Source organism: Bufo gargarizans, chromosome 2 (genome assembly GCF_014858855.1).
Source record: "Bufo gargarizans isolate SCDJY-AF-19 chromosome 2, ASM1485885v1, whole genome shotgun sequence".
NCBI lineage: Eukaryota > Metazoa > Chordata > Amphibia > Anura > Bufonidae > Bufo > Bufo gargarizans.
Genome location: NC_058081.1, coordinates 154,675,155 through 154,918,947, shown reverse-complemented (window position 1 = coordinate 154,918,947; position 243,793 = coordinate 154,675,155). Strand labels below are relative to the sequence as shown.

At 44.6% G+C, this 243,793-nt stretch overlaps 2 protein-coding genes across 5 annotated transcripts; both read right to left on the bottom strand.

Annotated features, from left to right (window-relative positions):
* Positions 1–945: 945 nt before the first annotated feature.
* On the bottom strand, positions 946–65,129 carry CEP152 (centrosomal protein 152). Of its 4 annotated transcripts, none has more exons than XM_044279624.1 (28): positions 65,028–65,129; positions 62,582–62,706; positions 55,723–55,829; positions 55,569–55,632; positions 55,149–55,490; positions 53,115–53,283; positions 52,895–53,035; positions 52,180–52,319; positions 49,766–49,966; positions 47,710–47,857; positions 46,266–46,357; positions 45,962–46,116; positions 39,987–40,197; positions 39,713–39,835; positions 39,408–39,538; positions 37,544–37,672; positions 37,327–37,462; positions 37,056–37,232; positions 30,224–30,493; positions 28,543–28,674; positions 27,764–28,378; positions 27,526–27,655; positions 23,113–23,289; positions 21,815–21,905; positions 13,879–13,982; positions 11,148–11,304; positions 3,841–3,944; positions 946–2,016 (listed from the first exon to the last, which is right to left on the bottom strand). In XM_044279624.1, exons 2-28 carry the CDS (start codon positions 62,666–62,668, stop codon positions 1,160–1,162), a joined length of 5,190 nt encoding a protein of 1,729 aa, XP_044135559.1. In that variant the 5' UTR covers positions 62,669–62,706; positions 65,028–65,129; the 3' UTR covers positions 946–1,159. The 4 variants fall into 4 exon arrangements, with proteins under 4 accessions (XP_044135559.1, XP_044135563.1, XP_044135561.1 ...); XM_044279628.1 differs by having other exon boundaries at positions 62,582–62,703; positions 65,034–65,122; XM_044279626.1 differs by having other exon boundaries at positions 65,034–65,091.
* Positions 65,130–72,020: 6,891 nt separating this feature from the next.
* SHC4 (SHC adaptor protein 4) lies at positions 72,021–175,543 on the bottom strand. Its single transcript, XM_044279623.1, has 12 exons — positions 174,910–175,543; positions 148,789–148,859; positions 127,216–127,279; positions 123,894–124,013; positions 118,662–118,715; positions 115,475–115,526; positions 106,244–106,361; positions 100,298–100,466; positions 94,405–94,465; positions 81,141–81,281; positions 77,407–77,639; positions 72,021–76,004 (listed from the first exon to the last, which is right to left on the bottom strand). Exons 1-12 carry the CDS (start codon positions 175,468–175,470, stop codon positions 75,858–75,860), a joined length of 1,791 nt encoding a protein of 596 aa, XP_044135558.1. The 5' UTR covers positions 175,471–175,543; the 3' UTR covers positions 72,021–75,857.
* Positions 175,544–243,793: the final 68,250 nt, after the last annotated feature.

The window sequence follows — 243,793 nt, the reverse complement described above, 5'->3', positions numbered from 1 at the left end:
AACAGCTGCTGCTGTTGAGATTAACCCCTTGCAAGAGAGGTTGAGCAGCCGGCGGGCGGGCGGGCCTGGAGCCGGCATCTACTTATCTGTCCAGCCGCCATCTTCACCCATCCTCTGGTCCAGCAGGGTCACCCCTTCAGCTACTGGCACCGTAGTGGCAGGAAGCTGGAAGAGGGACTTGGACAGGTGACCCCTTGGCTGGCGGGATGCAGGGAGCGACGCTGCCCTGGTCCACCTTGTCTTCTTGTGGGGGGAGGAGGCAGCGTGGCAAACCAACGCTGGCGTGCTCCCCCCGAGAGAACAGAGAGGCGAGGCGACCACTGTTTCCCACCTAAAAGAAGTAAAAAAATAAAAAATAAATCTTCAGGAGCTTCCCTGCAGGGAGGTCTTGCCTCCTATTGACACTAGAAAGAACTGAAGCTCTCTCTCCAGGCTGGAGGGGGTATAGCTGCCAGTGGAGGAGCTAACAGCTTTTACTAGTGTCAATGCCTCCTAGAGGACATAGCTATACCCACGGTTCCTGTGTCCCCCAATGATTATGGGCGAGAAATACGTGTTATACAATCACCCTGAAAAAGGCACCAGTTCGGTCCAGAAACGTATTGTATTTTACCCATTGCAATAAAAGACCTAGAAGAGTGCTCGTCTTAACTATTGTTACTGTCAGCGCCAGGTGAAGTCCACTTTTATCTTCCTTCATTGCTGTTATAAGTGGAAACCCTTTTGCGCTATAGTATTCCCTTCACTCCTGCCTAGTAACACTAATGCATTCCCTCTGTGCTTACCTCAAGATCATCTTTGTGGATGCACTGCTCCACTTTTCAACAGCTCACTATTTTTCTTTGAAAATTCAGCTTATTACCACTGGAAATTCCCAGCCCCATTCCCATATGTTACATAAAACGTGGTTAAAATAAAAATGATCTTTATTTAAATAACATAATTAGGTAAAAACAGGCAGAATACAAAAATAAAAGTCTTCAGACACACTCACAAATATACAAAAACACATGTAAAAAAAGCACAGGACTATATACAGAGAAAATAAATTAGTCAATACATTTTGCAGTAAAATTTGGAAGAGAACCTGCACACCTGGAACAAAAAATGGTCAAGCCATAAAAGATTTTTGAGTGCTTTCTTGGTCAGTCAGAACTATTTAAATAGGCAATGGACTGTCAAAGCCGCTGTCTTGCTGAGGGGTTGCAAAATCCAACAATAATTTCCGTGAAGGTAGTTGGCTGCCTCGACCTACATCTGAGTATGGCTTAGATTCAACAGCTGTAGGCGGGTGACCCATAACTTTACTAGGATGCTGTGTACTAGGAGTCTGATCTCTCTTCTTTACAATGTGTGCAGAGTGATTCTGACCTTCATATCTGCTGCCAAAGGTATCATGATTTCCCTCCACAAAGGAAAATAAACCTGCTCCTGTAACATTCACAGGAGTGTTTGGATTTTGAGACTGTGCCTTCGAATTGGTTAAAGGGATTTGCGTAGTCCGGGTCAAAAAGGGACCTTTACTATTCAAACCGCTCCAGTCATTGCTTCCATTCTCATCCCGCACTGGAGTTTCTTGGAGCTCAAACTTTTGTCTATCTGATCGGCACTTTGGATTTCCATGGCATGAGCGATCTCTCAGTCCATGTAAAACAGACGGTTCACTCTGCTTATAAAATGCGACCTGGAGAGAATCCACATTAGTGTTTGGACTATTAAGATCATGGCCATCATCAAAGGGTGTGCTCATAGGCCGTCCTGCACGCGCTGGTGGAGGTTTGTGTTCGACACAGTCCATTCCATATTGTTGTAACACCTCATGTTTAATGGCAGCAGAATCTTCACCATTAGGGAATCTGCCTCCATCCAGCTTCTCTTTCATATGCCTCCTGATGAGCTCATCCAGCGTTTTCTGTTCTGTGCTTGGATCGGTTGATCTGTCACTTGAACATCTTAGAACATTCTTCAATGGTTTAATAGTTTCAGGCTCAGTTCCGTCTTGGTTCACTGCTAACCCTAATATAGATCAAGATATATATTAAAATCTAATGCCCTTATTTATTCCATCACAATCTACAATGATTTGGGGGGGTACTCTCTCTCTCTCTCCTTGGGGAAAGAGCGCCTTAACCGGTATGAGGAGAGTTACAGGCCATACATGCTCCTCTGGAATTCTGGGAAGAAAGGGATACAAATGAGGTCTTAACAAGCTCTACCTCTATTGACATCAGATATAAGGCAGCTATCCTACAAGTCAATGTTCAGCCAGGCCTTGAGACATGACTTGGATATTAAATAAGCCAGCGCCTCATCTGCAGACAGCTGTTTTGGGGTGATTGCCCCTCATTAGTGCAAAGCAGCAAGTACTGGCTTAAGTAGATGTGAAGCCCAAGACAGAATACGGGGGTTCTCTCTCTCCTTGGGAACAGAGCATCTACAATCACCCCGAAACAGCTGTCTGCAGATGAGGTGCTGGCTTATTTTTTATTCAAGTCATGTCTCAAGGCCTATTTAAAAAGGTCGAACATTGACTTATAGGGTAGCTGCCTTACATCTGGTGGCATTAGGAGGCAGAGCTTGTTAAGAGTTCATTTGCATCTCAAACTACAATGAGTTACAGTGTAATGTCAAGACACCACACTCACCTGTCAAATGGTGGATGCATGAATAGGGGAGATAGGCAAGAGACAGGTTATACAGACAGGAATTTATTTCTAGTGACCAACTTATGTAGCTTTACGTGTACTACTCAAATTTACAGAAGATGACTGGAACGTTGTACAAAACAAGTGTTTTCACATTTTGGGTCAACCCCATTTCTTCAAAAATTACTGTATAAGCAGGGCCGTCCCTCATATTCCAGATAGCAACCAAAGAGGACGCCAATGCGACTAAGAATTTGCAAATGTTGGCAAGAATATACACAGTCTTGTTGCCATTTGTGACTAGTCTCGCCACATTGTAGCTCCACATGACCAAGATCTGTACATGTACAGAGACTGGTGCAGGTCTTTAATACAGAGCACAATACATGTATTGAGCCTGCACATTAGCAGGAGCACATCAGTGATAGTCGGGGACAACAAGGAGAAGACATAAGCAGTTTATCACCTTTGCCTTCTTTTTCTGTGTGCATAGTGCTCAATGGGAACTATGTAGGGAACAGAGGAAAAGGATATTCCCCAACCAGAGGGGGGCTCTCCAGCTGTTGAAAAACTACATCTTCCAGCATGCCTAGACTGCCTACAGCAGGACATGGTGGGAGTTGTAGTTTTTCAAAGCTGGAGAACCACAGGTTGGCCATCTCTGCTCTATTAGAACAGGCGATCAAATGATAACAAGGCAGAGCTGCTAGGTTTCCCACCCCTTATTCTGCCCTCAATACACCATAATGAGAAAGTGAAAACAGAATTTTAGAAATTATTGCAAATTTATAAAAAAAATGAAAAACTAAAATATTGCATTGACATACTGTACATACGCAGAACCTTTACTTAGTACTCAGTTGCAGCATACATAATTTTGTAAACATTTCTAAAACTCTATTTTCACTTTCTCATTATGAGCTATTGAGTGCAGATGACGGGGAACACTTGATTTTTTTTTTTATGTTAACTCAATGAAACAACATAAAATGTGAAGAAAAAATAAATAAATGAAAGGGTTTGAAGACTTTTTGAATACACTATAGTTTGAAAAATACAAATAAAAAGAAAGAGCTCCTTGGCAAAATGAAAGGTGGACTTTGATTGGTTGCTATGGGCAACTAAGTCAGTTTTCCTTTACGCCAGTTTTGATAAATCTCCCCTGAACTGTTTGACAAAGGGAATCCATACATACCTAGACGCAAGTTTCTGCTTTGTGTTTTCTGGGAGATAGGAGTTTCAAGCACTTTTGCCATAGTCGCCAACTTGCTTGCAGCATTCATTATTTTCTTTTCAGCTCTAAGAAACAGATTAAATACCATTAATACAGTAATGAACTGTAAATCAGTTACTGTTATCTGTACATTTATTTCTGTTCTGTACCTGCCAAATGAAACTCCACACAGAACATCTATAAATCTGGGTTTTGGATTATATCCTGGTGGTCAGATATCAATTTTGTTGACGGGGGGAAAAAAAATAAAAAAATGACCAATAGTGGCGTTATTTTAGCCCATGTCGAAGATAAATGTGGTCAAATTTACTTTCATGCTGCGACAAATATGACTGCATGTACCTTCTTTGATAAAATCACTCATGACATACAACATTGCCATCAACTTTTATATTGACCAAAACATTGGCACTTTTACACCTAGGTGTGTGCACAGTCAAGATGATTTTTTTTTGTTGTAAAAGTGTTGCATTGCATATACAGATGCACCTTTTCACCCCCAAAAAATTGGGGGAAAAACGTCAGTGTGTCTTATGGGACAGATACTAATGAGCGCTTCCATAATGTACAGTAGGACCGGGAAGCAGTGAATGCAGCACTCCCTGTGCGGGCTCTGTATTCACCGCTTCCTGGTCTTCAGCTGCTGCATGCTGTTCTGTGACCTGTGCACAGCATGCAGACATCTGCACGCTCTGTGACCTCAGTGCGATGTCGGGTCACAGCACAGCATGGCAGGAAGAGCACTAGATTTTAGGATGGTGGCGACAGTGTCTGGAGCAAGAGAGGAGAGTTGATTTATTTTTTTGGGTCCGAGATCTGAATAACATTGGGGTCTAAACCGAGGCCTGATAAAAAAACGAGATTTTTGTATAACTTACCAGTAAAATCTCTTTCTCGCTCTTTCCTTGGGGGACACAGAAGACCTTGGGTATAGCTCATCTCCATAGGAGGCGTGACACTAAGTGAAAACTGTTAAGCCCCTCCTCCACAGCTATACCCTCAGCCTGGAGAGAGAGGCTGCCAGTTGCGTGTCCAAGTAGTGAAAAAAAGGCAAAGTCCAAAAGTGGAACCAACAAGCCAACTACCCAACGGGTAAAACAACTCGGAAACCGTGTAGAGAAAAAACAAAGAATGGGTGGGTGCTGTGTCCCCCAAGGAAAGAGCGAGAAAGAGATTTTACTGGTAAGTTATACAAAAATCTCGTTTTCTCGCCCAGTTTCCTTGGGGGACACAGAAGACCTTGGGACGTTCAAAAGCAGTCCAAAAGGGGGAGGGACCACAGCACCAAGGCGAATCACCCGAAGGCATCAAGAAACCGCCGCCCGCAGACCAGGCGGCCCAAGGCAGCATCTGCCGAAGCCAGAGTATGCACCCTGTAGAACGCTGTAAGGCAGACCAGTGACCGCCGCGCACAGACGCATGGCCGAAACCAAACGCCACCGGCCCAGGAGGCACCGACCGCTCCGGTGAAACGAACGGTGACACCAAAAGCAGAACCCCGCCCTTGGTGCGGTAACCACAGCAACAACCACTGTGAGAAAGCGGAGGAAAGCCACCCCGGAGGCCACCAACCCGTTGCGCGGACCTCCTGGAAAACCAAGAGACCGAACGTCGACAAGAGTCGGAGATCTCCAAGTAAAAACCGCAAGGCCCAAACAACTCCCAAATCGGTGAAGTGTCCGTTCCCGGGGGTGGGAAGGGGAGGACGAAAGCCCCGTTAAAATGAAAGACAAACACCACCTTCAGAAGGAAGGAAGAGACGGGATGGAGAACAGCCCTGTCCCGAGGAAAGAGAAGGCTCGGAACAAGAAGGGCCGCCACCCAGGCACCCGCCAGAGACACGACGGCTACGGAAACATAACCGTACAGGACAGAAGGAGTAGAGAGAACTCCTGTAACGGCTCCAAGGGAAAGATTGGAGCGCCAAGAGCCCAGTATGCAATGCCCAGGGCGGTACCCAGGGGCAGTACGAGGGAACCCCAAAGCCGCTCCACGGAAAAGGGCCCTGACAGGCCCAGAGGGCCGGGGAACGCCGAAAGGGGAAGGACAGCGCTGACACTTGACACTTCAAGCAACAGAGTCCCAGTCCCAGATCCAGGTCGGACTGGAGAAAGACAGAACCATGGAGAGAGAAAGGCAGAGTGGGGGAACGCCCAGCTTCCCACAGAACCCCCGGTAAAACCCCTAAGTCCTACAACAGATCCTGGACAAAACACGGCCAGGAGCGAACACTAGCGAGCCCGCTAGAGTCGCCTGGGCAAGCGGGTGAAACCCAATGTGAACAGGCGCAGACCAGTAACACCGGCAGAACGGTCGGCAAAAACTGGTCCCGTCGGCCCCCGAGCAACGTAGTCCTGTAACCACCCGGAGTGGGGGAGCAGAAGGACAGACGGAAGGAACCGAAGGGTCCGCCCAGCAACCGCCAGGACAAGACAGGCTAAAGTCCATGCTGATGTAGCCACCACAGGAAGACGTCCTACAGTCCCGGTGTGGGAGATCTAATGACAATCTCGACCGAATGGGGGTCCTCCCAAGTTACAGCCAGAGTGAACAAGGGAGACAGCACGAGGCCAAGAGGAACATCAGAACCATCCACATGAACAACCAAGCTCTCCCCAGAGGGGAGGGCAGCGAAGGAACAGCCACTGAAGCGCGGCCGGGCAAAAGCCACATCGGAGGGAGCCGAGCCAAACCGAGTGGGAGCCAAGCAGAGCCGGCGAAAAAAGGCAGTCGAGACAGAGGCCGGCATAACACCCTACAACTGAAAGGAGGAGTGGGCAACAGGGAAGCCATAGGACAGCTCAAAGGCAGAACCCCGCTCACCGAGACGCCCGGTTCACTGCCACGCAGAAGGCGAGTACCCTGAAGAACCCAAGGTGGAGGTCCTACGGACCTGGGTAAGTGAGCACCCAAGAGCAGCTGGGTGACCATCCCGAGAAAAGCGGCCCGAACCCGGTAGCGGACCAGCCTAAAGCGCAGAGGGGGCGCCAAAAGAAAAAACTCATACTGCACGACACCCGAAGAGGAGGAAAAAACAGTAGCAGGCGAGGGAACAGCAGTCCCGCCAGAGCTAACGCAGAAATCGAGTGGCACTGCAAACGGCACTCTCGACCCAGTGACCACTTGCGCCGGGAAGCGAGTGCACGGGAGAACGAAAGGGTACGTATCAAAGAACCACGAACACTCCCCAGGTGGAAAGGCCAACGGACATGGTGGATGCCGAAACAACGGGACCACAATATACAGGCCAAACCAGAAAAACGAGCACCACCCAGCTCGGCGAAGTAGAGAGCAAGTAGAGCCCATCTACTCATATCTAAAGAATACACCTTTGAATACAGCGGCATACTTGTAATGCTTGTATGACAGCACCCAAGGGTTATACAGGTGGACAGAATGATCTCTTTAGAGAAGAGTGCAAGGCCCGTGACAGCACCACATCCCAAGAGAAAAAAGGGTATGTCGCAGGAGGAAGTGAGGCATACGTACGAACAGCCCCGCAAGCAGTGAGAAGGCCAACCCACCTATGGGAGAAGGCATACACGGCCCAAACAACGGACAGAGCGCACCAGAAAATTCCGCTCACTGCAAAAAAATAGTCACCCAGTGAAGGGGATCAGCCACAGAGCCCAACAGTATCAACGGAAGTGCAAAGTGCAACCTGAAAGGGAGTGATGCACAAGACATCAGTATGGCATGCGATGGGAACGCAGGCAGGCCCCCCAGAAAAGGGGGAAATGCACCTGGCAACACTGCAGCTGGTAAGAATGCAAAGGCCCGTCCCAAAGGGGGGTTGCCCAAGGCCAGTAACAACTTCAGAGAAGTAGAACATACCATAGTTCGCCCAGAAGGTGACTAATCACATGGCCGCACAGTACCCAGCGGGAACGCAGGAGGTCCGCCCAGAGAAAGGGGGACATGCACGGGGTTATCTTACCATAAAGCGAGTGCGCAATAACCCACCTAACACCGAATACTGTGAGAGTGCAACTACTCCACAACGAAGGAGAACAAGCAAGAATCCCGCACAGCATTTCAAGGACAGCCATGGGTCACGTGAGGGTGCAAATTCTTGCCCATGGATGAGGTGGGCCGTGTATGGCCCGCAACATATCCGGCGAAAGAGCAGTATTCCACCCAGAAAGGGGCGGGTAATGCACACGGCCGTCATCGCATCCAGCAAAAATGCAAGCACCCCGCCAAGGATGCGGGACATGCACATGGCCAGCAACGCACTGGCGAGAAAACAACCACAGTCAGTGGCGTTGTGCATATGCCGCCTGAGGAAAGGATACATGCTCATTGCTGGCAGCGATTCCAGTGAGTGCAGCACACCACCCAAGGAAGGTGTCGTGCACATGGCCGGCAGCGAATCCAGTGATAGTGCAGCAAACCACCTATGGAAGGAGTTCATGCACATGGCCGGCAGCAGATCCAGAGAGAGTGCAGCAGTCCGCCTATGGACGGAGGTCATGCGTATGGCCGGCAGCGAATCCAGAAAGTGCAGCATTCCGCCTATGGAAGGAGGCAATGCACATGGCCGGCTCATGCATATGGCCGGCAGCGAATCCAGCGAGAGTGCAGCGTTCTGCCCATGGACGGAGGTCATGCATATGGCCGGCAGCGAATCCAGAGAGAGGGAGCGCAGCAGCCCTCCTTTGGACGGAGGTCATGCGTATGACCAGCAGCGAAGCCAGAGAGAGTGCAACATTCCACCTATGGAAGGAGGTCATGCATAAGGCCGTAGCGAACCCAGCGAGAGTACAGCATTCCGCCTATGGAAGGAGGTCATGCATATGGCCGTAGCGAACCCAGCGAGAGTGCAGCGTTCCGCCTATGGAAGGAGGTCATGCATATGGCCGTAGCGAATCCAGCGAGAGTGCAGCGTCCCGTCTATGGAAGGGGGTCACGCATATGGCCGTAGCAAACCCAGCGAGAGTGCAGCGTTCCGCCTATGGAAGGGGGTCGTGCACATGGTCAGCATCGTATGCGGTAAAAGGGCAGTATTCCGCCTACAGAAGGGGGTCATGCACAAGGCCAGCCCGCAGCCAGAGAGAGTGCAGTATGCCGCCTATAATGGGGGGTCATGCACATGGCCAGTACCGTGACTGGAGAAGGCGACTAATTCTGCCTATAGAAAAGGGCGGCCTGCACCTGGCCAGCGCCGTATCCCAGGAGAGGGCAAGGGTCCGCCTAGAAGGGGAACATGTATACCTGGCCAGTGCCACGGAGCGCAACATGCCGCCTATGGAATAGGGGCAGGCATACGGCCAGCGCTCTAAGGTCAGGCTGCAGCATCCTGCGCAGCCAACAAAAAAATACAGATACCTCATATATATATATATACACACATACTGTTAATTCTTTTTTTTTTTTTTTTTTTTTTATTTATTTATTATTCTAAAACACAGCCTCTTTGAGGCAGGAAGGGGCCACCATATAAGGGCACAGCCTCTTTGAGAGGCTAGCCATCCTAGGGTCTCCTCCAGATGGGAGCCGTCGGCATCCAAGAGGTTAACAGGGATCCGACCTGAGAGCGGTGCAGCGATGCCCTGGGGGCGGGGGGACCTCCGGCGGGAAGAATTCGCGCCTGGAGAGTGCCCGCCCCCTCCAATCGAGGCCGGAAATTTGCGGCCTACTAGGCCGCGAAGCCGGGGCCTAAATTTTCGCGGCCGCGAAGCCGGGGCCTAAATTTTCGCGGTGCCCGGAGGTACCGGCAAGGACCTGGAGGGAGCGGAGCGGCGCGTGCATAATACCGGCCGCGGGAGCCCACCCCGCGGGCCGGAACAGTCAGGGGGCCCGAATCTTTCTGCGGCGCCCGGCCGACCGGAAAGACAGCCTCTGAGAGCAGCAGTGGTCGCCAGGGTCTGCTGGGACACCGCACCAGTCATGCCGGCCGCGGGTGCCCACCCCGCGGACCGGAAACAAGGGCCCTACGCTGCAGCCGTCAGGAGAGGGCCTCTGGCCCTGAGCAGCGCACCGGTAAGGCGATAGGGGGGGGGGAACCCTGTGACCGGGTGCCCGTATAGAGGCAGCTCCCTGGGCGGCATGATAGGGACGCCAGCATAACCCCTCAGTGGGCACCTATTGTGGAGGGGAGGAGAGGGAGCTAATAAAACAAGCTAGGATGGGGCCAGCCTAGGACCAGCAGGGACCAATATGGGGGTCAGTCACGCAGGAGACCTGGGTGGGGGGAGGGGGTCGTAGGGCTGGAGAAGCCACTCTCTCACCACAGCCGTCTTCACCCTCGGTCCGTTCCAGCAGGGTCGCCCCTTCAGCTACTGGCACCGTAGTGGCAGGACGCTGGAAGAGGGGCTTGGCGTGCGGGCGACCCTTGCGCTGGCGGGATGCAGGGGAGCTGGGCTGCCCTGGTCCACCTTGCCTTCTGTGGGGGAGGCAGCAGTGCGGATGACCGGCACTGGCGCAGCTCAACCCCGGGAGAAACAGAGAGGTCTAGTGCGACTCTGTTGTCCCGTAATGTCTGGAACAAAAAGAAAAGAAAAAGTAAAAATCAAAATTAAAAACAAGGAGAAAACAGCCCTGCAGTAGCAGGGAGTGTCTTGCCTCCTTGGACACTAAGCAAAAACTGGCAGCCTCTCTCTCCAGGCTGAGGGTATAGCTGTGGAGGAGGGGCTTAACAGTTTTCACTTAGTGTCACGCCTCCTATGGAGATGAGCTATACCCAAGGTCTTCTGTGTCCCCCAAGGAAACTGGGCGAGAAATAAAAATTTCTTACTTACTTTTCTCCTGTAAAACCTAGGTGCGCCTTATGGGGCAAAAAAATAAGTGGAAGAAGACATAGCGCAGCCTTGTTCGAGGTTTGAGCTTGTTAATTGGCGACATTTTGCCAGTAATGCAACCATTAACACTCATGTAAATAAACACACAGTTGTGCAGTATAAACTGATATTATGACAAAGTTGTGCGCCCATTTAACAAGCTATTTCAAGACTCATGTTGGTATGGCTGCAGCAGCCTGTGGCACTGCTCCATGTATTTTTACTGTAAATCTAGGCAAAGCAGTAACCTCTCCAAAGGAAGCTTGTGGGTGTTTGGCCGCTGGACAGTGAGGAGTGGCGGGTAGTTTCTGGGTACTTGCACTTGTGGTATATTTCCCTGATGTATTTGTGAATTGTGACATACCCCCACATGCATTGCATTTGTGGTTAGCGATTGCACTCTGCCTCATCCTGCCTTCCTTACCATTTTTGAAGGTTATTGGTCAGTTTTATTTAGTATACACCTATATGTTTCTGCGAGATACTCACCCCTCATTCTTGCCGTCGTCCTTGAGTAACTGCTGCAGACAGGTCAAGTAATACTTGCGCATTTTCCTAGCAGTTTCCTGCCGTTCTCTCAGAACTTCATTTTTCAACATTTCAGCTGCTCTTCCCTTGCTTTCATGTATGTAACGAAGCATGTCATCTGCTTAATTGAAAGGGAAAGAAAACTCTAGTGCATGGTCTGCGCAAAGCAACAGAGGTAATTCAGAATAAAAGCAAGCAGCGCGTTTCAAGACTAGGAACCTCCTCACAAGCAGGGACAAATGTATTGTGTCCATGCGAGACAAGATGCAATTACTTACTGATCTCAGTGGGGATAAATGAGAGCTCTCCTCACTACACACAACCGCAGGCGAGCATGTGCTCTGCCACTCTATTTTAACTATGAGTCTTACCGAAAACCACGCACTGTACTCGGCTGCTTCCGTCAGTCCCACAGGCTTTGAATAGAGCAGAACCATGCATGGTTAAAGGGAACCTGTCACTGGGATTTTGTGTATAGATCTGAGGACGTGGGTTGCTAGATGGCCGCTAGCACATCCGCAATACCCAGCCCCCATAGCTCTGTGTGCTTTTATTGTGTAAAAAAAAACATATGCAAATTAACCTGAGATGAGTCCTGTATGTGAGATGAGTAAGGGACAGGACTCATCTCAGGTTAATTTGCATATGTATCAAATCGTTTTTTGTACACAATAAAAGCACACAGAGCTATGGGGGCTGGGTATTGCGGATGTGCTAGCGGCCATCTAGCAACCCATGTCCTCAGCTCTATACACAAAATCCCAGTGACAGGTTCCCTTTAAGCATGCATGGTTCTGCTCTATACAAAGCCTGTGGGACTGACGGAAGCAGCCGAGTACAGTGCGTGGTTTTCGGTAAGACTCATAGTGAAAATAGAGTGGCAGAGCACATGCTCGCCTGCGGTTGTGTGTAGTGAGGAGAGCTCTCATTTATCCCCACTGAGATCAGTAAGTAAATAAATCCCGGTGACAGGTTCCCTTTAAAGAGGGACATTTTATCAGTTTTGACGTAGGCTAATTATGTTATTAACTTGTAGGGCGGCCCTCACTTTTGGGCCCTCACTGATGCTATGGGTGCATTTTTTTTTTTTCAAAGGCCCCCCCCGTTCGTCCACTGTGGCCCCCCGATGATTTGGCGCGCTGTATTATAATGAGCAGTAAACTCGCAACAGGGACGAGACGCAATCTTCTACTGTTGTCTCCTTCTCCCTGGCTGTGAGCATGATCCAGCGCACCAAATCATCGGGGGGCCACAGCAGATGAACGGGGGAAGGGGGGAGGGGGGGAGTGTTTGAAAAAAAAAATATAATAATACACCTATGGCATCAGTGGGGCCGCCCTACAAGGTAATACCCTAATTAGCTTATGTCAAAACTGATGAAAGGTCCTCTTTAACCGCTACTCCATTCAAAATCCTCTTCATGGTGGTCCTGGAGGAATGGGCTTAAGACCCCTATTCTACTGACCGGTACATTTCTCCTGTGGATGTGGGCAAATGTCCATTGTGGAAAATCCACTTTAATACTTTTACTTGTAGATTTATTTTTTGTTTGTCCAAAGGAAAACTACCAAGTAATATTTGACTGCTGACTGGATAGTGACACAAGAATATCCAGAGATGAGGATAACTACATGATCGCTGTGGGTCCGACCACTAGGACGCCCACTGATCCCAAGAACAGATGTCTTGCTCTCCCAATTTGATGGAACGGCAGGTCGAACATGCACCCGGTCGCTCCATTCATTCTCTGTGGGATTGCCAGAAATAGATGAGTGTTGTACTCTGTCTCTGAAAGTCCCACAGAGATCCCATCTTGGGACATGTGGGGGTACTGTGGAGAGGGGATGACTTGCAAACTCGTCACAACCCCTTTAATCACTGGCTGGAGCAGGTGACTTCTAAGACCAATGAATCGCGAGATTACGGCGCTCTAGCTTTGTGACGTCGGGGAGCGAGGAGGAGATTCGGAGGATGCGGGGCGGTGCTGGAATCATCTCAGGTTAATTTGCATATGTATCAAATCATTTTTGACACAATAGAAGCACACAGAGCTATGGGGACTGGGTATTGCAGATGTGCTAGCGGCCATCTAGCAGCCCATATCCTCAGCTCTATTCACAAAATCCAGGTGACAGGTTCCCTTTAAAAATCTGGATTGCCGTTTATCGGGAAATCAGCGGCAGTATCACACTAACAGATCATCGCTAACAAGTGTTTGTGTAATACTAGCCTGAAGCTTTGCCCACAGCTTGTTTTGAGCCCAAGGTACGATCTCCTGGCATATACCGCCATTGGAGGGCTGGGACAAATCCCACTGTATAAGCACACAGTACAATAAATCGTTCACAGGCTCCTATTGTTATAAATGTACATACTTTGCAGTATACCTATTTTTGGGGTGTCAGTACGTAGTAGTCTATTCTTTCCTATATAGTGATATGCAAATCAGAATCTAGCTTATGTCAAAAGTACACACTTTTGCCATACACTCTTCATGCACGAGGACCTATGGATACTTTGGAGACATACATTGAGGAATACTCCCAATGTATTCCTCTGTCGTACGCAAAAAAACAGCCCGGGTCGAGGAATACGTTACAAAATTGGATCAATTACAAATATTTTTAAAATTTAACTATGTCACCATCCCATTAAAGTTTTTGTGAAGATAAATTTCTGGGTGTCAACTCACTTTTTATTTTGTCCACTGCTTTGATATATTGAGCACGCATTTCTTCTAGTGCATTTCCTTTACACAGAGCACAGCCCTTCTCTGAACTCTCGTCTTGCTGAGAACTACAATTAAAGAGCAAAAAAAATGTTTAAGCCATTGTATAATATACAGGAACAGTGGATTTCTGACACATTCATATAACCGAACACCAGACTAAGGGTACTTTCACATGTTTTTACAGGATCCGTCTCATCTAGAATAACAGATTCTGTATTAAAAAAAATTCAAAGATCAGAAGCAAAAATAGCTCCTCCTATGTCCTGGCGCATGCGCAGACCGGAAAACCGGGTCCGGCAATGCAGCGATTTCCGGAAAACCAGATCCGGCATTAATACATCTCTATGGAAATGAATGTCGGATCAGGCAGTGTTCTAGGATTTTGTCCGGAAAAAAATACTGCAGCAAGCGACGGAACAAAGACATCCTGATACATACTGAACGGATTAATTTCCATTTAGAATGCATTAGGACAAAACTGATGCGTTTTTTCCAGTATTGAGACCCTTTACCGGATTTCAATACCGGAAAAGAATAACGCTAGTGTAAAAGTACACCAAGACTGCCAACTCCTTCTCACTACCGACATTTTGTCACAAAACCTGATGTATAAGTGCAGTGAATGTGACACTTACGAGAGTCCAGTTTCATATGTTCATGTCATAAGCACTCTGCAGTATATAAAAGCTAGGGATCGACTGATCTTGATTTTTTAGAGCTGATACCGATACCAATAATCTGAACTTTCAGGCCGATAATTTATACCGATATTCTGTGCATTTTCATTTTCGAAAAAACAAAATTCCTACACGAATCTGCTGAACATGAATATGTTTATTGTTAATGTGTAGCTTTTTTTTTTGTAAATCTCTTTTTCATTTATACTTAACCACTTAAGGACCACAGGTTTATACCCCCCTAGTGACCAGGCCCTTTTTTACAAAATCGGCACTCCACAACTTTAGCGGTTTATTGCTCGGTCATGCAACTTACCACCCAAATGAATTTTACCTCCTTTTCTTCTCACTAATAGAGCTTTCATTTGGTGGTATTTTATTGCTGCTGACATTTTTACTTTTTTTTGTTATTAATCGAAATTTAACGATTTTTTTGCAAAAAAATGACATTTTTCACTTTCAGCTGTAAAATTTTGCAAAAAAAACGACATCCATATATACATTTTTCGCCAAATTTATTGTTCTACATGTCTTTGATAAAAAAAAAATGTTTGGGCAAAAAAAAAATGGTTTGGGTAAAAGTTATAGCATTTACAAACTATGGTACAAAAATGTGAATTTCCGCTTTTTGAAACAGCTCTGACTTTCTGAGCACCTGTCATGATTCCTGAGGTTCTACAATGCCCAAACAGTAGAAAACCCCCACAAATGACCCCGTTTCGGAAAGTAGACACCCTAAGGTATTCGCTGATGGGCATAGTGAGTTCATAGAACTTTTTATTTTTTGTCACAAGTTAGCGGAAAATGATGATGATTTTATTTTTTTTATTTTTCTTACAAAGTCTCATATTCCACTAACTTGCGACAAAAAATAAAAAAATTCTAAAAACTTGCCATGCCCCTCACGGAATACCTTGGGGTGTCTTCTTTCCAAAATGGGGTCACTTGTGGGGTAGTTATACTGCCCTGGCAATTTAGGGGCCCAAATGTGTGAGAAGAACTTTGCAATCAAAATGTGTAAAAAATGACCGGTGAAATCCGAAAGGTGCACTTTGGAATATGTGCCCCTTTGCCCACCTTGGCAGCAAAAAAGTGTGACACATCTGGTATCGCCGTACTCAGGAGAAGTTGGGGAATGTGTTTTGGGGTGTCATTTTACATATACCCATGCTGGGTGAGAAAAATATCTTGGTCAAATGCCAACTTTGTATAAAAAAATGGGAAAAGTTGTCTTTTGCCAAGATATTTCTCTCACCCAGCATGGGTATATGTAAAATGACACCCCAAAACACATTCCCCAACTTCTCCTGAGTACGGCGATACCAGATGTGTCACACTTTTTTGCTGCCAAGGTGGGCAAAGGGGCACATATTCCAAAGTGCACCTTTCAGATTTTGCAGGCCATTTTTTACACATTTTGATTGCAAGGTACTTCTCACACATTTGGGCCCCTAAATTGCCAGGGCAGTATAACTACGCCACAAGTGACCCCATTTTGGAAAGAAGACACCCCAAGGTATTCCGTGAGGGGCATGGAGAGTTCCTAGAATTTTTTATTTTTTGTCACAAGTTAGCGGAAAATGATGATTTTTTTTTTTTCTCTTTTTTCCTTACAAAGTCTCATATTCCACTAACTTGCGACAAAAAATAAAAAATTCTAGGAACTCGCCATGCCCCTCACGGAATACCTTGGGGTGTCTTCTTTCCAAAATGGGGTCACTTGTGGCGTAGTTATACTGCCCTGGCAATTTAGGGGCCCAAATGTGTGAGAAGTACTTTGCAATCAAAATCTGTAAAAAAATGACCGGTGAAATCCGAAAGGTGCACTTTGGAATATGTGCCCCTTTGCCCACCTTGGCATCAAAAAAGTGTCACACATCTGGTATCGCCGTACTCAGGAGAAGTTGGGGAATGTGTTTTGGGGTGTCATTTTACATATACCCATGCTGGGTGAGAGAAATATCTTGGCAAAAGACAACTTTTCCCATTTTTTTATACAAAGTTGGCATTTGACCAAGATATTTTTCTCACCCAGCATGGGTATATGTAAAATGACACCCCAAAACACATTCCCCAACTTCTCCTGAGTACGGCGATACCAGATGTGTCACACTTTTTTGCTGCCAAGGTGGGCAAAGGGGCACATATTCCAAAGTGCACCTTTCGGATTTTGCAGGGCATTTTTTACAGATTTTGATTGCAAAGTTCTTCTCACACATTTGGGCCCCTAAATTGCCAGGGCAGTATAACTACGCCACAAGTGACCCCATTTTGGAAAGAAGACACCCCAAGGTATTCCGTGAGGGGCATGGCGAGTTCCTAGAATTTTTTATTTTTTGTCGCAAGTTAGTGGAATATGAGACTTTGTAAGGAAAAAAGAAAAAAAAAAGAAAAATCATCATTTTCCGCTAACTTGTGACAAAAAATAAAACATTCTAGGAACTCGCCGTGCCCCTCACGGAATACCTTGGGGTGTCTTCTTTCCAAAATGGGGTCACTTGTGGCGTAGTTATACTGCCCTGGCAATTTAGGGGCCCAAATGTGTAAGAAGTACCTTGCAATCAAAATGTGTAAAAAATGGCCGGGGAAATCCGAAAGGTGCACTTTGGAATATGTGCCCCTTTGCCCACCTTGGCTGCAAAAAAGTGTCACACATCTGGTATCGCCGTACTCAGGAGAAGTTGGGGAATGTGTTTTGGGGTGTCATTTTACATATACCCATGCTGGGTGAGAGAAATATCTTGGCAAAAGACAACTTTTCCCATTTTTTTATACAAAGTTGGCATTTGACCAAGATATTTCTCTCACCCAGCATGGGTATATGTAAAATGACACCCCAAAACACATTCCCCAACTTCTCCTGAGTACGGCGATACCAGATGTGTGACACTTTTTTGCAGCCTAGATGCGCAAAGGGGCCCAAATTCCGTTTAGGAGGGCATTTTTAGACATTTGGATCCCAGACTTCTTCTCACACTTTCGGGCCCCTAAAAAGCCAGGGCAGTATAAATACCCCACATGTGACCCCACTTTGGAAAGAAGACACCCCAAGGTATTCAATGAGGGGCCTGGCGAGTTCCTAGAATTTTTTTTTTTTTTTGCATAAGTTAGCGGATATTGATTTTTTTTTTGTTTTTTTCTCACAAAGTCTCACTTTCCGCTAACTTAGGACAAAAATTTCAATCTTTCATGGACTCAATATGCCCCTCACGGAATACCTTGGGGTGTCTTCTTTCCGAAATGGGGTCACATGTGGGGTATTTATACTGCCCTGGCTTTTTAGGGGCCCTAAAGCGTGAGAAGAAGTCTGGAATATAAATGTCTAAAAATGTTTACGCATTTGGATTCCGTGAGGGGTATGGTGCATCCATGTGAGATTTTATTTTTTGACACAAGTTAGTGGAATATGAGACTTAGTAAGAAAAAACAAAAACAAAAACAAACAAAAATTTCCGCTAACTTGTGCCAAAAAAAATGTCTGAATGGAGCCTTACCAGGGGGGGGGGGGGGTGATCAATGACAGGGGGGTGATCAATGACAGGGGGTGATCAATGACAGGGGGTGATCAATGACAGGCGGGTGATCACCCATATAGACTCCCTGATCACCCCCCTGTCATTGATCACCCCCCCTGTAAGGCTCCATTCAGACATCCGCATGATTTTTTACGGATCCATGGATCGGATCCACAGAACGCATGCGGACGTCTGAATGGAGCCTTACAGGGGGGTTATCAATGACAGGGGGTGATCAGGGTAATCAGGGTGATCACCCCCCTGTCACTGATCACCCCCCCTGTAAGGCTCCATTCAGACATCCGCATGATTTTTTACGGATCCATGGATACATGTATCGGATCCACAAAACGCATGCGGACGTCTGAATGGAGCCTTACAGGGGGGTTATCAATGACAGGGGGTGATCAGGGTAATCACCCCCCTGTCACTGATCACCCCCCCCTGTAAGGCTCCATTCAGACATCCGCATGATTTTTTACGGATCCATGGATCGGATCCACAAAACGCATGCGGACGTCTGAATGGAGCCTTACAGGGGGGTTATCAATGACAGGGGGTGATCAGGGTAATCAGGGTGATCACCCCCCTGTCACTGATCACCCCCCCTGTAAGGCTCCATTCAGACATCCGCATGATTTTTTACGGATCCATGGATCGGATCCACAAAACGCATGCGGACGTCTGAATGGAGCCTTACAGGGGGGTTATCAATGACAGGGGGTGATCAGGGTAATCACCCCCCTGTCACTGATCACCCCCCCTGTAAGGCTCCATTCAGACATCCGCATGATTTTTTACGGATCCATGGATACATGGATCGGATCCACAAAACGCATGCGGACGTCTGAATGGAGCCTTACAGGGGGGTTATCAATGACAGGGGTGATCAGGGTAATCAGGGTGATCACCCCCCCTGTAAGGCTCCATTCAGACATCCGCATGATTTTTTACGGATCCATGGATACATGGATCGGATCCACAAAACGCATGCGGACGTCTGAATGGAGCCTTACAGGGGGGTTATCAATGACAGGGGGTGATCAGGGTAATCACCCCCCTGTCACTGATCACCCCCCCTGTAAGGCTCCATTCAGACATCCGCATGATTTTTTACGGATCCATGGATACATGGATCGGATCCACAAAACGCATGCTGACGTCTGAATGGAGCCTTACAGGGGGGTTATCAATGACAGGGGGGTGATCAGGGAGTGTATATGGGTGATCACCCGCCTGTCATTGATCACCCCCTGTAAGGCTCCATTCAGACGTCCGCATGTGTTTTGCGGATCCGATCCATGTATCCATGGATCCGTAAAAATCATGCGGACGTCTGAATGGAGCCTTACAGGGGAGTGATCAATGACAGGGGGGTGATCAATGACAGGGGGTGATCAGGGAGTGTATATGGGTGATCACCCGCCTGTCATTGATCACCCCCCTGTAAGGCTCCATTCAGACGTCCGTATGATTTTTTACGGATCCATGGATACATGGATCGGATCCACAAAACGCATGCGGATGTCTGAATGGAGCCTTACAGGGGGGTTATCAATGACAGGGGTGATCAGGGTAATCACCCCCCTGTCACTGATCACCCCCCCTGTAAGGCTCCATTCAGACATCCGCATGATTTTTTACGGATCCATGGATACATGGATCGGATCCACAAAACGCATGCTGACGTCTGAATGGAGCCTTACAGGGGGGTTATCAATGACAGGGGGGTGATCAGGGAGTGTATATTGGGTGATCACCCGCCTGTCATTGATCACCCCCCTGTAAGGCTCCATTCAGACGTCCGTATGCTTTTTGCGGATCCGATCCATGTATCCGTGGATCCGTAAAAATCATACGGACGTCTGAACGGAGCCTGACAGGGGGGTGATCAATGACAGGGCGGTGATCAATGACAGGGGGGTGATCAGGGAGTTTATATGGGGTGATCATGGGTGATCAGGGGTTTATAAGGGGTTAATAAGTGACGGGGGGGTGTAGTGTAGTGTAGTGTGGTGTTTGGTGCGACTGTACTGACCTACCTGAGTCCTCTGGTGGTCGATCCTAACAAAAGGGACCACCAGAGGACCAGGTAGGAGGTATATTAGACGCTGTTATGAAAACAGCGTCTAATATACCTGTTAGGGGTTAAAAAATTCGGATCTCCAGCCTGCCAGCGAGCAATCGCCGCTGGCAGGCTGGAGATCCACTCGCTTACCTTCCGTTCCTGTGAGCGCGCGCGCCTGTGTGCGCGCGTTCACAGGAAATCTCGGCTCACGCGAGATGACGCCAATCGGCGTTAGCGTAGCCTGGGAGCGCCGCGGAGATGACGCCTTTCGGCGTTAGCGTGGCGCCAAGTGGTTAATATTTTGGTGTTTGTGTTTTTTTTTTTTTTTTTTACACTAACTTTTAGCCCCTTTTAGGGGCTAGAACCCTTGTCCTATTTAGGCGTAGAAACAGGGACTTCACACTGTCCCTGCTGCCCTGTGCATAGTACACACAGCAGCATGGAGCTTACCAAAGCAGTCAGGGCTTCAGTAGCGTCCTGGCTGCCATTGTAACCGATCGGAGCCCTAGGCTTACACTGCTGGGGCTCCAATTGGAAGCTGCCACATCCACCAATGAGGAGGAGGGGACCCTGTGGCCACTGCCACCAATGATTAATACTGAGGGGCTTGGGTGGCGCCACCAATGTTTTTAATACTGGGGGTGGGGGTGGGGGGGCACACTGCGCCACCAATGAAGATAACTAGCCCATTAATTCATATACAGGAGGCGGGAGCTGGCTGCAGAATCATATAGCCGCACCCGACCTGTATGAGCGGTAGCTAACCCCTAAAGGTGCGGCAGGGGTTAACTGCCGCGGATGGCAGCCACTTGTCATAGAGGTCGGGTGCGGCTATATGATTCTGCAGGCAGCTCCCGCCTCCTGTTGAATTTGAATGAATGAGTGAGTTAACATCATTGCTGGCGCAGTGACCATAGCCCCTCCACTCCTCTTTCCTTTCATTGGTGGCAGCAGCACAGGAGGGGGGAGGGAGACACTGCTTCCTTCTACCCTGTGCTGCTGAGGGAACACGGATCACGCAAAATAGATGCCGATAACTTTGAAAATCCTGAATATCGGCCGATAATTGGTCGATCCCTAATAAATGCACTACAGGTGAAACTCGAAAAATTAGAATATCGTGCAAAGTTCATTTCTTTCAGTAATGCAACTTAAAAGGTGAAACTAACATATGAGATAGACTCATTACATGCAAAGCAAGATATTTCAAGCCTTTATTTGGTATAATTTGGATGATTATTGCTTATAGCTTATGAAACCCCAAAGTCACAATTTTGAGGTCCCCTTTGCTCAGGGCGTATGGACTAATTAGCTGACTAGAAGGTGACACTTTGAGCCTAGAATATTGAACCTTTTCACAAAATTCTAATTTTAAGTTGCATTAATGCAATTCCTTTTAATTTGCATTACTGAAATAAATGGACTTTTGCACAATATTCTAATTTTTCGAGTTTCACCTGTATATTAACTTATCAAATCTAAGAAAGTTCCTCAAATCTAAGATAAAGAGAACCTTAAGAAAAAAAAAAACTAAGCAATTTTTTCATTAAAACAAACACATGCCTCGCTAATATAACCAGAACATAAAAAAAAACAACAACAAAAAAAAAAAACAACAACAAAAAATAATAACTCACCATTGTGATGTGCCGTTACTTTTCATTTCTTCAAGAGTTTTATGCAGCTCAGCATTTTCTTTCCTTAGCGTTTGGGCAACAATTTCATGATCTGAAATTAAATGAAAACTTATCAGGAATTACTTAGTTTGTTACAGTAGCCTGTTCTAGCATAAATGCCAGCTGTCGGCCAGACAAAAACCGCTGCATACAGGGGTATTTGTTCGGCTGAAAACTGGCATTGATGCCAGAAAGAGTCCGGATCACCAAGGGATACCATTGTAGTCAATAGGTACACGGCAGTTGCCGGCACTGTCAGTTGTGCTGGATACAGTGAACCCCAAAGTATATTAGATTTACTTGTATGTGTTATGACATCTAAGAATATGTTCACATCAGCATTTGAGACCCGGCAGGCTGTGCCGGCAGTGGAACAACCTGCCGGGTATTAAATGCTGATGTGAACATATTCTTAGATGTTTGGGGGTCATTTATTATCCAGAAATACGCCTATACTAAGTGTATTTCTGGTGCATATTGTGGCGCAAAAGGTTATTTACGCCGCAATCTGCTAATTTTTCCCTGCTCGCTTCAGGCCTAAAAAAGTGGTCATCATTTTCTACGCTTGTTTTAGGCATAGAAATAGGTCTAAATGTAAGACAGCTCGGGAGCGGTCTTACCTTTAGATTGCCGCTGGATGCGCCGAAGTTATGTAGAGACCTGAGTCTGTTCATAACTTCAGCGGATTCACCGCCAGATATAGGGTATTGTTTCTCAACCAGTATTCTGTGTAACCTATTCAGGGGATCCACATAAAACAGTGCTAGCACATACAGATACTTTTACATTGGTAACCCATTTCAGAATGCTCATAGATTCTTGGAATTGGGGCAACAGGCCTTTTTGATGTAAAAGTGGGAGTAAGGGGTCATTGGGAAGCAGTTTTGGAAGTTTCTTAATGTTCATATGTTTGAGAATCAACAATCTAAGGTTACTTTCACACCTGCGTTTAGGTGCGGATCCGTCTGCATTGGGGCTGAACTGATCAGTTTAGGGCGGCTTGTGAGAGCCTTAAAACGGATCTCACAGGCTGACCCAAAAACGCCAGGGTGAAAGTAGCCTAAGTAATACCATGAAATAAAACAGCCTGATCTCCCATCAGATAAATTCTAGTTCCACAGATACAAAGAAGGTTTATGTTGCTGATATAATTAGATATTTTTAGAGGATTGAATACACAAGATGCAAATGCTCAGCAGTGAGATGTAGGTAACATGGGTGAACAGTATGCTGCACTCTCTGCATGTGTTTGTACTCACTTTTAAACTGCTCTGCTTTCAGTTTCTGGTCCTTCACTGCTTGCTGAAGATGCCGACATGCTTTATCCAGTTTGCCTCGGAGTTCCTGACAGTCCTTCTTGTATCTCTGAAGCTGCTGCAAGCAGTTTTCACAGCAACAACGTTCAGCATTATTGCCTTTCGTTGTCAACCAGTCTTCTACAGGATGAAAATCCAAAGCAACAATTTTTAGTATTTATTAACTTTCACAAAGACTTCTTCACGAAAACTAACAAGACAATATGCTTATGTTTTATTTATAAGTAATACAAGACATTAAGCATCTCCTCAAAGGGGAAAGTATCTTGAATATCTGCCATAGTCAGAGGCATTTCCTGCTGTAACATTCAAGAACACAGACTTTTGGCCAGGATGGGATAAACAATACAACGAAATAAAACTCAAGGCTTTAACATGAAGCCCTTGTGAAGACAGACATTCTTAATACCATAGACAGCGTAATTAAAAGAGTATTTGGAACAATAAATCATTTCAGAAAAAAACTAATTATGCGTTAAGGTATATAATGCACAGTCTACTTCTGGCTACGTCCACCGTTTTGTTTCCGGCACTGGTGTGGGGGTGCTTGGTGTCGGACCTCCACCAATCGGACACTGATGACCTAACCTGAAGATAGGTCATCAACAGAGTAAGAGACTAAAAAAACCCTTTAATAATGGGGTTGCCTCCATCATTGCTGAGAACAAATGGTCCTTTATCCTATTCACGTGTGGGTAGAAGAAGGAGTATGGAAGGTCCATCTTCATGGAGTTAAATAGAAATGTCAGAAATGGCCACATTCACTTCTAAGGAGACAGCCAGCCCATGCTTATCCTGCCACCCAGCCAAGAACAGGGGCCAAGGAAAACAGGCCTGGGCAACAGAAGACATGAGTCCCGTACAAAGGATGCAAGAATCGAGGCTCAGAAAAACTGGAACAAAAAATTACTGTGAAATGTAAGACCAGAGAATCCCTGGCCACATGAAGCCTCAGGAAAAAAGGAACCAGACGCAGGCCCAGGTGATACAAGTGGAGACACACTCGTCTGAGAGATATTGGAGTAGAAGAGAGAGGACTCCAAACAGCCTAAGGAGGAACAGTTCTTAAAATCGAGGGAAAGCTCCATCCCAGAAGTGGCCAAAACGAATGTAAATTGCAAACAGGAGCAACAACTCTGAGGTACCATGACCTGAACCTAGGAAACAAGTCTATGGGGACCCAGGATGGAAAAGAACCAAACCGGGCCTAAAGAAGCAGCCGTCATACAGAGCATGTGCGGTTAGAGATGCCATGAGTAGCTTTCCCAGAGGGAATCGGCCAGTGAAGGCCAGGGTAGCTAGATGGCCTAAAAATCATTGGGGCAGGGACTCCCAGCAGGATTACCCAGTCAGAGGCTCAAGTATGGTCCACAGAACTGGAACACATGAGGACAACATGTCCAATAGGGCACAGCACTTAGAGATACTATAAATACTCCGCCTGAGAATAGGAGCAATTTGGCTGCATGATGCACACTATAATGGGAGTGGAGACTTGGCTACAGCATCTGGAACTGGTATGGGTACTCCGCTTGATAAAGGAGTTATATGACTGCGTTATGCACACTAGAAGCAGACAGGTGTAATGGCTACAGCATTTGGAGATGATACAGGTAGTCTACCTAATAAGGGAGTAATACGGTTGTGTAGTGTAGGCCAAGGCCAGACCGGTGTAATGGCTACAGCATCTGGAGATGGTACAGGTACTCCACCTCTGCATAGTGCACATTAGAACCAGACAGGTGCAATGGCTACAGCATCTGAAGATGGCATCTGTACTTCGCCTGATAAGGGAGAAATACGGCTGCATAGTGCACACTAGAACCAGACAGGTGTAATGGCTACAGCCTCTGGAGATGGTACAAGTACTCCACCCAATAATGGAGTAATAAGACTACATGGTGCACACTAGTACCAGACAAGTGAAATGGCTTTAGCGTCTGAAGATGGTACGGATACTCCACCCAATAATGGAGTAATCTAGTGCATGAAGCACATTAGAAATAGACAGGTGAAATGGATATAGCATCTAAAGATGGTACAGGTACTCTGCTTGATAAGGGAGTAATATGGTTGCATGGTGCCTACAGAGTCTGCAGAAGCAATATGGTGGCCTGGAACACTCTCCGACTAGGAGGGTGTATTAATTATAGACCCTGGAAATAGTGAAATTACTCCAGCTGAAAAGGAGATACATTGGAACCAGGAAAGTCTGCCAGATACAGCATTTGGCAGTGGTATGAGTACCCCCCTGTGAAGGGGAAGGAGTACGTACCTGGGACACCACATAGGTGGGCCGGCGTGCTAAACACTGACGGGTAAAGCACCAACTACTGGACAGATGGCAAGCTGACTTACTTGGGTGAATAGATACCTATGCAACCAGGGGAGTTCCATCTGAAAATCCACTAAAGGGGGTACCAACCCTGGAGAGGAGAGGTTCCTCGGTGGACATTTGTCTTTGAACAGAGCATCAGGCGGTCTTCCACCATATAGAAACTCTCTGGGTGGTCAGAGTCAGACTTGGTGCAGAGGAGTCCCCCGATGAGGCAGGAGAAACCTGAGGTGTTTCCCTCAGTGCTAGCCCTGTCCTGGGAGGAAACCAGGATGTAGGGGGTGAGCGGGACCTATGAGGGAAGACCCTCCACCTGGGCGGAGCAAACCTTTTTTAATATCTAGTGTCACCTCCTAGTGGTAGCTGGGCGTATAACCCATGGTGCTGTGTTCTCAAAGACATTAACGAGAAAATTGGGTAGGGTTGTCACGGCAGACTGGATGAAGCCCTTTCTAACAACTTAGATCCCAGCAGCTAAGTGATTAAACGGTCAGGACTAGAGTGACCTTCCATCTCGGCTGTTTTAGGAGGGTGTAAGCTATAGAACACAGACCATGAGGTCAATTACAAATAAAGTATGGTATTGGTCATTAAAGAGGTTGTCCCACAAAAATGTTTCTACAGTTTTCAAACCAACACCTGGAGCTTAATACTTATGTAATTGCATATAATTAAAAATTTAGCATAGCCAGTGAGTAATCCAATTAAATGTATCTGTATAGCGCAACCTGCTGTTTTCTTCTAATTTCTTTGTCCTGCTCACTGAGAAGGCCGCACATGCTTAGCTTCATCCTTTAACTGCTTCCTGAGTTGTGATAGGGAGATCTGAGACACCCCCCCTTAGCGGCAGCAGAGAAAACACTCCCCTTGAGCCTTCAGCTTTATATAAATCTAGCAGATTTGGAGATCTCTGGATCCATGTGAGGTACAGGGGTGGTTCTGGCTTTGTTAGAAAGAGGTTCTCATGTACTATATGATGTCCCTCATCCCACCACACCTGTGAAGCGAAGTATATTTACCTGCTCCCCACTGCTTGGACTTGGCTCTGTAGGTCCTGACCAGTCAAAGCATTTCTGGTCCCCACATATCACCAACCTGTGCAGTGACACGCCCCCAAGCAGTACATCACTGCTGGGTCATGTCGCCACTAAGCCTAGTCATTGGCTGCAGTGGTGCACATGACTCTGTCCATGCAAGGAGTTTACAGACTGAGACCACAGGTCCCATGAAAACAAGTCAGGACCCATAGTGCCATAACTGAGTGTCCAATGGCAGGCAAGTATACTTCTTTTCACCGGTCTGGAATATAAAAAAATAAAATACCCTTTAAAGGGAACCTGTCACCTGGATTTTGGGTATAGAGCTGAGGACATGGGTTGCTAGATGGCCACTAGCACATCCGCAAAACCCAGTCCCCATATCTGTGTGATTTTATTGTGTAAAAAAAAACGATTTTATGCATATGCAAATTAACCTAAGATGAGTCAGAGCTTGAAAATATGACTCTTCTCTGGTCACACAAGTAAGATATGACTCTTATGTTAATTTGCATATGTATCAAATCGTTTTTTTTACACAATGAAAGCACAGAGCTATGGGGACTGGATATTGCGGATGTGCTAGTGGCCATCTAGCAACCCATGTCCTCAGCTCTATACCCAAAATCCCGGTGACAGGTTCCCTTTAAGTGCATAATTAGCCTTTAATGGAGTTAGACAGAAACCCTACAACCAAAAACAGATTAGTATTAACGCTGTATTTTTTTACTTTGTATTTCAAATTATATTGTGGTATAAGTGGTTTATCCAAATTTAGCAGTTCTATATGTCAGATACTTTAGGGGGCTGTGGGAGGAGAGGAGTGTGATGGCACTTTTCTATAATAAAATACATTACAAAGTTTCTAATCTACACTCGTAACAAAAAGTTATTCTTTAAAAACTTAATAAAAACATAGATGACAATTCATGTACAATTGTTACAAGCTTCAAAAAGTAAAAAACAAAAAAAACACAAACATACCATTTGTCAGTTTTTCTGAAAGGTTCTTTTTATGGCTTTTGGGAGTACCTTCTGTATTCCTAATATAAGAACGGTCCTGTGCACTTATGGAGACCTTGGGTTCACGATTGGCAAAATTCTCATCAGGTTTCTGAAACTCAACAAAAAGTTGTCTAGTAATTAAAGTGACCATGTATGGAACGGCTAAGTAAAAAATAACTCACTATGTATTTTCACTTAAAAACATACAAATAAGTACCTGCTTCCACTTGGATTTTGCATTTGAAATGGCCTTGTAAACAATCCCCTTTACAGACTTCTGTACACCGTATCGAAGCTTATTTAAAAACTGGGCATCTAAATTGCTCGATGTAGATGACAGACCATCTAGAACACGTTTTTCCACCAGTTCGTCATGAATGTCAGACATAATTCGCTCTATTTCAGATAAAATCTCCTTATCGTGATCTTGGATTCTCAGAGATTCTTCACAAAGCCGTTGCTTGAGTTGCCTGTTAAACATTTCTGTTACTTCCTCTTCCTTCTGAGAAACCAGTTCATTTTTTTGCTTTGCAAAATCAGCTTTTACTGCGGAAAGAACTTCGCTGATCTTATTCTTATGCTCATTTAAAAATGTGCGATAATCATTTTCATTTTGTGCCTGAATCTGTTGAATTTCGTCTTGTCTGTCTTTACTCCACAGAGCACGTGCCTCCCCAAGTTCTACTTTCATCTGGGCCTCGAATTCTTCATTCTTCCGCTCCAGTTCCCTTTTCAATGAGGCAACTTGCTCCTCCAATTCTTTCACATTTTTGCTGTAGGCCCCTTTTCCTGCTGATAACTTCCAGTTTTCTTCAGCCGCAGCATCAGATATCTAGAAAATAAATACACATATAAGCTATTAGATAGCGATGGCTTTCACCAAAAGGACTATTACACCTAAAAACAGAAATATTGAAAATAGCAGAACATTTTATTTTGTCCTATTGGGAAGAACCTTTACAAAATACTATTGTAAATGTGGTTGTCTTTACTTGCCTGCTTCTTAATATTAAGATCATGAAGTCTCTCCCACTTTTCTCTCTCGAGCCTCAAGTTTGCTTTGTATTCTGATAAACTAGTAAGTTCTTCTAACCACCTTTTGTGAGCTTTTGTTAGAGCAAATTCCACCTGTCAAAAAAAATAAAAAGTCTATACCAAGCCAAGAAAAAAATAAAATAAAACATACATATAAAAACATTCTGATGCTGCCCGGGTGTCTGCTGGTCTTTCCTTCCTGGTTCTGTCTCAACACACAGGAAATATCCGCTCAGCCAATTGCTAGCTGGGTCGAGTCACTATGTGGAGACAGGACCAGGAAGTAGAGACCAGAGGGAACCGAGCAGTGTCGAAATAAGGTTGATTGGTTGGCAGAGTATCAGTTCATTTATTGTCGCAGACAAGCGATCCTATTTTCATGGGCAGGGAGCACTTTTTTTCAAGTCTGGCCAGTTTAAGCCAATAGCAGTTGGTGAGCTAGAATAGTATTTTTTATGGATGAAAGAATTCTTAGTCCAACATGATCAAATGAAAGTTTAATGTAGAATCTTAGGCCACATTCACAGCAGGGGCGGACAGGCCATAGACACTTCAGGGAAATTTGCCGGTGGGCCGATGACCAGGTACATACTGTAATGAGCCCTCAACAGTAATTAATGTTGTGAGAATCAGGTACTCATGTACCTAGCCAGTGACCGCACATGTCCTCCAGAATTCAACTGCTGCGCATCTTACCTCATAGACAACTGGAGAAGGAGGACAGAAGATGGTAGCTATTGATGACCACCAAGGAGGGCCAGTATATTGTGCTACATTGGTATTTGGTTCTGCTGGGATGGTATTTTGTACTATGGTATTGTTGACCCTCACCTACTTCTGTTGCCCACCTCTGTTAATTTGGAAATGCCTATAAAATGGGGCCACTTTTAGTTTTTATTCCAGGGCCAAGTTCCCAGTCCACCCCCGATTCACAGTGTGCTTTGCAGTGTCCACTTTCCGTATGCATCAGGAAATATGTTAAATATTTGCATAGGCCTCTATTTACTTGGCAAAGGCCAAGAGTGTCCATGGGCCTCTGTCAGGCTGGTATACGTTGTATTATTATTTATTTATTTTTTCTGTATGGAATAGTTCGTCAGCTGTGTTATTCCATGCAGAGGTATTTTATGAGAAATATATACTGCGTGCATACCAATTTTTTTTTCTCCCCATAAGAGTTTTTGGGTAACATTACACTACTGTATGGCTATACAGTGGCATATGCTGAGGCAAATTTCGGGACATCCTTTTACACCTGTGAACTGACTGAACTATTATCACCCAGTGGACAGGCGATAAATGTTAATGGCTGGAATATTCCTTTACTATTTTAGGTTCTTAGTCTGTTTATGGGCCAGTCAAACCAAGACCAGTTGTGTTCTCAAAAGAATAGTTTAATCTTATTCTTCCACATCTGCAGGGGAAACTAACTAAATGTGGACAGTAAAGAAGATAAAGATATATAACAATCATTTGTTATGGCATAGGATGTATATTTTGCTCAGTAGGAAGAACCTAAATCTATGTAGATGATGGATACAACTATGTTTCTATGGTGAACTTTTCTGGATTATCTGTTGAAGCCAGTTATTCTACTTCGAATCACAGTCTGGTTGTCATGAAGACATCACACAAAGAATACCTGCTTTGAAATATCCTCCCGATGCCGTGTTTCCAGATCTAGTTGGGCTTCCCGGATAGCCCTCTCTTTCTCTTGCACAGCATTATGAAGTTGAAGTTTTAATTCATCTAGCCGCTCAGCTTCTAATGTAGATTGTGTGGTCGAAGTCTCCTCTGTCTGTATTGCATGGTCTTCTAAGTTCTGCAGCGACTTTTCTCTGACCTCTTGAACTTCTCTATCTAGTTTCTGTCTCCACTGGTTCTCCAGCTCTTGAATTCTTAATTTACTTTCCTAATAAAAAAAGAAAACAAGGAATCCACTACATGATTGTAAAACTGCCAGCAATTATGTACAACAACACGAATAACCAAATCAACATTTCAGTCGAGACCTGGTAAGCATTGGAATAGAAGCGTTCTCCAGGACAACTGCTTTAATCTACACTTAAAGAGGACCTTTCACTCGTATACAAACTAAAAACTAACTAACTATCTGTGGGCAGAGCGACGCCCAGGGGTCCCCCTGCACTTACTAGTATGCCTGGGCGCCGCTCCGTTCGCCCGGTATATGCTCCGGTGTCTAAGCTCCGTCTGTTGTATTGGACTGATTTTTTGTAGGAGGCGTGTCCCTTGCTGCAGCACTGGCCAATCGCAGCGCACAGCTCATAGCCAGTCTATGAGCTGTGCGCTGCGATTGGCCTGTGCTGCAGCAAGGGACACGCCTCCTACAAAAAAAATCAGTCCAATACAACAGACGGAGCTGAGACACCGGAGCATATACCGGGCGAACGGAGCGGCGCCCAGGCATACTAGTAAGTGCAGGGGGACCCCTGGGCGCCGCTCTGCCCACAGATAGTTAGTTTTTAGTTTGTATACGAGTGAAAGGTCCTCTTTAAAAGTTGTGTCTGTTCTGGTGGGTTGTCCCACCAAAATATTCAGCAATTTTAAAACCATCACCTGGATCTGAATACTTTTATAATTGCATGCATTTAGAAATGTAGTATAGCCACTGAGTTAGTCAATAAAATGTATCTGTTTGATTATGATGGTGAGTACAATAAAGGAATTCAAGAGGGGCCTGGATGTATTTCTGGAGCGTAATAATATTACAGGATATAGCTACTAGAGAGGGATTGTTGATCCAGGAAGTTATTCTGATTGCCCGATTGGAGTCGGGAAGGAAAATTGGCTTCTACCTCAGTTTTTTTTTGCCTTCCTCTGGATCAACTTGCAGGATAACAGGCCGAACTGGATGGACAAATGTATTTTTTCGGCCTTATGTACTATGTTACTATGTATAGGGCCACCTGCTGTTTGTTCTTTTGCTTATTTGTCTGTCCACCTCGTTGAGGTGGACGCACATGATCGGTTCCATCCGGATCCAACTGTCTCCTGAGTTGTGATGGGGAGACAGCTGCAGCAGACAAGACCCACACTCCCTGAGCAGCAAAAAGGCCACGTCCCCTGAACTCCCAGCTTGAAATAAATCTAGCAGAGCAATTGGAACAACGAATGGGGGGGGGGGGGGGATCTCTGGATCCATGCGAGGTACAAGGCTCGTTCTAGCTTTGTTAGAAAGATATTGCCATGTATTACATGATGTCTGATTATATCATTTTTTACAATAATCATGTAATAATCCTTTTAAGCATCAATTCAAGTAACGCGGTGCATTAGTTAAAGGGGTTGCCCAAGTTATTTTCTTGTTCTTTATATGTTTCTAACTAATCAAATGTAACAGCTTTACCATGCACTTACTGCATCTGTAGTTGCTACTTTCTCAGATTTCACTGAGGGTCACATGACCTGTGATGTCAGCTTCTCTCCCTGCTCTGATGTTTCATGCACAAGAATGAGAGAGCAGATCTGTGTCTGTACACCAGAGGTCACTGTGCTGGCCACGCCCCCCTGCACTACTGTCTGCTCTCTCCCTGGATTCTTAACCCCTTCAGCAGCCCAGACTCAGGGCTGAAAGCTTTACCGAGTAGCTGCAGGCAATGAGGAGACAAATGCTGGGCACAGAAGCTGACAAAGGAGTTCTGCAGAGCATTGCACAAGAACGGGTAGGGAGAAGATCAGTGTCATTGTACAGCTGGAACTTGTAGAACCTACACATACAACATGCTGCTGAGTCTCCCAGCAGGCAGATATGTCACTCAGGACAGCACTTGTATTCAGTCCAGTTGCAGAGCAGGGGGAGGGGCAGAGATTGTAGTTATTGCAGGTAAACAAAGAGCCAGAAGAGAACCAGGGAAATGAGGAAATATTTGTATTTTATTTTTTACCTAAAACTTGCTTGGCTCAGTTATATATTGCTGCCCATCAGATTTACAGTGCTATATATTTTTTTTTTTCAGAACTCGGACAACCCCTTTATGCTCTGTTAACATCTATTTGTAATAGAAGCTACAACACTCTGCTGTATCCGTTACACGACAAACACCAATGTTCTCCATTAACTTACAATAAAGTCCATCTAATTGCAACAAGGCACCCATCACTTTGACAGGAAAAATACTAATGCCTGTGTGATCATGGCCTTACTCAACTTTCAAACAAGTTGATATATAACATAAAAACATTGTTAAAAATACAATGAAAGAAAGAATTGTGAAAAAGCGACTGGCAGTCACTATGTGGGTCACAACATCGGCAATTTATTGACATGAAATGGTAAAAATTACAGCAATACAATTCTATCAATATAATTAAAACTCTCTATATCCAAGAGTAAATTCATAAAAGATATAAAACTTATAAAACAATAGGGCCAACACGGCTGGTCTGTTAATCCAATATAAACAATCTGGCATGTCCTGATGGCCAAATACAGTTTCAATGTCCGCTCAAGTTGTTTGCGGATCCAAAGCACTGTCCCTTTAAATCAAGGCAATGTTATCCGGATACTGTTTTTTCAATCCTAGAGTTCAAATCTCAATGTCCGCAAAGTTCATGGACTATGGTGTCAGATTTTTCTTTCACCGTTGTTAACTAGTGTTTGTGGTCAAATGCTGTGGATAGATCTCTCTTACCGGTATTCCCGAGTGTCCGGGGCTCTCGTTCCGCAGCTTTCCACACCACGCTGTTGCACTTACTTCCGGCGTCCTCGCTCTCTGTTGTGAGTCACGTGTTGTTCCAGAGATATCGCGGGACTTTGTAGCTCTATTCCGGTGTTTCAATGTAATTGTGCTTGCAGCGGGAGGAGATAAAAATGGAGCGCTCCAAATTTGAAAAATGAATTAGAGGTCTAAGTAATATCCGGATCCACTGAGGAAGGGGAGTGAAGTCCCCGAAACGCGTCTGGCGTAAAATCCCTGTCCTGACTATTAATCCGGATATGACTTAGACCTCTAATTCATTTTTCAAATTTGGAGCGCTCCATTTTTATCTCCTCCTGCTGCAAGCACAATTACATTGAAACACCGGAATAGAGCTACAAAGTCCCGCGATATCTCTGGAACAACACGTGACTCACAACAGAGAGCGAGGACGCCGGAAGTAAGTGCAACAGCGTGGTGTGGAAAGCTGCGGAACGAGAGCCCCGGACACTCGGGAATACCGGTAAGAGATATCTCTCCACAGCATTTGACCACAAACACTAGTTAACAACGGTGAAAGAAAAATCTGACACCATAGTCCATGAACTTTGCGGACATTGAGATTTGAACTCTAGGATTGAAAAAAACAGTATCCGGATAACATTGCCTTGATTTAAAGGGACAGTGCCTTGGATCCGCAAACAACTTGAGCGGACATTGAAACTGTATTTGGCCATCAGGACATGCCAGATTGTTTATATTGGATTAACAGACCAGCCGTGTTGGCCCTATTGTTTTATAAGTTTTATATCTTTTATGAATTTACTCTTGGATATAGAGAGTTTTAATTATATTGATAGAATTGTATTGCTGTAATTTTTACCATTTCATGTCAATAAATTGCCGATGTTGTGACCCACATAGTGACTGCCAGTCGCTTTTTCACATTTTTTCCACTCTACTCTGACTGATTGGGTGATCAGTCTTTGACTAGAGCACCTCTACCACACTGAGAAAAGTGGTGAGCTATCCACATTAACCCACATTAATAAGAATTAGTGGCATTATCAAAGAAACAGCAACGGGGTCACTGCAAAACGGATACAGCGCAGTAGGCCTAGTGCAGGGTGAGCGCTCTATACAGAGCTCCTTCGTTCCAGAAGTTTAAGGCTATGTACACCTTTGGAGTCAATTTTTTTTAATGATTGCATTTAACTTTTTGGCAAAAAATAAATAAAAAAATAAATAAAAATATCATATTTTCAGTTGGCTTATATTAAAAAAAATATTGAGCTGTTTAGTCACAAAGGGATAACTTTTTCTAATTGTGCGATTGGTACTTTCACGTTGTGCCGGTCATCTAATTACCCTTATTTCTAAATTACTGAGGTCAAACACTTATTTAAGCCTCATTCTTATTAGTAAGATAAGGATTGAGCTTTAATGAGTGTTTATGATGTGATAGAGCAGAGATAAGAAGTCTGTCTGCTCCTTAGACTACTTTCACACTCTCGTTTTGGGCAGATCAGTCATGAAGATACAAAAACAAATCCGTTACAATAATACAACCGCATGCACAGGGCTGTGGAGTCGCTAGATAAATGTTCCGAATCAGACTCCTCAGTTTTTGGTACTTCCGACTCCTCTGTATTTAATATGCGAATGTATTTTATACATTCCTTGAAGGAAAGAAAGGCAACAAACATGTCATTACCACAGAACTACTGGCTAGGAAGCTGCTGCCTTCTCCTTTGTGTGCTGATCTTCTGCTGAAGATAGGGCAGTGGCAGGATCCAGGAAGGGGCATTTATTGTAAAACATGATTTCCCTAGAATCCCATAGTCATGTTTAAAGTTTAAGCTAACAATCGAGTTTACAAGTTTTTATAGCCTTAGCTGAATGACAGCAGTTTTTCAAATGGTTTACAGCTTCAGTTATTGACTCCCCATTCCCTTCACTTATACAAGTGTCTCTAGTCCTGCAAAAAACACATTTACTTAATCAGTTATCAGTGAGAGGCTAGGCTAACCATGGGCGTTGCGTTCCCTGTAACAGCGGAACACAACACAATGGAAAGTATAAGTATTGCAGCTCCTTAACTGTGCGTTGCGTGCCATATAGTGAAGCATGTGAAAAGCATGCTTCTTCATGGTCACTTAAGGTGTTTGCGGTAACGTGACGCACTGCATGCATTGGCCTTTATTCTTACAGTAGAGAAGTACCATATTTTTCGCAAAAGTGGGGGGAAAATAGCAGTGCGTCTTATGGGGCGAATGCTGCGACCGTCCGGTGAATAGGCCGAGAGGGAGGAGGGGCTGGGGGCCGGCATCTGTTTCTGTAATGGCAGCGGGGCCCGATGCAGTCACTGTATTGTACTACACCGGCCCCCGCTCACTGTAGTATCTAATCATATCTAAATTGTGGGTATTGTTAAAGTATTCCAATCATCTTAAATCTAGCGTTGTACTACTTACTACTAACTTCTTGGCAGTCAGGAGGCCGGGTGGGCGCTCGTAGCGTAGCTCACTACGTCACGCGCCTGCTCCGCTGACTTTATGAATGAAGCAGGCACCGGGCCTCGCTGCCATTACAGAAACAGATGTCAGGCCCCCATTCACTACACAGGGACACTGTTATGGGGGTAGGTATCTGTGGATGACACATAAGATAAGATGCCCCCCCACAACAGTGCCATCCACAGATGCCCCCCCACAACAGTGCCATCCACAGATGCCCCCCCCACAACAGTGCCATCCACAGATGCCCCCCCACAACAGTGCCATCCACAGATGCCCCCCCACAACAGTGCCATCCACAGATGCCCCCCCACAACAGTGCCATCCACAGATGCCCCCCCACAACAGTGCCATCCACAGATGCCCCCCCACAACAGTGCCATCCACAGATGCCCCCCCACAACAGTGCCATCCACAGATCCCCCATAATATTGTCATCCACAGACCTCCATTAGTTCAAAACCCACCAAAAGCACACCTTTTGGTTCAAAATATTTTTTTCTTATTTTCCTCCTCAAAAACCTAGGTGCATCTTATGGGCAGGGGCGTCTTATAGGGCGAAAAATACGGCAATTAATTATGACTTTTTGTGAATTGGGACATTTAAACTTTAAATCTAGTAGGAGTCAGAGTCGGTTCATTTTTTGCCGACTCAGAGTACCCAAAATTGCCTCCGACTCCTCGACTCCGACTCCACAGCCCTGCACATGCATCCGTCATGAACGGATCCGTTTGCATTATCTGTAACATAGGCAAGATGGATCAGTCTTGAACTCCATTGAAAGTCAATGGGAGAGGGATCAGTTTTCTATTGTGCCAGATTGTATCAGAGAAAACGGATCCATCCCCATTGACTTACATTGTGTGCCAGGACGGCTCAGTTTCGTCACGCGGACACCAAAATGCTGCAGGCAGCATTTTGGTGTCCGCCTCCAGAGCAGAATAGAGATGGAACGGAGGCAAACTGATGCATTCTGAACGGATCCTTTTTCCATTCAGAATGCATTAGGGCAAAACAGATCCGTTTTGGACCGCTTGCGAGAGGCCTGAACGGATCTCACAAATGGAAAGCCAAAATGCGAGTGTGAAAGTAGCCTTAGATGACGGAAAGGACAAAAAGAATTCCATATTGTTAATAAATAAAAAAAAATTAACTCAAAATAAGTATAATGTAAGAATAAATAAAAATTGCGAAAATCACAGACTTCACAAAAGTGACTGTCACAAGTATCTATATGCAAGAGCATTCCCTCAGGTATTCATATTGTGGTCCAAATCAAGTGATATATTGTCTACACACCTTCTCCTGCTCCTTTATCCAGCTGCCTTTTGCCAATTCCAACTGTTCTTTTATCGTGCATTCCCTTTCTTTCTCCCACTGGGCCTTTACGTCAAACAGAGATGCTTGGTGTTTCAATTCTAGCTCCATTGTCTGAGTTTGCGCAGACTTTTCCATGTCTTGCAGTTTTTCTTTCCACTTGGAAAAAAATAAGATACAATTTAAAATTTTTAGTTTGGCATTGTAACCATTTTATATTACATTATATCAACAGATCAAAACATCGAAGTACCTTTTCTTCACTCTGCTGATACTCCTTTTTTATGCTGTCTCGGAGATTATCTTCTAGAGCATCCTTCTCTTTACAGACTGCTATATAACATTCCTGCACTGCTGTCATCTCATTGGTCAACTCCGTGATCCGAGACCTGCAATACATATATTCTGGTGTGAAAGTACTGTAATTACACATCAACACCTATTAGATAGAGGGAATTGAAATGTCTTACTGTAAGTTAGCTATTTCAGCCTCATAAGCCCGACACTGATATTGCTTCTCCGCTTCAAATATCTCACTCAATTCCATTCTTATATGGTTCTTAATGTCTTCGTGATGCTGTTCATATGTGCGCTCACACCTGCAAACGCAAGGAGTCATAAGTCAACACCGAATATGAACATTTGTACAAACATGGAAGCCTCTGCTGCAAAGATTTCCAACATTGCAATAAAAACTGCACATTAGTACTGGAGTCTCGCCTATGGGAACACAGGGCATGAACGTGAATGTCGGCCAGATCTGCCGATTTCGTCAGAACCAGTCGACCATCTAAAGTGTATTGGGGTGTCCCAACTCCCCCTGAAGACGGATGTCCGGAACAAAATAAACATTTAACCCCTTAAGGGTACTTTCACACTTGCGTTGTTTGATTCCGGCAGGCAGATCCGTTGCCTGAACTGACTGCCTGATCAGGCAAACTGTATGCAAACGGATGTCATTTTAAATGCATTGCAATACCGTATCCGTTTTTTCGGCGTCATCAGGCAAAACGGATCCGTTTTAATTTTTAAAGGTCTGCGCATGCGCAGACCGCAAGGACGGATCCGGCATTCCAGTATTTTGAATGCCGGGTCCGGCCCTAATACATTCCTATGGAAAAAAAAGTCTTCAGTTTTTTTCGTCGACGATAAAACCATAGCATGCTGCGGTTTTCTCTTTTGCCTGATCAGTCAAAATGACTGAACTGAAGACATCCTGATGCATCCTGAACGGATTGCTCTCCATTCAGAATGCATGGGGATATGCCTGATCAGTTCTTTTCCAGTATAGAGCCCCTGTGACGGAACTCTATGCTGGAAAAGAAAAAACGCTAATGTGAAAGTAGCCCAAGTACCATACCCATTTTAGGTTTTGCATTTTCATTTTTTTCTCCCCATATCCCAATAGTCATAATTTTTAAAATTTTCTGTTCATATAGCCATAAGACGGCTTATCTTTTGCCGGATACATAATTTATTCCGTCCGCCTCTCGGCATGTTTGTCGTGCTGCAGCCAGAACTCCAGCCCGCCCCCATTATAATTAACGGGGCCGGAGCGGATCAACGGCGGCACAAGTGCACTAGCGGCAGCACGGAGCAGGCAGGCTGTTCACCTGCCGGAGAAGTGAAAAAGAATTATTCTTTTCTTTGCATCGCCCTTTTCTGACAGCCACTGAATGAGGGCTTGTTTTTTGTGAGACAAAATGTATTTTTTTTTTCTGTTACAGCATTCGCCGCAAAGGAAATTTTTAAAAATATTTAAAGACTTCAGACATTTTCAGATGCAGCGATTCCTAATACGTTTATTTATTTCTTTTTTGTTTAAACCCCTTAGGAGTCTACAGCCTGGGATCTTTTGAACCCTTGTCCTATTCAGCCTAATGCTGCGTGCACAGCTTGGCAGGGAGTTTACCCTGGCAGACCTGGGAAGCTTCAGAAGCGTCCATGCTGCCATGGTAACCTATCAGAGCCCCGCGACTTCACTGGTTCTGGCTCACAATCACTGATGGAAATCACTGACCAAAACACTGATGTGTGAATGAGACCCTACACTAAGGAATCCAATATATTGATCTCGTCAAAGCCGAAGAGTTAAAGCTATGCGCACATCTGCGGCGGAGGTTCCAGCAAAAATAAAAGGAACCTGCAACAGTGCTAAATGTCTGCACTGACACCAGAACCAAGCGGACCCCAGTATAGTGAAGGGGATCGAGCAGGGTCCGGCATATGATCTGGCCATTCAGGTATTCTGATCCCATGGCAGAACAGAATACTGAAATCTAGGCACAAGGGTGCACCTAGCCTAAGCACAAGACACAAAGCTTCTGTTAGCACCTGTCAATCGACTCCTTCTTATCTTTATCAAAGTCTTCAAACATTTGTCTCATTTGGCTGCAGAGTTGCTGGTTCGCGGCCTTCAATTTCTCCTCATTTGTGGCAAGTTCTTTAATACACAGCAAATGTTTCTACAGAGAATAAAAATAAACAATTGTGGACAATGCGAAAAGAAAGAAATATCTTGGTAAAGATGGCAAGTTGCATTAGTGATTTGTATTTAAACAGACCACAATTCAAGTTGCAATTGTATTAGATTAAACAAAATTACTACTACTACCACCACCGGACGTTGTATTTTCTACCTCAATTTCTTGCTGCAGCTGTTGCTTTTCCAATTGCAGTCGTTGAATCTCCTGGTCTGTATCAGCTACTGGTCTAGGTGGAGATGTAGAATCCAACCGTCTATCAAAGTTATTTGAACTGGCCTACCATCCAAAAACAAAAGTAGAATGGAAATAAAGCCAGTCATTGTCGCCTAGATAAACGTATACAATGCAGCATGACCTACATACAGTACACACCCATCCAGAGACAGACATAATGCGTTAGACTCTCACAAGTACAGCAGACGCTCACCTTGCAGTCCTTGGTCTCGTTTTCAGCACTTTCCAGTAACTTTTTCAGTTCCTCAGTTTTTAACTGATATCCTTTCAGATCCGATTGCAGCTGAACAATTTGCTGTCGTTTCGCTTTGTTACTGCAGAAGGAGCGTTCAAGTTCTGCTTTCAGCTCCATAATAACCTCCTCAGATGAAAGATCTTTCCTAAGACCATTAGTAGGCATCACCCTAGAAATGCAAAACAAAAAAACATTATAATATTAACATAGCAAATAATGGAAACATGAGAGCATCACAATGTCATTAAGCTGAGTACCCCAAGGGCATACGAGACCGGAGGTTGGCTGCAGTGGTTATGTGCCTTATACAGCTATGTCACCGCTTCAGTCTGTAAAATGAAACCAGAGGTGAGGACCAAAGCTGCAGAATTGGAAACATTGGGGGAACAAAGTGGTAAAACTAGAGCTCATCTGGTAAAGAATTCAGCAACCAGGGTACATCTATGGATACTTAGGAAACATCCCATAAAAAAAAAAAAAAAAAAAAAAAAAAAAAAGAAGGACAGAATGGTGTGACACACTAGCAGAATAGGGACAAGAGTCACACTGGCTAAAGGGGGGCAAGAGACCAAGAGGTCTTGATCGGAAATTAACAGAACTGAGTAGGCTTTAGGCTGAATGAGAGCCAAAACAGACTGCGAACACAGGCACCTTGCGAATGGAAGAAAACAATCAAAACAGGCCACAAACCAGACAGAGGACTGTAGTAGACATTCCAAAAAGCCGTGGAATGACAAGATTTGTAGGCCAAAAGCCCAGAAGAGGCAAGACTGTTTGAGTAAGTCCTGTCTGATAGAAGCCACCTTGTCATTGGTAAATGGGCCCAACATATTCTTGATTTAAAAAACACGTGCAAAGAGCTTCTAATTTTCATATAGTAAGTACAGCAATTTATACATCATAAAAAACAGATTTTGACCGAAGCGACTTTGGATCTATGATCCGAAGCTCATTTTGCTCACCACTAATCGCGGTAATGCAGTTTACATTTACTCATGTTTTCTATGTTTGCATATGTTTTTATGCATGAAGCAGTGTGCTGGTACTTTTAGTTCTTGTTTGCTTTTGCACTGCAGCCATGGTAGTGTACACCTGCACCCGCTTTATATATAGTTTGGAAGTGCTGGTTTACCTCTCCTTTGCACTATTTTTAAAGGAGTGACTTCCCCTATTTAAACCGTGCACTCCCTGCTCATTTGCCTAGTGCTTTTAATCAGAGTAGCCCATAGTTGGATTCTAAATTGCCCTGAAATTTGTAGGCCAAAAGCCCAACAGAGGCAGGACTGTTAGTATAGGTCCTGTCTCATAGAAGCCACCTGGTCACTGGTAGATGGGTCTGACATTCTTTATCAAAAATACACACAGGGCAGAGGGACATACCGCCTGTGCAGCTGGTTCAGCTGCACAGGGGCCCAGAGAGGGAGGGGGCCCATCCCAGTGCTAGCAGAGATGTGTTTTCTTTCCTCCCTTCCTCTGCCAACAGGGTAACCTGGTAACCTTGGGGTGCTGGTAAGAGGTAGGTGCATTTGGGGGGTCCCGATTAGGACCACTGTGTATCTGCTGTTCATGCTGCTTAAACTCCATAGCTGAAGGACCTGTGATGAACTCCTAGTCATGTGATCTTTTCAACAGTGGTAGTGGTGGTAGGACCTGTGATGAGGTCACCATCATGCAATTGGTGCAGTGCAGCAGTGGAGAGAAGTCGAATAGACCTGTGATACCATGGAATGAATGAGTAGCCAGAGAAATGCTGGGAGATGTGGTTAACCCTTATTAAAACTTCCTCCCTGCTTAGTGGGAGGGAAATATGTTATTTAACTGGGACTGTATGTTAGAACTGCGGAAGGGAGAGGATGGGTGTTAGTTACATTGGACTGTAGGTTATAGAGGATTGGGGCAAAATGACTGTTATTTACATAGGACTGGATATTATACAAGACTAAGAAAGATGGTATTTACATGGGACTGTATGTTATAGAACTTTGGAGGGGGAGGACTGATGTTATTTACATGGAACTGAATATTATAGAGGACTGGAGGGCAGTGAACACATGCGGGGTGCCATCTTTAGTAAGGTAGACTGACCCGTCCGGTGATGCACAGGTAAGCCCTTACCTGTGCCTGTACAGGGAGCCGGTCTGAAATCAAATGCAGTCACTGGGAGCAGGCAATTCCAAGAACAGCCCGATGAAGGCCCCCGGCGGCTGTTCTCAGAACTGCCTGCTCACAGTGACTGCATTTGATTTCAGACCGGCTCCCGGCAGAGGTAAGGGTTTACCTGTGCATCGCCGGACGGCGAGTCTACCTTACTAAAGATGGCAGCCCACATGTGCTGGCAAACACTGCGAACTGACCATCACTGATGGAGGGTAAGGGGTGATGTTATTTACATGGGACTATGTGTTGGAGGGGGCTGAAGGAGGGGATTCAAGTTATTTATATGGGACTCTATCTTCTAGAAGACTAAGGAAGAGAGGTTATTTACAAAGGACTGTATCATATAGAAGACTGGTGGGAGAGGACTGGTGTTATTTACATGGGACTGCATGGTATAGAAGACTGTAGGGAGAGGACAGGAATTATGATTCATGGGGGCACTACAAAGAAGATTATAACTCCAGGGGGTACAGCAGGGGGCATTATAATTACAGGGAGCATTGCAGGGAACATTATAAATACTGTGGGCAGTGGTGGGGGGCATTACTACTACTGAGCGCTCTATAGAAGTGCCTTATACATTGGCCTTATTTCTATTAGGGGTGCCCTATAGGAGGGCTTTAAAAGGGCATCTGTCATCAGATTTGTACCTATGACACCGGCTGACCCGTTAGGCTACTTTCACATTAGCGTTTTTGCTGGATTCGGCAGGGTTCAGCAAAAACGCTTCCGGTACTGATAATACAACCCAAGATGGATCTGTCGAACTCAATTGAAAGTCAATGGTGGATGGATCTATTTTTTATTGTGTCAGAGTTAAATGGATCTGTCCCCATTGACTTGCATTGTGGGTCCTGACGGATCTGTCTTGCTCCGCATCCCAGGACGGAAATACTGCGGTTCACTCTCCAGTATTACAACGGATAGGAATGCATTTTGGAGCACTCCGTTCTGTTCAGTTACGTTTTGTCCCCATTGACAATAAATAATAAAGTGTTTTTTCCAGTATTAAGAAGCTATGACGGATCTCAATACCAAAAAATATTAACGCTAGTGGGAAAATAGCGTTACATGTGCGCTTGGCAACTGAAGGCATCTGTTACCATGTTCATATGTGCCTGCATTTCTGAGAAACATTATGTTTGAATATATGCAAATTAGCCTCTAGGAGCAACGGGGGCGTTGCCATTACACCTAGAGACTCCGGTTTCTTTGCAATTGCCGCTTCCTGACTACTTTGACAAGGCCTGGCAGTGAAAAGGTCATCACAACTAGCCATGTCAAAGTGCAGAGGGCGAGGCAGTTACAGAGAGAGCGGAGCCTCTAGGTGTAATAAAACATCATTTTTCTCAGCAATGCAGGCACATAAGAACATAGGACCAACACAGATGTCTTCAGCTGCCAAGTGCACATGTAACAGGTCTGCCCTTTAATCGTGCAAGCATGAGGGAGTTTTTTTTATCTTTATATTCCTGTGAAGGGGGCACATATCTGGGCATAGCTACCGTGAAAGGGCGACATCTGGGCATAACTAGTGTGAAGGGGGTATAAATCTGGGCATAGCTACTGTGAAATGAACGCATATCTGGGCATAACTGCTGTGAAGGGTGCACAGTGTGGGCATTACTACTATGTGCAGGTACAAAGGGGAAATAATTACTACGTGGGGGCATTAAGGGGACTGGGTGTGTATAATTATGCTCTGGGCGGAGTAAGAGGCATGGCCTAGTATGAAAAAATATACTGTAAACATATTGACCTATATTAACAAGATGTTTTTTTTTTTTTTTAACGCATATATGTTTATATTTGTATGTGTGGTTGGGGGGCCCAGGTACATTCTTTGCACAGGGGCCCTTTGCTGCCTGTGTCCGCCCCTGGTGCAAAGAGCTTCTGATTTGCATGTAGCAAGTATAGCAGTAATGCAGTTAACATTATTTCATGTTTTCAGTGTTTGCAAGTGTCTTGTGCTGCTACTTGTAGTTCATGTCTGCCTTTGCATTGCAGCCATGGTATCATGCAACTGAACTCTCTTTAGCTATAGTTTGGAGGTGCTGGTTTAACTCTCTCTTGCAAAGGGGACCCATATGGTGTAACCCAAGGGGGAAGAATGTGCTCCACTAGAGTGAAAACTCCAAGACCAACCCCTGCTGAAGAAAAACTATAAAACTGGAATAGAAAGAACAGGAGGAAGAAAAGGCTATGTGTATTAGCAAGATGAACAGGAGGACGAACTGAAACCACAGAAAGAATAGAGAATAGATCCTGGATCGGACTGGAGTCACCAAGTGGGCCACCACAGCTAGGCGCGTGTAGATAGCGCCTTCCAGCGTCCGGGCTCCATAGGAACGCTGGATGAACTGCACGCTGGTGGCTGCAGAAAGGCTCCTCAGCACCAAAAGAACTAGAAACAGGAACACAAGAAAAAAAGCCGAGTCACGCGATCACAGTTACACCACGTGGGGTGCCGATCCTGAGCGCGGAATACACCGCACCGCAGAAGACAATCTTCGGGGTCAGGTGAGAAGCTGTACTACAGGTGGGACGCCCCTGTAGTAAGCGAAACCCAGTCTCTTGTGAGTAGAGACTGTGGAATAAAATAACATTATATTAACTTATGTGACACTAACGGGTCTATAGAGGAGTATACCCACTGGGAACCCTCATTACGTGTCGCACGGCTTACAATTCTGGGGATATATCATTGAACTGACAACACTTAGCATCTTGGACCATTGCCAGCAAAACCACATACAGGCTGTTATCAATAGGAGCACGAACTTTATAGTACACCGACTGATACTGATGCAACTTCAACAACTGCATGTGTTATCATTAATGTCTCCCTAACCTACTAACCGTGAATTATAGTTACTATAGACCTGGTGCAACTCCTCCCACTTTTCATGTTTTATGTCTACATTTTATGATGTTTTTTTTTTTTATGACATTTGATACAATTTTATTAAGAATAAATGTTATTTATTAGCATAACTTTTTAATTCAAATATATGAAATACAGATGGCGAGTGCCTGCTATTTTGTTACATAAAGATTTATCCCAAGGAAGTGACCAGGTGAAGCACTTTAAAGCAGATCACCGTTGCCACAGTGATAGGAGGGGTGAGTCACAATAAACAAAAGTATATTTACTAAACTAAAACCGATTAGCTCGATAGTAGGGTACTTTTACACTAGCGTTTTTGTTTTCCAGTATCGAGTTCAGTCACAGGAGCTCAATACCGGAAAGAAAACTGATCAGTTTTATCCTAACGCATTCTGAAGAGAGAGCAATCCGTTCAGGATGCATCAGTTCAGTGCCTCCTAGGTTTTTGTACGGAGAAAATACCGCAGCATACTGCAGTTTTCTCTCCGGCCAAAAATACTGATCACTTCCCGGAATTAATTTACATTGAAGTGTATTAGTACCGAATCCGGCATTAAGCGTTCCGGAAAAACAGACTGCCTGACGGAATCCTCTGCCGCAAGTGTGAAAGTACCCGTAAGAGAAGCTAACACTTTTTCTGCTTAGTGTTGCCTCCTAGTGGTTTCACACAAAACTATATTATTAATCTGCGCTGCTTCTACTGCTCTATAACATGCTGCATTTTGTGCTGACAGATTCTATATATGCTGGACACAGGTACAAAAATTATTTTTGGGGCATCCCAGACGTGGGTGATAATGAAAAATTTATGAATATGTGGAGAGCTCATGTCCTTTCTAGGAAAAATAACTACAACGCTACATTACTTAAGACAGAATTTATAAAGTACCTGTTGAATCGTGATTTCTGCCAATTAACTTTCCTAATTCCCAGATCCACATAAGAATCGGATAGTTCTTGTTCCTCTTCACCACCGACAAAAACTCCCAGTTTGGCAGCAGACTCGTACATGGTAATTTGCTCTTTTAATTCCTTTATTTCAACCTAAATAATAAAAAATATAAAAAATGATGCATTGCATAGTTCAAGTTTATATGACTAGCAGCCAATAAAAATAAAAATAAAAAAGTTCCATCCCAGTATTGTTTGAAAGAGCTTACACTTTGTAGGCAACTGTACAACTACGCACTGACCTGCAAAGCCTTGTTCATGCCGTCACTTATTAGTTTCGAGGATTGCAACTGCTGAAGCTGCATCCGTAACTGTGTAGTCTCCTGAATCGAGCCTAAAAAGTATAAATGAGTAATGAAGAAACTCCACTTAAAGGGAGTCTGTCACCAATATATGACCATATACAGCGCTTACATGGCGCTGTAGCACACCTATACATGAATGTAACGGTACCTTTTTTTTAATTTTCTTTAGACATCCAGAAGCAGGAAAAACTATGTTTATTTCATATGTAAATGAGCACTCGCAAGTGCCCAGGGGTGGCGTTCAGTGTGTAGGAGCCTAGGCTGCTCTGCTTTTGGCTTGGGAGGAGTAACTCTAAAAAAAGGCAGACCTCCCTAGGTCTGGCCAAGATCCCGCGCCTGCGCACTATGATGCCCATTGTGGGCACAGCATCAATTTAACTAGTGTGCATGCCCCGCCCTGGCTAAGCAGTGCAAAGGCGCGGGATCTCGGCCGGGCCTAGGGATGATACAAGGGAATAGAAGGGCGGGCAAAGGAAGAGGCTGGGGGAGGAGTAACGGTAAAAAAAGGAGAGCAGCCTGGGCTCCTACACACTGAACACCGCCCCTGGGCACTTGAGAGTGCTAATTTGCATATGAAATAAACATATTTTTTCCTGCTTCTGGATGTCTAAAGAAAATAACAAAAAGGTACTGTTACATTCATGTATAGGTGTGCTACAGCATCATGCAAGTGCTGTATATGGTCGTATAGTGGTGACAGACTCCCTTTAATGACTTAAAAATATATAATATACAGATCAGGTGCATCATCTAGTCATGCTAATAAATGCTCCAGGGTCACATGCACATATGCCTACGAGAAGCTGCTCACGTCAAAAGCTCTGCCATTTGTGCTATGGACCCTTCTCCCTTCCTAGTTCACTAGCAGGATCACTGTCTGGCATGTGCCACAGCCCTTTCACCACTCGCATTACCTCTGCCATGTTGGTACACTTCTACACATGGAACTTCATTGCTGAGGCTGCTGTAATCACAGGACATCATATTCCAGCTATTACCCTCTACAGACACACAGACACTTGCTATAGGGCTCGTTATGGTTGAAAGACATAAAAATAGCTTAAATAACTTAAATATACCTTATACACTGTCTCAACAAATCAGGAAGCAAAGTGCTGCAGCCTTCAAGTGGATGTGAACAGCAAAAGGGGGCAAATGTTCTCATTCGTCATTAGAAGCGGTCACTAGAGGTGCACTTTAAACATTTTACAGCATACCAAATACTATAATCCCTAACAGCCAAGACTTATTCTGAGCAAGAATCCATTTTGCCCTACGTCTGTGATTTATATTTTCAGCCAATTTTGACTGGTCCACAATCCACATACCAAGGTCAGTACAGTTCTACCACAAAAGGTAATGTTTAAAGGCCGTCTCCCACCTGTGTGCAGGAGGTTAGCACATTGCTTTTGACTTTCTTCCAGGCTCCTAGTCAGGCGGTTAATAATGTCAGTTTTCTCCAGCTTGATTTCTTCTTGGGTTCTCTCAGATTGTTTCAATCGTTGCTCCAGGCGACTACAGATCTCATTCTATTTGAACAAACAAGAGTTATGAAGAAACATGAGCAACGCAGAAGTAAGCAATACAGTACATTCCGAAAGTCTTCAGACTCTTTCACGTTTTTTTATTTTGCTATGTGGCGGCCTTGTGCTAAAATTTAAAAATAAAATAAAAAAATAATAATAGCCTTTGCTAGGACACTAGGAATCTAGCTCTTGAACATCTCCGAGATGTTTTTACAACTTGACTGGTAAATTCAGTTAAATGGACATGATTTGGAAAGACGCAGCCCTGTCTATATAAAGGTCTCACAGCCGACGATGCGTATAAGAACAAAAACTAAGCGACGAGGAGGAAAGAACTGCCTGTAGAGCTCAGAGAGAAGGAGATGGGTACAAATAGCATTTCTGCTGCACTGAAAGTTCACAAGAGAACAGTGGGGAGATTTATCAAAACCTGTGTAAAGGAAAACTGGCTTAGTTGCCCAAAGCAATCAATTTAGGCTACTTTTACACCTGCGTTCGGTGTGGATCTGTCTTGTATCTGCACAGACGGATCGGCACCGATAATGCAAACGCTTGTATCCGTTTAGAACGGATGAGTTTGCATTATTCTTTTTAAAAAAATTGTCTAGGTCAAAACGAATCAGTTTTCAATTGCACCATATTGTGTCAGTGAAAATGGATCCGTCCCCATTGACTTACATTGTAAGTCAGGACGGATACGTTTGGCTCCGCATTGTCAGGCGGACATCAAAACGCTGCAAGGAGGCTACAATACTGACTAGTCAGATGTTTTTTTCAGCTTATACACTAGTGTTCCATAGAACTACAGTATAAGCTGAATTTGCTGTTATCCTATGTTGGCCTGCCACCTGCAGGCCAAATAGAAACTGCAGCTCTAATATTCTGGGTCTCTCCAGAGAGACTCAACGCATTACAACAAAGGACCGGTTTAATCACTACACGGCATGACCACTCCATTTTAGGGGTTAAACGCCTGCCATTGGCATTATTGCCGGTAGCGGACATTAGCCACTGGCCTCTGCTGTTTGCAACAGTAGAAACCCGCCAGCTATGGTGCCTGCTGCATGCGTGAGTGGACTCCATGTTTAAAGACTCTCCCAGTGCTGTACATGTAAAGGCGGTTTCCGAGACTTTAATACTGATGACCTATCCTGTGGATAGGTCTTCAATATCTGATCGTGGGGTCTGACACCTGGGAACCCCGCCAATCAGCTGTTTGAGAAGGCACCGGCACACAGCCTAGGAAAATCTGAAGACGACAACGGAGTTTCTGCAAGCGCCGCTGCCTTCTCAAACTGCTGATTGGCAGGGGTGTCGGACCCCCACCAGTCAGATAATGATGGTCTATCCTGAGGATAGATCATCATTATACAAGTCTCGGAAAACCTCTTTAAAGAGGACCTTTCATTACAATAAAAAATCTAAACTAAGTATGCTGACATGAAGAGCGGCGCCCGAGGATCTCACTGCACTTACTATTATCCCTGGGCGCCGCTCCGTTCTCCCGGTATAGGCTCCGGCATCTCTGGGAGAAAAAAACCTGTTGCGATTGGCCAGCAGTACAGCCTGGGAGAGGGAGACCAGGAGAACAAGAGCAGGCTCCTCCCGGTTGAGCCGAAAATTTGAAGATACCGGAGCCTATACCGGGAGAACGGAGCGGCGCCCAGGGATAACAGTAAGTGCAGGGAGATCCCTGGGCGCCGCTCTCCATGTCTGTATACTTAGTTTAGATTTTTTATCGTAATGAAAAGGTCCTCTTTAATTAGTTTCACTCTACAATTATCAATGGAACTTGTTTTACTCAGTAAGGAATAAATGAAGCTGCATCATGATTCTACATCGCCATGGCCCCAGTAAGACTGCTATATGCTGCTACATCCTCACTGAACATGGGGCTCTCACAAACCATACCTGCTCTGTTAGTGCAGCGTTAACCTCATCCAGCTTCTGCTGCAGGGAAAGCAATTGCTCCTCATTCTTCTTCTTAAGCATGGATACAACAGCCTCATGTTGCTCCCTGGCTCTGTGGATTGAATCAGAACGCCGCAGGTCCATGACTTGCTGCTGCATACTGTCCATTGCAAGCTTGGAAACTTTCAGCTCCTTCCTTAACTGAACAAAATGCATGGAACATTTCAGAACATTGATGTAAATGACAACCAGCTCCTCTCTCAAGAGGTCCACAATGCTAGTAATTGCTCAATAATATTTTAAGTTGTACAAAATTTTGCAGCTTTGTTATAGAAGGCGAAATCTGACACATTTATGCTAAATAGAAAAAGAAAGACAAAACTACATAAGACAACACCATGATGCAAACCCTGGTAGGCATAGAGTTCCCAAGGATGCTCCAGTTATGGTGTAGGACTCCGGAACAACCATGTAGATTGCATGCCAGTTTAGTTCAGTTCCTGCTGCATGCCTTCACCGGACCTGCTTGTATGTTGCCATACAGTAGGAAGATCATAGAAAAATCAAGAATGTTTGATGGGTCATTGATCTTCATGAAGAACACCAATATCCATAAGACTTCATTGGTGTAATAGCATCTACAGCTTACAAAACTGTACCTCAAGATAATACAGGCATACTAACCAAGGAAGAGACAGGTACAATTTCATAACGCACAGATGCTATTATATCCTGAATAATATCCAGGAGGTACTGGCAAAGGCAGATTGGCCACAGACCTTACAGGGAAATTTCCCAGTGGGCCTATGCCCAGGGGGCCGTCTGGGTCCTCCTGACGGCCGGCCAATGGAAGTTTCTGGGGATGTATTTTGTGCTGCTGGCACTATTTTGTGATGGGCTGTGGTATTTGGCTCTGTTGTGGTGGTATAATGTGCCACAATATGGTAATGCTGGCCCTGCCTTCCATCAATTTGGATCCAGTTACAAAATGGGGCCACTTTGAGTATTTTTTCCAGGGCCACTTTAAGTTCCCAATCAGCCCCTGGGTACTGGCATTCTTCATGAAGAGCAGCGTGCTAGCAAGTATCCTTGATTTTTCATGCTCTTCCCTTTGCTTTAGTATGACTACTGGAAGAAGGAGGATGTGTCTTACAAGACATCACCATTTTATATTGATACAGGGCAACCTGCTTCCAATGTGGCTCACAAATACTGAGTCTCTTACCCTTAACTTAAAGGGACACTTCTGCAAGAAAAGGGTATTTTTTTTAACTCAATATTAATACAAAAAGGGAATAACTCTGCGGTGATTAATTTTTTTTTTATCGTTTAGAGTACAACAGATCCGTAGCACTGGAATAACAATATGACAGCTCTATCATTCTCTTAATAGGCCTAGGTCAAGAGGCCTTATCAGTGTAATTCTCTAATATCCACATATAGGCTATTAATATGCGATCATTTTTTTTTTGTAGTGTCCCTTTAAATAAGTGGACATTTCACTCACTGTCTAGACCAGGCATGCTCAACCTGCGGCCCTCCAGCTGTTGCAAAACTATAACTCCCAGCATGTCCGAACAGCCTACAGCAGAGCATTGGGGGATTTGTAGTTTTGCAACAGCTGGAGGGCCGTAGGTTAAGCATGCCTTGTCTAGACTAACACATCCAGCCAAATACCTGAAGAAATCTGAACTGAGCCCAAATATACAAATCACTAGCCTCTGCTTTCATATGCAGCACATACTGGCATCGCTGAAGTGGTCACTAATTGTGGAAAATTTAACAAGAGAGGTTTTCTGTTTTGTTTTTTTATAACTCATAGACAACTTCTTTAATAGGGTAACTGTCATATTTTTTTATTTGCTAGTTTATTAGAGCTAGGCATGTGTACCTAGCTCAAAAGCTCTTTAATTACCTTATAATAACAGCTTTGCACTGCTCCCTTAAAAGACTGTTACTAGGGCTGTCTGTCTCCCAACTTAATGTAAGCAGAAGACAGAGGGGCGGCCCTTCACACTGCACACCTGCATTAGGCTTCAGAGTGAGGAGGCGTGTCTCTCAGTAATCCAATCTGATTGGCTGGCAGGAAGCTGCTGGCTACAGCAAGTGTGTATGGGAAGTGGGGGGGAAAGCAGTTTTGGCCTCAGAACTGGCAGTGGAGCCATCTTGGGAAGGTCCTCAAACTGTAAATGTTTAAACTCAAGGAAAACAGTGGTAAGTGAAGAAACTAAAAGTTGCTTTATGCAAAATGCTGCTGCAGCAGTAACATGCCAAAATGTATTTTTTTTTTATGAAACAATGACAGTTACCTTTTAAATTGACAAATTGTAAAGTATAAAACCTTTAAAAAAAAATAATTTAAAAAAAATATACCAGTTTAACTATCTGATAACTATAATTCAAGGATTACATACTTGCTCATCGTTTGTGGTCAGACCATCAACGGTTCTCTCTAGGGCAGTTATCTGGCCGCGTAGCTGAAGCTCTACTTCTTTGGCATTTTGAAGCAAACTCTGTGATTCTTGTATACTCAGTATTGCTCCATCCTTTTCATCTTAAATGTTACAGAAAGCATAAAGCATAAGGTATTGCATAGGGAGACCCCCCCACCAGCATGAGTATGATAATCGCCCAAGATGCTGTTGTTACCCTAAAGCATAAGTTGCCAATGTTCTAGGACAGTGGTGGTAAACCTATGGCACGGGTGCCAGAGGTGGCACTCAGAGCCCTCTCTGTGGGCACCCATGCCATGGAAAAAGTCTATGACGTACCAATATGCCTCAGACTTTTCCTGCCATTCATCAGCGCAGGGAGCACTATGAACAGTACAGGCGGCGCACGGAATGTAGGCAGGCTATTATAGCTAAATGATAAAGTACATGGAAGATATATGTTGGACTGTAGTATTTAGGTTAAATTGCAGTGTCGGCACTTTGCGATAAATAAGTGGGTTTTGGTTTGCAGTTTGGGCACTCGGTCTCTAAAAGGTTCGCCATCACTGTTCTAGGATCTAGCAACGGCCACAAGATATCATGCATCAGTAATACCTATAGCATCATACAATGGGTGAATGCTGGTTTAGCCCACACAAAGGCTCGTATCACTGTGTGCACAGAATATACGCTTTACCTTTTACTATAGTAAGCTGATGACTCAGGTATCTTAGCTGCCGCTCACTTTCTTCTAACTTTGTAGTTAATTCTTCTAGTTGTCTCCCTCGCGCCTTGTAAAGAACTTGTAGCTGTACAAATTGCATATTATTCGATGTACCTAAAAATACATGAGAAGTCATTTCATAGTTTTTCAAAACTAGCCATTTCTTTACAAGAGAACTAGAAGTCCATCTTACATTCACCAGTATCCAGGAACTCTCTCTGGAGGTCCCCATAATTGTCATCTCTCCTTGGAGGATCTTGGCTGGATGCATCTTTTCGTATACCATTTATTTGGTATGGATTGTATTTCATTTGAATGGGCTCGGAGATCTGATGGCCATTTCCTTCTGATGCAGGGAACATCTATTAATAAAAAAAAAAATTACAAAAATACACTCAATCTAATGTACGTAATTTACTGAAAAATTTAACTGGAAAACAATGAAGCATTGCCATTAACCACACATTACTAAAGTAACAGATTTTCCATTTTAAAAGGGAACCTGTCACACTGAACAAGGGGTCTGAGCTGCAGGCAGCCCGTTATAGACGAGGAGGAGCTGAGCAGATTGCTATATAGGTTTGTGGGAATATATTTAGTACAATTTTTATTTCAGTCGCTTAAATTCCAGCTCATTCTGGGCTTTGATGTAAAGGAGGCGGTCCCATCAGTGATTGACAGCTATCTCTGTATACAATCACCGATAGGACAGCCCCCACGAATCCTCTCCATGCACGCAACTCCTTTACTTTCATTTAACGGATGATCTATCCTCTGGATAGATCATCAGCTTCTGATCGGCGGGGGTCCGACACCCGGGACCCCCGTCGATCAGCTGTTGGAGCGCCGCTGCCTTCTCAAACAGCTGATCGGCAGGGGTCCCTGGTGTCGGACCCCCACTGATCAGAAGCTGATGATCTATCCAGAGGATAGATCATCAGTTAAAACAAAGTGCAGAACCCCTTTAAAACCATCTTTAAGCTGAAACACAGCACCCTTTCCAAATAAAGGAAAGCCCAAGAATGACAGGTTCCCCTTTAAAGCCCTTTGGCAATATTCATAGATTTAAAAGGGCTTGTCCAATAAAAACCTACCCCCTATTCACAGGATAGCAATTAATGGTCTGATTGGTTGACATCCTATTGGTACTCCCCTGTGGATAGGGGATAAAAGTATGATGCGTGATGGTTTGACTGCTGGGACCCGCACCTATATCGGGAACGGAGCCCCGCAAAATGGTGGCTGGAGGACTCCGGTCCGGCCACCACCAAGCACTCTCCCCAATGAAGTGAATGGGAGTGCACCATACATGACCGGCCACCGTGCCCATTCACTTCTATGGGCCTGCCGGTAGCCCCACAGATAATGAATGGAGGGCGGCCGCGCATGCCAAGTGCCCTCGCCACCACTTTCGGGGCTCCGTTCTCGATATTGGTGGGCACCTATAAAACAATGGGGGCATATCCTAGCAATATGCCCCCAATGTCTGTCATGAGACAACTACTTTAAGCAATCAGAGTGAAACAATACGAGTAGATTGACACAGCGATGTGAGTAAGCAATAGGGCATGGAGGAAAGCTGCACGGACCATTTGTAGAACAACAAGTCATGGACAATATCCAAAGAGTGGAGGTGAGGTCCATCAATGACCAAACAACATCCAAAAGTCTTTATTAAATTTATAATAAAACCCATACAGGAATTACAGTGGGCTTGAGGGAGAGCTGTATTGGCTAGAAACATGTAAGCTCACTGTGATTTTATATAAACTAATAAAACCTTTAGGATTTTAATTGTTGGGCACTAGAAATCCCATCTCGCAACCAGAGTCCAGCTTCTATTTCTGGAGTCTGTCAAAACTGCTGACAGCACTATACAGGTGACGGGATGGCCATGAAGGTTGCACTAAAGAGAAATCAAAGGACCACCTCGTGGGCACTTGTGGTCACAGAGCTGGGGGTGGATAAAAACTTTAATTTCTCCATAAAGCAACCTGTATGACCATCACACATAGTATGTTTGCCATCAGCAGTTTCGAGGGGTCAAAATAGACTCCCTTCAAACTGCTCTTGGGAAAAAAAAGGACAATTTGTCTGTTAGTTTTGATAAATAAGGCCAATTCTGAAATCTCTGAGCAGCATTTAGAAACCAGATTTTACCTTCACAGACACGTCTCAAGATTACATTTGGATGGAGTTGGAGTATAAAATGCTTTCAGTTACAGACCTGGAACTGCTCATGTTTATCCTCTGAAAAGCCTTCTCCCATCTGATGTCCATTATTGGTATATGGCTGAAAGTCTTCTGGAAGATGATACAATTCACTTGTTGAACAATGGTCCGGTCCATCATAATGACCGTCACTGTGAAAGCTTCCTACATTGGAGTCATTATTTGCAGGTTCTTTTGGATAGCTGTATTTATTATGGAAGTGATTTTCTCCTTTGCCCCTGTTAAGAGCTCCCCACCCATTGGGAATTTCTTCTTCCACCTCTTGGTTTCTAGGAGGTCCATTTTGTAGGCCCATATATTGAGCAGAATTTGTTTGGTCGCTATAACCATCTTGATACTGCCAAGCAAAAAACAGAAAATCAATAAGAACAAGACAACCTTAGGCTACAAAAAGTCAAGTCTTGAAGGAACTTACATTTTGGTGAGAAGACATTCCTTCATGTTTGTCCCAGTGATCCTTAGGGTTCCAGTGCGGATGCCTTAACATAGGAAAGTAAATGGTCTCTCAACTTTAGAAATAATGGACAATGAAAATAATACAAAATGTCCAAGTGTAAGCTACAACTTACTGTTCAGATAAGTCATGGTCACTACAATCACTGAAGTTAGCTTCTGAAGACGAGCAGAGGCTGTCATCAAGCATATCATGAGGAAGGTCTGTTAGGAGCTGCTGCAACTGTAGAGAGAGATAAGACCATCATAAATATCCAGCAGTTAAGCTACTTTCACACTGGCGTTTTGGCTTTCCGTTTGTGAGATCCGTTCAGGGCTCTCACTAGCGGTCCAAAACGGATCCGTTTTGGCCTAATGCATTCTGAATGGAAAAGGATCCGCTCAGAATGCATCAGTTTGCCTCTGTTCAGTCTCCGTTCCGCTTTGGAGCTGGACACCAAAACGCTGCTTGCAGTGTTTTGGTGTCCGTTTAATGAGACTGAGCCAAACGGATCCGTCCTGACACACAATGTAAGTCAATGGGGACGGATCTGTTTTCACTGACATAATCTGGTGCAATAGAAAACAAATCCGTCCTCTATTGACTTTCAGTGGTGTTCAAGACGGATCCATCTTGGCTATGTTAAAGATAATACAAACGTCCATGACGGAACAGCACAAAACGCGAGAGTAAAAGTAGCCTAAGATACCAGACAGTAAGAGAGAAATTTGGAGGAAAAAGGTTTTCTAGTCACAATCTGCATTTTATGCCGCTTTCACCAAGTCTACAAAAAAGGGGCGTTACATGGACAGGGGCTTCAGCCCCAGCAGATTCTTCATTATTTACGATAAACCGTGACGGAAATCTACGGCTGTAGGTTTTATTCTGGCACACAGAGAGCCTGTACCTCCTCTGGATAGATCATCAGCTTCTGATCAGTGGGGGTCCGACACCAGGGACCCCCGCCGATCAGCTGTTTGAGAAGGCAGCGGCGCTCCAGCAGCGCCGCGGCCTTCTCACTGTTTACCGCCGGCCCACTGACGTCACGACTAGTGTCATCATAAATGTCACGCCCCTTATGGCAGCCCAGTCCCTATCAAGCCTGCACAGAGAAAGGGGCTCCACAGTTTTCATAAAAAACTATTGAAAAAAGATTTTTATGTCAAAATGAGTATAATGCAATAATAAAAAAAAAATTGCCCCCAAAGGAGTCCCTAGCCTTTAGGTCAAGCCCATTTCCCACTGAGCCAAGCTACCTCATTGAACAGGGCACGAAGAATACAAAACACATATTAAATGTGGTGCAGTGTAAAGCATATACATTTTCCAGCTTGGTAAGTCTCCTCCATAGTTCAGTGTATTCATGAGGGGAATGTTCCCCCACCTCACCTGGACTGACGGGGTGTTGTGCATGCAGATAGAAAGCAGCTACCTATGAATCTCGGATGGGAGGCAGGGAGGGGTGGGGGAGGGTGTACTTCTATCATGAATACACCAGACTCAAACTATACACTTGGTATATTCGTTGATCACTCCTAGTAGTTAAATCACTTAAATGGCACAATATTTGTGTCGTCGTGCCCTCTTGGCTTATAGGAGAGCAGTCCAGTCCCCATACTATGCTGCACTTACATAGGGAAGCAGAGCCTGATGACAGATCCGCGTTAGGTTCTTAAAAAGGTAATTAGAGTAAGTCTAAAGCCTTAGGCCTCATGCACACGACCGCTGTTTGGGTACGCATCCGAGCCGCCGTTTTGGCGGCTCGGATGCGGACCCATTCACTTCAATGGGGCCGCAAAGGATGCGGACAGCACTCCGTGTGCTGTCCGCATCCGTGGCACCGTTCCGCTGCCCCACCAAAAAAATATAACATGTCCTATTCTTGTCCGCGCTTTGCGGACAAGAATAGGCATTTATATTGCCGGTGCCCATTCCGTTCCGCAAGTTGCGGAAGGCAACACAGGCGGCTTCCGTTTTTTGCGGATCCGCGGATTGCGGACTGCAAAATACAGAACTGTCATGTGCATGAGGCCTTATTCACACATCAGTGATTTCTATCAGTGATTGTGAGCCAAAACCAGAACTGGAGTCTCCACAGACATAAGGGCAAAGGTCGGCACTTGTTCTGTGTTTAGAGCCGCACCTGGTTTTGGCTCACAATCACTGATGGAAATCACTGACCGAACACTGACGTGTGAATGAGGCTCCACAGGGGTTGTGTCTCAGCTTTCCAAAAATCCTGAACAGCAAGCATCCTAACTGTGCAGAAATGTATGACCGCGTAATAATACAGATTCATATTGAGAAGTCTGGGAAACATGGACTGAAATGCCTGCTGTAGTGGGGAGGGGAGCTTTCCCGCAAAAGGCCATAACTAATGCCTGTATTACACTGGCCGATAGTTGACCAGATCATTGCAAACCAGTCAGTATGGGGAGAAGTGATGGCATTAGTGGTCGCTCCCAGGGGTCAAGTCCTGGGAAAAAAAGTGTGGGAACTCACCCAAGATCCACTGCAACCCCCCCCCCCCCCCCCCCTCCAAAAAATAAAAAAGCACAGAAAATCTAGCATGCTGTAATTTGTGTCGCTGCGGACTAAAAAATAAATTAAAAAAATAGCACTTTTAGAATAGTTTGTCCTGGGATTCGATCTCATGACCTCTACACAGCAGAAGCAAGGCATATGCCCTCACAGCTATGAAAGCTGTCTAGCTTGCTACTTAAAAAAAAATATATATAAGACTTCTACTGTAGGTAACTTTGCCCACTGTGTATGGATGTAGCAGAGCTGGGTGTGTTGGGGCAGCTGTCATGTGTATGGTTGTACACTAGGTATCAGTACACAAGGTATCAGTAGAAGTATCAGAAAAAGAAAAAAAAACACTTTTAGTTTGTCCTGGGATTTGAACTCATGACCTCTACACATTACAGGCAAGGCATTTACCCTCACAGCCATAAAAGCTGTTGAGGTAGTTGCTTAAAAAAAAAAACTAAGACTTCTACTTATACCTAGTGTACTGATACCTAGTGTACAACCATACACATGACAGCTGCCCCAACACACCCAGCTCTGCTACATCCATACACAGTGGGCAGCTGTCATGTGTATGGTTGTACACTTGGTATCAGTAAACTAGGTATCAGTAGAAGTCTTATAAAAAAAAAAAAACACTTTTTAGAAAAGTTTGTCCTGGGATTCGAACTCATGACCTCTACACATTACAGGCAAGGCATTTACCCTCACAGCCATAAAAGCTGTTGAGGTAGTTGCTTAAAAAAAAAAAAACTAAGACTTCTACTTATACCTAGTGTACTGATACCTAGTGTACAACCATACACATGACAGCTGCCCCAACACACCCAGCCCTGCTACATCCATACACAGTGGGCAGCTGTCATGTGTATGGTTGTACACTTGGTATCAGTAAACTAGGTATCAGTAGAAGTCTTATAAAAAAAAAAAACACTTTTAGAAAAGTTTGTCCTGGGATTCGAACTCATGACCTCTACACATTACAGCCAAGGCATTTACCCTCACAGCCATAAAAGCTGTTAAGGTAGTTGCTTAAAAAAAAAAAACTAAGACTTCTACTTATACCTAGTGTACTGATACCTAGTGTACAACCATACACATGACAGCTGCCCCAACACACCCAGCCCTGCTACATCCATACACAGTGGGCAGCTGTCATGTGTATGGTTGTACACTTGGTATCAGTACACTAGGTATCAGTAGAAGTCTTATATTTTTTTTTTTTTTAAGCATTTACCTAGACGGCTTTCATGGCCGTGAGGGTAAATGCCTTCCTCTGATGTGTAGAGGTCGTGAGTTCGAATCCCAGGACAAACTTTTCTAAAAGACATTCTAAATGATCTCGTAGTAAAGGAGATGATGTCATTAGGGGGCGGGGCGCCATGAGAGGAGTCGCAGGCAGCGGCACCGCACAGACAGCTTCCTCTCAACTGAAGCCGCCCCTCCTCCCTTAACCTGCCCTGCACAGTGCGCTCCGTCTCCCCCTGTGAATCTGATTCAGCCGTGTTCTCCTGGCTTGAGGCTGAAAGGGAACGGCGTTCCTGCCATGAAAAAAGTGCAGGAACGCCGTTCCCATGCGTTCCCCCTCCACTCGACCCCTGGTCGCTCCTCCCTATACTGTGGAGGAGATTGCTGCATTTAATATCAGCAGTCTCCTCCACCAACGAGCAGGCGATTGGCAGGAGTGAAGCGTTCCTTTCTGCCAATCACCTGCCTTATTGCCTGGTGTAATACTAGCCTAAGGGTCCACACATCAACCATATGAGTTGATTGGCACTAGTTTAATACAAGCCAATGCAATTGGGGGGGGTGCAGTGGGGTGTTTAGACAGGCCGATGAAGGGATGAACAAATTAAAGGGAACCTGTCACCGGGATTTTGGGTACAGAGCTGAGGACATGGGTTGCTAGATGGCCGCTAGCACATCCACAATACCCCAGTCCCCATAGCTCTGTGTGCTTTTATTGTGTAAATAAACCGATTTGATACATATGCAAATTAACCTGAGATGAGTCCTGTCTCTAAATCATCTCACATACAGGACTCATCTCAGGTTAATTTGCATATGTATCAAACCGGTTTATTTACACAATAAAAGCACACAGAGCTATGGGGACTGGGTATTGCGGATGTGCTAGCGGCCATCTAGCAACCCATGTCCTCAGCTCTATACACAAAATCCCGGTGACAGGTTCCCTTTAAAGGGCAGATTTATTAAGCCCCGCATCTTAGACACCAGTCTTAAAGGGATTCTGTCAGCTCGTTTTCAGTTATAGAGCTGCGGACATGCACGGCTAGATCGCCGCTAGCAAGGATGTCCGATTATATATATATCTCTAACGGACGGCACTCCGACAAGATGATAGTGAAGGGTTCCTTTATTCAACCATACGGTGCAAAGTTTCGGCTCCACAAAATGAGCCTTTTTCAAGCAGTCAATTAGTGAAAAAAATCATGAACATGTGGCAAAATCATGTGACCAAGTCCCACCCAGTGGGCGTGTTACAAAAAGTGAAAAACAACAGATACATAATTGAAATACAATCAGAAAAATGCATAATCAGGCAAATGGCATTTGCGTACATAAAATGAGTGAAGGGACATATCGATCGATCAAGCAGAAATAAACCATCGATGATTGCGTCCAGTGCATCTAAAATAAATCGAGGGCGGAGCAGCAGGACGATCATGTGTGCATATCAAAACGGAGAGGGGCACATTCCATGCGATCCTAGAAAATATATGTGCACACTTGATCGTCCTGCTGCTCCGCCCTCGATTTATTTTAGATGCACTGGACGCAATCATCGATGGTTTATTTCTGCTTGATCGATCGATATGTCCCTTCACTCATTTTATGTATGCAAATGCCATATATATTTGACAATGCCATTTGCCTGATTATGCATTTTTCTGATTGTATTTCAATTATGTATCTGTTGTTTTTCACTTTTTGTAACACGCCCACTGGGTGGGACTTGGTCACATGATTTTGCCACATGTTCATGATTTTTTCACTAATTGACTGCTTGAAAAAGGCTCATTTTGTGGAGCCGAAACTTTGCACCGTATGGTTGAATAAAGGAACCCTTCACTATCATCTTGTCGGAGTGCCGTCCGTTTTCTGGTTATATTGAGTGGGGTAAGAGGTCGATTCCCCTGGAGCGTGCACCCACTTTTTCCTGTTTGCAGTCAGTGCCGCCATTTTCACATATACATTATATATATATATACACACACACACACACATAGAAAAGGTCAGGCAGCACTCCCTTGACATGCAGCCGGGCACCCTCGATTTAGGACGAAGACAGCAAAGAAAATCCGCAGCACTCCTTGGAGTATAAAAAATGTGTAATTTTATTCACACATGTCAAAATTTGACATGTGTGAATAAAATTACACATTTTTTATACTCCAAGGAGTGCTGCGGATTTTCTTTGCTCTATATATATATATATATACACACACATAATGTCTTGTAAGGAGCCCAAGGGGCTGTACGAACCTTCTTGTGCAGTTCCTTCCCTGAGGCTGATGACAGCACAGGGAAGGAACACTATACCGGCACTGCACATCGCGAGATTACGGCGATCTAACTGTGAGCTAGGAGGAGATTCGGAGGACGCAGGCGGTGCTGGGCTCCTTCACAGGGGGCGTGGCCGGGCACCAGGAAGGTTTTTACAGCCCCTTGGGCACCTTACAAGACTAATTTACATATCTCTAAAATAATTTTTTTAAATAAAATAAAAAAGGACACAGCCCTATAGGACCGGTATATTGCGGACATGCTAGCGGCGATCTAGCCGTGCATGTCCACATCTTTATAACTGAAAACGAGGTGACAGAATCCCTTTAATAAACCCTTAAGCTGGCCGCGGTTCTGCCGAAGTTATGAAGAGGCGCCGGTCTCTCCATAACTTCAGCGGATCCGGCTTCCGAGCTGTCTTACATTTAGACCTTTTTCTACGCCTGAATCAGACGTTGAAAATGGTAAACGAGATGAGCCTGCCCTTTTGCTCCAAGCCCACAATTTTAGACCAGGCGCGAGTGGGAAAAAGTCGCTGATGGCGCTAACCGTTGCGCCACCATCTATCCTGAAATGCGCCTTACATAGCTGTTTTTCAGTATAATAATGTGCCTCATCATCGGGCCGTGTAAAAGGGGCTTCATTAATAAACTATTAGGAAAGAACGTTAAGAACAAATACAGTTCGGAACAGATCATCGGTTTACATGAAGCTCCGGAGGAATCTATCACAGCAGGTACAGCATTTCCCACGGACTGGATGTGTTGGATGTGATAAAAAGTCATAAATAGTCATTCCAACCGACAGCAGATGGTATCAGTAAATGGATCCCCCGGGTGGGGCTGCAGAAAGGTGTGTGACACAGGTAACCCGGAGACACTAATCTTCTGGATGAGAAATTACAAAAGGCTCACAATAGGCAGCAGCTTTCTCACCTCTTGCTCCCTGGCATAATCCTCTTTGTCGTACTCATCGTCGTCGTGCTGGGTCTGCAGTGCCCCGCCATCAAAGTCTATAGACATCGCAGACTAATTCTCCGTGATCAGAGCCTTCAATCCTACTGGGGAGAAGCAGAAACACAAGCCATAACTACATAGTGCAATCCACAATCCACGCTCCGCTGGATAACGGACCACATGTCTGCGCCCGTCATACACAAGATGACATTCTGATTAATTGCCCCTTTTTAAAATTCTAGAAGAACTATCACTAAACGGCCAACAGCGGACTACTGTCTGCCTACAACGTCACCTACCATGGTGGACTTTTTGGGTCATCAGTTGGAATTAGGTTTATATGTCGGCAACGGTCAATTACGGCCGATCATTCAGAGGAATTCTGTCCACCTTGATCGACCAGTTCAGCCTCTGTTCACATCGGCATCAAAGGCTTCTTTAGGAGCCCATCATATTTGTCAGGGGGAAAAAAATAGCCCAGCATGCAAGACCCCCCTGACGGACCCCATTATAAGTCAATAGGGGCGTCACTGTTCTGCCATAGGACAGATAGACCAGTTAGTTATTTTATGCTTTCTGCTCCTAAGATGGAACAGAAACAAGAAATGACATTGGAGAAATAAGCAGAGCGTGCCAGCTAGTTTCACATTAGCGCCAGGGATCCGACAGGCTGTTCCGGCAGAGATCGGCAGCCAAGATACGCAGCATACTTTCCGGGTTGCAGCAGGATTTTGGCAGGTCCCCATTATAGTTACGCTACATGCACACGAACGTTGTTTGTTTCCGTTCCATTTTTTTTGCGGATAGAATGCGGACCCATTCTTTTCAATGGGTCTGCAAAAAATGCGGACAGCACACCGTGTTCTGTCTGCGTCCGTATGTCTGTTCCGTAGCCCCGCAAAAAAAAATAAAAAAATAGAACATGTCCTATTCTTGTCCGTTTTAGGCATTGTTACAAAGGATCCGCAAAAGAAACAAAAAAAAAAAAAAAAAAACAATGGCATAAGGATGTCATCCATTTTTTATTTTTTTTTGCGGATCCACAATTTGCAGACCACAAAACACATACGGTCGTGTGCATGTAGCCTTAATGGGGCCGGACGGAGACGTTCAATCTTCCGCAGTGCCTGCCGGATCTCTAGCACCAGGGTGAAACTAGCCCAAAACAATTGGCGCACATTATTGGGAAGGAGCATTCCTGTGCACACTCCGATAACAGGACAGTGTAAATGTGCCGCCGATCACCCGCTGCTTGTTCACTGGGTGATCACCCAAAGCCATAATTTCTGGGCACCAGAACGTCCTGTGCAAACAAGGATCTGCTGCCCAAATACAGGGAACCAGTACAGAGGCTGCAGCAGCCATCACCCACCCCCGTACATCCCTACATGTAAGGAGCAGGCAATTATTGGGAATGACCTGATAATTACCTGCTTGATCGGCCCTTTCGTTGACTGTACGATCAATCTGATTCGTGATCGATCAGCCACACTGTGTCCAATCCTGCAAACAAGCAGAGCCACGCAGCTCAAACTGCAAATCAAAGGGTCAGTGCCACGTGTCTGCCGCTGATTTCGTGTTGGATTTTTCCACACAACAGATCAGAGGCATTTATTGGGGACAGCCTCACTCTTGCCGACTGGCCATTGACCATATATGTCCAGGTGGTCAGCAAGCATCTCTGCATGGATGTTTGAGACCACAGCTGCATGTAAACGGAGGGGAGCTGGCTGTCAGTTACAGCAGGGAAGCCCATAGAGAAGGCAGGGATGTTTCCTGATCGTCAGGGGCCAGGTGACTGTGTGAGCTGCTGGGTCTTAGCAGACCCAGATCAGCTCTGCAGTGAGGCTATACAGCCCTGTACATCCTCTCTAGTCAGGAATGGGGAGTAAATGGCTGGGGTTGTCCAGCATTAGAAGAACATGACAGCACCACCCCTGTCCGCAATTTGTGTCTGGAATCAATGGAGCAGAACTGCAATACCACCTACAACCCGTGGACAAGGGTGGTGCTGTTTTAAAAGAAAGTAGCCATGTTCTTCTGATTCTGGACACTCGCTCCCTACAGTCCTATCTGAATGGCGTGCAGAAACCGGCGCTGTAATTACAGTCCCATTCACATGGACAGAATGGATTTCTGAATCATACCTGCTGCAGGTGACCAGACTTTAGAGGGTTACTCCACCTCTGTACATGGGGTGGCAGTAGTAGTAATTGAGGGGTTTGCCATGTCCATACACACAGGAATCTACAACTCCCAGTGGATGCTCCCTGTCTACCGATCGGGTGCATGATGATACACAGCCCCGGCACAGGTTCTCTTGGACAGTACAACTCCCATCAGGCGTTCCATCTGGCACTTGTAGTCCTTCTGCAATCACCGATCTATAAAGCAGTAAAGAGACAAATCCTCGCAGCACACTTACACCAACCTCGTCCGCCACCGAGCGTCTCGCTTCATGGGCTCCCCGCAGAACCGCTCCGTTACCACAGCACCGGCACTACAACATCAACATCTCCCACTTCCCTCTCAACAGTCAAAATGGGAGCCAAGTCACTGATTGGCCCAGCTACCACAAGAGTGACAGACACACCGCCCAATCCACAGGCGGCATCCAGCCATGGGGGCGTGGTTAGCCGCAGCGCTTCCTGGGTAGGTAGAGTTCAGAAGGTTAGGCTGAGCGGTTCAGTCAACAGTCTCTTGCTAGAGTTCCGGTGGGCGGGGCAGTGGCGCGAGGGGCAGCGGGAAGTCTGTGGGCTGAGATGATTGGTTCTTGGGAGGCTGGTGTGTGGACTACTGGGCCCAGCCACCTGCAGCCGCATACACATATGTAATATGCATGTACAGTACATGTGTATAAGCATTCAGTCATGTCATATAGTTCACTGTGCCACCTCAGGGCTGACTGACAGACATTAGCCTGACGTCACTGAAGCGTTCCTGGTATAATGTGGGTATATGAGCTGTATATGGCCACATCCTGTCCTGACTGAGGGCGGCAGCAGCAGAGGTGTACACTGACCCCCAGCACAAAGCATGCCTGTGCCATTCACAGTCAGGCAATGCAAAGTGCAGCGCCCCAGGTTTCTGGTGAATTAACTTTTTTTCATTGCATGGAAGAAATTCTAATAAAAGTCTACCTCATGCACTTTATCCGACATCTATGTTAGAAAAAGTGCCACACTACAAGAATATGGCGCTCATCAGGGGCGGACACAGGCAGCAAAGGATGTACCAGCCCCCCCCCCCCCCCCCCCCCCAAAAAAAAAACAAAAAACAAACATACAAATATAAACATATATATATTACATGCAAAGCGAGATATTTCAACCCTTTATTTGTTATAATCTGGATGATTATGGCTTACAGCTTATGAAACCCCAAAGTTACAATCTCAGGTACCCTTTGCCCAGGGGATATGGATTAATTAGCTGACTACAGTAGTTATGTCTAGATATGTGCCCTCTCACAGTAGTAATGGTCAGATATGTGCCCCCTCACAGCAGTTATGTCTAGATATGTGCCCCCTGACAGTAGTAATGGTCAGATATGTGCCCCCTCACAGTAGTAATGGTCAGATATGTGCCCCCTCACAGTAGTAATGGTCAGATATGTGCCCCCTTACAGTAGTAATGGTCAGATATGTGCCCCCTCACAGTAGTAATGGTCAGATATGTGCCCCCTCACAGTAGTAATGGTTAGATAGGCGCCCCCCTCACAGTAGTAATGGTCAGATATGTGCCCCCTCACAGTAGTTATGTCTAGATATGTGCCCCCTCACAGTAGTAATGGTCAGATAGGTGCCCCCTCACAGTAGTAATGGTCAGATAGGTGCCCCCTCACAGTAGTAATGGTTAGATATGTGCCCCCTCACAGTAGTTATGTCCAGATATGTGCCCCCTGACAGTAGTAATGGTTAGATATGTGCCCCCTCACAGTAGTAATGGTCAGATATGTGCCCCCTCACAGTAGTAATGGTCAGATATGTGCCCCCTCACAGTAGTAATGGTCAGATAGGTGCCCCCTCACAGTAGTAATGGTCAGATAGGTGCCCCCTCACAGTAGTAATGGTTAGATATGTGCCCCCTCACAGTAGTAATGGTCAGATAGGTGCCCCCTCACAGTAGTAATGGTTAGATATGTGCCCCCTCACAGTAGTTATGTCCAGATATGTGCCCCCTGACAGTAATAATGGTCAGATATGTGCCCCCTCACAGTAGTTATGTCCAAATATGTGCCCCCTGACAGTAGTAATGGTCAGATATGTGCCCCCTCACAGTAGTAATGGTCAGATATGTGCCCCCTTCACAGGAAGTTATAAACATATACTCACCTAGTTGCTCATGATCACAGTTCAGCCGCTGGCGCTCCACAGCAGTAGCAGGATGTAGTGTCACACATTGCTCTGCTGGTCTGTGTAGGAGGAGGAGCTTAGCAGATTCCCGGCCGCACCGCTCCTCCTCATACACAGACCAGCAGTGTGATGTGTGACACTACATCCTGCTACTGCTGTGGAGCCAGGTCCATATTTAGATTTGATGCTGCCCTAGGCACTTTAGTGCCAGCTTTCTCCCCCCAATGAAGTCCATAGCTGATGGTAAAATGCTTCCTAGGCCTTCAGCTCTCCCTCAGGACTCCCTCATACACTTGGACAATTAAAGGACTGACCTGTTACATGTGCGCTTGGCAGCTAAAGGCATCTGTGTTGGTCCCATGTTCTTATGTGCCACATTGCTGAGAAAAATATTTTATTATATACAAACGGGTGCGTTACCATTACACCTAGAGGCTCCGCTCTCTCTGTAACTGCCTCGCCCTCTGCACTTTAACATGGCCCGGTGGGATGACATTTTCACTGCCAGGCCCTGTCAAAGTAGACAAGGAGCGGCAGTTGCAGAGACAGCACAGCCTCTAGGTGTACTGTTGCTCCTAGAGGATCATTTGCATATATTCAAATATTCATTTTTATTTCTCAATAATGCAGGCATATATGAACATGGGCCCAACACAGACCAGCACTGATGGGTTGCTTTAGCGCTGCCCTAGCCATTTTACAGGCATGTCCATTAGTGCCAGTGACATCACCAGGCTCACTGCCAGGCGGAAGCCACCCCCAAATAGTATCCCCAGTGGTAATACGACTCCCTACAGTGCCCTCAGTACTAATATGGCCTCCCTATAGGGCACCTCTTATAATCTATAGGGCACTTCTATAGAGCGCTCAGTAGTAGTAATGCCCACAGTATTTATAATGTTCCCTGTAATTATAATACCTCCTGCCGTTCCCCCTGGAGTTATAATCATCTCTGTAGCCCCCATAAATTATAATTTCGGTCCTCTCCCTCCAGTCTTCTATACCATGCAGTCCCATGTAAATAACCCCAGTTGGCTCCCACCAGACTTCTATATGATACAGTCCCATGTAAATAACCTATCTTCCTTACAGTCTTCTATACCATGTAGTCCCATGTAAATAACTTCACTCCTCTCCCTTCAGTATTCTATACTATGCAGTCCCATGTAAATAACACCAGTCCTCTCCCTACAGTCCCATGTAAATAACTTCTATTCCTTACAGTTCTCTATAACATACAGTCCCATGTAAATAACTTAAATCCCCTCCTTCACCCCCCTCCAACACATAGTCCCATATAAATAACATCACTCCCTACCCTTCAGTCTTCTAAAATATTCAGTCCCATGTCAATAACACCAGTCATCTCCCTCCAATCTTCTATAACATACAGTCCCATGTAAAAAAACATATCTTTCTTATAGTCTTCTATAACATAAAGTCCTATGTAACTGACACCCCTCCCCTCCCTTCAGTCCCTCTAACATACAGTCCCAGTTAAATAACATATTTCCCTCCCACTAAGCAGGGAGGAGGTATAATGGGGAGAACTACATCTCCCAGCATTTCTCTGGCACTTACATTCATTCCATGGCATCACAGGCTCCACTGCTGAGCGCTGCCTCTTTCTGCACTGGTCACATGACGGTGACCTCATCACAGGTCCTACCTTCACTTTGACTGCTGAAAAAATCACATGACTTCATGATGTCTTCGAAGGTCCTTCAGCTATGGAATGTAGATAGACACAAACCGGCAGCAGATTCGCAGTAAGTGCTAATTAGCACCCCCCCCCCTAAAAAAAAATTTTTAAATCCGCCCCTCCCGACCTCCACTCCAAGGTGCCCAGGTTACCCTGTTGACAGAGGTAGGGAATAAAAAATATGATAAGATAAAAAATAAATGCCTCTACTGGCACTGGGATGGGCCCCCTCCCTTGCTGGGCCCCTGCGCAGCTAAACCAGCTGCACAGGCGGTATGTCCACCCCTGGCACTTATTCTGACCACCATATTTATGTACCACTGGTGTAAATACATTCATAAATCTGCTTGCCCTTCTATTACAAAGCTGGCTGCCCACAGCCACAGCTAGAGGGAGCTCAATGCATAGGAATTTATACAGTTGTAATCACCTCTCTGCACTGATGTTCCCCCTATTGGCAGCTGTATTAAAATGCAGGGCTGGAAAAGGGGATATTCAGCACCTGGCCCCTCTTCTCCCCTCAGGCCCGGTAGCAGTCACGTGGTCTTCTATTGAAGGTGCGCCTCGGGGTCGCAACAGCTAACACTTGTGTTTTGTTACTGAACCTTGTGTATCATGGATGTTATTGGAACTTTAACCCTTTGAAGACTAGACACTTTTTTTGTGATTTAATTATTTTTATTTACGGATGATGATGTTTTTTTTCAAACTATAGCTCTTTATTCTTGAAATATGCAAACCAAAATAAATTGTTAAAGTACACTACTCACAAAAAAGCTTGGGATATTTGGCTTTCAGGTGAAATTTTATATCAGGAAAGTAGGGCATTTAAGTAGAAGCATGCAATGGTGATTTCCTTATCTCAAACATTTTACTGAAACAAAAGCCAACAACAGTGGTGGGTATACCCAGGGGCGGATTGGCCATAGACCTTACAGGGCAATTTCCCGGGGGGCCGGCCAGTGGAAGTTTCTGGGGATGTATTTTGTGCTGCTGGCAGTATTTTGTGATGGACTGTGGTATTTGGCTCTGTGGGGTAGCATAATGTGCCACAATATGGTATTGCTTGCCCTGCCTTCCATCAATTTTGACCTGACTACAAAATGGGGTCACTTTTAGTATATTTTCTAGGGCCACTTTAAGTTCCCAATCCGCTGCTGGGTATACCCCACAAAAAATGTCTCAATATCTCGTCATGTGGCCTTGAGCATCACATACAGCTTGACAACGATGTCTCATGCTGTTCACAGGTCGACAAATTGTCTGCTGCGGCATGGAATCCCACTCTTCTTGAAGGGCGGCCGTCAGGTCATTTAGGTTCTGGGGTACAAAGTTACGAGCCTCTACACATAGGTTTTCAATGGGATTCAGGTCTGAAGAAAGTGCAGGCCACTCTTTTTGAGGTACCTCAGTGTCCAGCAGCTGCTCCCTAATGCAACCTCGATGAGCTGGCGCATTGTCGTCCATAAAGATGAAATTAGTCCTGTGTTGTTCATGCAGAGACACAATGACTGGATTAACGATGTTATTCAAGTAGTATGGACTTGTCACTGTACCATTAACAAAGTGTAGGGCAGTTCTGTATTGGCTAGACATACCTGCCCACACTGTAACACCACCAAAGGCTTGTCTGGTGACAACAGTGGCTGATGTATAGCGCTCTCCTTGACGTGTCCAACATCATTGGCGGCCATCATTTCTGTTCACTGTAAATCAATTTTCATCAGTGAACAGCACTGAGGTCCAGTGGTCCCTTGTCCAGCGTAGATGCTTCCTGGCCCATGCAAGACGATGACGCCGGTTATCAGGTAGCCTTGCAGGTCATCTAGCACGCAGACTACATTGATGTAAACCGTTTCAAATGTTCTGATGTGACACTTGGGTGCCTCTAACCTCCCTTAAATATGCCTGGAGTTGTGTGGCATTCATCAGGCAGAGCTGATCAGGGTCAGCTAAGACCCTGCAGCTCTGCTGTGCCCAAAACACCTGGCGATCATGTGATCACTGGATCCAGCAGGCACCCGTGTGGCCTCTGTTCACTGCATAGAGCTCACTAAGTGCTACCCACTGATTACAGAAGACAAAAACAGAAAATAAACCGCTTCTGTCTTCTCCTTAGGGTCCCCAGTGGTTACTAACACCAGGGGACCCGGCCTGCTTCTTCCAGAGTGCAGGAGATTTAATCCTGTGTTGTACATGTCCACGCTCCACATTAACCGCCTCCGGACCGGCTAACGCAGGATTGCGGTCTGAAGGCGGCAGGTTTATTCCTCCTTCACGCGCTGGCGCGTCATCTCGCAAGAGGCGAGATTTCCTGTGAACGCATCCGGATCCGTCTCACAAATGCTTTCAGTCAGCGGCAGATCGGCGGATCCGGCAGGCAGTTCCGACGACGGAACTGCCCGCCGGATCACACTGCCGCAAGTGTGAAAGTACCCTATCTATATTTATAAGTCCCACATACATAACACTCTGCACACTACTTCTATCATGTCTGCCAGTCAGTTTACAACTGACAGGTAGGCCTATGTAAATGGTGGACCTGGAGGCCATTGTTAGGCCCCACGGATCCACATACAAATCATCGTCACAGGGGGGTCAGGGACAGAGTGACATCTCACGTACACCATGCATATTTTTCATGTGGGGAAATTGACCTGCCGTGTGGATTTTAAAATCCACAGCATGTCAATTGTTTGTGTGATTCCGCACTTTATGTAGAGAGGCTTTTTCCTGCATACGAATAAGGCCTCATGTACACAAAGTTTTTGTGGTTTTGTGGCCTCATTTTTTGTGGCTTGGGTGCGGACCCATTCACTTCAATGGGGCCGCAAAAGATGCGGACAGCACTCCGTGTGCTGTCCACATCCGTTGCACCATTCCGTGGCCCCGCAAAAAAAATATATAACCTGTCCTATTCTTGTCCGTTTTGCAGACAAGAATAGGCATTTCTACAATGGGCCACCCGTTCCGTTCCGCAAATTGCGGAAGGCACACGGGCGGCTTCTGTTTTTTTTTGCGGACCGCAATAAAACGGCACGGTCGTGTGCATCAGGCCTAAGGAATGTGTGCAGGTAGTAAGACTCATATAAGAAGCACACTGTGGATTATAAAATCTTTCGTTATTTTTTCCAGAGCACATGAATGAGACACAAAATACCAGTCATATACACTGCTCACAACATTCTTCCTTCAGGATAGAGGCGTGGAATCCGCAAGGTGTGAACATGACGTAGCTCTCCGCTCCCTCTCCTGGACCACCGCTTTGCTGTGTTCTGTAGTGTCATGTACTGATCATCAAGGTATATGTCATATCCTACTATGCAAGGAAAGTCATGAGGCAAATATTATATATATAGAAATGCAATATTTATTGAAAATAATCATGAACAAAACAAGAAAGATGGGCAGATAGTTTTCACATTTATTATTTCTTAGTTATATATGAAATGTATTAGATGGAACAGACAAAATCATTTCTAATATGAGCTTGAAACACACGTTCCGTTTTCTATACAGTAAATGGATTGCCCTCAGGTAATTGTTAAAATGTAAAGGGGTATTCCAACCTTACCAAGTGACCACATATATCTATGGATATGTCGTCACTTTGTGATCATGGGGGTGAAAACTCTACTGATCATGAGAACAAAAGGACTGAAGCCACTTTTGTCCAGCACTGGGCATTTAAATAATGGGGCTGGGTGTACCTGCACAAAGCTTACGTGACTCTGCTAGTCCCAGCACACCACAGAGCTTCCCTTTATTTTAGCAATCGGTTGGGGTCCCAGCATGTGACTGTAACTTCATTATGTTAAATATGAAGTTTGATCCCGACACACACTGTAGTCAGATTGGCTTGTTGTAGTCGCAAAGGTGGAGCTGCCCAGCTTAATAGTCAATGTGTCCATACCCTTAAATGGGTTCTCTGTCTCTGGGCATTTGGTCCAATAAGTTCATGGTGCTAACCTACGGAGAGAAGCTCTTTTACATAGGACTTACATCGGACTCTCCTGATACCGCCATCTCTGCTGCACTGTTGTGTGCTGTAACCCAGGTCCTGACCAGATGTGGCTGCTTCTTTTCCTGTTCAGCTGCATTATATCATTATAGTGCAGCAGTCCGCTGCATCGGGGAAGCGAGGGAGGGTAAGTGCCATGTAAAAGAGCTTCCCTCCAATGGTTAGCACCATGCCCTGATTGGACCAAATGCCCAGAGAACCCCTTTAACATGCCTACTCTGGCTTGATTAACGTCCCTGCTGCCAGGATACAGCATCTCAGGCCAGCAATGGTGGCATCCAGTACATATTCAGTGCACAGAAGAAGCTGAGGCCAGTACACCGCGCTCACTGTGCATGCTCTGGATGCTGCTCCTCTTATAGCATATTTGTGGGTACATGTATGACTGACAATAATGGGTGTAGTGGTAATCGGTTAGTATTATTAGTTTTGCCATTTTCCTTAGTACTGTTCTTCAAATCTACAGTGAGGTTGGTTTGGGTACTATCAAACCATGGGTAATTTCATATAAACCTGGATATCCTATGGCAGGGGCCGGCAACCTGTGGCTTTCATGCCAGAGGTTGCACGCAAACCGCATTCTGCTGGCACACCAGCTGTCACCAAATGACGGCAAGACTTTTCTGTCTGGTCACTATTTGTTCCTTGCCCCGCCACCGCACTGTATCTTAATGAAAAAAATAATAATTCAAAAGCATCACACGGGTCTGCTAGGCCTGCCCCTTACACTTCCCGCCTGAGCCTCCGCAGAGGAGCGATATCAGAGTGTGGGACCCTGCTACCGCTCTGCTGCTACGATGCTCCTGCTCAGGACTGGGGATGGGGAGAGCAAGGTGAGCTTGGGGAGACAGAGGAACAAGCTCTGGGGGTGGAGGGAGGTTGGGGAATGAGCACTGTGACAAGTTTGGGGGTGCGGGGAGGATAGTGAAGGGGATCAACGAGCACTGTGACTAGTTTGTGGGTGGGGAGGTGAAATGGGGGAACAAGCACTGTGACTAGTTTGGGGGGGGGAGTGAAATGGGGGAACAAGTGCTGTGACTAGTTTGGAGGTAGAGGGAGGATTGTGAGTGCATGTAATTGGAGCCAACTTTATGACTACTTTCGGGGAAGGGGGATGGTGATCCTGCATTTGATTGCTGGGGGGATGATGGGGCGCAAGTTTTCTGATTACTTGGGAGGTGGAGGGGAAGGTGAGCCTGCATGTGATTCTTGGGGGGAAGTGGGTGTCAGGAGGATGATGGGCCTGAATGTGATTGCTGGGGTAATTAGAGGCTGGTTATGATGGGAATGCCAGCTTTCTGACTACTTTGGGGGATTGGAAGGCAGTGTTGAGCCTAAAAATGATTGCTGGGGGGATTGGGAATAAGCTCTTTGACCAGTTTTGGGGATGTGGTGGGAATGGTGAGTATGAATGTGAGCTCTGTTATTATTGTGAGAGTTACCAGTGTATGGGGCACCAGTGTATGGTGGACAGTGGTGGGGGAGGGCAGCCCTCAGTCAGTTAAAGTCAGTAAAGGCTGTTCTCTCCCGGTTGGTGGAGGTGGTCCCCCATATATTGGTCCCTTAGGCAGATTCAGATGAGCAGTGACATGTTGAGAATTTTGGGATGTAGCTAGTACATACCCGGTTTATGTCACATGTTTGTGTTGTATGACTTTGTATGGCAACGCACATTGAGCACTTCAGCTATTTTTTTTTTCTGGCACTCCGTACATAAAAGGTTGCAGACCCCTAGCCGATGGCCTATTTTGCCCTTGTGTATTTCGGCCAGTATTTAGCACTGAGGTGGATCCAGAATAGATGCAAATCTTTTCATTATGCTTTTTTGTGTTTAGTTTCTATGCCTGGTTTTACGCAGGTTACAAATACTGATGCTAAATCCTGACCAAAATACCCAAATGTAAATGAGGCCTATGAGTAAGTTGCTTGAGCCTGGGGCTAAACTGCAATACCCAGAGGAATTGTATGTAGACGTATAGGATGCAGATGCTTCCCTGATCTAATTCACTCCTATAACCCACTGTCTGATATGAAATATGTGATATCAGTCATTGAACTTGTGTTTTCATAGATGCCATATAGACTCTATTATTATCAGGTAATCCTGTAAGATTCTTGCACTTTAAATGTTACTATTCTTTCACTGTTACATCAACACTTACTACATATGGCACATATATAGGTCCCTTAAAGGGGTTGTGCAAGAATGGGGGAGGAATTTTGGCAACCCCCCCCCCCCCCCCCCCCACTTGGCTGAACCTTTAAAGGGAAGCTTACTTACCTGCTTCCACTGCTTCTTCTCCCAACCTGTGATTCTCCACTGGGCTCCCTCACTATAAACATCCGGTTTGACATCGCCTGCAGCCAATCACCGGCCGTGACAGTGACCTGCTCACCTTACGTCATGACAAATGCTCACATGACACAAGGGGATCTGGTCTCCACCACGGCCAGTGATTGGCTGCGGTGATGTCAAACCGGATGTTTACAGCGAGGGGGCCCAGTGGAGCATTGTAGGCTGGAGAAGAAGGAATTGGGAGCCAGCGCCGGGAATCAGGTCCACCCCTATTCTTGCACAACGCCTTTAAAAAGGCAAAATTTTCTCGTGTAGCTATTGTTACATGAAGGACGTTTGATAATGACAGTATGTCTATGCAAAAAAAGAGCGCACTGTTAGTAAAAATATAGTGTTACTAAAATTTCATGTTGGACTCATTAGATGTATGTACATGCCGGCTTTGCTTGTTTTTCCGTGATTTCATTTTAATACGATCCATATTTTACAACTTGCAATAATATCATAAAGCTTTACACATTATAGTGAGATTTCTAAAGATGACTGTAATATATACAAAAACATGTACCCTGCTAAGAACATTCATTCCAAGGCACATACCACTCATTTTGGCTGACGTACTATTGTGGGGGTTGTGCTTTCAAGTATTATTTGCTTGTATATTTTTGGACAGAACTGTGACAGCTTCTACAGCAGTTGTTGTGGAATCACTCTTCCTGAAGACAAATCACATCTACGTGTAAAAGTGGCCTACGGAGCCTTAATTTATCATTCACCACGTCTCCTCATGATTGATTTAGGTGGATAAGTTGTGTTTACATGTGAATAAAATGGAACAAGCGTCCAATAGTTTCTATGCAGGTATTATAAATGCAGTCCTTTTCATTCCTGAAGAACATCAACTTCTTGCCTCCTTACCGGCTGCCTCAGACTGAGCTCACTTCCAGATGAAGTAATCGGTAACTCATTTTCCATGTGGTACTTTATTAGGTGGCCGACATTGTCAAAAACACGATCTTTCGTTCTCACCTATTAGATAAAGTAAATGTTTCAATTACAGCTATGTTTTAGGTGTCATATATATGTGTTCATGCATGGTAGAGACTTCATATAGATCACATCTGAGATACTAATTTCCTAAAATGTTGTCCCTCTATCAAATTTCTGTAAAACCAGTGCAGTTCATGATGCAACGCTGTGGGCAAAGTCAGGAGCGTGTACAGATAAAGAAAAGTATATGGGTTTTATTTTCATTCTTTTAGGATTCATTCCTGGTTCTGGGTAGACCTGATTGAAAGCTGACAATACATATAAGATAAAGGTTAGCTAAACCCACCCGGATTTATCAGGCAACATGCCCATTATTCCAGAAGGAAATAAACCACCTCCAATCTGAGCATGTCTGTCATGGTGTGGTCTGGAAAAATATCTGATAGCTATTGAATCTACAGAATAAGGGCTCCTGCACACGAATGTATTTTCTTTCCGTGTCCGTTCCGTTTTATCTTGCGGACCGTATGCGGAACTATTCACTTCAATGGGTCCGCAAAAAAAACCTGGAGTTACTCCATGTGCATTCCGTTTCTGTACGTCCGTATTTCAGTTCCGCAAAAAAATAGAACATGTCCTATTATTGTCCGCATTACGGACAAGGATAGTACTGTTCTATAAAGGGCCAGCTGTTCCGTTCCGCAAAATACGAAATGCTGCACACGGCTGTCATCCGTATTTTTTGTGGATCCGTTTTTTGCGGACCGCAAAATACATACGGTCGTGTGCATGAGCTCTAAGAGATGTGTAGTGAAGGTCCACCTTAAGGCTGGGGATAAATGGCGACAAGAAAGTTGCACAACATTGGATCTAATGATTGCCAATGGTGTTGCAATGTAATATGTGACATGCTGCAATTGGGATGCAACAGTTGCAAAAAATTCAGCCCTAATGGATTTTGTGTCTATCATTACAAAAAATGTTGCATGACTTTTTGGCAACAAGAAGTTGCGTGACACATGTCACCATGTAGCCCTAACCTCATTCCAATAAGTTTAATGTAAGGTTCAAGCAAGGCGCGACTTGATAGTACATTGGCTGTGTAAAATAGTTGCACAACAACAGTTGCAGACAAGTTGCACATATTTCTTTGTGTGTGACTTGATGTCACGCGACACATGTAGCACCAGCATGAAGAGGCTTTCCTGTACTCGGCTTCCTCTGGCAGTGACCTAGAAGTGAATGGAGCAGTGGTCACACATGCATACTACCACTCCATTCATAGGGCTTAGGGACATAAGACAAATGATCCCCCTTTTTTTAAATTGACGTGTTCTCTTGTGTTGCTATTAGTCTTTGTCTGAAAGAACATCACAAAATAGTATGACCACTGGCAATTTTTTTGTTTCATGGAAGAAAAAAAAAGCAAGGAAACACGTACTTTTCCCTCTGGGTCCACCAGGAGGAGATGTTTTGGGTGACCACCATGAAGCCCACTCAGCACGTACTGACCGACTGATGTTGTGCTTTCTCGAACTAAAAAATCTCCATCGTGATTAAGCAAGCTCTCTGCGAGCTTTCGATTCATCTTTCCATGATACCATACTTCCTTCTGCATGGAGCTGCTGATTGATGTTTTGTTTGCCTGGCAAAGGTCTTCAGCATCTTGAATTACTATAACGTTTAAAATATAATAATTAATATGGTAATAATTCATAATGTAATATTAATAAGGAAAATGACATTGGTATAATAGTATGTGCAGCTCCATCTCACTATACTAGCCTTCCTTTGGGATATATGGGATTATCAATTACTTAAAAAAAACAAATTGGGGTAGATTTATCAAAACTGGTGTAAAGGAAAACTGGCTTAGGCTACTTTCACACTTGCGTTTGGAGCGGATCCGTCTGGGGTCTGCACAGACGGATCCGCTCCTATAATGCAAACGCTTGCATCTGTTCAGAACGGATCCGTCTGCATAACTGTTTTTTACAGATCTGATTTTTCACTTCGTGAAAACTCAGATCCGACAGTATATTCTAACACAGAAGCGTTCCCATGGTGATGGGGACGCTTCAAGTTAGAATATACTAAAAGAACTGTGTACATGACTGCCCCCTGCAATTATTGTGCGAATCATAGCACCCTGTAAGAGATCAGGTGCTGCCAGGCAGGAGGGGGCAGACCCCCTCCCTCCCCTATATTAAATGTGACCAGTGCAGCCCCCCTCCCTCTATATTCATTGGTGGCCAGTGCGGCCCCCCCCTCCCTCCCCAGTATTAAATGTGACTAGTGCGGCCCCCCTCCCTCTATATTCATTGGTGGCCAGTGCGGATTCCCCTCTACCCCCCCCCCCCCATCATTGGTGGCAGCGGAGAGTTCCGATCGGAGTCCCAGTTTAATCGCTGGGGTTCCGATCAGTTACCATGGCAGCCAAGACGCTATTGCAGTCTTGGCTGCCATGGTTACTTAGCAATAAATAGAAACATTATACTTACCTGCGATGTCTGTGACCGGCCGGGAGCTCCTCCTACTGGTAAGTGAAAGGTCTGTGCGGCGCATTGCTTATAGCACAAACCTTTCACTTACCAGTAGGAGGAGCTCCCGGCCAGTCACAGACATCGCAGGTAAGTATAATGCTTCTATTTATTGCTAAGTAACCATGGCAGCCAAGACTGCAATAGCGTCTTGGCTGCCATGGTAACCGATCGGAGCCCCAGCGATTAAACTGGGACTCCGATCGGAACTCTCCACTGCCACCAATGATGGGACGGTGTGATTTTAATTAGGGGGGGGGGAAGAGGGGAGGCCGCACTGGTCATATTTAATACTGGGAATCCGCACTGGCCACCAATGAATATAGAGGGAGAAAGGCCGCACTGGTCACATTTAATACTGGGGAGGGAGGGAGGGGGGGCCGCACTGGCCACCAATGAATATAGAGGGAGAAGGGCCGCACTGGTCACATTTAATACTGGGGAGGGGGGGCCGCACTGGCCACCAATGAATATAGAGGGAGAAGGGCCGCACTGGTCACATTTAATACTGGGGAGAGAGGGAGGGGGGGCCGCACTGGTCATATTTAATACTGGGAATCCGCACTGGCCACCAATGAATATGGAGGGAGAAGGGCCGCACTGGCCACCAATGAATATAGAGGGAGAAGGGCCGCACTGGTCATATTTAATACTGGGGAGGGAGGGGGGGCCACACTGGCCACCAATGAGTTAAATACAGGGGAGGGAGGGGGTCTGCCCCCTCCTGCCTGGCAGCACCTGATGTCTTACAGGGGGCTATGATACGCACAATTAACCCCTCAGGTGGGGCACCTGAGGGGTTAATTGTGCGTATCATAGCCCCCTGTAAGAGATCGGGTGCTGCCAGGCAGCAGGGGGCAGTTATTACGCAGTTCTCAGTATATTCTAACTTGAAGCGTCCCCATCACCATGGGAACGCCTCTGTGTTAGAATATACTGTCGGATCTTAGTTTCACGATCTAACTCAAATCCGATGGTATATTCGAACATAGAGGCGTTCCCATGGTCATGGGGACGCTTCAAGTTAAAATATACCATCGGATTGGAGAAAACTCCAATCTGATGGTATATTAATAGGGACTCCTGACTTTACATTGAAAGTCAATGGGGGACGGATCCGTTTGAAATTGCACCATATTATGTCAACGTCAAACGGATCCGTCCCCATTGACTTGCATTGTAAGTCTGGATGGATCCTTTTGACTCCGCACGTCCAGACGGACACGAAAATGCTGAGCGGAACGGAGGCCAAGCGGAGCAAAACTGATGCATTCTGAGCGGATCCGCATCCACTCAGAATGCATTGGGGCTGTACGGATCCGTTCGGGGCCGCTTGTGAGAGCCTTCAAACGGAACTCACAAGCGGAACCCCGAACGCAAGTGTGAAAGTAGCCTTAGGCAGCGTTTGGGCTCCACTCCGCTCAGCTCAGCAGGCGGACACCTGAACGCTGCTTGCAGCGTTCGGGTGTCCGCCTGGCCGTGCAGAGGCAAACTGATCCGTCCAGACTTACAATGTAAGTCAATGGGGGCGGATACGTTTGAATTTGACACTATATGGCTCAATTTTCAAACGGATCCGTCCCCCATTGACTTTCAATGTAAAGTCTGGACGGATCCGTCTGCGGCTACTTTCACACTTAGAATTTTTTTTACAATATAATGCAGACGGATCCGCTCTGAACGCAAATGTGAAAGTAGCGTTAGTTGAAACCTAGCAACCAATCAGATTCCACCTTTCATGTTCCATAGTAGCCCTGAAAAACAAAAGGTGGAATCTGATTGGTTGCTAGGTTTTCCTTTACACCAGTTTTGATAAATCTACCCTTTTATTTATAAATAAGTATTATATCAATGTAACTCTCACCTTAAAAATTAAATGTATCTTACCCTAAGGCCTAGTTCACACGAACGTATGGCTTTTATAGTTTTATGCGGTCCGTTTTTCACGGTTCCGTTGTTCCGTTTTTGAGTTCCGTTGTGTTTTCTTTCCGTATCTGTTTTTCCGTATGCCATGTACAGTATACAGTAATTACATAGAAAAAATTAGGCTGGGCATAACATTTTCAACAGATGGTTCAGAAAAAACAGAACGGATACAGAAGACATACGGATGCATTTCCGTATGTGTTCCGTTTTTTTTTTGCGGACCCATTGACTTGAATGGAGCCACGGAACGTGATTTGCGGGCAATAATAGGACATGTTCTATCTTTCAACAGAACGGAAAAACGGAAATACGAAAACGGAATGCATACGGAGTACATTCCGTTTTTTTGCGGAACCATTGAAATGAATGGTTCCGTATACGGACCATATACGGAACACAAAAAAAACGTTTGTGTGAACTAGGCCTAAAGGGTAAATTCACACAGTATAAATACACAATGGAAAAATCTAATGTGTTTGCTGCAGAAACCACAGCAGAAATCTGAGGTGGACCCTCGGATTTTATCACGGTTTTCTGGCACAGATCCACCCCGTACAATGTCCTTTCTTGAAAAATCTACTGCCATATGAATCGCTGTGGGAATTAACATTGAGAAACCAGGGGATGTAGAATTTACTACATATTGATACAAGTTATATAACAATGCAAAAAAAATTGAAATAAAAAAAGTTTTAAAAAATTTGCGTACTTGATTTTACACAGGATCTCCCAGAAACTGAAATTTTATCTTGATTTTCAGTTTTTGACACTGTGTTCATATAACATGGATCATCCATAATGTCTCTGCCGGACAGCATATCCTGCATCTGTTCACTGTGAGCAGTGAAGCCTGAAAATACAAATGTATGATTTCATATCACTGGTAACTTAGACGACCACACGTTTTTTATGTAAACTCCAGTCATATGCAAATTATGTGAGGATATAGAGGAAGCTGATGTAGCTTATATATGAAGTAACGGGCTCATGCCCCTTCCCAATGGCAAGTGTGCACATGCCCTGTATTCCCCCTGTGAACAATCTCTGCGCAAGAGCAAAAAGGGTCATTCTGGCCATGGGTACAAGGTCACACTCTTCTGCCCTGGATTTGGGGTTAACCATAGGCCATCAATTTTGCATTGAAAACATGGATAGTTGAATATTTAAGTATGACAACATAACGGACTCCCAATAATCCTCATTTACAACTCAGGGGTTCTCTGGGAATTAAGAAAATGAAAATACTTAAATATTACTTTATAATAAATATATTCCCAAATACCTTTCATTAGTTAGAGTGGCTAGTTTTGTCTACAGAGCAATCACTAGGAGAAACTAAAATGGCTGCCGTCCTAATCTGTCCTAATCACACAGGAGGACAAGTTACTTCACAACACTTAGCTAAAGAGCTGCCTCAGCCTCCTCTCTGCTTTGTGGGAATGGAAATGATGAGGAGACATGAAGTACAGAGAGGAGGGTGGGGGTAATGAGCAGCAGCACTTGTATGCAGTCTCCATTACCACAGCTCCATATCAGCCTGTCCTGTCCGTCCTCTCAGTACTTCATGTCTCCTCTGAAATACATTTCCCAGAGATTCAGCTAAAGTTCTTATCGGCTGTATTCAGGATCATAATCACTGACAAGTAGATCAGAGAGGAGGATGAGGCAGCTCTTTAGCTCAGTGTTGTGCAGTAACATGTCCTCCTGTGTGATTAGGACAGGTTCTGTGTGTACTGGTAGGACAGCGGCCATTTTGTTTCCACTGATGATTGCTCCACCAACAAAATGAGACATAATAAATAATGAAAGGTATTTGGAAATATATTTATTATAAAGTAATATTTCAGTATTTAAATTTTCTTAATTCCCGGAGAACCCCTTTAATGCTGATGAATGCAGGGCTCTGCTTGTCTTTCTGTTTGGGTTCCAGTGCTTTTGACAACAAAAACATCATGATCTGCAGCAATATTCTTGCCATCAAAAACACTGGACTAAAGACAAGACTTATTATAAGCCATGGGATCCTAATGCAGTGGAAGCTGGAAGTAGAACTCAATGTAACCAATTTGGATATTTCAGTTAATTAATTAAAACTGTAAATAAATTAAAAACTGTTTTGCATTACAAAAACAAAATCAATCCAATCAAGGTCCATGAGGAGTCTTCTCATCTTTTTTGGCTGTTAGGATGCAAAGATTTATTAAAGCTAATAACTGCAGATAAGGCTACTTTCACACCTGCGTTTAGGTGCGGATCCGTCTGGTACCTGCACAGACGGATCCGCACCTATAATGCAAACGCTGGTATCCATTCAGAACGGATCCGTCTGCATTACTATGAAAAAAAAAAGTCTAAGTCCAAGTGTAAGTCAGACGGATCCGTCCTGACTTACACTGAAAGTCAATAGGGGACGGATCCGTTTACAATTGCACCATATTGTGTCAATGTAAACTGATCCGTCCCCATTGACTTACATTGTAAGTCAGGACGGATCCGTTTGGTTTCGCATCGCCAGGCGGACACCAAAACACTGCAAGCAGCATTTTGGTGTCCACCTCCAGAGCGGAATGGAGGCTGAACGGAGGCAAACTGATGCTTTCTGAGCGGATCCTTATCTAATCAGAATGCCTTGGGGCTAAACTGATTCGTTCGGGGCCGCTTGTGAGAGAGAAAAAACTGTGCACAAGATCTGGCTTCAAGCCTTGACCAGTTAACTCCCACAATTCAGAATGCAAATGGACTGATCCCCTGAGTGGGACCAAAGGGAATAAAACTTAACATTTATTCAAAGATGCTTTAGAATAAGTGGCACAAAAAAGGACAATCACAAAACACAAATAGACAAGCCCGGGTGGGCCAAAGACAAAAAGTACGGAAGAAACCAGTGTAGAAGAGGAACATTCTCACCCAAGATGAACTTGATGGATGGATAGGTCTTTTCAGACGGTGCCAAGACAAGAAGACATGATGGGAATCCTCCAATTCTTTCAGGTGGTAATCACTGGAAACGATGCATAAACATGATCGTACAGTTTGTTACTGGATAGTAGGCAAGGTCAGGAACAACTGCCCTAATAAGACCCTGAGGTGAGGGAAGGGGCTAGTAGACCCTGCCTACCTATACAGAGTACTTGCCCCACAAGGAGCGACCCCGTCCGGATACCTATCCCTGGTGGGGGCCGGTATCCCTAGTGTACCCTAAAGAAGTCCCGACGTGTCACGTTTCATTTGACAAAAACTGATCAGGAGAAGTGGAAATTACAGGGTAACGGGCAAAAAGGGGCCTGTAGTTATAGCAACAATGGTAGCCGGGTAGGCTAAAAATTGTTACATTTAAAGCCAAAACAGGCTATGAGCTAGGCCGTTGAGGCCAAAAGTGGCTCAAAAAATGGACCAGTGGGACCAACTAAGCTCGAAGTACGATGGCCAGGCCAGTGGGACCCGACAACACACTTGTCAACACAGATAGACCTCAGGTGCCGGCGTGCCAGTGGGCTGCCGTAGCACAATAGGGCGCTGCACAGGAGTGCAGCCTGGTCACTGTGGGGCCCAAATCGTTGGGTATAGAGTATGGGGCTGTCGGCAATTGCTTACCTTCTAGACGCCACTTTTAAAGGTGAACAGAGTGCGCCAATAACCAGGGTACGCCCTCCTATATCACGTGGGGCTTGGTGAGCTCTGTCACGTGATCGGCGGGCCTGCGTGCCATGGAGCGCAGCGTGAGGCAGCGCGTGCGTCCCAGGTCACGCCCATGGAGCTACAGAGGTGAAGATGTGCTCAGCGTAGGGGGCGGGAGTACATGGAACGCAACGCACGCCGCTGCCGTAGGGTGACACGCAGGACCGAAGGAGGGACAAAGGTTAAACAATCTGGGGGCGGGCTGGTTAACTGGCAACCGGGACGCCGTGAACAATGCCACGGGAAGTCGGCGGCTGCAGAGGAGAACAGCGAGTCAGCGGTCTCATGTTTACAGCAAAAGGAAATTGCTGAGCTCACAGAGCTACATATGTGCTGATTAACACAGACAACAGGCTAAGTTGCAGAGACAATAAACTGATGGTGAAACTCAAAAAGAAAAGATCATGACAAGAGCTAGATAAGTGGACGAGGGGGGCGATCCCCATGATACAAAGAGGGCGGGGGGGGGGGCGCAGCTATGATCAGGGGATCACAAGCAACAGCTAAAATTAAGATGTTCATTGAGGCCCAATGGAGTCATGGATTTTAGGTAATCGCCCGGTCCCAATCTCCCCCCCCCCCCTTCCCGACGTGATCTGGATCCATCAGTAGGATACCCCAGTTGTTGCGTATGATGTCGCGAACCTCAGGTGCTGCGCGATCAAAAGTTCTAACCAGGTAAATGAGAATCTCATTCGCCTGGTTAGCACTTTTGATTGCGCAGCACCTGAGGTTCGCGACATCATACGCAACAACTGGGGTATCCTACTGATGGATACAGATCTAAAAGAGGTTTTGGGGCAATATCCGAACATTACTTACCGCAGAGGATGTAATCTCCGTGATAGATTGGTTTCGAGTGAGTTCATACCACCTGTACCCTCTGGCTCTGTATGGTTACAGTCTAACATCAAAGGCTGTTACAGATGCAGTGGTTGCATTGCCTGCAGCCATTTGCAAACTGGTAAGACTTTCCGCAGTAACAACACTGGGAAGATCCACACCATTAACCATTTCATCAACTGTAGGACCCGTGGGGTGATCTACCGTCTCGCCTGTGAATGCGGCAAAGAATATGTCGGTAAAACCATCCGCTAGTTTCGCAGGCGGGTGGGCGAGCACCTTAACGACATAGCCAAGGGCAAGGACACACCAGTAGCCAACCACATTCAGAATCATCATAATGGCATTGCCCATGTGTCTGTCATAGGTGAAACTCGCTGGATCTATTACCTAAAATCCATGACTCCATTGGGCCTCAATGAACATCTTAATTTTAGTTGTTGTTCGTGATCCCCTGATCATAGCTGCGCCCCCCCCCCCCCCCCGCCCTCTTTGTATCATGGGGATCGCACCCCTTGTCCACTTATCTAGCTCTTGTCATAATCTTTTCTTTTTGAGTTTCACCATCAGTTTATTGTCTCTGCAACTTAGCCTGTTGGCTGTGTTAGGGTCCATTCACACGTCCGTTTTTTCTTTCCTGATCTGTTCCGTTTTTTGCGGACCAGATCTGGACCCATTCATTTTCAATGGGTCCTGGAAAAAATCGGACAGCACAATGTGTGCTGTCCGTTTCCGTTGTTCCGTTCCGCATGTCAGTTTAAATATAAAACATGTTGTTACGCTGAGCGCTCCGGGTCCCCTGCTGGCCTCGGAGCGCTCACAGCGTATGCCCCCAGGCCGCACTCCAGTGTCTCGGCGTGTGCGTCCTCGCTCTCTAGGGCGCGCGCGCGCCGGGACTCTTAGATTCAAAGGGCCAGTGCACCAGTGATTGATGCCTGGTCCAAAGGGGTTATTAAGGGTTAAGGTTTGTGAGCGGCAGTGCTGACTTAATTAGGCAGCACCTGTGCACTGCCCATTTATACCTTCTCCTCCCACAGCTTCCTGCCGGATCTTTGTGCCTTGTGCCTCAGAGAAAGTGTTCCACTGTGTTAGTTTGCCTTGCCTGTTGCCGAACCCGTTGCTACCGTCTACTCGCCTTAGAACCTTGCCGCCTGCCCTGACCTCTGCTACGTCCGACTACGCTCTTGCCTTCTCCCTGTGTACCATGCCTTATCAGCTGCCAGAGAGGTCGAGTTGTTACTAGGGGACACGACCTGGTAGTTACCGCCGCAGCAAATCCATCCCGCCTTGCGGCGGGCTCTGGTGAAGACCAGTAACTGCTTAGAACCGGTCCTTTAGTACAACCCGCGCCATCGCCTCTCTGGTCCAGAGGATCCACTACCTGTCCTGCCGGTACGTGACAGTAAGATCCGGCCATGGATCCCGCTGATGTTCCCCTGCCAAGCCTAGCGGACCTCACCACTATTGTGGCCCAGCAGGGTCAACAGCTGGCCCAGTTGACCGCTATGTTGCAGCAGCTCCTGCCTTCTCAGCAACAGCCAGCTCCTCCGTCTGCTCCTGCTGCATCACCTCCGCCTGCAGTTGCCACCGGTTCCAGAATCCGTTTGTCCCTACCAGACAAATATGACGGAGATCCTAAGCAGTGCCGTGGGTTCTTGTCGCAGTGCTCTCTCCACCTCGAGCTTCTGTCCGACCAGTTTCCTTCTGAGCGAGCCAAGGTAGCCTTTATTCTCAGTTTACTGTCCGGGAAGGCCCTGGCCTGGGCTACACCACTATGGGACCGCGCAGATCCTGCCACCGCTTCCGTCCAGAGCTTCTGCCTAGAGTTCCGGAATGTTTTTGAGGAGCCTGCCCGGGTTACCTCCGCAGAGACTGCCTTACTAAATTTGACCCAAGGAGGTTCTTCCGTGGGTGACTATGCCATTCAGTTCCGCACTCTGGTCTCTGAGCTGAACTGGAACAATGAAGCCCTTTGCGCCACCTTCAAGAAGGGACTTAACAGTGAAGTAAAGGACGTTCTGGCTGCACGTGAGCTTCCTTCCACTCTTAGTGACCTCATCTTGCTGGCCACTAGGATAGACAAACGTTTCGCCGAAAGACAAGAGGAACTCCTCCTTGAAAAGGAAAAAGCTCGTCCTAGACGCTTTCCTTGTCTGGCTCCCGTTTTTCTGCGTCCACCTCAACCCGCTACTGGGTTTTCCGCCGTGGAAGCCATGCAGGTGGATCGGTCACGCCTGACTCCGCAAGAACGAAGCCGCCGCAGAAACGAGAACCTGTGTCTGTACTGTGCCAGTACCGAGCACTTCCTTAGAGATTGTCCTCTCCGTCCACCGCGTTCGGGAAACGCTCGCACCTAGTAAACATGGGAGAGGCGTTGCTAGGTGTGGATTCTTCCTCTCCACGTCTCATCATACCCGTGCAGTTGATCATCTCTTCCAAGTCCTCTTTCTCCGCAGCCGCCTTCTTGGATTCCGGTTCAGCTGGCAACTTCATTCACGCCTCCTTGGTTGACAAGTACCGTATTCCAGTAATCCGTCTACCCAAGCCGTTTTTCATCTCTACTGTTTACGGTGAGAGACTCTCTGCCACCGTACAGTTCCGTACCCAGCCTCTGCAGATGGACATCGGAATATTTCATACCGAGACTATAGAGTTCTTTGTCCTTCCCTTCTGTTCCTCCGAACTCCTCCTGGGTCTGCCGTGGCTTCAACGTCATAGCCCTGTCCTGAATTGGTCCACCGGTGAGATCCTGCGTTGGGGTTCCTCCTGTTCGGACCGCTGTCTCAAGCCTGCTCTGGTCAAACAGAACCCGCAAGTTTCTCCGCCTTCTGGGCTTCCCAAGCCATACCATTCCTTCGCGGATGTCTTCTGCAAGAAACAAGCTGAGGTCCTTCCTCCTCACCGATCCTATGATTGCCCGATCGACCTGATACCCGGTTCTACTCCACCTCGGGGCAGAATTTATCCTCTCTCACCTCCTGAGACTCTTGCCATGTCCGACTATATACGTGAGAACCTACAGAGAGGATTCATAAGAAAATCTTCTTCTCCTGCTGGGGCCGGTTTTTTCTTCATGACAAAAAAAGACGGCTCCCTCCGCCCCTGCATTGACTACAGAGGTCTTAATAAAATTACCATCAAGAACCGTTACCCTCTGCCTCTAATCTCTGAGCTATTTGATCGTCTCCGAGGGGCTAAGATCTTCACAAAATTGGACCTTCGAGGGGCCTATAATCTGATCCGTATCCGTGAGGGAGACGAATGGAAGACCGCCTTTAACACAAGGGACGGCCATTTTGAGTATTTGGGGATGCCCTCGGCCTCTGCAACGCACCTGCTGTCTTCCAGGAATTCGTCAATGATATTTTCAGGGACTTACTTTACACCTGCGTGGTCGTATACCTGGATGATATCCTCATCTTTTCCTCCAATTTGGATCAACACAGGGTCCATGTGCAACAAGTTCTTACTTGTCTAAGGAGAAATCGCCTGTACGCTAAACTTGAAAAATGTCTTTTTGAACGGACCTCCCTGCCTTTCCTGGGATACATTATCTCAGCCCAAGGACTTCAAATGGACCCAGCCAAGCTCTCGGCGGTTCTGGATTGGCCACGCCCCTCTGGTCTCCGAGCCATACAAAGATTTCTGGGCTTTGCGAATTACTACAGGCAATTCATCCCTCACTATTCCACTCTGGTAGCTCCTATCGTGGCCCTCACAAGAAAAGGAGCTAACCCCAAATCCTGGCCTTCCCAAGCCGAGGAAGCCTTCCAGTCCCTGAAATCCGCCTTTGCCTCTGCACCCGTTCCCTCTAGACCAGATTCCACCAAGCCTTTCTCTCTTGAAGTGGATGCCTCCTCGGTGGGAGCCGGAGCTGTCCTCACCCAGAAGTCTTCCCGGGGCAAGACTTCTACTTGTGGCTTCTTTTCAAAAACATTCTCTTCCGCAGAGAGAAATTACTCCATTGGGGACAGGGAACTGCTGGCTATTAAATTGGCACTGGAGGAATTGAGACATTTACTCGAGGGCGCCACACATCCTGTGTACATCTTCACGGACCACAAGAACCTGGCTTATCTCCAGTCTGCTCAGAGATTAAATCCCCGTCAGGCTCGTTGGTCTCTGTTCTTCGCCCGCTTTAATTTCGAGATCCATTTCCGTCCGGCTTGTAAGAACATTAGGGCAGATGCTCTGTCCCGCTCCTCTGATGTGGTGGGCAACGAGTTAACACCTCGATATATTATCCCTCCAGAACGCCTTATTACAGTCGCTCCCGTGGACCTGCGCCTTCTTCCTCCTGGCAAATCCTACGTACCTCCACGTCAGCGGCTGTGAATTCTCAAGTGGGGCCACGCCTCCCCTTTTGCCGGTCATCCAGGGGTGCAAAAGTCTCTCCAACTAATCTCCCAAAGGTACTGGTGGTCTTCTCTGGAGAAAGATGTCTCGGACTTCGTCCAGGCCTGTATGATTTGCGCCCGGGATAAATCGCCTCGCCAGAAACCAGCGGGTCTCCTCTTGCCTCTACCTGTTCCTGAAGTTCCCTGGTCTCACATCGCCATGGACTTTATTACAGATCTTCCCTCCTCCCATGGCAAGTCCGTTATTTGGGTCGTGGTGGATCGCTTCTCCAAGATGGCTCACTTTGTACCCCTGCCCGGTCTACCCTCTGCGCCCATGTTGGCCAAACAAATTTTCCAACACATCTTCCGTCTACATGGCCTTCCCAAACATATTGTCTCGGATCGTGGGGTGCAATTCGTCTCCAAATTCTGGAGGGCTCTATGTGCTCAGCTCGGGATCAAATTGGACTTTTCTTCTTCGTACCATCCTCAGTCTAACGGCCAAGTAGAACGGGTGAACCAAATTTTGGGTGACTATCTGCGTCACTTTGTATCCTCACGCCATGACGACTGGGCTGATCTACTTCCCTGGGCGGAGTTCTCCTACAACTACAAACAATCCTCTGCCTCTAACAAGTCTCCTTTCTTTGTAGTTTTTGGCCGTCATCCTCTTCCACCTCTGCCGCAGTCTCCCACTCCTTCTTCTGTACCTGCCGTTGACAGTCTTGTACAGGATTTTTCCTCCATCTGGCGAGAAACCCACGCTGCTCTCCTCAAGGCTTCCGCCCGTATGAAGATTCAAGCTGACAAGAGACGCAGATCTCCTCCGGAATTTCGCCCGGGTGACAAGGTGTGGCTCTCCTCTAAGTACATCCGATTTAGGTCCCAAGTTACAAGTTGGGCCCTCGTTTCCTGGGACCCTATAAAATCAAGAGTCGTATCAATCAAGTTTCTTATCAGCTCCATATTCCTCCCTCCCTCCGAATCCATAACTCCTTCCATGTCTCCCTTTTTAAACCTGCTGTCTTTAACCGTTTTTCTCCCAAGCTTGTTTCTCCCACCCCTGTCGCCGGTACCTCCGATATATTCTCTGTCAAGGAGATCTTGGCGACCAAGATCTCCCGGGGGAAAAGATTTTTTTTGGTCGACTGGGAGGGCTGCGGTCCTGAGGAGAGGTCATGGGAGCCGGATCTCATCCGCAAGTTCTTCGGTACCAAAAAGGGAGGGAGACCAAAGGGGGGGTACTGTTACGCTGAGCGCTCCGGGTCCCCTGCTGGCCTCGGAGCGCTCACAGCGTATGCCCCCAGGCAGCACTCCAAGCGTGTGCGTCCTCGCTCTCTAGGGCGCGCGCGCGCCGGGACTCTTAGATTCAAAGGGCCAGTGCACCAGTGATTGATGCCTGGTCCAAAGGGGTTATTAAGGGTTAAGGTTTGTAAGAGGCAGTGCTGACTTAATTAGGCAGCACCTGTGCACTGCCCATTTATACCTTCTCCTCCCACAGCTTCCTGCCGGATCTTTGTGCCTTGTGCCTCAGAGAAAGTGAACCACTGTGTTAGTTTGCCTTGCCTGTTGCCGAACCCGTTGCTACCGTCTACTCGCCTTAGAACCTTGCCGCCTGCCCTGACCTCTGCTACGTCCGACTACGCTCTTGCCTTCTCCCTGTGTACCACGCCTTATCAGCTGCCAGAGAGGTCGAGTTGTTACTAGGGGACATGACCTGGTAGTTACCGCCGCAGCAAATCCATCCCGCCTTGCGGCGGGTTCTGGTGAAGACCAGTAACTGCTTAGAACCGGTCCTTTAGTACAACCCGCGCCATCGCCTCTCTGGTCCAGAGGATCCACTACCTGTCCTGCCGGTACGTGACACATGTCCTATTCTTTTCCGCAAAATTCGGATCCTGGTACAATACAAAGTCAATGGATCCGCAAAAAACGGAAGACATTCGGATGTCATTCCGTATGTCATCCGTTTTATGCGGAATCCGTTCCTGGAAACACATAACAAATTTTTTATTTTTTATTTTTTCAATTTTTTTTCAAAGAAATCCAAACAACTTTATTTGATTATTGCAATTTATACATGGTTCAGTTTTTTGCGGATCCGCAAAAAACGGATGACATACGGAAACATTTTCAGGAACAACGGATCTGCAAAAAACGGACCGAAAATCGGGATATAGAAAAATACTGGCGTGTGAATGTAGCCTTAATCAGCACATATGTAGCTCTGTGAGCTCAGCAATTTCCTTTTGCTGTAAACATGAGACCGCTGACTCGCTGGTCTCCTCTGCAGCCGCCGACTTACTGTGGCATTGCTCACAGCGTCTCGGTTGCCAGGTAACCAGCCTGCCCCCAGATTGCTTAACCTTTGTCCCTCCTTCGGTCCTGCGTGTCACCCTACGGCAGCGGCGTGCGCTGCGTTCCATGTCCTCCCGCCCCCTACGCTGAGCACATCTCCACCTCTGTAGCTCCATGGGCGTGACCTGGGACGCACGCGCTGCCTCACGCTGCGCTCCATGGCACGCAGGCCCGCCGATCACGTGACAGAGCTCACCCGGCCCCACGTGATATAGGAGGGCGTACCCTGGTTATTGGCGCACTCTGTTCACCTTTAAAAGTGGCGTCTAGAAGGTAAGCAATTGCCGACAGCCCCATACTCTATACCCAACGATTTGGGCCCCACAGTGACCAGGCTGCACTCCTGTGCAGCGCCCTATTGTGCTACGGCAGCCCACTGGCACGCCGGCACCTGAGGTCTATCTGTGTTGTCAAGTCCCACTGGCCTGGCCACCGTACTTCGAGCTTAGTTGGTCCCACTGGTCCATTTTTTTGTCCGTTTTTGAGCCACTTTTGGCCTCAACGGCCTAGCTCATAGCCTGTAGCCTGTTTTGGCTTTAAATGTAACCATTTTTAACCTACACGGCTACCATTGTTGCTATAACTACAGGCTCCCTTTTGCCTGTTACCCTGTAATTTCCACTTCCCCTGATGAGTTTTTGTCAAATGAAATGTGACACGTCGGGACTTCTTTAGGGTACACTAGGGATACCGGCCCCCACCAGGGATAGGTATCCGGACGGGGTCGCTCCTTGTGGGGCAAGTACTCTGTATAGGTAGGCAGGGTCTACTAGCACCTTCCCTCACCTCAGGGTCTTATTAGGGCAGTTGTTCCTGACCTTGCCTACTATCCAGCAACCCACTGTACGATCATCTTTATGCATGGTTTCCAGTGATTACCACCTAAAATAATTGGAGGATTCCCATCATGTCTTCTTGTCTTGGCACCGTCTGAAAAGACCTATCCATCCATCAATCAAGTTCATCTTGGGTGAGAACGTTCCTCTTCTACACTGGTTTCTTCCGTGCTTTTTGTCTTTGGCCCACCCGGGCTTGTCTATTTGTTTTTTGTGATTGTCCTTTTTTGTGCCACTTATTCTAAAGCATCTTTGATTAAATGTTAATCCCTTTGGTACCAGTCAGGGGATCAGTCCATTTGCCGCTTGCAAGAGCCTTGAAACGGATCTCACAAGCGGACCCAGAAACGGCAGTGTGAAAGTAGCCTTAGTTTTAGAGATCTCTGATCATCTTCACTAATCTCTTGGCAGATGACTGTGCCCAGAGCAATTGTAATATTTTTAACTAATAGACTGTTTTGCCAACTCATATGTACCACTTAAAGTGCCCTTTACATGGACCGAGAATCTGCCAGATAATCACTAAGGCCCCTTTCATACGGGCGAGTATTCCGCTCGGGTGCAATGCGTGACTTGAACGCATTGCACCCGCACTGAATCCTGACCCATTCATTTCTATGGGGCTGTGCACACGAGCAGTGATATGGGGCTGTGCACACGAGCAGTGATTTTCACGCATCACTTGTGCATTGCGTGAAAATCGCAGCATGCTCCTCTTTGTGTGTTTTTCACATAACGCAGGCCCCATAGAAGTGAATGAGGTTGCGTGAAAATCGCAAGCATCCGCAAGCAAGTGCGGATGCGGTGCGATTTTTACGCACGGTTGCTAGGTGACGATCGGGATGGGGACCCGATCATTATTATTTTCCCTTTTAACATGGTTATAAGGGAAAATAATAGCATTCTGAATACAGAATGCATAGTAAAATAGGGCTGGAGGGGTTAAAAAAATAAATAAAAATTACCTCACCTTAATCCACTTGTTCGCGCAGCCCAGCATCTCTTCTGTCTTCATGGTGATGGATCATGTGATGGACCATGTGATGAACGCAGTGACATCATCAAAGGTCCTATTGCTCACAGATGAAGACAGAAGAGATGCCGGCTGCGCGAACAAGTGGATTAAGGTGAGTTAAAAATGTATTATTTTTTTTTAACCCCTCCAGCCCTATTTTACTATGCATTCTGTATTCAGAATGCTATTATTTTCCCTTATAACCATGTTATAAGGGGAAATAATACAATCTACACTACAACTAACCCAAACCTGAACTTCTGTGAAGAAGTTCGGGTCTGGGTACCACAGTCGTTTTTTTTATCACGCGCGTGCAAAACACATTGCAGCCGCGCAATAAAAACTGAACATCAAAACTGACTGCAATTGCGCTCATACTCGCGCGGGTTTGCCGCAATGCACCGGGACGCATCCGGACCTAATCCGGACACGCCCGTGTGAAAGAGGCCTAACAAGCGTTCATAGGAACACTCGTTAGTGATTATCTGGCAGTGTGAAGGTGCCGCCAATGTGCACACAGAAAAATCGTCATTTGCCAGCAGCAGATTGTGCTGTGCAAACAGCATCTGCTGCCAGCAAACAACGAGTCTGTTTCAGGACGAGCGATGGCATTAACGATCACTCCTTCCCAAACTCTGGAGGAGACCGCTGCATGTAAACGTGTCGCTCTGCTCCGCTGACCAGTAGGTGATTGTTGGGAAGGAACGCTTCCTTCTCCATAATTGTCAGCTGTATCGTCCCTTAAAGGGACCTTTAGAGTAGAACTGGTCCTACATTACAATCCAAGTAGATAGATAGTTAGATATTGTTGTACATACATATACAGTCCAGTGCTGTTATATTTAGACAATTGGGACCAGTGAGCAATGCAGTATAAAATATACGGTTATAAACACCTCGTACCTACTGTCTTCGGGTTCTTTATACAGTTCTCATATATGTTGGTACTTTTGGGGCAACCCACCTATTATAAAAAACACCATGTTTAGAAAATACACACAGATGAAAAGGAGCATACTACTTGTAGATCTGAAAGATAATATATATTTGGTGTCATACCATTTTATTTATTATCCACTAGCTGAAGGACCCGGCTTCGCTCTGGTATATTTCATCTATTTCATTTAATGTGTGTGTGCGTGTCGTTAAAAGGTCCATTCACATGTCCGTGTGTGTTTTGTGGATCCGTCACATCGCCGGCACTTAATAGAAAATGCCTAATCTTGTCCTCAATTGCGGACAAGAATAGGGCATGTTCTATTTTTTTCGGGAACGGAATTGCGGACCCAGAAGTGCGGATCCGCAATTCCGGGGCCGGGCAGCACATTGTGCGTCCCCATAGAAATGAATGGGTCCGCAATTCCGTTCCGCAAAATGTGTAATAGAATTGCGGACGTGTGAATGGACCCTAAGGCTTCTTTCACACTGGCGTTTCTGGGTCCGCTTGTGAGATCCGTTTCAGGGCTCTCACAAGCGGCCCAAAACGGATCAGTTCAGCCCCAAAACATTCTGAAAGGATAAGGATTCGTTCAGAATGCATCCGTTTGGCTCTGTTGCGCCTGTATTCCGCTCTGGAGGCAGACCCCAAAACGCTGCTTGCAGCGTTTTGATGTCCACCTGACGATTCAGAGCCAAATTGATCCATCCTGACTTACAATGTAAGTCAATGGGGACAGATCTGTTTTCACTGACAGAATATGGTGCAATTGAAAACGGATCCGTCCCCCATTGACTTTCAATGTAAGTCAGGATGCATCTATTTTTTTAAAGAATAATGCATACGGATCCATTCTGAATGGATACAAGCGTTTGAGTTTGCATTATCGGTGCGGGACAGATACAAGACTGATCCGCATCAAACACAGGTGTGAAAGTAGCCTAAAAGATATCGACAGTATCCACTATAACAGTGACCTCCACAGCCCCCCACCCCTTAACACTGACTGCCCCCACAGTGCCCTGTCTCCTTAAAATGGGACCTCCACAGCAGCCCACTCCCTTAACTTTGACCTTCACAGCAGCCTGCCCCTTTAACAGTGAGTTCCACAGCACCCCACCCCCTTGACACTGATTCCACAGGGGCCCGTCCCCTTAACAGCGACAGCTACAGCACCCACCCCTTACCACTAACCATAGGTTACAGTCCCCTTAACTGTAACCTCCACCATTCCCTGCCCCCTTAACAGAGACCTCCACAGCGACTGCCCCTTTAACAGTGACTGCCACAGTACCCCGCTGCCTAGGGGTGGGCGATATGGCCTAAAATCTATATTGCGATATAATTTTAAGCATGTGCTATATGCGATATATATCGCGATATATTGGTTTTTATATTTGGGGGGGGTTTAAACTTTTTTTTTTTTTTTACTTTTTATTTAATAACTATTAGCCTCCTTAAGGGCTAGAACCCTTGTCATATTCACCCTAATAGAGCTATTAGGGTGAATAGGACTTTACACTCTCCCTGCTGCCCTGTGCTTTGTGCACACAACAGCAGGGAGCTGACCATAACAGCCAGCCTCTCATGTGCCCCCCAGTCTCTGATCAGCCCCCCAGCCCCTGATCCGCCCCCCAGCCTCTCATGTGCCCCCAGCCTCTGATTAGCCCTCCAGCCTCTCATGTGCCCCCCAGCCCCTGATCCGCCCCCCAGCCCCTGATCCGCCCCCCAGCCCCTGATCCGCCCCCCAGCCTCTCCCTTTTATCAGCCCCCTCTGGTAACTCAAACCCATCCCCCTCCCTCCCCAGTATTAATCATTGGTGGCAGTGGCCACAGGGTCCTCCTCCCCCCAATCATTGGTGGCAGTGGGCAGTTCCGATCGGAGTCCCAGAAGTGTAATGCTGGGGCTCCGATCGGTTACCATGGCAGCCAGGACTCTACTGAAGTCCTGGCTGCCATGGTATGTTAGTGAGCAGCATTATACTCACGTGCGCCGTGGCCGCTGTGCGCCGCACAGACAGAAGAAGGAGCGACCGGCGCCCACGGCGGACGTGAGTATAATGCTGCTCACTAACATACCATGGCAGCCAGGACTTCAGTAGCGTGACTCCTGGCTGCCATTGTAACCGATCTTGGTCATATCGCGGTCCGGCGATCCACAGCGCCCTCCCCTTTAACAGTGATCTCCACAGCGGCCGCCCCTTTATTAGTGACCTCCACAGTACCCCGTCTCCTTAACAGTTATTTACACAATAACCCGCCCCCTTAACAGTGACCTCCACAAAGCTCCATTACCATAAAATTTGACCTCCACAACACCCCCCCCCCTTAACAGTGACCTCTACAGCACCCCACCCCTTAACACTGACCTTCATAGCAGACTGTCCCCTTAACTGACCTCCACCGTTCCCTGCCCTCTTAACAGAGACCTCCACAGCGCCTGCCCCTTTAATAGTGACCTCCACAGCATCCTGTCCAATTAACAGTGACCTCCACAGCAACACACCCCTTTAACAGTGACCTCCACAGCGGCCACCCCTTTATTAGTGACCTCCACATTACCCCATCTCCTTAACAGTGATTTCAACAACACCACACCCCCTTAACAGTAGCCTCTACAGCAATCTGCCCCTTAAAGGGAATCTGTCACCTGGATTTTGTGTATAGAGCTGAGGACATGGGCTGCTAGACTCATCTCAGGTTAATTTGCATATGTATCAAATTGTTTTTTTTTTACACAATAAAAGCACACAGAGCTATGGGGACTGGGTATTGCAGATGTGCTAGCGGCCATCTAGCAACCCATGTCCTCAACTCTATACACAAAATCCCGGTGACAGGTTCCCTTTAACACTGACCTCCATAGCAGACCATCCCCTTAATTGTTACCTCCACAGCAGCCTGCCCCTAGGGTGGCCAGAGGTCTGGTTTTAGGCAGAACATCAGGCTTTCAGACTCCCTGTCCTCCGTCCGGCGCAGGGCTTGGACGGACACAGGGATGTCCTTTTGAACAGCTCACTCTCAGACAGCAGCACTGTGCTGTCTAAACGTGAGCTGCAGGGAGAAAGTCACCCTCCCTCCCACCCCTGCAGCTGACAGAAGTTGATTTTTACTATAATTTTTTCAATCGCCGTCAGCTGTGGAGTGGGAGGGGTGTGGCCTAACTGGGTCAGGGCGTGGCTTATCAGGCCCTGGGGGCGGTGTTTTTAAGTTCGTCTTTTGAGGGTGACCTGAATGGCCACCCTACCTGCCCCCTTAACAGTGACATCCACACTGCCACTTTAAAGGAAATCTGTCACCAGGATAATCGCTATTGAAGTAAAGCCATAGCCTAACAGCACAGTACCTTATTTCTAGATGTGTCTATGTTTCAGCAACAGATGTTTTCTATCTTCTGAAAATCCAATTTATTTGGTATGCAAATGAGCCAGTAAGGTGCCCAGAGGGCGTCACTCTTGCAGGAAGGAGCTCAGACACACTATTAGGCTAAGGCTTTACTTCTATAGTGATTATCCTGGTGACAGATTTATTTTAAAGCTGACCTACAGCAGTGAAGAAAAATGGCTGCGTTGTTATGGAAACCTGGAGTAAAGCTGTGTGTATGTGGAGACTAAGGGCCTGCGAGCTTCTATTGGCTGATAGGGGTCATGTGACCAAGCTTCTATTGGCTAATGCATTTTTTGGGAATATCTCAGGAACGATACGTGGTCTAAAACCTTCCCGAACACGTGATGTACCTATGTGCCAATTTCGTGATTGTAAATGCGAGTGTGCGGATTCCTTTAGCGGACATACATACATATACACACACACACACACACACACATATACACTCAGCTTTATATGTTAGATATCTGCATTTATTATTTATGATTCAACTGCAGTTCTGTACAGAGAATGTCTTCGTAGAAATCATCCTATATCAACAGAGACTAAGGCTACATGCACAAGACCAATGGTAGTCTATGGGGTTATTCACACAGCAGTTTTTGCCGGCCAGTGAATAACGGATGCCAAAAAATAGAACATGTTTTATGTGGTCCGTTTTTCACTTACCGACTACCCCAATACAATTGAATGGGTCAGTTTTTATCGTTTGTTTCTCAGAAAGGCATCATAAAAAATTTACAGTTTATCAGTTTTTAACGGACGTGTTCATGTAGCCTACATTCATGGCATGCCAAATGACTTACTAGCATATATTGGAGTATAAGAGGAATCTGGAGTAGCCTATGAAAAACCATAGGAACATTCAAACTTTATATTGTAGACCAGTGCTGGCCAATCCTGGTTCTCAAGATGGTACACGGTAGTAGTAATTAAAGGGCATCTGTCAGCAGATTTGTACCTATGAAACTGGCTGACCTGTTACATGTGCACTTGGCAGCTGAAGGCATCTGTGTTCGTCCCATGTTCATATGTGCTTGCAATGCTGAGAAAAATTGTGTTTTAATATATGCAAATGACCCTCTAGCAGCAACAGGGGTGTTGCTGTTACACCTAGTGGTTCTGTTTTCTATGCAACTGCCACTCACTCTGCACTTTAATTGACAGGGCCAGGCAGTGTAAACATCATAATGCCTGGCCTTGTCAATAAAGGTACAGAGGATGTGGCATTTGCAGAGAAAGCAATGACTCTAGGTGTAACAGTAATGCCCCCAGTGCTCCAACAGGCTTATTTGCATATATTAAAACATAATTTTTCACAGCAATGCGGGCACATTGCCACTGAGTTATTGACTGAAATCTATCTGGACAGCGCTACCTGCTGTTTGCTAGCTTATACATTTCTCTGTCCGGCTTACTGAGATGGAACTGTATGCTCAGTTCCATCCTTAAACTGCCACCAGCAGCAGTAGAAAAGACACATTGCATTAAAAGGTGCACGCCCCCTAAGCTGCCAGCTTGAAATCTAGCAGAGCAGTTGGAGTAATGAACAGAGCTTAAGCTTATTAGACAGAGGTTGTTATGTACTGTATGAAATTAGATTTTCGTTTTTTTGCATTAATCATGGGATAACTCCTTAAAATTCCTGGACAGCCCTTTTATAAGGGGTTTCCAGTATATAGTTCAGGGGCATTGCTTGCTCAAAAGATACCCCCTATAGTGCCCCCAGTCAGTATAATGTCCCTAGAGTGCCTCCAATCGTTATAATGTCCCCTCTAGTGCCCCCAGTAGCTATAATGACCCCTGTATTGCCCTCAGTAGTTATAATGCTACAGTAAATATAATGCTACCTACAGTGCCTCAATTAAGTATAATGCCCCATATAGTGCCCCAGTAGTTATAATAATCCTTGTAGTGCCCTCAATAAATGTAATCTTTTTCTGTAGTGCCACGAGTACTTATAGCAACCTCCTGTCATGCACCCAATAATTATAGTGCCCCCTATAATGACCCTAGTCCTTACAGTTCCCCTGTAGTACCCACAGTCCTTATAGTGACCCCCTGTAGTGCCCCCAGTGCTTATAATGCCCCCATGTTATTATAGTGCCCCCCTTTAAAGCCCCGTCCTTCCCCCCGTAGAGCCACCGGTTCATATAGTGCTCCCCTGTAGTGCCCCAGTTCTTATAGTGGCCCCTGTGGCGACACCCTTGATGTAGTTATTGATGATATCATTTTGTTTGGGGTCTGACACCAGGCACCCTCACTGAAACATATTGATAATCAATCCTGATTATAGGCCACCTGTATCTACAGGCTGGAAATCTCCTTTACTGATAAAAACCTTTTAAAGAACAACATCATGCAACCTCTGTATAAAAAGGAACAAACATCTTGACATTACAGTGGCGTTCAAGAATGTAAAATTTAATATAAAGCTTTACGTAAATTTCTGTAGACAGTTGTGGGACCTACTTTGGGGTCTTTTTTATCACCATCCGATCTAGATCCTGCAATTTCCACTTGCATTCTGTTGTCGAGTATACCACCTGAAGGGGGCTCTTTTCCTGGCACCTCATTATAGTATTCATGGCCTTCTTTTCGTTCGGTTTTCTCAGCCACATTATTATTGCCTAATGCTTCACTAAAGATAAAAAGCACATATATCAGTATGATTATAGTAATGCACATTGAAAAGACAACATCCATAGATTATTATTATTTATTATTTAAGCGCCATTCATTCCATAGCGCTGTACATATGATAAGCGGTGCACATACATAACAGACAATTGTACTAATCATAAACAAGATGAGTTACAAACTGGTACAGAAGGAGAGAGGGCCCTGCCCATGAGGGCTTACAATCTACATGGTATGGGAGAAGGACACAGTAGGTGCGGGTTGAGTTGGTCATGGCGGTATAGAGGCAGCAGGGTCATTGGTTGTAGGCTTGTCTGAAGAGGTGGGTTTTCAGGTTTCTTTTGAAGGATTCCACTGTAGGTGAGAGTCTGATATGTTGGGGTAGCGAGTTCCAGAGTATGGGGGATGCAGGGGAGAAATCTTGGAGTCGATTGTGGGAAGAGGCGATAAGAGGAGAGGCGAGAAGGAGGTCTTGTGAGGATCGGAGAGTGCGTGTGGGGATGTATCGGGAAAGTAGCTCAGAGATGTAGGGAGGGGACAGGTTATGGACGGCCTTGTATGTGTTTGTCAGTACTTTAAAGTGGATTCGTTGGGCAATGGGGAGCCAGTGAAGGGATTGGCAGAGGGGAGAGGCAGAGGAGTAATAAGGTGAGAGGTGGATTAGTCGGGCAGCGGAGTTGAGGATAGATTGGAGGGGTGCGAGGGTGCTAGATGGAAGGCCACAGAGGAGAATGTTGCAGTAGTCTAGGCGGGAGATAATGAGGGCATGTACGAGCATTTTCGCAGATTCGAAGTTAAGGAAAGCACGGATGCGGGAGATGTTTTTGAGTTGGAGGCGGCAGGTGGTGGAAAGGGCTTGGATGTGCGGTCGGAAGGAAAGGGCAGAATCTAAGGTCACTCCAAGGCAGCGGGCTTTTTTGACTGGGGATAATGTGCAGCTATTGATCGTGATAGATAGGTCTGTTGGGGGGGTTGAACAAGATGGGGGAAAGATTATGAATTCTGTCTTATCCATGTTAAGTTTAAGAAAGCGAGAGGCGAAGAAGGATGATATAGAAGATAGACATTGTGGGATTCTTGATAGTAAGGTGGTGATGTCTGGACCAGAAAGGTAGATTTGTGTGTCATCAGCATAGGAGTGATACTGAAAGCCATGGGACTCTATGAGCTGTCCCAGGCCAAAAGTGTAGATTGTGAAGAGCAGGGGTCCTAGGACAGAGCCTTGCGGGACACCAACAGAGAGGGCATGAGACGAGGAGGTGGTGCGGGAGTGGGAGACGCTAAACGTCCGGTCTGTGAGGTATGATGTGATCCAGGAGAGAGCCAGGTCAGTGATGCCAAGAGATGAGAGAGTTTGCAACAGAAGGGTGTGGTCAACAGTGTCGAAGGCAGAGGACAGGTCAAGGAGAAGGAGGACAGAGTATTGTTTCTTGGTTTTGGCTGTCAGTAGGTCATTGGTGACTTTGGTAAGGGCAGTCTCGGTCGAGTGGTGGGTTCGGAAGCCGGATTATAGGCGGTCAAAGAGGGAGCAAGAGGAGAGGTGGGAGGACAGTTCAGAATGGACATGTTGTTCAAGTAGCTTTGAGGCATACGGAAGAAGTGATATGGGGCGATAACTGGACAAGGAAGATGGGTCAAGTGAAGGCTTTTTGAGGATGGGTGTAATGGTAGCATGTTTAAAAGCAGAGGGGAAGACACCAGAGTTTAGTGATAGATTGAAGAGATGAGTTAGGGCTGGGATAAACACTGTGGTGAGGTTAGGGATGAGGTGGGATGGGATCGGGTCAAGTGCACAGGTGGTGAGATGTGATCTGGAGAGTAGAGTGGAGAGTTTTTCTTCTGTAATGGTGGAGAAGCGGGTTTTAGGGGGAGAGGACCGAGCAGTTGTGGTTTTGCATCCTGCAGCATGTGTCTATTAAAGGGGTTCTCTGGAAATTAAGAAAATGAAAATACTTAAATAATACTTTATTATAAATATATTCCCAAATATCTTTCATTAGTTATAATGGCTCGATTGTCTGGGGAGCAATCATTAGGAGAAACAAAATGGCCGCTGTCCTATTAGTATTCACAGAATCTGTCCTAATCACACAGGAGGACAAGTTACTTCACAAGACTGAGCTAAAGAGGTGCTTCATCCTCCTATCTGATCTACTTAGACTATAGAAACATCTATGGGGAAATATCTGAAAAAAAATTCACACTTAGAATATACTGTATTTGAAAAATAAAACACCAAGAGCAAAATCGCACCCACACATGTCTGTAGGGCATTTTACAATTTCCTATTTGCAGCATTTTTTGCTTAAAAAAAAAAAAGAGAGAAAAAAAAAGGGCAGTGTGAAACCATCCTTATGATAGTGGAATTGTAAAAGCAGCTCTGGACTGGAATGGAAACTGTCACTCTGACTCCCATTATAAAAGCATGCTGTTTGTTATATTTTGGGAAAAGGGGGGGGGGTCAACATTACTTTAAAACATTTTTTTTTTATCCATTGGTTCCAAATATATATTCAGCAGAGCAGACACTGAACATAGCGGAAATACTCTATGTGAACATGGCCTATGATTGCATCGCATGTCGTAAAATTTGCACTATATTAGCAATTCCTAAAGAATCTTTGTTTCTGCAGTGTTGGTTTAGGTCCAGCACATGGGACCAGTAGATCTCCTCTCACCATCAGTGAAATTAATTGTGGTAGAACCACTTTAATCCAAATGCTGAAGATACATTGACCGATAACTAAGGGTAAAATGCGGTTAACAGCGAAACTGTTCTTGTAGTTTTGAGGGAAGAAATCTAGATGATAAGCAAGATGCTTACAGCACAGAGGCAGATAATCTGTCTAGAAAGACGTTGGGAGGTAAATGCATAATGAGCATGTATTGGGAGAAAGTCTGAAAATATTGTTCTAGGGAATGCATTTTAGAGTGGAGATCACTGTTGGTGGTATGCCCCTTTCCTATTACATTGCATTTATATATTATTTTATCACATATTTTCTTCCCGGGTTACAATGTCAATGTCATTTTTTTTGTTAATTGCCACATCTGGAAGGCTTCATGTAAAATCCCTTATCATCTTCCTATTACAGCATTCAGTGGCCTCTATGGATTTCTCAGTTTCTCCGCTATGCTCCTCGGAAGATAAAGTCTTTTTTATGTGATAAAATACAAACATGGCTTATTTTAATTGGCAAGCGCACTGAGACCTCTCAGAAAAGCACCCCACGGAAACGTCTGCATTTTATTTCCCAGAACCACAAAGGGAGAAAAAGTATTTCCTCTCTCATAACTTGGATGTTTTCAATTTGTACGAATGTTGATATATGTTATACTTCGTTAATTTGCTTCTAGGAACTATATATAAAAAATGTCACCCACAGTATAATAATTCAATAAAAGGCTACTGTGCTATATAAGTTTTTAATTTTGTGTGTGTGTGTGTGTGTGTGTGTACATATATATATATGTATAGCTTGAGAAAGACCGCAACAAGCGGGTGAAACGTCGTTGCTACCTGACACTGGGTGAATAAACCGCACGTGTTCTTTTGAAATCCATGGTGTGCTGCTGGCTTTTTTCCATTGTACCTAATTGGACCGCGGTGCTGGTCCACGCTGGCCTGGTTTTGCACCAGATCAAGAAAGTGTGCTGCATCTTCAGCTTTCCAAGTATATATATATATATATATACTGTATACACACAGACACAGCGTACAAAGCCTCCAGGAAAAGAACATTTTGGTGACTAAAATATATATACTTAAAATAAGAAACCTATATAGTGCAGTAGTCTTGTAATGAATTAAGTTTGCCATAAAATGTATCACATTGATGACTTTGATTTGGCTATTTCTGTATCTTCCATTTGTATGGGCCGCCAATTCTCATTAAGAAGTGGGTGGGCTAGGGATTGGGGATGATGCCACTAGGCTGTTCACCAATAGTCAGACATTTATGGTACGTCAAAAAAATTGCCATAAATGTTAAAGGGGTTTTCGGGGATTTTGATATTAATGTTCTATCCTCGGGATATGTAATCAGTATCAGATCGGCGTGGATCCAACTCCTGGCACCCCCACAGATCAGCTGTTTGAAGAGACCGGTGAGTGTTGAGGCCTCCTTGCAGCTAACCAAGCACAACGCCGTCCATTGTATAGTGGCTAGGCTAGGTATTGCTCAGGCCCATCCACTTGAGTCGAACCCCATTCGAGTGTTGATAACCTAATCCCCTTAAAGGTGTTGTTCTAGTTATATAAAAACTCTGGCAGCCCCTTTTCTACCTTACTGCACCTAGACCACGTGACTGATGAGGTGCTCACCAAGTAATGCAGTTTTTTTCAAACAGCTGATTGGGGGGGAGCCAGGAGTCAGACCCCATTCGATCTAAAATTAATTACCTAATCCCTTTTAAAGGTGTTGTCTGAGTTATATAAAAACTATGGCAGCCCCTTTTCTCCATTGCTTCTTCCAGCACTTCTTACCTGACGCTGATGTCATCTTCATTGATGCAACAGTGATCTCCATTCACATAGATAACTGCAGTTTCTGGCCTCAGCAGAACATGAGATGTCACTGTTAAGGCCGGTGATTGGCTGTGTGCACATAGCATCACAGGAAGACAAACAGTAGTGAGGAGAATCAGAGCACATAGCTGTAAGCGGCAGGGGAGAAAAGAGGTAACTATTGCTTCTGTTGTTATTTTAGACCAAGTTTTTTCTTCAACTTGGAAACCCCTTTTAATTGTAGGAAGAATCTCCATTATTAAAGGAGTTTGGCCGGGATTGATTTTTTTTGCCATATGTTCCCATGATACAGGGGAAATTAGTTAAATATTGGAGGGGGCATGCTGGAATGTCTACTTGCGGCTGTGACAGAATTTTTGATAAGAACTAATCAGTGGTGTAACTGCAACTGAATGGGCCCCACAGCAAATTTTATAATGCCCTACCCAGCAACCCCCACTCCTATGGCTAGCCAAGATTGAGCTCTTAGACAAAGTCAGTTTCCTACAGTGTCACTGTATATAATGTCATTGTTTAATACTGCTGAGTGGGCCCTGACAATAAAATCTTTTAGTCCTCCTCCTGAGGGGGCCCCTTATGGGTCTGGGCCCCAAAGCAGCCGCTTCCCCTGCTTCCATTATAGCTACTCCCTTGGAACCAATTCTGAGGTCACATATGGAAAATAAAAATCAATCCCAGCCAACTCCTTTAACATCTCTGCTCTGCACTTTCGTTATCATGTGGTATAAGCAGGCACAATGGGGTTGTAGGAAGAAGTAGATTCCATATTCATAGCTGGGCTGCCTACATTGAATTATTGAAACCTTGCCAATCTGAGCAGTCATGGTAACACGTGCTGAAAGCTTTTAGACTTGATAGATACGTTTAAGTATAACATGTGACAGTGATCCACCTCAAGAATTAATGTCAAAGTTATGACCAAAGTCAAATAAATGTCAACCTTATTAATTTACAAAGTAGAAAATTGAGTGTTAAAAATGGCAAGCGGCTGTAATCCGCTGCTGCTTAGGAATGTGGTTACAACAAAAATGGTTCTTAGCCTAGCCAGTGTTATAAGTCATAGAGTTCTGATCCTGGTGCCATGTGTTGGTCCATCACTCTGCTGACGCTGGTACACAACTTCATCTACCAACTTCAGAAATGCCACATGGAAGCGTTGGAGAGTAACTTGTGGTCCCCGAGCTATAAGTTGTGGAGCAGTAATCTACACAGAATACTATTTGATATTTGCAGCATAACTCAAAGATTACCTTTCTTCTATAAAGGATGGACTCTTCAAAAACTGTTTGAAGCGCAGTTCAAATGCCTGACCAATTGTATTGATCACCTCTTGAGCTTGGCTGTTTGGACATTCCAAAATGTGACAAGCTAGAAAAAATGTAACACAAATGGTTGTGAGAAATCTTAGTATCAGATGTATACTTCCGCATAGCTTTATACAGTATATCTAAAAATATGTCATAGGTACGTAATAAAAGACATGCTGTTTATAAAATAAAGTCTTCTAGCACATTGCCAGACACAGTGACCTCCATGACAGTGTCACTCACTGAGCCCCCTCCCCTAACACAGTGTCAGACACAGTAACCCCCATAAGAGTCTCATTCACAGAACCTCCTAACACAGAAGTAGCCACAAAGTCCCCCATAACACTGTCACAGAGTCCTCTAACATAATACCAGCCAAGGTGTCCCCATAAGATTTATCATTAGCTCAAGTCAAAATAATGGAATGAAAAGTTGACAACTTTTGCGCAATCGCTAAAACTGTGCAAAAATGTGCGACTTTTATTGGCTCTGCGCTATGCTCGCCAGTTTTCTGAAAGTGGGCATGTTTTCTTATGTAAATGAATCTCTAGACAGATTTACTATTGTTTACATTTTAAAAGTTGATAAATATTGCGCAATTTGACTCCAGTGAGGACCATGCTTATCTTATGCGACTTTTTAATAGAACATGCGACTTTTTCATAAAGACGTGCGACTTTTGTAAAGCCGCTTACTGAAGGATAAACTGCTACCGTCAAACCACATTTATCACAGTATTTAAGGACCGATCATAAATCTGACTGTAAAAGTGGAGTAAGATGTAAGTGTAATGATAAATCTGGCCCAACGACTCAATTGCTCTCATAGATTGAAATCCACAGTGATACCCCTAAAAAAACACTGACTTAGCTTTGCCCCTTTATGTATGTAGGCATATTGCCGAAAAAATTGGGAAAATATATTTTTTTCTCCTCATGTACATTTTGCATAGTAAATCTCTTCAACAGTGGCCCATATTTACTAATGTGTCTGCACAAAAACATCTGTCTAAAAAGTGGCACAATTTGGAGCACATACAGTTAGGTCCATATATATTTGGACAGAAACAACATTTGTCTAATTTTTGTTCTGTACATTACCACAAGGGATTTTGAACAAAACAGTTCAGATGCAGTTGAAGTTCAGACTTTCAGCTCTAATTCAGTGGGTTGAACAAAATGATTGCATCAAAATATGTGAGGAACGAAAGCATTTTTTTACCTCAATCCCTTCTTTTCAGGGGCTCAAAAGTAATTGGAAAAATGAAATAATTGTAAATAAAATGTTAATTTCTAATACTTGGCTAAAGACCCTTTGTTGGCAATGACTGCCTGAAGTCTTGAACTCATGGACATCACCAGACGCTGTGTTTCCTCCTTTTTAATGCTCGGCCAGGCCTTTACTGCAGCGGTTTTACAGTTGCTGTTTGTTTGTGGGCCTTTCTGTCTGCAGTTTAGTCTTTAGCAAGTGAAATGCTCTATTGGGTTCAGATCAGGGGACTGACTTGGCCATTCAAGAATATTCCACTTCTTTGCTTTAATAAACTGCTCGGTTGCTTTGGCTTTATGTTTTGGGTCATTGTCCATCTGTATTATGAGACGCCAACCAACCAGTTTGGCTGCATTTGGCTAGATTTGAGCACACAGTATGTGTCTGAAAACCCCAGAATTCATCTGGCTGCTTCTGTCCTGTGTCACATCATCAATAAACACTAGGGACCCAGTGCCACTGGCAGCCATGCATGCCCAAGCCATCACACTGCCTCCGCCATGTTTTACAGATGATGTGGTATGCTTTGGATCATGAGCTGTACCATGCCTTCGCCATACTTCCCCCAGCCCCCCCCCCCCCCCCCATCATTCTGGTAGAGGTTGATCTTGGTGTCATCTGTGCAAAGAATGTTCTTCCAGAAGTGTGCTGGTTTTTTAAGATGTTATTTTTTTTTATAGCAAACTCCAATCTGGCCTTTCTTATTCTTGAGGCTTATGAGTGGCTTGCGCTGTGCAGTGAACCCTCTGTATTTACTTTCATGCAGTCTTCTCTTCCGTTCAAGATGCATCAGGATGTCTTTAGTTCAGTCTTTTTGACTGATCAGGACAAAGATAAAACCGCAGCATGCTACGGTTTTATCTCCGGCCAAAAAACTGAAGACTTGCCTGAATGCCTTTTTTTCCATAGGAATGTATTAGTGCCGGATCCGGCATTCAAAATACCGGAATGCCGGAATCGTCCTTCCAGTCTGTGCATATGCAGACCGAAAAAAATGTGAAAAAAATAAATACCGGATCCGTTTTTTCGGATAACACAGGAAAGATGGATCCGGCATTTCAATACATTTGTAAGACGGATCAGGATCCTGATCAGTCTTACAAATGCCATCAGTTGGTATACGTTTTGCCGGATCCAGCAAGCAGATCCGTCGACGCAACTGCTTTCCGGATCACTCTGCCGCACGTGTGAAATAGCCTTAGTGTAATGGCATCTTTAGGATTAGGTAATCTGGTCCACTTATTTTATTCTTAAGGAAAAGTTTCTCATTTTGAATGTGTATATACTGTTACACCATTCACCATTAGATGGCAGTGTTTCCTAAGTTTGATAGCCAGTGTCTTAGGGTGCTGCCACCCATTCAGGCTTTAGATACAGGAGTGGATCATGAAAGGAGAGAAAGTATTAAGATAAAACTTTTTTTTATATCAACTACTGTTAGTGGTGTCCAAAAAAAAGTGTAAAACAAAACAAAACACCGGAACCTTTAGCCCTCTTTTACACAAGCGAGTTTTCCACGTGGGTTTTTTATATCAACTACTGTTAGTGGTGTCCAAAAAAAGTGTAAAACAAAACAAAACACTTGAACCTTTAGGCCTCTTTCACTTGAGTGAGTTTTCCACGTGGGTGCAATGGGTGTCACACATTGCACCCACGTGGAAAACTCGCTCATGTGAAATGCATAGCACCCGCACTGAATCCTGACCTTTTCACTTCAATGGGCCTGTGTACATAAGTGTTTTTTCATGCTTCAGTTCTGCGTTGTGAGAAAAACGCAGCATGTTCTATATTCTGCTTTTTCACGCAGCCCTGGCCCCATAGGAGTGAATGGGGCTTTAGTTAAAAAACGCATTGCATCCGCAAGCAAGTGCGGAAGCAATGCGTTTTTCACTGATAGTTGCTAAGAGATGTTGTTTGTAAACCTTCAGTTTTTTATCACACCTATGAAAAACGCATCAAAATGCATTGTACCAGCATGGAAACAACTGAACGCAATCGCAGACAAAACTGATTGAACTTGCTTGCAAAATGGTGCGAGTTTCACTAAACGCACCCTGAACGCATCCGGAGCCAATCCATCACACACGTGTGAAAGAGGCCTTAGGGAAGGTTAACATGGAGTTTTCTGGATGAGGTTTTGAGGCAGATTTTCCTGCAAGTTTTTCAGCCAAAGCCAGAAGTGGATTCTAATGGAATTGTAAATGGAAAGAAAGGACTTCTCCTACCTGCTGGATCCACTTATGGCTGAAAAATCTGCAGGCAAATCTGCCTGCTCCAAAGAACTATGTGAATCACAACAAAACTATTTGCATGGAGCAATTTATGTAATTCCTCTAGGAGAGAATACCTCCCTGCATGTGGAGTCCAGTGGAGCATGCATGCACCCCTACCAGAGACCCATTACGTCTCCATAAAAATGGAACCATAATTTGGCCATGTGCAGGGCTGGCTCCAGGTTCATGTAGACCCTTGGGCGATAAATCCCAGTGGGCCCCCTTGAGGCATTTTTGTACATTTACATGTCCCTCTGTGGCTCCCACACGGTATAATGACCACCAGTGGCCCCTATACAGTATAATGACCACTAGTGGCCCTTTACACAGAATAATGACCCCCCAATGCCCCCAAAAACAGTATAATGACCCCCAGTGGCCCCACACACAGTATAATGACCCCACAGTGGCCCTCCATTCAGAATATTAACCCCCAGTCGCCCCCAAATCAGAATAATGACCCGCAGTGGCCCCCACACTGGGGGTTATACTGTATGGAGGGGTCACTGGGGGTCATTATACTGTATGGTGGTCACTGGGGGTCATTATATTGAATGGGGGCTCTGGTGGTCATCATACTGAATGGAGGGACATTGGGGATCATTATACTAAATGGGGGGCACTGGGGATCATTATACTGTGTAAGGGGCCCTCACAGTGTAATGACCCCCCAGCAGCCCCCTCACATACCTATCATTGCTGGATCGCAGGGGAGCCGGCGGTCCTGTCATTCACTAACCACAGCTCCTTGCGCTCCTTCTCTTCTCAGGCCCACTGCAGCAGTGAGACACATGTCATGACGTCACTGCTGGGTCGGGAGAAGAGAAGGAGATGTGCAGTGATGTAGCTAAAACTGACTGGGCCCCACAGAAAATGTTAGTACGCCCCCGCTTGTATACAAATGTGCAGCACTCCACGTTTTTGTATCCTGCAGAGTCCATTAAAAAAAAATGCATATGTTAACGTATATGTTTTTTTACAATAGAACTGTATGGTGAACAGACGCCACTGTATGGCATTAGTCTAAGGCATCTGGTAACACAGACATTTTTGGTATTCATTAAATGGATGGCACAAATGGGATGTGAACCCAGCCTTAGTGTCAGAATAAGCACCAGGACACAGCGGAGCAGCGTGGCGGAGAGGGGAGGCCGCCATGTACTGACAGAGCGCTACCTGGTCCTGGTGGTCAGGGATGAGGACTGTGCTTCCCAAGGATCATTTTCTACTGGGAAATACAGGGCACAGTATAATACACTAGAATCTATATACTATGAAGATATTAGCCCTACCCCCTAACAATGCAATTAGGGGGTAATTTATTATATAGAAATACATCTATATTAGGTGTATTTCTGACACAGATTGTGGCGCAAAGGTCTTTAGCACCGCAATCTGTATCTTTTTCTCCTCTCATGCCAGGTCTAAAAAAGGCATAAGTTAAATCCACGGCACTCCAAAAGTTTTTTTGCAAGATAAATAATCTCATTCATATCAGATAGAAAAATCCTGAACGTTTCAGTCTGTGCGACCTTCTTCAGCGGGGTCTGAAGGCAGAAAGAATAGGCGTGCGCTGGATGTGACATCCAGCGCATGCCTATTCTTTCTGCCTTCAGACCCCGCTGAAGAAGGTCGCACAGACCGAAACGTTTGGGATTTTTCTATCTGATATGGCATAAATACTTACTATATGTAAATGAATTTGGACTGGATGTATATTAACAGCATTCTGTTTACTAAGAATTAAATGAGATTATTTATCTTGCAAAAAAACTTTTGGAGTGCCGTGGATTTAACTTATACTGTCTAAACCACTCTCACAGACACCCACACTGGATCCAAGGTGTGCAGAGTACATATTTATTCAAAGGTCTAAAAAAGGTGGCGTGGGCAGGGAAAGGGAAAACGTTATGGCCATACAGTTATTAGATACCACCTCTGTACAGTGACCGGATAACAATGCCATACAGTGACCGTATAAAAGGGTATAAGAGGCCACAGTACAGGGAATGACTAGGGGCACTGTACAGGGTGTGGTAAGAGGGCACAATGCAGGGTATAAGGGGGCACAGTACAGGGTGGGGGGCACAGTCACATGACCCTGTGATGTTAGAAGGTCCTGATGGTGAATGCGGTTCAGAAGCCACCATAATGAGAGGCAGAGGAGTGAGACAGGGGTCCGGGGCCCTGGATAGACAGGAGGGGTGAACACAGCAAGTATGTGGAAGGGGCTCTGAGGGGGATTCATACAAGAAGTAGTGGCAGGAGGTCTGTGCAGGGCATCAACAGAAGATAGGAGGGTGGAACAGGAGCTCTGAATACATGAGGGAGGAAAGGTAACAGAAGGGGATCCATGAGGATAGGATAGGATAGGGGGTGCAGGTGTCATGGAGACAGTAAAACAACTAAATAGCATGCAGCAGCTTGAAGAGTCCCCCCCTTATCCCACACAGAAGAAACGGTCACAGTGCAGACTCACTGACAAACTCTGCCTGTCTTAAGCTGGTAAGGTAACCTGTTGCTCTGCTGAATGGAGTGAAGAGGAGGTGTGTCTGAAGCTTTGCAGCAGCCGGCCTCATGTGACTCAGAGGGCCCACCAAAGGGGTACTACGTAAGTGAAATGACAGCAATGAGTGCTTCCATCTGTATTGATGGAAGTGCTAATAGCAGCTCAGTGGGCTCCCTCAGGTGCAGTGGGCCCCAGCATTTGCCTGGGTTTGCCGGGTGCTGATGCCGACCCTGGCCATGTGCATTAGCCCTGTGTCATTCTTACAGCTATAAAAAGGATGTTGCAGCTAGAAAACGAATGATTACAAACTGAAAGGACAAAGTTCCTTCTACATTACAGTTATCCAATTACATTCTGTTTATTCTTAGTCACCATAAAGTTTCCTCTGTTACCCAGCACTGCACAAGAGAATGCATTTATGAGGGCCCCTACTCCCAGAGGAAGACAATTAGCCTTAGCATGACTACAGCAAACATGGGGAGAACCTGCAAATTCAGATTTACAGATATACAAATATTTACTGTTTAAAAATGTATTTCTATAACTTTAAATATGAGCATCTATAAGATGATGCTCCTGCTGTATAGCTCCACACAGTGTAGCTATGAGGTGCTAAAATCGGCTTCTATAGTCCTGAGTAGGACAGCAAGTGACACTATAGAGCCCGGATTCTACATAAAATGTAACAAATCCAGTGAAACATGGTGGGTTGGGGGTCTCAGATTTAGCTTTTGTAAATAAGTTCAAGATCCACCTTCGGACAGTCTACATTCTGACAACTTGTACTACATCCAACAGATAATCGTGATCGTGATCCCTAAGGCTATGTCCTTCAGGAGAATTCTGATGTTTTTGACGGGAAGAATAGTTGTACATATAAGTCAATGAGGTCCATCAGTCAACACCGGTGAGACAGATTCAGCTATGTGTCATGGTTTCTGTCCTGGTTCTATCAACAGTCTCATTACCGTACTGTTATAAAGACAGAATCGGCTATGGGGGCACCTAACGTATCCTCAAAGCAGGTGCCAACAGAAATAAAAACAAGTGTGTACCAGGTCTTTTAGGTTACATGACCATTTTTACACCTCTCAATGCCACCTCTTTGAAACATAAGCAGACAGCATATTGTAGCAGATTGGGATCTTCATGGGTTATGCTGCAGTTGAGGAACCGTAGATATTTGGAGCTGAACAATAAAATAACTCTGTTATTCTCTTCTGTATCACTGTCACTGCTAAATCAGATTTCCTGTAAGATACTGGAGACTCTGTTCAGCTTCATTCTGACTCCTCCATGACTAATTCAGACCACAGAGAAATGTTCTGTATTCATCTCTGTTATCTGTCTAACAGTCTGGCAGCCATCAGGGTACATGCTATGGAATGCCACACAGCAACATCGTACCTCGTTAAGGCGCTTGAATAAGGCATTCAACTGCGGCTATCTGTAATCAAAAGAGGACCTGTCACTGCTGCCAACATGTCTCCTTTAGGGAATACTTTCATTTCTGATGTAATAACAATTCTCAGGCCACTTTATTTTTTTACTGGACTGCATTTTGCTGTTCTTCAGTTATTCGTACTAGAAATTTCGGAATACATTGCCCACTGGGTGTGCCTTGTCAAAGAGGTGTCTCAGCACTGATTGGAAAGAATAGAACACCCCCCCAACCGGAAAAACAGAGTTGTCAGATAAACCGACAACCAGGCTCTAGGCGAGAAGCAGGGGAAGGGTCACCTCCTAGCTAATCCCTGATATCTCTCCCTGCACTGCTCAGCCCACATTTAGACCTTGGTGGTAGGAATTATGTGTCCCCGTGCCTGGGCTAAAGCACCCTAGATTCCCTGAGATGGTGAGAAGGGGAAATAGGAGCAGCCTGCTCGCACAGAACCTGGATGGGAGAGATGACACAAACACAACCTAGACAGCAAATAACAAAAACTGAAACCACACTTATCTTTTCTGAGCTGGAACAGACAACCATGCTTGCTTGCTTCCAAGGCCAGACTGATTTCTATAACCCGCCCAGAGCACTGGAATTGAGAGCTATTTAAACTAATGACCCCACCCAGTGCACCTGATGGGAGGCGGATCCAGCACGACTCCAAAACACAACACTAAACACGTGCTGCTATTCTGGCCGACCTCCGCACATAGTCAGAGCAGGGCATGACACAATAACAGAGGAAGATCACAGCATGGAGTTCAAAGAAAAGATTATACAGAATTTTTATTTCATGAAGAACTCAAGTATTTACTAAAATAGACATGTCAGGAGGGCATAGAGTTTAGCATAATGTGTATTTATATATTAGTACAGTAGTTATATTTCCAGTTGATAACTGTTGCCTGAAAACTTGTTCAGCCGGTAGCTATGTATCCAAATCCTCCCATACATATGCATGCACCTAGAACCCGAGTTCAGTACAAAGGTTTTTTACAGTAGAAATGAATTTAAAAAGTTATTACCCGAAGTCTCATCGGAACCAATCCATTCTAATACTGTATTGAGCGCTCGCTCCGTACAGTATTCTAACAAAGTTTTTTGCGAATTGACTTTGGATGAAGCATCTGAAGTCGATTTGTTCATCCCTAATTTCAGCAACTGAAAAATTAATTCCATAGGTATTAATGGTGTTGATACTACAGCATTTGCAAGGAATTCTGCAAGCCCACTCAGATGAAAGGAACAGTTGCCGACATTTCTGCATCAAACCTGCATCAAAGTATAATGGGTATAATGTGATGGAAAAATTAATCCAGCCAGCAAAGGAGGTAATATTGATAATAACAATACATTAGTATGTGCCTTGTATTAATTTTGTCTACATGATAAATGCCATTTGCTGAAGTGACACAACCCCTTTAAGCCTTCTTCACATGGCAGCACTTTGGTCAGTATACTGTAACAGTATTTACAAGCCAGTTCTATTAATGGGTCCAAAACACAGAAGAGATACAAATCCTTCTCTCTGCATGCTCCACTAACACTCCATGTAGTCAGCATCAAGGCTTTTTTTGCACAGACAGTACAACAACATTTTGGTGACACATGTTTGTGTGGATCTAAGAGAATATGTATTAGTTACTATTACAGGAAACATGTACCGTATGTCATACCTCTTTGGTTTACGGGATCCTTAGCTACATATGCAACATAGTCAGTTGTCTCCTGAAAAAAAAAGTACATTTTTAATATCAAAAATCCATATACCACACAACTTTTAGGGTACATCCAAACGATGTGGATTTTCCACCATGGAATGTGGGTGGACAGTAGCAGCAAAGTAGATGAGATTTAAAGGGGTTCTATGGAGATTACATATTCATGACCTATCCACACCATAGGTCATTAATATGAGACTGGCGGGGGTCCGACTCCCAGCACCCCCACCGATTAGCTGTTTGAAGAGGCCATGGCACTCCTGAGAGTGCCGTAGCTTCCTTGCAACTTATGACTAAGCACAGTGCCGAACATTGTATAGCAGCTGTGCTTGGTATTGTAACTCAGCTCCATTCACTTGAATGGGACTGAGCTTCACCTAGGCCACGTGACTGATGAACGTGACATTACATGGCCTAGGAAGAGGCCTAAGCACTCATGGAGCACCGCAGCCTCTTCATACAACTGATCGTCAGGTTCCCGGGAATCAGACCCCCGCAGATGTCATATTGATGACCTATCCTAAAGATAGGTCATCAATATGTAACTACCATAGAAATGCTTTAAGGAAATCCGAAGCAGATCAATTAATGCTGTGGTTTTCCACTATAGATTTCACCTTTTTCAATACATAGGCAAATACACAGCATCTGCATAGAACAGTGGAGTTTTCAATTGCTTTTTACTTCCTATGTGGATCCTTAAATGGTCATTATACCTAAAGTACAGAGAATATAACAAAGAGTTGCTAATGTCTTTAAAGGGATTCTCCAGGAATTAAGAAAACAAAAATACTTAAATATTACTTCATTATAAATATATTACCAAATACCTTTCATTGGTTATAATGGCCGGGGAGCAATCATTAGGAAAAATAAAATGGCAGCTATCCTACTAATCCACACAAAACTTGTCCTAATTACACAGGAGGACAAATTAAAGAGCTGCTCCATCTTCCTCTCTTACTTGTCAGGGATTATGATCCTGAATATAGTTTAATATGATCTTCAGATAAATCTCTGTAGGAATTTAGTTCATTGGGAGACATGAAGTACAGAGGGGATAATGGGGGTGTAGATAATGAGCAGCAGCACTTGTATGCAGTCTCCATTACCACAGCCCCACATTACCTGTCCTGTCCATCCTCTCTATACTCCATGTCTCCTCATGAACTCCATTCCTACAGAGATTCAGCTGAAGATCTTATCATCTGTATTCAGGATCATAATTCCTGACAAGTAGAGCAGAGAGGAGGATGAGGCAGCTCTACCGCAGCGTTGTTAAGTAACTTGTCCCGCTATGTGATTACGACAGGTTTTGTGTGTGCTAATAGGACGGCGGACATTTTATTTCTCTTAAATGCTTGCACCCTAGACAAAATGAACAATTATAGCTAATAAAATGTATTTGGGAATATAGTTATACTAAAGTAATATTTAAGTATTTTCATTTTCTTAATTCCCGAAGAATCCCTTTAACTCATATGTATAGTATTAGGAAGTTTTGAGACCCAGAGATAGTCATAAGAAAAAACAAAGTACACCATCTTTGAATTCTATGGTTTTACATATCAGGACGTAATAAAAAAAAATCTGATCTTTAGAAGGTCTTAAGATTAGGTAAAGACAATCTCACAACAGATTCCACGGTATCATTATTTAACAAAACTAGGCTAAAATGCAGCGACAGGATCTGGGCACCTTACAGTCATTGAGTCAACCATGAACTCCTCTGCATAGCAAAGTATTCTAGAGTCAAATGTGAGGCCATCCATCCAACAGCCAAAACTTGGCAGAAATTGGGTGAAGTAACAGGACAATGATCTCAAGCACACCAACAGAAGAAGTGTTGCAATGGCCCAGTCAGAGTCCAGACCTCAACTCAATTAAAGTGCTGCAGTGAGACCTTAAGACAGCTGTGCATAAATGAATGTGCACAAACCTCAATTAAAGAAAGCATCGTTGCAAAGGAGAGTGAGCCATAATTCCTACAGAATGATGTAAGAGACTGATAACTACATATAGAAAACTATCACTTCAAGTTATTTCTGCTAAAGCTGTTTTTACAAGCTATCGATTCATGGGATGTACTTAGTTTTTCATCATACCATTTTGGCTTCATTTTTGTAGAATAAATAATGAAATGGTGAAGTATCGTGTGTGTTGTTGTTCATCTGAGGTTGTAGTTACAGTACTTTCAAGAAAGGACCAGATCATTTTATTACATCCCAATAAGTACTGTAGAACCATAGAATTCAAAGCAGGTGTATGCTGTATTTTTCTCAGGACTGTATATAATAATAAAGTAGGGCTCATTGGACAGACAGTATTTCTGGATATTATATTAGTATTCCCATTGAAGAGCATTACAATCAGCCTTTGCCAAGCTCAAAATGATTTCTTACAACAGGTAACAATAGAGTATGTTTATAACCTAGCAAATAGTGATTAGATAAGTTTTATGTGTTTTTCATCTAAATAAGTGACAGCTATAACATGGAGGGTAAAAATACTGGTGTGTGAAATATTACCAGTTAGTTCATAGCAAAAAAGGGTAGAAATATACAGGCCATTTTTCTGGCAGTTTTAAAGCACTTTTTTTTTTTAGGCAAACCAGAAGTGCATCCAACATGATGGAGAAATATAAGTCATTCCTTTATATTTCCCATTACTTATGAATAGACTTGTGGCTTTGGCATAAGAACCTGCATCAAAAGCAGCACCAAAAACTATATGTGTGATTGCAGCCTAAAAATGCCTTCTCATAGAAGCTGCATCCAAGTAATGCAGTATTTTTGTGTAATATGATAAAGGAGATGCAACATTATTATCATTACAGTATAATAGTATCATTTATTGTATAGGGATATAAGAAAACTGTAAAAACAGCCTAAAGCTACTTTCACATCCCTGGTAACCTGATCAGGCAGAAAACAGCCTTCTGGAGTTCACCAGAACCGCCCATTCACCGCCAGAACAGCCTGCTGGATCTGGTTACCGGGGATGTGAACTTAGAAGCCTTGGCAGTTAAAATTTGTTATTGTGGAATACTTAGGATACATTAAACCTATAGCAGTAATAGTAGAAATGGCGATGATTATTTAAGTTGTTTTAAAATGGAAAAAAAAAATATTGTAGCACTTACTGGATCTCCGCCAGAAGCGAATGATATTGACTGCATGTGGTGGTTTGCAACTACCTAGGAAATAAATGGACACACAGAAGGTTAAAAACTATAGTCATACGCCTTGTATTTACTGTGAAAAATAAGAGAAAAGCAGCTCTCACCTGCTCCCTGCTATGCAGAGCACGGACAACAGCCCCTGGGCTTAGCTGTTCCAACGATAATCCAAAAAACGTTAGAAATCCAGCTCAAAGCAAAAACAAGGGAATCTTTATTTCAGCGGTTAAAAACTTCCAGTACAGGATATTATGTTACGCGTTTCCGACCTCTTTTAATTCGGGTCCTTCATCATGACATACTAAACACTCAAATGGATGCACTATATGTGCTCACCCGCCGCCTGGCCCTAAAATTAGAGGATCATGTGATCGGGGCACACAGAGCGCAATCAAAGAACACACATGCACAACACTTACAAAAATTCATACTACAGCTCCAAATAATTACCAAAGACAATAGCTCTATTAGTATTGTAATATTAAATCATGCCTGTTGTTGAGGCCAGTCGGATGACAAGTAGCTAGCTGAAACATCCAGTATGCCTCCCTATTCAATAATTTTCTCCCCCTTTCCCACTCCAGAATGCGTGCCACCATGTTTGTTACACAGTATAGTGAAGAATATGATAAAATATGCATAATTGTTAAAAAACATTTACCGGTGCTAAGCTATGACAACCAATGGTCTGATGTGGTCGCAAATGTTTTATATATGTGCACGTGTGTTCTTTGATTGCGCTCTGTGTGCCCCGATCATGTGATCCTCTAATTTTAGGGCCAGGTGGCGAGTGAGCACATATAGTGCATCCATTTGAGTGTTCAGGATGTCATGATGAAGGTCCCGAATTAAAAGAGGTCTGAAACGTGTAACATAATATCCTCTACTGGAAGTTTTTATCCGCTGAAATAAATATTCTCCTGTTTCTGCTTTGAGCTGGATTTCTAAAGTTGTTGGGATTAGCCTTGTATTTACTATAGCACACATACAGCTATGTTCACATCACAGCTTCTGTCGCTTTGCTCTATTATAGAATTTCATATCAAATGCTGGAAACTAATGGCACCTGACGGGCCCTATTAACAGTGCAAAAGCCTGTTGAGTTTCAATTAAGGAGCCATTATTTTATCAGACAAAATAGCCAAGCATACCGTACTGTTCTGTCCAGCATTTTGAACAGAATCTGCAAGGCCCTATGCAGATGCGAACACAGCCTAAAACACAAGCCGACATTTACAACAGTCTGGGGCTGGCACCAGGGGTGGACAGGTCATAGACTCTATGGAGAAACTTCCCAGTGGGCCAATGCCCAGGGGCCACCCTAAGCCCTCCTCTCACCCAGCCAGTGGCTGTTTATGGGGATGTATTTTGTGCTGCTGGGGCAGTATTTTGTGATGCACTGTGGTATTTGCTCTGTTGAGGGGGTATAATGTGCTGCAATATGGTATTGCTTGCCCCGTCTACTTGTGTTGGCCCTGCCCTGCCTTCTGTCAATTTGGGCCCAACTACAAAATGGGGCTACTTTTAGTTTTTTTCCAGGGCCACCTTAAGTTCCCAGTCTGTCTTTGGCCGGCACTATCTTGCTTTGTTTCTCATATTGTTTAACTATTCTGTATCTTGAGTCTTAAATCAAATGAAATCACAACAGAAATATTATAATATGGCTAAACATACAACTACTGTTTGTAGACCTAATCCTAGGATGTCAGACCTGCTCCTAAGATTCCCAGTTTTAAGCAGGCTTTAAAAATTCACTTAAAGGGTAACTGTCATATTTTTTTATTTGCTAGTTTATTAGAGCTAGGCATGTATACCTGAGTTAGTCTGTCAATGATTGCCAAAAGATCTGTAATTGCCTTATAATAGCAGCTTTCATTAATGACCTCTGTCCCTTTCCACTGCCCCCTTAAAAGACCCTTGCTAGGGCTTGTCTGTCTTCCTGTTAGTATAAGCAGAAGACAGAGGGGCGGTCCTTCACACTGCACGGCTGTATTAGGCTTCAGAGTGAGGAGGCGTGTCTCTCAGTAATCCAATCTGATTGGCTGGCAGGGAGCTGCTGGCTACAGCAAGTGTGTATGGGAAGTGAGGGAAAGCAGTTTTGGCCTCAGAGAAGGTCCTCATATTGTAAATGTTTAAACAGCCATAACTAAGGGAAAAACTCAAGGAAAATAGTGGTATGTGAAGAAACTAAAGATTGATTTATGCATAATGCTGCTGCAGCAGTAACATATGCAAAAAAATTTATTTATTTTTTTTGTTTATGAAAGCATGACAGTTACCCTTCATCAAAGCTTATAGAGGACTTTTTACCTCTCCAGACATGACTATTTTAATAACTTCATGTATTCCCATGTAATAACAATTCTGGAGCATCTGTTCTTATCACTCAATGTTGTGCCATAACTTCTAGTAGAAATAATAAAGGAACAGCACAACATAGAGCCATAAGAATAGATGCTCCAGAATTGATATTGCATGAAGTATGCATGTAGCTCTTAAAAAAACAGGCATGTCAGGACAGGCGACAGTTCCTCTTCACATAACAGTTTTACAGTAGGTCCATGAAATATCTTCACTTCAACCTGTGCTTCTATTGACATATTGCTCTGCACTTCATATGCAGGACTGGCTCTCATGCAGCTTTGTTAAAGGGGTTGTTTCATCTCAGACAATGGGGGCATATCACTAGGATATGTCCTCATTGTTTTATAGGTGGGGGTTCTATATCAGGAACGGAGCCCCGGAAAATGGTGGGTGAAGGACTCCAGTCTGGCCACCACCAATCGTGCTCCCCATAGAAGTGAATGGGAGCGCATGGTGCATGACCGGCCACCACTCCGATTAACTTCTATGAGCCCGATGGAAATAGCCAAGCCAGTGCTCGTCTATTTTTGGAAGCCCGATAGAAAGTAAATAGAGGGTGAGTGCACATGCGCAGTCCAGCCTCCACAACTTTCAGGCCTCTATTATCGATATAGGTACGGATTTTTTAGGGGTCTGGGATCCTCACTTATAAGACAATGGGGGCATATCCTAGTGAGTAATTCATGAAGAGTACACCTTCCTCCTAATCCATGAAGAGTACATCTTCCTCATAATCCATGAAAAGTACACCTTCCTCATAATCCATGAAGAGCACACCTTCCTTATAATCCAGGAAGAGTACACCTTCCTCAATCCATGAAGAACACATCTTCCTCCTATTCCATGAAGAGTACAACTTCCTCATAATCCAAGAAGAGCACACTTTTCTCATAAACCATAAAGAGTACACCTGCCTCATAATCCATAAAGAGTACACCTTCCCCATAATTCATGAAGAGTAAACCTTCCTCATAATTCATGAAGAGTACACCTTCCTCATAATCCATGAAGAGTACACCTTCCTCATATATTCCATGAAGAGAAAACTTTCCCTATAATCCATGAAGAGTTCACCTTCCTCATAATCCATGAAGAGTACAACTTCCACATAATCTGTAAAGAGTCCACTTTCCTCATAATCCATGAACAGTACACCTTCCTCATAATCTATGAGGAGCTATGACTGGAGAAGTAGGAGTCGCTTATGCAGGAGCATGATGGCTGATGATGACTATGACACTGATCATGGCCCGGCCATGATAACCAATCAGCTCAGTGGGGGGCGGAGCCGAAAATAACTGGGTCCTAGGGTACGCATGGCCATGTCCATATATAGTGCTAGCATCTACTTTACTAAGTGCATTATTATCTTTTTTCTGTGGTTTTCTTCAATAATATGGCCAGGGACATCCGCACATTTGTATCATATCGTGCAGGATGTTTTTATCTTAGTTTTTTCAGTGATTTTTTTTTTGTCTATGTAGTATTTGCTTGAGGGAGTGGCACCTTCAAGTGTGAATGCGCACCTATTATCTTGGGAGTAGCATTCCTCTGCACTTTTGCCCCCCTCCCCTATCCAATAGAGCGCCTTAATTAGGTGGTACATATGGCTGTGCTTGCTCCTCCTCCCATTGGTTGCTTGATGCACATGGAGGTTACTAGGAGCAGCACACCATATGTGCGGCATCTGCGCTCCTGAACATAGAAGCCCAACGGCTTAGGTAGGTTTAGCGTAGGACCCGTCTGACCTGAGACCACCTTGGCGTTCGGTAGGCGGGCTTAGATGTGTTTTGATCAAAATATATTGACTAAGTGTCTCAGATATTATCATATCAGAGTGAGGACTTTGTCCATATACAGTGCTTGCATCTACTTTACTAAGTGCATTATTATCTTTTTTCTGTGGTTTTCTTCAAGTTTTATGCTTTTCTTGCTTACATACTGACAGGCATATTGGTACTTTCAAGCATTCTGATGATTACCAGATGATCCTCTGGTGCTCTGATACAATAATGTGCCCCAAAGATCCAGGAAAAAAAATCACATTTGGCTGCCTTTTCAGCCAATCACTTGCCACTAGGATTTATTTATTTGATTCAAAACCTATTAAATGTTATTGTTGATATAGGGGTTGGGCATCAAGAATAACTTCCTGTGGTGTGCCCAAGGAACCCCAGTCTGACACTGTCTCTTAATATTAGCAGAATATCTTCCTGGGGTAGTGGATGTTTGGTTGCGGTTCAGTGTGAGTGCAGGGACGATTTAATAGTCTCTAAGTAGCAATACGTTTATCGAAGATTATGCCCACCCCCTTTACCAAAAGCAAGACCCGACCCTGCCTACCCTATTCTATGGTCCCAGTAATAGTGAGACTGGCAGGACTTATCTGTCTTATCAGCACTACTATAGAGATGAAGACTTGCATCCTATTTAGAAATTAGACTTGACACCAAAAGTATTCCTCTATAAAAGTTGGTTTACACAAGCTGACATTCTGGGCAATTATTGAGAACTGTTCCTAGGAATGCTCATTCCCAGTAATTGCCCTGTATAATGATCAAACTCACTTCCAACTTCTTTTCCATGAATTATAGTGCATATGTCATGTAATCTCAGTGGTCCATTACCTCTGTATTTTCACTACATGGGTATGTACCCAGATGTCAGATTTGTCAGGGAAATTTCGGAAACATTCACATACATCTGAATGGGGTTTGTAAAAATCAGTTGAATGGAGCAAATTTCCAGTTTCCTAAATTTCTGCAACACATTCTATATAACTACACTCTATTTCATTTTATTTAGTTTATTTGCAGAATCTTCCACACATACCTGCTGGGTGTCTATATTTGTCAGCATAAGGCTGTTGGTGGAGATGGTCAACTTGATGTTAATCCCAGAAAACTGAAGGTTGCTCTTCCCTAATATGGAGGAAAGGAATTTCACAGGAGGCTGAAAATAGGCAAGGAAACATATGCATTTTATATTTGTGCCATCAGAAAGACCGATATAACACTATATAAGCCCTAGATTTTGTAGAGCACAGATTCAGCTTATCTTTCATAATCAAAACCCACACATTAAAAATATACTATAAATATGTCATAGATGATTTTTAGGGATCAGAATCAGGGAGGTGCAATCCTGACTGCTAGATGGGTACAGCAACAGCACATGTTGCCTAAAGGGATTGTTAGCTTTTGATCATTCCTTTTTGTTAGAAGGATCCCCTGAAAATAAACTAATTATAGGGTGTCTTGTTGATGGGACCACTGTCAATCTGTAGTTTATGGCCAAAGGCTAAATTAAGCGCTACCTTCTGCCCCTTGAAATCCATTTCCTGTCCATGTAATTGTGAGGCCTCATGCACACGACGTTTTTCTCGGCCTCCGTTCCGTTTTTTTTTTTTTTGCAATTTCATGAGGCCTTAGATGCATACCTCCCAACCATCCTGGACCTGGCGGCTGTCCCACAGCTCGGGGAGGGCTGCAGCATGTTCCGTTTTCAACTGTATCTGCTTCCAGAGGAATGGAAAGCTGAAACAGGGAGCCATCAACTCCTTGCACCACCATTCGCATGGCCTGTTTGCTCCCCAGCATGTGCAATGCAGTGATGTCATTGCGCCTGCTAAGGGAGCATAGCTTCTGTGTGGTGGCACTAAGGGGGCATAACTACTGTGTGGAGGCACTTAGAGGGCATTACTACTGTGAGGGGCACTAAGTGAGCATTCTAGGGGCAGTAGGGGGGGACATAACTTTATTGTGGAGTCACTAAAGGAGAATTGCTACAGTTAAGGGAGCATTCTACTTAGAAGGGGGCGCTAAGGGCAAATGAATACTGTTTAGGTACAAAGGGGACTGGGTGGGATTATGTGTGTATAGGCATTAAGATAGAGGTGTGGCCTAATGTAAAAAAAAATGCAACTGCTGCTGTTGTCCCTCCATGGGCTTCTCAGAAGATGGGAGTTATGGTTAGATGTGCTTGACTTTCTCTTTGTAGCTATACTATCCAAATAACGGACTTCCCTCCATCGATTCAGAATTCCTTCATAGGGTAATTGACAAGTTAATTGACATAGTGTTTAGACGCTGCTCATCTGCATTTCCAGAGCATCTCCTACCAATGGTCCGTGAAAAACCACTGACAGGAAACGGATGCCATCTGTGTTGTGTCAGTGGGTTTTCACTGACCCATAGGCTTCAATAGGCGTGTTTGGTCTGTATCACAGACCAAAGTGGTGCATGCTCCCATGGTTTTTGTAATGACACACGGCCAGTGGAAATCCACTGATGTGTGAACAAACACATTAAAATCGCTGGGTATGTGTGCCGTCCATGGAGAACCCAGACAGCACACATCCGTGATTCATTGAAGTGTGAATGAGGCCTAAGGGAACCTTTGCTGACATTAATCTCTCCCTCGCCCAGATCACTTACTAGCTTTTGTGCCTTACATAAATGTCTCAGCCACTAATGTGATTATTTTAGAATTTGTACCCACCTTTCTTGATTACGCATTACTTACATAATGAGCATGTACTGTGGAGAATTTTAGGATTATCTCCTGCATTCTGTATTATTTGGTGATTGCCTTCATTATGGAACCAGACAAAGCCTTTGTGCAGTAAATTATATGCCAGTTTGCTAATTGAAAGACTGCGCCAGTCCCTAAAGATTCCTCCCTTGCTCTGGTCATGCAGAGGATAACTTTACTAAAACCACTGCAAACAAAGAAGCCTTAGATAACTGTCCAGAGGTCACATGTATGAGATATTATGTTTAACGTCTTGCTGGGAAATGTACAGACTTATAAATTGACCTCTGTAGACCTTGTTCTTAGTAAAATGGCAGCATTAGAACTATTTTATTTATTTATTTCTAATAGGCTCATTATCACAGAAAGACAAGGTTTCTCCCTGGATATTCTAGCAAAGCTTAAAGAGGACCTTTCACCGCTCCTGACATGTCTCTTTTAATAGCTTCATGCATTCCCCACGTACTAACAATTCTGGAGCCTCTATTCTTATGGCTGTATGTTGTGCCATTCCTCTATTATTTCTACTAGAAGTTATGAATAACTGCTAGCAGTCTGCAGTAAGGGTACAGAGGGGAGGCAACAAGTTGGGGGGGGGGGGGTGTACCTGCAAAGTCTGAAAATGTCAGCGCTGATTGGATAGAGTGAGTCTGTGCAGGTACACCCCCCAACTGGTTACCACCCTCTGTACCCTTACTGCAGACTGCTACCAATTCATTCATAATTTCTAGTGCAAATAATAAAGGAATGACACAACATACAGCCATAAGAATAGATGCTCCAGAATTGTTAGTACATGAAGCTATTAAAACAGACATATTAGGAGTGGTGACATGTCCTCTTTAATTAAATAGGTTTTCCTGATCCAGGAGGAAATTGCAATAAAGAATAGATGATCACTTACCTAGCAGATTCCAGCTAGGCACTGTTTACCCGGCTGCAGCAGGGATGTCACAACAGGTGACGGCTGCAGCCAATCATTGGCCTCAGTGTTGAACCACAAAACATGTCATGTGTTGTCCAGTTTCTTTCTGAAACCCGGCAACCACTTTAGGCGGTCAGCACCAAATAATAGTAAAATGCTTATTTGTAGGACTGTACATACTACCATTGCTACTGTAATTCTGGGTAAAAACTCTAAGGTAAGGACAGACTGATTGAGCTGCAGCCATATGTGGCAGGCCTTGCCTACCGATTTTCTATGCGGCCATTGGCTGAAGTGTGTCCATTGGCACTGCAGCCGTTCAATTTGCCCTTACCCTCAAGATGTTATGCCTTTCTAAGGTATAACATTGTCTAAATACAGTCTTTTCTGAACATGTGCAACATTTTAGTCAAAGTACAGCGCCTTAGTACAAGTTTTTGCATCTGGGCCATCAGTAATATGTAACACGCATTACTCAAACAAATGATAGTTTTTACACCATTATGAAATATTAATAATGTGTCCTGCTGAGTTCTTTGACTGCACACTCGGTACTAACCATGCATTTTACTTTGCCTGCCATTTGTAACCATTTATTTAACAATTTATCTCATATTATATTACAGAGACACATACAACATATCACAGTAAGTTACAGATGTGGTAAAATAAAGCTTTTGACAAACTTTTAATTACCCTTCGTTTCTTGGCAGCTCCTTTTGCACAAGGGACAGCTTCACAGAGTCGGCTTATTGCTTCCCTGTAGATAGTTATAGACAATATACGTTAGATCCCTGAGATGTCTTACAAAATAATGTCTGTTAATAACATTTACCATTAGCTTTTGCATGGTTGCTAAAGATGACTGTGATGGGGATCACTTGCTACTAGAGTTTTTCACTCTTTGGAGCTGTTTCACAAATAGTTTTACTTTTTAGAATTAGTGACTTTTAAAAATACCTTTATTAGTGATCATGTGGGTATAGGTATGTATATACCGACAGAGTGTGCTACAATTTCACAAGAATTTATATATAAATATTTCTTATGACCGGGGAGTAGTAACCCCTACACAAAACATTTAGTGATACGATACATCAGTAGGTTTAGGAAGTTCGAGGATCCAGTCAACAAAATCAAAATAATAAATAATAATGAGACAGGGTCTGAGGAAAAGGGCATGGCAGACACAATGCTTACCCTACAGGGCCCTCAAAAACTGCTCAGCCCAGGGTGACCCCCTGATGGTGGGGGTTCCCTGTCCCCGAACCTAAGACTAAACAAATCCCTAGGTTGACCCTAGCCAGGGAAAGATATAAAATAAACGATAGCTATAATCACGATAAATCGGGAATGGAGGGTGGTTTAGTATAAATAGGATCACCACCTGCCCCTTCCGAAAAATTAGAAATAGAGATGAAATTCACAATTAGGTTATCAGAGTGAGAAAGGGTTCCAGATAATACAGAGATCACCATTCCACTCGTCAGTACAATACGCACGTTTTTAAAAATATACACATCTTAATACATATACCACGACGCGTTTCGCCTGTATACAATCAGGCTCATCAGGGGGTAGGTAGAAAAACGGACAGAGTCCAATTAAGATGTAGATGTGATTAGTGATAAATAGATGGTAAAATGAAGCGATACTTAGCTACCGATGTTCAATAGGGAAGGCGTAGATAGGACATTACCAGAGGGCATGATAGTTACAGCCATAAGGGATATACCTAGAAGGATGTAAATATAGGTATAAGGAGGACGCTTAGATCAAGAATCACCACAGCTCTAGGTAAAAACAATTGTAAAAACATTTAGATAACCTATAAGAACTTACATGGTAATGGTGCTTGGCAAAGTCTCCCCCAGTAGCCTATTTTGGGCCCAGGTACCGTGTCAATGGAATCGCAGCCCATTTATAGGGACCGATTCTAGCTTCCGGACGCCGGAGGCGCACTTCCGGTTTCTTGGAACGCATGGTGGAACGCATTAGAGCTCCGTGTATTACGTCACTTCCGGCGCCGTGGAACGCATCGTGAGCCGCATATGGCTCGATGCCGGCGCCGGAGGACAGCTGGGGCCGGTAATCAATACAGATTAAAGCAAAAGGTGATTGCATAGATGGAAATAGGCCAGTAAGGATTTTTTTATAATATTAGGAGCTACTAATATTAATATCCAAGACAAGAAATGTGCCACGGTAACCTGGAGGCATAAAGGACCCTCAGTGTCAGCCCCCCTAAAGAAAAAAATGTATCACAAAACGAATAAGAAATAATATTAAGAGATGTAAATCATGATATAGAAAACATACAGACCTGCCTCTATGGTAGTTTCGTTAGAATTAAGAGGTGCCAGGTAGTATTTACAGATATGGGGAATCGATAATTTTTAACCCATTTTAGTCATATGGTGCTTTTCGCACTGATAGGCACAGAAGCCCGGGGTCACATACCAATAATTCAGTAAAGAATTTACTCAGGAAAGTCAAAATTGCCCCAGACAAGGAGGGTATTTAAATAAAGCATGCAAAATTTAGTCTTTCATTGAGACCAAGGGGGGACTGGGATTGGAAACGATAAATCCAGGAGGACTCTTTTTGGAGAATCCTTCTGTCCCAGTCACCCCTCCTCTCAGGAAAGGGGACCACCTCCAGAACCGAAAAGCGAGCCAACCTTATATCACCTTGGTGGCAACTATTAAAGTGATTGGCCACTGGAGTATCTTTAGATTTTTTGATATCATTAAGGTGTTCACAGATTCCTCTCCGTAATTCCCTCTTAGTCTTGCCAATGTAGTCCAGAGGGCAACTACACTGGCAAATATAGACTACGCCTTTGGTTTTGCAGTTGGCGAAGTCACGAATCACAAACGGTCGCTGAGTCACTGAACAAATTATTGATTTGGATGAATTGATGAAATTGCAGGCCCCTTGGTCTCAATGAAAGACTAAATTTTGCATGCTTTATTTAAATACCCTCCTTGTCTGGGGCAATTTTGACTTTCCTGAGTAAATTCTTTACTGAATTATTGGTATGTGACCCCGGGCTTCTGTGCCTATCAGTGCGAAAAGCACCATATGACTAAAATGGGTTAAAAATTATCGATTCCCCATATCTGTAAATACTACCTGGCACCTCTTAATTCTAACGAAACTACCATAGAGGCAGGTCTGTATGTTTTCTATATCATGATTTACATCTCTTAATATTATTTCTTATTCGTTTTGTGATACATTTTTTTCTTTAGGGGGGCTGACACTGAGGGTCCTTTATGCCTCCAGGTTACCGTGGCACATTTCTTGTCTTGGATATTAATATTAGTAGCTCCTAATATTATAAAAAAATCCTTACTGGCCTATTTCCATCTATGCAATCACCTTTTGCTTTAATCTGTATTGATTACCGGCCCCAGCTGTCCTCCGGCGCCGGCATCGAGCCATATGCGGCTCACGATGCGTTCCACGGCGCCGGAAGTGACGTAATACACGGAGCTCTAATGCGTTCCACCATGCGTTCCAAGAAACCGGAAGTGCGCCTCCGGCGTCCGGAAGCTAGAATCGGTCCCTATAAATGGGCTGCGATTCCATTGACACGGTACCTGGGCCCAAAATAGGCTACTGGGGGAGACTTTGCCAAGCACCATTACCATGTAAGTTCTTATAGGTTATCTAAATGTTTTTACAATTGTTTTTACCTAGAGCTGTGGTGATTCTTGATCTAAGCGTCCTCCTTATACCTATATTTACATCCTTCTAGGTATATCCCTTATGGCTGTAACTATCATGCCCTCTGGTAATGTCCTATCTACGCCTTCCCTATTGAACATCGGTAGCTAAGTATCGCTTCATTTTACCATCTATTTATCACTAATCACATCTACATCTTAATTGGACTCTGTCCGTTTTTCTACCTACCCCCTGATGAGCCTGATTGTATACAGGCGAAACGCGTCGTGGTATATGTATTAAGATGTGTATATTTTTAAAAACGTGCGTATTGTACTGACGAGTGGAATGGTGATCTCTGTATTATCTGGAACCCTTTCTCACTCTGATAACCTAATTGTGAATTTCATCTCTATTTCTAATTTTTCGGAAGGGGCAGGTGGTGATCCTATTTATACTAAACCACCCTCCATTCCCGATTTATCGTGATTATAGCTATCGTTTATTTTATATCTTTCCCTGGCTAGGGTCAACCTAGGGATTTGTTTAGTCTTAGGTTCGGGGACAGGGAACCCCCACCATCAGGGGGTCACCCTGGGCTGAGCAGTTTTTGAGGGCCCTGTAGGGTAAGCATTGTGTCTGCCATGCCCTTTTCCTCAGACCCTGTCTCATTATTATTTATTATTTTGATTTTGTTGACTGGATCCTCGAACTTCCTAAACCTACTGATGTATCGTATCACTAAATGTTTTGTGTAGGGGTTACTACTCCCCGGTCATAAGAAATATTTATATATAAATTCTTGTGAAATTGTAGCACACTCTGTCGGTATATACATACCTATACCCACATGATCACTAATAAAGGTATTTTTAAAAGTCACTAATTCTAAAAAGTAAAACTATATAAACCCCATGTGATAAAAAAAATCTAATAAAAATCTAACTACTAGGCAACTGTTTCACAAATAGTCTGTTAAGGTACTCAAAGTTGATCAAAATGGATGATTTCAACCAAAATGATTGTAATCATCAGGTGAAATTGTACAACAATAATTTTAGCCAACTGATAGAGGACCACAATGAAATTATCATCTGACAGTCAGCCAACTACTAAGGGCGGGTTCAAATTTGTGTTATGGAATTCCATTATAGGTTCTGTTATAACAGAGTTATAACGGGATATAACGGAATTTTAGGACAGAATGCAAAACGCATGCCTTTAAGAGGCCTTCCGTTTTGCTCTGTCCTAATACATGTCTATGGGGACAAATAACCTTTGGTTGCCTTATACATGATGGAAAAAATAGTTCTGTCGACAAAACTATTTTTATTGTAATGCAGGGCTTTTTTTCTGGTGGAACGCACTGAAACGGCATTCCGCCACCTTTTGACATCCCAGCCTGCCATGCTCCAGCATCGCAGGCTGCGATGTATCAGCGGGGAGGGACTGGGAGGAGGAGCTGGGGGCCGGTGCGTTCACTGTGCTCCGGCCCCGCCGCTCCATTACAGTTATAAAATGTGTAATTCAATTAATAATGATTCATGCTGCCCCCTCTGTAGTATAACATTCAATATATCCTACTCACAGGGCTACTGTTATATCGTAATGCAGGCCGGCCGGGCAGACGAGCGGCAGCGTGAAGCAGGCGGCGCAGGCACTTGACGTCAGTCAGTCACTCTACCGCTCTCGTCTGCCCGGCCGGCCTGCATTACGATATAACAGTAGCCCTGTGAGTAGGATATATTAAATGTTATACTACAGAGGGGGCAGCATGAATCATTATTAATTGAATTACACATTTTATAACTGTACTGGAGCGGCAATGGGGGGGGTCTGTGGATGACACTGTTAAAGGGGTGGGGGGGTCTGTGGATGGCACTGTTATGGGGTGGGGGGTCTGTGGATGGCACTGTTAAGGGGGGGGGTCTGTAGATGGCACTGTTAAGGGGGGGTCTGTGGGTGGAACTGTTATAGGATGGGGGGTCTGTGGATGGCACTGTAATAGGATGGGGGGGTCTGTGGATGGCACTGTTATAGGATGCGGGGGTCTGTGGATGGCACTGTTAAAAGATGGGGGGGTCTGTGGATGGCACTGTTATAGGATGGGGGATCTGTGGATGCCATCCACAGATCACCCATAACAGTGCCATCCCCAGATCCCCCATTAACAGTGCCATCCCCATCTGTTTTTTTTTTTTGCTGGGCTGGACTTTTATAGCCCCCCCAAATTTTACTTGCATCCCTGTTCTCTAATGGGGCGGTTTTAGGGGGCGGTCCTAGGGGTGGGTAGGGGCGTGGCCAGGGGAGGGGGGTGAGTTCCACCACCTTTTCTCTGAGAAAAAAAGCCCTGTTGTAATGTATAACGGAACCAAATGGAACTGTTATGCATCAGGTGGATCCGCCAGTCTTGATATACTGTGGGGAATATACATATTTGATACATTATCGATTTTGCAAGTTTTCCCACCTACAAAGAATGGAGAGTTCTGTAATTTTTAACGTAGGTACACTTCAACTGTGAGAGACATAATCTAAAAAAAGAAAATTCTGAAAATCACATTATGATTTTTAAATAATTAATTTGCATTTTATTGCATGAAATATGTATTTGATACAATAGAAAAACAGAACTTAATATTTGGTACAGAAACCTCTGTTTGCAATTACAGAGGTCACTGTAGTTGAAGACCAAGTTTGCACACACTGCAGCAGGGATTTTCGCACACTCCTCCATACAGATCTTCTTTAGATCTTTCAGGTTCGGGACGGTCGCTGGGCTGAGTATCAGCTCCCTCCAAAGATTTTCGATTGGGTTCAGGTCTGGAGACTGGCTAGGCCACTTCAGGACCTTGAAATGCTTCTTATGGAGCCACTCTTTAGTTGCCCTGGCTGTGTGTTTTGGGTCATTGTCATGCAGGAAGACCTAGCCACAACCCATCTTCAATGCTCTTACTGAGGGAGGGAGGTTGTTGGGCAAAATCTCGCGATACATGGCCCAGCCATCCTCCCTTCAATATGGTGCAGTCCTCCTTTCCCCTTTGCAGAAAACTACCCCCAAAGTATGATGTTTCCACCCCCATGCTTCACGGTTGGGAAGGTGTTCCTCGGGTTGTACTAATCCTTCTTCTTCCTCCAAACACGGTGAGTGGAGTTGATACCAAAAAGTTCTATTTTGGTCTCATCTGACCACATGACCTTCTCCCATGCCTCCTCTGGATCATCCAGATGGTCATTGGCAAGCTTTAAACAGGCCTGGACATGTGCTGGTGTGAGCAGGGGGATCTTGCATGCCCTGCAGGATTTTAATCCATGACGGCGTAGTGTGTTAGTAACGGTAATCTTTAAGACTGTGGTCCCAGCTCTCTTCAGATCATTGACCAGGTCCTCCCATGTAGTTCTGGACTGATTCTCAGAATTATCCTTACCCCACGAGGTGAGATCTTGCATGGAACCCCAAGACCAAGGAAGATTGACAGTCATTTAGCGTTTCTTTCATTTTCTAATAATTGCGCCAATAGTTTATGCCTTCTCATCAAGCTGCTTGCCTATTGTCCTGGAGCCCATCTGTCACGGCTGAGGATGGGGAAAACCCTCAGCCATGCGATGACAGAGAATGGTAGTCACGACTTGGCTAGAACCACAGAATTAGGGAGCAGGTCACCTCCTATTGCTTCCCTAATCTGACCCTAACTCCTTGCGACATGAGCCGACCTTGAAGGTAGGAGGGCTCATGCTCTGGAACCTCGGGTCCCTACTAGCCCTCCGCAGGTCCCTAAGCTAGTAGCTGGGTAGACTACCTGTTCCTCCTGGACATGGAGAAATAGGAGTCTAAAGATGGCCAAGCTATCAAGACAGGGGAAACGGAAACAGGCATATGGCAATGGCAGGTAAGTGCAACTAGTACTAACACATACCTGCCACAGACACAGAGCCTGGGACCCAAGTATTAGTGCTGCTATCCACAAACACAAACGACAGAGCACACACACCACACAGGACACCAGGAAACCATACGCTGCAAAGAATAGACATGACACACAAACACATCCTCATAACATTGTGTATAAACAATACATAACAATTTGTTTATGACCACAAGGGTGGCCCCCACTGGCAGATGGAATAACCAGGAGGGTATCTCCAGCAAAGCATGGCTGAAGAACCCCACAGCTTCTGATCTCCAAAGAGGCTTTATAGCCCAAAGTGGCCACACCCACATAGACACACACAGGAGAGGGAATTAACTCTTCCAACACTAACCAGGGAGTGAAAACCACTTAAAGGGGAAGTGTCCAAAAGAAGATCACACTGCAGCTGTTACCGCTGGCAACGACATGCGTGGCAACCATGTCCAGGGAGTCAGCCAGAAGGCCGAGACACTGCCACCACATGTACACATCCAAACCAAACGTTGCCACGGGCAGCCACAGTGAAGGGAAGAGTCACAGTGCACACCAAACATAAACTTCGTGCACACCAGACATACAAAGTGCATAACATACACACACACACCTAACTGAGAGGTTGCTAGGTGCAACCACATGAACATTGCCGCAAGCTGCCTAGCACCAGCTCAGGCTGCTCTACCGCGACAATACAAGATAACTTGTTGCCCGCGGCAACCACAAGTGAGGCAACACACTAGCGGCCCTCACCTGTGGTTGAATAACCAAACCAAACCGCAGGCAACAGCATGCGGTTCAGGAGTCACGACCATGACCATGGCCGTGAAACCATCCCAGCCTTGTGCAGGTCTACAATTTTTGTCCCTGGTGTCCTTTGACATTTCTTTGGTCTTGGCCATGGTGGAGAGGTTGGAGTGTGATTGATTGTGTGGACAGGTGTCTTTTATACAGGTAACAAGTTTAAACAGGTGCAGTTAATACAGGTAATGAGTGCAGAGTGGGAGGGCTTCTTAAAGAAAAACTAACAGGTCTGTGAGAGCCAGAATTCCTGCTGGTTGGTAGGTGATCAAATACTTATTTCATGCAATAAAATGCTAATTAATTATTTAAAAAAATCATACAATGTGATTTTCTGGATTAGTTTTTTAGATTATGTCTCTCATAGTTGAAGTGTACCTTTCGATAAAAATTACAGACCTCTATTTTTTGTAGGTGGGGAAACTTGACAGTGTATCAAATACAGCCTGAGATGTAGTTAAAAGCATTTAGAGATATGCTTTACAACAGCCACATGGGCCATAAACGCAATAGTCTGGAGGGGACTCATTGAATTCTATCAGAGATTTTTCTAGGCATTCTTTGTGAGCTGTGCAGGTCAGGAGGTAGTAGATAAGCTGTGATATCACCTAATGTGAATGGTGGATCTTTCCATAGGTGATATCTGTCATTGCAATCCTGTCTGTGATTATAAGAATGAAAACTAATCTGTACAGACTAAGACGTGGCACCTGTATACAGAGGAGTATGATCAGATATAGTTTTTAAGAAATATTCTAGAAACAAAAAGAACTGACTGCAATTGATTGTTTGTATCATGACCTTTAAACCAAGTTTCAAAACACAAACAGCAGATTATTAAATTGGTTATTTGGCTCTGGTTAAGAAGTAATTATCACTGTTTTTAGATGCTTACTTATCAAAGCGTATATAAAGCTATCACTAAACTAAAAAACGTAAAAACAGAAAAAAATATTACTTTTATTTCAATAATTAAAAAACAATCAAACCCCTAATAAACTAAAGATGGTTACACCTATAAACAAACGCTAGTTGCATACACGAATAATGGCAATCACCAAAAACTTTAGGCGGATATATACTTATGCAGATGGGATTCAGTACCACTTTATGTACCTAGTTTGTCTTTCTAACAGTCTGGTGAATTGGTGGCGTCGAGTAGAGAATTCTCTGTTGGGATCACCTTCATCTTTCTCTGTGGTATCCGTGTGCTATCCGTGCCTACAGGTAAAGTACCTGTCCCGGTGGTAAAGCCCTGCATCCATCCTACTGTGACCCTGTTTAAAAGAAAATTCACAAATGTTCCAACATGTTTCCCCAACAACATTAGGCGTGATGCGCCTAATATCTTCAGTGCCAGCATGTACTCAGCATCAAATATCCTGCCAGTATCTGTAAATGGTGCCAGTATCTGCTGAAAATATATATCTGGTCGTCTGATGAACTAGTTTTTTTATTGGGGAAACACGTTAGAACATTTCTGAATTTGTGAGGGATAGCACAGAGACACAGCAGAAAGAAGAGGATGATCCCGACAGTGAATTCTCTACTGGATGCAACCGACTCAACAGACTGTGAGTAAAGGCCCCTTTACACTGGCTAAACATCAGCCAGATAATCTCTAACATGCGTTCATACGAACACTTATTATCTGCTGGTGTAAAGGTGCTGCCAATTGCTTGGTCATTGGGTAATATAATTTGTGCACACATCTAAATCATCGTTTGCTGGAAGCAGATTGCTTTAACAATAGATTCCCCCCATACTGTGGAGGAGATCGCTACATATAAATGCAGCGATCTCCTTCACTGATGAGCAGGTGCCTCCCAGGAACACTTCCTTCCCGTCAATTACCTGCTAAATTGTTTAGTGTTAAAGGGCCTTTGGACAGACTAGGTACAAAAAGTGGTAGTGAGTCCCATCTGCATAGACCTGGTGATTGCCATTATCCCTGTATGCAACTGTATGCAACTAACATTTGTTTCTAGGTGTAAATATCTTTAGTTTATTAGGGGTTTGATAGGGTTTTAATCTTTGAAATCAGTTATATTTTATCAAAGGGGTTTTCATTTCAGCGATCGGCTCCGGAAAAGAAGACAAAAGATGCCCAACTGGTGGCAATTATGACCTAATGTCTTTGGTTTCTTCTCTACCATGGTATCATGTCTGAGATAGCAGGTTACAGTAGTGTGGCGCAAAGGGGAGGGAAGAGAAGTACCCTTCCACTAGGGAGAGCGAGGAGTGGTGACCCATAGCTTGTCTGGCACTGGCACCTGGCTGCCCTGACGTTCCTAGACGGGCTGCTAACCCGTATGCCGATCACGTGCCTCGTCCCTGCCTTACCCTAAAATAAGTTCTAGGTAGTGAGTAGGGCGGTGGGAGCACTAGTCCTCACCACTGACACCTAGGGTAACAGGGAAAGGACAAACAACACAATCCCCGAAGGGAGATAACAAGAACAGGAGTGAACCGGAGATCCAACAGCTCCAGTTCCAATAGCTCCACAGCAACAGTTGTCCACCTGAGGTCAGAATAGAAGATCTGGAAGGAAGGTCTATATCTGGCAACAAGGGAAATAGAAAGGGAGAATATATAGTAGCTGGGAGTGGCTGACAGAGAAGAGCTGAAAGGAAAAGCTACAGATTCCTAAATAGGACAAAAAGGATCGCAAACCAGAATTTAGGAATAAAATGGGTTCCACGATCGGAAACATCGGTAGGGACCCAGTGAAGCAAGAGTTTCTAGCATTTGGCAACACGGGTAAGGCAATGAAATGCACCATTTTACGGAACCTGTCTACTGCTACCAGGATAACAGCTTTACCCACAAATGCAGGTAGGTCAGTAATAAAATCCATTGACAGGTGTGTCCACGAACCTTTTGGGAATGACCAGTGGCAACAGAGACCCTGCCAGACGAGTATGAGTGACTTTAGCACGTGCACAGGTTGTACAGGTGGACACAAAATCAACTACATCCTGGTGCAACCTTGGCCACCAAAAACGACAAGATAATAGATCCGAGGTTGCCCTACTACATTGGTGCCCAGTGAGTACAGAGATATGGTGTTCTTTTAATATTTTAAGGTGCAAATTCAAAAGGCACAATAAAGTTAAAAATTGGCAAAAATAAAAAACGATGCAGAGCTTTTAGGTTCTCAGGAAGATCCCATTCTAGGATCTCGCGGAACCCCAAAACTGATCAATACGGAACCCCGAAACTTATAGCAGATACCCCAGGAATTGTACCTCCTGTACAGCGAATACACATTTGTCAAATTTAGCATATAATTTATTTGTCTGTAAATTCTGCAACTCCTGCCTGACATGTGCCTTGTGTGTCTCCAGATCGGGTGAATAGATCAAAATATGGTCAAGATATATCACCACAAATCTGCCGACAAAAGATATTGTTGACAAAGTGTTGAAAGACAGCAGGAGCATTAGTCAGGCCAAATGGCATGACCAGGTTTTCATAATGCCCTTCAGGAGTGTTAAACGCTGTCTTCCACTTATCCCCCTCTTTGATGCGAATCAGATTGTAGGCTCCCCTTAAATCCATTTTGGAAAACCATTTTGCACCTGCAATCTGATTGAAAAGGTCGGTAATGAGAGGAAGAGGATAGGGATCTCGGATAGTTATCCGATTTAGTTCACGAAAATCTAGGCAAGGACGCAGGCCCCCATCTTTCTTCACAAAGAAGAACCCTGCATCAACGGGTTAAGAGAAGGGTCTGATATGTGTTTTAGCCAGACTCTCTGAAAAATAGTCCTTCATGGCTAGTCTTTCAGGGCCAGAAAAATTATATAACCTGGATTAAGGTAACTTTGCTCCAGGGAGCAGGTTAACCGGGCGATCATACAGACGATTGGGTGGTAACTCTTGACACCCCTTCTCAGAGAAAACATCCTTAAAGTTGGACACAAATGCTGGTAAGGTTGTAATGGAGGTGGCTGAGCAACTGCTACTTCGGCAATTGTCCCTACAATGCTCACTCCACTCCAATATCTCACTGGCCTGCCAATCAATGACAGGATTATGCGCTACCAACCAGGAAAGACTTAATACTATAGGAGTAGGAAGACCTTCAAGGACATAGCAAGAAATAAACTCATTATGGAGGGCCCCCACCTGAAGATGTATGTTATGTACAATGTGTGTTAGTTTCCCCTGAGTAAGAGGAGTAGAGTCGATGGCGAATATTGGGATTGATCTAGATAAAAGGTCTAAAAGACAAAACCAGAGTCTGAGTGAATCGGGCATCCACCATATTAACCCCAGCCCCACTGTCCAAAAAAACTGAGATTGTTACCCAAGACTACCATAGCTGCCAAAACAAACTGAGACGTTTGTATGGAGGAGATGTATACTGTACGCCCAGGTTGTCATCTTCCGCACAACCTGAGGTCAGTAGTTTCTGTTTGTTTTTGGGTACAGATGGACAAGCTCTAATGAAATGACCCCTCTGACCACAGAAAAAGCAAACCCTTGTCTTACGGCGAACCCCAGGAGGACCAACCTGATGAGTGGCTCCCCCTAGTTGCATAGGTTTGTCTGAGTCAGAACAAACAGACTCCTGCCTGAGAAAAGTCTCTGGAGGACAAGAACTTCTCGGCCTATCCCAAAGGCGTCTATCAATTCTTATAGATAGCAACATAGCGGCCTCAAGGGATATAGGAGTCCCATACAGCGCAAGTGCATCTTTTACTTTCTCTGACAACCCCTGGCAAAACATGGCGGGACACTTGGTCAGGGTCATCATATATGAGACCCAGGGCCTCAAAAAACTAATCTATCGACCAGAGGGCCTGGGTACCAGCTAGTAACGAAAAAGCTGAGGATTAAGGATCCCCTTGGAGAAGGAAGATGACCATCCCCACCTGCTGTTCCTCATTACCAGAGGAATTTGGGCGCAGCCTGAAATATAATTTACAGGCTTCTCGAAAAACAACTAATTTGTCTCTCCCTCCAGAAAATCTGTCAGGGAGAGCAACTTTAGGTTCTGGATTGACCTGGTTACCCATAGAAACCACTAGGCTCGAGGTCTGCTGCAGCTGCTGAAGGGCCGACACCCTCAATCCTGCCACTTCAAGAGACAGACCTTGCAACTGCCTTGCCAAAGCAGCAATAGGATCCATAGCGGATTTTTTTTCTTTAAAAAAAGAAAAAAACTAAATAAAGGCCAGATATAAAATCATGTCTCAGTAGGCAGGTGCAGATGTGCGGCGCAGAGGGGAGGGAAGAGAAGTACCCTTCCACTAGGTAGAGAAAGGAGTGGTGACCCCTAGCTCGCCTGGCTCCTGGCTGCCCTGACGTCCCTAGATGGGTTGCTAACCCATACGCCGATCACATGCCTTGTCCCTGGCTTACCCTGAAATAAGCCCTAGGTAGTGAGTAGGGCGGTGGGAGCACTAGTCCTCACCACTGACACCTAGGGTAACAAGGAAAGGACAAACAACCCAATCCCTGAAAGGAGACAACAAGAACAGGAGTGAACCAAAAATCCAACAGCTCCACAACAACAGTTGTCAACCTGCGGTCAGACTAGAAGATTTGGAAGGAAGATCTATATCTGGCAACAAGGGAAGCAGAAAGGGAGGACATATATATAGTAGCTGGGAGTAGCTAACAGAACAGCTGAAAGGAAAAGCTACAGATTCCTAAATGGGACAAAAAGGATCACAAACCTAAGCAGGAAAACCTGGACGGAATCCATTCTCACCGTTACTTAATGGAGCGATCTCTTGAGAAACCGAGTGCGTAGCCACGAGCTGCGATCTGGCACAACAGGGTCAGCGATAGGTCGTGACACCCTCATGACACATGGTTGGGTTTTTTAATTTTTTGCAGTTAGATTTAATATACAGATGAAACTCAAAAAATTTGAATATCGTGCAAAAGTCCATTTATTTCAGTAATGCAAATTACCGTATTTTTCGCCGTATAAGATGCACCGGCGTATAAGACGCACCTAGGTTTTTAGGGAGGAAAATAAGAAAAAAAAATATTTGTAACCAAAAGGTGTGCTGTGTGTTTGGAACTAATGGTGGTCTGTGGATGGCACTATTACTGGGGATCTGTGGATGACGGACACTGTTATGGGGGGATCTGTGGATGACGGACACTGTTATGGGGGGATCTGTGGATGACGGACACTGTTATGGGGGATCTGTGGATGACGGACACTGTTATGGGGGATCTGTGGATGACGGACACTGTTATGGGGGAACTGTGGATGACGGACACTGTTATGGGGGGATCTGTGGCTTGCACTGTTACAGGGGGATCTGTGGCTGGCACTGTTACAGGGGGGGATCTGTGGATGGCACTGTTATACATGTGTCATCCACAGACCCTCCCAGCCCATAACTGTGCCATCCACAGATCCCCCGCCGCTCCAGTATACTAATATAATATGTCTTATTCAATTAATAGTTATTAAATATGCCTCTTTATTCCTAATAGTACCTTAAATTCTAAGTGCTTCAGTACAATGCTGGCAGGCCGGGCGGCCGGCGCGGCGCGTCACTCACTGACGTCACTTGCCTGCGCCGCCTGCTTCATTCATAAAGTAGGCGGCGCAAGCACGTGATATCAGAGAGTTACGCTGCCGCCCGCCCGGCCTGCATACTACTGAAGCGCTTAGGATTTAAGGTACTATTAGGCATAAAGCGGCATATTTAATAACCATTAATTGAATATGACATAGTATATTAGTATACCGGAGCGGCGGGGCGGGGCTATAGTACAGTGACTGCACCGCCCCGCCGCTATTGCCGGCCCCCAGCTCCTCCTCCCAGTCCCTCCCCGTGTCCCCGCTCACTTTACATCGCAGCTTGCGATGTAAAACTGACAGCATTCGCCGTATAAGACGCAGGGGCATTTTCCCCCCATTTTGGGGGGAGAAAAAGTGCGTCTTATACGACAAAAATACGGTAAAAGGAATTGCATTAATGCAGCTTAAAATTAGAATTTTCTGAATAAATTCCATATTCTAGGCTCAAAGTGTCACACTCTAGTCAGCTAATTAATCCATACCCCCTGAGCAAAGAGTACCTCAAAATTGAGACTTTGGGGTTTCATAAGCTGTAAGCCATAATCATCCAAATTATAACAAATACAGGCTTGAAATATCTCGCTTTGCATGTAATGAGTCTATCTCATATATTAGGTTCACCATTTAAGTTGCATTACTGAAATAAATGAACTTTACACGATATTCTAATTCTTTGAGTTTCACCTGTATTATAATATAGTTTTACACTTTCAATGCTGCTGTTGTAATTATATAGAAGAGCCATTCTCACAGTACTCAAGGGCAGGTCCAACTTAATGTCCCAGTCATGGCAAGTTAACTAACCCTTAGATCTCATTTTTCTAATATTTTGTTCCCAGGCCTTCAGGCTGCAAGAGAAACCAATAATGAATTGGCTTCACCGATTTCCAGTTAAAGTGGGGGAATTGCATGTCAATCCAGAGATGACTAACTGGATCATTTATCTGAAACAGATGGATGTTACTGGAAATTCTTATTTTGTATTTTCCTGTATTATGGTGTAACATACATATCCATTTTTTATCTCTATTTTGCCCACTCAGTGATCACAGTTACACTAGCCGTCTTTGTTTATTGTAAGTTCTCGAGAACAGAGGGATGATATAAGAGGTAGAAAATTCTATTGGAAAAAAATTGCTTTTAAGCAGAAAAAAAGCACAGAAACAGAAACTTTATTGTTTGAACAGAACGGAAACATCTTATGTGAACAAAGATAGTTATTCAGCAAAAGACATTATTGTCTAGTTCTGGAAGCGAGTATGGGGTAAATCGCGTCTCAGATCAAATTGCTTCAGTGCTTCAATTATTCTAGTTTGGTTCGTGCAAGTGCAAAAGTGGTGTAAAATGTTGGACAATCACTATAAATTAAACAAGTTTTGTGCCAGAAGAATATTTTGTAACTTGAGGGGGATAAGTGAGAGATAACTTTCTTTCTATATCTGAAGTAAAATTTTCAGGTCACAAGATGATGCTTCACTTTATTGTTAAGCATAAAAGTCTAAAACATAACTAAAAATGTATAAAAATACATGGAAATGCTGCAAGATGCATTTTATGGCAACCAAGCATACATGATTTTATGAAGTGTCAAGCTAATCATAATAGTGCACATGCAACATACTAAAAAATATGTAATTATTTAAGCATGCAAAATTAACTTTATTATGGTTTATGGTGTTTTTTCCCCTCTATTCTCCAGGATTGAGCCTGCATCACGGTAGGTGAGGGAAGGGAAGCAAACCAAATACAACAAAAGCAACCCTCAGGGGTATTTAAGGCCGTCTTCCATTATCCCCTTCCCTGATTCTTATCAGATGATAAGCCCCTCTTAAATCCAACTTAGAAAACACCTTGGGTCTGACAATCTGATCAAAAAAATCCGGGATCAAGGGAAGAGGATAAGGATCATGGACAGTAATGAGATTCAGTTCCCGGAAATCTAGACATTGTCTAAGGGTCCCATCTTTTTTTTTAACAAAATAGAAGCCAGCTGCCATAGGTGACTTAGATGGCCTAATATGCCCTTTTGTCAAACTCTCGGCAATATACTCCCGCATAGCTACTCTTTCGGGTTGGGAAAGATTATATAGCTGAGATTTTGGCAATTTAGCTCCGGGAATAAGATTGATCGGACAATCATACTTTTGGTGAGGGGGTACCTCCTGATCTACACCCTCAGAGAAAACGTCGGCAAAATCAGAAAGGAACGAAGGCAACGCCTTAGTGGAAACCACAGAAATAGATGCGCCGAGACAGTTGTCCACACAAAAATCACTCCAATTACTGATTTGTCTAGTTTGCCAATCAATAGTAGGGTTATGTTTAATTAACCATGGTAAACCCAGTACCAGAGAGAGGAGCTGAATCAATAGCAAATACTAATAGCTCTTTGCTTAATGCGCTTGTTATAAAACCATGACTCTGAACAAATTGATAATCAACAAGGTTAACCCCTGCAACACTGTCCACAAATACTTCTAACTCAATATTTTCAGAGTCTAGCGCCACCATGGCAGGCAGGAGAAATTGCGTACTGCAGGTAGAATACAAATATACCTTTTCTGACTCTCCATTACGCTACCAAGGGTAATGTAACCCCTTTTTTTTTTTTTTTTTTTTCACTTTGAAGCTTCCTACAAGGACACACATTAATGAACTGTCCTTCTTTACCACAGAAAAAACATAATTCTGACTGCTAGAGTTCCTATTACCAGGGCAAGAAGAGACCTGACCTAACTGCATAGGTTCATCCCCAGGCACTTGTTCAAGTGTCACTGTGCACCGAGGGACAAAAGGAACAATTTCTCCACATGATAGTGCATCCTGGTTGAGGGGAAACTTGCACCTCTCCCTCAGGCGTCTATCAATCCGTACGGCTAGGGACATGGCCGCCTCCAAAGAATCAGGGTTTTCATGAAATGCAAGGGCGTTTTTTAGTCTTTCAGACAGCCCCTGACAGAACTGACTACGGCTACGGAGAGCTGGGTCATTCCACTCCGAGTCAGTCGCCCATCTTCTAAATTCAACACAATATGACTTAGCAGAGCGTTCTCCCTGACTCAAGGTACGCAGCTTAGATTCAGCCAGAGAGACCCGGTCTGGATCATCATTAATTTAGGCCCAGGGCTCTGAAAAATTCATCCACCGATCGGAGAGACAGAGAACCAATCGACAGAGAAAAGGTCCAAGACTGAGCATCACCTTTTAGCAGAGAAATGATAATCCCCACTCTCTGATTCTCATCTCCAGATGAGATCGGACGTAGACGAAAATACAATCTACAAGATTCCCTGAACCGAACAAAGTTATCACTTCCCCCACAAAACCTATCTGGGGGAGCGACCTTGGGTTCAAGGCTAGCCTGGTTTCTACCAGCTGAGCCAGGCGCCAGGAATTCCAGGAATTTCTGACACAGTGCAACAGAATTACAGAGGTCAGCTACCTCCCAAGATAATTCCTGCATGCAATCCACCAGTGCATCAACAGTTCCAATTTTGCAAAGAGCAAGGGAAAAAAAATGATGGAAGGGAGGTTTTTTAATGTCACGGTAGGTGAGGGAAGGGAAGCAAACCAAATACAACAAAAGCAACAACTCACCAGGCTAGGCCCCAAAGCTAGGGAACAGGGAAAGGTCACCACCTGACAATCCCTGAGTCTTTCCCTGACTGCTGACAACATGAGCAAATCCTAAAGGTGGAAGTGCTCATGTGCTGGAACCTAAGCCTAGCTGAAACTGTAACAAACCATCAGCTAGGGAGCTGGGGATAAGACAACCGGTTCCTAGCGCTTGGTGCAGGAACCAGCGTCTTCCTGAGGCCTAGCCAGACAAACAACAAAAGGGAAGGAAAAGGACTTAACTATAGACGGATGGGGAGCAGGAGATCCACCAAACACCAGCAGAGAACTCCAGAAGTAAATATAAACTACAAGGGCTATAGTGAGAGGAGGGTATAAATAGCAACACTAAATAGCTAATGAGCAGAACCTGTGGGGAGGTGGGATCCTGCCCAAAACCACAACAAAGAGAAACAGAACAATCTGTCAGACAGACTCACGTGTAGCAAGTCTGTCAGATCTTCTCAGGCCTCTCACAGGGCAGAGAGTGACAGCCTGCATGTATATAAACAAGGACAGGGTTAAAAATTGATCAGTTTGAACATAGAAACCCATTGTGTTTGTTATGCAGCAGATATGAATCCAGTGTGTTACCTAAAAAAATTTGGCTTGGGGCCTCTCTTATGGGTGTTTTATAAGTGGCCCAATTGATTTTCACCATTTAATACCTATTAAGGGACCCGCACTCTGCTGCAGGAGAACCACGAGGCAGCTACCTCTAGAAGTATTCTCTGTTCAAGTGACTGCTGACCTATGGGGGTCAAGACAGTATTAAAGCATTCATTTTTCCAGTGTAGCTTAGACTAAGTTCACATTGTGATTGGCAGTTCTGTTCAGTAAAACCTTTAAAATGATCTGCTTAATATATGCCCTTGACATACATAACTGTATATTCATACAATTGCATATGTCTGCCAGTGACTCCTAACAAAAATAAATGTGGTGGCCTATCTGAAGAAAACATCATTTTTTCACTGTTCTGTGGGCGTAGCAGCTGTTTGTTTCACCCAAAGTTCCCACTTCTAGAAACTTGAAGTATCAGATGCATCAGGTGTCACGTCACACAAATACACAAATAAATCAGCCACATGTTCCTCATTCTGTCTACATACATTTCGATTTCAACCCAAACAAGTTCTGCCAGTTACAAAAGAGACTGATGAACTTTCATCAGGTATATACAGCCACACATAGAGGAAAGTTCTCAAGGAGTCTTGAGTTCACATGAGACCTTTGTGACAGATACTGATCTTATGATGGTAGAGGTCGTCAATGAGCTGAAATGAGTTGAAGCACATTTTCCACGTCTGTCAAGTCTGTGTTACATAAACAGAAAGGAAGTCAAAAGCTATGGACAGACCTCAAAGAATTAAGTGTTTTTAAGAGGATTTTTACCCAAAACATAAATATAGTGATATGCTAGTAAACCAAGGTCTTAGGTGTAAAGGGGTCTTACAAGAATGTTTTTTTTTTCTTTTCTTTTGGCAACTCCCCCCCCATTCTGCCGGACTTGCAAAGGGAAGTTGTCTTACCTGCTTCCGGCACCTGCTCTTGCTCCTTCTTCTGCAAGCCTGGGCTCCATTGATGTCAACATTCAGTTTAACATTGTTGCTGCTAATCACAGGCAGCGGTGGTGTCTGGCTCCCTTTATGTCATGGGACCATTTGTCATAAGGAAAGGTAGCTGCACACCGCCGCAGCCTGTGATTCATTGCGGAAATGTCAAACCATATGTTGACATCAAAGGAGCCCAGCAAAGCATCGCAGGTCAGCAGGAGAGCCGATAAGACATCTTCCATTTGCAGATCGAGTAGAATGGGAGGGGTTTGCCACAAAAATGCCAAAACAACACAAGGATTAAACCATTAGCCTTATTTTAGCTCCACAATATAATATAATATCCAGGACACAAACATCTTGAATTCATATGACTTGTGTGGCTGTGTTGGGCACATCCACCCTCCCTAGTGAAGGGGGCACTATCTTCAGAAGGATGGCCAGTACAGCCTGGCATACATCACATGACTTTGCATCTTCAGGCACTTTTAATACCTTCCGCTTGGTGTGTGTGCACATTTGCATAGGGCGCCATCGCACATAAGTCTGTCCCTTTCAATCATTATGCATTTCCTCTGCTGATGTAAATGGCTTCTGCAGAGGCTAACAGAATGGACATAATGTGAAGCCTGTACTGAAGGTCTCCAAATATTAGTTATAATAGTTGCAAGCAGAACAAAAAGGGGTGCTGCACCGCGCAGAGGTAACCTCTATTATGTTACAAGACCGGCCCTTCCCGCATTTGGGAGGCTGCCATTAGATACCACTTCTAGGAGATACTGGGTGAGATGAAACCTGCTTTCTTTTTAGTTTCAATTGATATGCATTCCTGTGATTTTGTCAGGGGTAACCGGATTATTGGCTGGGGAAATTCTTAATGCATTTATTTGTGTTACGTTTGGGCATTTATTTCATTTTAATGAAAAGAATAAAGATTTAGCTTCACTCAGCGACTACTCCATGTGACTTGTATTCAGCCTGCTGTCATGTGGTTCTATGATGTCATTTTTGAATAAGCTTCAAAGAAACTTCCAATCAACTGTCATGAGACTGGTATAAAGCAGTGATCTCCACCCTAGGGCTCAGCACGTACTGAGAGAGGCTATACGTGTAGGTTCCACATGAATGCTATTGATGCAATCATATATTGCTCTGTACATCATGAACAACAACAAACATTTGTAATGCACTTTTTTAATCTCTCGGTAGGTTTTTGAAGTATGGTAAGAAACCGAAGTTCCTGAAAGAAACCCACACAGACAAGTGGAGAACGTAGACACTCTATGCAGATGTTCTTGATCACTGATCAGATTCCATGTCATCTTTATACTGTAGACATCTCTGATATGCAAACAGTGTTGTCCATAGTGGTTTCATGTTATTATGGATGGCCCATGGTTCTTTTGTATGTGCTTTTATATGTTTGTAAATGTTATCACCCATGTGTAGTTAGTGTATTTAGGGAACCAATAAAGAATATGGGCCAGATTTATCATTAGCTCAGGTCAGAATAATGGAGTGAAAAAGTCCCAAACGCTAAAACTGCGCACAAATTTGCGACTTTTTTCAGCTCTGCACTATGCTCGCCAGTTTTCTGAAAGTGGGCGTGTTTTCTTATGTAAATGAATCTCTAGACAGATTTACTATTGGGACTATTTAAAAAGTCGCAAAAAAGTCGCAATTTCACTCCAGTCAGGACCATGCTTATCCTATGAGACTTTTTAAAAGAACATGCGACTTTTTTATAAAAACGTGCGACTTTTTCGTAAAGATGTGCGACTTTTGTAAAGCTGCTTACTGACGGATAAACTGCTACCGTCAAACCACATTTATTACAGTCTTAAAGGGCCGATCATAAATCTGACTTGGCTAAAAGTGACTTTAGCCATATGTTAAAGTGGAGTGAGCTGTCAGAGTCATGATAAATCTGGCCCCATGCCTTTTCTGATAACGGGTGTGCTGTTACCCATTCATACACACGATTTTTCTTTGATTTGTATTCTTGCAACAGCTGAAAGACTGGATGTCACTAATCAAAGGTATATATAGATAGTAAAATAATACAAAAAACTATTGGCATTGTGATCCTCATTGCTTACTATAGAGACTAGGTATGTTTTAATCATTTTTCAAAAATAATAATTGACAATTTAATCTATTTTACCTTGTAACTTGCGTTCTCGTGCCAAAATCAAGAGACCTCATGGACTGCAGCACTTCAATACAACCCATGTACTACAAAATATAAAGATAGGTTCATTAAATATAGAGTCATTCATGTCATTCGCATACATACATTTTATATGGCAAATAATTAAGCCGGGGTTTCACAGCAGCCCTTCCGTTAAGCAACTAATAATACTCTTAGGGCTCATACACACAAACGTATTTTCTTTCTGCTTCCGTTCCATTTTTTTTTGCGGACCGTATGCGGTGACCATTCACTTAAATGGGTCCGCAAAAACAACGGAAGGTACTCCGTGTGCATTCCGTTTCCGTATGTACGTTCCGCAAAAAAGTAGTACATGTCCTATTATTGTCCGCAAATCACAGTCCGAGACCCCGTTCAAGTCAATGGGTCCGCAAAAAATACGGAACGCATCCGTATTTTGCGGATCCATACTGTAGAAATGCTATGCCCAGCCCATATTGCTCATATGTTTGGTGATTAATAAGTTACTGTTTCCTTTTCCAATTCGCAAAAAACGGATCACATACGGAAACCATATGGATATGTTTTGTAAAATAACGGAATGGAAGAGGACTTAAATCAAAGAAAAAAAAACCCTCAGATACAGAACAACGGATCCGTGAAAAACGGACCTTAAGACAACAACGATCGTGTGCATGAGCCCTTACTCAGCACTACTGTAGAAAGGAATCTTTTGCCAGGCTCTAGATTAAGATTTATTACAAATGCCCTATCAATGAAGTAGTTGGCAGAGTATGTGACTGCCTAAACGATGAGAAAAGGCTTTACACATACGCTGATGGGACCCTCTGACCATTCAACATGCAGTACCATGGGACACATGGAATATCTGGTTAGCTTGGTGTTGTATGATTTCTGTTCACAGCCCTGGCAGTATTTCCTGATCTAAAGGCATCATATATTTTACTGCTTATGCCGCAATCATATACTCCTAATTTCAATGGAAATTTATAGTCTAAAACCTTTGCATATGTATAAAATTGTTATTTTTTTACACAATAAAAGCACACAGAGCTATGGGGACTGGGTATTGCGGACGTGCTAGCGGTCATCTAGCAACCCATGTGCTCAGCTCTATACACAAAATCCAGGTAACAAGTTCCCTTTAATACCAGCCGATTCCAGTATTAAACCCCCATGGGTGCATTGGTCATTCGCTAAACCAGAAAAATCCTGGTGGGCTGGTGGGATCCAGATCTGCCACAGCTAGCATCCTCACAAGACTGCAGAGGGCCACAATTAAAAGGGTTGTCTCACTTCAGCAAATGGCATTTATCTGCCACTTACTAATGTATTGTGATTGTCCATATTGCCTGCTTTGCTGGCTTTATTCATATGTCCATCGCATTATACACTTAAAGGGGTATTCCCATCTCATTGATCCTATTTTAACTTTTTATAGAAGTGCCTGTGAGCATTTTTGTAATTATATTCCTTTAGCAAATCCCTACCTATCTTGGAAAAAATCTTTAAATTCTACCCCATTGTTGTCTTCTGGTATCCACCATGCCGCATCAGTGGGCCGCACCTGCGTAGAACACATTTTCTTCCCCCGGCCAGGCCGCACATCGCTGTCTTGAACGTGCACGCCGCAGCGCACGCGCAATGGTGACTTCTTCCTGGCCGTGTATAGTACAGAGACGCGCATGCTCTGTATGCAGTGCAGCTCTGTATTATACTGGCCAGGAAGAAGTCACCATGGAGCATTCGCAGCGGCGTGCACATTCAAGACAGCGATGTGCGGCCCAGCAGGGACAAGCTTTCAATCAAGCTCACTAAGCCCTTCCAGCCTCACAAGCTGGAAACCAGGAAGTGAACAGCGCAGCTCACAGCAGGTGAGTATGAAATTGCTAGATTGGACAACCCCTTTAATAATATCTAATATGGTCAATCACAATACAGTAGCAAGAGCCTTATATAAGCTTTGTCTACATGATAAATGCCATTTACTGAAATTAGACAAAAATGCCATTTGTAAAAGTGAGACAGCCCCTTTAAGCCTCCAGCCCTGCACAATTCTACATATACCAGTATACAGTGTCAGACTGGGGTACCTAGGGCCCACCAGTTAAATTTATTTTGGGGGCCACCATAAGAATACATTTAAATATAATAAATAAACTAACACTTTTTTATATGAACATAGGCTGTTTGAGGTGCTGTACATTGAATATATGTATGTAGTGCAGCAAGTCTACTGTGTTTTGTACCACATGTGCAGGGGGTGGGAGACAACGGCCCACCTTGCTTAGGGGCCCAGCGGAACAAATCCCCATCACTGATGGACTTGTTAGTGTGCCTGGACATTCTCTTTTTGCCTTTTTCGGTAACATCCCTGTTACAGCCCACTCAAGGCCTAGAAAGATATAATGGCGGCGTAGTGGCCGCCTGTTGGTCACGATTGTTTTTGCTTTTTCTGTTCTTGACCTTCTGGTTCTGCTCAGGTTACCCCCCCCCCCCTCTTGGGACATGACTGGTTCGGTCCCTAGACAGTGGGATTCAGTGAGTCCGCCCTGCTGGCTATTGGTCCGGTGGGGTTGGTCCCTTTTCAGACTTTATTTTTCTTAGTTTATTCTACGGATATTGTTTGTTTCTGTGCAGTCTTGTGGTGTCTGTGTCTTCCCCTGCTCCCTACTGTTTCACATCCTCCCGCTCCCATCCCCCTCCTCCGTGTCTTTCTCTTGCCCCCACTCTCTCTTATTCCAAGAAGCCCCCCTACACCTGCCAGCTTCCGTTTGTGCGTAAGGTCCAAGGCTCCAAGGCTTGCCTCCGACCACGTGGATCCTTGGTGGGGATTTCAACATGCTTTTCACTGAGAACGCAGACCGGTTGTCCCTCCTCTCTACACCCCCGCCCGCCCTCGACCCAGTGCCGCCTGGCTAGGAGCTTCCGTAGCGTGATCAGGCGTTTTGCCCTTTATGATCTATGGAGGGTGGACAACCGCTCGGGTAGAATGTTTACCTTCTATTCCCCACCCCCCCATACATTACACACCCGGATAGATTACTTTTTTGGCAATGCTCTGACTCTGAAGATGATGTGTGATATTTCCATTAGACTTATCTCCTGGTCAGATCACGCCCCCATCACCCTCACCCTTTCTTCTCAACCTACACCACAACGCACCTGTCATTGGCTTTTAAATGATTCCCTTCTGAAATCACCATCCACCCGCACGGACATTGGGGGATCCATCTGAATGTTGTTTAGCGAAACACTGGCTCGGTTTTGTCCCAGACTGTACTCTGGGAAGCCCATAAGGTGGTAGTACGGAGCCAATGTATTGCACTGGCCTCGGGTAAAAAAAAAAACACTCCGGGTTCAGAAACTCACGGCACAAATTACTTCACTACAGTCCCAATTAGGCTTTAAAGGGAACCTGTCACCAGTTTTATGGTGTCCTAACTAAGGGCAACATAAATAAGTGACTGATTCGCTTAGCAAAATGCTTGGTCACTTTATAATCTCGCCGATAAACACTCGCACCCCCCCCCCCCCACACACACACACACTATCCCGCATTCTGAATTACCTATCTTCTTGTAAATTGCCCAAGCTCTCCCCGGAGGCGGTCGCCTCTCTGAACAGCCCCATATCAGTTGAGGAACTAATAGGCATTATTAAAGCTCTCCCCCTAGGCAAATCCCTGTACTACAAAATGTTTCAATCAGAACTCTCCCCCCACCTCCTAGCCTTACTCAACTCATTTCTACTGGGCTCCCCAATTCCGCCGTCCATGCTGTCATCCCATATTGTAGTCATTCATAAGACGGGTAAAGACCCTCAAGACTGCGCTAACTATAGACCGATCGCCCTTCTTAACGCAGACCTTAAAATTTTCATCCGTATTCTCGCTGCTCGCCTGAATGTGTGGCTCCCCAGACTGGTCCATAAGGACCAGGTGGGGTTTATCCCCTACCGACAGAGCAGAGATAACACTCGCCGGGTTGTTAATCTGATAGATGTGCCTCGACCCCCACAGTTGTTTTGAGTCTTGATGCAGAGAAGGCCTTTGACCGGCTCGACTGGTCTTTTCTATTTAAAACCCTCCGAACCTTCGGTATCGCAGGACCCTTTGTACAAGCCATTCTCAGCCTCTACTCTGCCCGTTCAGTGCTTGTCAAGTTGCCCTTTAGCTCCTCCACCCCATTTAATATTTCTAAAGGTACCTGTCAGGGCTGCCCACTCTCACCGCTTATTTTTGCATTGTGTATAGAACCCCTTGCGGCGCACATACGACTGAACCCCAACATTCAGGGACTTAAAGTACCGGATAAGGAATTTAAGATCTCCCTTTACGCGGATGATGTCCTCCTCACCCTGACCAATCCCCACATTACACTACCAAACTTACAAAAGGCCTTATCTCACTACGGCGCCCTTTCTGGATACAAGGTCAATGCTTCTAAGGCCTCATGCACACCACTGTTGTTGTGTCCCGTGTCCGTTGTTCCGTTTTCCGTGATTTTCTGCGGACCCATTGACTTTCAATAGGTCCGTGGAAAACTCGGCAAATGCACCGTTTGTCATCCGTGTCCGTGATCAGTGTTTCCAGTCCGTGAAAAAAATAGGACCTGTCCTATTTTTTTCACGGACACGGACAACGGTTTGCGGACCCATTCAAGTCAATGGGTCAGTGAAAAAACACGGAGGCACACAAGATTGTCATCCACGTCCGCGCGTCCGCGTCCGTTTTTTTCCTATCATTTGCATGGCAAACTTGACTTAGATTTTTTTTTACTTTCCTTCATGTCTGGTGATCCTCCAAAAATAAAGGAAGACACACGGAAACAAAAACGGAAACGGATCACAGAACATCGGAACCCCGTTTTGCGCACCGAGAAAAACAACTGTCGTGTGCATGAGGCCTAAGACAGAGGCCCTACCGGTCCTTATACCCCCGTGATCAAACATTGCTCCGGAGCAACTTCCCTTACCGATGGTCGGATACCACGCTGAAGTACCTGGGGTTTTATATTACCCCTACATATGCCTCACTGTACTCCAGTAACTTCCCTCCACTCTTTCGTGAGCTTAAGACCCTCCTTGAAAAATGGAAACCTCTATACATATCGCTGCTTGGCCGCATAGCTGCGGTGAAGATGTCCCTCCTCCCAAAATTGCTTTATTACTTTGAGACCCTCCCAGTACGAATCCCTATGTCAGAACTACGCCTCCTCCAACAGGCCATTCTCGACATTCACCGCATCCCCCGCAAGGTCATGTTTGCGGCCACGGATCGAGGTGGCCTATCGGTCCCTAATATCATACACTATTACTGGGCTTCGCATTTGCGTGTCGTTCCTTTTTGGGCGTCCCAACAGGCATACACTAAATAGGTAGAAATCGAAAAGATCTGGATTGCCCCGGTTCATCGAAACACCCTGCTATGGCAACGGACCCCCGTGGCCCCCCCACACTCCCCTCCTGGGGCCTATGGCATTTACCAAACACATATGAGACCCCCACCACAGCCGATTTGCCTTAGCCTCTCAGCACTCCTCTATGATGTCTTTTCTTTACAACCCAGCTATTCCCTCCAACGTCGTCATTGGGTCTCTTCCATTGTGGACGCTTCTACTCTGACACTGAGATCCTTTTCGCAGCTTCAGGACCAATCAAGTACCGGCGACGGAGGGACTCCACTACCTCCAGGTTCGTCACTATGTGAGCACTACTTTTGGTTCGCTTAAGTTGTCACTCCCTACCCCATTTGAGTGTCTGTGCCAACTAGGCACCGGGACGAGAGGCCTGATCTCTCTCATGGGATCCGCGGAGGGCGAGATCCCACATCATGCATATATGGATAAATGGGCTACCGCCCTTGGATCGCCACTTTCTCGCAGTGCTTGGCAGCCCAGTCATCTATTTGCACCACATATAAAGAGACGCAGTATAAGCTGCTAATGCACTGGTACCATACCCCTGCACTCCTAGATTCCATAAACCCCACTGTTCCGTCTGTCTGCTGGCGATGCTTGAACGACGTGGGTTCTTTGTACCATATTTTTGGGACGTACCCCAATATCACCCCATTTTTGGAGGAGGTGAGGGATGTGGCTCATTCCCTTTTTGGATCCCTCGTACCGCTAGACCCAAAGGTCTATTTGCTTAACCTACAACCTCTGGGGTTGAACAAGTACCCCTACAGGCTGTTCCTCTCAGTACTACTGCAGCCAAATCCTAGATTGCCAAATCCTGGAAACAGACTATCCCTCCCACCAAGTTCATGCTTCTAGCCAGGGACCGTGAATTCAGGTCCATGGAATGTCTCGCGACATCTCTTAACAACATTGTGGAACAATTCCAAGCGATACGGCTACCTTGAGATACATACCTGGCATCCCCCTAATGGTTTCTCCCCCTCCCCTACAATCCCTGCCCTTACTTCTCCTTACCTGTCCCTTTCCCTTTGTGTTCTGTCAGTTGTCTTATCCCTTGTCCTGAGTTTTATGTGTTACATCATTTGGTATAACTATGGGACCTGTACTGCTGTACGTGATGTTTTTTGTGCTTATTCCCATTTTGAAGGTCTGCTAAATAACTCTGTTTGAGCTATGCTGTACCATTTTATGTTTTTCCTCTTTTCTTTTCTGTACTATTGAAAACCTGCACGTTCTGTGCTAATAAAAATCTACAGTTTAAAAAAAAAAGTGTGGGGGGGGGGCAGAACTACTGAATTGGGGGCACTAAGGGAGAAACACAACCGGATGGGGTACTTAGGGGACAGGACTATTGAATGGGGGTACTAAGGGGTCAGAACTACTAGATTGGGGGCACTAAGGGGGCAACACAACTGTATAGTGTAGTAAGGTAGCAGGACTATTGAATTTGGTGCACAAAGGGGGCAGCACTACTGGATTGTGGTCCCTAATAGAGCAGCAATACTGGATGGAGGCACTAAGGGGCAGAACTACTGGATGGGGGCACTAAGAGGGCAGCACTACAGGATGGGGGCACTAAGAGGGCAGCACTACTAGATGGAGGCACTAAGGGGGTAGAACTACTGGACGGGGCAATAACAGGTCAGCACTACTGGATTGGGGAACTAAGGGAGCATCACTACTCGGGAGCACTAATGGGGCCTTTTACCATGTAGGGAAACTAAGGAGGCATTTGACTCTTTGGGGACACTTAAAGGGCTTTCCTGTATGGGGACACTAAATGGCATGCATACTATGTGGATGCACTAATAGGGCATAACTACTATGGGGGCATAACTAGTGCATGGGGGCATTAATACTGTGTGGGGGTGCTATGGGGAAATAATTGCTTTGTATGGCACTAAGTGGGCATAACTACTGTTCTGGGACACAAAGGGGGCATTCTACTCTGAGGGGTCACTAAAAGGACATTCTACTCTGTTTAGGGCACTAGCAGTGCATTTTTATTATAAGGGGACACTAAGTGAACATAACTACTGTGAAAGGGCATAAAAGTGCTGAATGACGAGGCAGGTGTCACGGTTGGAGTAGGGGAGAACACCAAAAGACAACAATAAGAAAGGGGAAAGACACTAGGCCTCACTGCTAGGGAATAAAAAGGGTCACCACCTATAAAACCCTGCTTCTGGCCTTAACTCCTATCCGTATGGGCACCACTTTATGGTAGAGATGCCCATACACAGGAACCTAGAAAACCCTGGTGACCCTCGGATGCCCTAAAGGTAATGATAGGGCAGAGACAACCCGTTGCTTCCCTGGTGAAGGAACCAGCGTCTCACTGAGGCCTAGTAAACAACCAGGAGGGGGAATACAAAACACAACAAGCTGAACACGTAACTTCTGAGGATGATGGAGGAACAGGACTTCAACAAGAACCACACTCCACTTCTTCCTAAACCAAATTAAGCTATCCAGAGCAAAGAATGATGGGTAAAGTCAGACTAAATAGGGGGAGGTAAAGGTCACATGATCGACACCTAAACAGGAGGTGTGGACATACCAGCAACACATAGACAAAGTGAAACTAAAAGAGGCTGTCAGATCACTCATGTGCAGCAGGTAACCAATAGTTGCCTGCTGTGCTATTTGGAGCCTTTTTTTCTGATGCAGGTGACGTTGTAATGTTCCGCAGATGCAGGCCTGTGCACAAGTGGTTATAGCATGAGGCACACTGTAGGGGGGCACAGAACATGAGGCACACTATAGAAGGGTGGAAACCATGAGGAACCGAAAGAGACAAAGAGTAAGAGGCACTATATAAAGGTGGCATAGATCCTGGCATATGAAGGAGGTACCAAATCTGACACCATATTAATAAGATACAGACCAAGAGACCTGTAATTTTGGAGATGTTTTGACCCAGTTATCTAGATATCACAATGTGGCCCTTGTCAAAGTTGCTTATATACTTACACTTGTCAGTTCTGTCTGGTGTCTGGTTCCAACACATCCACTTCAAGAATTGACTGTTCACTTGCTGCCTAATACAGTATATCTTACCCTCTGCAATTTTAATGAGCTACCGTAATTAACGTTATTTGCTTCACCTATCAGTTATTTTAGTCAGGGTTTTCACAGAGCACCAGTGATGCAGCCGCTGCAACCTTGCCTCCGCGGGTCACCTCTTCCCTTTTGAAACCCAACCTTATGACTGATCAATGTACAGTATATTCATTATTATATCACATTGGGACCAATGTGATTCCCTAGGCAGGTGATTACACTTAGGGCCCATTCACACAGCAGTTTATGCCACCAGACTCCACACCAAAATTCCGTCAGTGGCCTTGTGGTGTCCACCCCCCATTGTTTTCAATGGAAGGCAGCACTACAGTTCACATGGCCGACAGTTTAATGTTCTTTTTTTTAGTGTGATGTCTGGATAGGTGCTGCTAGGAGCAGCGACAGGTATCTGTTCGCGGTTTAGCTTCATTCAATGTGGCAAAACAGTGAACAGGTCCACGGCATCCAGAGTGAAAACCTGCTGCAGAAACCGCTGTGAGTTCTGTCACGGAGTATGTGGCGGATTTTGCAGAGGTAAATTCCACCTTGTGAACATAGCCTTATGTCTATAGTCTGTGGGCTATCTACTAATCTATGTTTTTCATAGTGCTTCATTGAGGAATTTGAATGCAGATTTTGGCATGGAATTGCCCTGGAAATCATTACTGAAAATGTGCACATGCTGTGGATTTCAAAACACACACTGCAAGTCGATACATGTAAAATGTATCCACTGGGTAGGTGAGATTTTAAAAATCTAATGCACTTAGCTGGTACAATATTATGCTGCAGACACAAAAATCTGCATGGAAATTCATATTATGTACCATGTGGATGTGGCCTTACAGAACTCCACACATGATGGAAAATACAGCTGAAAAATCTGCTGTGGATTTTTCCGCAACCAAATGTGTCAAAAATGCACATATTACATGTAATTTTTGCAGCAGATATGGCTGTGAATTTCTCCATTGCAAAGGGCGAAAAAAAATTGACATGCAGCAGATTTCAAACCTGCACCGCAGGTCAATTTACACGGCAGAATTTTTAGACAACATGTGGATGAGATTTCTTAAAATCTCCTCCACTTAACTGGTACTGAAATTAGCCTCATTTACATGTCCGTGTCCAAATCTGTCAGAAGGTGGTCAGTGATGCATCCGTGAAGCTGTCCGTGAAAAATACGTGTTGGGTCCGTGTGTCAGTTTTTTGCTGTCCGCGTTGCATCTGTGTTTCACTGACACTGAACAGGTGAAAAATACTTTTCAAAGCATCTCTTCTTAATGATCTGTGAAACACGGATGCAACACAGATGACATCTGTGTTGCAGCCGTGGTTTTCACGGACCCATAGACTATAATGGACGTGACGGATTAACTAGAGCATGCATCCGTGCTAAAAACACTGACCCACGGACCTTGCTAAAACACTGATGTGTGAATATAGACATTAAAATGAATGGGGACGTGTGCTGTCCGTGGAGAACGCGTACAGCACACGTCCGTGAAACACTGACATGTGAATGAGGCTATCCATTGGGGATTTGCTGCACAAAAATCCGGGCCGGCAAATCTGCCACATGTGAACATACCCTTACAGTCAGTAGGAGTTTATGTGTATGTAGTCAGATATTTGTAGTCACTTATAATGCAATGCTCATTCTTACAGATCAGGGCTTTGGCACAGGATCTCTATATACTGTATATTGTAACCTGGGTTAATGAGAATATTCCTAGTAGCTCATGGGCTATGACCCGATTGTTTTTCTCATACAGCCTTGCTGGGATTTGCAGTTACATAGATATCCCGCCCTGCTCAGCCAGAGCATCTGCAGGTTTAGTGCAGATCTTCATTACGTATTCTCACTACGTTACATGCAGGGATGCTCTTAGCCAGCATCTCTCCCCTGTCATTGATAAAATGAAATATTCAGTGGAGTAGGTGAGTCATGCGCTGAGATCATATGATGATGAGTAAGTGTTCACTTGCCTCTGTGGCCTGTGCGTGGGAAGCTACTCTAAACTAAGATAAGAAAATCAATATCGGAATTACTCAGAGGAGAATACAGGCCTGAGTTATCTTTTATTTACAGATGAAGCATTGCGCCTGGAATCGAAATACAGAACCCTTTAATTCTCCAGTAATTGAAAGACTCGAGACCAATATACAAAACGTTTAATAAAATGCTAGTTGTGGACTTTGCTGCGCAGTAAAACCTCCCACATCTCATGGGATTCTCTGGACTAGCCTGCTTAATATACACAAAAACAGTCTAACCTTTTAGCAAATGATTTAGCTTTTAGACATTTATATTATATTCTGCTTTTTCACATTTGCCTAAGACCTCATGCACGCGTCCGTAGCTGTTTTTGAGGTCCACAAATTGCAGATCCGGAAAAAACACGGATACCGGCTGTGTGCCTTCCGCATTTTCTGGATCGCTACATCTGTTAGAACTGCCTATCTGCCTGCAAAACGGAAAAGAATAGGACATGTTCTATTTTTTTCTGCGGGGCCGCAGAATGGATATAAGGAAGGATGGGTCCACATCCGATCTGCAAAAAAAGCAAATCGGATGAGGACCAAAACCATGGTCATGTGGATGAGGTCTAATAAAAATATTGTAAAATTAAAAAGCAATGTTATTTTAAGGGCTCATACACAAGTCTATAGCAGTGCTGTACAATGTCCACCTTGTACAGAGCTGTAATTCTGTGAGGACTTGATGTGCCTCCACTAAGTCTCGGTGCAAAGGCACTGCCATGTACATAACGCCAAACCCCACCAATCTATCACTCATCTGAAACTGCCAGTGCCATATATATTATATGGTATTTGGGAAACCATCTTAAAGGGGTTTTCCAGTAATAATTACTTTTAAACTAATGCCCACAACCTGGCTCCTGAAACTTTCAGACTTACCTGCTCCTCTCCTCCGTGCTCTCTCCACTCTGTCCATGTTCCGGTCCCTGGAGTGTTTAAATCCCATGCTGCATAGCCATTTGCTCTGCTGTATCCAATGACTGGCTTCAGTGGTGATGTGCCGCTTGTGGCCGCATCACCACTGAAGCCAGTTATTGGCTGCAGTGGAGCATGTGACCATGGCTATGCAGCGCCAGATGTAAAAACTCTGGAGACCAGAATGCAGCACAGAGGACCGGGGAGGTGGGAAGTAGGTAAGTCTGAATTCTTTGTTTTAGGAGGAAGATTAGATTAAAAATAATTGTTACCGGAAAACCCCTTTAAATGAGTCATAGAGGAACTCCATAAGCTAGCATCAGTGAGGGTCCATAAGCTTAAATCAGGAGCATTTCAAAGCACCATCAACTTCCTTACCGGGTATTAGCACAATATATATTGTTTTAACATTAGTCAGTGTCCTAGTGTATAATTCACTTTCCAGAACTCAAACCAGCTGCAGGGAATTTCAATTCCTCTTGCTGTTAATGTAAATGACCCGTATAATAACAATAAATTGGGGAATTTATTATCATGATTTTTTTATGAAAATGTGATAACCTGTATTAGTATGTTCATGTATATAATCTCTTTTGGGTTAGTTTTACACAAAAAGGAAGTCACTTATCTTACCCCCCCACGTATTGACTTTTTAAATGCCATTGTGACTTGTTTAGTCACAACTGACATTTTTAGGCCACCCTCGCCAGGTTTCCAAAAAGGGGACGGGCATGGACGTAGTCAACGGCCCTGGCATATCGGCCGGTCATGATAAGTTAGGGCCAGCGCCCACAGTTTTCTTCACATTTTTTACACACTGTGACCAGAAGCTAGCTAAAATTCAATAGACAAATATGCAACATACCATAAAAAGTGCATTTTTGTGGCAATTTTACAAAATTTTGGTGCAGTTTTTTGAATCTATGGCATTTTTTATTTATTTTTGCAAAACATATTATGGTCTAGGCATAGCATTTTTTTTTTTTTTCAATGACTTCTTTATAGGACAAAAATGTACAAAGAAAAAGCATGTGTTTCCCCTGGCCTGAGCTCAGGGCTTCTCCACAATGGTTGGCTATGAAGAGGTCCTTCGCGATGAGATAGAACAATTCTCTATTAAACTCTGTATAAATTTCTGCCTGAGTTGATCAAAGTTGACCTGAGTTAATCTTATGTCTCACTACCCCCTTTTCTACTTGTGAGTCTTGTCAATATATTTTTGGTGTGTTTGTCCACGTTCTTGTGTTTTTATGTTTTATCTTTTAAAAAGCAGAGGGCTTGCAGTTTAAATACAGTAAGTTTGCTTAGTACCTTTGACTCGTGTTTACTGCTCTTTATGTACATAAATTTGAACTGGAAATACTTTGTTACTATATCATTACATGAAAAAGTGTCTAAATAAAATCCGATTTTGAAAAAAAAAAATTAAACATTGTGTGTATAAAGAAAAAAACAACCAAAAAAGTAAAAATGACATAAAATTCATGAAATAAGTCACAGAAATGTGTGTATGTGAAGGAAGCATTATTGTAATTTCCAAATAACAGTTCTTTACAGGTTTTCATCAATATCGTCTTATACTGTATATTTTATATATTCTAGTCTAAGGAGTAACCTTGTTTTTTCTAAGAGGAATAATTCAGGTCTAAGGGCTCATGCACACGGCCATTGCTGTTTTGGTGGTCCGCAAAACACCGTTACCAGCAGTGTGTGTTCTGCATTTTGCGGAAAGGAAAGTCCGCCCCATAATACAACAGCCCTATCTTTGTCCATAAAACGCACAATAATAGGACATGTTCTATTTTTTTTATTTTGCGGGGACGCAGAACGGAAATAGGGATGCGGACAGTACACAGTGTGCTGTCCGCATCTTTTGAAGTAAATGGGTCTGCATCTGACCCGCAAAAAATGTGGATCGGATGCGGACCAAAAATATGTTAAAACACATGTGTATGAGCCCTAAAACTGGACAATGGGCAAAAGTAGCAATAAAATTTCAGTAGCTACATTATTACTAAATATACATCTCGGTTTAGTCATAAAAAGTGTAATAATCCACAGCTCAGTGATGTTAATATATTCTGTCATGCCTCATTGTTCAATAAATCAGCAAAATTATGTTTTCTTCTTATTGCATGACCCACGATTGAAAGGACTCCTCTGAACCCCCCCAAACTAGAGAAATGGGTTTCACATCATTTGCACCAGTAAATCAAACATTGAATGGTATTTGATGAATTTGGCGCATCTTTACAAAGAACACTTTTGTGTAGAGATGTTACTCCATTGTTCTGGCTATCCCTACCTGAGTAAGATTGTACAAGTTTAGCAACTTTTGATATATCTGGAGTGCACCTAATTAACATAGCTGACCGTGCCCACCTTTACACTCACTCTTCCAAATTAGCATAAAATCTTAAAAGTCATGTTTTTGCATAAAAATTCCATGCACCCAAATTTGCATCTCAAATGATAAATTCCCCCCCCCCCTCTTCGAACCCAAATCTGTCATTTTTTCCTACCCTATTCCTGTGTGCCTGCTGAATGCTGATGCACAGAATGGACTCCAGCTTGTGAGACATAATGGAGAGGACTCCGCTTTCAGCGTACGGTTTTATTTGTAGGTGCACAGCAGGGGAAAGCAGATGAATAGAATTAAAGATTTGGAATCATCCTCTTATAAAGGGTTTGTCTGGTTTAAAAAGGTATTCCCATCTGGGACATTGATGGTGAACAGATATCAGGAACGCATATGTGGCGTGCTCTCAATTAATTGCTATGGGGGTTCCAAAAATAGTCAAGAGCTGGTTCAGCTATTTCCATCAGTCCCATAGTGGTGAATGGAAAGGTAGCTGCACTGGCACAATGGGCTCCCCATTCACTGCTATAGGACTTCCGTAAATAACCGCACACGCTCAGCTATTTTCGGTACTCCCATAGCAATAGACGTGCTCTCCTTCACTTCAGGAGCCCCATTCTGTAGATAGTAGCAGGTCCAAGAGGAGGGACCTGCACCTATCTGAAATTGATGGCATGTCCTAGCAATATGCCCAGTTTTAGCAAGCTGCACCTAGGGCAGGTGACTGATGAACATGACGTCATACGGCCTACCAGACCGCCAGACGTTCTCATATTGATGAGTAAAGGCCATCAATAGGAAACTATGTACTGTACCACAAGCATTAGAGATTTTTGTATATTTGTATACTGAAAGGGATATAATGAAATCTCGCAAGCATGTTCCTATTCTGGTGATTTTTTTGTATGATTTTTTTCTTCTTTAATCGCAATGCAGTTTACCGTTGGTCGGCCATTCTGTGCGGTCCCCAATTCACGGACAACATCCGTGCAGATTCCGCAGATGGATCCAGACCCATTCCACTTTAATGGGTCTGTGATCTATCCATACCGCAAAAAAATAGAACATGTTCGGCTCAGGATTGCGGACCCATTCAAGTGAATGGGTTCACATCCCTAATACTGGGTGCACATGGCCGGTGACCGCATATTGCGGACCTGCTGTTGCGGGCTGCAATATCGGAATGGCCGTTTTCTGCCCCCCCCATCTCCCCAGTAAGACAAAACTGTGCACAATTCCACACTCCCTCAAATGTTGCGACATCTGTGGCATTGTGCTGTGTGATCAAACTGCACATTTCAGAGTGGCCTTTTATTGTGGCAAGTCTAAGGCACACCTGTGCAATATTCATGCTGTCTAATAAGCACCTTGATATGCCACACCTGTGAGGTGGGATGGATTATCTCGGCAAAGGAGAAGTGATCACTCACACAGATTTAGACAGATTTGTGAACAATATTTGAGAGTAATAGGTCTTTTGTGTATTTAGAAAATGTTTCAGATCTTTGAGTTCCACTCATGAAAAATGTGAGCAAAATCGAAAATGTTGCGTTTTAATATTTTTGTTCAGTGTATATTCCCTGTATCATCCCTAACAGCTGACAAATCTGTGACAGGGGCTTCTGACGCAGATATAAACATAGCCTAATATATAGGTGTAGGTTGAACAAATGCCCAATGGAACCACAATCAGAACCAAAGATATATTCACTTTATCCTGATAATAGACTCTGTTATTTTTTGCGTTCAGAGCCTCCATCAAGTTTTCGGCCATCTTTTCTGAAAATAATAACAGCAGAGTCTACATCAATCTGGAACCCAACAGAATGCAGACAAACCTCATTATAGTCAATAACGTCCCTGGAAATTCTGGAACAGATGAGGCGTTGCTGTCAGGGCTCGTATGAGCAGAACCTCACTACAACCGTTTATAGCCCTGCAGGTGATTCTTATTGGCATAAGAAATGTATATAATCCATATGTCATATCACACAGCATTACCCGCATGCATTGCTCAGAGCGCAAATATTTTATCACAGGCAGCTCTAGTTTGTATCAGTCATATGCATTAGGTTACTATGAACACAACATCAATGCATTGTCTTATTAATTCTGTAATGAAATGGAGGAGTGCACTGCTGCACCAGACTGAGCCTAGGAAAGAAAATATCTGAATCACTGATCAGATTGAGCCATGCATGAGTCACCCATGTTATTCAACATCCGACAAGGTCGGTCTGTTTTTTATTTAATGTTAAAGATAAGTGCCAGGAAGATCTGGTATCCATACAGTGTCTGGGTGACTCATGCCTGCTCCGCACTGTTATATGCAGCAGTGCGTCCTGCGTTAAATTTGTTGTCTAATTCACTTAGGCGTTCAGTTGGCCTGAATAATGCAATCTAGAAATGGCAGTGAAGTAAAGAAGTCTATTCTACAGCAGGTTCAGTTTAGTAGGCGCATCTGGGTCACAAAGTGAGAGCAATGATGTTCCATTTATAGAGCTTGGTCAAAAGCGCGACCTGGCGTTTCCATTGCAACGTAATAAACACAATTTACGTCTGCAGATCTACAATCATTTAGCTTATGCAATTTCTACCACAGTTTCTGCCACAAATTTTATTGCAAATATGGCACCGAATTTCATCATATACATTCAAAAAGGGTAAAATCTGGGGTGAAAAGCCACAGATTTGAAAAAAATGGGAAAGGGAATAAAATCCATTTTATATCAAGAGACTGAGATAGGGAGAGAGAGAGGAGAGACAAAAAACGAGAAGATGGAGAGAAAGAAAGGTTTGCCGGCTGGAGGACATCCTTAGGCCCCTTTCACACGGGCAAGAATTCTGTGTGGGTGCAATGCGTGAGGTGAACGCATTGCACCCGCACTGAATCCGGACCCATTCATTTCAATGGGGCTGTGTACATGAGCGGTGATTTTTCACGCATCACTTGTGCGTTGCGTGAAAATCGCAGCATGCTCTATATTGTGCGTTTTTCACGCAATGCAGGACCCACAGAAGTGAATGGGGCTGCGTGAAAATCGCAAGCATCCGCAAGCAAGTGCGGATGCAGTCCGATTTTCACGCATGGTTGCTAGGTGACGATCGTGATGGGGACCCGATCTTTAATATTTTCCCTTATAACATGGTTATAAGGGAAAATAATAGCATTCTTGATACATAATGCTAAGTAAATTAGGGATGGAGGGGTTTAAAAATTAAAAAAATGATTAAACTCACCTCATCCACTTGTTTGCGCTGCCCGGCTCATCTTATTTCTTCTTCTTTGAGGACCTGGGAGGAAAAAGGACCTTTGGTGACATCACTGCGCTCATCACATGGTTCATCACATGGTCCATCACCATGATGGTGGACCATGTGATGAGCGCAGTGGCGTCACCAAAGGTCCTTTTCCTCCCAGGTCCTCAAAGAAGAAAGAAGACAAGCCGGGCTGCGCGAACAAGTGGATGAGGTTAGTTTATTTATTTTTTTAAAAAATTTAACCCCTCCATCCCTAATTTACTTAGCATTCTGTATTAGGAATGCTATTATTTTCCCTTATAACCATGTTATAAGGGAAAATTATAAAATCTACACAACACCGATCCCAAACCTGAACTTCTGTGAAGAAGTCCGGGTTCGGGTCTGAGTACCAAACATGCCGATTTTTCTCACGCATGTGCAAAATGCAATAAAACACTTTGCAATTGCGCTGAAAAATCACGCATTTTCCCGCAACATCCGTGTGAACCAGGCCTTAGGGTGCAATCACATCACCGTTTAGCTTTCCATTCTTCTGATCCGTCGGAGAGAGAGAGAGAGAAAAAAAAAGGTCATGCGTGCAGTACTTTTGTTTCTGTCTAAAAAACGGATCTCAGATGGAAATGGCTCAAACGGATGACAACTGATGCAACCGGATTTTTACAGGATCTTTGTTTTTTGCCTCTCTCTCTTCTTCAAAAGAACGGAAAGCTAAACGGTGATGTGAGCTCAGCCTTAGCTGTGCAGCATCAAATGTATGTAACTGGGTTATTTTATATTTTATAATCCAGGTCAGCTGTTGATTATAGCAACTGTAGTCCAATCGCCATTTTTCAAAGGCAGTTAGAACAGGAAAGACTGACTTTGGATGCTACAAGCAACAAGGGTCCTCAGACAATTTTGGTATAAGAGGGCCATTGAGAGGGAGCACAGAGCAGGAGACGTAGAGGGAGAGAGGAGACATACATACTAGATCAAGGATCAGCAACCTTCGGCACTCCAGCTCCTGTGAAACTACAACTCCCAGCATGCACACTTACTCGCCAGTTCTTGTAACTCCTATAGAAGGGAAAAGAGGATTCGGGGAGTTGTAGTTCCAGAACAGCTGGAGTGCCGGAGGTTACTGATCCCTGTACTAGATAATGGTAGCCTGGCCTCTCACCCATCACCTCCAGTCAATTGAAGGATTAGATATTTCTATTAGTTCCTTTGCGGCAAGTTCTTGTATACAGATTACAGGTAGTAGGCATCATTATATCAAAAAGTAAATTTTGGGGTATGGTAATCTTTTTAGCTGAGTTATTGGTCAAGTGACGCTATTGAAATATGAGTAGGCATATCCCCAGTCCAAATAATGCAGTGGTTCTGATAACTGGACCAATAGACGATCCTTTTAAAGGAACTTCATTATTCTTAAATCCTGTGGCAGACTCATGTCAAACCCAAGGTGTGATACATTTAAAAGGCCTACAACTAATCCAGTACAATAAAGCATGCGCCTTGTATATGGGATGAGCCTGACGGAACTTCTGTATCAGGCTGAGACAATGATTTTACAGGAATGCTTCAAAACAAAACCACACTTACAGCATGATGCATTTTTGTTAATAACTGGAGATCAACGATCTAATGATCTAACAATGTGTTATAGATGGACTGTCTCTTACAGTGAGAAAATAATGAACGTATAAATGACACGGGCAAATATTACGTGCCCTACCATCACCTTGTAAAATGTCCATGCTGTTCCCATTAAAACAGCTCCACCTTTAGAACAAAACGTAGGTGTGAATGGGTAATTATTGGCAAATTTTCTACTAGGCTTATAAATACATATACAATGATATATTCACTGGCATAAATATGAAAGGAAAACCGTGGAACAGAAGTGTGGTCTGTACTATGCATCAAAGCTGAACGATTAAAATAAATCCTGTAGTACTGCAGTTGGAACAGCTTCTAGAAGAAATAATGGGACCAGATGGGCTGGAGATGTGTCATCGTCAATATACAGCACCAGCATATGTTCAGATTGCCTACAGAGAGCCATGGAGATCTAGCATAGTCACCATCGTCTAGCAAATGTTCTGAAAAATTATTTATATGGGAATTTGACCACCATGTAGGGGCAGGGATGGCCAACCTGAGGCTCTCCAGCTGTTGCAAAACTACAACTCCCATCATGCCTGGACAATCTTCAGCTATCAGCCCACAGCAGGGCATGGTGGGAGTTGTAGTTTTACAACAGCTGGAGAGCCGCTGGTTGGCCATGCCTGATGTAGGGGCTCGAGGTCCTCTTGCCTGAGGGTATAACCACGCATACTGAGATCCACTGCATATTTTCTGCAGCAGATCTGGTTGAAATCAGTCACTGCAAAGAAGGGCCCAAATGGACTGTTTTTGACAGTGGTATCGCTGCCAGGATCGCAGTGGGTCCGCTGTTTTCCAGTCGGGACGAGCGAAGCGAGCTTCAGATCCTGGATGCGAAGTCGCCTTGCGCAAAACTTTGGATTAATACTGTACGGATATCTGTCTCCATACAGCATTAAAATGTATGGGCTCAGATAAGGCAAAGTCAGCTATTCCCGAAGTCTCGCAAGAAAACTGGAAAACCATTTTAAAACTTGGATCCAAACTCGGCTTTGGTTCCGATTAGTACCTCGGAGCATACATTTTAATGCTGTACGGAGACGAATCTCCGTACAGCAGTAATCTGAAATTTTGAGCGAAGCAACTTCAGATCCAGGATATGAAGCTCCCTTCGCTCATCACTATTTTCAACCATTGCATTGGACAGCAGCATTGAAGCATGAATTAACATGCTATAGATTGAAAACCTGCTGCTCCAGTTAGGCCGGGTTCACATCACCAGTTAGCTTTCTATTTTTCTCATCCGTCAGAAGAACAGGAAAAAAAAATGGATCCATTATTTTGAGCATCAGTTATGCTGAGTTAGCATCAGTTTACACTAAAAATAACTGATCCGTCTTTTTTTGAGCATCAGTTATGATCAGTTTCAGAAGTGACAGCCACTGAGTTCAGCGTCTCTGTCACTATACTGTGCTCAGCGAGGGCAGCATAGTAGAGCTGACAGGTTCCCTTTAGGTCTCTTTCTAAAGGGCGTGTGCACCCCGTTGCCGTATTGCGGACTGCATTTGCGGATCCGCAATACAAGGGTGCCGTTCCGTGGGCATTCCTCATCACGAATGCGGACCCATTCACTTCAATGGGTCCGCAAATCCGGAGATGCGGAATGGTGCGGAACAGAACCACGGAACGGAACCCTACGGAAGCACTACGGAGTGCTTCCGTGGGGTTTCGTCCCGTACTTCCATTCCGCAAAAAGATAGAACATGTCATATGTTTTTGCAGAACGGCCAGATCGCGGACCCATTCAAGTGAATGGGTCCGCGATCCGCTGCGGCTGCCCCACGAACTGTGCTCGTGCATTGCGGCCTGCATTTTTCGGGCCACAGCACGACCACGGGGCGCACACTCCCGTGGGAAAGAGGCCTTAAACAGCAGGCTCAGAGGGCCCACATTACAGATGCAGACCTAAGTTTGAGGGTGTTAACAGTGCTTCCATAGTACTATTTTCCTATTGTCTAAATGTATCTTAAATAAAAAATGATGCAACCTTACCATTTTTTTTATCTACAGCTGCTATAATGACCTACACTTCTCCATGGCAACAGACTACAAGCAAGCCCTGTGTAGTCTGATGTTGTAGTCAAATGTATTTCTATGCAAAAGTAAGGCCAAATAGAAGGAAGCATGACTGTTGAATCAGACTACAGTTAGTTTGCAGCACTAGCAAAAAGATAGATGCCACGACACCCACCAATCCATAAAAGCCCCCTTTTTTCCCATCATTTCAAGGGGTTGTCTGGATTCAAAGCTGAACATAAGCTCACCTTCACATATTTAAGGTACATTCAGACGACCATAAATATTTTTTGGTACGCAAATTGCGGATCCAAAAATCACGGATACCTGCTGTGTGCGTTCCGCATTTTGCATAGGGCCAGCCCTATATAGAAATGCCTATTCTTGTCCACGATTGCAGACAAGAATAGGACATGCTCTATATTTTTTTGCGGAACCGCGGAACAGACCTACAGATGTGGACAGTACACGATGTGCTGTTTGCATACATTTTGTTTTTAGGACAATAAACATGTTTGGTGAAGGAGGGTATAGCTTTTGAAGGGAGTCTGTCACATAGTACATGCAGTCTGATGTGCAGGCATCATGTTATACAGCAGGAGGAGCTGAGCAGATTGATATACAAGGAAAAGATTCCGCAACACTTGTCATTTTATTACTAGTGTCCTAATCGGAGATTGACAGCTACCTGTGAATGCAGTCATTGAAGGCTACATGCATACGAACGTTGTTTCTTTCCGTGTCCGTTCCGTTTTTTTTGAAGATAGGATGCGGACCCATTCATTTCAATGGGTCCGCAAAAAATACTGACAAGACACTGTGTGCTGTCCGCATCCGTATGTTCGTTCCATAGCCCCGCAAAAAAATAGAGCATGTCCTATTCTTGTCCGCCTTAGGCATTGTTACAATGGATCCGCAAAAAAAACATACAGATGTCATCTTTAAAGACCCGACATGCGATGTACTATTACATCACGTCAGAAAAGGGTTAAGGATCTGTATATGCCGTATAATGAGGTCTCATCTACCACAACACTAAGGCACTGATTTATCACAGGCTAGTGGCGTACGCTGGGCTATGATAACCACTAGGCGAACACCTCGTCATGAATTAGGCACAGCATCCGGCAGTCCTTGGCTGGCATAGATTTCAGTGTTCTTCTATGCCAGAAAACTAGCGTAGATGATAAATATGCCCTTCTCACCACTAAAAGTGGCATATTACAATGATAAATTCGGCCCTAAGGCCTCTTTTACACGGGCAAGATGCGGGTGTGCTGCTGGAAAATGCGCAATTTTTCTGCGCGAGTGCAAAGCGTTTTAATGCGTTTTGCACGTGCGTGAGAAATATCGGTATGTTTGGTACCCAGACCCGAACCCAGACTTCTTCACAGAAGTTCGGGTTTGGGATCAGTGTTCTGTAGATTTTATTATTTTCCCTTATTACATGGTTATAAGGGAAAATATTAGCATTCTTAATACAGAATGCTTAGTAAAATGTCCATTGAGAGGTTAAAAATAATAAACAAATTTAACTCACCCCATCCACTTGATCGCGTAGCGGATCTCCTCTTCTTTCTACTTTCTTCAGGACCTGGCTAAAGGACCTTTGATGAGGTCACTGCGCTCATCACATGGTCCATCACCATGGTTATTCCTTACATCATAACCATGTAAGGGAAAATAATAAAGATCGGGTCCCCATCCCGATCGTCTCCTAGCAACCATGCGTGAAAATCGCACCGCATCTGCACTTGCTTGCGGATGCTTGCGATTTTCACGCAGCCCCATTCACTTCTGAGGCCTGCGTTGCGTGAAAAACGTACAATATAGAGCTTGCTGCGATTTTCACATAACGCACAAGTGATGCGTGAAAAACACCGCTCATGTGCACAGCCCCATAGAAATGAATGGGTCCGGATTCAGTGCGGGTGCAATGCGTTCACCTTACGTATTACACCTGCACGGAATTCTCACCTGTGTGAAAGGGGCCTAAGTGTTCTCTGTGTTTGTACTATAGTGTTAACGCCTGGTCCTCAGTATGAACCATGGGAATTGAACATTCAAAGGGACTGAATCTGAATATATATTTACTTGGAACTGCTAATATTGCAGCGCACATAGACAAAGTGCGCACACAAAGATCAAAGAATGTATCATGTCCTAATTATGTCCTTAAAAGAGAAACCTGTCACATTGAACACAGTGTTTGGCATTATGATATAAAGCAGGAGGAGATTGATATATAGTTTTATGGGAAAAGTTCTTTCATGCCCTGCTCAGGCTATGTGCGGAGGTCTGCCAGGTTAGCAGCATGTGTGTAGCCTTTTTGTTTTGGAATTGAGCTATATCCGCCTCCCTTCAGGTGCACTGGGTGGGGTCGTTGGTTTGGGTTTAAATTACACTCACTCCCAGTGTCCTGTGCGGGGAAGGAAAGAAGGAAGGAAGGACAGAAGGAAAGAAGGAAGGAAAGAAGGAAGGAAGAAAGGAAGGAAGGAAAGAAGGAAAGAAACAAGGGAGGAAAGAAGGAAAGAAGAAAGGAAGGAAGGTGTCATGTCCTGCTCTGACTATGTACGGAGGTCGGCCAGAATTACAGCACGTGTTTAGTGTTCTGTTTAGGAGCCGTGCTGGATCTGCCTCCCATCAGGTGCACTGGGTGGGGTCATTAGTTTAAATGGCTATCCCAGTGCTCTGAGCGGGTTATAGAAATCATTTTGGCCTTGGAAGCAAGGAGGGAAGGTTGTCTGTTCCAGCTCAGAAAAGATAAGTGTGGTTTCAGTTTTTGTTGTTTGCTATCTTGATTGTGTTGGTGTCATCTCTCCCATCCCAGGTTCTGTGCGAGCAGGCTGCTCCTATTCCCCTTTTTCACCATCTCAGGGAATCCAGGGTGTTTTAGCCAAGGCACGAGGACACATCATTCCTACCATTAAGGTGTGTATGTGGGCTGAGCAGAGCAGGGAAAGAAGTCAGGGAGTTGCTAGGAGGTGACCCTTCCCCTGCTTCTCACCTAGAGCCTGGTTTGCTGGTTTATCTGTATGTCTGAGATCCCATCCGGCATGACAGAAGGAAGGAAGGATTTGCTGTTCCTGCTCAGTAAAGATAAGTTGGTTTTGTTTTCTTGTGGTTGTCTGTCTGGGCTGTTAGAGAGATGCCTGCCCCCTCCAGGTCCTGATGGAGCAGGCTGCCTCTTTCCCCCTTTAACCATCTTAGGGATTCTAGGGAATCTACAGCCTAGGCACGATGATACATTTTCTCCCACCTTCAGGGTCTGAACGTGGGCATAGAAGTCTATGGAGAGCTGGTAGGGATTTGTCAGGAGGAGACCTCTATCCCCAGCTTCTTGCCTAGACACTTGTTTGTTTATATCCTGTGTATCTTGTATGCTGTCTGTCGTGAGAAGTTCTGGGCTTAGGAGTCCAGTGGGCGGTCCTACTCAGTGATTGACATTCTTCCCTTTACAAATGTGCATACAGACTAAGGTTTCTAAGAGTAGAAAGTGCAGACATGTAAATGAATAAAATACAAGTGTAGCTCAATATTTCCCCATAAAACGATATATCAATCTGCTCAGCTCCTCCCGCTCCATAACATGCTGCCTGCAGATTACACACCATGTACAACTTGACACTTGATGTGGTTGTATGCAAGTAAATTACCACAGTCCTACTATTTTGGGACTATTGTATTTTAACATGCACAATATTACAAGTGATCTGGTAAATAAGACATATTTGGAAAAGTCTGCACCCCTTTCATTTCTGCAGCTTGACTAGAATATTCTTGCAGTATCACTCTGCTGCAAACCATTCAGTCTTTGAAGAGCATTACTAAATGTCTGACACAGTGCTTTATAGGAAGTCTGAATATCTCTCCTACAAACATTAACCATAAGTCATCCAATAACTCGCACCTTAATTACATGGACAGTTTTATATGACAAATATTTATTAAGTCGTATTTTTAACACCAAGTGTGATATTACCAGTTGCTACCGTCATTCTCAGGTTTCAGTGTGAAGGCGTTAATGGGTAGAAACTTTTCACACCAACCGTATTAGAGGATTTATTAGTCTGCTGAGACGGCTGCCTGCCTTTCATGCCCTGTGTGCCAGGTGCTATGAAGCAACGTGTACACAACAGCATGCACGACCAATATCATGCAAAAGATCCTTTATTTGTAGCATAACATCAAGGCCTATAACAGTAGCAGAGCCTTTTTCTGGTTGTGCATGCTGTCGACTACGTTTCATCTGGCATTTGGACCGGAGAGGGGTTTGTCGGGCACATGGCAACGTGATACTTGCTAAAGCCTGGGATGTCTGTACTGTTCCAATGTTGTATTTGCAATGAAGCAAAGATAGTCACAGAGAAGAGATAAGGGTACTTTCACACTTGCGGCAGAGGATTCCGGCAATCCGGACGCAAACTGATGGCATTTGTCAGACGGATCCGAATGCATTGAAATACTGGATCCGTCTCTCCGGTGTCATCCAGAAAAACAGATCCGGTATTTACTTTTTTTGCATTTTTAAAGGTCTGAACATGCGCAGACGGGAAAGCCAGATCCGTTTTGCCAGATCTGGCACTAATACATTTCAATGGAAATTAATGCCGGATTCCAGAGAAGTGATCAGTATTTTTGGCCGGAGAGAAAACTGCAGCATGCTGCGGTATTTTCTCTGTCCAAAAAATGTAAGAGGGACTTAACTGATGCATCCTGAACAGATTGCGCTCCATTCAGAATGCATTAGGATAAAACTGATCAGTTCTTTTCCGGTATTGAGCTCCTGTGACAGAACTCAATACCGGAAAACAAATTTGCTAGTGTGAAAGTACCCTTAAGCCACAATTCACCATCACACCTATTATAATCACATTGCATTGGTGGTCGCCATTCCAAATAAATCTTGCCTAAAGCAAAATGTGACCTCTAAGTAGCTTTGACTTTTTCTCCTATTTCTGCATGTTAATCCCCTTCTTACTGTTCCATCTGTTAGGGTACGGCCACACGGTCAGGTTTCCTGATGCAGTTTTGGATGCCAAACCCAGGAGTGGATCATAAAAGAGTAGAAGATGTATCTGTCCTTTATACTTTCTATACTTTTATGATCCACTCCTGATTTTGGCTTCCAAAACTGCATCAGGAAACCTGACCGTGTGGCCGAACCCTAACTGGGCGACAGCAAATAGATCCGTCATTACAGCTTCCACAACTCACATATCACAAGCGTCTACCTAGTAGTACATCTCAACTCCCATATCTATGCAGAATAGACAGAGTTGCTGTTCAGGAAGTTAGAAAAGCTAGGTCCATTAACCAAGTGTGAGCTGGGGTCATATACATAGGGTGATACTGAATGTAAAGAGTATATAGGTTACTCACTTTTACACAGTAGGAGAGGATGGGTCCCATAGTCACGTGCTGGATGTAGCTGTTCTTCTGATCAGGTGAAGACTTCTCATTTTCTGGCAGTGCACAGTCCTCTGGGGGGTTTGCACTAAAGTCTACATCCTGCCTCACTTGAGAAGAGCTCATGTAGCTGTTGAAAGTGTTCTCTGCAGATGTTGGGCTGTTTGGAGCAGTGTGACTATCTGTCAGTTTTAATCTAGGCACTTGTTTAGTCCCCAGGGAGAACTGTCTCAGTCGCATCAGGCTTGCCGAGCTAGACAGCTTAAAATGAGGCATTTTGGGTATAAAAGTGCATAGTGTCGTTGTACTATCCTGCGATACCAAGGTGAGGTCTTCTACTGGTAAAAAGGAAGTAGCATTTGCATGAGAGTTGGCACAAGCTTTGGCATTTGAAGATGGGTTCGGTGAACATTCTTCTGTAGTTGTTACAGAGTCATTCTTGAATCGACTGTATTTGGCCCTTTGGAGCATCACTGGGTATCTACAAAGGAACTGATGCAGAATGTGGCCACTAGGCTGACTGGGGTCTTTCATAGCCTAATGATCATACTCACTGACATTTTAGACAAGATGCTGCAGTCAGAATCCGTTCTACTTTTCCAGCATTGCAGGATGTATAAAAACATATAAACTATACACTATAGATACAAACACATATACGAAAAACAAACTAATATACTCTTATAAAGTACAGCACAGATATGTGGTGCATGCAGCTAAAGATCCATAGGTCTCAACGGACAAAGTAACCAGTTCCAGTCCTGGGTATGTGGTAGATCCATGCGATTCAGCTGTCAATGTGTAAAGGAATAAGAATCCAGTGTAGAAGTCTGGTAGCTGCAATACAAGCTGCTTTCATAGCAAGTGAGGCAGCAGGAAAGTCCATATATCCTGTGTGACGAGCCCTCCTTCATCCCATGCATTACCATGTCACACTGGCATCATCCTGGAGTTCAGGATGTTGGGGGCGTTGCAGATTTTTTATCAATGAACTCCACTGAATGAAATGCTCCCTAGGTCTGCATGCTAGCAATCTGTGAATGAAGCCAGGATTGGCTGGAATTGACTCACAATCCCGAGGGTGCTCAGCTCAGATCCAATAGGAGAGAGGCAGGATGACTCACACAGGACTAAAACACTAAGCTACTAGTTACAGCTCCGTGTGTGCTTGTACTGACAATGTGGACCACACCGATAGAAGGGTAGATAGACAGACAGATAGATGCTGATGATAGATAGATTATACATAGTTGATATAAAGATAATGAGATGCTGATGATAGATAAATTGATAGTAGACAAATGACAGATGATACATAGATATTTAGATATTTATAATGACAGATGATGATAGATAGATAGATAGATAGATAGATAGATAGAATAAAAAGATAATTAGATGTTGATGATAGATAACTAGATACTGTAGATAGACAGATGACAAATGATGATGATAGAAGATAGATGTGGATGGATGGATAGAAATATGGATAGATAGATAGATAGATAGATAGATAGATAGATAGATAGATAAATATAAAGATAATTAGATGTTGATGATAGATAAACAGATACTGTAGATAGACAGATGACAAATGTTTATGATGATAGATAGCTAAATAGATAGACAGACAAATAATAGAGATAGATAGACAGATATACAGTGCCTTGACTTTTTTCGTATTTTGGTGTCTCACAACCTTGAATTAACATGGTTTGTTTGAGGAATTGCATCATTTAATTTACAGAACATGCCCACAACTTTGAAGATGTTTTTTTTTTTTATTATTGTGAAGCAAACAACAAATAGGACAAAAAAGAAAAGAAAAGGTGAATGTGCTTAACTATTCACCCCCCTAAAGTCAATACTTTGTAGAGCCACCTTTTGCAGCAATCACAGCTCCAAGTCGCTTTGGATAAGTCTCTATGAGCTTGCCACATCTTACCACTGGGATTTTTGCCCATTCCTCCGTGCAAAACTGCTCCAGCTCCTTCAAGTTGGAGGGTTTGCGCTTGTGAACAGCAATCTTTAAAGGGACACTGACAGCCCCAATTAGCATATTTGGGTATATATACGTGAGTACAGGTCTTATAAAGTCTATTAAAATGATCTAAGTATCCCCCCTGTCCACCTTATAAGTACCAAAATATAAAGTTATATAACCTGCTTGTCCGGTCACCAATCTGCCCCAGGGGCGACGTTTCATCACAAAATGCGCCCAGCCAGCCGCTCCTAACTGCTGTTCTGAAGCCCCGCCCAGCTCATCAATATTCACTTAGCTGGGCAGCGGCTACAACTCTCCCGACTCAAGTGCCCGGCGCATGCGCATAAAGCAGAGGCTGCAGCACTTGAGTCTGGAGAGTTGTAGCCGCCGCCCAGCTAAGTGAATATTGATGAGCTGGGCGGGGCTTCAGAACGGCAGTTAGGAGCGGCTGGCTGGGCGCATTTTGTGATGAAACGCCGCCCCTTGGGCAGATTGGTGACCGGACAAGCAGGTTATATAACTTTATATTTTGGTACTTATAAGGTGGACAGGGGGGATACTTAGATCATTTTAATAGACTTTATAAGACCTGTACTCACGTATATATACCTAAATATGCTAATTGGGGCTGTCAGTGTCCCTTTAAGTCTGACCACAGATTTTCTATTGGATTGAGATCTGGGCTTTGACTAGGCCATTCCAACACATTTGCGTGTTTCCCATTAAACCACTCAAGTGTTGCTTTAGCAGTGTGTTTGGGGTCATTGTCCTGCTGGAAGGTGAACCTCCGTCCTAGCCTCAAATCACGCACAGAGCGGTACAGGTTTTGCTCCCTGTATTTAGCACCATCCATTTTTTCCTCAACTCTGACCAGTTTCCCAGTCCTGGCTGCTGAAAAACATCCCCACAGCATGATGCTACCACCACCATGTTTCACTGTGGGGATGGTGTTCTTTGGGTGATGTGTTGGGTTTGCGCCAGACATAGCGTTTTCTTTGATGGCTGAAAAGTTAAATTTTAGTCTAATAAGACCAGAGCACCTTCCTCCATACATTTTGGGAGTCTGCCACATGCCTTTTCGTAAACTCACAACGTGACTTTTTGTTTATAGCTGAAGGTAATGGCTTTCTTCTGGCCACTCTGCCATAAAGCCCAACTCTATGGAGCGTACGGCTTATTGTCGTCCTATGTACAGATACTCCAGTCTCTGCTGTGGAACACTGCAGCTCTTCCAGGGTTACCTTAAGTCTCTGTGCTGCCTCTCAGATTATTGCCCTCCTTGCCCAGTCCGTGAGTTTTGGTGGGCGGCCGTCTCTTGGCAGGTTTGCTGTGGTGCTATGTTCTTTCCATTTGGTTAAGATAGATTTGATGGTGCTCCTGGGGATCATCAAAGATTTGGATATTTTTTTATAAACTAAGGCTACTTTCACACTAGCGTTCGTCGGTCCGCCCGTGAGCTCCGTTTGAAGGGGCTCACGAGCGGACCCGAACGCTTCCGTCCAGCCCTGATGCAGTCTGAATGGATGCGGATCCGCTCAGACTGCATCAGTCTGGCGGCGTTCAGCCTCCGCTCCGCTCGCCTCCGCACGGACAGGCGGACAGCTGAACGCTGCTTGCAGCGTTCGGGTGTCCGCCTGGCCGTGCGGAGGCGTGCGGATCCGTCCAGACTTACAATGTAAGTCAATGGGGACGGATCCGTTTGAAGATGCCACAATATGGCTCAATCTTCAAGCGGATCCGTCCCCCATTGACTTTACATTGAAAGTCTGGACGGATCCGTCCGAGGCTATTTTCACACTTAGCTTTTATTTGCCAAAATAATGCAGACGGATCCGTTCTGAACGGAGCCTCCGTCTGCATTATTATGATCGGATCCGTTCAGAACGGATCCGATCGAACGCTAGTGTGAAAGTAGCCTAACCCTGACTTGTACTTCTCAACAACATTGTCCCTTACTTGTTTGGAGAGTTCCTTGGTCTTCATGGCAGTGTTTGGTTAGTGATGCCTCTTGCTTAGGTGTTGCAGCCTCTGGAGCCTTTCAAAAAAGGTGTGTATATGTAATGACAGATCATGTGACACTTAGATTGCACACAGGTGACATCGTTTCACAAATTATGTGACTTCTGAAGGTAATTGGTTGCACCAGAGCTTTTTATGGGCTTCCTAACAAAGGGACATACCAATTTTCTGTTTTCTATTTCTAAACAATAGTTTTATTTATTTTTGTTCCTCATTTCACTTCACCAACTTAGACTAATGTGTGGTGGTCCATCACATAAAATTCAGATTAACAAAACATTGAACTTAAGTCTGTAATGTAACAAAATGCGAAAAAAAAGTCAAGGGGGGTGAATACTTTTGTAAGGCACTGTATAAATAGATTAGATAGATAGTTGATATAAAGATAATTAGATGTTGATGATTGATAGATAGATGACAAATATTGATGATGATAGATATCGGAGTTTACTTTGATAGAGATGATAGAGGTAGGGACCCCCCACCTCTACAGAGACAACCACTAGAGATCCCCCTGCAGTCTGATGTCCTAAAGGTGCCTTTATCATGTAAATTATTGTTACATTGAGCAAAACTGCAGTGTAAAAGCAATGAATGATAGAGCGACAACTAACAATCGGTAGATTGAGCAGCAGACAGGACACAAACATGAGACAACAAGGGAGCAGTAAGTCACCATGCCCTGATACTGTCCTGATTATAGAAGAAAGCTGGCATGGATCTCAGCGCTGAGGAAGGTGAGGAGCCCGGTACCCGTAGCGGCATGTGTTAGCAGGGATGCCGGCATGGAGCACCATACTAACAGTACCCCCCTCTTTATACACCCTTCCTCCTCGACTAGACCTGGACCAAAAAGATTTCAGAAAAAGGGTAGCGATATTCTCTCTTGGTTCCCAAGATCGTTCCTCAGGACCAAATCCCTTCCAGTCCACAAGGAACAAGGTCCTGCCTCTACTGTTCTTCATCACCAGGATACCTTTAACATCTTATATCTTCTCCTCACTTAACGAAACAGGAGTTGGGACAGGTTTCTTGAAGAAGTGAATAAGGATGGCAGGCTTCAGCAGCCTTTTATCAGCAGACACCTTCATCCATACAGACGCTTCTTTCAGAGCTGTCTCGGTCTCTTTCCAGATTTTGGAAAAATCCTTAGTAGCCACATCTGCTGCAGGAATGCTAGAAGTAGAAGACACTGGAAGTGGGATGTAAGGTTACTTACCATAAACAACAAAAAAATTGTGACTTTTTGGAGGTCTCGCTGACATGACTGTTGTAAGAAAATTCAGCCCAAGGTAACAGTTCAATCTAGTTATCGTGATAAAGATTAGTGAAGTGGCACAAAAAGTTGGTAAGAATTTGGTTGACCTGCTCCACTTGACCGTTGGACTGCGGATGATCTGCCGAAGAGAAGTCCAGGGATACATTCAGTAGCTTGCAGGGAGCTCTCCAGAAATTTGATGTGAACTGTACTCTTTTATCAGACACAATACGGAGAGGGAAGCCATGGAGTCCCCAATAAAGGACTGTGGAGCAGGACTGTCCCCAATAAAGCACCTCTCCGGACTTCGAATCAAGAACAGGTTCACTGATACTGAGCCATGGTAGTCCCAAAAGGAGAGGAGGAGACAGACTTGGAAGAAACAAGAATGAAATGTTCAGTGGTAAATTGTACAGACTTAGATAGAGCCCTTCCATCAACGGTCTCTGCAGGTGTCAGACTGTAATATGATCCATCTACTATGGCTTGCTGCAGGAAGTTTCCTGCTGATCTGGACTCCAGAAGCGCTGTGTTTCCTGGCTTCAGGGGACAAGAACGGAGGAGATGATTGGCACCACCACAATAAAAACAAAGTCCTCTTGTACAATGGCGGTCTTGTTTCTATTCAGTTAGCCCGACTCGACCTGCATGGGCTCTGGAGCAGTAGAGGACATGGAAGGCTGAGGGGTTGAAGCTCGTTGGGAAGAAGATACTGGACAAAAAGGTCTACTTTCCTGCTACCTCCTTGGCATGTTCCTGAAACCCCAATCAATCTGAGTGGCCAGGGAGATGAGGTCATCCAGGGTGTAAGGAACATCCCATCCTTAATTTTCCCGGAGAGACCCTTCCAGAAGGCAGCTACAAGCGCATCATTGTTCCAGCCCAGTTCAGAGGCCAGCCATAAACTGTCTCCCTTGATGCAACTACAGTATACAGGATACGGCTGAGGTGGTGCATCCCGGCTCATTGAACACGTAAGGAGAGGCATGCGCGCCCTATACACAACCATAGGACTCTGAGCACGGAGCGTGAGCTCTGCCCAGAGCAGGAAGGAGGATGCCGGTGGCATGATGGATTCAAATATGGCAACAGAAGGAGCAATATCTTCCTCCAACATGACACAGTCAATGATCTCAATTGGGGCACTGAGTTATAGCCTGGGAAATGCCTCCATTTAAGTTGTCAATGCTGTAGCTGCTGAGGCGGCAGGGACTAGTGTAGAATGGAGAAGCAAGCAGCAAGGAGAAATACAGATACTCTGAGAAGGTGGATTATAAAAAGGTTATCAGCCCATTTGCAGAGACAAGGAGAAGTTAAGACCCTCTGGGAGACAACTGCTACAACAGTGAGACCAGTTGGGTCTCCAACAAGGCGTGTTGCATCGACAGATTTACTTACCCACTAACGTTTGCTTCACCTTGCAGAAAGTGAAGTAAGAGGGTTGGCTGAATGGATACATGAGAAGAAGGGGCACTTTGGGCCAGCAAGGACTTTTGCTTGGGCACAAAGATTTTATTACCATCCCAATTTACAGGAAGCAGCCTTGGAAGTCTGCAGACGTTGTCACAGTTGTAGCCTGGCCCAGGCTGGTAAACAGCAGGCCCTGATGAGCAGCAGTCAAACTATTTATCCATTACAATAGGAGATGATGCCAGCTTGTGGTGAAAGTGAAGAATGTACATCACAGACCTGGGCTGAAGGCCAGTAGAATAACATACAGGAGGAATATGGTCTTGTTACTCCATGACTAGGCCCCCTCACCTGTGTGTTTAATGGAAAGTTCAAGGAACTGCATTTACAAGCCACGCCCAAAGTTGTTGTGAGCAATAGAGTTACAAGAAGAGCCAGAAAGTTACAGGTGAGGTGAAAGCCCATTTATTGTGAAAAAACGCAGCAGCCAAATCCTTGGTTACCAATGTTCAAGGTGAAACCTGAAGGTACTGAGGGGCCAATATGGACACTGTGCGCCGACATATAGTGAGATTGTGCACCTTTGTCAGTAGGCCCTTAGAGGCAAAACCACCAGCTTTGCTACACCTGAGGTGGCAGTTGTGGATAAAGACTGCTGGATACCACTCTTACAAGGGCCAGAACCAGAGCCTGGAGAGAAGGTCAAACTTTGATAAGTTGCCCTACAAGTGTGGAGGCTACGTGACGTATGCCCAGGTTGCTGGGACAGAAACCTAAAAATCAAGAAGGAAGGTATAACACCTAGAGAAGCTGCCCTTCCCCTGCATGCAGAACCTGCCAGAGTATGTAAGGGCAGCATGTCAACAAGAAGGAACCAAAGTTCAGAAGACACCAGGGAAAGTCCTGGGCAGGAACTGTTGAAACTGAAGATTGAGTTCAATTGCTGTAACTTTGCCTGTGACAACGGGATAGCGTTTGCCTCAGATCAAAAAGGAATGCATAAAGAACCACGTGAGGGCGATAGCGACACAGACGGTGAGCGGAGCTTCTTCCTGGAACGGGAAGTGAATGTAGCATAGTGCTTGGTGATAGTGTGAAAATAATTAAGTGCCATTTTCATCCATCCAAACTTCAGTTAATTACTCAGTTTGTTCTGGACACTTCATAAGCAGCCCAGGGTATTAACCTGTTACTGAAAGGTATATTGTGCAGGGTAAACCGTGGGAGACTACGTGTGAGAGAGAAGCAGACTATCCTCACACAGGAGTATGGCTGAAGACATGGTAACCCATGATTGTTTGCTGATTTTTATTTTCTCCTGTTCTGAGATGTATTCATTGTTTACTGTCCTATCAGTTTCACAGTAAAGTTTATCTTATAGCAATATCCTATTCTTCTGCATGTGTCCTACACTTTACAAGGTGGCTCCTTAAGGCAGTCTATGACCAATTCTACTATGCCACACTCATACCAGTCTTTGCTCCACTGTATCATGACAGAATTATAGCTCTAGTTCTTGGATGATGTACTGGAACTATCCTGCCTCCTAAAGGGGTTATCCCATGATTAATGTAAAAAAACAAAAATCAAACATCATATAGTGGCAATTTCTTTCTAACAAAGCTAGAACCTTAGCCAGGTGAACATAAAATAAGGCTAAAGAGAAAACAGCAGGTGGCGCTATGCAGATACATTTTATTGAATAATTCAGTGGATATACAACATTTTTAATTACATGCAATTACAAAATATTTTTGTGGGACAACCCCTTTAGTGCAGCTTGGTTCAAGCACCTGGAACAACTTTGGGATTGATGACAATAAGATTGAGCCGTGACGTCGTCTCTCAAGCATGGAGCACAACCACTGTATAGGATACACTCACAAAAATGATCCTCTATGGCAGAAACAAAACAGTTTTATAAGGTGTACTTAAATTGAATATGTCCTGCACGACCTACCCACACCCCCTATGGTACTGTTAACAGAGAGAACTGACGTGCAATTACAGTAAGTTTAAGATTCTGTATTACCTGTCTTGCGTTTCACTGTCTTGTCCTCGCACGTTTCTATCTTCTCCCTGCATCAGCACTTGTTTGCAGGGGTGAAATAAAGAGCCCTATACTTGGTCTACGAGCTTACCCTGGCCGGTGGCGCAGCTCGATTCCGAACACTAATGCTCTTTCGCGCTCTCACCGGAGCGCTGTGTGACGTCACAAACTGAGCTACGGATCTCACAGGGTGACAAAAAGACCTCCAACACGTTTCGGATACAATGTTATCCTCCATCAGGGATGTCCATTCTTCCTCCTAGTGTTCTTTATATAGGTATCTCCTCCCCTCCTATTTTTACCCCTTATTAGTTTTTAGTATTTTTTCTTATTCATTCAAATGCAAAAAGTTCCAGGAGAGGGACCCTGAGACAAGACCGCACCCACACCCACCTCAGAAGCATCAACCTCAACTATGATGGGTAGAGAAATATCAGGTTGTACCAAGATGGGAGCGGAAGCAAAACTCTCCTTGATATTAGAAAAGGCCTTACGTGCCTCTACCGACCAGGAGGAAAAATCTACCCCCTTTCTAGTCATATCAGTGAGTGGTTTAACAACAGAGGAATAATTCAAAATAAACTTCCTGTAATAATTGGCAAAGGCCAAAAAACGCATCAGCGCCTTCTGATTCTCAGGAAGCTCCCACTCAAGCACAGCGCGGACCTTCTCGGGGTCCATGCGAAAACGAGAAGCGGAGAGAAGAAACCCCAGAAATTGAATTTCTGGAACCGCAAACACACATTTTTCCAGTTTAGCGTACAATTTATTCTCCCGCAGGATGAGCAAGACCTGACGTAATTGTTCCCTATGAGTTTTGAAATCAGGAGAAAAAATCAAAATGTCATCCAGATACACTAATACAAATTTCCCCATTAAATTATAAAAAATGCTGTTCACAAAATGCTGAAAGACGGCTGGAGCATTCATCAAACCAAAAGGCATAACCAAATTCTCAAAATGGCCCTCCGGGGTATTGAAGGTCGTCTTCCATTCGTCTCCTTCTCTGACCCTGACCAGGTTGTATGCCCCTCTTTGATCCAACTTGGAAAAAACTTTAGCCCCAACAATCTGGTTAAACAGGTCCGGGATCAAAGGAAGCGGATAAGGGTCACGAATTGTGATACTGTTCAGCTCCCTGAAATCCAGACATGGTCTTAAAGAACCATCTTTTTTCTTAACAAAGAAAAAAACAGCGGCAACAGGTGACTTCGAGGGTCATATGTGTCCCTTTCTCAGACTCTCAGAGATATAAGCACGCATAGCAACCCTTTCAGGTTGGGAGAGATTGTATAAACGAGATTTAGGCAGCTTGGCGTCTGGGATGAGATTAATAGGGCAATCGTACTCCCTGTGCGGGGGCAAGTCCTGAACACCACTCTCAGAGAAGACATCCGAAAATTCTGAGAGAAAAGATGGCACAGTTTTAGTAGAAACCTCAGAAACAGATGTCGTGAGGCAATTCTCTCTGCAAAAGTCACTCCAACCATTTATTTGCCTCGCTTGCCAATCAATGGTGGGGTTATGTTTAGTGAGCCAGGGTAGCCCCAACACTAGAGTAGGCAACCCGCTAAGGACGAAACATGACACATCCTCAACATGAGCATCACTCACAATCAAACGGATATTGTGAACTATGCCCTTTAACGATTTCTGAGAAAGTGGAGCGGAATCAATAGCAAAAACAGGTATATCCTTTCCCAAAGTGCATACCTGGAAACCATGAGTTATAGCAAATTGATTATCAATGAGATTGACAGCTGCTCCACTATCTACAAAAATCTCACAAAAAATGTTCTTGCTAGCGCCACCCTGGCAGGTAGGACAAAACGGGAACTACAAGCAAACGGAAAACCTTCAATTTCCGCATCAACCCTGCCAATGGTAACAGATGGAACATTTTTAAAGGATTTTTTTCTTTTTGTTTCTTTATTACTCTCAAAAAACTGCCTGAATCTCCTAGAGGGACAAACATTTGCCAAATGATTTATACCTCCACAACAGAAACAAACCTTCCCATGAGGGCTGAATCTTCTATTGTTAGAGGCAATCAAACCCAGCTGCATGGGCTCCTGCTCAGAAGGGATTGACAGCGACTGAGACCCCAGTGCACTGAATGAGACCGCCGCACTGTCCTGGGATTGAGTAAGACAGGAAGGAGTGATCTCTCCTCTCTCTCTAAGACGCCTGTCAATACGAACGGCCCGAGACATGGCAGAGTCCAAGGAGGTAGGCCTCTCATGAAAGGCGAATGCATCTTTCAATCCCTCTGAAAGACCATGGCAAAATTGACTTCGGAGTGCAGCATCATTCCAACCAGTATCTCTGAAATTCTGAACAGTATATCTCTGCGGTATGTTTACCCTGACATAAACAACGTAGTCTAGACTCAGCCAGAGCAATACGATCCGGATCATCATATATCTGACCCAGGGCTAAAAATAATTCATCCACTGAACGGAGGGGCCGTGCCCCCACTGGCAGCGAAAAGGCCCAGGACTGAGCGTTATCCCTGAGCAGCGATATGATGATCCCACCCTCCGTTCCTCATCACCAGAGGAATGGGGAAGTAGGCGAAAATGGAGTTTGCAAGCCTCTCTAAAACGCACAAAATTCTCACTACCCCCGGAGAACGTATCCGGGAGCGAGATCTTAGGCTCAGAACAAACTCCATGAACGCAAGCTGAACTGGTCACTTGACACTGAGAAAGAGTCTTACGGAGATCTGCTACCTCCAATGAAAGACCCTGCATGCGTTCAGTCAAGAGTGAAACCGGATCCATGCTTGAGACGGTTTTGGCGGTTTATAATGTCACGGAAGGTGTGCAGGAAACTAGAAAACACAAAATGAATATACGACTGACTGGATCCAAAACTAAGGGACAAAAAGGGAGAGCCCTGCATCAGACCTGGCTCTCTCCCTTACTGCTCAGCCTATGCGAAAATCCCAATGGTAGATGATCGCATATCCTCGTACCTCAACTGTATAACACCTGAACACCCTATAATAGTGAGGGGACACGACCACCGGCTCCCTACACTGGATACGGAGGGAGTCAGGGTCACCTGGGATCCAGCAAACAGAAAAACACAAATAAATGAACAAAACTTATCTTGTAGAAGACTCAGAAGTAGGAACAGCATGCACACACTCCAGGAAGTTGTATAAACCGCAAAGTGATGCACTATGGGAAAAGGATTTAAAATGATGCAATCAGTGCAACTACATGACAGCTGAGAGAGGCTAACGAGATGAAAAAATGAAAGCAAAACAAAGGAACCTCAAGGAGGAGGTTCTAGACGTCTGTCAGAGCTTCTCAGATGTCTGGTGGTGACAGGTATTTTTTGCACTGTCACATTATAATGAGAATTATTTCTACTGGCGGGGGGACATTATGGTGGGCTTTATTACTCCCCCATGCTATGAGCCCCTAGTAGCAGCACCGGCCTCTCCCTGCTCTGCTATTCCGCTGCCCCTTCTCCAAATCCTTATTATGAAATCTTTCTCATTAGGATAAAACACAACATCAGCTCCACCGAGCCCCCAGCCAAAGTGTTGATGTGGTGTCCGAGATCCCCAAGGGCCAAGTAATTGTAAGTTTTCATGTGAAATATGTTTGTTATACACATATAGCATACACTGTGCCACACAATATACAGTATACCTCTACACTGTGCCACATAATATACAGTATACCGCTACACTGTGTAGTCTGTTCTATAAGCACCATTGTTTTGTGGCGGCGGACAGAAAATAATCTGGAAGTGCCCCTCCCGAGACCAGGCCCAGGATCTCACTGAGCTGGTCGAACATGCTTACTTTAAATCTTCAATTGCCACCATCCATATGTTCTGTTAGAAGCTGTGGAGGTTACAGGGAGAGAACTGCAGCAGAAAAAACACATCCCCTGAGCTTCCAGGCTGAAGATAATCTAGTGGAACAATTGGAGTCATCAATGGGGGATCTCTGGATCCATGTAAGGTACAGGGATGGTTCTAGCTTTATTAGAAAGCTATTGTCATGTACTATTTGATGTTGGATTTTCATTTTTCATATCAATCTTGGCATGGCTCCTTTAACATCACAAATAACTTTCTAGCAATGTGGGACCTGTAATGCAGCCTCCAGCAACATGGCACCCAGATAGCTTCTGAGTAATGCTATTGCTATTAGCAACTGCCACCAACTGAACAGGGTTGGTGCAATAGGGTTGTTTCGATACCAAAATTTTGTTTAGGTTTCAATACTATAAAAAAGTATTGTAAAATGCCCAAAAAAGCTGCGTGCATTCCGCATTTTATGGATTGTCCTATCCTATTTTTTAGGGAGAAAAATGGACCCAAAAAAATGGCGAATCTCGCAGTTTTTATTTATTTATTTTTTATTTTATGGCGTTGGGAAAGGGGTGATTTATACTTAATATTTAGCAGTATTTTTTTTACAGTTTATTTAATAACTATTTCCCCCCCTTAGGGCTAGAACCTGGGATTGTCTATTCACCCTAATAGAGCACTATTAAGGTAAATAGGATCTTACACTCTCCCTGGAGTACACACAGCAGCAGGGAGATTACCATGGCAGCCAGGGCTTCAGTAGCATCCTGGCTGCCATGGTAACCGATCATCAGAGGAGGTGAGGGCCACTGCCATCAAGGATTTTAATACTAGGGAGGGGGGAGGGCACACTGCGCCACCAATGTTTTAGATAGTGTGGAGGGGGGAGGTGGCACTGCGCCACCAATGTTTTAAATACTGTGGAGGGGGTGTGGCTTGGCTGCCGAGAGAGATGGCCGCGTGAGTGAAGAGCTCCTGCAGCACAGCGACTAACACTCAGCTTATCCTCCATCTAGACAGCCTATTCTAAGGGTACTACACCCCAACATCACCCCTGAAACTATGGGGAAGAACAAAAGAACCCTCCCGAGGATTAACAGCACAAACCTGGACTCTTATATTGAGAAAGGGAAGGGCAAAGATGGCGCAGGCCTGCACAACAGGGCCTCGTCTCCCACCTCAACATGCAGCATGTCTCCAGCGCTTTCGCCAGGAACGTCATCCCCACCGCCGGGCCCAGACTCTCCTTCATCTCTGGAGCCCTCCATACCCTCGCTTCCTCCGATGCCTGAGGATGTCAGGCCTCCGCCATTGCCGGGGATGAGAATCCAAGATGGCGCTCAGACGGAATGGCCTGTAGTTTCTCTATCCTTCAGCCCCAAGAAACAGAGGCCCAGGATGGACAACTCAGACATTACTCAGGTCAGTGCCTCACCAGAGGCTTCTACAACCCCTGAAAACCACACTGAAGCGTTTCTCAACCTCCCTACCTCAAATAACCCTCCCACAGAGGCAATTCTGAAGCAGATGCTGATGGCGCTGAAGGCCTCACTTCAACATGATATCGTTTCATTGATTCACCCAATGTCTTTTAAAATGCAGGAAATGGAGAGCAGAGTTTTATACATAGAAACAAAAATGGGCAAATTTGCCACTTCACAAACACAGTGATAGACGCCCACAATGACATGGCGGAGGAGGTAGAAGCTATTAAAAGAAAAATGGTGGACTTTGAGGATCGTTCCCGTAGGAACAATATCAAATTTCGGGGCATACCTGAGGAGGTGCCGATCAAGGACTATCCAACTATATCAAGGAGCTCTTTAGAAAACTTATACCAGGGCTAACTGACCATGATCTAATAATAGACAGGGCCCAGAGAGTCCCAAGACCAAAACCAAGGTCCAGGCATCCCAAGGGATACTTTAGCGAGAATTCACTTTTTTCACGTTAAAGAAGCTATAATGTCGGCTGCTAGGAATGTTGGTACCCTGCCTTCCCCCTTCCAGTCAGTTAAAATATTTACTGACCTTTCTGCAATGACTCTAAAACAAAGGCGCTCTCTCCTGCCAATTACTCTGTCATTACGCAATTGCAATATTGCCTATCGCTGGGGTTTCCCCATAAAGTTTCTAATATCCAAGGACGGACATTTCTATGTAGTCCACACCCTTGAGGAAGGCAAAAGTCTACTCCAAGAAAGGAAGATACCAGTTACTCATCCAGAATCAAGGAACGCTTCCTCCACACTCCCTCCTATCCCAAGAGAATGGAAGCAAGTGCCCTAAGGAAAAATCTGAAGATACACTGCAGTCTTGGGGACTATTCTGATTAATCCCTGTAACCTGAAGTCATAGGTTGTACTGCCTGGTGGGCTCCGTGATGAAGTGACGTAGTCCCTACTGGGTTTTAAGCACAGTATTTTGGAGGACTCTTTTCTTTTTCTTTTTTTTGTTTCCCTAACAGGTGCTGCACCTCCACTTCACCTGAAAGAGGCTGATCTACCACAAGGCCTCTCTACTCTCGGCTTCTCAGAAAGAACTGGTGTGGCCTTTCACAGGCCACACAAGAAAGGCAGCGGGAGATTAGGGGGATTAACAAGTGGCTCAAGAACTAGTGTAGGAAGGAGGGGTTTGGGTTCCTAGAGAACTGGGCCAACTTCTCTATCGGCTACAGGCTCTATCGTAGGGACAGGCTGCACCTCAATGGGGAAGGGGCAGCTGTGCTGGGGAGAAAGATGACAAGAGGGTTGGAGGAGTGTTTAAACTAGGGACTGGGGGAGGGAAATTACATTATAGGAGGGGAAGATAGGGCAGATAGAGACCGGGGGCAAGGTAGTGGGACTGGGGGAGGAATGGAAGGAGCGACTAGAATAGTTCAGAAGGAAAGGTGTAGGGTAAAAAAAATACATAAACCTCTCAAATGTATGTATACTAATGCCAGAAGCCTGACTATTTAAACTGGGGAGCTGGAATTAGTGATGTGTGAGGAGAACTATGACATAGTGGGAATAACTGAGACATGGCTGGAAAATAGCTATGACTGGGCAGTTAATGTACAAGGTTACAGTCTGTTTAGAAAGGATCGTCAAAACCGGAGAGGGGGATGGGTTTGCCTTTGCATTTATGTAAAGTCTTGTCTAAAGCCCACACTCCGTGAAGATATAGGTGAGGGACATGAACATGTGGAGTCACTGTGGGTAGAGATACATGGAGCTAAAAACAATCATAAATTACTAATAGGAGTTCACTATAAACCTCCTAATATACCAGAGTCCACAGAAAATCTACTACTAAATGAGATAGACGAGGCGGCAAATCATAATGAGGTGGTTATTATGGGGGACTTCAACTACCCAGATATAGACTGGGAAACTGAAACTTGTATATCTCATAAAGGAAACAGGTTCTTGGCAATAACCTGTCACCGCCAGTTCTGTGAGAAGGTCTGACAGACGTTCTTCTCTACCTCTTGTATGATGTTCTTTGTTCTGGTTTCACTTTCTCATCTCCTTTCCTTCTTCCAGGTGTCACTTATTTAGACTAATCGTCTTCCATTATATTCCCTCCCATACTACCTCACTTTGCGGTTTATACTACTTCCTGGAGGAAGTGTTCACTGCTGGAGGCTGCTTCTGCTGTTTGCTGAGATGAGTCCTTTACTTTATTGTGTTTCCTTGCTGGCTTGATTCTAGGTGACCCTGCGTCTGTCCGTATTAAGTGCAAGGAGCCGGTGGTCGTGTCCCCTCACTATTATAGGGTTTTCAGGTGTCACACAGACTTAGGTACGTGGGCATGCAATCGTCTACCATCGAGACCCTTGCATGTGCATAGCAGTCAGGGAGAGCTGTTATGGTTTTATAGGGCTCACCTATAAGCTCCTTAGTTTGGGATCAAGCCACTCGCTCGCTTAGTCATAAGTTCCAGCTATCTGCAAACTTCACCCGTGACATAACCTCTCCCAACTGGTTCAGGACCCAACTAGAGGGACGGGGTATTAACCCAACTAGAGGGACTTAGTATTAACCAATAGGCCTGACAAAACAACAGACGTGCAGGTTGGGGGACACCTGGGAAATAGTGACCATAAAGTAATAACCTTCCAATTATCATTCAAAAGAGCGTTTCTACAGGGAGGAACAAAAATACCAAACTTCAAAAAAGCTAAATTTAGCCAAGTAAGAGAGGCCATAGGCCTAACTAACTGGGACAAAGTCCTCAAAAATAATAATACAGCCACAAAATGGGATATCTTTTAAAGCATTGTAAAATCTCATTGTGAGAGGTACATACCGCATGGGAATAAAAGGTTAAGGAACAAAAATAAACCAATGTGGATAAATAAACTGTAAAGAAAGCAATAAATGACAAAAAGAAAGCATATAAATCACTAAAACAGGAGGGTAGCACAGAAGCACTGAAAAACTATAAGAAAAAAAATAGAACATGTAAAAAACAAATAATAGCGGCCAAACTAGAGACCGAGAGGTTAACTGCCAAACAGAGTAAAACTAACTCTAAAATGTTCTTCAATTATATAAATGTTAAAAAGTTTAAATCTGAAGGTGTCGGCCCTAGTCGCAGAGAGCGACGAGGAGAAAGCAAAGCTGTTAAATATTTTTTTCTCCAATGTATTCACTGAGAAAAATAAACTGTCAGATGACATGCAGAATGTAAAAATAAATTTCCCATTAAAAGTGTCCTGTCTGACCCAGGAAGAAGTACACATGGCAAATGTGGTGCCAAAATACAAAAAGGGTCCAAAAACAGAGCCTGGAAACTATAGGCTGGTAAGTTTACCATCTGTTGTGGGTAAACTGTTTGAAGGTTTTCTGAGAGATGCTATCTTAGAGCATCTCAACAGAAATAAGCAAATAACGCCATATCAGCATGGCTTTGTGAGGGATCGGTCATGCCAAACTAATTTAATCAGTTTCTTTTTTTTTTTTTCTTTTTCTTTTTAATTAAATATTTTATTATTATAATACATAAATTTATATCCATATTGCATTTATAATATTATAAAATCCATAAGTCCGTCAATTCTAATTTATGAACATGAATGACAATGGTTTCATAAAAATGTCCAAAATTATGTAGACATTAAGAATCAAGTGGAGATCTCTTGCTGAAAAGAGTAGCAGGATTCGCCCGACATCCAAAACTTAAACAGAGAAGAATTTTTTTTTTCCATTATTTAATGCCGGAGGATCCTGCCCTCCTTCAGCATTCCTAGAGATACTCCGATACTCCAGTATGTCTTCATATTCTTACTCCAGTACAATACGCATAGAAGAGACCAGACTCATAGGATCTTCGCCCACCCCACCTCCACCCACCCTCCCCCCCACCTTGCAGGAAGAAAAAAAAAAAAAAAAAAAGGAAGAAGAAGAAAAAAAGAAAAAAAAGGAGGAAAGGGGTCCTGATTAATTAACCGTGTCCCAGTCTTTCCACAATTTATTCCACTTTAGGTAGGCTCCTCTTTGTTTGTACAAAATCTTTTCATAGCTTTTCACTTTCTCAACCAGGCCCAACCAGTTGTTGCAGTCTGGAGCGGAAGAGGAAAACCATAATCTAGTGATAAGGAGCCTAGCCAAAAACATAACCTTGATCAACAATCGGAGTTTTGTAGGCTGATAATTAACCTCCGATAGATCTCCCAGGACCCATATCCTGGGGGACAAAGGGACGACAATATTAAGTTTACGAGCCAGGTTATTTTGGACCAAACTCCAGTATCTACTCACCATTGGGCAGTCCCAGAACAGATGTGGATGATCTGCCTCGGGATTGCCGCAACGTGCGCAGTCAGAGGAGGCCCTAAATCCTCTTTTATGTAACCATACGGGTGTCACGTAAATTTTGTGCAAAATATTAAATTTTACAACAATGTGATTAAAATTATGTGAGACCAACTTTAAGCTTTCCCCTATGCTCTCCCAGTTTGGAGAGCCCACCTCTGATAATAGAGAGGACCAGGCTCTCTGTCCTGGAGAGAGAACATCCGAGAAAAAATTATTCATTAAGTGCCTATAGCAATGTGATACTTTAATTCTCGTGTCAGTTTTCTTGCAAATTAAATCATGTAAAAATGCAGGAGTATCAATAAAAAAGTGACTATTCAAAGTGCAAAATAATGCTGACCGTAGTTGAAAATATGCATACCAAGCCACCTCCCCTAAATTTGCCCTTTGCTTTACTTCCGTGAGGGGCAATATTTGTCCATCACTGACCACTTGGTGTAGGTACTGAACATTTTTGGTCCTCCAATACTGGCAGCATCTTAAATCATTTAAATTAAGGAGCTTTGAGTTATGCCATAGTGGGGTGCAGATGAGTGATCCCTTAACTCCGCACCAACTCCTTATGGCCAGCCAAGTCTTTTTAGCCATTCTGCAGAAAAGTGTGTACCCACCCAGGGTATTTGATAAATAATCAGACTCCAGTACGGTAAAGAAATCCGAAAAACCTGAGTCTTCCACCACTCTACTGCAGAAAGGACTATTTTCCCAGTCATTAAAGAGACAGAGTTGGGAGGCCATAAAGTAGCCCCTAAAATATGGGAGGTTAAGACCTCCCCGATTGTAGGGTATAGAAAAATAGAGTGCCTTCAGTCTCACGCGTTTCCTCCCCCATATTAAATCATTGAGCATCCGCTCTATCAATCTAAAATACTTATCTGCGATCCATACAGGCGAGTTGCGCAGGACGTAAAGAACCTGGGGCAGTACTACCATTTTTATTAATGAAATTCTGTCCGCTCTAGAAATCAATTTTTTTTGCCATATCTTAATTTTGGCCCTCAACTTCATCAACAGAGGAATAAAATTTAGTTGTAAATATTCCTGCGGTTTGGCAGAAACTGTTATCCCCAGGTACTTTATTGAATCAGAGATCGTTAGCTGGTTATCACATTCGCCACGCAACTCGTCTATAGGAAGGAGAACGGTCTTATCCCAGTTGATCTCCAAGCCAGAAGGATCGGAGAAAAGCCCAACCAGGTCCATTATACGAGGGAGAGTGGTGTCTGTTTGATGGATGAAAACCAAGATGTCATCTGCGTAAAGTGATACACGATCCTGCTTCCCCTTTATGCCAAAACCAGCCACCTTCGGGTCCTGCCTTATGCTAGCCGCTAAAGGTTCAATGTAAATATTAAATAGCAGGGGGGAAAGGGGACAGCCTTGACGGGTGCCCCTTCCTAAGGTGAATCTCTCTGTCGTAGTCCCGTTAATCCTGACCCTGGCAACTGGGGAGTTGTATAGCAACTGAGTTATTGCCATAAATTTTGGGCCAAAGCCCATTTTTTTCATTACCTCCCAGAGAAAAGTCCACTCCACCCTGTCGAAGGCTTTGGTAGCGTCCAACGACAGGATGGAGCGAGCACCACCTCCCGGGGACTGAATACTCATAAATAATCTGTGCAAGTTATGCTGGGTACCCCTTTTTGGCATAAAGCCTTTTTACTCAGTTTCTAAGAGGAGGTAAGTTCTAGACTTGACAGCGGCGAATCAATGGATGTCGTATATCTGGACTTCTCCAAAGCATTTGACACTGTACCACATAAAAGGTTAGTATATAAAATGAGAATGCTCGGACTGGGAGAGAATGTCTGTATGTGGGTAAGTAACTGGCTCAATAATAGAAAACAGAGGGTGGTTATTAACGGTACACACTCAGATTGGGTTACTGTCACTAGTGGGGTACCTCAGGAGTCAGTATTGGACTCTATTCTCTTCAATATATTTATTAATGATCTTGTAGATGGCTTGCATAGTAAAGTATCAATTTTTGCAGATGACACTAAACTGTGTAAAGTAATTAACACTGAAGAGGACAGTATACTACTACAGAGGGATCTGGATAGATTAGAGGCTTGGGCAGAGAAGTGGCAGATGAGGTTTAACACTGACAAATGTAAAGTTATGCACATGGGAAGGAATAATGCAAGTCACCAGTACATACTAAATGGTAAAACACTCGGTAACACTGACATGGAAAAGGATCTAGGAATTTTAATAAACAGCAAACTAAGCTGCAAAAAACAGGGTCAGGCAGCTGCTGCCAAGGCCAATAAGATAATGGGTTGCATCAAAAGTGGCATAGATGCCCGTGATAAGAACATAGTCCTACCACTTTACAAATCGCTAGTCAGACCACACATGGAGTACTATGTACAGTTCTGGGCTCCTGTAAACAAGGCAGGCATAGCAGAGCTGTAGAGGGTCCAGAGGAGGGCAACTAAAGTAATAACTGGAATGTGGCAACTACAGTACCCTGAAAGATTATCAAAATTAGGGTTATTCACTTTAGAAAAAAGACGATTGAGGGGAGATCTAATTAATATGTATAAATATATCAGGGGTCAGTACAGAGATCTCTCCCATCATCTATTTATGCCCAGGACTGTGACAAGGGGACATCCTCTGCGTCTGTGGGAAAGAAGGTTTGTACACAAATATAGAAGAGGATTCTTTACGGTAAGAGCAGTGAGACTATGGAACTCTCTGCCTGAGGAGGTGGTGATGGTGAGTTCACTAAAAGAGTTCAAGAGGGGCCTGGATGTATTTCTGGAGCGTAATAATATTACAGGCTATAGCTACTAGAGAGGGGTCGTTGATCCAGGGAGTTAGTCTAATTGCCTGATTGGAGTCGGGAAGGAATTGTTTATTCCCCTAAAGTGGGGAAAATTGGCTTCTACCTCACAGTTTTTTTTTTTGCCTTCCTCTGGATCAACTTGCAGGATAAGAGGCCGAACTGGATGGACAAATGTCTTTTTTCGGCCTTATGTATTATGTTACTATGTATGTAACTTTTGCCCTATCTTACAACATGTGGGTAACCCAGTATTGGTTATCATGTTGTTTATTTTATGTTTGCATACTGGTTATGTTTCTTTATGTTATCCTCTTAAACTATGTAGGGATACATTATGTTAACCTCTTCAGGACACATGATGTACCGGTACAACAAGTTGACCTAGTATTTAAGGACACATGACGTACTGGTACGTCATGTGTATTTCCGATCACCGCCGCCTGGCGGGTGGTGATCGGAACCCGGTGCCTGCTCAAATCATTGAGCAGGCACCTTGGCTAAATACGCGGGGGGGTCCTGTGACCCCCCGTGTCGGCGATCGCCACAAACCGCAGGTCAATTAAGACCTGCAGTTTGCGGCTTTACCGGCGGTTTGCGGCGGCGTGTGGCGGTGACATCGGGTCCCCATGCGGTTGTAGGGGGACCCGATGGCATGGAAGGCAGCGTGATGCCTAGGGAAGGCATTTGTGCTGCCTTCTGGTGATGAGCTTGTGAGATCCAGTCCCCTGGATCTCACAGGCCGGAAGCTGTATGAGTAATACTCACAGTATTACTCATACAGCCAATGCATTCCAATACAGAAGTATTGGAATGCATTGTAAAGGATTAGACCCCCAAAAGTTCAAGTCCCAAAGTGGGACAAAAAAATTAAGTGGAAAAAAAGTGGAAAAAAGAAAGTTTTCCCCCCCAAAAATTTAAAGTTTCAAGTAAAAAAAAAACGTAATTTTCCCCAAATAAAGTTAAAAAAAATTGGTAAAAAATAGGGGGGAAAAAGAAAGTATACATAGTAGATATCACCGCATCCGTATCGACCGGCTCTATAAACATATCACATGACCTAGCCCCCTCAGATGAACACCGTAAAAAAAAAAAAAAAAAAAACTGTGCTAAATAAACAATTTTTTTGTCAACTTAGATCACAAAAAGTCCAACAGCAAGCGATCAAAAAGGCGTTTGCCCACCAAAATAGTACCAATCTAACAGTCACCTCATCCTGCAAAAAATGAGCCACTACCTGAGACAATCGCCGAAAAAATAAAAAAACTATGGCTCAGAATTGGTAAAAAGTAGGGGGGGAAAAAAAAGTATACATATTAGGTATCGCCGTGTCTGTATCGACCGGCTCTATAAACATATCACATGACCTAACCCCTCAGATGAACACCGTAAAAAATAAAAACTGTGCTAAATAATCTAACCGTCACCTCATCCCGCAAAAAATGAGCCCCTACCTGAGACAATCGCCCAAAAAAAAAAAACTATGGCTCAGAATATGGAGACACTAAAACTTAATTTTTTTTGTTTTAAAAACACTGTTATTGTGTAAAACTTACACAAATAAATAAAACAGTATACATATTAGGTATCACCGCGTCCGTATCAACCGGTTCGATAAAAATATCACACAAATGAAACTAAACACTGTGCTAAGTAAACAATTTTTTGTCACCTTACATCACAAAAAGTGCAATAGCAAGCGATCAAAAAGTCACACGCACCCCAAAATAGTGACAATAAAACTGTCATCTCATCCTACAAAAATCATACCCTACCTAAGGTAACCGCCCAAAAACTAAAAAAATTATGGCTCTCAGACTATGGAAACACTAAAACATGATTTTATTTTGCTTCAAAAAAGAAATCATTGTGTAAAACTTACATAAATTAAAAAAAGTATACATATTAGGTATTGCCGCATCCGTGACAACTTGGTCTATAAAAATATCACATGATCTAACCTGTCAGATGAATGTTGTAAATAACAAAAAAATAAAAATGGTGCCAAAACAGCTATTTCTTGTTACCTTGCCTCACAAAAAGTGTAATATAGAGCAACCAAAAATCATATGTACCCAAAACTAGTACCAACAATATTGCCACCTTATCCCGTAGTTTCTAAAATGCGGCCACTTTTATGGAGTTTCTACTCTAGGGTTGCATCAGGGGGGCTTCAAATGGGACATGGTGTAAAAAAAACAGTCCAGCAAAATCTGCCTTCCAAAAACCGTATGGCATTCCTTTCCTTCTGCGCCCTGCCATGTGCCCGTACAGTAGTTTACGACCACATATGGGGTGTTTCTGTAAACTACAGAATCAGGGCCATAAATATTGAGTTTTGTTTAGCTGTTAACGCTTGCTTTGTAAAAGTAAAAAATATATTTAAATGGAAAATCTGCCAAAAAAGGGAAATTTTTAAATTGTATCTCTATTTTCCATTAATTCTTGTGGAACACCTAAAGGGTTAACGACGTTTGTAAAATCATATTTGAATACCTTGAGGGGTGTAGTTTCTTAGATGGGGTCACTTTTATGGAGTTTCTACTCTAGGGGTGCTTCAGGGGGGTTTCAAATGGGACATGGTGTCAAAAAACCCAGTCCAGCAAAACCTGCCTTCCAAAAACCATATGGCATTCCTTTCCTTCTGCGCCCTGCCGTGTGCCCGTACAGCGGTTTACGACCACATATGGGGTGTTTTTGTATACTACAGAATCAGGGCCATAAATATTGAGTTTGGTTTGGCTGTTAACTCTTGCTTTGTAACTGGAAAAAAATTATTAAAATGGAAAATTTGCAAAAAAAAGTGAGATTTTGAAATTGTATCTCTATTTTCCATTAATTCTTGTGGAACACCTAAAGGGTTAACGACGTTTGTAAAATCTGTTTTGAATACCTTGAGGGGTGTAGTTTATAGAATGGAGTAATTTTTGGGTGGTTTCTATTATGTAAGCCTCACAAAGTGACTTCAGACCTGAACTGGTCCCTAAAAATTGGGTTTTTGAAAATTTCTAAAAAATTAAAAATTTGCTTCTAAATTTCTAAGCCTTGTAACATCCCCAAAAAATAAAATATCATTCCCAAAATGATCCAAACATGAAGTAGACATGTGGGGACTGTAAAGTAATAACAATTTTTGGAGGTATTACTATGTATTATAGAAGCAGAGAAATTTAAACGTGGAAATTTGCAATTTTTTACAAATTTTTGGTAAATTTGGTATTTTTTTTATAAATAAAAATTATTATTTTTTACTTCATTTTACCAGTGTTGTGAAGTACAATATGTGACGAAAAAACTTTCTCAGAATGGCCTGGATAAGTCAAAGCGTTTTAAAGTGACACCGGTCAGATTTGCAAAAAATGGCCTTGTCCTTAAGGTGAAATAATGCTGTGTCCCTAAGGGGTTAAAGGCAGTCTGTCACCTCCATATGGCCATAAACCAGCGGCAATGTGGCATTTGCCGGCGCATGCACAGTAGTTAAAGCGATGCCGTGCCCACAATAGGCATCGCAGTGCACATGTTCTGGCCCGGCGAGGCAGTGCACAGGCGCGGGATCTCGGCCAGACCTAAGGATGATGCAAGGGAATAGGAAGTCGGGTATGGGCAGAGGCTGGGGCGGGAAAACAATGAAAAAAGGCAGAATAGCCTGGGCTCCAACACAGTGAACGCCGCCCGTGGGAACTTGCGAGTGCTCATTTGCATATGAATTAAACTTCTTTTTTCCAGCTTCTGCAAGTCTAAAGAAAATAACAAAGGTACCATTACATTCATGTATAGGTGTGCTATAGGACAATGTAAGCATGGCCATAGGGTGGTGACAGACTCCCTTTAATTCTCTCATGCAGTGCTTCATGTCTATCAATTGGTACTACCCTATACAATGGTGATACAAATAAAGTCTTTGAATGTACAGGGGCTGTACAGGGGCTGAATTGCCTTCAAAAGAAGGCATTTTTGTGGAAGGAGGCCCTGAATCTAGGGGCTAATATACTATGTGTTCAGGAAAGCCACCTCTTAAATAAGGATGCACATCGAGTTAAGCACCGCTTATTCTCTAATGTACTCCACTCACACCATTCCAAAAAAGCAAGGGGAGTTTTCATTGCCATCAAAAATTCAGTCTCACTCTCAATAATTTCACATAAAACAGATGAGAAAGGGCGTTATGTCATTATGGTTTGTGCTATCAATAATATTGTATACACCCTAGTTAACATTTATGCACCAAATGAGCGACAAGTATCTTTCCTTCACAAAGTGATGAGGCACGTCAACAAACTGAAAAAAGGCAAGCTAATTTTGTGTGGGGACTTTAATTCCATAGTGGACCCCACTTTAGATTTCATTAATCCATCTAGACACTCTACTAGTGGTCTGTCTTCCTTTATTCATTCTGAAGGACTCATTGACCCCTGGCGTGCACAACACAGCCAGGAAAAAAACTACTCCTTCTTTTCCCCAATTCATGGATCTTACTCCCGCATAGAGTTATTCTTGGTAGACCAAAACACTCTATTCCACACAAAGACCTCTACAATAGGTCTCATCACTGGTTCTGACAATGCCCCTATATTTATTACCTTAGAGGACCAATACCAGCATCATACAGTTCTGGTGTGGAGGAATAACACTTTTCTCTTCCACCTCCCCTCCTACCAAGCAGAGATCTCTCGAGCTACAGGGAGTGCAGAATTATTAGGCAAGTTGTATTTTTGAGGATTAATTTTATTATTGAACAACAACCATGTTCTCAATGAACCCAAAAAACTCATTAATATCAAAGCTGAATATTTTTGGAAGTAGTTTTTAGTTTGTTTTTAGTTTTAGCTATTTTAGGGGGATATCTGTGTGTGCAGGTGACTATTACTGTGCATAATTATTAGGCAACTTAACAAAAAACAAATATATACCCATTTCAATTATTTATTTTTACCAGTGAAACCAATATAACATCTGACAAATATACATTTCTGACATTCAAAAACAAAACAAAAACAAATCAGTGACCAATATAGCCACCTTTCTTTGCAAGGACACTCAAAAGCCTGCCATCCATGGATTCTGTCAGTGTTTTGATCTGTTCACGATCAACATTGCGTGCAGCAGCAACCACAGCCTCCCAGACACTGTTCAGAGAGGTGTACTGTTTTCCCTCCTTGTAAATCTCACATTTGATGATGGACCACAGGTTCTCAATGGGGTTCAGATCAGGTGAACAAGGAGGCCATGTCATTAGATTTTCTTCTTTTATACCCTTTCTTGCCAGCCACGCTGTGGAGTACTTGGATGCGTGTGATGGAGCATTGTCCTGCATGAAAATCATGTTTTTCTTGAAGGATGCAGACTTCTTCCTGTACCACTGCTTGAAGAAGGTGTCTTCCAGAAACTGGCAGTAGGACTGGGAGTTGAGCTTGACTCCATCCTCAACCCGAAAAGGCCCCACAAGCTCATCTTTGATGATACCAGCCCAAACCAGTACTCCACCTTGCTGGCGTCTGAGTCGGACTGGAGCTCTCTGCCTTTTACCAATCCAGCCACGGGCCCATCCATCTGGCCCATCAAGACTCACTCTCATTTCATCAGTCCATAAAACCTTAGAAAAATCAGTCTTGAGATATTTCTTGGCCCAGTCTTGACGTTTCAGCTTGTGTGTCTTGTTCAGTGGTGGTCGTCTTTCAGCCTTTCTTACCTTGGCCATGTCTCTGAGTATTGCACACCTTGTGCTTTTGGGCACTCCAGTGATGTTGCAATATGGCCAAACTGGTGGCAAGTGGCATCTTGGCAGCTGCACGCTTGACTTTTCTCAGTTCATGGGCAGTTATTTTGCGCCTTGGTTTTTCCACACGCTTCTTGCGACCCTGTTGACTATTTTGAATGAAACGCTTGATTGTTCGATGATCACGCTTCAGAAGCTTTGCAATTTTAAGAGTGCTGCATCCCTCTGCAAGATATCTCACTATTTTTGACTTTTCTGAGCCTGTCAAGTCCTTCTTTTGACCCATTTTGCCAAAGGAAAGGAAGTTGCCTAATAATTATGCACACCTGATATAGGGTGTTGATGTCATTAGACCACACCCCTTCTCATTACAGAGATGCACATCACCTAATATGCTTAATTGGTAGTAGGCTTTCGAGCCTATACAGCTTGGAGTAAGACAACATGCATAAAGAGGATGATGTGGTCAAAATACTCATTTGCCTAATAATTCTGCACTCACTGTATACAAGAATACTTTACCTTTAATGTGAATTCAGTATCAGACCCCTTCTTAGTTTGGCAGGCACACAAAGCTTTTGTTAGAGGTCTGCTCATCAAAATTAACCACAAAGAAAAGAAAAGAAGGGAGTTGGCAGTCAAGGTAATAGTGGACTATATCTCTAAACTAGAAAAAGGGAATAAACAAAAACCAGACCCCCAAACTTCGGAAGAATTGAGGAAGGAAAGAGATAACCTGAAATCAGCATTAATGCAGGATAACGGAAGGGGACTACTTAGGTTAAAATCCAAATATTATGCGCAAGGTAATAAGGCAGGAAGAATACTGGCTAGACTACTTAAAGCTCAACAAACTAAATCCAGGATCCCATGTATAACTTACCCCCAAACAAGTGCAAAATTAACAGACCCAAGAGATATTGCAGAAGAATTTCGACTCTACTACATAAAACTCTATAATCTTAAAGACAATATCACCTAGCCTGACAACTAAATCACTCTATGTCACGGGGAACCAAAGGCGCACTTGGTCTCCCATCAGCCGCAGACCTGCTGCTTAGCTTTGGGAGCGAGGATCTGTGTTTGGCCTCGTTCCCAGGGCGGCTTTGCTAGCTGGGAGGCTCCCTGCTCCTAGGTCTGCCTTAAGCCCCGAGCTGATCACTCGGTGCTCGACTTGTCTGTCTGTCGGTCATGTGACGCTGGCCACGTCACATGACCCTCACCACTATAAATACAGGCAGCCTGCTGGCCACAGGTTGCCTGTTAATTTTTAGGTTCCTGGTGTTTGTTGGATACCTGTATACTCACCTGATCCTGTTCCCTGACGATCCTTTGCCTGCTCCTCCTGTACTGCGCATTCCTCCTGGTATTTTGACCTCGGCTTCCACCTGATTATTCTTTGCGGACTCCTTCGGTACTTCTCGACTCTCCTGGTATTTATGACCCCGGCTTCTCCTGACCATTCTTTGCTTATCCCTCTGTACTGCGTTGTCCTCTTGGTTTTGACCTGGTCCGTACACTATCCGTTATTTGTCTTGTCTGTCCTTCCCGCACGTATCCTAAGTTAGGGACTGCCGTCCAGTTGTCCCCTGTCATCAGGACTCGTGAGGCAAGTAGGCAGGGGTGAGGGGGGAGCGCAGTGGTCACTATCCTCCCCCCTGTGTGTGTGTGTACGTGACCGCTACACTCTAGTTGCGGAATTCTTAGCCAAAGCCTCACTCCCTTCGCTATCACCCACCCAGCTGGAGGATTTGAATGCCCCTCTTACTAAAACAGATAAATCCATAAATTGATTTCATACCTCCCTTCAGGGAAAACCCCTGGCCCTGATGGCCTTTTCAAATGAATATTACAAGCAGTTTCATTCCTTATCCCCCCACTTACTATCTATTTTTCAACATTGTATGACGGGCACTCCCTTCCCGTCAGATATGCTACAGACCCTGCTTATTACTCTCCCTAAACTGGGCAAGTCCATTGACACTCCACAAAACTTTAGACCCATCTACCTGCTGAATTCAGACATTAAGATCTTTGCAAAATTAGTTGCTTCCAGGCTATCTCCAGTTCTCCCATCATTGATCAATTCTGCTCAATCAGGCTTTATTAAAGGACGTTTAGCCTCTGATAATATTCGCAGAGTGTTGGATCTATTCAATTATGCGGAAGTACATGGTTCTCCTATGTTGGCTGTAACCCTGGACGCCGAGAAGGCGTTCGACCGATTGTACTGGCCATACGCCTTCTCGGTTTTAGACGCAATGGGTTTTAATGGTCCCATCCTAAGTGCTATATCTAGCTTATATTCCATCAAAATGATTTTTATTGGGTTTTTCAAATTTTATGTTGAAAAGATTGTACAATCAATGCGTATAACAAAGTTAAATATACATATTTATTTGAGTGTACCATAGTTATGTGATAACAGAACATTTACCTTACCAACTGCGAAGGTTTTTGTGAATGGGGTACGATCCACTGGTTTCCCTATCACCAATGGGTCTCGTCAAGGTTGTCCACTACTGCCCCTTCTTTTTATTCTAGCCTTAGACCCTTTGGCACAACATATAAGAAGCACAGACGAGATAGAGAGGTTTGCAGTAGGTTTTACCATCCATACTATTTCACTTTATGCAGACGACATTATACTTACCTTGACAAACTCGACCAAGTCCCTTGGGAATGCATTGCAGATTATATCTCACTTTGGATATCTGTCTTGCTATAAGGTCAATGAATCAAAATCTCAGGTCCTTCCTATTATTATCCCTCTCTCTGAAATTAGACATCTGAAGAATAAATACCCCCTAGACTGGAAAACCTCAGAGCTAACTTACTTGGGAGTCAAACTCACCTCCTCTATAAACAGAATTATGAGCCCCTCAGCTCTACTCTAACTCAAGACTTTAATAGCTTTGCGATGAAAGATATTTCATGGGTGGGCAGAGTAGCCTCGTTTCAAATGATGACATTACCAAAGCTAATATATATCTTTAGAGCTCTTCCAATACCTATATCTGAATCCTTATTTAGGATTGTACAAAATATTTTGAACAGATACCTTTGGAAATCAAGTCGGCCTCGAATAGCCCACAACTTGATGATACGGAGAAGGGGAGCAGGGGGTTTGGGACTACCCTCTATTAGAGACTACTATAATGCCATAAGCCTTTTGTTCCTTAGGGAATGGTGGAGTACTACATCTGATAAGTCATGGATTCAAATTGAGTCAGAGTCTATTACTAAAGACTCCCTGAAAGACTATCTGGTACATCTATTATGGGCTACCAGTCCCTCCAGGGCGAAACTCCACACAGTAGCCCATGCTGGGTCAGTATGGCAACATCTCCACCGTTCCTACGGGGAACAGGGTAAACCCCTATATAATCTAATCTCAACATATGTCTCAGAGGGGAGCATTGAAGATCTTGACTTATCTGTCTATCGTACAGCGGGAATCGATACTTTAGATCAGATTATCCAAGGAAACTCACTGCTCCCCTTCAAATCCATACAAGATCTTTTTCATATTCCTCATAGAGAGTTCTATCATTATTTAAGGGTAAGACACTACTTTGACACAATTGTTAAAATACCTCCAAGTACTAACCCTGATATTATGAGACTATTCGAGAACCCTTCTTTACACAAAAGGCACACCACCAGATATATATACGACCTAATTGGTGATAAAGCGACGTTTGTCAAATCCAATCCCATTTTAGCATGGGAAAAGGACCTTGGGCAATCATTTTAGGAAGATGAATGGTCCCAAGTTTCCTCTCGACTAACTTTAAATGTGTCACACATTATGAAGCAAGAGTAAAAACTCTCCTCCGATGGTACCTAACTCCTGATAAGCTAAGCCATATGTACCCTGGTACAGCAGATTGCTGCTGGAGGGAATGTGGTGCCACTGGCACACTACTTCATATTCTGTGGGCATGCCCTAAGTTGACACTTTACTGGCAACAAGTTTTTGACCTGATATCTCAAATTACTTAAATTTCCATTATTCCCACTCCAGCATTGGCTCTCTTGTTTATAGGTGTTCACCATCTTCACAGATCACATATTAATCTGGTAGGACACATTCTATTAAGGGCCAAATTAGTAATTACTCGTCATTGGAAGTCAACCTACCTCCCAAGTATAAAAGAGGTCATACTTGCAGTGAACATCACTTGTAGATACAAAATATTTCTCCCGCCTTCTATCATAAACCCCCCAAAAAGGGATAACACATGGGCCCCTTGGTTATTACACCCACTTTATACCCCATAATTGGTAACCCTTGTCTCTTATGAGATACTTCAAGGAAGAGGCGCCATCAGAGAGTGATGTTCTCTATTTGTGTTTCACCTGTCCCTACCTTTTTTTACCTGTTTCCATTTGTATTTGCTTTGCGAAACTGTTCCCAGTGGGATGTTATGACCTTCTAGGGAATGCATGGTTTGCTTTTCCTCGGAAGGCCACACCGTACTGTTACTGTTATTATTATGTGAATTATTCAAATTTACGTTATGGATCAAACTGTTTTACTCTGTCACATGTATCATTGCACTACTATTATCTTAGATGTCATTTGTGATGTAAAGCAAAACCACTTTTATTGTCTATTGAAAATCCCCCCAAAAATTATTATTTATAATACTGGGGCGGGGGGGCGCACTGCGCCACCAATGATAGTTAACGTTTAATATACAAATATAGTGTTGAGCGCGAATATTCGAAAAGCGAATTTTTTTCGCGAATAACGCAACTTCGCGATTTCGCGAATATTTCGAATATAGTGCTATATATTCGTAAAAACGAATATTCCTTTTTTTTTTTTTTTTTTTTCTTTTTTTTTCTTTTTTTCCCCCCCCCACAAAATTACAGTACACATATAATTGATTGTTTCCCAAAGGTCCAAAAGCTCAGATCTTACTCACATTGCCTAGAAAGTGATTGAGGCGCGAATCTTCGTAAGGCGATTTTATTAGCGCAAATGCGAATATCGGCACTTGTCCCAGAACAGAGGCAAAGGGCTTTGCATTCATACATTAGTGAATTGAGTTGCGAATCTTCGTAAGGCGATTTTATTAGCGCACATGCAAATATCTACACTTGTCCCCAGAACAGAGGCAAAGGCCTGTGCATGTGCATTCATATAGTATAGCACCATATTCGCGAATACTTCGAACTTCGTAAAATTCGATTTACGAATATTCGTATTTTTTATTTTAGTTTCCACCTTACAGATTACATTGATCTGAACTCTGTCAACTACTGTCATCACCCCCCACTGTATCTCGATTGATTCACAAAAGTCCAAAAGCTCAGATCTTACTCACATTGCCTAGAAAGTGATTGAGGCGCGAATCTTCGTAAGGCGATTTTATTAGCGCACATGCGAATATCGGCACTTGTCCCAGAACAGAGGCAAAGGGCTTTGCATTCATACATTAGTGAATTGAGTTGCGAATCTTCGTAAGGCGATTTTATTAGCGCACATGCGAATATCTACACTTGTCCCCAGAACAGAGGCAAAGGCCTGTGCATGTGCATTCATATAGTATAGCACCATATTCGCGAATACTTCGAACTTCGTAAAATTTGATTTACGAATATTCGTATTTTTTATTTTAGTTTCCACCTTACAGATTACATTGATCTGTACTCTGTCAACTACTGTCATCACCCCCCACTGTATCTCGATTGATTCACAAAAGTCCAAAAGCTCAGATCTTACTCACATTGCCTAGAAAGTGATTGAGGCGCGAATCTTCGTAAGGCGATTTTATTAGCGCACATGCAAATATCGGCACTTGTCCCAGAACAGAGGCAAAGGGCTTTGCATTCATACATTAGTAAATTGAGTTGCGAATCTTCGTAAGGCGATTTTATTAGCGCACATGCGAATATCTACACTTGTCCCCAGAACAGAGAGGCAAAGGCCTGTGCATGTATATAGTATAGCACCATATTCGCGAATACTTCGAACTTCGTAAAATTCGATTTACGAATATTCGTATTTTTTATTTTAGTTTCCACCTTACAGATTACATTGATCTGTACTCTGTCAACTACAGTCATCACCCCCCACTGTATCTCGATTGATTCACAAAAGTCCAAAAGCTCAGATCTTACTGACATTGCCTAGAAAGTGATTGAGGCGCGAATCTTTGTAAGGCGATTTTATTAGCGCACAGGCGAATATCAGCACTTGTCCCAGAACAGAGGCAAAGGGCTTTGCATTCTTACATTAGTGATTGAATTGAGTTGCGAATCTTCGTAAGGCGATTTCATTAGCGCACATGCGAATTTTGCATCTCATAATATGTATTATGCGATGCGAAAATTCGAATTATCGCATATGCGAAATAATAACGAATTCGAATATTCGCGAATATTTAACGAATATTCTTTCGAATATTCGCGAAATTTCGCGAATTCGAATATGGGACATGCCGCTCAACACTATACAAATACAGCCGGCGGCAGAAACACATTGCCGGCACCCGACCTCTGACAGGGCGCTGCGATCAGCAGCAGGGGTTAATTGCCACGGATCGCAGCGCCCTGTCAGAGGCAGGGTGCCAGCAATGTGTTTCTGCCGCCGCCTGCATTTGTAATGTATTAAACGTTAGTTATCATTGGTGGCTCAGTGGCCACAGCCCCTCCCCTCCTCCGCCCCTCTGCTCTCTCATTGGAGGCAGCGGCAGCACAGGGGGAGGGAGAAACTGCTTCCTTCTTTCCTGTGCTGCTGGTGCACAGGAATATGGTGCACGCTGATACTGGGCTGTGTATCGATAAAAGACAAATCCAGGTATCGTATCGATACCGGGCTAAAAGTATCGATTGGGTATCAAAAGTTCGATACCGGAAACAACCCTAGGTGCAACCATTAACCACCTCCGGACCGCCTAACGCAGAGCTGCGGTCCGGAGGTGGCAGCTCTGCGCAGAGTCACGCATATATGCGTCATCTCGCGAGAGCCGTGATTTCCTGTGAACGCGCGCACACAGGCGCGCGCGCTCACAGGAACGGAAGGTAAGCGAGTGGATCTCCAGCCTGCGATCGCTCGCTGGCAGGCTGGAGATGTGATTTTTTTTAACCCCTAACAGGTATATTAGACGCTGTTTTTATAACAGCGTCTAATATACCTGCTACCTGGTCCTCTGGTGGTCCCTTTTGTTTGGATCGACCACCAGAGGACACAGGCAGCTCAGTAAAGTACCACAAAACACTACACTACACTACACCCCCCCCCCCCCGTCACTTATTAACTCTTTATGAACCACTGATCACCCCTGATCACCCCATATAGACTCCCTGATCACCCCCCTGTCATTGATCACCCCCCTGTCATTGATCACCCCCCTGTAAGGCTCCATTCAGAGGTCCGTATGATTTTTACTGATCCACGGATACATGGATCGGATCCGCAAAACGCATACGGACGTCTGAATGGAGCCTTACAGGGGGGTGATCAATGACAAGGGGGTGATCACGCATATAGACTTCCTGATCACTTCCCTGTCATTGATCACCCCCCTGTCATTAATCACCCCCCTGTAAGGCTCCATTCAGACAACCGTATGATTTTTACGGATCCACTGATACATGGATCAGATCCGCAAAACACATGCGGACGTCTGAATGGAGCCTTACAGGGGAGTAATCAATGACAGAGGGGTGATCACCCATATAGACTCCCTGATCACCTCCGTCATTGATCACCTCCCTGTAAGGCTCCATTCAGACGTCCGTATGATTTTTACGGATCCACTGATACATGGATCGGATCCGCAAAACACCTGCGGACGTCTGAATGGAGCCTTACAGGGGGGTGATCAATGACAGGGGGGTGATCAATGACAGAGGGGTGATCACCCATATACACTCCCTGATCACCTCCGTCATTGATCACCCCCCTGTAAGGCTCCATTCAGATGTCCGTATGCGTTTTGCGGATCCGATCCATGTATCCGTGGATCCGTAAAAAATCATACGGACGTTTGAATGGAGCCTTACAGGGGGGTGATCACCCATATAGACTCCCTGATCACCCCCCTGTCATTGCTCACCCCCCTGTCATTGATCACCCCCCTGTAAGGCTCCATTCAGACGTCCGTATGATTTTTACGGATCTACGGATACATGGATCGGATCCGCAAAACACGTACGGACGTCTGAATGGAGCCTTACAGGGGGGTGATCAATGACAGGGGGGTGATCAATGACAGGGGGGTGATCACCCATATAGACTCCCTGATCACCCCCCTGTCATTGATCACCCCCCTGTAAGGCTCCATTCAGATGTCCGTATGCGTTTTGCGGATCCGATCCATGTATCCGTGGATCCGTAAAAAATCATACGGACGTTTGAATGGAGCCTTACAGGGGGGTGATCACCCATATAGACTCCCTGATCACCCCCCTGTCATTGCTCACCCCCCTGTAAGGCTCCATTCAGATGTCCGTATGCGTTTTGCGGATCCGATCCATGTATCCGTGGATCCGTAAAAAATCATACGGACGTCTGAATGGAGCCTTACAGGGGGGTGATCAATGACAGGGGGGTGATCAATGACAGGGGGGTGATCACCCCATATAGACTCCCTGATCACCCCCCTGTCATTGATCACCCCCTGTAAGGCTCCATTCAGACATTTTTTTGGGCACAAGTTAGCGGAAATTTTTTGTTTTTGTTTTTGTTTTTTCTTACTAAGTCTCATATTCCACTAACTTGTGTCAAAAAATAAAATCTCACATGAACTCACCATACCCCTCACGGAATCCAAATGCGTAAAATTTTTTAGACATTTATATTCCAGACTTCTTATCACGCTTTAGGGCCCCTAAAATGCCAGGACAGTATAAATACCCCACATGTGACCCCATTTCGGAAAGAAGACACCCCAAGGTATTCCGTGAGGGGCATATTAAGTCCATGAAAGATTGAAATTTTTGTCCCAAGTTAACGGAAAGGGAGACTTTGTGAGAAAATACAAAAAAAATCAATTTCCGCTAACTTGTGCCAAAAAAAAAAATTCTAGGAACTCGCCATGCCCCTCACGGAATACCTTTGGGTGTCTTCTTTCCAAAATGGGGTCACATGTGGGGTATTTATACTGCCCTGGCATGTTAGGGGCCCGAAAGCGTGAGAAGAAGTCTGGGATCCAAATGTCTAAAAATGCCCTCCTAAAAGGAATTTGGGCCGCTTTGCGCATCTAGGCTGCAAAAAAGTGTCACACATGTGGTATCGCCGTACTCAGGAGAAGTTGGGGAATGTGTTTTGTGGTGTCATTTTACATATACCCATGCTGGGTGAGATAAATATCTTGGTCAAATGCCAACTTTGTATAAAAAAAAATGGAAAAGTTGTCTTTTGCCAAGATATTTCTCTCACCCAGCATGGGTATATGTAAAATGACACCCCAAAACAGATTCCCCAACTTCTCCTGAGTACGGCGATATCAGATGTGTGACACTTTATTGCAGCCTAGGTGGGCAAAGGGGCACACATTCCAAAGAGCGCCTTTCGGATTTCGCAGGCCATTTTTTACACATTTTGATTGCAAAGTACTTCTCACACATATGGGCCCCTAAATTGCCAGGGCAGTATAACTACGCCACAAGTGACCCCATTTTGGAAAGAAGACACCCCAAGGTATTCCGTGAGGGGCATGGCGAGTTCCTAGAATTTTTTATTTTTTGTCGCAAGTTAGTGGAATATGTAAGAAAAAAAAATCATCATTTTCCGCTAACTTGTGACAAAAAATAAAAAGTTCTATGAACTCACTATGCCCATCAGCGAATACCTTAGGGTGTCTACTTTCCGAAATGGGGTAATTTGTGGGGGTTTTCTACTGTCTGGGCATTGTAGAACCTCAGGAAACATGACAGGTGCTCAGAAAGTCAGAGCTGCTTCAAAAAGCGGAAATTCACATTTTTGTACCATAGTTTGTAAACGCTATAACTTTTACCCAAACCATTTTTTTTTTTTTTTTGCCAAAACATTTTTTTTTATCAAAGACATGTAGAACAATAAATTTAGCGAAAAATTTATGTATGGATGTTGTTTTTTTTTGCAAAATTTTACAGCTGAAAGTGAAAAATGTCATTTTGTTGCAAAAAAATCGTTAAATTTCGATTAATAACAAAAAAAGTAAAAATGTCAGCAGCAATAAAATACCACCAAATGAAAGCTCTATTAGTGAGAAGAAAAGGAGGTCAAATTCATTTGGGTGGTAAGTTGCATGACCGAGCAATAAACTTTGAAAGTAGTGTAGTGCAGAAGTGTAAAAAGTGGCCTGGTCATTAAGGGGGTTTTAGCTAGCGGGGTTAAAGTGGTTAATAACAGCACAATAAAAAGCATACAGTATACACAGTGCACTAAAAAAACAAATCTTGGCAAGTAGAATGTATATACATATGATATAGTAAGAAGCAAGGTGGTTCACAACACCCCAGACAGTACAGAAGAGTGCAACTAGACTTCCTCTGCAGCCCTGCAAGGAAAAAAATCACATAGAACTGCCTGCCGGAATCTGCATACAAACGGACAGCATTTGTAGACGGATCTGACGGATCTGAATGCATTGCAAGAACGGATCTTATTTTTACCGATCTGCGCATGTGCAGACCGGAAGGATGGATCCGGCATTGCAGTATTTGTAATGCCGGATCCGGCACTAATATATTTTAATGTAAACTAATGCCTGATCCGGCATTCCGGCAACTGATCCGGAATTGCTGCAGTATTTCCTCCGTCCAAAACGCCGTTCAGTGACTGAACTGAAGACATCCTGATGCATCTTGAATGGATTTCCCTCCATTCAGAATGCATGGGGATAAAACTGATCAGTTATTTTCCGGTATTGAGCCCCTATTACGGAACTCAGTGCTGGAAAAGAAAAACGCTAGTGTGAAAGTACCCTTAGATGGGTTGTCTCACTTCAGTAAATGGCATTTATCATGTAGAGAAAGTTAATACAAGGCACTTACTAATGTATTGTGATTGTCCATATTGCTTCCTTTGCTGGCAGGATCCATTTTTCCATCACAATATACACTGCTTGTATCGAGGGGTTACGACCACCCTGCAATCCAACAGCAGTAGCTGTGCTTGCACACTATAGGAAAAGGCAGCTACCACTTCCTTGGCATCTCTCCCGTGGTCTCAGCCATTAGACAGGCTGGCGCTTTTTACTATAGTGTGCAAGCACGACCACTGCTGCTGGATTGCAGGGTGATAATAACTAGAGATGAGCGAATTTCAGGTTATGAAATTCGTTCACGTTTCGTTTACTGGTAAAAGGTGAATTGCGTTATGGATTCCGTTACCACGGACCATAACGCAACTCTATGACGGAATGCATAACGGAATGCTTTTAGAAGCATTCCGTTATTCATTCTGTCATAATAGAAGTCTATTAGCTGCAAAACGGATCTGTCCCGTTTCCGTTATGCAGGAGAGGACTCCCCTGCAAGGGGCCGCAATAAACTGTCGGCACCTGTTTGGATCAGCCTATTACACAGCCCGATGCAAAGCTACCACATCCATGATTGCACAGGGAGATGTGCTGACAATTATTGTGCATCTTTCATCCTGATAAAATATGCAAAGCAGCCGACTAATGAGCAACTGCTCATTTATTAGCTGATCAGCGGCACAATTATACTGGTCGGTTACCAGGAATGAGCGTACCTATGAACACTTGTTCCCAGTAGTTGGCCCAAATATTGTGCAGTGTAATAGGGGCTTAAAGGGATTTCCCAGTAAAAATTATTTTTTAACAAGTTCCTGCAGTAAAGCCTCGAAACAGAACATTCATACAAACCGGATTCCAAAAAAGTTGGGACACTAAACAAATTGTGAATAAAAACTGAATGCAATGATGTGGAGATGGAAAATGTCAATATTTTATTTGTAATAGAACGTAGATGACAGATCAAACGTTTAATCCGAGTAAATGTATCATTTTAAAAGAAAAATACGTTGATTCAAATTTTCACGGTGTCAACAAATCCCCAAAAAGTTGGGACAAGTAGCAATAAGAGGCTGGAAAAAGAAAATTTGAGCATAACGAAGAGCTGGAAGACCAATTAACACTAATTAGGTCAATTGGCAACATGATTGGGTATAAAAAGAGCTTCTCAGAGTGGCAGTGTCTCTCAGAAGCCAAGATGGGTAGAGGATCACCAATTCCCACAATGTTGCGCAGAAAGATAGTGGAGCAATATCAGAAAGGTGTTACCCAGCGAAAAATTGCAAAGACTTTGCATCTATCATCATCAACTGTGCATAACATCATCCGAAGATTCAGAGAATCTGGAACAATCTCTGTGCGTAAGGGTCAAGGTCGTAAAACCATACTGGATGCCCGTGATCTCCGGGCCCTTAAACGACACTGCACCACAAACAGGAATGCTACTGTAAAGGAAATCATAGAATGGACAGGAATACTTCCAGAAACCATTGTCAGTGAACACAATCCACCGTGCCATCCGCCGTTGCCAGCTGAAACTCTACAGTGCAAAGAAGAAGCCATTTCTAAGCAAGATCCACAAGCTCAGGTGTTTTCACTGGGCCAGGGATCATTTAAAATGGAGTGTGGCAAAATGGAAGACTGTTCTGTGGTCAGACGAGTCACGATTCGAAGTTCTTTTTGGAAATCTGGGACGCCATGTCATCCGGACCAAAGAGGACAAGGACAACCCAAGTTGTTATCAACGCTCAGTTCAGAAGCCTGCATCTCTGATGGTATGGGGTTGCATGAGTGCGTGTGGCATGGGCAGCTTGCATGTCTGGAAAGGCACCATCAATGCAGAAAAATATATTCAGGTTCTAGAACAACATATGCTCCCATCCAGACGTCATCTCTTTCAGGGAAGACCCTGCATTTTTCAACAAGATAATGCCAGACCACATTCTGTATCAATCACAACATCATGGCTGCGTAGGAGAAGGATCCGGGTACTGAAATGGCCAGTCTGCAATCCAGATCCTTCACCTATAGAGAACATTTGGCGCATCATAAAGAGGAAGGTGCAACAAAGAAGGCCCAAGACGATTGAACAGTTAGAGGCCTGTATTAGACAAGAATGGGAGAGCATTCCTATTTCTAAACTTGAGAAACTGGTCTCCTCCGTCCCCAGGCATCTGAGTGTTGTAAGAAGAAGGGGGAGATGCCACACAGTGGTGAAAATGGCCTTGTCCCAACTTTTTGGGGATTTGTTGACACCATGAAATTCTGATTCAACATATTTTTCCCTTAAAATGGTACATTTTCTCAGTTTAAACTTTTGTTCCGTGATTTATGTTCTATTCTGAATAAAATATTAGAAGTTGGCACCTCCACATCATTGCATTCAGTTTTTATTCACGATTTGTAGTATAGTGTCCCAACTTTTTGGGAATCCGGTTTGTACTTACCTGCTCCACACTGCTCCGGTCCTCTGCACTGCCCCCGCTGCCTTCATCTTCTGGTCCAGGCAGTATAATATTTTTTTGTTGTTATTTTTTTATATATATTTCTTCCACATAAAATGTCCCCCAAGAGGTCATAAAAAGATCTTTGGGAGGCACAATTTTGCACGTTTTCCTTTATTTATTTTATAAAAATGTTATTTTATATTATTTTTTGTTTTCTTATAATTGCTTTATTATTTTTTATTATTATTATTATTAATATATTTTGGTCACATTTGTTCCTTAAGAGGTCATAAAAAGATTGTTGGGGGACAGTGAACACTTTTATTTGGCACTTTTTCCTTTTTTTTTTTTTTTTTTTTTTTATTATTTTGGGACATATTATAGGGCAAAAATACATTAACAAAAAAATAATTAAGACCTCTAAATAGACAGTTTTTCTTCCTTTCATTTGTATTTTATTTATATTTTTTTAAATTTTTATAATTCTTTAAACTTGGGAGACAATGAAAATTGTTTTCAAGTTTGCACTATTTCCACTGTAACTGAAGCATCAAAAAGGAGCCCCAGTAAGGATAGTTTCACAAGCGGCAGTGAGGCTGGCCTGAGAGTTCGCTGAAGGGTGCGATGTGCCCACTAAAAGTGCTTGCCTGGTTGTAAGAGGAGGAGAGTATGGGAGTAGAGGGGTGAACGCTGTGATGGTGAAGTCCATGCGGATGGTGAGCTGGACCTGAGAGGATCGTTTGGAAGGGACGGTGACAGAGTTTATGGCAGCGGTGATTTGAGAGGCTGTGTCTCGCTCTGCATGTGTATTCCAGGCTGGCGACTTGAAGACAAGTGCGGCCCTTCGGAGCCGGCTGGGCTTTTCCGGGATTCTCTGAACAAGGAGGGACAGCTCGGCAGCTTGGAGGAGTGAAGAAGTGGAGATGACTGGCTTAAACTGATCTAGCCCGGACTGTGATCAAATCCCTTACGAGAGTCACCGGTCACCCAGTTCAAGCAAAGCTGGAGGTGGCAGTCTACTCCGAGGAGCACGTGAGAAAGTGATAAGTTTGCCACGATTGCTTATGGATGTTTATGCAAAATTGAGAAAGCATAGAATATGAATTGACACATTGCGACTAATATTCAGAACCTATAACTGGGGCATGAACTGCTTCAAGGCATACTAATAGCTGATAAAGCTTAGAGCCTTTAAGGAACTTCCCTTTCCTCTCCGCTGTATGATAGGGGAGCATAAGACCAACTAATGCGGAATTTGTATGGAATGTATACTACAATCATGGGAAGTAATCATCCGCTAGCTTGATTATAGAAGGAAATGTATGGTTTTTAAAGGCTATATAATCATGGATTAATTTGGTCAAAACAGGTTTGGTACCTATAACCACAGACAAATGGGCTTCTCTGGCCATGACTATGAACTGTGAGATGAAGGAATAACTTTAATCGAGTCCCTTTTTTCAGTTTTTTTTTCCTCGGATTTATGATGTTGGACGATAAGAGCAGAAATCTGTATGGAATGAATGCTACAATCATGGGAAACAATCATCCGCTAGTTTGACTTAGTAATGAAATGTATGGCTTTTTAGACCTATTTAATGATGGACAAATTCTGAATCAAAACGGATTAGACAGACAAAAGGGTTTCTCTGAGTATGAACTGTGAGACGAAGGAAGAATTGTAAAAGAGCTTTTTGTGGTATTATTCAGAGAGATATATTGAAACTGAATTCTTGCTATCCAATTTGTAATTAGAAGGCTGAGGGATAATAGTTACATAGGTAAAGAGGAAGGGGAAGAAGGAGTAGAGAAGTGGGGGAAAAAAAAGTTTGCCTTTCACAAGAAGCATTGCCTGATGTGAATGATGCCTCGCACAAAAGAGCTCTCAGAAGACCTACGATTAAGAATTGTTGACTTCCATAAAGCTAGAAAGGGTTATAAAAGTATCTCCAAAAGCCTTGCTGTTCATCAGTCCCCGGTAAGACAAATTGTCTATAAATGGAGAAAGTTCAGCACTGCTGCTACTCTCCCTAGGAGTGGCCGTCCTGTAAAGATGACTGCAAGAGCACAACGCAGACTGCTCAATGAAGTGAAGAAGAATCCTAGAGTGTCAGCTAAAGACTTACAAAAGTCTCTGGCATATGCTAACATTCCTGTTATTGAATCTATGATAATTAAAACACTAAACAAGAATGGATTTCATGGCAGGATACCACAGAGGAAGCCACTGCTGTCCAAAAAAACGTTGCTGCACGTTTACAGTTTGCACAAGAGCACCTGGATGTTCTACAGCAGTACTGGCAAAATATTCTGTGAACAGATGAAACCAAAGTTGAGTTGTTTGGAAGAAACACACACTATGTATGGAGAAAAAGAGGCACAGCACACCAACATCAAAACCTCATCCCAACTGTGAAGTATGGTGGTGGGAGAATCATGGTTTGGGGCTGCTTTGCTGCGTCAGGGCCTTGACGGATTGCTATCATCAAAGGAAAAATTAATTCCCAAGTTTATCAAGACATTTTGCAGGAGAACTTAAGGCCATCTGTCCACTAGCTGAAGCTCAACAGAAGATGGGTGTTGCAACAGGACAACGACCCAAAACATAGATGTAAATCAACAACAGAATGGCTTAAACAGAGGAAGATTGAGATGCTGTGGCATGATCTCAAGAAAGCGATTCACACCAGACATCCCAAGAATATTGCTGAAGTGAAACAGTTCTGTAAAGAGGAATGGTCAAGAATTACTCCTGACCGTTGTGCATGTCTGATCTGCAACTACAGGAAACGTTTGGTTGAAGTTATTCCTGCCAAAGGAGGTTCAACCAGTTATTAAATCCAAGGGTTTGCATAATTTTTCCACCTGCACTGTGAATGTTTACATGGTGTGTTCAATAAAAACATGGTAATATTTAATTCTTTGTGTGTTATTAGAAAGACATTAACAATCATTCAGATTAGTATCAGGATGTTTCTGTCACCAGAGTATCAAAGGAAAAAAGTAACTGAAAGAGAAGGTGACTTTTAAAAATACCTTTATTATTCTATCAAAGAAGGGTATTGGTATAAATATACCACTATAGTGTAGAGAGACATGTGAGTACTTAAGTTTCCTGTGGGGGAGTATTCCCCCCACAAGAAATCTACAGTAACAGGATAGCAATAAATGAGGAAAAAGCTGGGGGGGGAGGGGCAGAGTCTTATGGACTGGGCAGGGGCAGAGTTCTCTCACCCTAGTTTGCCCTCTAGCCTGCTCAGCCCAGGGCGACCCCCTGATGGTGGAGGTTCTCTGTCCCCGAACCTATTACTATCCCGTCCCTGTTAGACCCTACTCAGGGGAACCCTAGTAGGGGGAAAGATAACTAAGTCGAGGGTATTGGCGGTTATTCCAAAGGAGGTGGGAACCGCAGAGACCCTTCTGATCAACAAATGAGAGTGTCAGTGGCTGTTCCCAGGATTGGGTGCCACTGAGACTCGCCAAATACAAAACAAACAAGACCCCTTTGTGTGTTATTAGTTTAAGCAGACTGTGATTGTCTATTGTTGTGACTTAGAGGAAGATCAGATCACATTTTATGACCAATTTGTGAAGAAATCCATATCATTCCAAAGGGTTCACATACTTTTTATTGCAACTGTAGGAGCATAATCTAATTACTAAAAGGATCATGGCTAAACAAGCAGGAAGTAAAGAAGGGAAGTACCAGATAAATTTGGACACTTCTGTCTCCCCAGGTTTAAAAAAGACAAATCACCCTAAACAACAATTGCTGACTAGGCATTTGAGCTCCCCAGTAATCCTCCCTCAAGAAAAGGATAAAAATGCTCAGATAAGGAAGGGTTGATCTTCCAGATGGAAGAACGAAATATATCATTTGGCTCAGGCAGGGGGATAGGGGAGGCTTCCCTGGTTGAGAAGAGGGGTCCTGAAGGAAAACACACTGGAAATTGATAATGGTGGATTTAGCAATGAGAAATCGCCTAGTCTGCAGGATATATTTCTAGTAAAAAATGTAGTACAGCAATCCTGGACCTCTCTCTCCAAGTGGGGAATGTGAAAGAAAATATAGGGCTGATACGGGCAGATATGCAGAAATATAAAGATAGATTGGAAGAAGTGGAAAGAAGGACCTCAGCGGTAGAAGATGTGTTACAAAAAACTGAAGTAGATAGTATGGCATAGCAAGGGGTTTTGTTTGGGAAAGCAGGTATTTTCCTCCCAACATGGGCTGTCGGGCTGATTTCCAGCCAGGTGAGATCAAATACCAGACCGGAGTTTAAGTGCCGGTCCGGGTTTTGGCAGCACCTGGCTGTCCTTAAAATAGGCAGTTGGACTCAGAATCTGAGTCTCTGTTTTGAGACCTGAGGCATGGTGCCGTGCTAGAGGGCTGAGAGCCGCATGCAGGGAAACAGGCCCCCTAAAGCCTGTTGTGGACCGCAGAAAAAACCTGCTAACAACGAACAAACGCTAAGACTGAAAAATGTTGCTTTGTTTTTTTCTCCTGTGTGAATAAAAACGGAAGTTTTGTTTTACAAATTGTTTCTTTTGCCTCTGTTCTGCATCTGCTTACCCTGCCTACTAGTGTGAATCCTCACAATTGGTGGCTTGGAGCGGGCACATGCAGTGAGGGTATGGCTAGATGTCCTGGATTAAACCAGCTAAATTTTAACCTGTGTCACGTGACAAAATGGAGGCTGTAATGAAAGCTCTCGTGCAGGCTAACCAACGCCTGCAAGAAACAAACCAGCTGGTGTTGCAACACGTAATGGCTTTACAGACGGCAGGAGCGTCCCAGAGTGTCCATGATATCCGGAAAGCGGTCCATGCGGCGATCCCCAAGATGACACCATCAGATAACGTTGAAACCTACCTGGCGATGTACGAGAAGGTGGCCACAAGGAAGAATCTACCCCGAGATCAGTGGGCTCAGGTCATCGCTTTGTTCCTGACATTCGATTCCCAGCAGGTGTATTTCGACTTGCCGGACGATCAAGCAGCCAACTAATAGAAAGTCAAGGGTGAGATTCTGGCAAGACTGGGGGTGAATGTGTTGGTCCAGGCCCAGCGGGTGCATCAGTGGGGGTTTAAACCGGCTGAGCCCGTAAGACCCCAGTATTATAACTTACTTAACCTCTTGCAAAAGTGGCTACAACCTGACGTGCTGAGCCCGACTGCTATACTGGACAGTCTGTTGGCTGATATATGCTGGAGGGCTTTGCCACCCCCTCTCCAGCAATGGATCAGCCAGGTCTCTCCAGGTAATGCTCTCAAGATGGTCGACCTGTTTGAGCGCTCTGAGGCAACCCGGAATCTACAGGGGGGTTATTTTAGAAGGGGAGTAGTCAAATCCCATAACTCTCCACCCCAGACCCGTCGGTTTGTGCCCACCAAACCCGCACAGGATGTACCACCTGTGGACCCAGCTCCGAGTGTCGGGTGCCCTGGAGACTCTCAATCACCTGTGCCAGGTGGAGGTGGGAGACACTCCAGTGGAGGCTCTGTTGGACTTAGGGAGTCTGGTGACCCTGGTAAGGGCTCCCCTGGTACGGTCCACTGAGTATACTGGCCGGAAAGCCGGGGTCATGTGTATTCATGGAGACTTAAAAGACTACCCCACTGCTATGGTGTCTCTATCCATGGTTGCAGGCAGGTGGACCCACAAGGTGGCTGTCGCCACCAATCTACACTAAGAACTTCTAATAGGGAGAGACTTCCGGGGCTTCCCGGCACTGTGGCCTGCTACGAGAATGACTGATACCCATGAGACAGGGGTAACCCTAGAAGTGTGGCCCTGCTCAGGGGGGAGACCAGAACCCTGGGAACCTGAGTCCAAATGGCCAGCGGTAGGGGTGACTGCCACTTTGGTGTAAGAGGGGGAGACAACCCCGCTAAGTGTGATGGTGGGAGACATGGAGGATTTTCCCCCGGGGATCCTAAGCTGGCAGACCTCAATGTGCCCGTGGATAGTTTTGGTACCGTCCAACACCGGGACCCAACCCTATCCTGAGCCTGGGAAAATGTATTAATAGTAGATGGTAAACCACAACAACCACGGTGTTCCCCCATTTTGTGGTTCATTAGGAGATGTTGTACCAGGTAAACCAGCTGCGAGGTGAATCCATTGAACAGTTGGTGGTGCCCCAGGCTTATTGCAAACTTGTGTTAGAGTTAGCCCACCAACATGTTCTCGGGGGTCATCTGGGAATGCAGAAGACACAGGACCAGATACTAAAACATTTTTACTCGCCCTGTGTCATGGAACCATGAACCAGACGTACAACAGAGATAGGTGGAATAAGAAGGCTTTATTGAAAATCAAGCCGTAGCTAAAGTCCAAACGGATGGCTAAACTGAAGCAGGGTCTTGCGTAGACGGAGGTCAGGAACCAGGAGGGTAGTCAGACGTAGCCAGGATCAGGAACCAACGGGGTAGTCAGACGAAGCCAGGATCGGGAACCAACGGGGTAGTCAGACGAGGCCAGGATCAGGAACCAGAAGCAGCAGCAGTCTTTGAAGCATGTGCACACAGGAGGACCAAGCAAGGAACTGAAGCCACAGACCTTCTATATATATGAGCTAGGCATCCAGCTCCTCCCAGTGGGAAGGAGGAGCCGCAGGGTGGGAGGCTACAAGAAACCCAGAAACCAAGATGGCCGCCAGCACATGTCAAACGAAGGAGAACAGTGAGAAGGTAAGACCATGACAGTACCTCCCCCTCAAGGGCCCCTCCTCCGCGGAGTAAGGAACGGTTTCAGAGGGAAGCGTGCGTGGAAGGCTCGGAGCAACGCAGGAGCATGGACATCTGTGGAGGGAACCCAGGAACGCTCCTCTGGACCATAACCACGCCAATGGACCAAAAACTGCAACCGACCGCGGACCAGGCGTGAGTCCAGGATATTGCTCACCTCATATTCCTTACGATTGCCCACTTGGACCGGACGGGGCCGAGGAACCGAGGAAGTGAAACGATTACACACCAATGGCTTCAACAGGGAGACATGAAACACGTTGGAGATCCGCATGCCAGGAGGAAGCGCAAGGGCATAGGCTACCGGGTTTACCCTGTGAAGCACTCGGAAGGGACCAACAAAGCGAGGCGCCAGCTTGGGAGTGGGCACTCGAAGGTTGAGGTTGCGGGTGGACAACCATACACGGTCTCCGACCTGGTAGGAAGGAGCGGGCGCTCGTCTGCGATTAGCCTGGAGTCTCTGGCGTTGCGCAGAGACCTCAAGGGACCTCTGGATCTGTACCCAAGAAGTACGTAGGACGGAAAGGTGATCCTCCACAGCCGGAGTATCCTGGGGAGAGAATACTTCCGGTAACACGGCAGGTTGGAACCCATAATTGGCCATGAAGGGAGACGTCCCAGAGGAAGAGTTCACCGCCGTGTTCCTGGCAAACTCAGCCCAAGGCAGGAGGTCAACCCAATTGTCTTGGTGATCGGAGACATAGCAACGAAGGAATTGCTCCAAGGCCTGATTGGATCGTTCTGCGGCCCCATTGGACTGAGGGTGGTAGGCCGAGGAGAAAGAGAGATGAATCCCCAACTGGGAGCAAAAGGCGCGCCAGAACCTGGACACAAACTGACTCCCCCGATCCGACACAATCTCCTTGGGCAAACCGTGCAACCGGAAGACCTCCCTGGCAAAAATCGAGGCCAACTCTTGTGCAGAGGGTAACTTCTTGAGAGGAACACAGTGGCACATTTTGGAAAACCGATCCACAATCATGAGAATGACCGTATGGCCTCGGGATGCAGGAAGGTCCACAATGAAATCCATCCCCAGGTGTGACCATGGACGCTCCCCGGTGGCTATGGGTTGCAAAAGGCCCAACGGAAGGTGCCGAGGGGACTTACTCTGGGCACAAACGGAGCATGCCGCTACATATGCGGCGATGTCGGAACGTAGAGAAGGCCACCAGAACAGACGTGAAACCGCCCAGGACAGCTGATTCTTTCCAGGGTGCCCCGCGGCCTTGGAGTTATGGTAGGTTCGCAACAACTGAGTGCGCAACTCCTCAGGCACAAAACATCTGCCGTTGGGTCTCCCAGAGGGAGCACCAGATTGAGCCGCCAAAATCTGCTCACCCAGAGGAGAGGTCAGGCTGGTGCGAATAGCAGCCAGGATCTGATTACGGGGGTATGACCGTAGTCGGAATCGACTCCTCCCCGGACAGCTCGGAGTACTGCCGTGATAAGGCATCCGCTCTGATGTTCTTGGAGCCGGGTAGGTAGGAGACCACGTAATTAAAACGTGACAAGAACAGAGCCCATCTGGCCTGACGTGGTGTCAATCTCTTGGCCTCAGAGAGGTAGGTCAGATTCTTGTGGTCCGTCAGGATGAGAACCGGAACCACCGAGCCCTCGAGCAAGTGCCTCCATTCTTTAAGGGCCTGCACGATGGCCAATAACTCCCTGTCACCAATCTGATAGTTGCACTCCGCGGAAGACAGTTTCCGGGAGTAAAACCCACAAGGAAGCAGAGGACCCTCTGGTGTTCTACGCTGAGACAGGAGGGCGCCTACTCCCGTCTCAGACGCGTCCACCTCGAGGACAAAAGGCAACCCAGGGTTGGGATGCGACAGAATCGGAGCCGACACAAAGGCGGACTTTAGAGCCTCAAAAGCTCGGATGGCCTCGAGCGGCCAGACCTGAGGATTACTGCCCTTCCTGGTCAGATCCGTGAGAGGCTTGGCTAGCATGGAAAAGTCCCTGATGAACTTCCGATAATAATTGGCGAAGCCCAAAAAGCGCTGCAGGGCACGAAGCCCACTGGGCTGGGGCCACTGTAAGACAGCCGAAACCTTCTCAGGATCCATGGAGAACCCCTCAGCGGAAATGATGTAACCTAAGAAGGTTACCTGGGATCGGTGAAATTCGCATTTCTCAAGCTTACCGAACAGCTTGTTCTCTCGTAAGCGTTGCAACACTCGTCTGACATCCAGAATGTGGGCCTCCATGGATGCAGAATATACCAAGATGTCATCCAAATAGACCACCACACACTGCTGCAACAGGTCACGGAAAACATCGTTGATGAATTCCTGGAAGACTGCGGGCGCATTGCACAACCCAAAGGGCATAACCAAGGATTCATAATGACCGGTCCTGGTGTTAAACGCGGTCTTCCACTCATCGCCCGCCTTGATCCTTACCAGGTTATATGCCGCCCTCAGGTCGAGTTTGGTAAAGACCGTGGCCCCTTTGAGGCGATCGAACAGCTCGGAAATCAAGGGTATCGGGTAAGCGTTCTTGATCGTGATGCGATTGAGACCCCTGTAGTCGATGCAAGGCCTCAACTCACCGCCCTTCTTTTTCACAAAGAAAAATCCAGCCCCTGCCGGGGACGAGGATTTGCGAATGTGTCCGCGTGAAAGCGCCTCCCTCACGTACTCCTCCATGGCCTCATTCTCCGCTACCGACAGTGGATAGACTTTGCCACGAGGAGGAACGGCACCAGATTGTAACTCTATGGCACAATCGTATGGGCGGTGCGGAGGTAGGGCAACCGCACGCACCTTATCGAATACATCCCGGTACTCTTCGTATTCAGGAGGCAACAGAGAGTCCGAGGAAGTACACAGCAACTTGACAGGCCCATGGATGCAACTAGCCCCACACTGCGGTGACCACGAGAGGATCTCGGCCGATCTCCAATCGAAAGTCGGATTATGCTTCTGGAGCCAGGGGTACCCCAAGACCACCGAGTAGTGTGGAGACGAAATAACCTGGAGACAGACCGACTCTCTGTGAACGGCACCAATGGCCATCCCCACTGGAAGGGTCTCCTGGGTCACGTGTGGCGGCAGAAGAGGTCTGCCGTCTATCGCCTCAAGAGCCAGTGGGGAACCTCGAGGCTGCAGAGGAATGGAATTGGCGGCGGCGAACACACTATCAATGAACAAGCCACCAGCACCAGAGTCCACCAACGCCTGGGTCGTCACCGAGCCCCCGACCCAGGAGAGGACAACAGTAATCAGTGGTTTGTCAACACGGGAAACCGGGGACGAGGAGACTCCACCCAAGATCTGCCCCCGACAGGATCTCAGGTGCGAGCGTTTCCCGGACGGTTCGGGCATGCCAACCGAAAATGCCCACCGAGACCACAGTACATGCATCGGCCCTCGCGTCTCCGGAGTACCCTCTCCCCCTCGGACAGGCGAGCAACCCCCAGCTGCATGGGTTGACCCCCAGACCAGTCATCCCCAGGAGGCGTGGGAGGAGAGGGAGGCACGGGTGGGACAGCAAACGTAGGCGCCAATCTGTTAGAAGGCCTCCGCAGGCTCTCCTTAAAGGAAGGTCTCTCCCTGAGTCTGGTGTCAATCAAAATCAGGAAAGAAATAAGGGACTCGAGCTCCACTGGTAGGTCCTTGGCTGCAATCTCATCCTTCAAGGCATCCGAGAGACCATGAGAGAAAGCAGCGACCAGAGCCTCATTATTCCAGCCCACCTCTGCTGCCAGGGTACGAAACTCAATGGCGTATTCAGCTACGGATCGTGAACCCTGTCTGATGGACATAAGGAGCTTCGCAGCAGAGGCAGCACGAGCCGGCACATCGAATACCTTCCGAAGAGAAGCAACAAAACCGGAAAACTCGGCAACCACCGGATTGTTGTTCTCCCATAAAGGGCTGGCCCAGGCCAAGGCCTTGTCCGAGAGCAGCGAGATCAAGAAGCCCACCTTTGATCTCTCAGTAGGAAAGGCATGTGGCAGCAACTCGAAATAAATGGCCACCTGGTTAAGGAAACCTCGGCACTGAGTTGGCTCTCCCCCAAAGCGCTGTGGAAGGGGGGCAGAACCGGTCATACCCCGAAACACCGCAGGTGCAGCAACAGGTGTCGGGGTAGACTCTGGCGCAACAACCGGAGCGGCAGTAGGAGCGGGCCCAGGAGCGACAACCGACCCATCGGCAACGGAAGCTAAATGAGCCGTGCGTTCAAGCAGGGTTTGTAACGCCACAGCGAACCGACCCAACAGGTGATCCTGCTGATCAAGTCTGGCAACCAGCGTAGGTAGCGAGGATGGCCCTGTACCGTCAGAATTCATGGCTTGGTCCTAATGTCATGGAACCATGAACCAGACGTACAACAGAGATAGGTGGAATAAGAAGGCTTTATTGAAAATCAAGCCGTAGCTAAAGTCCAAACGGATGGCTAAACTGAAGCAGGGTCTTGCGTAGACGGAGGTCAGGAACCAGGAGGGTAGTCAGACGTAGCCAGGATCAGGAACCAACGGGGTAGTCAGACGAAGCCAGGATCGGGAACCAACGGGGTAGTCAGACGAGGCCAGGATCAGGAACCAGAAGCAGCAGCAGTCTTTGAAGCATGTGCACACAGGAGGACCAAGCAAGGAACTGAAGCCACAGACCTTCTATATATATGAGCTAGGCATCCAGCTCCTCCCAGTGGGAAGGAGGAGCCGCAGGGTGGGAGGCTACAAGAAACCCAGAAACCAAGATGGCCGCCAGCACATGTCAAACGAAGGAGAACAGTGAGAAGGTAAGACCATGACACCCTGTTTGTTTAGGGCGGTGGAAGAATTCTGTAAGTCTTGTCCGACTTGCCATGCAACTAGCCTCCAGCACCTTTCTCGCAGTCCCTTGGTACCTCTCCCAATCATCGAGGTGCCGTTTGAACGAATAGCTATGGACCTCATTGGCCCAGTACCAAAGTCCGCTAGAGGACACCAACACATCTTGGTCGTCCTGGACTACGCCACTCGGTACCCGGAGGCGGTGCCACTGCGATATACATCGGCAAAGCTTATAGCTAAGGAGCTAATAGTGATGTTCTCCTGAGTGGTGCTACCTAAAAAGGTTCTGACTGACCAGGGGACCCCTTTTATGTCCAAGGTAATGAGGGAGCTCTTTAAGTCGCTGCATATCAGACCGTTACGGACGTTTGTGTACCATCCGCAAACGGACGGTCTGGTTAAAAGGATTAACAAAACTCTAAAAACTATGTTAAAAAGGGTGGTGTCTAAAGATAGGAAGGATTGGGACCTTCTTCTGCCCTATCTCATGTTCACTGTGCGAGAGGTACCCCAGGCTTCTACTGGGTTCTCGCCCTTTGAATTGCTTTATGGCAGACATCCTCATAGTCTGTTGGACGTGGCCAAAGAGGCGTGGAAACAGCAACCCACTCTGCATAAAAGTGTCCTGGAGTATGTTATCAAGATGCAACAGCGGTTAGAGACCATTTTGCCTCTTGTCAGGGAGCATATGGAGGCCGCTCAGAGAGCCCAGAATCGGATCTATAATCGGCAGGCTCGGGTCCGGATCTTTAACCCGGGTGATCGGGTTTTGGTTCTGGTACGGACCGTGGACAGTAAGTTCTTGGCTAGATGGCAAGGGCCCTACGAGGTACTCGAGAAAGTTGGAGAGGTAAATTACAAGGTACACCAGCCAGGGCGGCGGAAGCCAGAGCAGGTTTACCATGTTAATTTACTTAAACCTTGGAAAGATAGGAAAACCTGTACTGAAGACTCTTCTAGGGAAAGAGGTTCCAGCTCCTTTGTCTGATGCAAGGGAAGCGGTTGCCACAGTAAAAATTGCTGACAGTCTCTCCTCTAAACAGGCTCAGGAGACGAAGGAGTTTGTTAGTTGGAACACGGATGTGTTCTCGGACATCCCTGGATGCACATCCGCAATCCAGCATGACATTGTCACTGAACCTCAGGCAAAAGTCCGGTTAAAGCCATACCGGGTACCCAAGGCTCGTCGACAAGCCATCTCAGAGGAATTGCAGCCACTGCTGCAGCTAGACGTCATCAAGGAGTCTAAAAGTGAGTGGGCCGGTCCTATAGTCTTAATACCCACGGGAAGTTACGGTTTTGTAACTATTTTCGTAAGCTAAACAAAATATCTAAATTTGATGCATATCCCATGCCTCGGGTGGATAAGCTTATTGAAAGGTTAGGCCAAGCCTGGTATTTTTCAGTTTTTGACCTCACGCTACCCTTGACGGAGGCTGCCAAAAAGAAACTGCCTTCATTACATATAAGGTGTTACCCTTCAGTCTGCATGGCGCTCCTGCCACTTTTCAATGTCTAATGGACATTGTGCTTTGTCCACATCGGCGGTACGCCTCGGCTTACCTGAATGATATTGTCATTCACAGTACCGACTGGGAAAGTCACCTGCCCAAAGTACAGGCCGTAGTGGACTCCCTTCGAAAAGGCTGGTCTAACAGCTAACCCAAAAAAATGTGCGATAGGGTTAGAGGAGACCAAATACCTATGGTATGTCATTGGGCGCAGAGTCATCAAACCCCAAGTAAACAAAATAGAGGCAATACGGAATTGGCCCCGACCTGTCACCTCTAGGCAGGTAAAGTCATTCCTGGGAATGGTAGGCTATTATATGAGGTTCGTTCCCCATTTTGCCACTCTAGCAGCTCCATTGACAGGGCTCTTGAAGGGACGGAAGTCCGTGATGGTCCGCTGGAATGACCAGGCGGAAGAGGCTTTTTCTGCTTTGAAGTCGGCCTTGTGTGGGTCCCCGGTTTTGGTGACGCCCGACTTCAAAAGGGAGTTTATAGTACAGACCGATGCCTCTGAAGTAGGTGTCGCCTCAGCCGTAAGCTCACTCAAGCCGAGACCCAGTACAGTATAGTGGAGAAAGAGTGCCTGGCCCTCAAGTGGGCACTCGAGTCTCTCCGCTATTATCTGTTGGGGAGAAAGTTCCGTCTGGTGACCGACCACTCCCCTCTCAAGTGGATGAGCCAGGCAAAAGAGAGGAATGCTCGGGTCACCAGATGGTTCTTGTCCTTGCAAAACTTTAAGTTTACAGTAGAACACAGGGCAGGTCGGTTACAGGGAAACGCGGATGCCCTGTCCCGGGTACACTGTCTGGCGTGTGTTCACCCCCTCAGGGTTGAACAAGGGGGGGTATGTGACATAGCAAGGGGTTTTGTTTGGGAAGGCAGGTATTTTCCTCCCAACATGGGCGGCTGGGCTGATTTCCAGCCAGGTGAGATCAAATACCGGAGTTTAAGTGACGGTCCGAGTTTGGCAGCACCTGGCTGTCCTTTAAATAGGCAGTTGGGCTCAGAATCTGAGTCTTTGTTTTGGGATCTGAGCCATGGTGCCGTGCTAGAGGGCTGAGAGCCGCATGCGGGAAAATAGGCCTCCTAAAGCCTGTTGTGGACCGCTAAAAAAAACTGCTAACAAGGTGACTGTTTTGTTCTTTGGATTTTCCTTTGTGTGAACGAACACTAAGACTGAAAAATGTTGCTTTATTTTTTTCTCCTGTGTGAATAAACAGTGAAGTTTTGTTTTACAAACTGTTTCTTTTGCCTCTGTTCTGCGCCAGCTTACCCTGCCTACCAGAGCTAATCCTCACAATAGGAAGAAACTTATTCAGGAAAATAAAGAAATTAAAAGTAAATTATTAGACCTGGAAAATAGATCTAGGAGATCCAATATAAGATGTTTGGGCTTCCCAGAGGGGTGTGAAGGACAAGACGTGATCTCTTTTATACAAAATTGGTTGATAGGGAAGTTGGGAAAAGATTTGTGGAGAGGGCCCATAGATTATCTAACAAAATTCCCCCACCTGATGTAAGACCTAGACCAATTCTGATTAAGTTAATGACTTCAAAGCACAGAGATTAAATTTTCCGTAGACCAAGGAAAAAGGGTAAACTGGATTATAACGGGTCACCTGTATCATTATTCCAAGACTTTGCTAGAGAGACATTGCAGGACAGAAGCCGATTTATAGAAGTTAAGAAGGAACTTAGCATAAAAGGTGTGCAATATTCAATGTTATTCCCAGCAAAGCTCCGAGTTGAGTGGAAGGAAAAAACTTTGTTTTTCTATACACCGGAAGAAGTAAAGGAGTGGATGAGGGAAAATGTTTCTTAAAATGTGAAGCGGAAGGAGGAAGAGAAGTGAGGAAAAAGAGAAACAGCCAGGGAGGGGGAAGAGGAGGAAGTGGAAAAGTGATCTGGGAGGGAGCTATCATGCTAAGTAAGAGAGTCAGTGGCATGTATGGTCACTGGGCCAATTGGTGGGGATTTTGGGGAGGGTGTTTTTTTTTTCTCACCTTCTCTTTGGGGGCTCCCTTTTCAGTTCCTGTCCCTATTATGGGGAAGAAATAAAATCTTTCAGTTAATAATTATCCAAAAAACACAAATATGCATATAGTGTCATGGAATATTAGAGGGTTGCGAGTTGGAGTAAAAAGAATAGCAGTCTTTAATGCGATTTAATACGTTTTTACCTGCAATAATATGTCTTCAGGAAACGCATCTAACTAAAGAAAAAACATTGGGCATAGTGAAGTCATGCGTATTCCTCATGTTCTAGAGGTGTAAGTATTCTGATTCATAAGGACAAAAAAATAAATGTTTTGGAAGTAAAAATAGATAGTGAAGGGCTATATGTAGTAATGGATTGCATAATGTATAATAAACCTTGGATAATAGAGAATGTATACATACCTCCCCCTTTCTCAATAGATGTGCTGATAAAAATCCATGACTTTTCTATAAATAGGAGTAACAGGGCACTAGTGATTGTGGGTGATTTTAATATGGTTATGGAGGAGGGAATAGATAGAGTAGGTTGGGAAGTAATAAGGCACTAATCATGAACTTGGATTGATATCTGGAGACTACAGAATCCCAGAGTAAAGACATTTTCTTGTTTTTCTAAAACACATAAAGTGCTATCACGTATAGATATGGCAATAATAAAAAGGATTGCTTTGTATGATATCACTTAAGTTAAATATTCACAACGAGGTATATCGGATCACAACCCACTTATGGTTAACATTAGGGATGAGAGGATAGGGGATAGGATACTGATTAAAATTAAGTTAGGTTGGATTGATCTTAAAGGGGATCATGATAAAATTGCTAAAGAAATTAAAGAATATTTTGAAAAAAATGAGGGCACTGAAACTTATGGTGTGGGAAACAGGTAAAGCTTTTATGAGAGGGGTTTTTATGAAGCATACGTCTATATGTAAAAGAGAAAATAGAGAGTATTTTGATAGGTTAGAATAAGAAGTTAAAAAAAAGCAAAAAAGAATACGTACAGAATTCAAGAGAGATTATCAGAAACAAACAGAGTATAAAGATGAATTATGAAGCAAAAACAAAATTATGTAAAAGAACAGTACATTCAGGGCCATCTACCGGGTTGGAGACTAGCATCTATCGTATCCGCACAAAAAGAAAAGAACTATATCTGTAGCTTAATAAATTAATATGGACAGGAAACTGAAGAACTGGGGGGAAAAAACAGCTACTAAAGGAATATTTTGAACAAATATATAAAACTAGATTAGATCAGAGTAAGGAGGAAATAGAAGGGTTTCCGGAAGGTATTAATCTGAACAGCTTAACAGTAGAACATAGAGATGGTTTGGAAATGGCAATTGACTTAGAAGAAATAGATAAGGTTCTTAATGCAATTGTTAAAAATAAAGCTCCAGGGTCGGATGGCATTCCCTTTAAAGTTTATAGTAAATATAGGAAAGTATTAACTCCTAAGTTATTAGAGATGTGGAACGACTCAAGGGAAAGCAAAAATCTACCTGATACATCACGTTAAGCCATAATAACCCTATTATTGAAACCAGACAAAAACCCTAAGTTAATGGATTCATATCGACCCATCTCCCTAATCAACACAGATAATAAGATTCTAGCGAAGGTGCTAGCAGAAAGATTTAAAAAAGTGGTAACGTCTCTCATACACACTGACCAAACAGGGTGTGTTTTGCGAGCCGCAAATTGCAAATCCGCTAAATAAAAACGGATGACATCCGTTTATTTTTTGCGGATACATTGTAACAATGCCTAAAACGGACAGGAATAGGACATGTTATATACATTGATGGCCAGTTCGCATTGATCGCCCAGGAACACATGCGGGCTGCCATCTTTTCTCACAAGTCCGGCGAGGCACAGGTAAGCCCTTACCTGTGCCTGTGCGCGAGCCGGTCTGAAACAAATGTGGTCAGCGGGAGCAGGCAGTTCCGAGAACAGCCCGATGAAGGCCCCAGGTGGCTGTTCTCGGAACTGCCTGCTCCCGGTTACTGCATTTGATTTCAGACCGGCTCGCACACAGGCACAGGTAAGGGCTTACCTGTGCCTCGCTGGACTTGTGAGAAAAGATGGCAGCCCGCATGTGTTCGCGAGCGAACAATGCGAACTGGCCATCACTGGTTATATATTTTTTGCAGGGCTACAGAACAGACATACTGATGCGGACAACATTTTTGCGGACCCATTGAAATCAATGGGTCTGCATCCTATCCGAAAAAAATACAGAACGGACACGGAAACAAAATACTTTTGTGTGCATGAGGCCTTAAACCAATAAACAGTGAAGGGAGATTAATAGCGACTATAGACTCCTCAAAAGCCTTTGACACAATTGAATGGCCGTTTTTGATAGTCATATTGAAAAATGGGATTTGGGAGAAGTTTTATCTTCTGGGTAGAGCTCCTATATATGGATATTAATGCTAGAATAATTGTAAATGATGAATTATCTGACCCCTTGAGAATAGAAAGAGGAGTAAGACAGGGTTGCCCCTTGTCGCCCCTTCTCTTTGCCATAGTAATAGAACCTCTAGCCTCAATTATAAGGCAAGACGATAGGATAATTGGCTTTAAATATGGAGATGACGAAGAAAAAATCTCAATGTATGCTGATGATGTGATGTTTGTAGGATCCCACGATTAAATGGGTTACATCTTCGAGACTTTTGAAAGATATGGGAAAGCAGCAGGACTGAAGATAAATTGGGATAAATCATCTTATATACCATTGGACCCTCTAGGAGATCAAGCTTTAGGACCCTTACAGGCCATAAAGAATGAAGAGAGTATTAAATACCTAAGAATTAATATATCTTGCAACTTACAGGAGTATATAAAATTAAATGTAACACCTATAATAAACAAAGTTAAGGAAAAGATACAAATTTGGAAAAAACTGCCCCTTTCAGTGACAGGAAGAATCTCTTTAATTAAAATGTGTCTGCTCCCAATGATAAATTGTATATTGTGGAACTCTCCAATAGAGATACCAAAGAAGGTTTACAAAACAATTGAGAGTTTATTTAGTGAACTAATATGGAGGGGGCGGAAACCTAGAATTAGGATGCAAATATTGCAGCGGCCTGAGGGAAGGGGGCTTGTTGGTCCCCGATTATAAGATTATATTTTCTGGCAGGCAAGGCATTATAGGGAATATCGATAAAGGCCTTATAGGGTGTAATGTATACCAGGTATTGGAGGCTGGCCTAAAGTCACATGAGCAGGTCCGGAAGTTGCCAACAATAAAGTTAATATATAAAACATGGATGAAGATTAAATCATACTGGGAGGATATTGATTTTCATAATGACACTTTGCTATGGAACAATGTTAATTTAGAAGAACTCAGAGCTATTGAAAGGAAAAACTAGCAGGAATATGGGATTTATAGACTGGGACAGGTCTGGAAGAATGGGGAAGTAATTGGATATCAAAAGCTGAAGGAAAATTTTGGAGTTTCAGATAAGGACTAGGGATGAGCGAACTCGAACTGTATAGTTCGGGTTCGTACCGAATTTTGGGGTGTCCGTGACACGGACCCGAACCCGGACATTTTCGTAAAAGTCCGGGTTCGGGTTCGGTGTTCGTCGCTTTCTTGGCGCTTTTGTGACGCTTTCTTGGCGCTTTTTGAAAGGCTGCAAAGCAGCCAATCAACAAGCGTCATACTACTTGCCCCAAGAGGCCGTCACAGCCATGCCTACTATTGGCATGGCTGTGATTGGCCAGAGCACCATGTGACCCAGCCTCTATTTAAGCTGGAGTCACATAGCGCCGCCCGTCACTCTGCTCTGATTAGCGTAGGGAGAGGTTGCGGATGCGACAGTAGGGCGAGATTAGGCAGATTAACTCCTCCAAAGGACTTCACTTGATTAATCGATCGATCTGCAGCTGTGCATCATTGAGCTGCTGAAATTCAAATGCTCACTCACTGTTTTTAGGCTGCCCAGACCGTTTGTCAGTCACTTTTTTCTGGGGTGATCGGCGGCCATTTTGTGTCTTGTGCGGTGCTGCGACCAAGTGCATCCAAGCTGCGACCAAGTGCATTTAACCCTCAATGGTGTGGTTGTTTTTTGGCTAAAGCCTACATCAGGGTGAAGCTGTCACACCAAGTGCATTTAACCAGCAATAGTCTGTTCATTTTTTTGGCCATATACTAAATCAGGGGCAAGCTGCGCCTGTCACCAAGTGCATTTAACCCTCAATGGTGTGGTTGTTTTTTGGCTAAAGCCTACATCAGGGTGAAGCTGTCACACCAAGTGCATTTAACCAGCAATAGTCTGTTCATTTTTTGCCCATATACTACATCAGGGGCAAGCTGCGCCCGTCACCAAGTGCATTTAACCCTCAGTAGTGTGGTGCGTCAAGCTGTGACACCAAGTGCATTTAACCAGCAATAGTCTGTTCATTTTTTGGCCATATACTAAATCAGGGGCAAGCTGCGCCCGTCAGCAAGTGCATTTAACCAGCAATAGTGTGGTTATTTTTTGGCCATATCCCAGTCTAATTCTGTCACTAAATCCATACCGGTCACCCAGCGCCTAAATACTAGGCCTCAAATTTATATCCCGCTAAATCTCTCGTTACCGCTGTCCTGTTGTGGCTGGGAAAGTTATTTAGTGTCCGTCAAAGCACATTTTTTGTTCTGGGTTGAAGTACAATTCCCAATTTAGCAATTTCATAATTTAGTGGTTCCTGCTATATCAGAGCTATTTGAAATCTATCCCTAAAAGGGTATATAATATTCAAGGTGCACATTGGGTCATTCAGAATAACTTCACACACACCCGCTACTGTGTATTTCCAAGTCTAATTCTGTCACTAAACCCATACCTGTCACCCAGCGCCTAAATACTAGGCCTCAAATTTATATCCTGCTAAATCTCTCGTTACCGCTGTCCTGTTGTGGCTGGGAAAGTTATTTAGTGTCCGTCAAAGCACATTTTTTGTTCTGGGTTGAAATACAATTCCCAATTTAGCAATTTCATAATTTAGTGGTTCCTGCTATATCAGAGCTATTTGAAATCTATCCCTAAAAGGGTATATAATATTCAAGGTGCACATTGGGTCATTCAGAATAACTTCACACACACCCGCTACTGTGTATTTCCAAGTCTAATTCTGTCACTAAACCCATACCTGTCACCCAGCGCCTAAATACTAGGCCTCAAATTTATATCCTGCTAAATCTCTCGTTACCGCTGTCCTGTTGTGGCTGGGAAAGTTATTTAGTGTCCGTCAAAGCACATTTTTTGTTCTGGGTTGAAATACAATTCCCAATTTAGCAATTTCATAATTTAGTGGTTTCTGCTATATCAGAGCTATTTGAAATCTATCCCTAAAAGGGTATATAATATTCAAGGTGCACATTGGGTCATTCAGAATAACTTCACACACACCCGCTACTGTGTATTTCTAAGTCTAATTCTGTCACTAAACCCATACCTGTCACCCAGCGCCTAAATACTAGGCCTCAAATTTATATCCTGCTAAATCTCTCGTTAACGCTGTCCTGTTGTGGCTGGGAAAGTTATTTAGTGTCCGTCAAAGCACATTTTTTGTTCTGGGTTTAAATACAATTCCCAATTTAACAATTTCATAATTTAGTGGTTTCTGCTATATCAGAGCTATTTGAAATCTATCCCTAAAAGGGTATATAATATTCAAGGTGCACATTGGGTCATTCAGAATAACTTCACACACACCCGCTACTGTGTATTTCCAAGTCTAATTCTGTCACTAAACCCATACCTGTCACCCAGCGCCTAAATACTAGGCCTCAAATTTATATCCTGCTAAATCTCTCGTTAACGCTGTCCTGTTGTGGCTGGGAAAGTTATTTAGTGTCCGTCAAAGCACATTTTTTGTTCTGGGTTGAAATACAATTCCCAATTTAGCAATTTCATAATTTAGTGGTTTCTGCTATATCAGAGCTATTTGAAATCTATCCCTAAAAGGGTATATAATATTCAAGGTGCACATTGGGTCATTCAGAATAACTTCACACACACCCGCTACTGTGTATTTCTAAGTCTAATTCTGTCACTAAACCCATACCTGTCACCCAGCGCCTAAATACTAGGCCTCAAATTTATATCCTGCTAAATCTCTCGTTAACGCTGTCCTGTTGTGGCTGGGAAAGTTATTTAGTGTCCGTCAAAGCACATTTTTTGTTCTGGGTTTAAATACAATTCCCAATTTAACAATTTCATAATTTAGTGGTTTCTGCTATATCAGAGCTATTTGAAATCTATCCCTAAAAGGGTATATAATATTCAAGGTGCACATTGGGTCATTCAGAATAACTTCACACACACCCGCTACTGTGTATTTCCAAGTCTAATTCTGTCACTAAACCCATACCTGTCACCCAGCGCCTAAATACTAGGCCTCAAATTTATATCCTGCTAAATCTCTCGTTAACGCTGTCCTGTTGTGGCTGGGAAAGTTATTTAGTGTCCGTCAAAGCACATTTTTTGTTCTGGGTTGAAATACAATTCCCAATTTAGCAATTTCATAATTTAGTGGTTTCTGCTATATCAGAGCTATTTGAAATCTATCCCTAAAAGGGTATATAATATTCAAGGTGCACATTGGGTCATTCAGAATAACTTCACACACACCCGCTACTGTGTATTTCCAAGTCTAATTCTGTCACTAAACCCATACCTGTCACCCAGCGCCTAAATACTAGGCCTCAAATTTATATCCTGCTAAATCTCTCGTTAACGCTGTCCTGTTGTGGCTGGGAAAGTTATTTAGTGTCCGTCAAAGCACATTTTTTGTTCTGGGTTTAAATACAATTCCCAATTTAACAATTTCATAATTTAGTGGTTTCTGCTATATCAGAGCTATTTGAAATCTATCCCTAAAAGGGTATATAATATTCAAGGTGCACATTGGGTCATTCAGAATAACTTCACACACACCCGCTACTGTGTATTTCCAAGTCTAATTCTGTCACTAAACCCATACCTGTCACCCAGCGCCTAAATACTAGGCCTCAAATTTATATCCTGCTAAATCTCTCGTTAACGCTGTCCTGTTGTGGCTGGGAAAGTTATTTAGTGTCCGTCAAAGCACATTTTTTGTTCTGGGTTGAAATACAATTCCCAATTTAGCAATTTCATAATTTAGTGGTTTCTGCTATATCAGAGCTATTTGAAATCTATCCCTAAAAGGGTATATAATATTCAAGGTGCACATTGGGTCATTCAGAATAACTTCACACACACCCGCTACTGTGTATTTCCAAGTCTAATTCTGTCACTAAACCCATACCTGTCACCCAGCGCCTAAATACTAGGCCTCAAATTTATATCCTGCTAAATCTCTCGTTAACGCTGTCCTGTTGTGGCTGGGAAAGTTATTTAGTGTCCGTCAAAGCACATTTTTTGTTCTGGGTTTAAATACAATTCCCAATTTAACAATTTCATAATTTAGTGGTTTCTGCTATATCAGAGCTATTTGAAATCTATCCCTAAAAGGGTATATAATATTCAAGGTGCACATTGGGTCATTCAGAATAACTTCACACACACACGCTTCTGTGCATTTCCAAGTCTAATTCTGTCACTAAATCCATACCGGTCACCCAGCGCCTAAATACTAGGCCTCAAATTTATATCCCGCTGAATTTGAATACAATACATTGGGCCAAATAATATATTTGTTGTTGTGGTGAACCATAACAATGAGAAAAACATCTAGTAAGGGACGCGGACGTGGACATGGTCGTGGTGGTGTTAGTGGACCCTCTGGTGCTGGGAGAGGACGTGGCCGTTCTGCCACATCCACACGTCCTAGTGTACCAACTACCTCAGGTCCCAGTAGCCGCCAGAATTTACAGCGATATATGGTGGGGCCCAATGCCGTTCTAAGGATGGTAAGGCCTGAGCAGGTACAGGCATTAGTCAATTGGGTGGCCGACAGTGGATCCAGCACGTTCACATTATCTCCCACCCAGTCTTCTGCAGAAAGCGCACAGATGGCGCCTGAAAACCAACCCCATCAGTCTGTCACATCACCCCCATGCATACCAGGGAAACTGTCTCAGCCTCAAGTTATGCAGCAGTCTCTTATGCTGTTTGAAGACTCCGCTGGCAGGGTTTCCCAAGGGCATCCACCTAGCCCTTCCCCAGCGGTGAAAGACATAGAATGCACTGACGCACAACCACTTATGTTTCCTGATGATGAGGACATGGGAATACCACCTCAGCATGTCTCTGATGATGACGAAACACAGGTGCCAACTGCTGCGTCTTTCTGCAGTGTGCAGACTGAACAGGAGGTCAGGGATCAAGACTGGGTGGAAGACGATGCAGGGGACGATGAGGTCCTAGACCCCACATGGAATGAAGGTCGTGCCACTGACTTTCACAGTTCGGAGGAAGAGGCAGTGGTGAGACCGAGCCAACAGCGTAGCAAAAGAGGGAGCAGTGGGCAAAAGCAGAACACCCGCCGCCAAGAGACTCCGCCTGCTACTGACCGCCGCCATCTGGGACCGAGCACCCCAAAGGCAGCTTCAAGGAGTTCCCTGGCATGGCACTTCTTCAAACAATGTGCTGACGACAAGACCCGAGTGGTTTGCACGCTGTGCCATCAGAGCCTGAAGCGAGGCATTAACGTTCTGAACCTGAGCACAACCTGCATGACCAGGCACCTGCATGCAAAGCATGAACTGCAGTGGAGTAAACACCTTAAAACCAAGGAAGTCACTCAGGCTCCCCCTGCTACCTCTTCTGCTGCTGCCGCCTCGGCCTATTCTGCTGCTGCCGCCTCGGCCTCTTCCTCCGCCTCTGGAGGAACGTTGGCACCTGCCGCCCAGCAAACAGGGGATGTACCACCAACACCACCACCACCACCTCCGTCACCAAGCGTCTCAACCATGTCACACGCCAGCGTTCAGCTCTCCATCTCACAAACATTTGATAGAAAGCGTAAATTCCCACCTAGCCACCCTCGATCCCTGGCCCTGAATGCCAGCATTTCTAAACTACTGGCCTATGAAATGCTGTCATTTAGGCTGGTGGACACAGACAGCTTCAAACAGCTCATGTCGCTTGCTGTCCCACAGTATGTTGTTCCCAGCCGCCACTACTTCTCCAAGAGAGCAGTGCCTTCCCTGCACAACCAAGTATCCGATAAAATCAAGTGTGCACTGCGCAACGCCATCTGTAGCAAGGTCCACCTAACCACAGATACGTGGACCAGTAAGCACGGCCAGGGACGCTATATCTCCCTAACTGCACACTGGGTAAATGTAGTGGCAGCTGGGCCCCAGGCGGGGAGCTGTTTGGCGCACGTCCTTCCGCCGCCAAGGATCGCAGGGCAACATTCTTTGCCTCCTGTTGCCACCTCCTCCTTCTCGGCTTCCTCCTCCTCTTCTTCCACCTGCTCATCCAGTCAGCCACACACCTTCACCACCAACTTCAGCACAGCCCGGGGTAAACGTCAGCAGGCCATTCTGAAACTCATATGTTTGGGGGACAGGCCCCACACCGCACAGGAGTTGTGGCGGGGTATAGAACAACAGACCGACGAGTGGTTGCTGCCGGTGAGCCTCAAGCCCGGCCTGGTGGTGTGTGATAATGGGCGAAATCTCGTTGCAGCTCTGGGACTAGCCAATTTGACGCACATCCCTTGCTTGGCGCATGTGCTGAATTTGGTGGTGCAGAAGTTCATTCACAACTACCCCGACATGTCAGAGCTGCTGCATAAAGTGCGGGCCGTCTGTTCGCGCTTCCGGCGTTCACATCCTGCTGCTGCTCGCCTGTCTGCGCTACAGCGTAACTTCGGCCTTCCCGCTCACCGCCTCATATGCGACGTGCCCACCAGGTGGAACTCCACCTTGCACATGCTGGACAGACTGTGCGAGCAGCAGCAGGCCATAGTGGAGTTTCAGCTGCAGCACGCACGGGTCAGTCGCACTACAGAACAGCACCACTTCACCACCAATGACTGGGCCTCCATGCGAGACCTGTGTGCCCTGTTGCGCTGTTTCGAGTACTCCACCAACATGGCCAGTGGCGATGACACCGTTATCAGCGTTACAATACCACTTCTATGTCTCCTTGAGAAAACACTTAGGGCGATGATGGAAGAGGAGGTGGCCCAGGAGGAGGAGGAGGAGGAGGAGGAAGAGGGGTCATTTTTAGCACTTTCAGGCCAGTCTCTTCGAAGTGACTCAGAGGGAGGTTTTTGGCAACAGCAGAGGCCAGGTACAAATGTGGCCAGCCAGGGCCCACTACTGGAGGACGAGGATGAGGAGGAGGTGGAGGAGGATGAGGATGAAGCATGGTCACAGCGGGGTGGCACCCAACGCAGCTCGGGTCCATCACTGGTGCGTGGCTGGGGGGAAAGGCAGGACGATGACGATACGCCTCCCACAGAGGACAGCTTGTCCTTACCCCTGGGCAGCCTGGCACACATGAGCGACTACATGCTGCAGTGCCTGCGCAACGACAGCAGAGTTGCCCACATTTTAACCTGTGCGGACTACTGGGTTGCCACCCTGCTGGATCCACGCTACAAAGACAATGTGCCCACCTTACTTCCTGCACTGGAGCGTGATAGGAAGATGCGCGAGTACAAGCGCACGTTGGTAGACGCGCTACTGAGAGCATTCCCAAATGTCACAGGGGAACAAGTGGAAGCCCAAGGCCAAGGCAGAGGAGGAGCAAGAGGTCGCCAAGGCAGCTGTGTCACGGCCAGCTCCTCTGAGGGCAGGGTTAGCATGGCAGAGATGTGGAAAACTTTTGTCAACACGCCACAGCTAACTGCACCACCACCTGATACGCAACGTGTTAGCAGGAGGCAACATTTCACTAACATGGTGGAACAGTACGTGTGCACACCCCTCCACGTACTGACTGATGGTTCGGCCCCATTCAACTTCTGGGTCTCTAAATTGTCCACGTGGCCAGAGCTAGCCTTTTATGCCTTGGAGGTGCTGGCCTGCCCGGCAGCCAGCGTTTTGTCTGAACGTGTATTCAGCACGGCAGGGGGCGTCATTACAGACAAACGCAGCCGCCTGTCTACAGCCAATGTGGACAAGCTGACGTTCATAAAAATGAACCAGGCATGGATCCCACAGGACCTGTCCGTCCCTTGTCCAGATTAGACATTAACTACCTCCCCATAACCATATATTATTGGACTCCAGGGCACTTCCTCATTCAATCCTATTTTTATTTTCATTTTACCATTATATTGCGAGGCTACCCAAAGTTGAATGAACCTCTCCTCTGCCTGTGTGCTAGGCCTAAATATATGCCAATGGACTGTTGCAGTGGTGGCTGACATGAAGCCTGATTCTCTGCTATGACATGCAGACTAATTCTCTGCTGACATGAAGCCAGATTGTCTGTTACGGGACCTCTCTCCTCTGCCTGGGTGCTGGGCCTAAATTTATGACAATGGACTGTTGCAGTGGTGGCTGACGTGAAGCCTGATTCTCTGCTATGACATGCAGACTGATTCTCTGCTGACATGAAGCCAGATTGTCTGTTACGGGACCTCTCTGCTCCGCCTGTGTGCTAGGCCTAAATATATGCCAATGGACTGTTGCAGTGGTGGGTGACGTGAAGCCTCATTCTCTGCTATGACATGCAGACTGATTCTCTGCTGACATGAAGCCAGATCGTCTGTTACGGGACCTCTCTGCTCTGCCTGTGTGCTAGGCCTAAATATATGCCAATGGACTGTTGCAGTGGTGGGTGACGTGAAGCCTCATTCTCTGCTATGACATGCAGACTGATTCTCTGCTGACATGAAGCCAGATTGTCTGTTACGGGACCTCTCTGCTCTGCCTGTGTGCTAGGCCTAAATATATGCCAATGGACTGTTGCAGTGGTGGGTGACGTGAAGCCTCATTCTCTGCTATGACATGCAGACTGATTCTCTGCTGACATGAAGCCAGATCGTCTGTTACGGGACCTCTCTGCTCTGCCTGTGTGCTAGGCCTAAATATATGCCAATGGACTGTTGCAGTGGTGGCTGACGTGAAGCCTCATTCTCTGCTATGACATGCAGACTAATTCTCTGCTGACATGAAGCCAGATTGTCTGTTACGGGACCTCTCTCCTCTGCCTGGGTGCTGGGCCTAAATTTATGACAATGGACTGTTGCAGTGGTGGCTGACGTGAAGCCTGATTCTCTGCTATGACATGCAGACTGATTCTCTGCTGACATGAAGCCAGATCCTCTGTTACGGGACCTCTCTCCTCTGCCTGGGTGCTGGGCCTAAATTTATGACAATGGACTGTTGCAGTGGTGGCTGACGTGAAGCCTGATTCTCTGCTATGACATGCAGACTGATTCTCTGCTGACATGAAGCCAGATCCTCTGTTACGGGACCTCTCTCCTCTGCCTGGGTGCTGGGCCTAAATTTATGAAAATGGACTCTTACAGTGGTGGGTGACGTGAAGCCTGATTCTCTGCTATGACATGAAGACTGATTCTCTGCTGACATGAAGCCAGATTGTCTGTTACGGGACCTCTCTCCTCTGCCTGGGTGCCGGGGCCTAAATATCTGAGAATGGACTGTTCCAGTGGTGGGTGACGGGAAGCCAGATTCTCTGCTATGGAACCTCTCTCCAATTGATTTTGGTTAATTTTTATTTATTTAATTTTTATTTTAATTAATTTCCCTATCCACATTTGTTTGCAGGGGGTTTACCTACATGTTGCTGCCTTTTGCAGCCCTCTAGCCCTTTCCTGGGCTGTTTTACAGCCGTTTTAGTGCCGAAAAGTTCGGGTCCCCATTGACTTCAATGGGGTTCGGGTTCGGGACGAAGTTCGGATCGGGTTCGGATCCCGAACCCGAACATTTCCGGGATGTTCGGCCGAACTTCTCGAACCCGAACATCCAGGTGTTCGCTCAACTCTAATAAGGACTTCTTTTATTATATACAGTTAAAGCACGCAATAAGATCAAGTATGCGAGGTATAAGGGATATAAAAGAACTACCTTAGCCGCTACAAAAAATGATTAAGATGACAACGGAAAGCTGAAAATCTCCCTAATATGTAATACCTTAATACAGCAGAAAGTGGATGGGGAGGGAAATACGGCAGAGAGGGTGAAATGGGAAGAGGTGGTGGACTCGATGGACTCGATGGACTCTGAGAGATGGAAGAGAACTTTCCTGGGAATAAGGAGAGTCTCCATGAATCCGGCGCATAGACTGACACAGTTTTTCATTGTCCACTGATTGTACTACTCCCCAAAAAGTTGATAAGATTTTATAAAAACAAGGTGTGCAATTGTCATATATGTGATGAGATAGGAGTAGATGACGTGCACCTCTTATGGAGTTGTATACATATTCAGGATTTCTGGAACTAAGTTATCTTACAAATTGAAAAAACTCATCGATTGAATATCCCCTGAAGCTTTGAAATATGTGTGCTGTCCGCATCCGTTGCTCCATTCCGTGGCCCCCGCAAAAAAAATATAACATGTCTTCTTCTTGTCCGCACTTTGCGGATGCCATCCGTGTTTTG

What these genes read in the sequence shown, in the direction of transcription:
- SHC4 (XM_044279623.1), bottom strand. Translation starts at nt 175,470, where the DNA reads ATGAAAGACCCCAGTCAGCCTAGTGGCCACATTCTGCATCAGTTCCTT. An exon ending in GAGCTGCCAAGAAACGAAGG is followed by an intron (nt 124,014 to 127,215) that starts GTAATTAAAAGT and finishes GCCTATTTTCAG; the next exon opens with CCTCCTGTGAAATTCCTTTC. An exon ending in CCATCCTTTATAGAAGAAAG is followed by an intron (nt 100,467 to 106,243) that starts GTAATCTTTGAG and finishes TTTTATCTTTAG; the next exon opens with TGAAGCATTAGGCAATAATA.
- CEP152 (XM_044279624.1), bottom strand. Translation starts at nt 62,668, where the DNA reads ATGTCTATAGACTTTGATGGCGGGGCACTGCAGACCCAGCACGACGAC. An exon ending in AAGAAGGAGTCGATTGACAG is followed by an intron (nt 37,673 to 39,407) that starts GTGCTAACAGAA and finishes TTGCGTTTGCAG; the next exon opens with GTGTGAGCGCACATATGAAC. An exon ending in GAAAGCAGAGCAGTTTAAAA is followed by an intron (nt 21,906 to 23,112) that starts GTGAGTACAAAC and finishes ATTTAATTTCAG; the next exon opens with ATCATGAAATTGTTGCCCAA.